This window comes from Anser brachyrhynchus (assembly GCF_964034855.1).
Source record: "Anser brachyrhynchus genome assembly, chromosome: 16".
Classification (NCBI taxonomy): Eukaryota; Metazoa; Chordata; class Aves; order Anseriformes; family Anatidae; genus Anser; species Anser brachyrhynchus.
Genome location: NC_137734.1, coordinates 5,176,676 through 5,427,694, shown reverse-complemented (window position 1 = coordinate 5,427,694; position 251,019 = coordinate 5,176,676). Strand labels below are relative to the sequence as shown.

Below are 251,019 nucleotides of genomic sequence, written 5' to 3'. Positions count from 1 at the left end.
TTGTTGTGTGTTAAAAGGTGAATTGCCTCACGTTAATCAAACGTGCAATAAAGTTGCTTCAGTAAATTGTTATCTCTTTCAAGGAAAGATTCAAAGGTTTCTTTCAGAAGGATTATTAGAGTTCTTTGAGAGAGAAGCTCAGATAGCTTCACAGATAGTGCCATTTAGTACTTTATTTTGTTGTTTTGTGTGGTTTTATATATATAGCCAACACTGAATCTGTTTTAATGTATATAGATACTCCATTTCTTTTTACTACGTTTCAGAAGTAGAGTCATGCTTCAGTATTCCACCTTACAATTCCAAAATGACAATTTTCCCAAACTTCAGTCTAGTAGATAAGAACAAAAAGATGTTTTCGTGAACTGGTGCGTCCTTATTTTCAAATATCCAAACACATCCTTAGCATAGGCTTGTGCCTCCCATTCCTGTCTTAATGTGTTTGTAAAGGAAGCCTGAATTATGATATATCCTGCTATGTGACCATGCAAGTAGTAAGACGAAAATGTTCTTTTCCTTCACACCCCCCAGTGAAGTTTTTCATTGACTTTGGTCAGATTAGCATATGGGTCCACATTAAAAAAAACCAACAGCAACAACAAAAAAAACCTGATAGAAGTAGGTTCTGATTTTGGGTCAAGGACTGTCAAGAAACTTTTGAAGAACACACTGCTATCTGTGGTCAAAATGATGCATTTGTCTGTCTGCTTTAAAGATGACCAGCAGCTCTGGGATGTCAGTGGAACTGCAGGCTGTGTTTAAATGCCCTGTGAATCAAATCTTTACAGAAACAGCTTCAGCAGTGATTCGAGATGTGATTAGAGACCTCGTCCAGGTAAAAATGCTGTCAGATGAAAAAGTGGGTTCAGTATCCAGTCCTTTAACTTGGGGGTGGTTGGAGCGGAGCTATCAGTGATGGAGCTTTGCACCAATAAATGCATTTCTGAAGCCTTTTCCTATCAAATAGCCAATTGCCACAGAAAATGCCCTTACCATTAGGCAGCAGCTTTTTTTCTGCTCAAAATGTAAAACACTTTTATTGATACCAGAGTGGTTCTTGCCTGACCAACAAAAGCAAAATTGGGTTAATAATCTCTAATGAACAAAGCCTGTGTTTTAGAGTAATGAATAACACATGAAAAACCTTGAAATACTGATTTTGTTCCTTCAGATACAAAATTGACAAAATGCCAGGATACAACAAAACAAGAACTGGCACATTTAGTAACATAACACATTTTTATTGATAGTTTTTCTTTCAAGGTGTGAGTCTGTAAAGAATTTGGATTGCTAACTAAACACAGAAACGTGTTTCAACAACAGCTTCACTGCAGTAGGCTAATAACGAGGTTACAGGGTGCTACTTTCAATGCTTTTTGTGCCAAAAAAAAAAGCAATGTTCATCTGTTAGGTCATATATTAATGTTGTCCAATTATTTCACATATAAAGCTGTACTGTTATTTTGTAATGTTTACTAAACTACTACTTTCTTTAAGTGTAAAGAATAACCAAGGGTATATTGTACAGAATACTCTTCAAAACAAATTTCCAAAAATAATAAACACAGACAATCCAGTTCAAATCAGCTAATTAAAACCAAAGTTATTAGAATTTAAAGTAAGTTTGTGAAATTTATTACAATAGAACAATGGAAAAAGTTATCCTTCTTTTCCAGAAGAGCTTTACATGCTAAGTTTCATTCACATGAAGTTTCAGCAGGATAAATGAAGTTGTATGTGATACATTAAATTTTTAACCATGTACATTTTATGAGTAAGACTGTTTTAAGGAGAAGAAATCCTTTATGATAGAGAAATCCAACTACTGATGAAGGTGAGGCGAAATTAGTGTCCCTGTGCCAAAACCATGACGTTTTTATAGCAGTTCGTCCTTTCCAAGTATCATTCTCTCCCACCCTCTTTCTTTTTCTCTGAAGTTATTATCTACAAGAAAATTCTGTTAAGATAAAAAAATAACTTCTTCCAAGGATCTGAAAAATAAGTATGTCGGTTACTGAGCACAGGAGAGTTTTTGAGACCATCCTCCATCTACTTCTCTCTTCTTCCAGATCTGTCTAGTTCTTTCATCCAGACCATGCCTTATCATTCCATACAGGGTAATACTCCTGAGATTGTCTTAAGCAAATGTAGCACCTGAAAAATCCTATTAATAAATTTCTGTATTATTTTTTTGATTTGTTTTTCTAGTAACACTCGGTTACTTCTTAAATACATGGTTCAATCTTCATTGAGCTTTGTCCGATCACTTTAGGAATACGTTTAAGTCTACTCTTCCCATCACCTTGCATTATTTTAGCCGTGAATAAAATTGTTTCATTTGCTATCAAGGCAAATGGCAAAACTATTCTGAAAATCACCCCATATTTTTAATTAAATTATTCTCCATGATGGTGTTTTCATTTCCGTGGTTGGTGTAGCAACCTGTAAGGCTTCCACAAAATCTGGGTCAGCAGTACTCATTTACAGTGCTTACTAAAAGGGAAACAACCCAAGCTGTTCCTGATTTCTCTGCCTTTCTTCAGTTCTCTCAAATGGAAAGCACAAACTGTTAATCGATTTGCTTTGCGCATACTTTTAATGTAACATTTCTAATCATCAACCCAAATGCTGGGTTTTGTTTTCTGTCCAATAATCCTTGTTTTCTCTGAAATGGGAACTATTGATCTCTTATGTTGCACTTTACTCTCGTCGGTTTCATGCTGAATAAGTATTCTGAAATGTGTCTGTCAGATCATCCTCTCTAAAATTTCTTTGCTTGGTTTCTTCCCAGGTACAAATAAACAGTCAGAACAGAAGTGTTCTTCACATTTCAAATAAGATTCTCTTTTTCTTTTTTCCTTTATGTTCCGACGTCTAATGCTTGAGTTTAAGGTGAATGCAGGCAGTCTATATACAACACATCCTTAAATGCTTAATAAACCAAGTGAGCATCAACCCAAGCACCACGGAGGCCCCATACAGCTGCCTGGATTATCCACCAGAAAGATGATTCCAAAGAAAGGCACTGATACAAGTGTTTGTTTGGATTGAAACAGAAAACAGCTGTCTTTGTGGACATGATTTTGTACCCAAATTAACTCAAATACTTTTGATAAATAGATACAGTATGAGATGTTCCAAATCTCTGCCAATTCACCCTATACAGCTGTGTCCACGTCAGAGGAAGAGGAGTTCTTTCTACCAGCTGTAGTCCCGGGTGTGAACTCTGCATTCACGCAGCCCAGAGGTGCACAAAGACACAGACCCAGCTCCAGGCAAACTGGCAATAGCAGAGGTACACCAGCACAGTGCTTCGCCTGAATTTATATTCTTACTAACACTCACAACAGGATTGACTAGCAAGGCAGAACACAATTAAGTTGATAGAGTAATACTGGTGCTGTTGCCTCATGCAGCAAATTCTCTTTCTGTTGTATTAATTATTTACTGAAGCTGTTTACTACTTAAACTATGAAAGCTGAAGCATATCTGTGAATTTTGTTTTTAATCTTTCGCTAATGATTTTGTAGTAGATAACCCAACAGAGAATATGGTGAGTGTGATTTTTGTTGCCAAATTTATCCGTGAATAAACTTAAATGCAGCACTATATAAAATAATCTGAAAAACAAAACAAAAAAAAACCACCACATTTACAAGCTCTTTTGAGGCTGGTACTTGTGTGCAGTCTCCTTTTACGTTATCGTAAGCTTTAAAGGAAGTTAATCATAGGGTGAACCGGAGCTCCCATCACAGCGACGAGCCAGGACGCTGTAACATGTCTGTGCTAGTCAGCAAATGGACGCATGTGTTCGGCTGAAATAATGCAGGTGGCCGGACTGTACCCTGAGTCACCGCGGTTCCCAGGGCTTCCTCCAGTGCTGGGCAGCTGCCTGCTACTCCCACATGTAACGGGAGCTCCTTCAGGGGCTGCTGCCTTAATTGCCCCGTCTGTCCAGGGGGCTTTTGCCAACATCTCTGCGGAGCATCAGCCCTGGAGAGGAACAAGTCCTCTTCAAGTCGTTAGTGTGAGTGAGTCAATTAAGGAACTACACTCCGCAGGCTCGGCCTACACATCTGTTTATGAATTTTATCTCCACGTTATTTCTACTCTCAGCAGAATTTAATTCAGTCCCATAAACCTCTCTGTGTTATGTGAAGTCTGAATGATAGTTAACAGTGCATTCTGCCCTGAAAATCTTGCTGGAAAGACCACAGATCTCCACTCTGGCACTGGCTGCAGAAAGAATTATTTCATAATAGGAGTGTAAGCAAATGCCATCAGCAAAAAAAAAATAAAGCTCATCAAAACCTCCTTTGCTTTCCAGTGACAAACATCACTTAAGATATGACTGACATCACCACAAGGGAAAGCACATTTCTAAATGGAGCAGAAAACAAACCCTCTTGTATTATATAAACAAAGGAATGACTAAAGCAATAGGAAGATGCTCTAATCCAAAATATAACCGTTTTCTTTTCCTGTATAGCAGTTGTGAGAAATCAGTGGCAACCAGCGGGCTGTTCTGCCTTGCTTCCCTCTGTGCTGTGTGACTGCCTCGTCCTCCTCCTCGCCCTGCAGCTGGGCTCCGTGCAGCCAGGCGCTAAGCTGGGCTCAGGCTGCGAGCAGCGCTGGCAGTGCATCGCACGGGGAGAGCTTCAGGAGCAGCCTCCAGTCAGAGACACCCAATGTGTGCTTGGAAACGTCGTCATGACTTTCACTCGACCCAGAGCCAAACGAGGCTACTCACGATGGGTACTTACGCTATGGAAGGTAAAGGCGTCTTCAAAGCAATTCAGCATTAGGGTGAAATAGTCTGAGCCCATCGCTGGGACCTGAGTCTGTTCAAAAAGGACAACTCATCCTTCCTCAGCTGCACCAAGTGCACTGGTGCTCTCGGGAAATGCCTGTACACAGCTTTCTGCACGACAGCCAGCGAGCACCTCTTAGTTTTAGAGCAGAGAGCACAGCTCCTTATCCATCATCCCTTGCCTGGAAAGTGTAAAACCTGTGCCTGTGTAGAAATGCAGCAAGGCTTTGCACGGAAAGCACGTGGCAGGGGGGATGCTCTGCCACTTCTGCCGTGCTGCAGTGGGAAAAGGAGTGCTGCCTGCGCCTTGCCTCCAGGCAGGCATTATGCTGAGCTCTCGAGTGTCATGGCACAGTTTTTTCATCTGTGGAAGCAGATTAAAGGTTCTCGAATCGTTTAAAAGCAAATGCTGCAGTGATTTATGGGTGGATTTTTATGGCCATGTGGAAGTGAAAAAACTGGGAACTGAAAGAAAGGCACAACCTCTGTGAACTTCAGGTTGCATAAATTCTCAGCAAGGTGTCATCTTCGTGCATCGTGGCTATCAAGTGTCACTGGGATGTTGCAGTGAAACTTGGAGCTAACTGGCTAGGAAATACAGGAAAATACACTCTTGTGAAAAATCTTGTGGGTATGCTTTTTTTCTGACAAAGGCTGACTTTGGACAAAAATGCACATTGTAACAATCTTATTTTCATGTCTTCTGACTACAAAAGACAGCTGAATTCCTAACGTAGATATAGGTTTGGCAAAAATAATCTCTTTGGTGTAGAATATTAAAATTCTGGCTTTCATCTCTGAAAGCAAGAATCCTTTGGCAGTACATGCTTTCACGTTCAGAAAATTATAGGTTTTTGTCTTTTTCCTCTTGTAGCCACTGTACCCATTGCTGATACTATAATGCAGTTGTCTTTGGTGGTTTTTTTTGGTTGGTTGGTTTTGGTTTTGATTTTTTTATTTTATTTTTTTCCAGATGAAACAGTTTCTTGACAAGAGATGACTTCACTGTCTTCATTGTTCCATTCTCTTGTATTTTTTTCACTAGTGATAACAGAAAGAGAAATCAGGAATGCTTCACAACACCAGGAGGGCTTTCTAAATGAGAGACTTGATGTTTGTTTCCTCACCACTTCTGTATCCCTGTCACCTGGGGCCTCTCATCTCGGTTGAGTGGATACTGCCACTCTCCAGCCCAGCGCAGAAGGACCCTCCTGAGGTGCCATCCCAGCAGATGCAAGGCTTTTGCCTGGGTGCTCCAGCCTGATGTGCTTCAGCTCTATGCCAGCAAAGAGTTAATGAGTTCTTTCCCTATGGAAACCAGGGGTGAGTTGAAAAATGTAACGGCTACTGAGATAGCACCAAAATATGTCTTGAGATATATTGAGATGGAGGATGAGAAGGAACACTGCATTTTCCTTTTTTTTTTTTTTTTAATTGTTCCAGAAGAGGAGAGGTTGTAAATTAACGATTGCTCTCCTTTTGCACCTGCAGCATTAGGTAATACAGGAGACCAGGAGGGCTCTGACTGCATTAGAAACCAGAGGTGAGAAAGCAAGTAGTGAAGTAACAACCCAGTGAAAAAGAAATGAAGTGGGTTTGCGCTTTTTTTTAACTTTTAATGAGGCTGGTGTTAATACACCGAGGCCTCATTAGCGACTTGAAAGGGGCTTTATGGCCATCTCACAGGCAGCCCCTCTGCCCTGGTGGGCACTGGGGGACGCCTGGCTGCAGGGGCAGGCTGTTGCAAGGCTGTGGCAGTGGTGACATCTAGAGGACAGGGGCTCTGCACGCTGCAGCTCTGTGCTGCCGGCAGCTGGCAGGATGCTCTCTCCAGCCAAAGGCCGTTTTCTGCTGCCAGCTAAACTAATTTCCCAGTGATGTAACAGGGGAAAACATTAAAAAACACTCTGTGTGCACGCAGAGCTGCCCCCTGAGAAAACGCTGTGCTTTCTTAATCCTGTAGCCTTCGCTGCAGTTTCAGATTTCATTAGCTAATGGTGTAAGCTGTACTACTGCAAGCAAAGGAAAAAAGGGTGAACTCAGTTCCTTCGGGGCTGTGATTGATTGGCTTATCGGAGGCTGCATCTGGGGGAACTGACACTGTTCCCGGAGCCAGGGTCAAGTGACCGTGTGTAACACAGAGCAGACGCAGCTGTTGTGCTGCGGGGAGTATTTCCAGTGTCCTCCTCCTGGCCACCGACAGCATCTTGCCCCTGGAAGCAGTGCACAAATAACCAGAATTATGATTACAGCTGCAGCTACGGTGAAAAGACGCCTCTTTTTCCACAGCCCTAGCAAGAGGTGAGATGCAGGTGTTTAGGCAACAGGAGAATACAAAAAGAAGGTGTGAAGAGGAGTTCAAAGCCCTGGCTTCCCTCAGCCTCCTTGGTCCTGGCAGCGCCAGCTCCTCACGCTGGCTCTTGCATGTCTTGGCACAGAACCCATCAGTGGCAGAGCTGCCCTGGGGCTTGCCGGCAGTGCAGGCACCAGTGTTACCTCCCCTGTCCCGTGTGGCCACGAGTGCTTTCATGTTCACTGCTTTTTTTTTTTTTTTTCCCCAAAAAAGTGGATCCATTGTTTCTCTGCCATTTGCTTCTTTAAAGCTGCATGACAGCAATGAAGTCCAGCAGGCAGAGTGAGCCTGGCCCCGAGCTTCCATGGGAAATATTAAACTGCAGTTCTAAGAGAAATGATGAAATCTTTACTAGTAGGATTTAACAGCCTACTTATTCTGGAGCCAACCAGGAGAGATTTACAATGCTGTAAAATAAGCTAATTCTATTTTAAATTACTCCAAAAACTAAATGGCACAAACTGTCTTTAAAACCAAAGGGCAGATCTGACTTTTTAAAGAGATTACACTTTGTGAGGCCAAAACTAAATGCTGTTGACCCAAACATTTAGCAAATATTTGTGAAGACTAGCAAGGAGAGGGATTTCTGGAATTGTTTCCGCTCCAAAGGGAAACTGATGGTAGTCTCTATCTCCTCGGTGCAGCCTAGGTTGGGTACACAGGACATGCACGGAGCCCTGCTCCCACACGTTCAACAGGTACAAACAGCAGCTGGTAATCTTCTTCAGCAACCCGAGTCTGCCTCTGCAGTCCATATTATCACAACAGTCCTCTTCCGTGTAATTTCCTCCCATGCCCACAGCACCTCTGCAATACTTGTTTGTTCTTTCTTTCTCTCACAAAGCGCTGCTGCCAAATCGGTCCCCGAATCAGCTGTGAACTGAGTTTGCAGGCAGCTTCTCAGAGAACCCCTTGGGCTGCGCAGTCAAACTTGGCACTTGCCAGACTTCTGGCAGCAGTCACTTAAAAAAAGAAAAAGAGGTTTGTAATTGCTTCATCACTGAGCTTGACAGAAGTGAGTAGCACTGGTACCTACTTTGGTTAAGCCGTGTATGAGTTCTGTGAGTAAGAGCCCTGACATATGAGGACAGTATTTGCAGGACGGAGCTTCTAACCAAAGCAGGATGCTGGCTAAATTCCAGGGCGTCCAGTGTTCTGTGCTTGTTGCACTGAACGTAAAGTTATATTATCAAAATCGTACATCTGAGTAAGGCTTTGGAAGTTCATGTGAAATGTTTTGCTCAGTTCTTACTTGCTTTTTCCAAAAGGTTGGGTGATCTTTTCAGACTGATTCAGAAATGAGTGTTCGTGTCCTACTGGTTTAATTAGTCACATGGACCGAACAACACGCCTGAAGTGAAACACAGCTTCTTCGAGCAGGCTTCAGCCTTCTTCGGGAAGGCAACTTGTGGTGTTTCAGGATAAGATGTAGGAGCAGCACAGAGCTGGAAGGGCGATCGTTGGGAATTGTGTTTCACAGGGAATGTGATACATTGCCAACTGGAGAGCAGGCCCTTAGCTTTAAACTTACTTGACCCTGCCCAGTGGACAGTCCTGTCTATGAATTACTTATCACTCCTGGACGCGAGCCAGTTGCAGGATTGCTCGCCCAGTTATTTGTTTCTGCCAGCGAATGCTATCTCAGTGTATGAAACCAACTGGCTTTGTTTTTTCCTACCTTTGTTGATAAGAGCCAACAGATGTCAGTATAGCCTGAATAACAAGAGGCTGTGTTGCTGCTCAGGGCTCTGCTTCTGCAGAACCTCCCTCGGTGGGAGTTTCGCCACCAGACTCATGTAGCATGCTTGGGAGAGGGGGAGAATGTCGCCAAGAACAGTATCGGTGTGTTAGGGGAGGCTGGAGAGGCTCTCACAGCTAAAAATATCCGCCCAAGTATTTTTAAAAACATATTCGAGGGTCCTTATAAACACACGGGCTTTTGTTGACAGAACAAGACTGCTCATTTATGTTGTGTATTATCCTTGAAAACCTGCTCTGTTTATGCAGGGAGTCCCATGACAACTCCAGTTTGCTAAAGGTGCCACAATGATCTCAACAACAAACACGTTGCTTTATCTCTTAGAAAGAGACAGAGGGGAAACAGGAAGTATCTGCAGTCTGTAGAACAGCCAGTTAAGAAAAGGAAATAAGCTGCTTTATCAAAATATCGCTTTTCTGTTTTCACAAGTGCAATCCCAGTGGCTTTCTAGCCCAGCTCAGGGCACCTCGCATGTGGCAGGTTTCCTCTAGAAATATGACTGAAGCCCAGTGAAACCAGTGGAATTAGGTAGGTCATCTGGCTAAGGGATTTCTGAATGGAAGGAATTTTACAATGTGCTCTATTCTTTTGCCACCTGAAGCCATAAATATTTGTTCAGGTGACAGCTCTAGGACCCAGAAAGCCGCTGTTGGGAACTAGGGAACATCACACATGATCTTCAATGGGTAAAACAAAAACGGGGGGACTGGTGGGGACCATACTTTAATACCCTTGAAGCAAAACTGAGGCATGATGCTGAAAACCAACTAAGCGTCCATAAAGATAGTCAAGGGGAAAGGTAGCAAGTTTTATTGTATTCAATGGAGTGAAAAGCTTGTACTTTGGAATTTGGATGGTGTTACTGGCTGGTTCTGTGCCCAGTGAACCCTACCTGTCAGCGAGCAGTCCGTCTCCCCAGAGCACAGGCTGCCGTTACTGCTAAAAGACAGTTAAATGAGTGCTTTCAGATGTTTGGCAAGAGGAACGGAGCCAGGAGCAGATAGTCACACTTTAATTTATAGTCACAGTGTCAATTTGAACTCACACTGCAGTACTCTCAGATACGAATAGCCAAGAACTTCCATCTTTGAACACCCTTCTTCTTGCCATGGCCTGTCTCCTATCCCTCACCGCGTTGTCAGGACCAAGGAGAAGACAAATGGTGGATGAGGTGATGAAGGATCTCGTGGCAATTGATTTGGAATAGCTAACATCTGCATAAAACCAATCAGGATATTAATAAGTTGGAAGCTCACCGATTCAGCTACTCTACACACAGTGCACAGCTTTGTTCCTGGAGTCCATGACTTCACTCTGCAGCTTCAGGGAATCAATGACGGACTGGAGGGGTGTCAGAACTGGCATTTAGACCAGGATGTCGTCACATCCCATAACCATATCTGTATGCTTCTGTCTCCTCCATAAAGACTTTGCTCTCATTATACATGGAATGGGCTTGAATATCCTCCTAGGTGAAGGTGGTTTTGCTCATCCTATGAGCCCAGGTGGGAAGCTGAAAGCCTGCTGTGCAGTAACAGCGATACAGCGTTTGTTGACCATGTCTTGAGAACACCATCCCATAAATGAAAGCACTAATAACTTCTGTCATTTTATACCTGAAATACAATTCAAAGGCAATGAATTCTGACTGTCATCCCTTATCTGAGTATCATGATTCATATTTAGCAGGAGAACTGGCTTTTGAATTAAGAGATGTGGCTCTGTGGTTATAGGTATTAGGAACTCCTGGTTCTCAGGGTTTCTGAAAGAAGCCCAAAAGTTAACAGTTTAGACTGATAAATACATAGAGATATAGAAAGTCAAGATTGAAATTAGGCACTTAATCACCAACTTAAATCTAGACTTCAGTGTAGGAAATAGGGAAATAACAGCAGCTACTTATTGACCTGAAACAAAGGATCAAAAGTTGAGACCAGACAGAACCTGCTTCAACGACAATTAATGGAAAATACTCCCAGTTTGGTGTTGTTATTTGGTCATACAGACAGTGAGCAAACTTCATAAATCTAGTTTCCTCACTTTATGCACTAAGTGCCTTGCTTTGCAACTGGGTGGCAAGATGCATTCTTCAGGGGTGCTCAGCACCCTTTGCTCTTCCAGATGCACTGAGTGGCAATTACAGGGTCTCTTTGAAAAGCTGACTCCTTTACTTGAGATGCCTTGGCCTGAGGTGCCAGGCTACAGCCACCTACACTGGAAAACTTGAGTGCGAATCAGTGCACTGGAGAGAGGACAGCCTGTGGGAGGGGAGTGCCAGAAAGCTCATAAGCAGGTCTGACACATTGGTGTTTTGCAACAAGAAATGAACGTTGCATGTATAGATCACTTACGGTAATGAGGGTGGGAGTTTTGCTAGGGTGTCCTGAGTTCAATCAATTAGTTTCCCTCCCAAGGCACAAATTAATGCAAATTTTACTCATTTACATTTCTCTTGCTGACATGTTTCCTGGTATTGATCCAAGTTCTTTTGCTTATGTGTCCATGTCTCTTTTAATGATGCAGTCCGACAGTTATTGCCTCTCTTCTCTCTTCCTTGGTATTTTTTTTTGCACTCCCAGGTGGCCCGCTTTGCTTTTTAACCTCTCCTTGTTTGTTTTTTTTTTTTGTTTTTGTTTTGCTTCTTTTTTCTCTGTTGCAGATGGTAGAAGCAACGCAATAACAATACAGAGAGATCTGCAGCCCAGCGCTCAGGGAAGGGCAACTCTGTTCCCTTCATTTCCTGACCAGACAGGAGGAGGCAGGGTCTTCAGTCATCCCCGCTCCGCTTGCCAGCCAGAGGGGAGGAGATGTAGAGATGTCGGTAGGAGCAGTGAACCCTACAGCCACGCTACATCTGCAGATGCCATGCCTCAGATAGCCCTCTCATATCCCTGATGTGAAGAATTCCTCCTGGGCTGGTGCAGCTGTGCCTTGTCCCACCAGGCAGCTGGACTTTACAAGCTCTCCCTTCGCTATGTGTGGACATCTACTTCTTGTGATGTTTTTTGCTTAAGGAGGTTGAAAGAAGCTGAAACAGTGACATGAGCTATGCAGGCTACCATGCACTGGTGGAGTTGCGTAGATACATAGTGTGTGTCCATGGATATGACCAGCAGCTTTAAGAATCATTTTCTTTAACTGCAAACCACTTTCAAGCCTGAATCTGTCCCCAGTACAAATGCTGTTAGTACTATGTGGATGAACAGTATATGGCAGAAGATGGTTTGTTCTTAGAGGCAATTCCCTCTGCTATCTCTGAAACTGGGTGTGATTTCAAAAAGCTGTCAATGTGTCATACACTCTTTACCCAGAGGAAATATATGACCTTACCCTCGCTGTTACTAAAGTCAATCAGAAATTTTGCTGCTCAGACTGGTGTAAGCTGATGACATTGTGCCTCTGACATTGTTAACAGCTGGAAAGGAGTAACTACAGTTATACAGTAACTATAGGCAGGGCCGTAGCCAGTATACCAGGATGTGCAATTTCTGATTTCCTGAAACGAGTAATTCATAAGTTGTATGAGTTGTTTTGGGGGTTCTGAAATGAAATAGGGTGAGGGAAAGCCTGTCTTCCACTTTGACATTCTGCTTCCCTCTCAGATTTCTACTTCAGATCCTACCTAGGAAAGGATGAATGTTACAGCAAAGATAAGCTCGGAGTGCTCTGCAGCACTCCTCACCTGAACAGGAAAAGTTTTCAAAGTAATGAAACTGAAACAGACTGATTGTAAACTTGTCTTGCTATAAACTGCACAAGCAGGAAAACAGAAAAGGGTTGTATACCTGCAGAGCCATGGGAACAAATTAATAGGCTGAATATTTCCCTTTAGTTTCTCACTTTACCTTCTGGTTTTGTTTAGATTTTTTTTTCTCCACAGCACTCACTAGTTCCCTTTCCTTTAGCAGCAGCACATAGATCCCCACAGCACAGCATGCTTCACAGAACTGTCCTGTCTCCAAGTATAACCTTACTCTTGTTCTAGTGCCTCTCCAGAAAGCACAGAAAGAAAAAGAAAACCACTATTAATAATCCTCTAGTCTGACCTTTACATTTTCTTGGTATATTACATTCTCAGGGGTGTGCTCATCAGAAGGATGAACTCTCAGTCACAGAGGAAAAGACATTACAGCAGTGGAGACAGAAAGTGAGTCATGTGGGCATCTCAAGTATAATGCAAGATTGATTAATTTCTGCAACGTGCAGCAACTGTTTCTGAAGCTTGGGCTCATAGTGATGTTTAAAGTGAACTTATCTGCTGGGTAATGATTTAATTTGTACACTTACTAATTGTTGTAACAGCCAGGCAGCAGGGTATTGATTAGGTGCTGTGAATGTTGCATAGGCAACACAATAAATGGAAAGAGGTAGGTGTTCTCTCCCTTGGCTCAGGTGATGCCCTTCGCCAGGAGCAGACCCACTGACTTTCCAGAGCACAGCTTGCAGGAGTGAAGACATAAGAACCTGACCATAACTACCAGGCCTGGCTGAAAGTCAATTAAATAGGGATAAATGTACTGAACTAACATCCTTCTTATGAGGGACACAAACACACAGTGTCTTCTGATGGAATAGGTGCCAATCTCCCTGGGCCTGTTCCTGTTGCGAAGCATTTGTTCATGACCCTGTCTGAGCCCAGACTCACAGATCATTTAAATACATTTCCTGAACTTTGTTCTGGCATCCCCACTCACCGTCGCTGATTGTTCCTGGAAGCACACTGGGAACAGGATGCCAGAGAAGCGGTTTGCAGAGAAGCCCCAGCTCCCTCCTGCAGGACAGGGCTGAGGGCGAGGAGCGCTGCCGTGGGCTGCGTGGTGTTTGTTGTGGCCTTCCAGCAGCAGCAGGACCTAGAGCGAGGGCTCCTCCTCTGCGTCCCTGCAAACCAAACAGGCTGCTTTAAGCCCGGGTCCCAAGACTAAGAAAAAACTCTCGTGTGGCAAGACACAAAAGATGTGCAGAACTGGCTAGCACACCTGGCTAACAGTGACCTCCGTGGACAGTCTGGGGCAGCTGTCCCCATGCCAAGGCTGCCTTGCTGATTCAGCAGCTGGAGCACCCTGCCTCAGGGCAGGCTCACGGTGTCGGACATGACCCGCTCGCCCGTTTGGGTGGCAGGAACGAAGAAGTAAGAGGGAGGCACTGCAGCTCGTAATGGATGTGTTCTGCTAACACGGACTCACAGGTTTCCAAAGAGAAATTTATATCAAGATGTCTAACTCGTGAGAAAGCGCTGAAAGTGAGATTTCAGTTATAACCACGCAGGCTGTTAGCAGATATGCCACAGCACAGAGAGCTGCTTGGAAAGATCTAACTCCAGAGTGCAGGATGTGTGGCCAGGCCCCAGAGAATATTAGTCATATTATAAGTGAATGCTCAGAGCTGGCCGGAGATGAGTATAAAGTACAGTATGACAAAGTTGGCAGTATGTGCATTGAGTGTGTTGCGGGGGGGGGGGGGGGGGGGGGGGAAATACTGCCACAGCCACAATGATCACTCACAGCCAGGTAAATTGATTGCAACTGAAGTAAAATTGAAGTTTGTTAAAAAACAAAACAAAACAACAAACAGATGTGGTGCTTGCAGAATAGAAGGGGAGAGCGACAGAGCAAGCTTCGACCTTAACGTCTGCGCTGGATGACAGTACTGACGGAGAACACAAGAAGCCACAGGTACGAGTGCATATGGCAGGAAGAAAATCTGGGGCATGAAAATGGGCCATGACTCGGTATCTCCCCCTTAGTTCCAGTGGGTTGAGATCTTGTGGCAGCACACCTCCACGGCAGCGTTCAGAGCTGGAGATCAGCTCTCTGACAGAGCAGCGGGCAGCATCCCCCCCGACTCCCCAAAGGCGGGGATGTCACCCCAGCTCCCAGCTTAGCTGGGGGGCGACTGAGGGGGTAACGGGGGCCGTGAGGCGTGCACCGACCGACATGATGGGGACGGAGAGACGCCGTCCCCTCGCCTCACACCTCATCGCCCCCCCCCCCCCCCCCCGCAGCACCGGCGGCCGCCTGAGGGCCGCTCCCCTCACAAGATGGTAGCCATGTCGGCATCACGTGCGGGGGCCCGGCCGCCGAGGGGCGGGGAGGGGCGGGCGCGGCGCTCGGCAGCCCCGGCCCCGCGGGGCCGTTTAAGAGCCCGCCGGGCGCCGCCTCGCCCTGCCCGGCCCGGCCCGGCCCCAGCCCGGCGGAGAGCATGCGGTAGGGGCGGGCGGGAGGCCGCGGCACCGGCAGCATGGGGCTGTGCTACAGCCTGCGCTCCCGCCTGGCCGCGGCGCGCCCCTCGGTGCCGTACGGCGGCCGGGGCGAGGCGGACCCCCCCCCGGTGACAGCGGAGCACGGAGACCCGCAGGTGCGGCACCGGCTGCGGCAGGACCTGGTGGCCAAGGAGCGGGCGGACAAGAAGCGGAGCAAGAGCATCGACAAGACGCTGAAGGCGGAGAAGAGGGAGTACAAGCAGACGCACAGGCTGCTGCTGCTCGGTGAGCGGCGGGCGGGACGCGGCCGGCGGCTCCCCCCGTGCCCCCCGGGGACGGACCGGGGACGGGGGCTCGACATCGCCCGGTGGGGGACGGGGCGGTGGCTGCACCTCGGGGGGAGCCCCAAGGGGTCGGGGGGACCCCCCTCCAGCCGTAGGCGGCGCTGGGGGCCGCGGGCGGTTTTTCCCCTTTTGAGTTTTATTTTATTTATTTATTTATTTTTCCGTGTTCGTTCGTGTTTTGGCGTCGCCTCGCCGAGTGCTGGCGGCTGGGGAGGCGTCGGGGCTCCGAGGCTGGTCTCAGCCCCGCGGGGCCGTGCACCTGCCTGTGCTGCACGGCCGGGGGCTGGGCGGGGGGCCCGGGGCGAGCAGCCCCGCGGAAAGGCGGCGGGTGTGCCCCAGGTGCTTGGGGTGACCCCAACACACGGCCGAGCAGAGCCGTGCACTGGCTGTCAGGTAAGTCCAGGGGGCTCGGAAGTTCTTCCACTCCCCTTCCCTCAGCACGCTTCGGCTGGGACACCGACAGCACACACGAGTGGGTTGCAGAGCTCTGAACGTCCTGGGAGAGCAGATGTCACCTCGGGCTTCGGCAGGCGGCTTGGGAGCCTCCTGCCTGCTGAGGCTGGTGTGGTACCCCGTGTGATGAATGGGGAGGCTTGGCCCTGTTGGTTTTACTTTATTTTTTTTTGCTCAATATGTTCGTAGCCTGTATTTGAGGGGCTGAATTGCTGAGAAGCTTTAGAGAGCAGTATTGACGTAGTTTTATAAGTCTCGGTGCTAAAAGTTTTTTGGTGTATAAACGCAGCCCCTTGTGATGTGGCCGCAGCCATAGTGATACGTGGTTGTGAAGGTGGCTCCCCTCTTCCGAGGGGGAGGGCAAGCGATCCTTGTGCACGGGCTCTGAACTCCACATGCTGTGAGTGTATTGGTGAGAAATCCCACCTCTGACCAACGTGGCTCTCCTTACAAGAACAGGCTACATCATAGGTATTTTAGATCTTAACTTTTTAATTTATTTCAAGTCTGTTCTGCAGTAAACAAGTGCTTGAAGAAGGAGCTGTGAGAATTGATGTCTTTTTCTTTGTAGATTAAAAGCAAAACAAGAAGACTAATGCTGATGTTAATCTGCTTGCCTGTAAGTCAGGAAGGCTATCTGATGGGCTGCTGCATTTGCGCTAGGCAATATTTCAGTGGCCTGTTTTTTTTAACATTGCTTCTAGCACGTTGTGCCATGGCGCTGCTTTTTGCAGAAGTGACATTAAACTTAGTGGGTTAAACAACGTATCCTAGCGGTTTGAAGTTATCCATAGCGAAGCCAAAAGAGAGAGTATTCTTTGTCAAAGTACTGATTTATAAATCTGATGGATATGAGTCAGTGTTATGCTGGCAGTGGTTTATTATATTTCAGCCTGGACTTGAATAGCAGGAAGTCACTTCTTGGCCCTCTTGTAAATCTTGGGATGCCTAAGAGACCCATTTCCCTGCGCCTTGCGCAGAGACTGTCAGTTCTCTAGTTAGCTTCCTTCCCTTGTTGCGTCTCCCTGTATCCCACTTGTACTGTTACTCCGTGAATTTTCTATTTCTAAACTGGATCAAGAAGTTTGGAGTGTGGTTGGTTATGCTTTATGCACATCTGCAGGTATTACAGCTGTAGCTGAGCATCTCTGTACTGAGACATAGCATGCATGCTTATGGATTACACCTGCTAATTGTGCAGGGCTGTAAAATTGACCTGCAATTGAATGAGGGGGCAGGAGCTTGGGTTTAAAGCAGTGACTGAGTCTTCTTCCAAGGAATAGAGCTATGGTTGGGGAAAATAAGCTGAAGGAGTGCAGACAAGGGATATTTTCTTACCTGGCACTACAAGCTCAATGGCAAAAGCTTCAAAAGGTACTCATGGTTTCTTGCTTGTGCTCCCAACTCTTTAGGCTGATGTGTTCCTGTAGGCACAGAGCAGTGGTGTGAAGGGCGAAGGACACTGCAGGTGGCTGCTCTTTTTTTGGGGGAGTGACAGAACTTAAATGAAAACTATACCAATGCTTCAGGTCTGGTCTATATCCAAAGCTAACTTATCTTTAAAGTATGCCTGCATTAGCTCACTGCAAACATACTTCAAGAGCTGAAAAGCTGCACAGCAAATCCAGAGTTTACTCCTGTCACATGCTTGGGTATACAGAATGCAGTGAATGCACAGTCAGGTGTGTCTGTGCCTGGGTGTGTTTTGTTTTGTAGTGTGGATAACATACCTTAAAGCTATAAGCTCTGGCCTGTTACACACAGTATTAGAATGCTAGTCAGTGTGACTGATGCTTGATGGTCAGTGTTGCAGGTTTTTTAGACCTACAAGTTCCTCACTTTGTCAGAGCTCTCAGGGATGTGCAGTGCACATGGGTATCCATATGTCCTGTTACTTGATTTTTTTTAAGCTCTTTTTCATTGTTTTTCAACTGTTTTTTGACATCACAGAAATTAGGTGAATTACCAGTTCCTGAAACTTCTCTTAATTTCAGTGGGACAAAGGTTTTACACCTGCTCTATCTTTGAAGCAATAACGTGACTCCATACTTGTGGTAGTATGTGAGGTTTTTTTTGCATTGTTTGTGTGAGAGGGAAATGCATAATCAGGTGTAATTTCATTGGGTTTTGTTTAATGTGCTGTACGTGGGTGTACCAAGTCTCAATTTAAGACTCTGCTCATGATTATGATGGCAAGTAGTTCGGGGCTACTATGGTGTATTGGAGGGTGTTTTTCAGAGTGTGGGGGCTTTCTTATTTTTTGGTTTGGGAACAGTCTTGATCCTAAAATTGGAAGTACGCTTATGGGGAAAAGGATTTTAAGCTTTGCTGTAGAACAATTCCACTATGTGTGCGTCCCACTGGTGACTGTAATATGGGTCTTCCTTGGCCTTTTTTAAGACTTGAATTATAATTCATCTTAAATTTTGTTTTTATCATATAACAAATATTATATGAAAACAAAGAATTTTACTCCTGTCTCTGGGGTTTGAATGTTTTTGATCAGTTAGTATTTTTCCAACAACAATAAAAAAAAATGTCAGAAATGCATTCAGCTCTCCTGGTGTATGTGTTGCTTTGCCATGAGCTTCCTTCTGTTGTGTAGCCTGGTCAACGGTAAGAGAAGAACCTGCACTGCTCTGCTTCAGGTGTGCTTCCCCTCTGTGTATGTAGCTTTCCAAGTCCGCTCTCTCAGGCTGAACCCTCACCCATGTGAGAAGTACTTGTAGCTTATTCCCATAGAGAAAAGGGGACTATCTTTGTATGCCAATGTAGATGCATGCACTTGTCATCTGGGGTATTTAACTACAACATATTAAACAGTGTCTGTTCTGAATTTTACCTACATCAGTTCATAAGTAATTGTTAGAAACATTTTTACTTATAGGTACAAATATGAATATAGGCCATGCAAATTTAAAGTTTTTGTAGGGGATATATATTACACAGGGAAAAAAATGCTTTAAGAAGCTAGAAAATATCAGCATGAAGACTAACCGCAGTCACCCTTTCTGTGTGTGTGCTGCATGGTAAGCCCCTGGATAATGTATAATTAAAGACTGGCTTGTATGGTTTACATTGTATTTTCTTCCACAGGGCTTGTACTTCATTGAGTGCACAAGATGGATGTTGTGCAGTGAATGAGTGGCTATTCAATATTCTTATCCTCCTCGTACAATGTGTCACCCCGTGCCCTATTTATGACACGCCATCCGTACCCCGTACTGAATAAAGAACTGTTAAACTCCTCGTGGGCTTTTCTGCAGCCCTGATCACTGCAGGGACTGTAGTCTCCACAAATGTCAGTGACTGTATCTGCATGGCACTGCTGTGAAATGAGGTGGCATCGTTCTCCTGCTTTTATGGATGCTGGGGAGGGAAATAGTACCACAGAAGGACTAAGGCTAAAGCTGTCCGAAGCTGCCATAAAGCTTAAATGACAGATCTTTGCCTAATGCTAACTTTTCTCCATAGTACTTGGCTTCTTTTATTGCACTTCATCTGTTTAGAGCATGGATCTCATGGCTGTGAATGCTCAAGTCAAGCTTTGGATGCTCCAATTGCAATTTTGGAGGCGTGAAGCATGGCTTGGTGCCAGCGATGGGAAGCGTGTGTTGCTCGGTTTGCCGCGGTAGCGCTGCACCAGAATGAAGCTGGTCTGGTTCTGCAGGGCAGCATTTAATGGCATAACCCACAAATATCCTTCCTCATGTCGTGATTGATTCCTTACCTTGCTCGCAGTGAGGCGGTTATCCTGGCGCTGCTCTGCTTCCCTCAGGGACCGGGCGGGTGGGGAAGGCACGGCTGAGAGGAAGGCACCCAGTTGTACAGATAAGTGTCTGTTCAGGTGCTTGAAGAGATTCGCTCTCATAGGAGCTTGTCACTGCACAAAATAGTTTCATTCACTTCTAGATCTCATTTGTTTCCTGTGTCTCATGTTTTGTGAGCTGAAGGGGGTGTAAGCCCTGGAAAAAAACACATGATCCTTGTTGGAAGATATGTGAAAGACAGGAAAAAATAGGCTAAAACTGTAGAGAGGACCTGTATCTTGGCTTTTTCTAATTCTCGAAAACAGGGTTTCTGAACCTTAACATCTTATACCAAGTTGGTATTTAATTTCCTGTTTAAAAAAGAAGGAATAGGAAAACTAACAAATCCTGGACTCAACCCAATGGGATGCTTGCAAAGCAAGTGTCTTAGAACGGGCTGCTCTGCTGAGCAACCTGGCCTCCTGTACGCTGCGAGAGGCTCAGAAGGCAGCAGTACACAACTGTGCTCCAAACGGGCTGTCATTAGTGGTAAAGGAATTACAATTTTTTCCAACAGGGCTCCCAGTAATTACCAGATACTACAAAAACACTTGGACGTGGGAATCTGCGGCTTCCATCCGCTGGGTACTTTCCATTGCAGACATGACGATCCTGCTGTGGACACCGGGAGGTGGTATGCTAATTATGGGTCTGTCTTCATGATGAAGAGCCTCTGCAAGACAAGTCCTACTCAATTCTCACCACTGTATACAAAATGGGATCTATGGCATAGACTGCTGCCTGTTCAGCAGAGATATTCTGGATGTGGAGTGTGTTCACCCTGAACAAAACACCTGGCAAGCTTTGCACACCTTAACAAGGCTTTACCCAATATGCAAGCGGTGCTAACTCTAGGACCTGTGATGCAATTTGATGAATGTTCAGTGGACCTCGGAGCAATGTACTTTCTTCAGCACTGGCACCTCTATGCTTTAGATAACTTGGTAAAATAGTTTCTCTCCTGTTTACATCTTAAAATTTCATAGAAAGGAGACAGGCAAACTACTTACTGTTCTCTGCCTTTTTTTTCCTTCTTGAATGCTCCTGACCTTAACTTTTTTTGTACGATCTACACACAAACAAAAAAAAAAACATTAGCTTCAGGCAGATACATGGCATGGAAGTCTTCAGCCAGTATATTTAAAATTTGGCAAAGTTAGAGCTGCTTCAAGCAGGGTCTGGCAATGGGAGTTGTTAGGCAACCTACAGCAGCACTGCTATAAAAGTGTCACGATGAAGGACTGCTAATGGATGGCACACTATTGGTGCTAGGATGGTGCGTTCTGTACAGAAAGCCAAACTGCAAAATAATTGCTTTCACAGTTGGAACTAATGCTGAAGGGCTGCTCCGTGTACGTGCAAGCATGGATTGTAGTGGGGAAGGGGCTTGAGGGATCTGGGGGATTCCCTGATCCCTAGCACCCACCACAGCAGCATGGGTGTGCATCATCTCTCCTCTTCCCCAGCATGTAGGCAATGTCTGTGTTACTGGTAACCTGTATTTTTACTCATTAAATGCCTGGTGGGATAGAGATGATATGTTACTATAGAGAGGCAGCATTCATGTGTAGCCACAGACCTAATTTAAGAGTTGTATCAAAGACTTTTCCTTATTTTTAAGTGAAGACTCTACCCCAGCTGTGCTCTGGCTTTGCCTATTGTTCCATCTGTCCTTCTGAAGGAAGGCAGCAGCTTTTTTCTTCCCTCCTGTAGGAAGGATGGCAATTGTACCTACTGACATCATAAGTTTTCCCAACGCAGAGTAGGTGGCTATACGTCAGCAAACCCCCCCACATTTTTTTGCCTGCAGGTAGACTCACTTCGCACACAAGTTGATTGGAGTCAAAAGTGTGTTATTAGGCTCCATCCCGTGAATTTTTTTCTTTAGGAGTGGGAAGAAGACTCTTTCACTTGCGGTTTTCAGAGCAGGCAAGATTTCTTGATCAGTCCTGCGTAGCTGTTAGCTCCTTTTTGTTCTGCAGCATCTTAAATTGAACTGTCTCCTGTGCTAGGGTTTCTCTAGGTCTGGCGGTGTCATGGCTGGGAGTTGCTGAAGGAGAGCACCAGCAGCGAAGAAATGAGAGAGGAGAACTGAACGCAAACTGGTGCCTCCTAAAAGAGAACGTACTTTGAAAATAAATAAAAAAAAGAGACCAAGCGCTTCCATGTTATTTATAGTTCAAACTTTACTGCTGCAATAAAGTACAAGCAAAGTCCTTTTGTCTGATTCATGACGCACTTGTGAAATTTTTGGAGCATACAATAATGTGGTTCAAACTCTCCCCAGTTTCTCAGCATTTATTTTTATATATATACGTATATGTTGGAGCTGTGTTTGTGTTGTATGCTGCCTGCAAGAGGCACCTGGGGCAGCTCAGGAAGAACTGCCAGGTGCCTGAAGGTACAATACCTGGTCCAGAGAAATTTTTTTTGTCCTTTGAGATAGGTGAAAATATCTGATAGCTGGAAGGATGTGGCTTCCAGCTATGACAACTTTTTCCATACCTGATGTCTAACAATTTTCTTTTGTTAGAAGAATCAACCCTTGTTTGTATAGCTTCCTTAGGAAGGAGAGATGAGAGATGCAAAAATGTAGAGCGCAATCCCACCTTGACTCCAAGTGGATGCTATAACCTCATGGTCGTGCATGCTGTTCACATCCATGCTCTCAGCTTGCTCCAGTGTGGGATTTTGCAAACAGCACACATTTCTCAGGTAACCTCATTCCTCTTCAGTGGGTCACGGGAGACAAGGTAAAATGTGCAAAATCTTATTTACTGAGCAGTGGTTTCCAACCCCTTGCTAGTGGTGTGACCTGCTTGGTCCTAGTAACTGGCCAAAGAAGTTAGGGTTTTGTTCATGTGAGCTGTGGACCTTCCTCCTCAGATGTTCTGAACCTGCACACTTCAGCGGTAACAGAGGTTTGTGCAGCAACCTGGAATGACACCAGTGCCGTCCTGAAATCCTAAAACTGAGGGGGCTTGTGTGTGTTAATGTGCCAGTACAGCTTTGGAGGGTGGGAGTGGTTGGTATTTTGGCTAAAGGTGGTTTTCCCCAAACGGTACTCCTTAGGCTTCCGACGCATTTTCTGAAGATAGTTTGGGGGCTCTGCTGCCCTGACCTGCAGAGGCTGGTAGTGTAGTGCCTGCGTATTTTAGGTGGTCTCCTCAAGTGCTAGAACTACAAAGCAGTGCCACGGACAGGTGAGAAGTTGGTGGTACATACTCTAGAGTTTGACTGCTGACTGCCTAATGGCATGTTGGTCTTGGTCTGACCAGGACTTGGCCTGTGAATTATGATGTTTGCCATCGTTCTGCCCGCGGCGTTTGGCTTTTCTCCCAGGCTGTATCATAGTATTTTATTGGCATGTTTCTGTAGTGATAGTGCGTTCCCTGATCCCTCTGTGTAATGTCAGTGGTCAGAAACAAATGTAGGAACAAAAAATCAATGTTTTTTTCTGAAGAAAATCACTGGGAGGTAGATATCTTTAACCAGTGCTAGGTTTTGGTAACTCCTGATAAAAATGATGGTAATCTTGCAACTTATACTCAGCTACTTACCTTTCTAAAACCACATTTTAATCTGTATCTTTCTTTTATAGAGATATTTTGTATGTGCACACAGATTAATCTGTGTATATATGTATTTCCTAGCCATATTCTCATCTGCTTTAAAACATTACACATCTGTATCTGTAAAATGCCCTCTACTGAAAGGAGGTAGACGATGTTTTAACTTTTAATATTTGGAAGTGTTGTTGCTAAAAGCATATCTATTAGCTGTTTGTGTTCTCCTTCTTTGGCAATTCCTGTAACCTTAACAGAAATTCCCAGAAATAACTGAGTATTTCTGCTCTTTGCAGGGGAAGTGCTTAGGCTCTTTGGGTGGACCTCATAAATAGCTCATCGCTTCTGCAACATGTGGTTCAGCAGCATTGGACCTTGCAGTAGGAGCGGGAGATACTGGCACAGCCATCCCAACTACAGCGTTTGAATGGGCTTCAGAGGAGTCTTTGCACCCAACGGAGCTCCTTGTAGGGAACAGCAGCCCTCCTTGGCACAGGCTTCTGTTGTCTTTCCCATGCTGTCTGCTCTTGAACAGCCTCATGCAGGCAGCACCTCAGCTTCTGGTAAGATGCTGAAAAGTGTATTAGCCAGCAGTCCTAGCTTGATCCTAGCTTGATCCAAAACTGTAGTGTCAAAAAGAAGGTAATACTGAGATGGTCATCTCAACAGAAATGTGAATAGTTTGTGTCCCTTCCGTGTGCTGTCAATACCTGCACAGCTCAATAAGGTATATTCATATTCTTGGAAGAGAAACAACAAAGAACAGTTACTTCTAATTACATACAGCTCTTCCCTGTTTCTGTTAAATTTGGGAGTGCACTTATATGCATGATTTCATTGACTTTGTGAATCTTTCTAATTACTACAGTATGAAAAAGGCAAAGGGAAAAAGAGGCAATTCCCTGAAGTGAGGACAAGTCCAGATCTTTGTTATAAGAAAGCCCAGTTGCGGGCTTGTAAATCCATAATATTTTAGATATTTGGGCCTGAAAGGTGTCTTAAGAGAACTTGAACTCCATAAGCTTACTGTCATTGTTCCCCTGGTCAATGAGGCATTTGAGAAACAAGCCACTGTATGGCTTATAAATAGCACAGCTTAAGTTTTCTTAACTTCCTCAATTATGTTCCTTCTGCAAAGAAAATCCACAGAATCTGTCTGGGTAGCATTTTATAAGATTTGCATGTCACAAAAATCTAAGTGTTCTCTGCATTGAGGAATGTGGGGAAGGTGTTAAACAGATGTCAGAGTTGCTAGTATTTATTTTGCCAAGTAAAGAAAGGGGATGCTGAGGAGGATGGATCGGTTCCTAATTAGGAGAAAGATGCGGATTTACAATCTACGGTCTTAGGAGAACTGGCTAAACAGACTGTCTTTTTGACAGTGTGTTGGAAGTGGGGAAAGTACTAAAATTCCTGGGAAAACCCAGATAAATTCTGCTTCCAAACTGGAGGGGGGCTCTGGGAGGTTTTCTTCCTACTGGAGCACTATTTCTTCTCCTTTCTCCTGTCCTAAGCACAGGTTAACATTCTTGCAAGGAGAGATCTTCATATGAAAATCAGCGAGTGCCCCACACCAGTGCCTCCACACAAGGCTGAGCGTGGCGCTAGGCCGGCAGCGGGCTCGGGGCCTGTTTTTGGGAACTGAACCCAGAGGCCCCTGCCTGAGCGCGGCTTCGCGCAGGCTTGTTTGCACATTGCGGTGCTGCCTCAGCTTCACGACTTTGACCTCCAGGAAGTATATCGGGTTCAGTGGAAAAACAAATGAAGGGAGGGCCCAACCCTTCGCCATTCTCTGTGTGAACGGCCTGTGCGGGGATGGCATTTATCGCAGTCCCAGGGGAAGCAGCTGTGGGAGCTGCTTATGACAGCATCCCTGGGAGCTGCAGGTGATTTATTTGAAGGGTGGAATTCTGCCAGTGTGAGTGGGAAAAGTGGTTTTATGTGGATTTTAATTTTAAAGCAGTTTCAGGTGTGACCAGAGCCCTCACTGCAGAGCTTTCTTCCCCTCTCACTGTCCTGCGCGGGGCTGTGTTCCCACCCCTGTGCCCCACACTGGGGCAGTGCACAGATCTCTGCCTACCATGAGCTTTCTCTGCATTAAATTATAGGAACGCTAATCCAAAATAAGTTGCTTTTAAAATCTGAGGCTTGCAATTTGGGAACGTGCATTTGATTCTGATTTTTTTGGATTTCAGTGATACCTTGGCCAAGTGCGTTACTGACCACTGAAGGGCAGGTGGCATCAACGAAGGAGCTTCTAAAGCCCAGCGCGCGTGGGCCATTCAGCACTGTTATGGGGTGGTCAGGGCAGAGAGAGAGCAAGCACTGACTAGCAGTGCATTTGCAAATCATGGAGCAGACACGGCTGTTGTGTTTGCATGTTTGATGAACTGAGAAAAGCCCAAGAGCAGGTGACTCCAGGTGCAAGCAGGTGCCCCAAGCTCCACCTGTGTATCAGGCAGTAGATGGTAATGTTACCTGAGCCTCCAGTAAGGTTTTTTCTTATGTGCATGTAAGGAGAGTAGGAGGTATATGTTTTTTCCAGAGATTTTGATCTCCCTATTGTACTGCAGCAGTTCTGATCATGGTCTTGCTACCGATGAGCATTTTCTGTGTGCCAGCATGTGCAGCAACCAAAGGCAGATGGAAGGAATTCTCCAGGCTCCAGCTCTGCTGTTCATAAGAAAATTGTGAAGCTTTTCATCCCAGAGCAGTTAGCAATGTTTGTGGAGAGCCCAGCTCTGTTTTCTCATCAGTGCAAATTAAAATAACTTCAGAACTACATTTTTACTGTAAGTATCCTCTCTTTTTGTCAAGCCAAAAATGGCAGAGTTCCCTGGGGAACTTCTTCCCTGTAGAGCCTGGAAGGGCTCCATTTTCACCTCCTCCATCCTGTTTTGGGTGATGAGTTGCTGTGAGGCAGTGGAGCAGTGGGGCTGATGCCTGGTGGTTGAGCAGGCGAGGTGTAGCTGTTGCTTTCAGTGGGAGATCCAAGCTGCTCTGGTCGGTACCGTAGCAGTGCTGGTGCTGAAACTCCTTGCTTGGGCTCCGTATGGGGAGCGTGGTTTCCATCTATGAGACAGATGAGCTTACTGCAGTTTTGAACTTGTACTATTGCCCTGCACTGTTGGAGATGAGCTTCAGGCATCAAAGGAAGGCAACTCCTTCATGTTTGTTCTTTCTGACTCTTTAATTTTGCTTACAGTAGTTTGACTGGGACACTGACAGCTGTGCAAGCTCATTGTTTCCTTCCTCAGAGCCTGAGTTCTGCTGGCTTCTTGGGCAAAGTGCAGAGAGCCTGCCACCAGCAGCGCTCATGTGTCCCCGGGATGCACAGACCATGATGTGCTGTGGCTGTGCCCCAGGCCACGCTGGTCGCAGGGGGACCCGCGCAGAGCTGCTGCAGAATGAGAAATAGCTCCTCCGAGCGCTTGTCCTGCTCCCCGGCAGGCTGCCCTCGTGCCTTGCACCACAGCCTCTTCCTCTTCCCCTCCCTGCCCCCCCACCAAGCACAGTTTCTAGACTGTGGGCTGCGTTTGTTTGGTTTTGCATTTTTCCTGGTGGCTTTTATGCTGAAATCTCGGGATTGCTGGTTAGCCAGAGGGTTTCTGGAGCGCTGGGGAATTTGTGGGACTTCAGCTTTACAAGGGGAGGAAACGGAGACAGTGAGGAAGAAGGGCATGCTATTGTGAGCTGCCAGTCTGCATTCAGACCCTTTTTTTTATATAAATACCAGATAAAACTCTCTGCTTGGAAGAAAAATACTGCATAATATACTCCCTCGATGCTTTCCCTGCCTTCTCCCCACACAGGAAATTCATGATTTGATAGACCCAGTTTTTCCTCTGGTGATTAGAAACATAGAACATAAATACCTTTTAGTCTGTAAAAGCTCAAAGATAGTTTTTTTTGCTCTAAACCTGATTCCTTAACGCTACTAGTGTTGTAATTTCTCATTCCTTTCAGCTTCTGTGAAGGTTTATCGCTTGTCCATAGTATTTCATGCTACACCATCTAAAAGGTGGTGAGTGATGTAGGACTGAATTTCCAGGTATTTCAGAAGAATATGCATTTGTTTTAAATACACTGAAAATATTCATAAGGAAAACTTTCCAGTCTGTCTATCCACCAAACCAAAACCTGAGAATTTTTTAGGGGTTAGTCCTTAAACATGTATAAGTTGTTGCATCCAGAAGTGTCATGTGTACCACTATTGAAAAGTCAAAAGCAATTTGCAAAGGCCTGTTTCCTGATCAAATACATGAAATGGGTGAAATTTCATGGGCTTTGGATCAACCCAAAAACTTGTGTTGCAGATCTGAAAGCAGTCACAGTGATTTCAGTGGGCTTATTTGTATGAGTGAGGGCTCTCACCTGTGTGTTGCTGTTACTCTGTCCCCCAGCCAAGGCACGGTGACAGATAGTGAAATCATTCTTAATCCTCAGAGAAATAGCCAATTTAGTGTGAGTATCGCTATCTGGCCCAAACTGTAGTTTTACTGTAAAAAGGAATTTAAGAACATGTTATGTGAAACTTTCTCTGCCATCAAATAATTCTCTATTAGAAGGTTTGAGAATCTGTTGCTTCCAGCAGAGGTCTGAGCAAAAACTAAACACTGCAAGGACATTTACAATTCAGGCTTATTTTGGGAGGGGGATGAGGAAGGGCTTGATAAGTTATGCACTTGACCGCATGTAGTTAAAAATATTATTTGGAATATAAACTTCCTTGTCTGAAGACCAGCTTTATGCACTAAGTCAAAAAGTACAAAAAGCAGTTCTCTTCCTGGCCTCCATAAGTATACCTTAATGCTGCTGAATCCTGGAAATTATGCAGGGCATGCTTTTTAAATGTTGATTTTGACTGCTTGCCTGGGACCAAGTGTAAAGTCTTTCCAAGGAAATACTTAGAAGACTTGCAAAGAAACCCAAAAGCTGCTGCCAAACCTTAGTTTTTAGAAAGGGAGTAGGGGGCAATCTAGACTGTTAAAAACTTCCAGTTGTTTGTAATTAAATCCACTTCTTCTGTGCACAATAAATGTATACTTAGAAAAAGATCATTTTACATAATACTTACGCGGTTTACTGCTGCTCTTCAGCTGCTAAAAATCAAGCAGTAGGCCTGCTGTTTCCCAGCTTCCAGTAACCTTTCCAGACTGAAACCAGGAACAATGCGGCTGTGCCACCGCAGTGGCGTGTATCTGCTTTACCCAGTGGTGACACGCAAATCAAGCTGGGGAATCCTTTTCTGCTTGTGAACCATCTTTCCCACCTAACTAGCTGAGATTTGTTTTGGATTGACAGGGATGGGAGCGAAGAGGAGATAAAAATATCCCAGCCACACGTCTCTCCTCGCCAGCGGCAGAACCGCTCTGTAGCTTTGGGGGAAGCTCTGGGGCTACAGGAACATCTCATCAGACTGCCGCCTTCCTTCAGGGCTGGCAGGAGGCAGGACCACGAAATCCTCACCGCTCTCCCCACCCTGACTATGGTCTGCCACAGTTCGTTCAAGATTGTTTCATTTCCCTGCTGTCTTTCATCGGGAGGACTGGAAGTGTGGGGTGGACACACCAGCAGCTCTTGCTGACAGCTGTCCCTCTTCCCCAGCAGCATTCAGGAGATGCCCCTGAGGCTGAAGCAACTGCCAAACCCACCAGAAAGCTCAGCACAGATAATACCTAGCTAGTGAAGAAAGAGGCCAGAGCTTGAGTGAGGTTTTGTGTGCCCTTGTGCAGGGAAGGAATGCCACCAGGCTGAGGAAATGCAACAGATTCATGATGCCTCTGCTTATGGCCTAGAGAAATGATTCGGTCCAGGCTCCGGAGCAGTCACATCCAGGCTTGTTATTGTTGGTTAATGCCAAACATCAAGTTCTGTTTGTGTATGTACACATTTGTTGTGGCTGCAAAAGTGCCACTGCATCTTTCAGCATAGGCACCTATTTCACTGAGTGCCAAAAACCCTCTGAGTTTCACTATTAATGAAGTTGCATGTAAAGCTAGGTCTTCTCCCTTTGCTCTTCATATTGTGTGTTACATGCACAGACGTGCAGCCCTAACCAGGAGTTGAGTGTGTTTACCCAGGAGATGAATTTTGTATTTACCTTTATCAAGGAGGGGATTTTTTACTAGGATGGTGTGGAAAAACTGTCACTTACCAGGTAGGTTGCATGAGTATTTGGGTGTTGGGTGCTGTGAAACAACAGATACAAGGAATGGAAAAAGCAGAGAGGAGCAGCTGAGCAGTATTATCTAATAAATGACATAAAAAAACCACGAAGCCCTGCAGAGCAGATTTGTTAGGATTTGAGGTGAAAATCTGAAATCCGTGTTGGTTGCTGAGATTATGCCCCAGCATATGGCAGGGAATGTCACAGAGACGTAGAATTAGCTGCTAATGATCTAGACACCTCTTGAAAACAGATGTCTGTAGTAGTCATAACTATGTGTCATTTAATTCAGCTGAAATCTGGATAACTCCGCAGGCTCCGTGTGGTATTCAAATACTTGGTGTCTCCATTTCCCACTGATCTCACCTGGTACAGACCACTTTTTTCTTAGGAATACTGCTGAAGTAAATCCATTTGAAATTGGAACCCCAAATTTGGGAAATCATGGTAAGAAAGGTGACGTTAAACAGCGCTAATGAAGAGCCCGAGAGGCAGCCTGGGGTGCTACAGTCATCTTTTTGGGCAATCCCACGTGTCTGCTTTGCACCACAACAATATCCTGCTGCTGTTGCTTAAGGATGGGCAGTATTTGTGTGCAGTTTCTTTACAGAGGATGTTTTACTGGTAAATTTCTTGAGGACCATCCAGATTGGGGGAAGGAGGGACGGGACAGGACACCAGCACACTGTGAAGCCCCCTGTAACCGTTATTTCACAGCACGTGGGTATCTTATGTCTTTGTTAACGTGTTGCTTGATCAGATTCTTGTATGAAATCGATCTGCTAACTGAAGCTGCTTGCAGTAAAGTGGAATTTCCTAACAAAACTGACACCATGTCAGAGGAATCCAAGTGAGAATCATCATGAGGAAAGGTTGGTGAGTATCGGGTCTGCTCAGAATTAATAAGGCTGTCTGTCTTGTGAACTTTCTCTGGATTATACAACAACGAGGAATTAAATTCCGTAACTGATGCTGCTGCAGTTGAGGAGAAGTTTGTGGGTTTAAATGCGAACGGAGGCAGAGAAGCAGTGTATTGTTAGTGGTGTGTGCTTGTTTCTTAGCTGATGCCTGGCCTATACACATGCATATGCGTCAGTATTGTCACATGTTGCTGTGGCTAGGGAAGAATGCAGGAGATAGGAGAAAGCCACGTATGAATGGAATACTCTATCCTTATACCTACTTTAATACCAAACTGTAATTTGTGTTGAGTTTTCTAACACTGTACATGTAAAAAAAAACCCAGGGGTCCTAAGAGGAACAGTTACTTGACCAGACCGTGGATCATACCTTGCTGTGTCACAGCCTTCGGACTGCTTGGAGTGGGCTAACAGCGATGTGTCGGTGTCCACGGGGGGGCACGTTCACTTCACTGCGTGTTTCCAGTCAGGTGGTTTTGGTACACCCTTACTCAGCAGGCCTCTGAGCTGTTCTTTATAAATACCTGACTCGTCCTCTCCGTTGTATAAAGTGTTCAAGTCTCTACCTTAGGGATGTAGTTTCCCCTGGGTTCTCTCTGGGGTTTGCGCATGTGCTTAAGATTACTTAAGCAATCTGCTCTGATAACACTCGTGCTCTCCTTACGTTACTTTGAGACCCTAAGAAGCATAACTTAGCACATCACTTACCTCAATTTGTCATTGGAAGACATCTTCCTACATTTGGAAGTCTTTATTGCTCCTGGCGGGGGGGGACTTTATGGTCACTGTTATTTAGTTCAGATCACCTTTTTTCTACCCAGCCCTTCATGTTAAAACTTCCTTTTGGACTTCATCTTTTACAGTAAAAGCAAGACCTCAGTCTCGACCTTTCTTAGTAAGTCAGATCCTTTTGACCTGGCATCATTTGTGTTACAAGGCTTCGCACACTGCAGTACAATAATATTTTTCTTGTGGTGCAGTGATCGACGCTGTAGACACTGTTCCAGATGAGCTCATTTTTCTCTAAATTAGCAACTGTCTTAACATATATTTTCTGTGGCTTCCAAACAATTTAGCAGTACTTGAAAGAAAATGTAATTCTGAGAGACTTCAAGACCAGCTTTCAGTGGGCTGCCAGAAACTTTTTTCATTAATTAAATTTACTTGCGCAGACAAAACAAGTTTGTTAGTATACTGCATTTGCATTTTGAAGTTGCATCTTTAGAAACTGATTGAAAATATTAATACTCTCTGATGTACCTTTCTCACAGAATAGTTTTCACACAGGCTTATTTATTAATGTGGGGCTTAAACTATGGCAAATACTGAAATATTTCATCGCATCAAGAGCAGAAAGCCCAGTTCTCTGCCACTATGGATACCTCAGTATATCATCCCTTCTAATAAGGTGTCACCTTAAATGGCCTGTGGTTCTGAATTTATGCTTAAGTTGAAGGAAGCTGCCCCTTAAAGCGCCTGGAGTTTATGGGACCCCCCCATGGGATAAGGATATAGTTCTTAGTACAGATAGTCTTGCTTGAGTGGCAAGAAAAATTAAATCAGACTGTTATATTGGAAAAAAAAAAACATGAGTGTTGGTCACTTCAAGAAAAGTGAAAATTAGTCTTGTACCACCAGTAGTCAGTACGGAGCCTAGATATAGCTACTTCATTTTTTTTCTATCCCAGGCTTCTAAACATCTGTAGCTTTGATTTACAATCATTTTATGCAAATTAGTGGCTTTTTTGTTATCAAATCGCTATTTTGGTAATCCACATGATGATGAAATTGTATTCTCAACTCGAGAGAGCTCCTGTTTTGTTTTCAGAATGTCAGTTTCCAAGTAGTTGGACTTAATTTATTCCAGAGGAATTCCAAAATGTTGAATGGTTATTCATGTAATACTACTGGCATGGGCAACAGCAACTATTAAACGTGAACCTGGGTTGTTTCAAAGTCTTTTAAGACACTGGGATCTGTCTGCTCTGCTTTTAAGGCTGAGTTTACAGTTTGGTCCCATGTTCTTCTCATAGTTGTTTTTTTATATAAAGTCTTTCTAGGATGGGCAGCTATTGCCTGATTCATGATTACACTGTTTTGATGAAGAGCCTCATACAGGGCAGTATGCAGCAGGTCAAAAATGATAGCAAAAGACCTGGACAAGGCGCTGGGCAAGATCTGATTCTGAGCAAGAATAGCTCTTTGTGCCTGTGCTGAGCGTGTTTTGTGTTGGAGCACAGAAGTGTCTTACCCGCGTGTTAGTGTGGGGCTGAGAGGTGCCACTGGAGCCGCCGTGTCCCCCGAGGGAGGGGGCTGCTTCTGTGGCTGTGACTTTGGGGTGGGAGGGATGCCCAAGGGAACACGCTGGCGGTGCGTGAATGTTTGCTGTCTGTGGGGCAGTTGGCTTCATTTTAAGATAATTTTTCAATGGAAAATAACTGACTGAACCTACCACAGTAGTGAACTAAATGTGGTGTAAAGTTCACATTTATATTTTTTTTATAGCTCACAGGGTCTAATCTTAAAGGTTTTTAATAGGTGCCAAATGTTCTCAATAACTGTCAAAGTAGATTATAGATGAGTTTGGTTCTCTTTTTTTTTGTTGTGCTTTTTTTCCTATTCTGTATGGAGCAGGAAACATGAGGCATCTTACTGGCATTGTTCCTAGAAAGTTTGAGCTTAGATACACAAGGTTTTCATATGTATTGGTAAAACGCTAAGTCTGAAGCTCAGCAAATGAATATGCTGGCCATTTACAGAAGATTCCAGCTATGCTGGTTCGGCAGGAAACGATACGAGATTGAAAGATTTCCACCCCCGCCAAGCAGAGATCTTGCAGTGCGCACACAGCTGATCCCAGGGAGCAGCTCGGCTGTCGGTCTGCCCGTGGTGCCAGGGAAGTGGCACAGCATCAAGTCGCTCCGAGCCTCCCCATGGCTTCAGTGAGCCAAAGCTCGAGCGTAAAATGTGCTCCTCTGGTTTCCAGAGATCAACGCTGAGATCAATACCTTGCCACAGCTAGAGGATCTGTTAAAATTGGATATGCGCTGTTTGTTATTCCTGATTTTTAAAGCTTAACTCTTACTCTTAATTAATCACAGAATGATAGAGAAGAAAGGATTAATTCATCATCTTTGCAGACAAAAAGTACTTTTCTCAGTTACTTTGTACTCTACTTTTTGTTTGCTTATCTTTTGTTGACAACTGTGGATTTATAGGTCAGCTTTCTTGGATTGCTTTCCCTTTGACTTTGCCCTGCCTTTTTACAATTGCAGATGATTTTTGACATGTAATTAGTAGTCCCTATGTGAATGCATTTTTATAGGACTGATGTTATAGTCATCTCTAAGCTCTGGCAAGCTAGTCTGTATACTTCAGGATGTGTTGCCAAGCACACCTGCTTTGCTGTATTTCTGCTTTCTTAACATGATGGTCTGACACTTTCTAAAACACCAATAAGGATGTTTTAAAATATTAAATTCTTAAGGACACAGCTGTTGAATAAAATGATGGGGAAATACAGTGCTGCAGGAACATTAGAAAATGTTGTGAACCATCTTTTTAGTCTTCAGTGTTTCCTTTCATTCTTTTTCTGTTAAGCAGTCAGTATTAATAAGAAACTCAAATGTAGCATAGTCTGGTTTCTTTCTTCCCCCTCAAAATATCTATGTATTACTTGAGAAAAAGCACGTGATACTTTAAAATCCTGCAATGAAAACTATTGAGCATATTGGCCGAAATGGAGGAAGAGCTAAATATGGAAGTGCTGTGATTAAAAACAGGAATATTATCAAATGCAGCGCTGCACTGGCAGAACTTCTGAACAGAATGTTTTTCTCAGGCTGACAGTTTGTAACTTCAGTCAAAAGACTGTTGTTCCTGTTTTTTGCCTGTTTCATATTGGAGCAGGGTTAAAAAAAAAAAAATGGGGAACAAACTTAGTGAGTTCAGAAAGAACTGAAACATGACTAACCGTGGAGCATGTATGTGTCTGATGCTCTCTTGGGGTAGAACTGTATGGCTGGATCTCGGATCTGGCACTGAGCATCCCAAAGTACACAGCAGCAGCCTGCAGGACCCGCAAGAAGGAAGGTGGGAAGGATGCAGTGGAGGAGGTAGCAGGTGGAAGGTGAGGGAGGGATGTGGGTTTCTGTGAGGATCAAAAAGTCTTTGCAAGGAGGATGCTTTTAAAGGCCGGGGAAACGAGCAAAAGGCAGTGTAGTCGCCCTGCCCATAAGGGACTACAGCGACCCATGTTTCTCCTTTGAGACAAGGTGGTGCTTGAATCTTCATCCCTTTTTTTTTTTTTTTAAGTTTCTAGAAGACATTTTCACGTTTCCAACACTTACTTCCAACACTTCACAGAGAGCAAGTATGTTATATGGAGGAAAAAAATAATCTGAAACTGTTTTCTTGTCCTCTTCCTCCCCTGTCCCCCTTTATCACTTTGTGTGACTATTAGGAAGGACGACTAGGTGCTAACCTTGAATGGTTAATGTTAGGACTAACTTCTGCTCCTTGTTTACCAAAATAGCAGGTCCACAGTGTAACAGCAAAAATATACGTGTCAACATGGGTCAGTGATATTTTAACAGAAGACTTCAACTCCTATCACCGAGTGGAGGATTTTAGGGTGAGTTAAATTTATTGCAGGAGCGCCCTCAAGTGCTACTACAATTTAAAGGTCTGCTGGTCTCTCCCACAGGACACCACTGGGGGTTTATTAGCTGAGGCTTGATTCTTTAGCACGTTTAGCCCTGTAAGAGCATGTGCATTATTTTGATGTAACTTCTAGTGCTCACCAAAATCTGTGAGATTATTTTAATAGCAGCATGGAGTAAAGTGTGCTGGTTCTGGGGTTTCTTTTTAAACTGCTCTGTGGTCAGGAAGGTTTTGTCAGGACCGGTTCGGTGGAAGTGATGGCAGAAGGAGTGCTGGGTGGAGGAGCTTTCTTCAGGCAGGTTAGTGAAGGCCATGTCCTGCACGATGGTTTGTAGTTTAAGGTGCTAAATGTCAGCAGAGCCACGTGCATAGCTTTATAAACCATTCTTCAGCTCCCATGGCTGATTAGCATAGGCTGTGGACGTAATGGAGCAGAGTCCTCTCCAGTGTGACTTGTTACCTTAACAAGGAGTCTGGATTTAGATGTGGAATTCACTGTCACTAGGTTCTGGCATGACCTTGTCTGATAGGTGGTGGGCTTTCAACCGAAGTGTTATTTGCAATGGTGTAGAACTGTGTGAACGTAACTGAGGCTGTATTACTGTTGGGCAAGGACCCCTAGCCCTTCTTACTGGCCTGCAGGTTTTCTTGCAGGCAGAATTCTTCGACGTGGCTGCAGTAGGGAGCGCTGGTGACAAGCTTGCTCTTCAACTTCTCGGCAGTAAAGCTGCAGTCGTTCCCAAAACTGCAGCATCTGTTTCAGCTGGCTGATAGTGCTGGCTGCGTGATTTCCGTCATTCTCCAGAATCCCTTTCTGTTGAGCTCTCTACCTCTTGTCTCCCAGCACGTATGATCAAAGCAGGTCAAGTCAGCTTTGTTCAAAAGCAAAGGCAGAATTGCTGAGTGATGCCAGGGTGTCTGAACAAGCGAATTTAGTCTGAGAGAATGATTCCGCAGGGGTAATACAATCATAGTGCCTAATAATTGCCCAGATCCACAAAACGAACATTTGAGGCCTTGCTGAGAGCAGAAGACATTGCTTATAATACTCCCACTGTAAAAATAATGCCCTTTCCTCCTAATTCTTAAGGGGTATTTTTGTAAAGATTCTTCGAAGAGTATTTTATTCCTTGCATGTACTATTCAAATCTGTATTTCAAATCTGTATTTCATGGTGTCCTTTTATGTGGGTTTCTCCAGATCCAGAGGGAACAGTGATTGCAATAGTGATAGCAATCTGTGGAATGAAGAATTGCAACATTTAGGCCATATCCACTCTTAAATATTTGAGTTTTGAATGAGCATTTCTAGAGAAAAGGAAGAAAATAAGAGGTCAGAGGGAAGAGAATGTAGAAATCATTCAATTATTTGACTTAAGAGAAAAATAGTGACACATTTTTAAAATAAACAAATCTAAAAGGTCAATGGCTATGGGGAGCTCCAGTAGCCCAGGAACACCAGGGCTTTTTTTTTTCCTGGCCATTTAAACAAGGAAGTCTTAAAGCCTTTGTCCCAAGCACTGCTCTCAGCTACACATGTGCAATTTCACACCGCTCCATTGTTAGGTGACCTCGGGCTGGTTTTGATTTGCGCAAAGAAATGACTGCTTTTTTCTTCCTGGAAGCTTCACCACCCTGGAGCAGTGCTGGGAAGGGCTGAGTTACTTGATTCAGTCCCTGTTATGGCTGTCTTGGTGCTCCCTGGTACAGGCTGGAGGAAGATACTCCTAAATATTACAGGTAGATTCCCTGGTGAGACACCCAGCAGTCTCCTTAGGTGTTCTGAACCAAACCACAAAGGTAATGTGTGAAATGCTGTGCATTACCTGTCTGTATGTAGGCATAAAAGATGCTAAATTTGTGTTCATGGGAAAGCTGTTGTCTTTGTTTCATTTTCCCTAGTATAATTTACTACTTAGTGTACTTTTATCTACATAGACAAGTTTATTTCTGTCTTATTACATTTTAGTCCATTTAAGGAGTAAAATAACTCCATACCAGAAGGAATTATCCAGCGTAAACACTGGGATAACAGTTCCATGTACCTGGAATCCTTAACGCTGCCCTGTAATCCTCCATCATCACAGCTAGAGATGTTAGATTTCGGTCATTTCTGAAGGTGAGGTGCTGAGTCCCATCCTAGCAGGGGACACTGGCACGTGACATCTGGAAGGAGCAATAAATAGCAAATGCAAAGGGGCGCTCCCAGAACGAGAGCATTGGCAGAAAGAGGAAAGTGCAGGGCAGAAACGGTTTCCAGGAACATCTTCCAGTGTGGATAGATACAACAGTGTGTAACAGCATGTATTTTCCCAGGAGATACGTGTGCTCTATTTTTAACTCCCCTTTCCTTATGTCAGGCCATAGTTAGGTATCTGTGAGACATTGACTGAGATCTTGGCAACACAACCCTCTTACGTGCCTTACCCCAAGCAGGTACTCCTGACACCAGCAATGGCCATCAGACGTGTGTCGGAGCCAGCACAGCTGCAGAGGACATCACCACCAGCCATCACACCCTGTGTTACAGGGACTGCTTGCAGTGCTGCTTTGTTCTCTTTGCATCTGCCCTGCTGTGGCCCTCCAAAGGAAAAAAAAGTGGCATCTCTACTTGTTGAATACGTGGCAGACCTCCAAGGGGATCATGGCCAGGGAGTTTGGTTTTGTTGGCAGAAGAGGGGGCCAAAGCTGCAAGGACTAGGGGGTGGATGTCAGCTTCAAAATGGAAGATGGTGAGAACGGGAAGGTGCCAGGGAGGGGAAGGAGCAGGGGAAAAGGCTGGTGGTGTTTGCAAGCTGCAGGAGCCCCCCCACAGGGGGGCTGTGGGGCTGCAGCTGCTGGGGTGGGGACCTGCGGGCTCAGCACCTCATCAGCAAAATAACCCTTGCGGTTGCACTTGGAAGAAGGATGTCCGATGCTGACGAAGGCACCAGTACACGTAGATGTGAGCATGTATGTGGTGTAGTCACAGAGGGGAAATGTAGCCTGAAAGCTCCGGCACAGACGAGATGTCAGGTGATGTGGTTTCCCATAAAGAAACCAAAACCAAGAAGAATGGCAGAAAAGCAGCAAATAGGGCTGTAAAGAATAAATGTAGGTAAGGATGTTGCCAGCTGTTCCAATCAATTGTTCTCCAGGTCCTACCATGATTCTTACATTTTTCCTTGGAGCTGCAATCCATGGCATCCTGCACTGAACTCTTGCTGTCACTCCAAACAAACCGTGTTCCTTGGCTCTAAAGAGTACTGAGAAACATCTAAAGTACCTGAAAGACGCATAACTGGAAGGTGTATTTTCCTTTAGGTCCCATAATTTTGGGAGGGCTTGACTCTATTTCTAAGCATCTAGGATTTGCATCTTTGTGATAAACTGTGCTAAAACAGTGATGTTTGCCAGCGTAGTCCCGCACCGTAGTTTTTGTTACCGCTGCTGGGCGATGTGTGACCTGCCGTCCTGCCTCTGACCTGGGCCTGGTTCTGCGACAAGAGACTAAAAGCAGGAAACGTGTGCCTCAAAGAGGAAACTTTAAAACATTGAAGCTTGTTGATACTAGAAGGGAAGTGGCATTCGTGTGGCACCTGGGCTCTCTAAGGGAAGGTGTGGCTTCCACTGAAACGGGCATTGTGCCTGGCCCTTGTGACTTCTCCTTCAGTTCCCGAGCTGTTTACACTACACGCGCAGCTATGAATCCTTCACAGGTGCTGATGGAAATTTTTAACATTGGATTCAGAAGATGTTAGTACTGGTGAAAGAAGAAAATCCCCCATTTTTAAAACTTCCTGTGTGAACAATTATTGCAAATAAATCCGTGCATTTCTGCCTCGGGCAGTTGAGGTGCTGCTTCTAGGCCAGCTTCAGCGCTGGTTCTGGAATCGCTCTCCAGCCCAAGCCCAAGAACCAGGCCTGGAGTGGTCTACGGACAAACTGGGCACCATTTCCAGCCGCTTTTAGGGCCACCTCCCAACCCACTTCTGGAGCCATCCCCAGCAACCACCTCTGGCTGCCATCCGAAGGTCGCTTCCAGAATGACCACCCAAGCTGTCCTGAGAGCCGAGCCCGCAGTCGCTCCCATGGCCACCTCTGGTGCGATTTCCAGAGTCATTTCTCGATCGTGTCCCGAGCTGCCTCCACAGCCCCTTTGCCATGGGTTGGGGCACACTCCTGCCCCGTGCCAGGGCCGCCTTCCCCTCCCGCACCTCCCTGCTCCCATGTTCTGCCAAGCAGGGCACGGGGCAGCCTGTAGGGCTTAGTGTGGTTTTTTTTTTACGCTATTTTATTTTTTTGCACCCCTTATCCTGATCTCCCCTGGAAGCAGCAGAGGTTTCAATGTGTGCTTTGTGGCAGCGGGGTTGTCTGAGCCCTTTAAGCGCGAGATGAGCTCAGGTAGAAGGAACGCAAAGAGCTCCTTTCATCAGCCAGGGCCCCGCCAGCGGCTTCGGGGCATGTCCGGCCAGTTATAAATGGATCATGTGTTGCTATTTTTAGCCAAGAGAGGATTGTAAATATAAAAGGGTATAAAGTGCAAAACTTAGCAACAGTGGCGTTTGTTTACTTTTTCTTTTCTTCTTTTTTTTTTCCCTCTCCCCTCCCGGTTGGCAGGAATGCGTTTGGAGAGGAATGAAGTTGAAGCAGGAGCTTTGCTGGGTGCTGGCGGTTGGACTTTGTACCACGCACCCCCCCACCAGATATATCCATACAAAGGAGGGGCAGCGGGAGCGGAGTCCAGGCCCTGCTGATACTCTGGAAAGAGCTCCCGAAGTGCTGCACACAACCCAACGCCAGCGCTGGAGGGAGGAGGAGCGGGGGGGAGCAGGGAGCCTGGGGGCCGCCTGGGGGGGGGCCGGGGCGCAGCGCCCCACAGCCTGCGCGGGGACAGAGTTCAACACATGGAAAACACTGACATTGGTAAAAATAGCAACCGCCGGGTTAAAAATAGCCGCTGGTGAAATACATGTGCGGTAACTTCTGAAACCCTCTGGGGAACTTCTCCCTTCTGATCCGCTCCTGCCCTGCTCCCTCTGCCTTCACCGGCAAGAAATCCCAAAGCAAATCCCTCTGCAGATTGAAAATATTAAAGAGGCACCCTGTACACTGCAGAGGATGAGCTTTGGGTATTTTTTGGCGTTTTTTATGGATTTTTTTTTGTTTGTTTGCGCGTGCTGCAACTTTGTGCCAGAGGGGGTGGGGGACAAATTCCTCTTTTGCTGAGCCTCCTGCATAGTCTGGGGACAGACCAGCTAGAAAGCTTTTCAGGGTTGGTTTTCACTTTTTTTTCTATTTCTCCTCATCTTTTTTAGGTGTGGTATTTTTTTTTTTGGGGGGGGGGGGGGGTGGTTTTATTTGTTTTTTTGTGACAGTGGTCCTGCTCTGCTTTGCAAGACCCTCGGTCACTTCCAGGCGTGCAGACCCGAGCGCTGCCGTCCCGCTCCGGCCCCCCGGCTCTGGCAGAGCCGCCAGGCAGCCAGCTGGATTATAAATCTCGCACAGAGCCGCAGAGAAGCGGCTCAAGGGCAGCAGCCAGCCGGGGCCCCAGCCCCAGTGGGGCCGCGCTGCTTCCTGCGGCCCGGAAGGTGCAGGCTTTTCTCCAGGGGACCGCGCGATGGCGAAGGGAGGGAGCAGTCAGCTGTGTGATAGGAAAGGACAGGGAGACCTTGAGTGGATTTTTTTCTTCCGAGCGGTCCCGTTGCGTATTGGGGTTGGTGGTGTTGAGGGGCCCGGGGGTCCTGGCCGGGGAGCAGTGGGGTGAGGCGAGCTGGGTGTCAGGGAGATGCTCGGCTTGCAGGGGGGCTCGCAGAAATCTTGTTCGAAATCTCTTGCAGCTCTGGCTATGAACTTGGCTTGTTTTGACTGGACTAGATAACTGAGGCAGAAACAATTATTGTGACAGACAGGCAGACCTGTTTCCTGAAGCTGCCCCAGCCACTGGGTAGGGAAAAACAGAAAGCTCCTTTAGTGTAGAGGCAACTACGGTTTCAATCAGACTCTCACTTTTAGTTTTATTTTTTGGAACTGAGGATCTGAAGCTCTCCGCCTGGCACTTTGTCACGCAGGTTAGGAGCACCGGGCGTTGCAGGGGAGCGTGCTGTAACATCTCCCCCGATGTCTGGCGGGGTCCGCGGGCTGCCCCTCGCCCTGCGCCCTGGGCTCGTGTCCGTGGGCAGGAGGGGAAGGTGTGAGGAGTGAGCCCGCTGCAGGGTCTGTGTTGGTGTCTTACCAACACAGCTGGAAAGCATGGCGTTATAATGCAGGTGGATGGATGCCTTCCCCCTTTTCCAGGTCTGGGGTCAGCCTCCAAGGTGTTGCGAGTCCTCCTGCCATGGCTGGAGGTGGCCGGGTGAGGGCATTTTATCTGGCAAGGGGAGGAAGGAGGTGGATGTCCGTAATTGTATTTAGTAAGCTAAGCCCTGAGCATTTAATTACTTCTTTTTTTTTTTGAGGATTGGACATTCCACAGCTTGTTTCTCTAGATCATTTTAAATTAGTTTTGATGTTTAAATGTACTTCAGATGAAGCCTGTCTAAATTCTTTAACCAGTATATTTTTGACAGCCCAAATATGCTTTCATTTGATAAAGTAGCGAAGAAAATACTTTTTGTATTTGAGCAAAGCTGTTTTGTTTTTAAATTAGGTTGTTCAAATCCTTCTAATTTGACCACTTCATATTTGATTCAGCTCATAAAAACTATGCAGAAACTCATATTACAAATATAAACTGAACATTCATTTTCTTATCAAAATATTATTATAGAAAAATATTAGTCATTCTTCTTGGCATAGTAAGCAAAGAAACATGTGGATGTGTTAATTTATTCCAGACCTGTCAAAGAAGGATAGTTTATATAAGTAAAATAAATAATTCTTGCCTATTTAATAATTGGATCACTTTAACAATAGTTGACTAATAGTCAGATGTCTGAAACACATCTTGGCCATTTCTGTTCTTCAGGGAATTTAACACATAAAGAATGTTTTTTTCCAGGAATTGTCATTTTAAAATTGTTACCTTTTTACATACTTAATATTTGTTGCCCTCCCTAATTTATTAAATCCAAACTGGGAGAAAACAGCTCAAATGTAACTGAAATTAGTCCCTTGGGAGTCTGCAAAGAAATTAAACTGAGATTATAAATCTTGTGAAGGAGTTTGAGATGGGTATGCACAAGATAAAGTTATTTAAAAAGTCTATTATTTTACTGTCTAGGTAAAAAGATTTTGTTTGTCAGAAATAGTGAAGTATTGGTTAGTCACCTGTTTGTTTTTTGTTTTTTTTTTTTGGTGGTGTTAATGGACTGTTGAATACATACGTCTAATTCCAAATTGCCTTAGTGGTGCAAGAATGAAAGTTAAAAAAAATTTTTTAAAAAGTCTCGTGATTATACTGTAAATGTAAATGTGTAGAAAATGTACTATAAATACCTATAGTATATTAAATTCCTGTATTTCCACATAAAGCTCTGTTAACTTGTTAGAGATTAAATTGTTAGCATTATCTTCTGAGTTATTCTGCTCCTGTTCATAACTGCTTTAACATTTTATGTTTTCCCAACTTTGGGAATGCAGGTGATGTGTTTCTTCATGTTGGTAATTGATAACAGCTAGTTAAGATTCTCTTAGGATTATGGTTTTTTAGATGACAAAATTCCACGATCATTTTTTTTTTTCATTTGCCTGAGCTTTAAAGAAATCAATCCTTTGACTATGTTACCTCTACATAATAAAATTAACTCCCCACTCCTGCCAAAGGTGTTATGGTGAAGATATCATTGCAAACATACACAATAAGGACTGAAACGTTCATGGGTATTTTTACTACCCTCTAAAATAATTTTTAGAAATATGTAAGTATCAGATTCTAGAGTACAGTGATAATTTGCCACGTTATTTGAAAGGGGTAACTTAAGTTATTAAAATGTCAGATAAACTATGTTTGTTTAATATAGATAATATGGTAAGACAGTTTTGAGAACATGTGAAATACTAGTTTTTGATGACAAAGATATTCTACATCTGGACAGTCACAGCTGTGGTCTTGCTTTCCTTGTTTGTTCAGGATGATTTTTACAGAAGCAGAATTTTTGGATGCATGGTAGCCAACCAGTACTGTTCTCTAGAGAGTTAACAGAAGAACTATATTTTGTTAGAAAAAATTAGTAGAGTAATTGCAAAGTAAAACATCTCTAAGATAATTACTGTTTTTCCTGGTAACCTTTTCCTATTGCATGTTATAAAAGGGGGGGGGGGGAAGAGTTGAGTCAACCTTTTTGATGCTTACATTTTTCCTTGGAAACATCCCTCTCTTTCTCTCTCTTTTAAAATTATATTTAAAATATCAAATTTAAGATGGGATACCTAAAATTTATTAATTACAATTATTCGATTTGCTTCTTCCTTATATTATAGTAACAAATTTTTTATGTAGCCTTAATATAAGCTAAATATTTAAATTTTTGAATTTTAAAAACAAGATGGATATTGTTAATGTTTTTCATAATTTTGTTGTAGGATTTTCTTAATGAATTTATAGTTGATCAGAGTTTTCATGTAAATAATATTACATGATTATCACATTAGTATACTTTATTTTGTCAGTCTTACTGTAAACTCTGTGCTAAAAGCCATAGAAATGCCTGAGAATGGTTAAGATATAGCTGAAGATCATTCTGTACATTTATACTGGCTGAGTGCTAAGGAGTCAGCTTTGTCCTGAATGTGAACTGTAACCGTAGTGCTAAACATTGCAATTGCAACATCTATATTTAAAGGAAAAGTAGGGAATTTGATAGCAGCAACCACAAATAGAAATTTGGGAACCTTAAATGACTGGAGAAAGCGATACCTGATCATTTGGTTTTGAACTTCAAAAATCAAATTTTTTAAATCATGATGAAAATAAATTTTTAACATTTTTCTAAGTGCTAGAAAATGACACATGGAAAACTTGTGTTCTGAGAAGCTGTAGCATAGTATTTCTAAATAAAAGAAGGAATGCAATTAGTAAGATGCCAATTATGACATTTGTTACTTATCCTTAGTGTTTTTTTCCCCTCAGGGAAAGTTAATTAATTAAAACAAGGAAAATGCTGGGTGTCTTTGGTGAAAAAAACACAAACCCAACTTATTCTTGACACGATTCAAATAATAAAAACCTCTAAATGCTGTCTCAAGCCAGAAGACTCCCAGGAGCTGGAGCTGCCTCAGAAGCTCGCTGGAGGTCTGATCCTGCTGCCTCAGTGCTGCACTTTGCTTTCCTGTGAGCAGCAGCGGGAGCAGGCATTTAAATTACTTCTGATTAAAAGGGAGCACGTTATCATCAGAAGGCCACGCTGGACAGGGAAACGTATGGCTGTTTTAGCAATGATTTTTGATTAGCTATTTGCAGTACTAGACCTGCAAAACTCTAGTCCCTTTCTGTTTTTTATTTATTTTTCTTAATACTATTTTTAATCATGCTTTTTTTTGTGTGTGTGAGAAATGTCGGGAAAGGGCAGCTTGGCAAAAAACTCTGAGCATTGACTTGCTGTTTGCATATTTGGGAAGGATTCCCTCTGAAATATTCCTAAGGCTTTAGAAATCTGGAAAGGAAAAAGAAACTTGCTACAGTAAAACCACTGATGCAATTAACATTTGCTAAAGTGACGCAAGGCTTTCAGATGTAAGAGCTACCTAAAGAGTTTGTTTCCATGCTGCTGCCCGAACCGAGGGACAGTACCAACCTATTATTCCAATTTCTCCCATCAGATTGTGCCGGTTCTGTTGTGGCTTGAGGATGGCCCTCGCTGAAATGCTAGCTTTAGTTCTGGAGCTCCTCCCTCGTCCCCTGTCGCTGCTGAGGATGAGGACGAGGACGAGGACTGACCGGTGCTGGTGCTGGGTTGGTGCTGGGTCGGTGGGCGACGGCTGGGGCAGAGCCCGGGTCTCGTGCAGCTGCAGCCCTACATGCGGGGCTGCAAGCTCAGGAGTCGTGCGAGATGGGTTTGCTTGCTTGAACAGCTGCGAAAAAAAAAATGCAGTCATGATTATATGGCGGTTAATAGTGCTTACCCAGATATTTTTTTTTCTCCTCTCTGCAAATCCCTCTGAGTCAGAAATACATAGCCAGGTATCTAGTGCATACCTCCCGTATCTTAAACATCACCTCTACGATCTCTCCCTTGGGCAGCATGTAGCTGCCAAAACAGACTCCTGCCGAGTATGAAAAGGCATCCCCTGTGAAGAAATGAAGCATTTCTCCCAGCATTTTTGACAGAGCAGCTGTCTGGCGTAACCAGAACTGCAGCTGGAGAGCCCCGGTCCTACTCATCCTGCCTTTTTTGCGTGGAGTTTATAAATACGCGCTTCTGCTCATGCCGCTACGACTCTGGGAGCAGATAGGCTGCTCGACTGAGAATCCCTAAATGCACTGTGCATCACCAAACGTGCAGAGGAGGCCGTGCTCTGATGCACAGCCCTGGGCAGTGAAAATCCTCCAGCTGCCGGCAGCGGCTCTGCCTTCCTCGCCCTCCATCCCTGGCACGCGTTTCCGAGCTTCCTATATGTGCAAAACTATGGTATATTCTCCAGTTCCACCCACAGCTGTTGCCAGAGGCCGAGGCAGAGCCCCTGGGAGCTGCGTTCGTGTTACTCAAACGCTTTCGTGCAGCCCGAGGGAGACGCCCGTTAGCGCTCCTCTCACACACTGCTTCCATGGATTCGTGCATCCCCTGTGAGCCCAATACACAAAGCCCTGCGTTGCCATGAGAGTTGTGTTGGAGAAATGCAACTTTAGATAGGATTTGAAAGTTTCGCTAGCCATATTACGGGTTCAGTCAAGCTGGAAAGTGGATATGGTGCAGAGGCAACACAGCTGCGACTGCCTCGCGATGCAGCGCTGGTGGCCGATGGCCCCCTGGCAGCAGATCGGCTGCCCCTAAGTGGGAAAACCCAGCTCTGATTTTGAAAGCTACGTGCTGTGGCTGTGTTAAATATGGGAGCTTTATAAGCAAAGCTGAATGCTTGTTGCATTCGCCTGTAGGCCAGCGTCTGGAGCACTGTAGTTGTGGTCGCTGTCGTACAGTACGCCTGCAGTGCTCATGCAGGCATGGTCATGGGGTTTTCCCACATATTGTTGTGTTTTCTAATAAAAAGCATGAACGATGTGGAAGGTGTGATGCTGAGAAAAGCAAATGAGCAGCCGGCCTCGTACACGGTACATTTTATGTTGGCAGTTTGGTGAAATAGCCGGCAGAGGATAAGCATTGCAATAGCAAGCGTGCTGGTTCAGAGGCATCATGCATTAATACATATTATTTTGGTATTATTTGGATTTACACTGAGCTCATCCCTGTGCTAATCTGAACGCTTTGCTCTTATCCAGGCCGTTCCAGGCTGCCCGTACAGTGAGTAGACAACCAGCCCGTCGTTTCTGTAATTCGTGTAATCTAATTACTGCCTGCCAGAGCAGCGAGTAACTTCTGCTACGAATCCATGATGTACTGCCGTGGTGCAGATGTCTGATCTGGAGTGAAGATCAGCTGAAAATGTACTGAGGGCTCTTCAGTGCATCAGGAGGCTGAGGTGCTTCTGGGGCTGGGACCGTGCTTGAATTTGTCTCTTAGTGTCTGCCTGTGTGCACTTCAGAGCATGTGATGATTGACTACAGCAGTTTAAAGACCGAGAAAAATGATGGGAAGGAAACAACCACATCTTCCTCTAGGTCAAGGTAGTTGCTTTGTCCTGTAGGCAATTAATTTTAAGAAAAAGCCTCCCTCCCTGGCAGCCCGGATGGGCAGACCTCCCCTCCAGGCAATACAAAGAGTTTTGGCTGCTCTAAATTCACTCGTTTGTTTTTAAGGAAAAAAAAATAGAACATTAATTATTATTTGTAAAGGGTTGGATTCTCACTACAGAACAGCCCAAGTAAAATAATCATACCGTAGGTACTTTGCTTAAAGCATTTAATCCATTTAGTTTGCTGTCATTGCCCTGCTGGCCACTGTTTTTGAGCCAGAAGTGGCCAGGAGTGCCTGGTGGTGCTGTTGGTGGCTCCCCTGATGTTTATCCACTGATTTGGAGCAGCGATGAAAACTTCCCTTTGATGCAAGCCTGACTGGTCCAGCAGCATAGTGCCAGCGTGAGCAGGATGTGAATCTAGTATTATTTTTTTTATGAATGCATTTAAAACCAGCCATTTTGCAGCCCTTCCAAAAAGAAAAGAGAAACAAAGCCCACCCTGACAATTCCCTGCGTGGTCCTGGTCACCATTCGTTATTCCCACCGGGTGCACTGTTTTAGGGGCCAGCACCTGTGAGAAAGTGCTGGTTTCTCAGTAGCTGGAGAGGAAAACATTACAGGTACTTGCTGGCTGGAAAAGGGAGATGCAGCAAGCAGCAGCTAGTTGCAAAATAGCCGCTTTAAAGCAGAAGCTGCTTGGCTCTGCCAGAGCTAAAGGGCCAGCCCCAGAATGGAATGCTTATAAAAATAAGATGGTAACCATGCAGCGGAGGAGAAGGAGTGGAGACCAGGAAGTTTCAATGTTACATACAACACGATACTCTGCTTGGAAAAATATTGTCACAATTATAGAGATACGGGCATGGGTCCATAGTTAAAAGGCATAACCAAGTACCTATCATTAGGGCGATTTTAATCTCTCATTTCCAATTTCATCTGTGGAAGAAACTCCTTTGGCTTGAAAATTCTCATGTGAAATGTTGAGCCAAAGGAGATGTGTCTCGTTTGGGGAAAAGTTTGAAGTAATTGGTTAAGGCTGTTTTTGAATTATAGAGGAGGAGAAATTTGTCTTATACCATTTCAAAACATAACAGTGTATTGAGTTATTTAAAAATTTACAGGATGATGGATTTATTTTAGTTTAACCATGTTGATATTTATCTGATGGTTTGTTTTTTTAACAAAATGGAAGAAAATGCTCCTTTCATGGAACCTGATGCGGAAATAAAAACAAGACAGCAACCTATGAAAACATAAATGCTGCAGATCCTCAGTCATCCTGAGTAACCGTGGCATATCTTCATTTTCTATACTTAAGAAATCTTGCAGTCTATACAAATAAGGTTTTTCTCCTTTTTATAATAGTGGAACCTGATCTCTGTCTTTGTGGTTTAAAAGACAGGCTATTCCTTGAGCTCTAATTATATCCAGAGGGCCAACTTTCTGTTGGGTAGGGGCTGTAGATATGCAAGAACTAGCATAAACTCTGACTTCACTCTCCTTCAGTAGTCTCAGAGATGCTGCAGTAGGCCAACGTGGGGTACTGGGGAAGGGACAAATCCGTTCAGAGAACGAGTGCTCTGATGCTTCTCCTTTTCTTTGTGCTGTCAGCTGGAGAGGTGCTAAATTGTAGCACTCCTCCGGGTTTAAAAAGTGTTTAAGAACACATAGTCAAAATGCTAGAGAGAAGTACTAGAATTCCTGCTAGTCCAGCATCTTAAAAATTTGGATAAAAATGCTGAAGCGCTATTTAAATCATCTCTGTCTCGCATGCTTTGTGTTTTTTTTTTCCCCCTTCCCTCTCATGAAGCATCAGAATTAAAATACGGACACTGATATTTTATCATCCTTCATTAAGGGCTCAACAAAAAATAACTTCCTGGCTTTATAATGAAGAAGCCACTGCTGAAAACTGAGGTGATGTTCCTCCTTTTGAGCTGTCAGTTTACATGCCTTCTTGTGGTATCCTGTAAAGAAATTAATAAATTACAGACACTTAACCATTGTTCTCATTACAAACGTGTAGGAGCTTTTGCAGTCGGAGAATTGCGATGTGCTACATCTGTTCTGCTGGAGGTTTTGCAGATCATACCAGGCTTGGAAAGCACTGAGAGGACCAATATCTGATGTGGTGCTCTGGGACTCAGCTTGTCCTGGCTTATACCTGGTGTCAGCTCCTGTCCTCGCCTGGTGCCAGCAGGAGATGGTGCAGCATTTCCCCGTGTTTTGTGAGCCTTGTTTGGAGCAGGCAGCACAGAGCCGGGCACAGTCCCCATAGAAAGAGAAATACTCTGTATGAATTTCCTAAGTGCTAGTATTAATGTTTTAGAAGTCTATTAGTTAATGCTTTGAAAGTGTTTTATTTACTAGAAAGACCTCGGCTGACACGATTCGCCTCAGCAAGCACTAAACATATGTATATATATGTCACCTTTATGAGGTCTACCAGAGTACTCTGTGGGCACTCCAGGGTGGTGCTTCTGCCAAAGATGTTGGTGTTTACTTAGCAAGCAAGGCAAAACTCTTCAGAACCAGAAAAAAAAAAATATGTCTAACAAAAATAGCTTAAGTAAACAGAGATGTTTCTCATTTGAGAGAAGGTACCATGTGCCTGTGTAAGGACACGATCCCTACAGAGTCTGGCCCACCACAGTTTATAAATAAATAAATCCAGAATGGAAAATTTAGAAGAATGGGAGAAGTACAAAGGCACAGACTGGTCGCTCACCATGGGAGCGTTGATAACACGCTTTGCCCTCAAGGATGCAAGGACCGCGCTGTCTTCACTCAAGCTCTTGCTGCTGGGGTAGTGCCGTTCTCCAGCAGCAGGCACTTGTTTATTAGTACTTATTTTTCAATCTGCTGCCCTTTGCTTCTCTTAGCAAAAGCGATGGGATCAGTCTCTGTGAATGGGTAGTTTAATATTTTCTGGTCATTTTAGAAGAATGGGATGTTGGTGATGCCGGTTCATTTTACAGCAGAAAACAAGTCACCAGTAGGAGAGGGCTGCTTGGCGGATGCCGCTGCGGTCTGATGGTGCTTCCCCGATACCACTTTCCTTACTGCATGCCTTGAAAAACAACAACAAATTCCTCTTCTACGCATGTGGCCAAGCGTTTCACTTTTCAACCAAGATTAGTTTCTGTCTAAGTCAGTTCATTTGCAGAAGTAAACCTCGGCGAGCCGCGGGCGCTGCCGCTCTGCCTGGGGTCGTGCTCCTTGCGGCCTGGCCTCGCTGAAGGCCGCGGCTTCGTTTTCAGCTGGGGCTGAAAGCAAAAACAGTGGTTTGAGGGCGTTGTGGACCCCGTCAGGGTGAGTGAGCTGTGCTGCGAATCCTCCGAGGACTGGGGGCACATGTAACTGCACTGCGTGAGTGTACAGCAGCATTACAGGGTGCCCCCTCCCCAAACCTGGGTGAATCTGTGCCTGGATTGACCCGACGGGTGGCTCAGCCTGGTTTGTGGATGGAGCTGAAGGCAGGTGACCTTTGCTATCTCGCAGCTTTATTGTCCTCTGCTCCATCTCAGGTATCGCCTGCATTTCCAGGAAATGCACGAAATGTGCAGGACAGAGTTCATCTTTAAGAGGCATCCTGCGAAGTTTCTTTCCTTAGGAAAGGATTTGTTTCTTGTTAGGAAGATGGTAGCTCTCTCTAAACTTTCTGTAGTCCATAAAAATAGAAGGAAGATGCGTTTACAGCTGTAGCCTAACTGCGTAGCTGGTTTTGTATTGCTTGAAGACAAGTTACTTCCCTTGACCTTGATGAGAGTTTCAATGAAGTTGCAGCAAAGGAATATAGCTTAAAATATAGGGTAGGGATGATGTCTGCCCCCTTTTAAATCTGTGATAACTGATAAGTATGAGTAACTTCATGAAGAGTATTTCAGATGGAGCTTAAACAGTGGAGGAGACTGGTACTTAAATTTCAGTAGATTATTATCACTTGTCTAGGCAGAAAATTTAATTCATTTCTGCATCAAGCTGTATTTTTGGCTTGTAAGACTGGATGCCTTTAAATATACCAGCCTTTATTTAAAGACTTAAGATGTAACATCACTACTTTGAAATGCAGACAGCAACATTATGTTATTTAAAATAGTAACAGAAAAATGTAATATCTGTGATACTATCAGCATGCTAGATATCATACCACCTGAAGCTTCTTGGGAGGTTTTCTTACAGCCCTGCTAGCTCAGCCCCTGTGTGGATCAACTTTTGCACATTTTTCAAGCCAGTAAGACTGCAAACAAGGATTTAGAGACTGCTAAGTAGTAAAATTGCAAAGGATAGACACCGGAGTTGGAGGAAAGGGACTCTGATATTTAGTTTCTTTTTCTTGGCATTATTTAGACTCCCAAATGACAACTTTCTAGTTTTCTAGCACAAAAGAGGCCTCACACTGTTCAGGATCTGCTGTAAAGTCCTAGTACAGATCATTCTGTTTCCCAAACAATTTATCTCGTTCAATGGTATTTTTATTTCACGGCTACAGTTTATACACCCTAGTTAATAGATGGTATTTTTGGAAACCTCCCATTTATCTAACAATAAAAGCCAGGATGGAATATCAGCTTCCATTTAGATTTTCCTGAATTATCTCCTGTTAAATCAATAACATTTTTAAAAAAAAATCCTTTCCTTTGCTTTTAAGGAAGAAAGAAAAAAAAAAAAGGAAATTAAAATGCTTTTTAAAACAAACACTGAGGGGAAAAAAGAGCATTGATTTCAAATAATTCAAATAGTCTAGGTGTTCTTGCAACATTTACATGATTATAAAATATTTTTTTAATCACAGGGATGTAACTGATTTACAGCATATACTGTGAATGCTAGAAGTAAATGTGTACCGGCCATCATAACTCCTAGTTAGTGCACATCAGTGTCATGTCTTAAATCCTAGCTGCTGGGAGAGAGACCGGGATGTTGGAGAGAGAGAATCAAATCAAAAAACTTTTTGACAAATTGACTTCCAGAAAATAAAAAATGTGCTACCTCTTTTTTTGATTAGACCCAACTACCTGAAAGGAGCTCTATGCACATAGTGAGTCGCAGTAGCACTTTCATTTCTGTCACAGAGGTCTAAATAAATGAATTGGCCATCTGCAATTAATTCGCATTGTACAAATAGTTTGAAGACTGAGTAGTCTGTCTTCTGAACAGAGCAATCTATTTTTAGCTTTTCAAGCAAGCCTGTTTTGTGTTCTTTGTAGAGTCAGCGACATTCTTTCAATTTTTCAGCTTAATTAACACAAAAGAAATTGTAATCTGAGAAGGCAGCAGAAACAAGAACCCCCTGAAAACCATGAATTTGCAAGAGAGCAGATGATGGCAGCTTTGCAAAAGATAGACAACTGGCAAAAAAGGAAGAAAAAGTTCAGAGCAGTTTGTGGGATTTGGGCTGGATATTGTAAGGGCTAATTTTATACATACAGCTTGTTGATTTACAGTTAGTGCTCACGGGTCCTGTAACTAATGGTGAATTCTTTAATCTGAAAATGATAAGGGCCACAGAAAGAACATTTTCACAGCTTTCTGAAAGAGCTGATAGTTACAACAGAAGATTACTGGTGAATAAGGCAGTTTTCTGTAGAATTACGTACAGATGTCTAGCCTGGGTATGAACGTTGGTGCCTGGATGATTGAGGGAACACTGAATCCCCTCTGGCTGGATTCTGTGCTTGCATTTGTGGGTAAATCCTTATTTCAAGCTCACATAATATCATATATATACACACACACACTCATATATTTCTTAGAATCATGCCCTGGTAAATGCAAAAATATACTTGCATAACAAGTTGTATTATAGACTACATTAGTTAGAAGATTTGTAGTGATCATTTAAGAAAAGGAAGGCATAGGTTATTGTGCAGAGGGATTCTAGTTAACATGTTACTTCTAGATACAAAAAAAAAAAAAGGAAGTAAAAAGCTGAATAAACAACAGAATACCAATTGCAATCAGTAAATATTAAGAAATAGTACTTTGAAATAACAAGAAAATTGCTGTGCCTGCTGGCAGGTGCTTTTCTGCTTAGATGTATTAAATATACAGCATTAGCATTGCTGTACATTAATATGTATAGCATGTAAGCTTCCCAATTAAGTATCTTCCCAAGTATCCGTTTGTGGGTGCTCGTTTAAAATATGCAAACAGAAAGAGGAGCAGTTATAAACCTCCCCTCTTTGAATGTATGCAAAGAGCTCGGAAGCCTGAAGTCCGACTCCAAAAAGCATGCCAAGGAGGGACTCAGGCAGCCCCGTCCAGCTGGTTGCCACTGCAGCCCAGAACGTGGGAACACATACGTATTCCTGCATCAACTGCAGCTCCTGTAGCTTTGTGTTCCTGAACAATCTTTTAAAGATAAAATGTAGATCCTGAGTTGTATAACATGGATTTTTTAGAGGTGTTTAGTTGCGTAAAAATACAGAGGAGTTCCTAATGGGATTCTTTTGCAGATACTGTGGTAGTATGAAAAATAAATAGATCCACACAGATCCACCTGGAAGCCCTTTCAGAGGTCTACCTGCATCTTTAGATACCAAGATACCTTTTGAAATCTGGTCTTTAGGTGCTTTTGATTTTTTCTCCAGCTGAGTATCAGCTTAATCTGGTTCCTTCCCAATATTTGTGTATGAAGAAGTCCTGTCACTCATTACAGAAAAAATGTGCACAAAAAAGGGTTTAAGAAGATGAATTTAGTTTTCAGAGTTGTTTCAAATACATCAAGTTGAAGTAGAATCCATGTCTGACTTCTGATTAAAATATGATTTTTCAGTTTGTTTCATAAATGTTCTCCTGCAGAGTGCCATTGGCTTGTCCAGCTCTAACCAGTTTTGTAATACAAGAGCCTCACCTCTTAAAATAAGTACTGGGGGAGACTTTCACCGAGGAGGGCTTGCAAGACTGTGTACTCTTTTTTTACTTACTGTAGAAACAGGCTCTGTTTTCTATCTGTAAATGAAAACTGCAGCTGAGCAGCTGGGGGGAAGGGGAACATCGCTGTTCTCAGTAAGAAACAATAAGGAATTTATAAAGCTGTTGCAAAGCTTACATGAAGGATTAAGAAGGTGTGTAACTGGTATGTGGAGTCAACAGACAAGTGATGCTGAAAATAGAAAGAGGAGTTCTGAGCTGTGGTGGGAAGGTTAGTTTGCTCATCTAGAAACTTGGGAAACCTAAGTGAGGTAGCCCATAAGTTTCTTTAAAAGCACTCATTTCAGATTCAAAGGCTGCACAATACCAGATTTGATATGCACTTCTAACTAGAGGTAGTATAAAAGCTGCTGATCAACACTGAAAGTTGGTGATTATATACTATAAAAAATCAGTTTGCATACTTTTACATGAATTTGCATTGTGAATTTGCCCCACCACACACAGTGCTAAAGGAAGTAGAGGAAAATGCATGTCAGTAAGATCCTTTTCAGAATCTAAAAGCAGGCAGAAGAATGTAACAGACACAACTAATCAATGAACTGGGATTTAATTATTATTTGAGTTTTACTTACAGAAGTTTTCCATTCTGGGTAATATGCAGACGTGCCTTTTATGTCTGAGGGCTAAATATACTCATAATGCTAATCTGTTAATGTGTTCACTGTTTTGATTTTTATAAAGATTTGTGGGCATTCATTAAACAATTTCAGTGCATTGAAATCAGCAAGATAGATTTCCGTGATCTTCTCCATACTCTTAAAGTTTGATTTTTGGATCTTTATTTAAAGAAAAGTAAATTTCATTCTGAAAGTGTAGTTAAATACAGCAAGAAAACAGGAAATGTGTCCTAAAGTATGGGGTTTTTAAGACTTCTAACAAAGTCTATTTAAGGATTCTTCTGCAAGGAAGCAAATTCTGAAATACCTATTTATTGTAACAGTTGTAACATAGGTAAGGTAGTCAGTCATACCATTGGCTTTTATACTCAGCCAGTTTACCTGCCAATATGAACAAAGACTTAAAGGCTTACTTTTTATTAGAATTTATTTTCATGCGCATTTCAGTTAAAAAACAATGTGAACCTCTCACTTCCTCTATAGTATGCTAAACATTAATTATTTCTGAAAGTAATCAAGCAAAACTGTCACTTCTAAACAGATGTTACCTTGTTGTGGCATCACATGGAAATACAAAGCCAGTCTCGGTGTACCGTATGCACAACGGATCAGATATCTTCAGGATATATTGCACATGATGCACGCATTTTGCATAGATAGCCTTCCACCTGACCCGTGGTGTTTGCACTTAGAGTTCTCCACATCCACAGTGGCCCTGTGGTCACATCGCAGGTGAAAAACCCACAAACGTACGGTAGCTCGTCCAGTTGATGTTCCTCACTGTACGGAGAGGATACTACTTGCTCGTCGTCATCGCTGAGAGCCCCGTGAGAGCCCCAACCAGTACTCCAGCAGCGAGCAGCTGCTCTGCTTCACTGTTTGATCTGTAGACAGTGCTGACTCCATGGCTTATTCTCTGGTCCGAGCTTCAGAGAGCTTGATAGGAGCTTCTAATTGCAATTTAAATCTGTCCTCATCGCTTTGATCTGCCTTGCAAGAAGCAGTGGAAAACGTCCATGTTGTTCATGAAAAGGAATCACCACAGAAGGGGCACCAAGTCTTGCTGTTCCTCCTCCCCTCCTCACTTTACAGCTGCTTACTGCCAATGTAAAACATGAAGATGCTTTTTCCGTGACAGAAGTGGAGTGAGAGCCATGTCAAGCAAAAGCCACGGGTCTGGCTAAGCATAGCACAAATCCCTAGGTCAGGACTTGGAACTCAGCCTCCTGATCTCTTATCGAGGTCTTTTCTAGTCTGATAATCACATTATTAAGGGGCCTGATCTTTTAAAGGGGGGATGTAATTGCAACTTACATTGATTTTGATGGAAGTTAGGGCTACGTGGAAGTTCTGAAGTACTTTATCCTGGCTACCATAGTTGCTTCATGAGATTCCTTCATTTCAGTCTGGAGATTCGCAGGAGATCAAGACAAAATGTCTATAATATGTGGAATTCTGGATAGCTGATATGCTAGTTGAAGGTCTGTATGTTTAGGAACTTAATTTTCTATGCATGCATTTTAAGCAAGTTAACATAGTAACTTTTAATGCTGCAGTAAATAATAGATCTTTCTCTCAGAAGAAATTGCAATTTCTTTACGACATTGCTTATGTTCATGCAAAGCAAATGCTGCAAGCAAATCAGACAGTAGAGGGAGCACAAGTTAACAGTCACTTTTCCCAGTGCCATGGGATAGCCGCATTAAATGTGTGTAAAACAGCTAACAGAAATGGAAGAAAGAAAGAAAAGGGGCAAAGCCATGTTGCTTAGTGGCATACTGGATGTGGATGAAAGGGCTGGAGGTAACAGGTTAAATGCCTGAGTATTAGAGAATGGGGCTAAATATGGCATATTAATGCAGCAAATGGCAAGGGGCCAGATATGTTAGTTCATAGATCTTAACGTGCTTCCAATATTTGGGTTTGAGTAGGATTAAAAAACAGAAAGGAGTTTTTTCTGGTTCTGGTTTCAACAGAGATGGAATCTCTGAAGAGCAATTTCAGCACTGTGGAATCCAAACCCAAATTCCAGTCTTATATGACCTTAGGATCCAAGCCACAACCCAGCGTCATTTCTTCTGTCCGTCTGTACCAAATATTTGATAACTCTGCTCTACAAAATCACTTGCGTGCAACTACAAAATGTAGTTAGGTGATTGTGGCTCTCTGAAAATAAAACCTAGCTCTTTGACAATTGATACTTACATCAAGAATGGTGTGTGAATTTAGCCTCTACCTCTGGTTTAAAAAATGTAGCATCTCCGAGGTATGATTTTCTTGTGCTGTGTGCTAGACGTGTTTACATTATGCAGTACCACAGCTAGGACTAGTTGCTAAAATATAAGGTTTCTTAGGAATCAGCTGCATTAATGACTTTGTTATAACTGAGGATATAAATGAAAATGACATTTATATAACAGACTTTCCAGTATAAAAGCCAGAGTCTGCTGGCTATAAACACTCAGAAAGCTTTACCATGAAAAATTGTAACAATCAGGGGTTAGATGTTACATTTAGAGAAGGTGTAGGGCAAGACACATGAATCGACTGCTTTTTTGTCATCTTTTTCCAAGTGGAATGACTTGAGCTAAAGTTAACTTTTTGCTCCTTAAGAAGATTATATGGTTCATAGAAAAATAATTCAAACTGCTTAATTTTTAAAGCTTTTTTAATAAGAAAACTTCAAAGAGGTTCATTTTAGAGTAGCATTCAAGCAATGTAGGTAAGGTAGTTAAATATTCCCCCACCGAAATGTAGTTTGAAAAATAGACTTTTATGGCACCTATACAAGTATTTCTATAGATCCTTATCTGTAAGAACAGCAACATATTTCTTTTTTTTTAATTAAAGATCATTATAATTGCTAATGTATGATTCTTTGGGGGCATATGTGAGTCAAACTGTGGTTTAGAGAACACACACTTTAAGAACACCTTAACCTTCACTGAATCCTTCGTCCTGTGCTGTAACCTCTGTGCTGAATTAAAATATAGGCCTGTATTTGAGATACCCTACATCCTTGCCAAGGAGAGGAGCACCTCCAAGAGGAGAAATGAGAAAGCTGGGAATCATTGAAAATAACTGAGCAACATAATTTTGTAAGATGGTGACCATTTTGCAGAGATGTAGATTAGCACTTTGGGGAGGAAAAAAAAAAAAACAAAACACCATTGAAACCAAAGCAAAGGGGCAGAAGAGGAGTTCAAATTATTTAGGGAAGCAATGCTCTCTCACAAAGAAGCAAAACAGTCTAGAGAGAGGCAGACTCATGGCTCCAACAAAAGGTAATGTCAGGCCAAGAGGTGAATTCAAGCCTGTTTGTTTTTTTAAATTGTATTTTTTCCTTGCTTATATGTTTTTGTTTGCTTTTTGTTGGTGGTTGTTTTTTTTTTTTTGAGGGGGGAGTAGTTTGTTGTTTTTGTTATTCTAAGACTTAAGTGTTTATGATTAAGAGGTTCCTTTGCTAAGCCTATATTGCTTTCTTTCATAAACCTTTAAGGATGCCACTGGAATACTGGAGTTTCTCACAGGCAGCATACCCTAGGGTAATATACCCAAAGAACTGTCTCCAGAAAATTGGACCATAAGTGTTGATGTGTCCAGATATGTGGCTTACACGATGAAGTGCTCTTCAGCTCGGGTCTTCAAAGCTAGTCAGTAATGATTCATTCGCACTGCATATCTGTCCAGACACGAGAACTTGATGCAATAAAAAGATTTCTTACTCAAGTATTAAGAGACCGTAACAATTACATAATTGTTACTAGGGCAGGAGGTCTCAAGTCATGGTAGATTATTATTGTCATGTCTTGCCCCATCTTCCTGTCTGTATGCAGACCAGTTTGGTATGCTGGGATCCAGCCTGTAGATCTGTGTACTTCTACCACCTCTCACCTGAGTCAGCTGCTCATATCTGCAGGTTTCTCATTGGTGCTTATGTAAACAGACCTTGGGTAGGACACTCTTGGGCAGTGAGATTCTGCAGTCCATTTTCTTAGATAGTGAAAGCACTGCTTCAGCATTTCACAGTCTTCATTTCACAATATAATAATTCCTTAGTTTCAGCTCTCTGGTAATGGGAATTCCTTTGTTCATCCCAGGCAAGCCAAGCTGAGACAAGGAATTTCCTAGTCTTTGTCACTTTACTCTTAAACAGTACTTAGCATATACAGATTTCTGAAAAAATAGCATTCTTGCATGTCTTTACTGCACAGTTTGATCTTGTAGCTTGTTTTTGTTAGATGCAGACAGCATCCCTGCACTTTCCGTCCACTTGGCTTGTCCACTGCAGTCTCTTTCATAGAGTCTGAAGCTCATTCTTTCTAACCATTTTTTTTCCTCCAAGCCAGCTTTTAGGGTGGAGAATTAAAAATTATTTCTAGGCTAAGAGCTGGGAGTTGATCTGTGCTAGTAGATCATGGTGGTTCTGTTTCTGCTTTGTGGCTGTAATCATTCAACTGGATACTGAGTCTCTCCAGTAAAACTAATGCTTTAATCCACCATGGAGGGTATGATATAAAATAAATTTAAACAAACCTTATAGTCAGGATGATGTTCACAACATAAGACAGAGTTACCGTTTTGATGGGGATATATTTGCAGTGTGTCACAGTGTTTCAGTGTGCCTTTGTCCCTTTTGCCTGTCAGAATTGTGAATGTATGCACTCTCTCACTTGGTTCTTTACTCAAGGAAAGCAAAAACAGGAAGCTTAAACTCCATTTTTCTTTCAAATGAATATTAATGGAAAAACATTATGAGGTACTTGCTCAGTTCTATAATAATACACATGTCCATTCATGAGATGGTCCAGAGCAGAGGATTAGGAATACAGAATTTAAGACTGAATTTGAAAAGGCAGCACAGGAACTTCAGGCCTCAAAATATCATCGGAAAGTTTGGCTTTATTTCACCCTGTCAGCCTGGATACTCCTTACAGCACCACGATATTCATAATAAAGAAATAAATTAAATCCACCCCTTCCTGTATGCCTCACAACACTCAGCACTGTGCATGCTCAGCACATGTGTAGTTTTGATAAAGAGACATTATCAAGACTGAAATCATTTTAAACAAAACAAATAATGTGGCTGCCCAGCACTTCCTCTGGAAGTAGTTCCTTGGACAAATCTTCCTTAAGGCTCATATGTATGGAGTTAGTATATCCGTCAGTAACACCGATTCACAGAATTTTTGAGGATAAATGTATGGCTGTGTATTTTATATATAGGGTGTGAAATTCAGCCATGCGGGAGGGCCCTGCCTCCAGCTGGGGCTGCGGGTGCCAGGAGGGCTCGGCCTTGCTCCCCGCGCCAGGCCGCGGTGGGCCGGCGGGGGGTTAAGGGTGCACCCCAGCACCCCCGATGCCCATCCCGGGGCTCAGGGTTCCTGGGCATGGTTTGGCAGAGCAGCTGCCGGGGGTTTAGCCGGAGCACCATGGCTTGTGGGGGCCAGCAGTGGTGCAAAGCCATCGGGTTCCCTGCCCCGTGCAGCATCCCTGGCGTAAATCCCATCTCCTCGGCCACTTTGAGGGCAGGGTGAAGTTCCATCTAAGCGCTACGAAATGTCGCAGTGATCCCACCGGGTGAAGCTGGGGGTGTCCACGTGCAGCGCTGTGGTCACACAGGCCAGGTTCACAGAGGCTGTGTGGCTTGGGGCTGGCACCCTGCGTGTCCCTTTGAGTCGGAGGGGCTGCGGTGCGCTCCTCGCTCGGCGGAGCAAGGCTCAGCTGTGCGACGCGCTCTCTGTTTACACAGCGGAGACGAAGCTGTAAAAAAGCCCATTGCTTCAGAAGCAAATAGGTCACTCTTAGTCAGACAAGAGAGCATGCACGGAGCAATGGAAAAACAAATTCGTTATTGTAACACCGAAGAGCGTAAAGCAAACCTGGAGGTGACCGGCAAAAGAACACACCACTGGGTTTCTGCCCTGGTTGGTACTTTATGGTGTATGAAGAAAGACTGAAAACTGTGCAGGCATTTTAACAAAAAATTTTCAAAATAAAAAATATCTTTGTCTGATACTTTGAATGTAGCAAGCATGCTGGTTCTGGCTTTCCCTGACTTTGCTGGAGGGCCTAGGGCAGAAGGACTCAAAAGAATACTAGCAGCTTTCGTAGCATTTTCATTTCAGAAAAGCAGTGTTTTAAGAGAGGCTACATTTTCATTTAATGTTCCTGAGGACGTCTGAGTTAAAATAGGTGTTAATAAAAAGAAGACAGCCTATTAAAATTGCTTCCTTTCTGAATAATTATTTTATGATGAAATATGTAACAGAAGGGCTTAAAGGTCAGAAGTGAGATCAGGGTCCCTTGGTTCTCGGTTCTGTGCAGACACATCGGAAGCAAGCAGCTTACAACTTATGTGACAAAGGCAGATAAAAGATAGTTGGAAAAAGAGGCACAGAAGGGGGAAGTGGTTTGTCCGAGGTCACGCACAGATCGGTGGCCGTGCTAGATCGAACGGCCCACATTAGGTCAGGTCTCCTGGATCCTGTTCCACTGCTTAATCCCAGAGCTCACCTCTTTCCCATGGACATTTTTGTTGGTTTCTGTGAGCGTTCGAGCAGGCCCGTGAGCAAAGTTAATTCAGACACTATTTGAATAGAAGAGAAGGAATGCTGAAGACATACCCTGTGCTAGGTCTATCAGAGGGCACAATCCTGCATCTCTGCTGGGTTTAACGTGGCAGAGGCAAAGTCCCTGTGTTGGGCCACAGGTTCTGAGCCAGCCTGGGGCTGGAGCAGGGTCTAGAGCCCGGACTCCTGCCTGGTTCCCACAGCCCTGGTGAGAGATGTGCTTGCTTCTGGCTGGTGTCTGAGATGCAATGACAAGGGGAGTCTTCCGTTGCATACCTAAAGGCTTTGAGACAATCGATTGTTTTATATATGTTGCTAAAATCAAAGGGAAAAAAAAAAACAAAAAACAAACAAACAAAAAAAACACCGGAAAGACTTACTTAGAGCATTGGGAAAGGGTCTAAATTCTGCAATTGCCCTAGGGTATGTGGGGCACTCTAATTTAACATCAAGGCACTTAAGAAGTAATGATGCTGTTACTTTGCCAGACAGACAGATTCTTCCAGGAAAAATAGGGTACAAAAGACCCCTATTCTATAATTCTGTCTGTATGTAATTTTAGGATCTAGGCTTAACAGTTTTCCATGTAAAGAAAAAAGATGGGAGAAAATACTCTTTTTGAAAGGGAACACTTTCAGGCCTTTAGCAGTGCAGAGAAGGAGGAGCAAAAGCACAGTTCTGTTATTCCTTGCAGATCATCTCTAATAATGGCTCCTGGTATTGAGAGTACTGCGATTTGCTACCACTAAAATATAAAATCATTTTGAGTGTGAAAACCTGAGCGTTGTTCTATTTAAAAAAAAAAAAATAAAGTTAAAGAGAGGAATGTTTACAGCGCATTAAAACCTGTGTGACAACTTAACAAAAACTATTTTAACAATCCTCTTATTCCCCTTCCTGTTATGCTCCATAAAATGAGAATGCAGTGTCAGTAAGAAGCAAACACCGGTGCAGCGGGCGAGCTCGCCGTGCTGCGGGAGAGCGGAGCAGGCTGGGCTCCGGCTGCGCCTGGCTTGTGCGCAGCCCCCCGCGCCCACCCTGTGCGGCTGGGCCAAGCGCTCGGTGCCAGGACTGCTTGGCGCAGCGTGCTCACGCTGCTGCGCGTGCTGGGGAGGCGAAGCCAGGAGCCTCCCTGCTCTCTGCTAACCTCCACGGTAGAGGAAAGACTCGGGAGCTTGGTGCTTCCTTGCAGGAGCTAGCTGTAACCTGGTATTTAGAAAAACATCAGCTTCTAGTACTTCTGTGGGCTTTGTGACCCAAACACAGCAAGAATTAAAACAGAATAATTCTTTACAAAAGAAGTTTGCAGTCAGGGGTAGGTCTGGCGTGAATGTTGACAAATATTGAAACTAAATCTCAGAAACGAGATGTTCCAATTTTTTTTTGTAATCAGCATTCCATATGTGTTATGCGGAGAGCTAGGATGTGCTTGTACTGTTGTTACATAAGAGTTGTTTGTGTTTTGTTTTTTTTTTCTTTACAAAGTACGGTGCAGAATGCATGAGTAGTGAGAAGGAATATCATGAAAAAAAAAAGTTAGAAAATAAGAAAAGCTAGTAGGTGAAAAGCTATTACTCAGAGTTTTATTTCCATAATCCCATGAGTTCCTTAAAGTCCCTTTTAATGTTTCTCAGAAAAAGCTTCGAAGTGAGAGGAGGGAGGCAAGTTTTTTTTTTTCTTTGGTTTAAAGGAAGGTCTCGGTTAATTCTGTTAGTAGACTCTGGGCTTGTTTTTATTTAAAAACAAAACAAAAATCCCTCTCAAGTTTAGAATTTCTGTATGGAAACATTCTTCTTCTTTGCCAGGGAGGGAAGTATCTCGTTTTCATTCTGTTTGTTTTGGAGTATCTGTACTTAAATGTTTTGTGTTTGTTCTTTATTGAATACATTAGTGGTGCATTAATTTCTTCCTGACAATGCTCGTTTTATTGCATTCAGATAGGCTCGCTCTTTCCCATATGACAGACAAACTTGTCGTTCTGCTTGATGACCCTGGTTTGCCCTCCCTGGGTTTGATTGATAATGGCTTAATTTCCAATCTTGTTTACCTATTAATACTTTTAAAGTGATTTTTTTCTGGTCACTGCAGAAGGAACAACTGGAAAAAAAAAAAAGCATGTTGGATTCTTGCTCCAACTCCAATCTGTTTGCTTTGATTTTCCTTTTTAGATTATTGTTTGGCTTTAATTTGTTTGTTTCTCCTTTAAATGGGCTTGGGATTACTCAAGGGTTCCTTGTTCAGCAGGTCAAAGGGTAACGTGGAGACTTTGAAACTGTCTCCCTTTTTATCACCAAGTTTTGTTCTTCCAAGAGTCCAAAGGATTTTGCAGGCCGATAGCTCGTGGAGGATGCCTCCTTCTAAGGAAGGTGCAAGCAGCGGGCCCGATTCAGTGCGAGGGGCCACGGGGCCACTTCTAGTCTTCAAAGCAGATTTAAAAAAAATGGATCCAAGTCTAAACCATATCCTAAATTAATCCTCATACGAGACTACCTAAAAGACTACGTTTACTGGGGATTAAATGCATTGAGATTGATGGGTCTGACACTCGAGTAGCAGTCACTTCTGTGGCCTACGATGAAGGCCCACAGCTCTGCATTTCTAAAGCTAAAAATATAAAGAGACTTCAAAGCAGAGAAGTATCAATATACAGCATGTGCTACTAAAAAATGTCCTTTAACTGAAAGAGTCCATCTGTCCCAGAGATAATGCCTACTTTTAAAAGAAGGAAGCCTGCTAGTGCTGCCCAGCCACAGCACTGTGAGTATGTAGGACAGCAAAAATGCACTGAGTAGTGCAGGCTGCTTACAAAAAATCACAGCTATTTCTTATTTCTGCAAAAGACTGCAATCCTCAAAGGTGCTTTGTAAGGGGGGGGAACTTTTTCAGCACCTTTCGAATATAAATTCACTCATTGTTTATTTTTTCCCAGTACTTTAAATCCCTTGAAAACCTTAGCAAGAGGAAAAAAAGAAGAAAAAAAAAAAGAAAAAACCTAACCACTCTAAAATCTTCATTTCTTACAAAGATATGCAAAGATAATGAATTTCAAATAAATCACAGAGTGGGGAAGAACAGATAGTTAAAACAAACAAACAAAACAACAAAAAAACCACCACATGTGTAGACATTATTCTACAATAGTGTATGTTTAGCTGAATTATAGGGTTGCAAATGCTCAGTGAAAAATAGATTCAACTATCTTCCCCTTGAGCCTTCACCTTAACATGATTAGCAGCTCTGACCCAAAATCTTAGGAGGGGAACAGGCTCATGGGTGTGAGTTCTGGGTGGAGGAGGTAACTCAGATGCATGGCTATAGCTGCACTTTGAGATTAGTAGTGAAGTGCTGCAAAGTTTGCTGTACACTGACGCCCCTGCTTGATGGCTTTAAATTGGAGAGTGTTTTTTCTTTTTTTTTAATTATTTTTTTTCACACACACCTGGCCCTTCATAGGTAAATCCTGATATCACACAGAGTATGGTTACAAAGTTTACAGCCTGGGTTTTCATGTGGAAAGAGTTTAAAGTGGGAGATCAAGTGTTGCTATAAGAACCATTTGTTTCACGTGTTCCCCAGATTAACTGAGCTCTGTATCCTCCCATTAAAAAGGCTTGCTGAAAATAAGCTATACCCTATAAATGGAAACAAAGGAAATCGTATGGTTAAATCACCACTGTTGCTTTTACTTTTTGAGCCAGAAATTTTGTCTTCTCTGCTGTAGCACGAACTGCGACACAGGCTATTCCAGTAGCAGCGAAGGCTGACAGCCTCCTCAAAAGCTGCATTGCCATTTGACTCCGGTTGCTAAGGGATGCTCAAGCGTGATGTAGTCTCTATCTTCCCTTCCAAATGAGCACACTGGTTTGGTCACAACTCCACCCCCGCAGTTCACAGCCAAAAGTTTATGAGGTCATGTTAACTGCGGACAGCGTGATCCCGTAAGGAGCCGTGCAACTGTCCTGCGTGAAAAGTAATTAACTGTTTCTTTTTTTTCTGTAGGCTGGGGCATGCAAAGTGCTCGGCACCTTCAACTTCCTAACAAATGTGAATTGTTTGCAATAGGAAATAAGGGGTTTTGTCATCCTGGAGGGTTTGGGGGGCATCTGTGTTGTAAGATGAACGTCCTGATCTGGAGCTAACAATTGCCTGTGAAAACAAAGGGTGACTAGTGAACTCAGAGCCCAACTCTGATCCACTGGGGCTAACAGTGGTGCTTCGTCAGGGTTGGAAGATGAAAGTTTTATCCATTTAGTTAGGAAAAATAAAAGAATGGAAAGGCATGAAGCGTGTGTGTTAAAAGCATTTTTTCAGCAGTATCAAAATCTCTGTTAAGAAAATTATAAATAAATAACTCCAAGAACAACTGTTGCATCTACATTTTCAAGCCAATGTTTGTGAATTTGTTTGTCTCTTACTTGCACATGTGAAGGTCCTCATTCACTGTAAGGGAGATTAACACAGAGAAAATGCATTGAAATAGCTATATGCAATGGTCTGTCAAATATAAAGGGAGAGTATTAAAAGGGAAAAAAGTATTTTCGTTATACCTACAGGTATTGTATGTAAATCTTAAAAGGACAGAAGTTTGTATATACAGGGCAGGGGGAAGCTTAATGGACCATGTACTTTTCTCTCACTTGTTCTGTCATTGATAGTCTAGTTTTACTTTATATCTGAATTTTTCTAACCATTTGTAAATCATGCTATATAGTCGTCCTTGCTTGGAAGAGCAAAGTCTGCATAAATTACAATCAACGGGACTGCACAACTGAAGAGAATAACTTTATTTACAGGATCGGGCTATTGTTGCAAATCTTCCCTCAGTCTCAGATGCCAGAGAATAGTTTTTGTGGTGAAAGCTGTAGAGGGAGAATTCAGGAATGAATTGCACTGAAATTCCTTAAAAAAAAAAATAAAAAAAAATAAGAGATCTGATGATTTTCATTAGAATGTAGAAGTAAGGCCAATCAGACTAAAAATCCAGTAAGTAAAGTTATCAAATAGAATAAAGTGGATTATGGATGTATGCAACTTTCCCCCATAAATATTCCATAAAATGTTATTCACTTTGAGAATATTGTTTCACACAGCTAAACTCCCTGTTTGTTGTTGTTGCTGTTTGTTACATTGATTGATTTGTGAAAGCCGTAAACTAGATGCATGTTGGTGTCTTGGAGTCTTTGCATTTACTTTAGACTGGGAAAAAAAATCTGCAACAGAAGCTGAGGCTGCCTGCTGTTCTATTTAGACACCAAAAGATTATCAGAGAATCTAGATTTCATCTGTAAGTGTGCAATGTGCACAATTTTATGGGTGTAAAATCTGATATCCCATTAATTGAAATAGTGCAGACTGAATCAGTAGACATAAGTCTTCCAATGTTTCTTTCATCCACGTCCACATTCATGTTGTCTTGCATTTTTGGAAAATATTTCTGCCTAACATGCAGCAGTGTCCTTCAATACACTCTTAAATATTGTCAACCCTCAAGTAGTTGGATTTTTATTATTTAGGCACTATTGCCATACTGACATTGATATCTTCTTTCTGTTTTCCTGTTCCTGAGACCGCAGGTTCTTCAGAAGTGTCTTATGTCTTGTGTCTCACCGTGTTCCAGAAAGACAAAAAAAGTCTGTTGACATGTTTAACAATCTGTGAGGGTTTTTTGTTGTTTATTTCAGCTTTTAAACCTTTCACACTTGAATAACATTTGAAATACAATGAGCTAATTCTCCATTCCATCGTAAGCAGATGGGAGTGTTGTAACTCAGCCGTGTGTCTTCCTTGTTCAACTGCCCTGTGCTTTGTTCACCTAAAAAGACACGGGTACGGATATACCAGGAGGGCAGCAATTCCTCTGCCACAGCGCGGTGGCTGACGGCTGTTAGGGGCCAGCCTCGCAGACCCAGACCCGTTTTCTGCTCGGACAGGGATCTGTACGCTGCAGGACACTGGCAGCTACGTAACAGCGACTCGGTTGTCGGTGGATGCTTCGGCACATTTACTGCTCCCCCTTCCCTAAGCTAGCTCTGCTCGCCTCTTGCGGAGATTTTAGCCTTTTGTGCACCTCCAGCAATAATTTTTATCTTGTTTGTGGATTCCTTCGTGAACTGTTTGAAGCCTGAGATCTGCTCCCTTCCCCCACAGCTGGTGACATGGAGGGAAGCACAGCCTGGAGGCTGGGGCAGATTCTCCCTGCTGCGAGAGGTGGCAGATACTGGCAGTTCTGCATTCTCTTCATACCTGCTACCATAAAAAAGTGGTGAGGTTTTATAACTTTCAGTCTGAATTCTGCTTCATTGATTCCTCTATACCTTGTAAATGCCACAGTTAAAATATATTTTAGTAATAAATATTACATGGAAACAACACAAGTAAATAAAAGACCTGTAAAAGATACAAGGAATTATTAAACTCTGCTTCAGGTTAGCTGGGGCTTCGCTGAGCCAAGTTTCTTTAAGGCCTTTGAAAACTGCCTTGGTGTAGAACAACACTCAGAGAAGTTGATCAGTCTCCAGACCTCTTAGGCTCTGTGTACCCCAAACTCATGGCATTTAAAATTACATGGAAAGCCCCAACAAATCCTCAAAGGCTGAGGTTTGGTGATGGAGTTCCCTGTTTCCCTTGAGGTCCACCCCTCTTCCAGCAAGGGCGACTAAACAGATGTATCTGGTGACACTAAACGTGACCTTCTAGTTGTTTGCTCTATTCACATAATTATTTTACTGTAGGTGGCTCTAAATATAGTAACAGGGTGACGTAAGAAGGTGTGTTCGTGGGAATGGCATTGTGGATAATTGAATGCTGCAAATGAGAATAAATTATTTATGTAAAGGGTATTAATGTAAGGGGGGGGTGAGAGAGACAGCTGTGTATTTTAGGGAAAGGGGTTTTAGGAAGAGTAAAGCGCTAATCTTTATTTTTCAAGCATAGGTGAAAAGCTTCTGCAGGAGAAGTACCGTGCAATTTATATAAGGTTTCAAAAAATATTTTATAAAATAGCAAGGATGTAAATAGCCTGCAAAGCCACGGGCAGGAGCGGTCGCACGCGAGTTGTGCAGTGCCGGCTCCCGAGCCTAACTCCGGGCTCGTGTGCCTGTCCCACACCCGTGCGGGGCCGGCCCTGAAGGGGGCACCACCCGGGTCGGTCCAGCCCCGTGGCTGGAGCTGGGTACGGGGCGGCTGCCCAGCGCTCTGGGGGGGCGGGGGAATTTGCTCAGAAAGGCCCCAATTGGTAAAAAGCCATTCCCGCACCTCGGCTCCCGCAGGATTGTTCTTTAGGGAGCCGGGCAGATGTTCCAAGGCTGACCCCCAGAGCAAGCGTGTACGTGTGAAGGCGCACAGATACAAACATTCAGTGCAGGAACGATTCTGGTGTAACATCAAGCGCCCCCGGGCACCTCTCCGTTAAAACCAACCCCCAAAAAAGTTCCCCGGGCCGCTCCGCTCCCCAAAAACCCCATCTGAAGGATCCTGAGGGGGGGCCGGGGCCTCTGAGCGCCGCGAGTCGGCGGCGGAGCCCCCGCGGGCGGCCCCGGGCCGAGGGGCGGCGGGGGGCCGGGGGGTGCCGGGGCTGGGGCCGGGGGTCCCGGGGGTCCCGGGGCCGGTTCGAAGAGGGCGCCGGCGGCGGCGCGGGCTGACGCGGGCCGTCATGTGAGCGGCTCCGCTCCCAGGGTGCAGTGTGGGCCTGCTCGCCCCACCCCGCCGCGCTCCGTGCGGCTCAATAGGGGGAAGAAAAAAAAAAAAAAAAAGGGAAAAAAGAGAGAGAGAGAGAGAGCCAGGAGAAATGCAAGAGAGAGCAGGAAAAATAAGGCAGGAAAAAACCCTCCTCCCGTGAAGGGACAGCTTTTGCTCGGGGGAGAGACGAAACGGGATTTTTTTTTTTTTCCCTTCTCTTCCCCCCCCCCTTCTGTTTGCTGGAGGAAGCCAAGAGGATTCAGCAGCCTGGAAACCTCATGTGAAAAATAAGCAGCAGCAAGGAGGAAAAAAAAAAAAAAAAGGAAAAAGAGGGGGGGGCTTGGATTGGAACCCCCCCGGCCCCGCAGCGGCAGCAGGGCGAGGAGGCTCCGGCGCCCGGCGAGGGAAGGGGACCGGGGCTGGCGTGACCCGCTCGGGGGAGAGGCGAAGAGACGATTCCCGATCCTCCCTGCCGAGGCTCCGGGGAGGTTTTCCGCGCCTGGAGCCGGTGCCTTGGATCTAAAGAGGATTATTTTATTATTTTTTATTTTTTCATTATTATTATTATTTTTTTTCGGGGGTGGCACCGAAGCTGGATTTTTCCCCGTGCGTGCGGCGCGGGGGGGGTGATTTCTGTTCCGCCTGACGGAGCCCGGCGGCCCGGCCCGGGGCGCGGAGATCCCCGCGGATCGCCCCGCGGATCGCTCCGCAGCGGGGCCCCCCCGGGGAAAGGTGCGCTGAGGGGATCGGCGCGGGGGGGCGGGGAGGAGGAGAAGCAGCTGCAGCTGCCGGGGAGGAGGAGGAGGAGGAGGAGGAGGCCCGGCGGAGCGGCAGCAAAGTCATCGCCATCGGCCCCCCCTTGGCCGGCTCCGGGCTCGGCTCTCTCCATGTCTCTGGCTCTGGGCAGCGGCCGCCACAGCAGCGAGTAGGGGGGGAGGAGGAGGAGGAGGAGGAGGAGGAGGAGGAGGAGGAGGAAGAAGAAGGGAGCCCGGGAGAGTGCCTCCCTCCCTCCCTCCCTCCCCCCGGCAGCCCCGGCCGCCTCCCGTCCCCTCGCCCCGCGTCCCCTGCCTCCCCCTGCCCAAGATGGGCTGTTTAGGGAACAGCAAGACGGAGGATCAGCGCAACGAGGAGAAGGCGCAGCGGGAGGCCAACAAGAAAATCGAGAAGCAGCTGCAGAAGGACAAGCAGGTCTATCGGGCCACGCACCGGCTCCTCCTGCTGGGTAAGGGGGCCGGGGGGCCGCCGGGGGGACGGCTCCTTCCCCGCCGGAGGGACACGGAGGGAGGGACGGAGGAGGGCGGCGGGGCCGCTCCCCGGCCCCCTGCCCGGCCACGGCGAGGCCGGGGGGGGCGACGTGGGGCCCGGGGAAGCGGAGCCGCCGGGCCCAGCCGTAACAAGGGGGGGGGGGGGGCTCCGGGGGAGCCCCCTGCGCTCACCCCCGCCGAGGTGGGCGCTGAGGAAGGGGGAGCCCGCCGGGCTCCTCGGCCTGCTGGGGGCTGCGGTGGTGGTGGTGGTGGTGGTGGGGAAGGTCTCGGGCAGCAGCCGGGGCCGGGAGGGCAGGTACCGGGGGGAAGGCTGCGGGGCTGAGGGCTGCAGGCCGGGGCGGGCCGCGGCGTGAGGAGGGCGGCGGGGATGCCGGGGCGGCGAGGGGGGAAAGCGGGGAGAAGCGGGAGCGGCGGGCCCGAGGGGAACCTGGGAGAGAAACAGGGCAGGGCGCTGACAGGGGCGGCGGGCCCGGGCGGGGAGGGCGGCAGGGAAGGGAAGGGAAAAGGGAAGGGAAAAAGGAAGGGAAGGGAAGGGCGGCCGCCCGCCGCGGGGCCTGCCCGGGGCGCGGAGGTTGGGGCGGCCGCGGCGCTCGCTCGGCAGGCCCGGGGCTGCCCGCGGGGAGCGAGGTGCCGAGAAGGGCGCTGGAAGGCAGGGGAGAGGAGGAGGAGGAGGAGGAAGGAAGCCGGGGAATCCTTGCGGGGGACGGAGGGAGGGTGGCGGTCCCGGAGGGAAGCGGGGCTCGGGGCCGAGAGCGGGCTGTGCCGGCCTGGCCGCGGGCACGGGCTCGTCCCCCCGGTGAGCTCCTCGGGCTCGTTTTGGCGAGCCGTTAATTAATATTAACGCCCGGAGTGCTTGCAGCCTTCGTGGGGTGTCCCGGCGGGCAGGTCGGCTACCTGCCCTCCTGCCTCTCGGGAGGTGCCCGTGGAAATACAGCGTGGGGTTTGGAAAGGGGAAGGTTCAAAATCGGTGTCAAACAGGGAGCAGGAAAACATTTGGCAGGCTGGTTTTGGGGTAGCGTTTCCAAATAAGATGCAGTTATGGGATCTTGGCTGTTTCGGTCGCTCGGAGGGACTGCTTGTGAGTGTTGTGCGGGATTTTCAGTGTGCAGGGGAGGCTAGGCCTCGGTGAACTGACTCACTTCTGCTGTGAGATAACGCCGAAGGAAAAAAAAAAAGAATTCTTGAAGGATGTGAATTTAGGTATGTCCTGTCACCGGTAAAATCTTTTAATTGCTATTTGGAAGAAGGAGGTTGAGCGTAAATGGAGAAGTAACTAGAACTATAGCAGCACCTGCAAGGCTGAAAAGTCCGTCGGTGTTCCAGCAGAAGTCTTTTAACAGGATAACTTGGACTTCGGGTCTCGGGGACTCTCAGACTGTGGGATTTGGGGCTGAACATTGCCTAGATGCAAAGAAACAATTCGTCATCACGTTGGTTGCTTCTGTAAGATAGAAACCTGATGGGCTAAAGTGAAATTTCTCTTTATTTTCTTTAGTTTTGCTGACTAAAAAAATAGTTCAGATACTTGTAAATAAAATTCTGCAGATGTTTAGTGGTGGCTGTAAGATCATCTGTGTGTGTGTTAATGTGATAGTTCAGCTGCTGCAGTTTCTGACAGTGGCTGCATGAATCGCGGGCATTCTGTAACAGACTTGTAAAAAGTGAAAGAGCTCACGTCCCTATTATGTTGAGTTTACTGGCTTTATGAGACACGTGGAATGGAAAAAATGCTTTGAAGGTGCAAAGTAGTCTTAATATTTTCACGTCGTGTTCAGATAACACTAAAGAAGAGCTGCTAAATATTCTAGTGGGTTTATAACACCTTGCAGGCCCCATGCCTGGTATCCGTGCTTGCTTCTTCTGCTGTGAGTAGTCTCACTGAAATTAATGGAACTATCCTTGGTGGTGAAGTTAAATGTATGCATAGTTGTTTGCAAGAATAGAGCCATAATAAGCTGCCAATTATAGAAATAGATTTATTCAGAAATTTAGTAGTAACGCTTAATTTTGGTTCACTGATGTTACATCTGATCCAAAGAACCCAGGTGTGTCAATGCCAAGCTATTGGCTTTTGTAGCAGAAGCAATCTCCCCCTCTTTTGGAGTATGTAACATAAAGATTTTGGCTTCTGATGCTTTTGGTTAAAAGGCATAATTTAAAGTTACATCTGAAATGTTATCGTTAATAGAAATATTAAGATAGCATATACTACTATTCCTCAATAATTAGTAGTTGTGAAGTGGACCCAGTCTCTCTTTTAACTGAGGCTACTCATTCTTGATTAATTTTGCCGCCTGTCTTTATTGCATGGTGCAGTATGCCTGAAAGGGAGAGGAAGAGACAGAGTATGCGCATTATAACAGTAGTTTAAGGGGAAATAGTGCTTGCATAAAGAGTTGTAGACAAAAACTGCTCTCTATGTGCTTATAAACATCAGTCAGCAAGGAGAGGAAAAAGGAGTAACGTTCTGATATTACGGTGGCAAAACATGCGAACAGGTTTTATGGAGAGAAGAGCAGGACTGTTAAGAATCCATGAGGGAGAAAGAAAGGAACGGAGAAAGCAGAGAGGAATGCATCTGTCAGAAAATGAACTTTGAAATATAACTGCTAAAATACAATTTTGAACACGAGGCTCAAAATGGAGGCTTGTGCTGTCAGTGTGTGCTAGCAGAGGCCTGGCATCCTATAAATACAAACTGTACCTCTGTGCCCATTCTGCCTCCGACATACGTGTCTGTTGTTGAGGCATAGGGTAATGAGAGGAATAAACAAGAAGCCAGGAGACGCAGAGAAGAATCTTTGTAAATTCTACCAGGTTTTGATACTACTCTTACAAAAATATGTTTGCTTTATATAGAAAGCTATCTGGCAGTGTGGAGCAGCTCAATGAAATGCTGCTGTTCGGATCTTTTCAGTGTGCGTGGAGAAATGGGTACTATAGGCAGATGAGTTACTTGCCCTGTGCATTGGCATCTGTGCAGCATGGCAGAAATAGAATACGTCTACTTACGGAAAATAGAGGAGAGGGTTTTTTTTTTTTATTATTATTTTTATTTTTGTACTTAAGGTGTAATGAGGAAATTGGAGGAGAGCTGTGGGGGGCAGTTTGGAGCATGCAGCCACGCAAAGTGGTCTTAGCGTCTCGTTGGGTATGTAATTGATTTAGAGCATGTAGAGGGGGTGGGAGGTTGCTTACAAGACATGGATTAGAGAGGAGACTTCTGTAGCTTTGCGGGTGGAGGCTTAAAGAGGATGCCTTTCTTTTTCAGATGTGAGTAGCCATATATCTTATTTCGTGTGATTTAAGTTACGGTCTTAATGATTGGGAGGTGATAACTGCAGTCAAACGTAAAATATTTTAAGGGTCTAACAAAAATGCTTCTGTTTAATATAGGCTTCAGACAGTCTTTCCTTCCATCATAAAGTGGTGACAAGGCAAGAAGATTTTGATGTTTCCTATCTTGTCCCCTATAAAATGTTGAAGTTTTCCTTTTTCCTTCCAGACATAGCAATCTGCTTTTAACGTTGACACTGGAAAAATGGACAGTGAAATGATCCAAGATTCAGATCTGACACATGACTTGAGCTGGGCATTTATTTTTAGCTACAACTGAAGTTTCCAGTGGCAATTATTTCTTTTTCTTTCACTTTTCGCTCTTGCACCGAGAAAACCAACTTTCTCAATTTTTACCGTGAAGAAAAAATGATCTCCCTTCATTACTCATGCTTCCTTCTGAATTTGATTTACTTTCATTTTCTAGGTGCTGGTGAATCCGGTAAAAGCACAATAGTCAAACAGATGAGGATCTTGCATGTGAATGGATTTAATGCTGAGTAAGTGCATTTGTTTCTTTTTCACTTTACACCTCACCATACCTCTGTGTACCACACAATAATCGTTAGTTCTGCTTTATATCTTGGTATATTTTCTTCTTGTTACTATATCATGGTCTCTAGAATTTGGATGTGTAGTTTTAGATAAGATTAACAGACATTAACTTGAAGAAGTCAAGCACCAATAATAAGTAAGAGCTAATGGCATAAACTGGTTTGTATCAAGGTTCAGTATAGCTGATTTGATTACGGCTTAAGTTTTGTGTTTTGATTTTTTTTTTTTAAACTGCAGTTTCTTTCACAACATGGCTGACACTGATTTACCTCTGCTATAGTACATTGATTTATACTGCTGTAATCTTGCCTCCTGTTAGTGCACAAAATGAATGCAGTTTTCTTTATTTAGAGCAAGTAGGGCTTTTGTTTCTGTATCTTCACAAAATAAGACGGTACTGTGAATTTCTAGGGTAACTGGTCAGATTTTGTTTTCTGTTTGCTTGTTCAGATGTCTGTGATAAAATGTGCTTCTAAAAGTTTTTCTTTTTATGCTTAAAATCTATTTAGGTTTTTGATAATTGTGAGGAGGGGATTGGCATTAATATAAGAAAAATGAAAACCTGTTCTTTGTCTACAAAAGATTTGTTTGCTAACTTCTCATCTAACTTTGCTAGGGAGTGGGAAGAGATTTCCTGGATGTTAGTTTTTGCTTGCAAGCATCTTCATGTGTGTGTGTACCAAAACTTGCTAAAGTAATTCTAACTGAATTAAGGTGTTGATATTTCAGAGTTTATTTTCTTTTTGTAACTTTTTTAGATGATATGACTATTTTTGTCTTTCTCGTTCTCAAACAGTATTTTTGTACTAGCATCTTCTACTTTCTAGTCAGTATGATTTATTTTGTGTCTCTTGTCTCTTTGGGAAGATTAAGCTTTCACTAGCCTTTCAGTAGTTAATTCTGAGCTAAATGTTTAGCTAAGGAGCCTCAACAATACTTCCTAATCCCTAAACACTAGTTCCTGATAAGGTACAGAATCTTTTTGGAAGAAACTTCAGGCTGATTCATAATAAACTACATTGTGTGCTACGTGTTTTTAAGCTCCTCTTTATAGGGAATATTTTCTTTTTCAAGACAGCTCCTTTTCATAAGTGCCTGCTCCTACGTCCTGTCACTTGCGAGTAGTTTTCATTTTTTGGCTGCTCTTGCTAATAAAGACCTCTTAAAAGACTTGCATGACTTAAAAGATTTGCATGAGTTGACTTTGATATAGCATCTCTCAAAATCTGGTGCTAAGTAAAGCATTCATCAGTAAAAGTGGAAGTCAGGGATCCTTGGCACATTTAAAAATACCAATCGATTTAAGCAACACAGTTCTAAGTTTTCTAAGTATGCAGATGCTGTTAAAGAGGTGATGCTGGTGTTTAGTGAAAGTTGTATTCCATTGGTGGATAACTTTCCCAACTCAGCAAGCTGCATACCAAAATCTGTGTGGCTGGGATCCCAGGGGCCCATTGTACATAGCCTGCAGAGCTGGGGAGGGACTGGGACAGTCTCTGGGATTAGCAGCAGCATTGCATTCCTCGAGTATGTCGCTTCTGGGTTGGAGGTTTGGGCTGGGCTGAACGTGCAGCTGGATTCCAGGGCAACATGGCAAATTTGGCCTCAGCAGCCTCTGCTGGCTTCTGTCTTCTCATAGCAAGGGATTTGGATTACCTTGCAGCCCCTATGCCAGCACAGCCCTGCTGCCAATCACGTAGCATACCCCAGTATGGGAGCCACACTTGAACTGCTGGGGAGCTGCACGCAGCTCAGGAGCCACAGGTTGTCCACCCTGTGGTGTATTGTCTTGCAGGCCTTTGTGGGGAGTATATATTCAGGAACATTGAGGTATATTATAATCAAAATTAAGAAGCAGTAAATATAAAATATACAAGTTGTAATTAGTCTACTTTTTGGTTCTCATTGCCAAAAACAATCAGAAGATCATAACATACTCTTTACATAGGAGGAGAGGGCTGTCTTTCAGTGTTTTGAAGTTCTTGCAAGATACACATTAGTCCTTAAATAACTCGCATTTTTCTTCAAAGTAACTAACTGTTCCTGTGCTGTCTTGTTTTCCCTGCTTTTTTTTTTCCTGATTCTTTCCCTTTCTTCCCTACTTATGCGCTGGAAAAATAATGTGGGATTTAGCTAACGTGAGAGAGAGCGTAGAATTGTTTTGGAAGGGTAAGAAAAGTAAAGCATTACTTCTTTTATATTCTAGGACTTTTGACAGAAACATTAAATATGTTCGCATACAGCACCACACGTGATGTGATGCGTAACAGCAGAGAGATTGTAAAGGCTAGTATGCTGGAGGTGAAGATGGTCTTCAGTGTTAGTGTCCATGTACATAAATGTAGTTTTGAATTATTTCTGTTGATGCAGCTTCATCATGTGGCTTGAAAGAAATCTAGTTTAAAGTCCTGTCTAAAGCTTGTTTGCCTTTGATTTGGTTGTCCTCTGATAATTGATCTTTGAAGCAGAAAGAGGATACCTGCTATGAAGAATGTCTAACATGCTAAAAACAAGAGAATCAAAAGTTTTTCTTCAGTGTATTTTTCTTCACTATTTCTTCAAATACTCTTAATTTCTGGTGACTGCACAGGATATCCAGTGCTAAATTCACTAGCTTCCTTTAGTGAGTGTGGGGACTTTTTGTTTTCTTCTTAAGGTTCTGCCTGTAAATAGATGAAGGGACGGTTGTCACACACATTTATGTTAATTGGCCTTGTGTAGAGTTGTGGCATTGAGCAAGGCGAAATCTATGTAGTTCTACAAAACCAGAAGAATTTCCTTTGGGATTCCAGTCCTTGATCATTTTAGCTAATTAGTTATTTGAGGAAATGTATGGAATCGAGTGTTCCAGGTAATTAATGTGCTTAATAGTTAACAATGCTAAGGTGAATTTGAAGGTGGTTAAAGTTTTAGCTAAGTTAACTACAGTAAAGGCTGGTTTTAAAAAAAAATGTTCCTTTTATAAACCGTAATTGGGCTAGAGGCAGAAATATTTCTTCTGTGTCTGTTCTGAGGGCGGCGCACGGCAGGTAACAGCACTGTGGCACTGGTAAGCAGGGCAGAATATTGGAGAAGCAAGGTGTGGTCTACAGCACACGTTGTTCTGGAGGGAGTTTTTGGAAGGTCTTTGCCCACTTGCAGCACTCGCAGGACAGCTGAAGTTGGCCTTGCTGTTGACTGACGTATTCCTGCAGCAATTTCATAAACGACAGGGATTGTGCTTCCAAGCAGTATTCTTCCGGTGTGCCTAATCTTTAACATGGAAGAGCTGCCTTTTAAGCATGATGAAGACACCGTATCAACCAATTTTTCTACTCTTTGCGTTACTGCCAACAGCAGGGCCCCTCGTGATGTAGAAAGGGTTTAAATTTGGCTCGTAATAGCAGGAAGCCTGTGACTTCCCTTCCTTTCCTTCCCTCCCTCCTCAACACTTCAGCTGTCTTTTCATGAGGCTGTTCCAGGGGGATAGGTCTCTGCTGTCGTGTACTGCATTTTGTTAGCATCCACTGAAAAGGTGGAGCTAATTTTTTTTTTTAACTGTGCAGAAGTTCAGGTGCTAATCTATATGAACCAGAAAGGATTAATAATGGAAGAGGGAAGGCAGGAGGAGTAAACACTGTAGTTGGTGAAATTAGTGTAAATGCATAATTCAGGTTGAAAAGAGGAAAGAAAAACCTCTTTTCTGTGCTATCTGGGGACTAGGGTTCTTTGCTTCTAAGATGATGGCCTTTCACTGAGTTTTTTTTGTTGTTTTGGTCGTCTTTCCCCTCTGATCACTGTGGGTTTGGCTGACAGGCTCTAAAGATAGAGCGTCATTGTCATGCGTGATTTTAGAAAGTGGGAAATTGGCAAGGGTAATAGACAATTCTGAAGTGTCATGGGAAAATCTGGGACAAACAGAAATATTTAGATAGAAATAAATTGTTGAAATGCAACTTACGAAATTCACTATGGAGACTGACAAATAAGGGGAATATGCCTTTGTGATTAGTAAGTTTGGATAGTGTTTAGGATTCAGGAAGTCTTGAGGTTATAGGGGACTTCAAATAACTATCCTGAGCCTCCGTTTCCCAAATGATGATGTATAATGATGACCTTATTTCATAAACTGGTATTATGAACTGCTGAATAGGAGTTTGTGTATTTATGAAATCCATTAATGGTGATGGTAGAGGCAGAACTGAATAACTTTATTTTCAAGACTTGGATGACAAATATATTTGCTTTTCTCATGTACTATTAAAAATTATTTTCTCTTAGTACCAAAATTAAGTAAAGCAAATCAACTCTTAAACTTTTGGAAATTTTCTTCTCCTTTTTCACATAGATTCAATAGTCTGGTGAGGAGGGAAAAGTAGATGTTGATGCTTTCAAATCTTTTCTGTATACATCTGTTCCACTACAAATTGAACTGCAGTACTATTATGTCACATAAACCAGTAAATGACATTAACTAGGGAGATTGGTCTTTATTAATCTCTTTGTGACTGAAATGATTCCTGTCTTAGTAAGTTTGCTATTTTCTGTCTGATTCTGTGTTTTGTTTTCTAGCTTTAGTCGTTTTGTGTGTGTGAATTTAAAGAAGGGAAGTTAATGTTATGATTGAGGAAAAAAAGAGTATAATATTTATAATTATGTCTTTTAAAATAATGATTTCCCTTCTAATGGTTAATGTTAGTTTGTATACACAAGCATTGTTGCCCTGTTCTTACAGTTCACTTAGATTTGTGTACCAATACTATGTTTTTGGAGTAGTCACGTCAATTTCTTGCCAAGAAACAGACTTTATTGTATTTTAACCCTACTAGCAACAAAATATATATTTCTGTTTGTTTGAGTAACACTGAAAAACTGGGGGGGAGGCTTGGTACATATTTTTTTTGCACTGCAATGTGTGTCAGGAGGCTTCTGCAGGCTTGAGTCGGGGAGCATTTCTTTCTCAGCTCCTGTTCCAGGACCCAGATGGGGCGTCACTGTGCTGGAAAAGCTGTGTGTACACGTCCGCTCAGACCACGCAAAGTTCTGATCCAGCTGAATGAGTAGTTGCTGGTTTTGATAGAAATTTGTGCCACAGACCGTAAAGTTAAGGTGTGGGCGGAGGATATGTATTTCAGTCTATTTTAGGTCTTGTCCTAAGAACTGACACAGTTGTGTAATTGAGTTTTGTCAAAAGTCAAGACTGTACCAACAGTGAGTAAATACTGTAATTAAGAACTGAATCCTGCATACATGATTTGGCATGTAAAGGGACTGGCCAAAAATACAGCAGTGGCTTTATTTGTTTTGAGGTTTAGATTTGACAAAAGCTTTTTAAATATGCATAGGCAGCTATCAACATAGTGTAGAAAGCCGTATAGATGGTTTTAGTGAGTTTGGACAGTAATGAGTATGAAGAGTGTAATAAGCATGGGTGATGTAATCTGAGAAGCAAAAGAGAAAGAAGAAAGTTTAGGACTTAACTAAGTGGAAAACATTGTGAATGGATCTGGGAGGATTTGACTTTTGATGGTAGCTGTGGGATTTTACCCATTAGTTTTGGTTTAAAAAAATAAAATAACCCCTCCATTGGCTGTTTACAAAGCTTGCATTTTTTCTTCAACCTTTTCGAAGCAGAAAATAAACTGTTCTGTGGGTAGTGGGTTCTGAGCTCAGTCTGATTTCTATAACGTGTTCCGTCTCTCCCAAATCTTTTCTGCAATAGTCCCAGTCAGCAGTTCTCCCCGTGGTACTAGAGCTGTCAAGGTATCTCCTGTTTCCTCCACCTGATACAGTCCTTGTTCTAATCTATGTCCCTGATGTTCTCTGCAACACTGGTCCTTAAATACTCTTGGATCATGCTGTCCTTTATCTTTTTTTTTTTTCTGCTTTTCCTGCTACCTGGATGAAAGTCAGCATGTGCTGTGGCTGGTTTAGAACTGCATGCACTCATGCTGCTTTTCCTCACTGGAGCTCTAATTTTGGTCTCTCCTCTACTCAGCCTCTGATTTCCACTATGGGAAATTAATCTCTGCAACAGCAACTCTGTCAAACTTGGTTGAAGTTGGGCAACGGTATCAGAGGGACTGAGAGAAAACAGCTGAAAAACGCTTCTTCTGTTACGATTTTGTAAGCGTCCTTCCAGAGTGCCTTCTAGATGAAGGCAGACATAGCTGATGGTCTGAAGTATAATCCAACAGGCAAATTTATCTCTATCTTTAGTTTTAGATGCATCATGCATTTGTATATTAGAGCTGCCTAAGTCTCATCTCTGATGAAGAAGTGAAATACATAAATTGTTCACCCTAATCTTGGTCGTTCAAAGCTCTCGAGTTGAAATGAAGGAATTTCCACTGATGAGGGATTTTTTTAATGTAACTTTAATCCTTATGTATCAAAAACAATATGCCCTCTGCCTGACAATTGAATCTTGAGTTCTTAGTACATACAAGAGTGTTTAGAATATAGTGCAAGTGTAGCACCAGCTTTTAAACATTATTTCTATAACTGTCCTGTAATGTAAACATATAGTTAATTAGAATTATTTAAGAGGAATTTAAATTTAATTTAAGGAAGAGCTCGGTTACGTAGAAACAACAATGCATCAAGGTATGCTCTTGACAGCTAAGGGACAAAATTATCTGCTTTTTTAGGAATGTAGTAGGGGAATGTCATGATGAGACGTTCTGTTTTAAGATGTTTGTTATTACAGAAGTATGAGAAGGCTTGTGACAGTGTCTATTAGCTACTTGTTGCTGACTATATTCTCCAAAGGGCTATTTAATAAGTCATTGTGTTCACTTGTCTTTTTAGTTAAGGCACCAGAAAATAATCATCTCTCCCAGCTGCACCCTTCTAGCCTCCCAGGAGTGCTGAACTAATGGAGCAGGCAGAGGTGTGCAGTATTTCCTTCTGAGGTGCACTGCAGTCCCAGTAGGTGTTACATTTAGCCTTGAATGGCAACTTAACAGCTAGCTGAGGGATTTCCTATTGCCTTCTTAATCACTGTGATTTAAATACTCCAGGCTTCTCTGCCGGCCTATGTGTGTAGATACCATTTTGTTTCCTTCAGGTTAAGATATTTTAATTCTGCTTTGCTATGATTATTTCTAATTAATATTAACATTTATGTTACATGAAATGCTGAAAGGAAGCCAGTATTAGCAAAGCAGGTTTCTTCCTCAAGTTTGTAATGAGAAGGGACACCTCTTGTTTGGTTTTTAATTTTTTTTATTAGGCAAAAAAATGTCTAGTGGGACACTAAGTACAGTAAACACAGCAAACTGGGGAATATCTGTTTTTAACTCTGGTAACTTAACATAAAAATAAATATGCTAGCTAAATTTGAGTTACTGTCATTGCTGTGGAAAAATTAAACTATTTCATTTCAAGAATTTTAATTTAATTGCGTAACAGTGATTGGCATGGCTTTGGATATTTTGTATTACTTTCACAGTTTAAGACCATTTAAGATAAAGGTGAAAGCTTATAGTGGCAATATTTTTTTTTTTAATAAGCAAAAGATTGTTATCACAAGAACAGCATTTGCTGCAAAAAATTTACTCAGTAAATTTTACTTCATCGTTTTGGTTGTCTGAAATGAGAAAATAACAACAGCACTGTGTTTTTCGTGGGAAAAAAAAAAAACCTACGCACAGTGCAAAGCTGAGGAAATGTTTTTCTCATTAAACGAAAGAGAAAAGGGGGAGAAGAAACGCTCCACGAAGTATGAGGGGCTCTCAGGGAGCCAGTAACACCCTGCTGCAGGCGGCTGCACCAGCGCCTGGCTGCGGAGTGCTCAGGGAGAGCAGCCCCAGCTCCACTGTCCTTACCTGCACTTTCGGAGGTCAGTGTCAGTAAGGAGTTTAAGTTAAATGTTTTTGATATTTTGTTTCATTGTAATTTATGGCAACCCTGTTATGCAACTTACTGGAAGATTTGCTTTATGGGATTTCTTGTTGTTGTTGTTAAATTTCTATGGAGTAGGAAGTTATTAAATTTTCAGTAGTGGTTTTGAAGCCTAGTGCGATCTATGCCTGTAAATTAGATGCAACTTCTTACTTTTGGTATGTAAAAACGCTTAATACTGTTTCAAAATAGTTACTCAAAGGAACATGTTCTGCTTAGCTGAACGTTGTAGATAAAAATACAGTTTATAACTGGAGATACACAATCACGTACATAAAAATAGCAAGCGTAATTATTTTGCCATTTAGTTTCTTGAATTGAAAATGGGAGTGAGCTGTGTCACTGGACTCTAGTTTCAGGGAGCCATTGGGAATACAGGATGCCCCGTACTGCCACTGTGTTTTGCCTTCACCTAATTGGACAGTCTTCATTTTATGTAATTGCATCTTATGCAATCATATGTTTACTTTCCTTATGTTTATCACTGGAGAACTTCATAGTGTCCTGTTACCTCAATATCTTTTTGCTAGCATTAAAACGTAAAGTGCTAGAAGAGAGTATAAAAAAAAAAAAAAGACTGAGTTTGCTAAAGCATTTCTGACTATTTTGTACAATCCTAGGATTTATTACAAAAAAAAAAAAGGCAGCGTACTAGTTAGCTGTTTTTTCCACATTTTTTTTCAGACTTTAGAAACCTAGGGTTGTCTGAGAGGGGGAGGGTGGCAGGGAGGGAGAAGGGGAAGTAGATGCAAGTGACAGTCGTAGATGATGTTCATAAGTAACATTTAATATGCACATGTTATTTAAAAAAAAAAAAAAAGAAGTGAGGCCTACATAGATTTATCTCCCTTAGACAGAAAAGGAATGTTATACCAATTTGGTCTTAGAATAAAATTTTACATGTCAAATCTTACATTATTACTTCTCTCTGGAGATAGCTGGAACCCACTGAGATCTCTAATTCTTAGATTCCCTTCTGATAGTTTTGGAAAAAACCCATAGGACAATATGAAAACAGTATGAAAAGTTTTACGTCTAATAATTTGGTTGGGCACAGATTTGTTACTGAATGCAGAAAGTAAAATGATGCAAAGTTGTGTAGAGAGGCCAAAAATATTCTATAGGTATTTTATTCCTTACAAACAAAAAAGGAGGATGTATCCATCCTATGCAATGCTGAAAATAGAAAAGGAAGTTTAGAATTTGTGACAAAGGCAAGTATCAGGAGCATCTGTTAGAATATGGATATTTTCAAAACAAGAATAAATAATGGACAAGAATCCCAAAGGAACTGTATGAGAAGCTATGGGAAACACTAATGTTAATTTTTTTATAATTCTTAGAAAAAGGGAAGTGATTCTGTTCCTTGAAGTAAGAGAGTACCTAGATGCTTGGCATCAACTATGGGCAGATATAGTGTTTTTTTTTTCTTTAAATTATGATGGTTTCTTACAACCAGAGTGTATAGGGAGAACACCATTAATAGTCAGCATAGCTGCGTACCTAGGGAGATGTTGTTGAATCGACCTGTGCCTCTTCAGGAAGATGATAGATCCGATTGATTAAAATCAACTTGTTTGATACCATTGTTTTTTTTTTTTTCTGCCATTTGATGTAATCGCATTATATTTTAATTTTAAAAACTTCATTGTGTGGAATTACCAATGTATATATTACAGCAATTTAAAAGTTGGCTTACTGATAGATCTCAGTACGGTGGTTAATAGAGGCAGTGAGGGGGACCACTTCTTGGAAAGCCTCCAGGGAACTACTGGTTAAGTATATAAAGTCATTCCTTAGATTGCTGGTCTGATTCAGTCTAAAACCCCTCCCTGCAAACTGGCTGTAGTTAACACTGGGAAGGTCAGGTTACTCTTTATAGGGTGATCTGAATAACATGTTTAAAAGTTGTACTTCATAAATTTGTTTTAATACAGCTGAATGCAAGACAGTCTCACAGGAGTCAGAATGTAGATTTTATCTGTAAAATTGGAAAAGGCCTTGGAAGTCAATTAGTTAGGGGAGTTTGCTTTCTTGTGGCAAAAAGACAAATGTAGGCTTGGATGTATAAAAAAAGGGAAAAGTGAAGCGTAAGTAATAAAGTAGACCTCAACACCGATAAGAACGTTATTAAAATGGTATAGCCCATGTCTGTACTTCATGAAGGATGTGGAACTGCTGGGAAAGATTTAAAAGAAGGACCCCAGGAATTGTACGGGGTTCATAAAGAGGATGTTTATACGTGATGTCATTTACATGTAGAGGTACTGCTATGTGAGAAAGATACCAAAAAAAAAAAAAAAAAGGTATGAGTGAGATTTAGTTCCTTACCAGTAGAGATACTTTAAGTGAAATAATGTGTTCGGATACGAAAGCCTTGCTTTAGCTCTCTTAGAGAAAGATAAGTCAATATTTTTAAACTGAACTTCAATCCAGTTTATGGAGATGCAGCTTCCCTGCCACAAGTGTGCCTGCTCCTGGTGGCCGTTCTGGCCTTGGAAAACAAGAAGCCTATCAAAGATAAGACAGGATCGGAGGTGATGTTAGAATATCTTCTTTTGTGACACACGGGTTGATTCTTACTCACATGATCCAGAGAAAATTTATTGAAGAGCTTGAGATAAGAAAGGCCTACTTTTTCTAATCGGTTCTCTGCCATTGTAGGAGTCATGGGTGCTCAATATCATCTAATTTCTTGCTCGTTACTTGTGCATAGCACGTAACAAATTGGGACCTGCAGGTCAAAATTGTTTCATTTGAAATTTCAACTTGATATTAAAGTATATGGAGAAGCACAGCAGCCTGTGGTACACTGAAAGGCAGACTGAAATATGCAGTTACCCTCCCTGGGTTAAAAGTTTCCCAGATGTTTGCTATACGTCAGTGTTCCTTGCTGTACCAAGCCCCTAACACAGGTAAAAGTCATCTTCCATTTAGGCAGACATACATGTGTCTGAGGAGCTGGCTTAATGGATAGTGGGACTCTGTGTTTTTGAAAGAAATAGCAAAATTTCACCTTATTGTGGAAAATTCAAATTGGTACGGTTTGAGTGCATCAGTATCTCTTAATGAAACCAAATATAGTTCTCTTCAATTCCATTCATTCTGGACTTTATCTCTCTGATGCATCTCACTAGTTGCCAAGCAACCTCAACAGTAGTTCTGCACATCCAGCAGCATCAAAAAAAAAAAAAGTGAGTAGTTGTTGCTGAAAATAAGATGCCTTCTGATGACATGAATGAAGAGAGTTATGAGAGAAGGAAATGGGGAGTGGCAAGTTTGGAGCTGATGTTCTGAAAAAGCTAATAATATTTAGGGCTCAAGCAATGTTTTTTTATTTTCAAAGCACTACATAATAATCACAAGATTATTAAATAAAGAATATTTTTGTCCTTTCAGTGAGTGAAGTACAATTATGTTTATGCTTCATAGAGCACAGGGAAGGGTTTAGTCCCAAGAGGGTAGGAGTTAGTTTGGTATATGGATTTATTTTTCTGACCTATATTGACTTCAAGTGTTTCTAGTTGGACTGCAAATTAACTGAAAGTTTTGAGAATATTTTTGTTCATGCGTTTGCTGATACATAGACATCACCATCCATTCATTTCATGCTGATGCACCTGCAGTGTATTGAATTTCATTAAAATATTTATCACCTAGAAGGCCTTCCAAACAAGAAGTATGATAAATTGTGTGTAGGTCCTTTATTACTTGATAATGCTGCAATGCTTATTGCTTATATATATTGCTTATAGAGCAGTAAATAGAGCTTATTTTTATATTCTGTCTCTTGCGTGAAATGTGATCTGAGCAGCAGACAAACTACCATAGCCAAGGGTATCACAATGAACATGAAATCTGACTTGCAAAAATGATTCTGGTTTTGGATTTTTAAGTTTGCATGATAGCTTCATTTCCATTCAAAAAGAAAACTGTATATTAATTACACATGGACAGACTATAATAACATTGTTGAGGATGCAAAAAAGTTAGAAAGTGCATGGATTAAAATTTCCTTAATCTGAGTTCAGATCAGAATACCGTTGAGTATAACTGCCTATATGGAAAGGTCATTTTCAATTCTGTAAGTAACTCCTAAAAAGCAGTAATTGTAACTTTTTTTAAAGCAGATTCTGACATTGAGAACACCCAATTTTCCTTAGACACAGTCTGGAATTTCTGAGTTGCATACCGTTATCACACACAACAGCAAATTAAGCTATCCTACAAGTTTTGGCCAGAGGACTGTTGGTCCCAGTCACAAGCATTAATGCTTTGCCTCCCACTTTTTTTTTTTTTTTTTTTCCTGAAGGTGCTGGTCTTAGAAACAGGCTTGTTTCACTTCTGGATGACAGTAGTAAAAAGGGTTGTACTGCAAATGAGTCAGAAATGATGGTATATCAAGTCCCTGGTTTTATTTATATGCAAATGAGGACATATTCTGAATTGCACATTAATTGTCTGAGGAAGAAAAAAAGTGTCAGACATGCTTCGTGCATAGGGAGGCTTTTATATGCAGGGTATTTTGTGCCAAGTCTGTGTTTACACACTGAATGTCCACTTAGGTGTTTTTGTCAAGAGGCTTCCATTTTGCCATCGTTCAGAATGAAACGAACAAGATGAATCAGTGCAATATAGGAGGCATTTTCGCTGTGTGATGCAGATAAACACAACAAATGAACACTCAGCGTGCAAATTCACAGCTTGTCGTTGCAAGGCAACTTCCTGCTCTCCTGCTTCCGTAGGAGTGTGAGATGTTTTCAAGGTAGTTTGATACTTTAAGCTGTCATTGAGAGGACGTATATATTTGGGATTATAATCTGTATGTTAATTGTCTGCATCACAGACCCGAGTGAGTGCATGCCTGAGAAGAGCTGTTTTTGCCTTACACGAGGTGGGTGGTACATTACCCACCAACTGCAGTCGCAGTAAATTTGAGTCAGCTGGTGATAGGTTACTTGCTGCTTTTCATGTGTGGGCTAAAAACAATACTAGATAATTCTAGGTTAAAGGATAAATTGAATTAATGAAGGCATACAAAAGACATACACTAGGAAGTGTTTAAAACGTAATGAAAAAAACATTCCAGTGTATGTGATATTTTTGCTGTGTTAACGCGTAAGGTTTATTTGTGTTGGACTGAAATTTCTTTTGACATGCTCCAGTTAATAGAGGTAATTTACAGATAGAAAAGGAGTGTGTGTGTGATGTGTATAAATAAACTGTTTTGGTGGTGGTATTTTTATCTTAATCCTCTAAGAGAAAAAGACCGGTCCTAGTTGATGCTTTTTTTTTTTAATGCATAAAAAGCATGAATTTTGGCAGCTGTCTTTTGCCTTTAGGCTTCCAAGTAGGTTTGTCTGTGCAAGATGTGTGTAATTACTCTACATATGTGATATATTAGCTGCTGCATCAGTATTGCCATGTAAACTTGGTTACCCCTTTATATATATGTATGTATTCTCTGTATACCTAGTTTTAAAAGGGTAAATATTATAAACTGGTTGCTCAAGAGCAGTATGCTATAAAAAAGGTAATAAGCACGTCAGTAAACGTGTTGGAGGTGGTAATAAAACCGCGCTATAATCCACCTCCCAATTTATTGAACTCTAACTATTGTTATCTGTGACAATTAACTGCTGCATATTGTACATTAACCCTTTGTATAGTAGCTGTACGTGGATGGAGTGGTCCTAACTGGGAATGCAGTGCCTTAAACTTTGGTTCAAGCAAATGTGTCATCTAATTTGATAGGATTCACAGTTTGCTTGTTGCTTGTCTCTTTTTGGCTAGCTTTTTTTTCAACAGAAAAGGACACCCAGTTACTTTGTGGCAAACATCTTTGTCACAAAAGTTAATACTGTTTTGCAAAATAAAAATAAATATGTGACTTATTTCATGTTTTTCTTCAGTATATTGAAAATAATTATACTGTGTAAAATGATAAGCATTTCATCATTGAAATCTGTTGTTCTTGGATTATATATATTTTTTTGAAATAAGCTTTTAAGAAGCTTTGTTTGACAATATTATAAAAGTGATTGCAGTGGAAGTGTATGTTAATGTCACTGGACTCCTGAATTCTCAAACTCTGTAGAGGAAATGTAGGGAATTTAGATTTCTTAGAAGACTACGTGTAGGATCCATTGCAGTTGGTGCATGTGAACGCAGTTGTTCGATGCATAGCAGTGCAGCTGGAAGAACCAAATAAATCTCCATTCAGTCCTGTTCAGGACCTTGCCACAGCCTGTTTCAGGACTTGGCAGCAGCTTACGTATTGCAGAGGTGAGTTGTGTGTAAGCACAGTCGGAGGCGAGCATCCATGGCACCTCTCATGTACGGGGCCAAGCCAGAGCCGCGCAGGAGAGCAGCAATGGGCCGGTAGGACGAGCAGGCTGCCCTTCCGACCTCCCTTAGCTCATGCTTCAAGGCATTCGTGCTGTGGGTGGGTGATACTCATCTGGATTTCCTCATGGGTCTCCTGCGTGATGCTGGGTGTCAAAGTGTGGTTTTGATCACTGCTTGGTTGGATCGATCAATTCCTAAAGCAGTTTGTGTGTGCTTAATGTTCACCGAGAGCTGGGTTGTGTAAGCTCAGGAGTGCGGCTGTAAAGAGTTTGGAAAGCTGTGTAGCGGATGTATGATGTTAAGTGAGGTGAAATAGTAAAAGATTACCTTTTCTCAGTAGCTGTAAGGACTCCCTCTTGGTCGAAGGTTTACATTTTCTAAATACATTCCTTCCTCAGTCTTCCAGAAGGTGATTGCTTAGATTCAGAAATGTCCTACCATGTCTTCAAACTGTTGAGGCATTGGAAGTTGTTAAGAGTACAGCTTGTTGGTTTCAGTTGTCTGTTGCCTTGGCATGGAGTGGATTTTATACATGCTACTGTAGCCAGTGTCCCTTAATTCTGAGGCGATCTTTGAAATGGCAAGCAATTATCTTTTGAAGTTTGGATCTCATGATATCAATGCAGATATGTAGTAAAATATTCCAGGGTGTGGCGATACTTAATTATTAATGACTGAGACTTGGGGCATTTCCTGAATATTAATGCTGGATATGAATGTCGGTTGATTGTGGTGAAATTACTACCCAGTTACTTATTCTCCCCCTCTCCTTTTTTATTGATTGTTCATGGAGAAATGCTAAATACAGAGTTAAGTCAGGCAAGTATTTGAAGTATTCTGTGAAGCACAGTGTTAGAGACAAATGCTGTCACTGCCTTCATACCTTACACATTGCATAATTATGTAGTGTAAAAATGGTTATTTTAAAACTTTTTTCCCAGGATGACTTAATACATAGTTACACGACTCAAACTGTAAGTTGTCCACTGAGATTTTTCCCTCAGACCGCTTTGTAAAATTAAAGCATTGTCGTAGGCTTGTAGTTTTGAGCGATGAAGCTGACAGAGAATTTGCTCTAATTGTGTAATTGCCACCAAGGGTAAACTGATATGATACCACACCTTGGGTGTACTTTAATACTTAATCTACCTCTTAGGAAAGGTTGAGGATTGGCTAGCTCATGTCACTACAGTGCTTAAAAAAAAAAAAATCTAGTCATAAACATTTTTATGACTAGGTTTACATGATTTGTGTTTTTAGAGAAATATATCCTTCCTCTGCCAACACCAACTATTAATAACCTACTAAAACACACGACTTGAACATTTCATAAATGCATTTGGAACATACTATGTATGCAGTCAGTTACGCTGCGTTCTGTAGGTCTGAACTCCTGAGAAGTCTTGCTTAACCTTTGTATGAGGCATGTAAGGAGATGCCAGTGAGTATCGTTATGCTCTAGGTGGATTGATACAGTTATCTGATTTCCAGGTAGTAGATTCGTACAGCTTTTCTGCATATTGCTTGCATGTGTTGAAAATAGCTTGTGGGAATAAACTTGGCTTCTCTTTCTGTTAAACTTGAGAAAAAGATATTATGTGGTATATAACGAACATTTCGGAGGAAGGCCTTGTCTGTCTTGCTTCATGTTAGCGATCAGTAAAGTAGGACTTATTCTTCACTTTCTTGTTTTCTTGCTGCTTTACAGCAGCTCTCTAATTATGTACCTTCCCCCAGGTACGTTCCAGCTCATTCTTAAAACAGAAATAGGGAGAAACAAAAAAGTTTGAGAGCTGCTGTCTCAGAAAGTTGACGAACAGAGAAAGAAATGTCAGTGAGCTTCACTGTGTTGCTGTAACAACTGAGGTGAGCAGCGTCCCTGACAAGATTGGCAGCTGGTGTTGGTCATATATGTATATAAAAGTGCAAGCCAAGGACAAAGGTTTTGGATCTTTACTAAAGCAAGACCTTTCTTTTTAAAAAAGAAAGGCGGGGACATACTGTATTTCTTCAGTCTTTTTCTCCTTCTCTCTTGCCCTCACCACCCTATCTTGAGTTTTACTGCTTAACTGAGAACCAGTGTCTCTAATTTAAATGTAGAAATGGCTTATGTAGTCCAGCTTATGTATCAGATAAACAATATGTTCTAGAATTTTACAGATATTGATGATCACCCCCAAAGTATTTTCAATTCTTTTAATCAAATGTGTGGCACTAAGCAGACATTTTCTCTAATGTAGTGGCAAAAACATCTCAGTCTGCTGAAAGTTCCAGAAAGAGAATTTCTAAGAATCCATGCTATGCTACATTAGCTGGATGGTTTGCATAGTCCGATATCGTGTCTCAGAAATGGCACTTTAGAAGGTTAGGGAAAAAGCATAAGGGAAAGATTCACATTGCTTCCCATTTGGGTCTGTTGCCAGGTTCTGCCACTGGTGCTTTAGGAACTCTAAGATTCATAACAAGTTTTGAATTTAAGTCACATTCTATGTTTTTTTCTGTTCCTTTTCCCCTTTAATATGAAATAAAAAGACTAATACTTGAATTATCTTAACAAATCTTCTTTTTCCTTTAAGGTTTCTTGTTTTGCCTTTATTTAATTTATTTTTTTTCCATTTCATTGTCTGTGAATAGAATGCAAATCTTGCAAATCAGTTGTGCTGCCTGGTTAATACCTCTGCATTGGCTGGAATGCCACTGAGGGCAATCACATTCAGATAGGGTCAACTTAACTCCAGTGTCTCAGCACTTTTGGTATGTTTTTGTTGCAGCAAAAGTAGTAGCTGGTTGGGTTAATAATTATGCCCAAGTAATACTGTTTAAGTAATTTGCAATGTAATAACTTCTAGCAGTATATATGTTCTCCTGAGATTATTTTCTTCAGCTGTCTATAAGTTTCTTATTCAAATAGTATTATTAATATTTAAGGGACCATATGTTGTGAAAGTAATTGGACAATTATAGTAGAGCTCTGTATATTCTATGTGATGTGCAAAGTATCAGCAAATTATATCTCACATACCTCTTTTGTCCTAACATTCTAATTTATTATATACTGTCAGTACGAACTATATCTTTTTTTCTTTTTTTTTGTTACCGTTTAGAAATGTCAGGTCAGGGCCAAGACATGATAATTGTGCCATTGTCATAGTTTGACTTAAATTACAGCAGTATAACTTCCCTTTTATCAGGGGAAACGATAATAAATGTGCTTATTCAGGTATAATTAATTTCCAATTTTAAACATAGTAAAAGGTCATTCTTCGTACTAGTTGAGTCCAAATACATGTAGATGTTGAGTACAAGAAAGTGAAACTTTCTTCACTGCCTCTCTTGTGACTTCCAGACTTCTCAGCAAGCGTGGTTTGGAATTTTTCCAGTTAACTTGTGTTTCGTTGGAGAAGGCTAATCTGGATCCACAATGTTTGTCCAAAACCTCATGAGTTAAATGAACCTTCCTGGTACTAAAGGGAGGGTTCCCTGGAAGTCCAGGATGGTGGTAGATTGCTCGGGACAGGAGGTTTTTGGTCGGGCTCCTGGGTGTGCAGGCACTTGCAGCACCTTCCAGCACCATCTCATTCAGCATCATCCATGGCTTGGGGGGAATATTCCCGGCATTTAGAAACATAATTTTCCAAGTGGATTTAAAAATAAAAAAGTTGCATTTTACCTGAAATACTTGTATTCCTTTTTTTCATATCAATATTTCAAACTTTCAATTTGGTGGTCTTTGTTTTCTATGTGTTAACCTGAGCAATTGTTCACGTCTTCTCTAGTTTTATACCTCATGCTTAGGTTTGCACAAAAGGGACCAAACAGTCAATGAATTGGGTTAAAGATGCTCTGTGCTCAGTTTGAATATAAATAACTCCACAAGAGGGGAAGGCTCAGCTTCTTGTTGTTTGTTGGGAAGTAATCTGCGCAAAGGGAAACTTGTGTGGAAAAGCTGCTCTGCCAACTTAAAAATAAATAAATAATAAATAGAATAAAATTGCTTGGAAAGTACTGTCTTGTAAGATCCAAATGCCTGGCACAGAAGTGGATTTTGTAAGACACACGAGGGAAGAATTTGAGAAGTGAGTTTTTCTCGGTATCTACCCATCTGTTTGTTCAGGAGTCGGTCCTAACTGTGTGCCTAAACCGGTTACGTACTGTGTGTGCTGCAGTACACATCCACTTAAGCTTTTGTAACTAAAAATAGTTTGCTGTGACACAATTAAGGAACTGTAAAATTGAATTGTGAAAGTATTGTTCTCTTACTACGCAGTTCAAATGAATGGGCATAATGGGAAATATAATATTGAGGTAAGGGAAGTGTGTATCACGTTTTCAGATTCATTTCTGCAGCTCCTCTGTAATAAAGGAAAGTTTGTCCTGCTTTGTTAAATGTACGGGAGTTGTTAATTTGCCATTTCATCAGTTCACTTGTAGTACAGCTGTAAGTGGATTGACTTTACAGCAAAATTATTTCAGAAGCATCAGTACCGAAATTTACACTTCTAAAAATAGACTCCTAACTTACCTGTAAATAAAGACCTTGATTGCTAGAAATAAAATACTGTCAACTAAAGGACATCAAAAAGCATGTATCTCCTAAAGTCAGGCAGGAAAGAAGAACTGGTAGGTGGAACTGCTTGCCCCAAACACTGCTCACTGGCACTGGCTGGAGAATTTCACTACGGGGCTTACTGCGATGACTGCCTCTGTGCTTGGAAGGAAGTGAGGGTATTTTTGTTGTTGTTGCCTGGTAATATTTAAATAATTTATTTATACAAATATTTTTCTTGTATCATCTTGACTTCTAGTAGTGCAAAACTTTTTAATAACTGGAAAATAAATGAGAAGCTTTCATATCGTATTCAATACGATTATAGGAATCGGCATGATACTTCCAAGGCAGCTGTTGCCTGATATGAGTTGCACTCTGGGCCAAAACTCTTGCTAATCTGCTTTCAAAAAAGCCTTTATGCTGCTGTCGGAAACTATTTATATATTTGATTTTCATTCAATCTTCAGCATTACCTGCCAGTCTAGGTAGAAAATAGAATATAATCTTACAAACTCCAGGGAGAGAACCAACTTGATCGCGTTTTTGTTCGGCTTTTTTTTTTGTGTGTGTGGTTGATGTATGTTTTGAGGTTTGGGGCTTGTTCGTTGTACTTACGGAGTGAGTCTTAGCTTGTTCTGGGCTAGGGCTCTTTAGTCACCTAAAGATACAGATAGAAATAATTCAAAATATGCAATTGGACTAAGACATTAGTAGCAGCTAAAGAGCCTGCAGTGAGTTGTGCACAGCGTAGTGCAGCCGTGCTCAGCTGCAGCTGGGGACTTCCTTTGAATTACAAATGGGCATTTTTTGTCTTTGATTATTTATTAAGGTAAAAAGTAAAGTACGGCTACAAAGGAGAGGTACAGAATGTTCTGAAAGGAAAGGAGGTTGCAGCCTATAAATTTTACCTGCTTCTACTTTTCTCTGATATCTTTTCCATAAATAACCTGATAGCAAGGCTGTTGTAGCTCAGAGCCTCCCTGACGCCCCGGTGAGGGGCTGGCAGCACCTGGCGCCTCCCCAGCCCCACCAGTGAGCCCCAGCCGCAGTGCTGCCTCAACCCTTCAGGCACACCGGTGGTGCTGCTGGCTGCAAATGGGCGGCTGCAGAGGTGGCTAACACTCAGTAGATTTCTGTGCCCTATTTTTTCTAGGCCTCTTCTGCTGAACAGAAATCGGCAAAGCTCGGTTCCATTTAGGTTTGCTGCCTTTTTGTGCTTTGATTGCAATTGCATAGACAAATAAGCATTGCAAAAGTATTTTCCCATGTCCGTGCTTTAAGGAAAAAATAGAGGCACTTACATAACTTGTGCAGAAATAAAAAAAATAATAACAATAAAAAAATCCAGACCATCAGAAGTAACCAGTACTAAAAAAGCTGGATGAATTTAAAGTTTAATTTGGATTTAGAAGCCTGTCTATCCTAAGATCATAAATTCTTGCTTGAAGTGATTTTTTCCGCCTGTAGTTTTACATTTTCAGGAGACATACGCGTTGCTTATAGGAGATTTTAGAATATCAGAAATCAGAGTTTAGAGCTTTACTGCCTCTTATATCAGCAGAGAATATGCTGCCTTGACTCCTTTGTTCAAGACTAACAAGCACAAAAGTTTCCACGGGGTTGTGTAGGAGGCATGAATAGTTCAGTTGTTCACGTAACAGATGTAAGATACACCTTTTTCCCTTATATTGAAGGCAGCCTTAAGTATGTTAATGACCCTTAGCTATACAGGGTAGACTTGTGCTACTTTCCCAGCTAGACCCCCCTGTTACAAGTCCTGTTCAGCCCCTCGGTCCCCAGCAGTCCTGCGTTGTCGGAGCTGCTTGAAGCACGCCCCAGCTCTGGTGAGCAATGAAGCCTGCATCTTGTGCAGTCTTTGAGTTTTGGCAGTCTTGTCTCTGCAAAAAAGTAGTAGTAACATAAGTGATATGGGAGATGCTGTGTAAATGGCAAAGCCGTCGGGTTTTTGGAACTGTGTATGCAGGGGGCTTGATTTTATGCTGCAAGTGCTCCTTTAATGTAACTAAGTCCTTGTACTGATTTAATTCTCATGGTCTCTTGTCATGATATAGTTGCTCCTTACTTTGTAAAAATGAACAAGTTATGCGAGTGCGGCATTAACAAGCTGTCCTTTATAAACATGAGTGTTAACCTATGAAGCATCACGTGGGCTTTAAGAACAAACCTCAGTGTTTAGGGGTAGAGGAGCTGGGTGTTTTGTTTCTAGGAATGTTATTAGAGTGCTCAGTTAGGGGTTACCTGCTCGCTGACACTTGTGCGATGTCTAAGGGAAGATGATTTTTTTCAGTGATTGAGACTTTGGAGAAATCATTTTAAAACCTTCTTGTATAAAGAAGAAACTGCTTTGAATTCCATTTTGGAGCAGAAACTGTTTCTGTGTTTACATCTGGCATAGAAGAGTCTAGATTAATCGATGAGTTACTGGATGCTGTGAGTACACGAACGGTGACATTCACAAGATGAAGTACAATTTCTCATTTTAAAGACAGGAGGATGCCTTAGAAGCATTGGACATGTTAACCTCTAACAGGGAGGACTTTAGCTGAGAGTTGTGTGTGATGTTGAAGAATTCACTCAGGGGAGAGTAAAGCTGTCTTTTTTTTTTCTTTTTTTCAGGTGTGGGGTTTGTTGTTGTTGGGGGAGTGGGAGTAGAGTTTTGGTTGGTTGGCTTGTTGGAATCTGGCGTATAGGAACCTAGTATGATGCTCTGACCTCTGGAGTAGTTTTTGTAGAAAAGTATATTTTTGTCATAGTTGTTTTGTATCGCCCTTTGGAAACACAGTCTCCCAGCCTCCGTTCCCTTATCCACCTTTGAGAGCAGATATAATTTGATGTTATATTAGAAGCTGTTAAAATTCACTGTAGATTTGGGACGTTATGGCTATATAAGCAAAAATCTTGTGAAACTTTTCTGACTTGCGTTATGAGTGTGGAGAGAAAACTCGTGTCCTCTTGTGTTTTACCATTTAGTGATTTGACCTCCTGGAAAATGTCTGTAAAGGATTTTTCAGGTTGTTCCATTCTCTTCCTTTTTTAGAAAACTGTTTTTTAAAACTTGGTAACAATTTTTAGAGCCATATTCAGCTAAAACAAGATCCAGAATTTTCTTGTGACTGGTTTAAAGATCAAGTCAGCCAGCTCTGATCTACAGAGATCGTCCTAGCTAGAAGCTTGAAGAGCAGGTGTTATTTTTTTAACATGCTTAACACTGACTGTACAAAATAATTAGGTTTAAAGAAATCTCATTTTTACTTGAAAGCATCTGAATTTGCCACATGCTGGATGCTCATGAAAGCTCTGAATACACAGAATAAGTGCTAATACGGAGGAGTTCCCAAATGGTTCAGCCAGTGACTGCTGAAACTCTCACACCTGTATCTGCACAGGCAGGCTTACGTTTGAAAGGCTGGAGTGCTAGTGTTTTCAAACCGCAGCTAGTAGGATCTTATGTCAGAAAAGAAGCATAACTAGTAGCTAATTTATTGATCTTTTCTACATCAGACTTCTTAATTGTAAAGCATAGTATGGTGGGCATAGGTGGCATATGGCCCTGAGGCAGAGCTGTAAAGGAAAAGAAGGGTAAACTAAAGATACGTGGACATCATGCTCATGAGAACTCACATCATGTTGTGTCTTCAAAAGCTGCAGAGTAACTCACATCTCTGTATTTACATAAAGAGAGCTGTGCTCAACTTACAGTAAATTTTGCTTCCAAAGCTTTTATAACTTAATTGTTCAGTGGAAGAATGCCATTTTTTCTTCCTATAATATAGGCCATGCAGCATTCTTAAAGGTTCTGCGCATTCTGGCCCCCATCCATTGTAGTACTTAAACCATGAGTAGCCCTATTAAAGTTGATAGAATTACTCATGTGCTTAAAATTAAACATGTGCTTAAGTGCTTTGATGGATTAGAGCCAAAGTTGTCAGCACCTTGCTTTGTTACACCTGCCTTGCTGTGAGTCTGGAACTTTAAGGGACACATTTTCAGATCTGCTTGTTCCAATATTTAATTAGCCCATATTCTAAAAATGCAGTTTACATGCACAGTCATAGTAAATTCATACGCTGCCTGGAACTATAAAGGTACAACTATAACTCTTACAATCTAACAGTACTTGACAAATTTCACAATTTTTTTTTCTGAGGTTTTCAGTAGGAATGTCCTGCTAATGAGTTTGTTTACCTGAAAACATGTAAAATATCCATAATGTGCTTCACAATTCTAGCTTTCTAATGAAACTCAGTTTTAATAAATTGTATAACAAAAATCACTGTTTAGATATGACTTACATTTAAAAGCTGACGATAAAAGAGCTGTGTATCATGCTGTTAAGAATGACTGTGAACTTGAACTTCTCAAAAGCTGAAATCAGTATGGGCAGTTCTAGTTTCTATTGATAACACTGTGATACTAAGCATTGAGGCAACTCTTCAAGGCTTGTAATTAGAGCTGCATGTACCTGACAGCGCTTCATCCTTGGAGAGAACTGAGGAAGCCTTCCTTGATTTAGAATTTTGCCAGTGGCAAAAACTCCAGGTTTACAGCTGAAAAGCAAATAGCTGATTCAGTGAAAACAGCCTAGCACGGCCATAAGAAACACGTGATGAGCAAATCATTTAACTCTAATATCCCACCGAAATCTAGGGTCAGCTTTTGGTGACAGCAGGTGCCTGTTGATAACTGTTCCTGATCTGATGGCTCAATGACTCTTTGTATTTGCCCCGATCAGATGTATCTCTATGAATTTTTGTGGTCAAATTGCACATAAATGTGTATCTTTCTGAGCACGTGCATTTGAACATTGGGACAATTTTTTCCCTGATGTTACGCTAGCAAATCTTGATTGCACACCTGTTTTTTGACAATACGGTGTATGTCCTGATAAGCCCCAAAGTAGCTCTGTCAGTCGTTCTGTCAGTGAAATTGGAAAAACTGTTATCACACTGAAAGCTCTTTGCATATTTTAGTGGCCTTTAATTATGTTAAATTAATAGATTGAAAAGGTTAAATAAGAATAAAAGTAAGTAATTCATATAAAAATTACAATAAATGCTTGTGGAAACCTGCAGAGTCAGGTTTTATAGAATTTACCGTGTTTCTGAGAGGTTACCACACTGTATGAATTTGAACCTTACCCTTTTCCTGTTTCTGCTGTGCTGTTGTCCTTCTGACATCCCTTTGTTACCTGCTGACCTGCAAGGTTTGGGGATAAAAAACTTGGCTTTTGCACCTTCCAAGTCTCCTGTCTGCAATATCAAATGCCTGAAGTGTTTCAGATGCTAATGGAAAATCATAATCACTTAAAAAATAAAAATTAAAAAAATACATTAAAAAAACTTTTTTTTTTTTCTGGCTGACCGTCTTCCACCCGTCTAATTATTGTCTTCCCTACCACTCTGCATCATGTTTGGGCTGGTCTGTGTGTATACTTGTTTGGCACCCAGTGTTACAGCCATTTTATTTTAGGGCTTCTTTCCATTTAATATTGGCACTTAGCCAGCTGTGTATTTTTTTTTAGTTTAAAGTAGCAGTGAAGTCATTAGCTGGTACAGGAGTTATTCGTCTCAGACTTGTATGTGAACCCCTGAAGAGCTCTGGGACGTGATTGCTCTCTTTGGGAAGCTTCATATCCAGCCCCAGTTGAAGAAGCGACTAGGCATTTACAAAATGGTGGCAGAACACGTGAAACTCATAGGGAGCTTGTCAAATGGATCTTTAAAAATTAAAAGTGTTTCGGAAGTGCTGCAAGAACAAGACCCCAGCAATGCTGCCGTTACCAGCCCATGTTCCAAAGCAAAGACTCTGCAGTACCAAGGATGAAGTGACGCACAGCATAGCCAACATCCCGGCTTCAGCAGAAGGTGCTGTTGATCCGTGCGTACCGCGGTATATGGTCAGTACGTACTCACATGGCGGTATTTTTTTCTGTAAATGAAGAAGAGATCGATAGACCAGCCAAGTAACTCCAGAGACCTTCGTGGGCTGGATGTGCAGTGAGGGATGGCTGTACAAGCCATCGTACGAGCCAGCTTGGACCAGTGGGGAGAGCATGTAGGGAGAGGTGTTGTGTGCTGTACTTCAGTTCTGTCACGCAGTTGGGCATAAATGTTTTAAAAGGTGATTGCTGATCTGTATGCTTTCCTTTTTTTTTTTTCTGTTAATAATGACCACATTCACAGTGCCAAAAAAAAAAAAAAAGTGTCTTCAGTGCTTCCTGACAGCGAATGGTTATCGCAGCAAGTTGTACAAGGCAAGATGATTCAGCAGGTTTGACTTGAATCTCCTATTCCGGCGGGGTCTGGTCCTTCGGTACCAGAAACGAATCACAACAGATAGGCTGAAAATTCCAGCCACGTTAATTATTGTATCAAGTATCTTAAGAGAGAATACTAAACTTTTAAGGACATCTTTTATTCTAATATGCCTAATTATCTGTACTTAGAGCAAGAAGAGTAGACTGGTGTGATATCCTTTGTGTGCATGCCTGAAGAAATAGAAATCCAGTCTGCAATTTACACAGGTGTTTAATTGCACAGTGTGAACTAAAGGGTCTTTGTCAATCTCCTCCATCACAGAGCTCTTTGTGAACACTTCTATTTTCATTCTTTACCTAAACTATTGCGAGTTAATTAGCTGAGGTAAATGGAGCAGCAGCAGTAGAATTATGCTTCTTAATATTGGGTCTGTGCTGGTCTGCTGGTGCCACTTACAGGTATAAAGGGACTGGAAAGCCAGTTCAGCTGGTTTTAGGGAGGAATTTGCAAAGCCCAAGGGGAGCCCCAAAGTGGCTTAGAGCCAAAACAGCATCCCTGTGCCACCTCCCCTGAGCGTGTGACGTGCCCCAGGGGTACTCCAGGTGCCCCGGGTGTACTCCGACTCTTCCTGCCCGAGTGGCCCCTGGGGACAGAGCTGTCACCTGGCGTGCAGCCATCCTTGAGGGTCCTTGAACATGCTTCAGGAGTGAGACCTGCCCGCAGCCAGGCTGCCTATCAGATGGCCACGGAGGCAGAGTGAAGTTACCTTTTAACCTTTATGCCTAGGATAGTGCAATGAGCACAGGTGAAACAAACCTAACAGTAGGGGGTTAGGTTTATATTTAGAGATGTCTTTATTGAGTTTTGTAGGCATTTCGTTATGGCACTGTTCCCTAAGAAAATAAACAAGTCGCACCCCTAGTACCCTACCACTTCAGCGTAAATAATGCTCAAAAGCAGCCTAATTTCTGCTTTCACATTTCTGCTTTTTAAGTTTATTTCTTGACAGTAACTTTTATTGTGACAGCTGCGATGTGTTTTTTATTAATGCTTCAGTAATTTGTGTTTCTTGCTTTGTAACTTAGAGAATGATTCTGGCATTCCAGAAATAGACAGTGTCTGTTTGCTCTTATATTTCTCATGTTTGTCTATTAATGGCCACATACTAAGATGTGCATGTATCTCATGAAAGTAAATATCGTATTGTATTAAAACAAGCAATGGCAAAGTGGTTTGTGGTGCTTTTTGCAACGTTTAAAAGAGAATTTGTAGAAGCCCAATATGTGTTGTCTATTGTATATGTTGCATTGTGTGTGTGTGAAAGTCACAATTAGATCTGTGCAACATAATTTTAACTGTGTCTTTAGATCAAAATATATCTTGATCAAATTATTCAACCTGTTGGGTTTTCCTTTGTCCTAAAGATATTGTTCACAGAGAAAGCTAACAGGCTATCCTGATGTCTTTTTGGTGTGTTTGTTCGTAAATCACCTTTGGTAGCCTGGTGGTGCGCTTTGTTGTTAGCTCGAGTCTCGGGAAGTACAACCAAGCATCTCCACAGTGCCGGAGGTGAGTGGCGAGGCGGTGTCAGAGCCCAGCAGGGGGAAGGGGAGGCGCCGCTTCTGCACCCAGCAGCAGCAAGGGTGAACTGCTGCCGGCAAGGTGTCTCGTACGTACGTGGTCAGTGTTACGAGCGTGGCGTTGACTGTCCGGAGGGTTTTAGATTACGTTTTGTCAGCTAGCAACATTTTTGGGTAACTTTATTTCATCTTACAAGGTGACAGAGCTATCAAGAACTAAACAGTTAATGTGGTTAGAAAATCTTTTGATTCTGCTGCAAATGAGGACCCAACTAAATCCTGTTCCTATCCAGGGAGGGACGCAGCGTTACTGCTGTTGAGCTGACGCCTGTAGCATCCTACCCACGGTCCGTTGTGTGCTCGTCCTTTCCGATTCTTTCCGATTTCAAGCTGTAAGAACTAGAGAGTTACTGAGCTGTCTCTTTGTTCTCATATACATGATGGATTTGATTTGCAAGATACTCAGCGGTTTTTGCTCTCGGATTTTGGTAGTTTTGTCCGTAAACTGTTACTTTGCCATAGGTCTAAGATGAATTATTTCAGCTTCACCCTGAATATCCTAGGCACCTGATTTCCCCGCCGTTTTCAAGTGCCCCCAACTTGGCCTCTACCCGGTTTGCTGTTCTAGCTGTTATATTTTGAGATAATTGTCATGTTGTTCTGCTAGAAATAACCCAGGCTGCTACACCAAGTTTGTCTTATTGTTGAACTGTGAAGTAACCGCAACATTTTTGTAGTGTGGATTGGTAGCAAAGTCTTAATTGAATTTCTTTGCTTGTGGCCTTGTGCCGACAGATTTTGGCTGTGCTGCTCTGCTTCTCTGAGGTAGCTGGACAGGTAAAGCTATGGGCATTTTTGCTAACCTCCTGAAGGTGTAGTAAACAACGATTTGTGTCATGTTTATGAAATCCATGAGCGTGTTTCACTGCGTCAAAGATTCAGATAAATAGCTATATGTAAAGCACATGGATTGTTATGCAGTAAAAAGCCAGCCCTTCCAAGCAGGAGTCCTCGTGTCACCCAGTGCGCTCTGTCCGTGCTGTTGTGTGCTCTGCGGGACTGCAGGCAGGCTCCTTTGTGCAGGAATAAGGTGCACATACTGTTAAATTGCAAACCATCACTTGGCGTTATTTATTAGGCTAAGGCTGCACATATGAAATAATGTATTAAAAGGCAAACTGAGGAAGAAAATGACATTTTTCAAACATGACTGTTTAGCATTTATATTGTCAATATGCAAAGAGCGTTCAAATATTTTGTATTCACATTGTAAAGTACTCATGTTGCAGGGTAGGTTCCTTTTTTAGGCCTTGTTCATGGCGTGATTAATTGGCAATCATAATTTACCCTCATTAAAAGGCTTTTTCTGTTGCATATTATCTGATCAAAGTCTTTTTACTTTCACTCACATGATGCATCCCGCAGCATTAAGTTCACCTCTTCACAGTGGTCTTTATTTATGCCTAATGCATGCTTCCCAAAATATTCATATGTTTAAATTGTGGAGTTTCCTATATAATCCCTGGATTTTGGGGGAAGGTGATGATTTTCTCATTAACGTAGGTAATTGGTGTGTCTTAAAATGATAACGATGTTATGGCTATTTTTCCTTCTAGACGAAAAAATAAGTTTTGTTGTCCTACAGGCTTTGGATTTTTTTTCCTGCTACCTTACTGTATGTTTGTGGGGTTTGAAGAAATATATCCGCTTGGTTTTGTTCTTTTTTTTTTTTTTGCTTGGGGGAAAAAATAATCTACTACATTCTGATTTAACTTAGATAGTTCTTTGTATTTTTGTTTTCTATCTTGTCAGAACTCTGCAGTAGAAATTTGCAACAAGGTGTACAGCTTCTTAACCTGTCAGATAAATGACATAATGGGGTCACAAGATCTGTGATTAATTTTGTCTTTAAAAGAAAATAGCATGTTTTTGCTTCAACCATTCATTTCACCTTATTTGTATTTTTTTTTTCCTTTTCTACCCATGAGCTGAATCCTTGGTTTTCTGGCAAGTTCTTTTTAAAACTTTAAATATTTTTTCCAAGTTCCAAGTAAGGGCTGTTTTTATTATCTGAAGGTAAATCAGAAAGGAACATTAAAATTAAATTAGTTTGCTTTCTGATAACCTGTTTGGTAATGTTTTCATTGCATGAGATTTGATGGTCTGACTGAAAACGCTGTCATTTAAATAGTAAAGCTCAGCCACAGGTGGAATTGTTCTTCACTAAACACTGATTAGGTTTGTTTTCAAGGAATATTTGATTTTCCTGACCTTTTATGTCATTCTAATTTCATGTTACTTGTATTAAAATGTCATCTTTTTTTATAGTGCCTAAAATAGACTTTATTAGTTTTCCTGAAAGCTATGTGCAGCTTTCCTTTGGCCCATTTAAATATTGAAAACAGCAGGATTTGAGATTTTTCTTATAATCCTCAACTAATAGAGTTTAATGCTTTGTTTGGCCTCCCCTACGCAGCCTAAGCAAAAGTTTTAAACAAGATTAAAAATATGACCTTATTAACCCGTGGCATCTACAGATACAGAACAGGCCTGCAGAGCCATCGGGAGCTCATTAGCCGTGATAGCGCGGTGGCATTTCGCATCTATTCAGCCTGTTCCAGAGAAGCACACTGGGGAGAGCAGCTTTTTTTCTCTTCTCGTTTTCGCCATTGTGTGCCAGCACCCGGGAATAAGAAAGGAAAAAGCAAGAATCTGTTTCTAAGATGAACGTTGGGTGTTCATGGTTGGAGAAAATCAAGTTCAATTCCTTCTGGAAATTTAAGGTGCAACCTTAATGTGAAAAGGCAGCAGAGGTGGTGGTTGGCTTTTATTTGCTTTGCCTCATTAGTCCCTGACTAACATCTTTTTCACACACAGCCCCCCCCCCCCTTTTTTTTTTTGAGAAGTCACAGGTGTAGGTAAGGTGTTGGATGAAGAACATGTTGGGTTTCAGAAGAATAAGGTATCCCATTGTCATGGAAAATTTATGCTTAGTAAACATTACAAAACACAAAATGACATGATACATTCATTGCTGTGTAATAGGATTCCTTGTTTACTCGGCATGCTATAGGGCCATGGCAACAAAACCAGAAATAGGAACTATGAGTATTCTTGTTGTAAAGATGGTGATGGCTAGCAAGCAGTTTGTTAATTGCTGGAGTTGTACATCGCTCCATATTCATCATCACCTTACGGTGCTGCGGTGAGCTTGCGGTTCTGTGAGGAGGTGTAAATATAAAAGTTTGACCAAAACTTGTAATAAAAATACTGCATTTTTTGTGTTATATGGAAGAATGGGAATTTGCACTTAGCTAATGCTTTGAGAAAGTTATCCAAGAGAATTCTAGGGGGGAAAAAAATCTTAACTACAGTTGACGTAAAAATCAGAAGACTTTCTATATGTCTGTTCCTTACTGATGTTCCAAAACAAAGCAAAATGTCTGAATATTAGTTTTTTCCTTAATCCTTCAAAAATGCTAGTACCTTCCTTCACTTTGGGCATACCAGTTGTCCTTTTGATCTCAGTGGAACAGAATCCCTGCATGTGTTCATCACGTTCAAGACCTAGCTGAAAACTGGAGGCAAAATCAAGCCAGACAAATTGCTTACACTGTCAATGACAAACATTTCCTGCTTTCATAGCATTATTTATGCTTTTGTTTTGGTTTGGGTTTTGTTTTTTTAATTAAAGGAACGTCATTTTTAAAAACAGCGGCTCTTTGCAGCCATATGTGCACTAACCAAAAGCTATACCTACTGTAAGGCTGGGTGTGTGGAATGAAGAGTTCCCTAAGTACTGGGGTAAGAGAAAGGATTGAAGATGGGAAGGAAGAGGGTGAAAAAGCCTCAGTTTCTCCTCTTTTTTCCTGTCTTATTTATTTTCCTTTGTTCACTGCTTCTGGCCTCTCCTGGCTCTTTGCCTTGTTCCCATCAGCAGTGCCAAATCCCCGAAGCAAAAAACTGGTAGTCTTCAGATAGAGAATATGAGGAATAAGGTGGTGTATAGGGTAGACCAGGAATTCCAGTGAAACCAAGAATTTACGTCCAACTATTGATGATTTTGTTTTCTTTCTGCATCAAGCTTCGCTGACCTTCCTTGCCGTGCCCCAAAGCTTTGAGAATACACGTTGTGGTCAGTGACGAGGAGCCGATATTTAAAGATAATCGTGTTTCTGTTCGGTAGGGTTTGGCTGCTGATTCATACGTGTTCTCTAGTACAGCTAAGTCATCCAGAACGAGGTGATTTGATGCTGCTGTTTGCTTTCTGTCTGTAAGACAGGACTTGCATTGCAATCGTGCTTTCGCAGCGGTAGAATGTATAGTGTGATCCTGCAAGCCCACGTCTGAAAGGCAGAGTAGCATGCAGCTGGCACGGTGTTGTTGTCATTGACCCTGTCTTTTACAGAAGTTCTATTAATCTTTCATTTGATAACCAAAATTTCCACTCCTCTTGGATGTCTGTGTCTGCCTTGTTGTTTAGGCAGTACTTTTTTTTTTTTTTTTCTGCTCTTCTGCATTCTTGATTGGTGAATGTGCTTTCAGTTTCGTTTTGGTGCTTGTGAATATTTATGGAAAGGAAAAATAATGTAAAGCATTTACAATATGAGGACTTAGTTAACTAATGAAATTGAGAATTTTCAAGCTGTAGTCTGTAAATTGAAAGTGTGAGCACTACCTTTTAAAGGATAAAAAAGAAAGTATACTGTTGTTAGCGTCAGGTCTTTGGGATGCTGTTCTGGAAAATGTTAGTTCTCAAAGTGAAAAATATTAAAAACAGTTGGTATAAATATTCAGGTAATTAAAATGTTTTGTAAAACAGTTTTATGAAGATTAAAAGGTCACTTAGACAATTTAGGGTGGGTTTTTTTGGTAATTACTTGGCTAACTCGGTTTACCTCAAAGCAGTGATTTTATATTGTGTATAGCAAGAAATTAATAATGTAAAAGTTTTGTCATGGTGCTTTACAACTAAGTTACAGTTTACAGACTCAGTGCTAGCTGTACCTTTAGCAAGCTAATTCTTGGTTATACTAAATGTTTGATCAGGCATTTCATTTGATTGCACTATTGAGCATTGAAAATAACTATTGTCAGAATTGCAAATGCCATGCAGTAAAATACCTTACGGATAGACTAGAGGCAATAGTTTGCACTGTAGCTTGCTTGAGCCCATTACACATTTTAATTTGGCTGCAGTCAATCCCATATGATAGTGTGCATATACAGCATTCAGAGTGGTTTTCTAGCCTAATTTAGTGCTTGTAGGTAAAGGTAATTTTACATATTTGAATTAGCCCTTCACTATTGATTTCAGATTTTACGTCCAAACTGTCTGAATGCCTGTGTCGAGTTCTCTGCTCTAGCTTTTTCTGCTATGACATCATTTTCATGCTTTAATTTTTTTGTAACTCGAGGTGCTTTGGTATGCTTTCATTTGTTTCTACTTTTAATAACTTACTCTTTTTTTTCTATTTGTTTCCTTGTTTCCAATTTATGTTTGCTAAATAACTTTCAGGTATTTCTATTATTTTTCATTAAAATGAATCAAAATCAGATTTTGCAGAATATCTCGGTTCCAGTCAAAGACTGCAGTAAGTTTTTATTTAACCATAATTGAATATTGACTTTTTGAGACAAATAGACGTTTGCTGTTTAAGCAGAAAAGGTATGAGATGTTTAATCAAGTCTATCTAGAAAAGTATTCAGTACTGAGAGCAGTTTATTCAATATTAACAATCTTTGATAGAATACTTTTCAAGTTCTATTTCAAAAAGATATTCTGCTTCTATGGCCTATAAATTTAGTATGTTTTTTTTATTATTACAGGGAGAAGAAAATGAAAATTCAGGATATTAAGAACAATATTAAAGAAGCTATAGAGGTAATCTTTCAAGCTATTATTAACTATTGAAGATTAGCTATTTAGACATACTCTGCAATAATTTTATTTTTTCTCTGCAGACGATAGTGACAGCAATGGGCAATTTGGCACCTCCAGTTGAACTAGCCAATCCAGAGAACCAGTTTCGAATCGACTACATCTTAAATTTAGCTAACCAGATAGACTTTGATTTCCCACCGGTAAGTAAATAATTCTAATTGGCTGCAGTCATGCTTTTTTACAAATGATTATTTTTCACTGCACTGTAGTAAATATTTACCAAAAAAAAAAAAATCTGGTCTTTGGGAATTACTACAGTAGCTGTCTTGGGTCAGTGCTAATCAAATAAAGTGTATAGCAACATGGCTGATATATTCAGGCCGATCCTTTATGAACACAGAGATCCGTTCTCCTTCCTTATGCCCTATTGCAATGATCAGTTACAGTTAAGAAGGGCACCATGGGCAGTAATGTTTGGATATTGTTGGGCACTGCCCTGCCCAAAAGGAGGGAAGTTATGCCCAGCAGTTGGTTGATAATTAGCTGGCATTCAGTGATACTGTACTTCTCTCTTTTGGAAGAATAGTAGAGATTTCTTGCTGATTCAGACGTGCTCTCTGACAGCTGTGTCAGCCAGACTTTCTGCAAAGGTTCCACATCCTATGTCCTTGCCCCAGCCCTCCCCAGTCCTAGTTAATGATTCAAAATCCCTGCAGCCCCAGAGTAAATGCAGAAAGTATAATGATTTGTTTGGTGGTATAACTTGTCTGCTCACCAGGATTAATTTCTACTGTATCTCAAGCAGACAAGTAGCAGAAACCCATGAAAATACACTTTGCAACCACTGAACGCTTAAACACTGAGAAGATATTTTTCATTAATTGCCTTGAAGTACTTTATACTTGCAGTAATACAGGAGTGTTTCAAAGCTTCTGTTCACTTTCTATGTAATGTTGCAGAGAGCTGAGAGTAGGAATTATTATAATGTTTCAAACTCATGATCAATTTACTCCAGAATTTTGTTTCTAGCAGTGGTCAGTCCGGGCTGCTTGAAAGAAAAGTGGAAGTGCAAATAGTAGTCAAGTATGGGATACTTTGCAGCACAGCAAGTTTTTCCTAACTCTGATTTATAAACATTACTGAACAAGCTAGTCTGTGAAAACAGTGAGTTACCTTTTGCAACTGTTGCTGCTTCTGGGAACTTAACAGCTTCTGTCAGCCATTATTAGAAAGAAAAAAAAAATGTTTGTGTACAAGGCAAAAGTCGTATGTTATATTGCCAATTAGTTGGAGATACTGTTATTGTCATCTTCAAATCCATTAATTTTCAAAGTTGAGCAGGTGCAGAAAGGTTATGGAGAGTGGAAAGTGTGGTTCTTCTGAAGCACATAGAATGCAAAATTAATCATTTTAGGTTAAAGAAGCTTAAATCAATGCATTTTGAGATTTTTAACTTGACACTAATTTTGACAGTTCTCAGTGTTATATTTATATTCTCTTCATTGATTATTTATATTCATATAATATTTATTCCCTTCATTGATGATTTTTTCTGGTAGGGGGACAAAATCTCATACTTTTAAGATAGTTTTAGGAAAATATTCAAGAGAAAAGACAGCAGCTCCTTACTCCACCCCATGTCCTCTTGAATTGGCTGGGTGCCTGCAATTCTCGTACTGCCCATTGTTTTGTGATAGTTCAGGTTGTGATCTGTAACAATGCTCTAACAAGTTCCTGTGACCTACCATGTACCGAAGTACTTGATTCTTCTCTTTCTCTCCTCTGTCTCAGAGAAGATTTTTTCTTCCATTGAGTTGGAATATGGTGTTTTATTTTGTTGTTGTTTTTAATTTTCCTCTGAAAGAGGTAGTTGTGTAGCAGTAAGTGAATAAGCCAGGCATGTGTTGCATGTGTGCGCTGAGGTAATTCATACTAAACATGCACTGAAAACAAATGAAGAGTTTTGATGTGATTTCCTATTCAGTTCCAATGTGAAATGCCGCCCTCTTGAATATATCTTCAAGTTAGTGTTGGTTGAATCTAAATTTCCACATAGCGAAAATCTATTATACGTATTTTTCTGAAAGAAAAAAAAAATCTGCCTTTAAAAAGTTTGAGATATTTTTGTTAGATACAACTAGGGAAGCTCTGTTTTTACTTTGACAGCTGTTTTTGATCTAAAAATGAATATTCAATAATTATTATCTCTGGTAAAATACAGGGTAGCGAGCCCTTCCTAATCAATGTGAAGTCCTTTTTGTAGGTGGTATTTGCTAGTACGAAAATGTATGTTTAGGGTCTTGCTTATAGACGTATCTTGTTATAGAAGCGGGCTATTTTACACTAAGTAGTAGTAGGGACGGCAATGATCAACCCCCCGTACTATTGCACTTGTCTGTTCTTTTACGTTTGCAACGCGTTCTGAGATCCTTGGATAGGAAAGACCAGAAAGTGGACTGAGGTTCTGAACGTAAGTGATCAGCTTCTGTGACTAGATAATATCTGGTGGTTTTATGTGCTGTGTTGTTGATGTATAAGTGATAGAGATGTACTTACCAGGTGTATAAATAATTTCAAGTCCAGAGAGGAGTCTTTGGAAATGCTACTTGAAAGAGTAACTGTGAAAGACATGCAACTTGAAGAATAACTGTGCTCCAATAAAACTAGTTTTTCTTTTCCTGAGCAAAGGCATTGTGTTAATTTTTTAAGCCCTGAGTCTACAGAGGTTTACGCATGTGCTTAACTTTGACTAATGGCTAGTTTCATCGATATACTCAAGTATTTCATATGTAAATGTTCATAGGGTTGGGGTTCTAAACGCTAGTGACCGATTTTTGAAGGAGTACCATTGGCTCCCTCTGCCCTTGATGATTATATAAGCTCCTTTATGTATCTGATTCCTGGATTTGTCCCTCGGTACATGAAAAAATGAACCTGCATTTTAATTATGTATTTTAAATCAAGTTAAGATTTAGGATGTCCCTGGATGCCAACTCTCAGTGCATAGTATCAGAAATATATGATCTTTAGGTACCTCTATAAAATAATTGCTATAGAGTAATTAAAAGTACTTTGAAGAAAGTATGGTTTTCTGTAAGTGGAAATAGCCTCATTATATCTAAGGAAGTCTTAGTTATCTTCTCTGTCTTCCAGTACTCCAGTGAGAGAATTTCATAAACTGGCAGCTAAAACCTTTCCTATATAGAGTGCTAATGCAGATGGGAGAGGGATTTTTTAGCAATGTTTAGCGGTGTGTTATGCTATATGTTTTGAGTTGTAGAACTTAGTTTCTCTCTCTTCCGTTTTCTTCATGGGGAATCATGTTTCAGCTGTTACAAAGCTATACTTTCCTCAGTATAATATTTGACACTCATCTGCTCTGCTGTAGGAGAAACATGAAGACAGGGAGAAAGAACACTCATGTACAAAGGAGATGTTGTTATGAGGGCTATGAGTACCTACTGCGATACACTTTTAAGACAGAAAGCCTTTCTGATTCCCTTTAAATACCCCTTCATGTTTTCCTAAACATTTAGCAAGCTCTTCAGCAAGCAGTGCACTGAATCAGAATCAATGTTTAGCACGAGTATTCTGTAATTTCTTCTCCAACTAAGGACAGTCTTTAGAACATGAGGCCTCATCCTTCTTACACATGAGGCAGTATTAAATGAAGAATTTTAAAGTAGACACGTAAATCTGTTTATAATCACCTGTTGTACAGCTGGGGCTAGAATTGAAGTTTCCCAGTAGCAAGATTCAGTGTGATGTGAAAGGCAGAAAGTAGTATAAAAGAAACGTAGGAACCTTACAGTGTGGTAATAGTATAGAGGTCTGATTCTAGGATTTAAAGAGCAACTTTAGTAGTCTGATATTCTAATTCTTTTCATCTGTGTCTCCATCTGTTTGCTTTGCAGTTTCTGACTTATAGGAAATGTGTGTCATTTGTGTAGAGCATACAGCATTGAATTAAAAAAACAACTCAAGTTAAAAATAATGTTGGTGCAGTGCAATGGTAGGCTAAACATTCCCTTTAAAGCTGAAAAATTAGTATGTTGGAGACATTAATTCATCCCACTTGGTATTAAGCAATTAGATTTCTTGAATACAAATAATAGCATATGGGGAGAGGAAAAGAGTAGTACTTACTGAAAGGAATTCTGTCCACATAATCATGCTGGTGATTTAAACTATTGCAGTATTTAATAAATCAAATTTGTAGTTCCTTCTGTGTACCTTATGTGCTGTTTCGCCATACTATATATACCACTGGCAAGAGCCTAGAAGCTGATGGACCACGAACTCTTGCAGCTGATGGTCCGATTTGTCCTGTCTTCAGTATGTTTTAAACAGTTTCTAAAATGTAAATTGCACAGAAAAAAAACAAACTCAAAACTGTGACTGATCCAGTGAAAGTTGGAGAACCTTTTTTACTCAAATAAAACTAGCACAACTCTAGTGTAAGAAATTGCAAGGCTTCTATGCAGTAGCCATAGAAAAATCTCATGAAAAACAAGATGCCTTCAGTCCATGTCTGCAAATTCTAGATTTGAACAATGAGCATATAAAATCCTTTTAGGATATATAAATTCAAAGCAATAAAAGTGTTACAGATACCAGCCGATTAGAAATGTCATGGGGCTTGCACCATGTTAAAAGTTCCTCTAAACAACCTGTGTTTTTGTCCTACATTGTGCATGCAGGAGACGTGCCTACCTCAAGGCCTTGAAGGCACTGTAATCTTCTCTGGATTGTATAAGTCTAAGATTTTGCAATCATAGATACCTGGTGAAAACTGTTTCTGAACTGTCCCCTACAAATCATCCAAGGGTTATAGTATTTCTAAGGCTAGGAACATAAGTGTGTTTAAAATGTGTGGAGTGCACTAATTAGTAGTATTCTAGGCAAAACAACTGAATACTAAGCTCATGCTTTTATGTGAAGTATTTTTTACCTTAGCTCATTGTGGACTTCAAAAATAGATTGAGAATGTAATGTATCCATGGGTAATGTACTGTTCTGATTTATTTCGGCAAAATGTTTTTTTTGGGGGGGAGAGTTAAATCTATAAATCTATCCTTCTTATTGCATAGACTTTTCTTAAGACAGAGCAGAATGGAAACAACAGAAGTCTAATCAAGTCCATGTAATCTATTGTTAAGATGAATAGCACTGATAAATATTGTATGTAGTATACTATTTGCATCATTGGGAAACATATCGTTGCTAAAAATGACAGGGCATTAAATGGCTGAGCCTTGCCAAAAAAGTCTAGCCCTGCTAGTTTGAATGAGCACTGAGAACAGAGGGCCAGTGCTTTCCGTGGAGAAGTACTGAAAGCTCTTCTTGGCTAAAATGCTACAGTGCCACTTTTTTTAATGAAAGGTTATCTTTTTAAGGAGGACCAACATCATTGTCTTCATTCAAGTTGAGTTTTATCATGTGACTAAATTGTTACTGGCCAGCACAATTAGCTTAAGCAAGGAAAAAGGAAGTTAAAGGAAAAAACAAAACAAACAAGCAAAAAAAAAACCTACTTGAGCATTAAAGCCTTAGAAGTGAGGATGTGAAAATGTATGGTACAAATCTGAAGGCTTATATGTAATTACTGCTGCTGGGCTTGTATTTTAATATTATACCATGGTAAATAATACTTTAAAGAGGGACAAAATCACAGATGGTTTAGGACTTATGGAATGAACTTTGCTCATCATTGAGACTCTATAATGAAACAAGTAGAAAAGTTGGTTTGCTTGAGCAATAAATTTGAAATCTTGCCCGAGTTTGTGCTAGAATTGCTTTTTAAGTTATCGTAAATTTTTAAGATTTAATTTTGGTCTTAATTTTCTGTGAGACCAGAATAATACTTGCTTTACAAGTATTTTAATGATATGGTGTTTAAGAGCAAAGACCAAACAAATCCAAATTTCAGGCTGTTTTTGCAGCTATTCCATTAGTTGAAATATAAAATAAAAACAAATGATAGTTGAGGCTTCCAAATGGCTTTCCTATCACTATTGTACCTGGATACATTTAGCTCACTTCAGGTAAAATACAGTTATATTTGTATATTTTCAGTGTCAAAAATCAACCTCAGAAGTATTTTTGATACTCCAACTAGCTGTATATCTGTTTCAAGTATAGGGTGATGTTGGATGGGCTGGCTTATAGAGGTGGTATTTTTATTCCTGTTCTGCATACCAGACAGTGGTTAGGATATTTTCTCCATCCCTAGTACCAACTGCAATAGTGGCCTTTTTTACTCATCCCTTTCTTTTTGCTCTTACGTTTAGGAGAGGAAAGGAAATGCTCTCGTTCTATGCCCATTTTTCTTACCACGCTCAACCCATTTGAATCAAGCTGCCAAATAAAACCTATTTATTTTGGGTCATAATCCCTTAATAAAATATTCAAAATAGCAGAACAGTGTTTACAGCCGCCTATTTTTAATTGATCCGGACTCAGCTGTGGGAGATTTATCCCCTGAAAATACTGTAATCGCTTCAGAAAGATGACATTCAGAAAGAATCACAATGTTCGCTATTGGAATCTGAAATAACTGCGGAACCACTCCAGTGTATCCAGGAAAATGTATCTTTAGAAGAGATGGGATAGTTTTTAGGGTGTTGGTGAAATTGTCTGCAGGTTTTTTGGTCCCTGTTTATTTTTTATTACACTGCTCCATTGTAGTTATTTTGGATCTCCCACTGCCAGTGCTGCTGAATAGTTTTATTATGGTTTCTGAGTGGTGTCTTTGAGGCCTAGCGTTACCACATGCTGGCTTCGGCCTCAAAGCCAGCCTAACATCCCGTCTGCCCACAGCCATCCCTTTCCCTCTCCCGCCACACCATCATGTGCCACTCGCAGTTGTGCCAAAAAAACCTCCATCGCGTCCCCAGAGTAAATCAGACCATTGAACCGGTTCAGGTTAAAAATAACCCCAGTAACCCCTACTCCTTCTCTCGTCTATTTCAGGGAGGTTATTTTTAACGGGAATCAGTTTGGAGGGCTGCCTTACACCATGGCCCATCGACCGTTCGGTACAAATTGTGTAGTATGTTAACATGCAGCAGGGTCAGAGACAAAGGTGGAATCCTTAAAACGGTTTTAACACCAAAATCTGGAAGAAAAATACAAGATAACACAGTCTCAGTAAGATGTGAACTGGGATCTGTTTGCTGCCAAAAGTGTTCCTTAATTATGTAGGCAACAGTACAAAATTATCTGTCCCTGTAGGTAATCACCCTGATCTCTGTAATGGTAGATATATTATTATTTCCTGTCTAAATACATCATGGAGGAAGAAGTGAGCTTTTCTGGTTTGACAGCATCACCAGCTTTATAATGTAATGACAAACATTCACCCTAATGGGGGACGTTCCCAGGAAGCTGTATTAAGTGCTGCAGATTTTGGGGTGTGGAAGAAGGCAAAACATTTTCTCTGGTGGGTGTACCCCTGGGAAGCTAGGAAAGTGAGGAGACAGAGCCTGTTTTCTTGGGTGTCTGCATCATATTGTATGGAATTTGGATAGCTATCAGAAAATTGGGGGCTCTTACTCATTCTTGTCCAGACTTGCTTTATTATTTTAAGCGAGTCACCTCACTGTCCTGTATACCTTTTTTTTTTTTTATGTTCTGTATGTCTTGTCTTTTGTAAAATAGTGTTACAAGATGGATCCCAAAGATGTTTTTAAGCATCTTGAAGTACTGAAGTGGTAGAAAATGTGGATATCCAAAGCATCTTAACTGAAGAATGTTAACGTTGCTAATAAAAACCAATAGGGAGTGTTACAGACAGTATCAGCAGAGTGCTATGTTATTAGTTCCTCAGAAGTAATCTTTACTTATTCTTTTTTTTAAATCTCCATTATCTTATCTACACAGAACACGTCCTTCTAAATGGACTTCTGGGTAATCCAGTTGAGTTTACCTCATCAGAGCTGAACAAGACTTAAAGCTGGTTTTCCTTGATTTTTTTTTTCTTTTTAGACAGCCACTTGAATTCATTTCTGTTTCTCACATTTAAAGCATGTGTAATTAGGAATTATTTGCAAATGGATCTCCTGGAATCTCTGATTTTGTCCACATGGGTGGATGCTTGATATGAATGTTCTTTCTTACAAAAGAATAGCAACATCTAGCAAATTCTGACATTACTATGTACTGGAACAACCTATTTATTGGAAGTAGACAGTCAGTAATTCTTAAGTATCAGCATTTCTTCAACTTCAGCATGCAGTACCGTAGGTTGTACTTATGTGATCTAGCTGTGAACAGTTAGCCCATTGCCTCATATGAAGAACTACTATGTTGGCACGAAACTTTTTTTCATGAGTAATTGAAATGAAAATATATTGATTATAAGTTTAAAGTAATATCTGAGTTATTTGATGACTAGACGTTATCTTTAAAAGTAAAAGCAAATATTATTACAGAACTTAGTTTTTAGGTTCACAAACAAATTCTTGGTGGCCATCTTTTTGACAGCAGTCATATAGTGGCTGTTGTTTGGAATGGCAAGTTTTCGGATGTGCAGGAGTTTGCCCCAGTGCTCTCACGTTGATGCTTTAACTGAGCTGCTTATGGCGCGTGGCGGAGAGGAGAGCTCAGGGATGCCTGTCTGGTAGCAGCCCCTAGGTGAATTCAGCGCAAACCACTTTCAAGAACGTGTTTTACTGTTCCTGTTTCTTTTGGTCCATGAATCAATAAAGCTTTGTTATTTTTGTACAATCATTCATAATTTATGGGGAGCTTTTTTCACAATCAAGGAGAATTTGATCTAAAAAAAAATATTATTTAGTAAATTGTATGATTAGAAACACTGCCATTAATATGGGAAGTCCTTTCTTTTTACACCTAAATGTAAAGCTATTTAAATAAATTTATATATGTGTGTGTTACGTTTTTTTTGACTGCTAAAGTTTTCCAGAAAGTCAAAACGCTGATTAGGAATACATACATATTTAGAGCAGTTATTCTGAAGAACAGTAATATTACAGCACTTGGACTTTAAATATAGCCTAAATTATGAGTACCCATGTATTTAAAAAAATAAAAGTCTCCCTTCTGACTTCTGTGAACAGAAATGATATTAAATGGAAGAGCTAAGCAGTTTTAATAATAAGCCTTGCTTTCTATATAGCGATTAATCTCTTGGTTTCTTTGCTGCAGTTCTTTCTGCTCTACCTGATTTGGTTCTTAAATGTGGCAGCATCTGCAGAAATGACTTTTCCCACCTTTTGATAATCCAAATTTCCTTGCCTTTAATAGCAATTTCTAACTGCAGTGAAAATGGGTACTCTGTTATTACTTATGCTTCAGTTTTGTGCATCAGATGAAGATGATATTGGCTAGAAAATTAAAGAAACGTGTCCTTTGAATTCTGCAGTGTTTCAGCTGGGGTGTTCATGTAGTTCAGTTGAAATCTGATGAAGTATTTCCTTAAATTGGAGAATATACATTCCAGGACTTCCAGATGATATTATCTGCAGATCTTTTCTGTAGTGTAGCCATTTTTATTGTACAAAAATTAAAAAACAAACAAACACCCTTTTACTTTATTATTAATTTATTTGATTAGCATTCAAAGTAAATGCTAATGCTTTCTTCTGCATTTGTATTTTTATCAAGTAAATTCCCACCATACCATGTTTGTAGGTTCATAAGTTCACATTTAGAAATTCATTTGAAGAAATCATGACTTAATTTCTCTTGATACATCTTCTTTGTTTTCCTCAGAGCAGTCTTAAAGTACAAGAACAGATTAATTCAATTTACGTTGAAAGAGAAGAGCTGTCAGCTGAATTAAACAGGAAATAGGCATAAATTTAATATAGAAATTCTTAAGCATTTTCTGGTTTTAATCACAGTAAGAGACTATCACAAAATACTGGTGTACACATAGATGAAATAAAATTTCACCTGTGAGCCTGGTTGGCATGGCAGTGGCTTGGCAAGGTTTTCTGTGATAGTCTATGTTAAGACAGCAACATAGCAAATGTGCAAATTACCCCGTGGATATGCTTTTTGGGCATACAATAAAAAATACCTTTGGGCATCAAATTTCTGTTGCATTCAAAGACTAGGAAATGTGGTGGTAAACATGCTTCTAAAAGTCATGAATTTGGGATTTTAATTTAATTTACGCTGTGTCAGATAAGCCAAGGATAAGCTCAGGCAAGCATGAAAGTAGCTAATGAGAAAAGTGGAAAAGTATTGTAATCCATCTTACGTTTTGATTCCGTCGCGTATTTGTTGCCGTTTTTACACACGTCCCTCAGTGCTAAACTTAGAAGTTGTTTTTATCATTCCAGTACCAAATGCAATATATCGTAGGATGGAAAAGTTGTGCAGTTACCTTTTTACATACAGTCATCAGTGATTTCCCAGCAGGGAGACTTTTATATGGAGCAGAGCTGCAGGGTGTGTGCCCTTAGCTTATGAAGTTATGATGGAATTTAAAGAATCATAATGTCAGGTCCCAGATCTCGAGACAGATCCACAAGCACAGGCCTTTCACCCTGTGAAACTCAAGTGGACGTTGGTGAGAGCTCGCCTGGCCGTGAAGGTGTGTGCATGGTGGAGGCAGCCCTGCACGCCTGACCGTTCTGATCCCGCACACGTCTGTTGCTGCCAGGAATGTCGTGTTTTCTAAAGGTACGCGGACACGCATCGCTTCCAGTAGACTCCTGCTTTTCAGAAAACCCCCAGGTCATCAGGGTTTTCAGCTTGCCTTTGGGGAGGTTACACATTCCAGCTTTCCAGATTTTCTCTTTTCTGCTTGGTAGGACCAATAAAAGCATCTCCAACTGAGAGTAGCTTTCGCCTTTTCTTTTTCATGACCTAATTGTGGTGTTTATCGTTGTCTCCCTATAGGTGTTTCGCTTGGGTTCAGAAAAAAATAATTAGATCTTCATTTATTTGAAATATGAGGTGAAGGATATAAATGAGATTTAAAATAGTTTATGTTCACAAATAATCCTTTTTAAGCACATAGCTGGACTATCCTACAAAGTAGGTAGAACTCTTGGAAAGTCAGGGCTGCTCAAATGATTTCAGTAGTTCTAACAGTGCTCCTGTAGAAAAATAAATACTAAGTTCAGGGTGTAGTTTAGGTACTTACACAAGACATTGTACAGTGTAGTAAAGCATGTGCATTTTTACATGCATGTATTGAATGTCTGTTGTCTTTGATACTAGTGAAAGCATGGAAATATTCCTGACCTGGACTTTTACAAAAGCACATTTCATTTGTTTGTTTCACTTGTAACCTTCCTTACGTATGAGCTACAAAACTTCAAGATATTTTATTATCCTAGGACATTTCTTCAGCGTTCCAATAAAAATCAAGATTTCTTAAGCTCTCAGGAAAACTGGGTAGCTTTTACTCTTTTAAAATAAATAAATAAATCAATCCCAGAAAGTAAACAGAAGTTTGATTAATCTCTTGTAAATGTATGCAAGCCTGATCTCCTCACGTAAACAGCATTTGGAGTCTATGAATACTTCTGTAAATACAGATTCTGGTTCTTCAGAACGGTTGTGTGGTGATCAGTGATCGTTCCTTTGGATTTGTCTTGAGAGAGAGTTCCTTCCTATTCTAAATCAACTTCTACCCTTTTCTGTTGGTGGAAGTTTCTGTCAAAAATTGGCTTTTTGTTTCTAACCTGAAAGGGGACAGCAAAGTTGCAGTGTGGTCCCACGTCCAACGCGTTATTCGAAGTGGCGCTGTTCTCAGCAGTTGCATAAGGCAATAAGGTCGTTCGATTTGACTATTTGTTTTAAGTTTATTATATATTCATTACACAAAAAGCAATGAAATGACGTAGTATCAAAGATATTTTCCAAACCCTAATTTAAGGCTCAAAGGAAATTTCTCAGAGTTTTATTAAACCTTCCTTCCTAGCCAGAGGTCTGTAAAAATAGCTCTTGGTTGCAATGCCTCTGTCACAGCTCTCTGCTGCCCCAAGAGAGAGCTGAAATGGTATAGAAGACTTTTTCCTGAGCCTTTTATGCTAGTAGTGGGTTTAATTCGTTAATGAATTACCTTCTCTTCACGTGTAAGTATATCCTGAAGAAGCAGAGGAATATTGATTACTTGGTTTAAAATTACAGCGAAGCCTTGACAAATGGGCAGCCCGCACCTGCCGACCTTCCATCTTGGTACTCTCACCAAGAGTGAGTTCCTCCTCCCTAACGAGAGCGATGGGTTTTAAATAGGAGCTGTATGAAAGAATTAAATCTGAGTAGTGTTCCAGTATCAACAGATTAAGCTTCTGCGGTGATGAAATATCTCGTGAAAGTAAAAATGAAAGGGAGATGGTGTGCTGATATGCTATTGGAGACTTAACCAAAGGCGCTGTGGTGTATAATGGGTATAGAATCACATTTCGCAAATACTGCGGCCTTTTGAAACGTAACAGAGGGAAAAAATGAAAGTTCAAGCTTGACAGGAATTTCTTAAATAAAATTCCCTTCCTATTATCCCTTCTTGCAGCAACATCCGGTTTTGTTTGTACTACTAGAAATGTGGAGGTAACGTAAACAGACACCCAAAATATTTTAGCCTTGTTCTTCTTTCTAAACACGAAAAACTATTGATAATGAGGCTGAATGCTTGCTGAAAGTATTTCTGACTCAGTTATGGGAAATGCTGAGTACTCTGGCCTCTCCCAAAGAGTTTTGTATTCGCCTCTGGACATGTGCCAGTAGCTGGAGAATATCTTCAACTATTTGTAGGTATGCGTTTCCTTTGTGATATCATCGGCATGTTTTCCCTAAAATAGCAAGCAATAATTAACACTTGTTCACACCATTAGGAATGCAGATGTTTCCCTATTCAAGTAAGTGCCTTATTAAACTGTCTGATTTGACAAATTTAACACGTTGTAGGATCCCTGCCCAAACGGGGAGAATGACAAGACACCGTTGGCTTCCTTCACTGAGTAGCCTTACAGTCAATAGTAATCGCTTGATTTCAGATACGAGCAATAAAAAAATAAATCAATTTGCTGTGTATTTACCTATCCTGAAAGGAGAAAAATCAACCTGTGCAGTTTGTCTTGGAATACCCCTTGCTGACGTGCCGCCCCGTGATCCTGTGGTGCCCTAATACAGGTCATTAGGGGAATGCAGCACCGCTGCCTGCCCATCCCGAAAGCAGAGTTTGTGTGCCCCCACCGTACAGAGCATGTTGGTAAAGAGGGTTGAAACCAATGGTCAGCGTTGTTTTTAAAAGCTTTAATCTTGGAAGCGAATGTCCTCCAAGATACAATTTTACAGTTAGAATCTGATTTAGTTTGACCTTTAATCATTAGGCTTGTAAGTGGCTGACCTATTTAAAACTCTTATTATGAAATGCACAACTCCATGGGACGCTGAACTTTGCCCAGGAATTGAATCCCAGTTTTAACCACAACATTGTGTAATGGCTGTACACACCTTTTAGTAGGTAGTGTGGTTTTTCTTTTTTCAGTGGCATTGACTTTTGCTGGAATTAGTAAATAAGCTATTCTGCTGCCAGATCCGCCCTATATTATGGTTTTACAAAGAAAAAGTAATGTTGCACGTCCATGCTAGGGTTCCTGTGAACATGGTGTCATAGTCGCAATTACTGTGCCAATGTTTTTTCCCTGCCAACATCCTAATGCCTATAAAACATTGCTTCATAAACATTTTTTAAAAGTCTCTTGAGTATTTATATATTTGGAGGGAACAAAACCGTGTAGACAGTATGTCCAGTTTTTCTCTTTCATTTTCTACTAATATTTTATTCTTTCAGAATGCCTCTCAAAAGCCGATCTTGGTTCCTTATTTTTTCCCAGGCCTGGAGCTTCTCTCTTGAGGATTAATTTTTTTTACAACCAAAACACTCGACCTCCAAGTTCTTTAACACTTTCTCTGGTTGACTTTTAATAAAACCGCTGTTTACCTGCTGCCACTTACTCAACTTGTTGAAATTTTGTACTGCAAGTAGGATTTTTACTTGATTAGACTCTGCATTACCCCGTTTTTAATCCAGGATGGTGGTTAGATCTTTCTGGAAGCAAAGTACTGTTCTACAAGCATCCCTTTTACATGATGATTTCCGCTCATGGTTTGTTTGTTTTTTTTTCTCCAAAGGTCTGATTGCATTCCTATAAACAAATACAGGCAATATACAATTGTTAGCTGTTTATTTGTTGTATTGGGAATCTTTCAGAAGGTGAAGGTGTCTTCTGCTAAACAAAACATTAATGCTTAAACGCATTTCTTTTCACATGACTATGACTGTTAAAACTCTGTAGCGTTATGGTATGATTTCCTGTGAGGCTTCCTACAATCAGCAAGTCATGGTCCTTCATATTTGAGTTATCTAAGTCAGACCAGAGAAGGTTTATCCAGTCAGTGCATTTTCTCCAAGGTTTTATAGCTTCACAGAAGCTTGTAGGGATTGTGCCCAGAATCCAAACTATGCCCCTGTGCAGTTTGAACTCATTCAAAGTCAAACCCTGATTGTTATGTTCATATGTGTGTTACGTTGGCATAATTTTCTCTAAGTGTTCTGCACAAAGATTTTTCTCTTTCGGGTTATGTTAGCACTTTGAAGAGTGTAAAGTCTTGGGAAGAATTCAATTCTCACTTTGCTTGGTGATGCCATGCTGCCTGTCATCAGTTATGTTGACTTTTGTTGCTTTACACAGCTTCAGCTATAGTTTAAACAGGATCTTGGGTGTGTATTGTGTAACTGCAGCTTTTTTTTAAAATGGAAAATGACATAACTTGAATATTTTTTTGGTTTTAAGTACACATAAGGCAAGAATGGTTAATAGAATCATACTTTTCAAATACTGTGGATTGTTTTGAACCTAATGTTTAATTCCTGTTTAAAGTGGAATATCATCTTAAACCAAGATGTTATTTAGTATTATTTGTTTATTTTAGCTGTTTTATTAGGAGTTCCATTATTAGTGCAAGAGAAACCTGTGTTGATGCTGCTGTAGAGTCTGTTATATTAGGACGTGCCAGCAAATGAATCAGTGTTATGGAAACAAGAAGCAGACATGTAAGGACTAGTTTTCTGGCTATTTCTTTTCAGGAAATTTGCCTGCTACTTTCGGTTAATTTGTTTCCTAACTCATTATTTTTAGAGAACTCATACAAATTAGACCTATTTAACTCAAAAAAAAAAAAAAAAAAAAAAACACAACCCTGTTACTGACTTGATTTTTCTGGTGGCCTCTGAAGCCCCTTTTCCACCTAAATGCATAACAAATCTTGTGGTTTTGCTTGTCTTCCCGGAGAGTTACCCCAGGCTACATTCCATGACTCAAAGGGGATGCTGAGGGTTTCTTATGTTATTCTTTTTTTTAAATATTATTTCAGAATTGTGGTTAGTGTAGGTGTATTTTTGGGGGTGGGAGGACAGGGGGAAATCTTTTTTTTTTTTTTTTTTGTGACTATCTAGTATGTCTTAATTCCAAAATCACTCATTGTGGTATAACTAAGCTTCTAATAAAGCACGAGTTGAACTTTCTAAGCTTGGTTCAAACTTTTCATTGATGAACACCTACATACCTTGTTTACAGTTGTGTAAGTTGGGTTGGCATCAGTCCCTAATTATGTGACGATAGATTTGGTGTGGCCCAAAGACAAAAGGTTGTTTAACAAGGGATCTTCATATTTGACTGTCACAAGTCATGTAGTTAAAAAGAAAAAAAAATACTTCTTGGTATAATAATCTATTACTTATTACTTTTTGTAGATCCCGATTTTGAAATGCTAATAAAAAGTTCAAAGAATGTGGACTTGAATTCTTTTTCCAGCCCACATGGACAGTTAACAGCCATATTGAAAGGATTGCAAAAGTACTGCTGATTATAGCTCAGATTAGCAGGACAGACATAAAGGCAGTATTAAGTATTTTATTGCTAATTTGACCTAACAAGGCAAAAACATTGATTATTGTTATCCACATACTTTCTGGGAAGTTCAGAACTGTTCTTAAAACACAAGGCGGACTCTGCCGAACAATATGTAACAGTTCTGTCAAACTAAATCCTAGGCTTTTTATTATCAATGTGTTTATGCTAGGGCCAGGAACTGGATTTACTTTTCATCCCACTTAAGAGTCTGATTGCAGAAACTACTCGAAATGTTTTTTTCCACAAGGTATGACGGAGTTGATAAGCTGCTTAAAATAATTGCTTTATTTCAGTTCTCTGCTGGAATATTGTAGTTGAGTGAGGAAGGACTTTGTGTCTCATTTTCGTGATGGTTAGAAGGTTCGTCTTCCTACAGATTGATAGGTCATTAAAAACTGTGTGATTGCAAGACATTTCAGCCAATCAGTATAAGATCTGAACATTTTTATGTTGTGTTCTTGCCTTTTTCTTAATGCCAACCTGGGTAGATACAGCAAAATTCAAGAGGGGCTATTGGAAAGTGAGGAGGATTGGGTTTAATGTGGGAGGACAAACTGATTATGGCTATTTTTAAATAATATGTAAGAACAATGCTGGAGAAGAGGCACAGGAGAAGCCTATCAGCAAATGACTGCAGAATGAGTAGGCATCCAAGCTCAAGAAGAAACTTTCTAATGAGAGGTCTCTGAATGAGGAGAACATTGGGATACTCCCGTGTCTCAGATTATCATACTGAACAATCCAGGAAATTATCAACTAAATTAGTAGTATGTAGTAAAATGTGAGCATTCCAGGCACTTAATTACACCTCTGCCTGTGTATTAGTGAATTTCACATGGGCTCATTGAGGAAGCCAAAGTCAGATATGTTAGAAGACATGGACAAAAGCCCAAGAGGAGGGAGAACTGTAGTGGAAGGGAAAGGGGATGCAAAAAGATTTTTTGAAACATGAAGTTCGTCTTCTTTCTACTGCCAAGAGAGTTTTACTGTGCCATGATCTTGTTTCATTAACACAGTGTGTCCTTTCACTTTCAATATACATTTGTAGCTGATGAAGAATTATTATGCTTTATTACATTTTTTTATGAACTTATCTTTGCCTAGTTATTTGTTTACTGACTGTAATGCAGGATGAAGGGAGTGTTTTGGGGTATATTTGGAGATAATTGGCTTGGCAGATGCTGACCCCAGTTTGAAGTAGATATCTATTTTAGAAACATATGTCTGCCAAATAGTTCAATTAACTGTCTGAGGTCTGGTGTAAGTTATCTTGATAAGCTGGAAATTTAGATGGTTTATGTCCATCTGAATCAGCTGCTGTTTCAACAACAACAACAACAAAATACAATTGCCAATTCAATTTTTCAATTAAGACAACTTCCCAACTTTGTAGTAATAAGTTAAATGAGTCATGAGAGGTTCTGTATTAGTTTTTTGCTGTTAGTTTTAAAAATAAATAAATGAAGCCACCCCAAAATAGTTGTGATTCAAATATGGTGAGATTCCAGATAATACCCTCTCTCTTCCTGACTTTCTCTTCCTGCTCATTTTTTACTTAGGAAAGATATTTTTGTCTCTGTGCTGTGATACAGTTGAAGATTGAAGGTACTTGCCAGTCCCCCCAACTGCCAAAAAATAGGAAACCTTCAAAATGAAAGCGTCCAATGAACATTTCAGTAGTGGGAGAAAGAGAACTGAGGACAGGAATTAATATTGCAATTTATCTTCCTTTAACAATAAATATTTGTACAATCTGTTGATAGTTGAAATCATGTAAAAACTTATCTACATATGAAATAAATTCAGGTTTTCTTTTTGCTCATGAACAACTCATAAAAGCAGGGAACAAACCATAAAGATACATCTAATATAATGTATAAAGTGTGTATTGTCTTTAAAAGAAGTAGGAAGAAAAATTTACCATAAAGATTTTTTTTAGATGAGTAGTGTGCATTGACTGTTCTTTGTGTGTGTGTGTGCATGTGTGTGCATTCAATAGCAATGAAAACAAGATCAAATTTATTATTTGATTGGTTGTTTCCATCATTGGTATTCACAACTGTGTGATCACACAATCATGTATGCATCTTCTACCTGCCAAAACTGTGGTTGGCTTCAAAATCTGCAGCACTGAATTTACTTTTAAGATGCCATTACTTGTCTTGAAGATACCCTTCAAAGCATCTACTGTTGAGATACGGTTAAGGTAGTAGTTAATATCCTGATAGGAAAGGAGGACTTCTTTCTTTGTACTGCGCTGATAGTAAAAGAATGTAAGACACCGATATCCCGAGAGGGAATGATTCCAAAGCTGAGTTAATGGAGGGACCTTGAAGTAGTAAAATGGTTATTTAAAATAATATATCCTTTTTCTGTAACACACCCCTAAGAAAAGGGGCAAGGGTGGGGGCGGCAGAATGTATACAGCAACTACTTTAAAGGTTGTGTGCTCTCCTGGGTGCAGAAAAGCTGATTTGAAATAGGGGAACAGAGCCCATTCAAAATCAAAATTAAGGTGTTTAGTCCCAAACATTTGAAAAGCTCTGAGATATACCCAGGAAAAGTCCATGGTCATTGATAAAAGTAATGCATACAGTGGTGTGTGTATTTAAGTTACAAAGATGCTGTTGTTCTTTCTAGGTCTATTCAAAGTTCTTTGATAGCCAGAAATATAATTAATTATAATACACACCCCCATTAGAGTTAAAGGGCATCTTTTATATGCAAAGAAGGAGGGACTTCTGGTTGTGTTTTGTACTTACGTTACAGGTTCAGCAAAACTAAGGCATTGCACTTCTGGCTGCTTTCATATCTTGGTTTATAATTTTAAGGTTAACACCATCAAAACATGATCTAGTTTTGCATCAGTGTATTTTTTCTGAAGCTCAATATGCTGTTACACTGCAAAAGAACAAATCCGTTGATATAAGCACTAAGATAAAGGTGTCTGTATAGTCCCCAGAAATCCCCACTAACTTGGAAAATGGAAAATTACGTAAAACCTATTCATAATTTGCTGCTTTTATGGAAGAATTACCGAGAAATAGTGTTTCGATGAAGAAAAAAAATGTTGACAGACAAACATAATATCCGTGAGCTAAAGAGCAGGTGTTACCAAATAGTATTGATCACTAAAAATGCCTACAGAATTGTCATTAATGAAAAAGTTAGCCCTTCTTCCAGGACTTCCAAATACAGTTGAACTGGGGCCAGATGATCAAGAAGCAATTCTTCAAGTGTTTTAAAGTGTTACAAAGTCAAGACACTAAGAAAGCCAACAGAACAGAACTCATACACAGCTTCTACAAGGATATTTAATGTTTTTTGTTAAATTGCTGCCATTTACCATTTGTTACAGTGCTAACGGTATGTTACTGTTTGCTGCTTCTTAGTATAGAATCCTTTTTTTGCTGATAGTATTTTTTTTATTCTTTCAGGAATTTTATGAACATACAAAAACGCTTTGGCAAGACGAAGGTGTGAAAGCCTGCTATGAGAGGTCTAATGAATATCAGCTGATTGACTGTGCACAGTAGTAAGTATCGTTTCTGTTCTGCTGCATACTGACAGTGATGTTGGATGTTAGTAACAGTGTTTTGGATAGTCCTGATGCTTAGTCTTCCATACCTTGGAAAAGAAGAGGGTGCACTATGGAGTGAATGGCTGATTAACAGCGATTAGGGAGAGCTAGGGAAGCTGGCGTTCAGTTAGACAATAATATTGGTACTGAAAACCTCACTGATACTTTCAGGTGGTCCTAGTACAGGCAGACACCTTTGGCTGACAGCAAATTTCCCGCTTCTTTCTCTTACACCAGTTCCTTTCTAAATGACAGTCAGCTTCAGATACTGAGCAAGTTTTAATAAGTTGGAAAGTATGATGGTGTGAAACGTGCCCGTGTTTGCAGCTTTTGGGTTTAGTGCAGTTTATTTGTCTGAAAACAGAGATGGCAGCAACAATTGCAGGCAGCAGCCTGTGATCAGTCACCAAGATTTCTGCTTGTGTACCTTCTGCACATATCAGAGAATGATTCATTCCCCTCTGCTATTTATACCGCTGTGATAATTAGTATTGTCATGAGAGAGACTGCTGCATGTTTGCAGTTATTTATCACATATCGCAATAAGGTATGGTTCTGTTTTTTTTTTGCGAGGTATTTGTGGTAATTGTGACAATTGGTATTTTCATTAATGTAGGCTCAAGAATTGCAGGACTTAAATTTGGAATGTTAATGGTTAAAACTGCTCTTATTAGTTTACACTCTGTTTCTTCTGGAGAAGCTGAAGTAAGTTTTAATGGTCAAGGAAGTGCAAGCTTCTCATTTCACATAATGGAGGACTGTGGTTTGTCTGCCTACTGCTGAGTCTCTTAAAGAACGTTTGATGAAATAAAATTTGTAAGGTTCTTTTTGTTGTTGTTGTTTGTTTAGATAGACTTAAAGGTAAATCAGCAATTAGCTCTTTTTGAAAAGAGACCAGGCAGATGATTTTACTATGACTTGCACAGCTCCAGGTCTCTTGAAGGCTCTTTGAAGTTTTGCCATTGTTTCTAGTGTTTGATGTGTAGCGATGTCTTCCATTAGGTGACTAATGTTTGATCATTCGGCATGGATCTTTTTGCAAGTTCAGTTGCTACAAAAAAAAATAAAAATGTTTTCTATCAATTGTCCACTAAATTTTGTCTTTATAGCATAAAGCTGATAGAAATTGTTAAAAATAGTTTTGTTTCTGATGGTGTTTGGTTATTTGTTAGTGTTTCTGTCTAGTGCTTGTTAATAGTCATTTTCTATCACTGGAAGGCACAAGTATTGCTGGGCACTATGGTTTCTTTTGTGTGTTGCTCTTTTTTTGGAAGAGGATGAAATTTTTTTCTGCCGTGATTGTACAGAAGAAAGCTAAAATTGCTATCCTCCCTGATTGCTGGACATTGACTTTTTCATGGGTCAGCAAGAGGAATGGCCTTTATGATGGTTTTACCATCCTGCTCCATCTAGTGGAACACTGAATTTTACATCATGGGCTGTGGAACCAAAAATAAACCTTATACATTGCTGACAAATTACTGATTTTTTTTCTAAGATACCATGGCTGTCTCCTTCTAAAAAGAGATCATGATTCTTATGTATGTTCAATTTGGTTGTAAAGTGTGCGGCAGTTTCCTTATGGAAGAACCTTTCTAACTGTTAGTACTGGCAGTTCTTGTCCATTCTGGCATTTTTGATCATGCCCTGGTATTGTTTTTAATAGCAGAATATGCAAATTAAGAGTTTTTTAATGGCAAAATGTTTGCGTGGAAACCTGACATGATTGATACTTCAAAATTAACCCAGTGAGCACGTTCTAAAAAAATGCAGCAGAGGCAGAATACAAAATGCTGCTGAGGTTTTCAAGTAAAGATTTTTAATTTGAACATGCAAGCTGCTCTCATTAGAGCTAATAGGAATTAAAAAAGAAAGTTGAGCACACTGAAGTGTTGGAGATGTCAGCTCTTTCAGAGAAGAGTCCAGGGTCCTAAACATTTTCTGCTTTTGAAGATCCACGTTTAAAACAAGAAAAGCTTACTCAAAATGGAAAGCAGAAAAATGTCTTTTCTCTTTCAAGACTAGTTCAGCTTCAAAAAAAATCCTTTCTTGTTATTAAAAGTTGAATAAATTGTTAAGTATTAATGGAGTCTTAGTTTGGAGAAGTGCTTTAAAATTCTGAAGTGTTTCTTTTTATTGCTGTTTTTAATTTTTTTATTCTTTTTTTTTTGAAGTGTGGGTTGCTTAGCGTAAAGCTTGTCTTGCTATGGAGTCATTTAACATTCTACATTTAAAAAAAATTACTCTTGTGAGTTCTATGGTTATATATAGGAAGCTTTGCAAAGTGCACTGCAAATAGTTTGTTCCAAACATACAAATTAATTTTATCCCTTTTGGGATAGTAAAGAGTGTATATTGCACAGGGCTTTGGTTGGCTTTCAGGAATGTTAATATCAAAATGAGATTCATTTCTGTTTCTGCCAAACTGGAATGAAATATATGCAAAGCTTCTTTAGGGCTATGTAAGAGTTTAGGGGCTGGTTTCTGTCATCCGTCGGCAGGGAAGAGCCGTGGCAGGGCTGGTGGTGTTCCCTCGCGTGGCAGCTGTTTGGCCAGGCTGCAGCACCCGCGTCCCGTCTGGCAGCTTTTGGGAAATGGCCCAAGTCCCTTCGTTCCTCTCACTTCCATCTTTGTTAACGGTGTGGTAGTCAGGTACCGAGTGCTGGGGAGAGGTGTGAGGATTTGCCCCGTTCCTTCGTGCTTGATGCTGCTGCTTTTACAGTTCTGCTTTTCATGGATGGGAGCTGGCTCTCCATGTGGAAACTCAGTCCAACATCAGGTCCTTCCAGAGCTAGGGACTTGTTAACCTATGGCGTAGCTTCAGGACGTTGAAGCATCTTGAAAAGAAAGATACTGAGGAAATGGAGACTTAAACTCTTGCAGAGCTTGTGCTGAGGAAAGAAGCAAACAAGTTGGTTTGTCAACAATTCTCATGGATGAACACAGGAAAAATGCCACTTTGGGCTACTTGTCCTTCCTAGGAGAGTGGGAGCGAAGATAATTCTCATCCAAACGTGTTCTATCTACGTAACACTAACGTAGGTACTAACAGTCTAGCAGTGGTATTTGTCACCTGTTCCTGAGAAGTACCTTTAAACGCTGCAGTTCTTCGTGCTGACTTGCTGAAGTTTTTCGGTGCCTCCCCAGCAGAAGTTCCCGTTAACCCTGTCTGTGAGCTTCTGTCACTGCTCCCTCGAGCTCCTGGCCGCAGTGGCTCAGAGCAGAAGACCTGACGAAAAGCCCCAGGTACCAGCTTCGGGCTTTTCATTTAATTGCACTTGTGAGCTTCGGAGGTGTGAAGCTGGGAGGCCGGGCCAGTAACCTCATCTGTTGGGGAGCCCTGCTGGTATCCTGCCCTTCCTCCTCAAGCTTACTGACTGAATGAAAGCGTCACTGCAGAGGAGCCCAGTTCGTTTTGAAGGGTAGCTGCTTCTGCTCATCGTGAGCTTTACTGTACTTCCTGCCAGTGCATATTTCACAGTCCGGAGAGAAAGGAAAGGAGGCTGTTTCCCTTTCTTAGCTCCATTTATGAAGTAATTAGTTTCAATTCTGCTTCTAGAACAGCATGGTCTGGGAGGTTGTCACTAGTTTCTCCCTGTGGAGAATATTTTTTAGCTGTGAGGAGGGGGCAGTATCTGAGAGGAGACCAGATTTGATTGCTCTCACATATTTTGGGGATGTATATAGAAGAGAATGAATGTTTTAACTGGAGCGGCCATGTGATACTCCTTTTGGCTAATAATAAACAGAAGAATGCAGAAGTGTCTAGAATATAGAAAATCCCAAATGGCGATGAGTGATTTACCATCCTTCATATTTCTTTCCTGAAGGTGCAGGATTTCGTTTTATTCAGAATATACTACTTAATATTGGGAACCTAGGAGTCGTTTCCACTGTGATGTGCCAAATCCTGCATGTCAAATCTATGCGTCCTGTCAAGTATAAACACACATGATCTCTGTGAAGCGTTGATGCTGCTAATACTTCTACCTTGGTTTTCGTTTGGGGATCTCTGTTCTTCACAAATACACTGCAGAGGAGTTGGAATAAGTAGGATCTCTTTCATGCAAATGGGTTATTGGTGGCACGAAGGCTTGGAGGATGCAAGCACAGTCCTGTAAGTCCAAGTTGATGTCAGTAGCTTCTGGATCAGCTTTGTAGCAAATCAAAAGCAAAGCCCGGGTACTTGAGCCTCCCATTGTTTTTTTCTAGTCTTGTTACTATTAGGAAGTGCCCACAAAAACTTGAATTTTTACTTTATCTAGCCTTGGCTCAGCTCGGTTCCTTGGCCACCAGTATGATTTTCGCTTCATTTTATGCTCTGCTTTCTCTGCATATCTCCCAGCTGACGCTTCCTGGTTTTGGCTGGGGTGGAAAAGGAAATAATGTGAGAGACAGTATTTGCAACCCATTTCACACCCTCCGCTATCAGGAAGGGCTGGAAGTAGCATGAGGGAGCCTATTCTCACGCTATTTCCTGCTTGAAAGCCTTGCCGTGTTTTCTCTCGCTGCCTGCCATTTCGGGGAAGGAGAAAGCCCAGGGAGGTTGTGGTGTAGGTGCAGTGAGTTGGATTTCTCCAACTTCAGCACCAGCAGAGCCACTCTGATAGCTTGAAACTGTGCCAGGCTGCTCCAGAAGGGCTTTATGAGAAGTATTTTTGAAGATGTTTGTTTTTAAAATACTTATCAAAGAAAGGGGGAGAGTGCAGCTATTAGCTGACTGCTGTGCAGAGCTGCTAAAGGATCAGCAAATGTGGACGTGCTGTTTTCTTAATATCTGATGTGTTAGGGGTTGTAAATTCTTGATATTTTTATTAAGATTTACGGTGTGTTTCACTTCTGGGTTTGCTGAGTTGTAAGAGCAATTAAGAGCCCCAGTCCGAGTACTTAATGATTTTCTTCCATGTTGATTTCACTTTGTGATGAAGTTACTTTCAGAGAATGTACAGTAAACTGCATTTGCTGAAAGTCTCACCTTTTTTAAATAGCAGCTGATTTATCAGTAGTACTCTTGGGCTAGTTTCTTATTCATGTTATTTCTTACTTTTTTTTTTTCTTTTTACTTTCTTTCTAATCAGTGCAATTCTGGCAGAGCAGTTCCTCTTGTATCCTCAAGGTCTGTGAGCTGTGCTGAGTACTGGCATTCGACAGGGCAGGAATTTCCCCAGCCTATATTCCTGGCATACACGAGCTTCTTATGGGCATTAGCAATTATATTGTTAAACATTCCTGTGCGGAAGACCAATATTCATGTCTCCTTTTGCTGATCTAAAGCTGATGAGCTTGCCTACTGCTGTGCAAATTCTTTGGCAAGGCAAGGACCAGGCCCAGATCACCTCATTTCTTATTCTTGGTCTTAATCATAAAACCACCTTGCTTTTGTTCCAGAGCACTTAGAGATCATTGAATTAGGGCCTTGTCCCTATTCTTCTTCATCCTGAAGTACCAGAGGTTTATGTTCTAAACAAAGCTAAATTTCAGGTAAAAGTAAATAAACCCCAGGTTATATTTTCTCCCCAGTCCATGGGGGCATTAGGTGCAGAAAGAGGTTGCTGTAGACAACAGGAAGCACAGTAACTCCTGTGCTTGCATGACTTCACTGAAGTCAGGACCAACAAAATGAGTCCAAATATATAAGTAGCCTGAATTATTCCTAACTACTCCAAGTGTCTGCCCTTTCTTGCTGCCTGTTGATAGCAGGGATGTGCCTGCTGGCAAGTGCTGTGAAAACCAGATTACCTAAATTTAGCCAATAAATGGATTATGAATCCAACACATGTTCCCACTGTTGTCACAGCTAATCATAAATTCATAATTTCAACCTACACTCAACCCCGGATAAACTTCTCTGTCTCTAAAATAAATTACATCACAGTATGAAGCAAGATAAAACAAAAGGTGTCCTGGAGTAGCTTGCTTGAGTTTTCAGAATTAGGAGCACTCAGATGAAAATGTTAAAGTTAGTGAGCCATAATGGCAGAAAGACCTTTACAAGTCCGAAATGTGAGTAGAATAGAGTAGAACAGTTCAGCTGGAAGGGACCTTCAAAGACAATCTAGTCCAACTGCCTGACTTGTTCAGGGCTAACCAAAAGTTAAACGAGGGCATTGTCCAAATGCCTTGCACACTGACGGACATGGGGCATCAACCACTGTGGAGCCTGGTTCAGTGGTTGACCACCCTCACAATAAAGAAATTTTTCCTCATGTCCAGTTTAAGAAGCTAAACCACAGGCATCTGAGGTGTGTGTGAAGACCACCACATCGTTCTGAATTGTTCTGAAAGGGTTTAACTCTGCTTGGGGAATCTGATTGCTGTCTCCACTTTCACTCCACCACTTTTACCCCCCGCACCCATCACGTTCATTCATTTGCCACATTTATTTGTCCATTGTTCCACACATCTGTTAAAGTGTCAGTTCCTTTCTGGCGTTTTGCTGCAGATGCAACTTCCTTTCCACATCTTGTTGTAAATTTTAGGGATTAGCCTTCAGCTGAGGGCAGGGAAAGCCTGGTCAGAGACCGGCATGCGAAGGCTGGGCCGGAACTCTTTCCTGACCCAGTCCTGCAGCCAGATAGTGGTGCTTTGCCTTCTATTTTAAGTGTATCATTTGCTCGTGCCTGCAGGAGTTGAGGATAAACCATCCTGCAAGTGTTCGTAGATGCCTGATTTTTGAGAAATGAACTTCCATTTCCACTGTGTGCTGCATTTGCTTTCACATGCAAATGGAGCATTTGCTCATACAACAGCTGTTTCTGTGTTTTAGTAACAGTATTTACTCAGATTAGGCACGCATTTGCCCTAGCATATTTCTAAAACTTTGGCATGGCTTTTAACATTGTATTTTACAAAAATTGTCAGTAAAATAGTAGGCTTTCTCTGTGATCGTAAGTAGAAAGCAAAGTTCAAGCAAAGAAAGTAAAATTATCTTGAGCTTTTTGAAAGCAAACATCAGATGCATGTTTTTGTAATTGCTTTCATTGGTTTGGTTCAGTAGTACCTGAACTTTTTAGGCAGTGTGTGTCTGATACCTGTCCATGCTTCTGTTTTGTTCCTGTGGCCCTGTCCTCTGCAAGCGTACAAAACCAAATGCAGTGCATTTTTTTGCGGATGAAGGGGAAGAGTCAAAATGCAACCAACAGGAGATGGAATACAAGCCAAAACCTTCTGTTAGCTGAACTTGTAAGGATTTCTGCATTTTAATGGCAACAGGCTTCCCATTCCTTCCCTTCTCCCATCCTCAAAGTTTTTGTTTTGACGTGAATAGTGTGTGAGAGAATATGATAGAAATATGTAGAAAAATGAATCTATTGTCCGCTAAGGCTTGTGGAAGAGATCTTGTGAATATTGTATTGTTCTCTGGTTGATAGGCATAAGTTTGTAATAAAATGAGAATTAGTGAAATACGGTTAACTGTATAACAGCAAGCACCTTGTTAGTATATGATTCGTATACCTGTGTATGCCTGAAGCTAAATTTATTTGGGGTTAGTTGTGCAAAATAGTTTAAAAGCTCCCATCTTGAAAAGTGAGGTTTCTGACTTTTAATCAAGGTGGACTTTGAAATCCCTTTCATATGGTCATTAATTCATAGGCTTTTTGGGGGATGGGGTCAGATCAGTTGCTCAGGGAGATGTGTACAGTTGGTGATTATTTGTTAAGTTCTAAGGCTTCATAAGTCCTTTTGCACTTAATTAAAGTGACCGATACCGTAGAATCACAGAATATCTGAGTTGGAAGGGACCCACAAGGATCGTTGAGTCCAACTGCTGGGTCCCCAAAGGACCAACCCCCCCCCCCCACCACCAAAAAAAAAAAAATCAAATCATCTCTGAGAGCGTTGTCCAAACGCTTCTTGAACTCTTGTCAAACAAAACTTGATTTATGCATTCAAAGTCCTGACTAAATATGCAACCCATTTAGAGTGGTTAATCTGTGTTAGTATAGACTCGACACGATACAATTTATTCATGAAATCAGTATGTTGCATTGTTATGCAAGATCATTAAACATGGCTTGTAACATAGCATTACTGCACCAGTTCAATTTTGTTTCATAATAGTAAAGATTGAGACAAATTCAGTAGCTTAGATCCATCCTTACAGGAGCTCCCCTGAAGTAAGTGGAGTTTCAGCCCGTGAGTTAATTCCATTAACAGCTGGGTTCAAACGCTGGTGATTGCATGGATTCAGTGGTGTCCTGTCCAAAAGCCGCTCACCCTTTAAGCGATGCTGTGCGTGCGTGGCCTGAGGTGATCTCAGTGGACACCGTACCCAGCTGCTAGGGGAAAGCTGACAGACACTAAGCACCCACTGGGTGGGTTTGTTGCAGGTTCCTCACATGCACAAAGTCAGGCAACTGGCAGAGCTCCGGGTCTTGTGAGGGCGTGGGTTTCTTCAGCTTGGCTTCCCTATATGTGGATCTCATGCGTGGTGTTACTCTGCTGCTTTTGTTTTTTAATTTTATTTTCACTAGACACAGAACAGCCTTGTTCTGGCAAGGGAAGTGTGGCAAAGTTTTGTATGTATTGAATTGACAGTAAAATATCTCTATTTGCCGCAGGTGAAACTTCTCCAATCTTGGTTCTCCAAAAATTGCACATGCCTTAAGTAAATTTGATCCAGTAAAATGGTGGCGCACTGGTAGGGCATTGCATCCACAGTAATCTCAAATCGCCTGTGTGTCGTGGAGAGACACAGGTCGGGGGCTAGAATTAATTACTGATGATAAGCAGTGGTAATTGGAGGGGGAGTTGCATTTATATGAACTCTGTAAAGTGGTCGTGCACTCAGGGCACATTACATTTGTCTATCTCCTGAAGTTTTAACCTTTAATTGTAAAAATGTGCTCAGTTTTAGTAAAATTTTAATTACTGTATTGAAAAACAGAGCAAACAACATCTTGAACTGCTAGCATCAGACTGTGGAGAATTGTACAGGGGGGTTGGATTACTGGGGTGGCAAAAAGGCATAGCAGTCAAGTCCTGAGAATCATCAAACCGAGCACTAAAATCACACTGTTAGTTCCTCAGAAGTAATTTCAGTCACCCTTTTGTCCCACGCTTTTGCTACCGGCCTTTGTGCAGACCGAAAAGGCCCCAACCGCGGCTCGGTTTGGGCCGTGGTTCGCTCAGGCAACTCGATCTGCTGCAGAAGCAGCGAGGAGAAGGCTGCCAGAGGGGCTGGAGCCGCCTTCGCTGGGGATCCTGCGGGGGGAAATCCGCAGGCGCCAAGCACGCTGTGGATAAGTGCGGGAGGAGGCGAGCAGGAGCGCGGGGTCCGTGCACCGCTGCCGCCTTACCTGGGTGGCATGCAGCCCGTGGGGCTTCGGTGAGAAGATCCTGGCCCACGCCGACAGCACGGCTCCTGCGGGCAGGCACCGCTGGGATGCAGCTGTGCCGGCATCGTCAGGGTTTCGCAGTTCGCCCGCCGCCGTGTGCGGGTGGCTGCTGGCCTCGGCGTCTGCCATTTGTGCTGCGCGCCGCCAGCAAGCGCCACGGCTTTGGGAGCGTGGGCTGGGTGTTTCTGTGGGAGCGCTTATCGCTCCTGCTGTGTTGCTGCAGAAAAAGGAACACTTCAAGATTAGAAGATGACAATTAGGAGAATACTTTTATCAAGCTGAGAGCTAAACTGATGTTGTAGGACCTCATTAAAGACTTGCTCTGAGGAAAAAAAAAAAGGAATTAAAAATAACAGTTCCAAAAGATAGGAGGCAACAATAGAAAATTTCTGCTACGAGGATGAAATAAGGCCAGTATGTTCACCGGTACAACATGAAAGCACCAGGTTCGATTCTCAATTATTCCCTGGGCTGAAACACAGCAAATACATCCCTGTGGCCCCAGCAAGGGAGCACTCCCTGTTGCTGACTTGCCCGTTCACCACTTTCCTTTCCTCTTCTGTGAACTCTGGGGCTCGATAATACACTGAAGCCATTCCTTCACCGGGGATTTTAATTTAAATTTCTTTTGTCTGGGTGCTTGCCTGCATTCACAGGTGTTGATGAATTTATTGTCTTTGCGAGACCCCTGACAAAGATGTCTGCATTGCATTTGGTAGAAATTTACCAGCAGGCTCCAAAGTTTATTGAGACCATGTGCTTGCATGCAGAGAACATGGCCATAAAGTCCTAAATGCAGGGGAGGCAGGCTGGAAATAAGAAAATAGATTATCTCATATTAGGTGAACGAATTTAGCAAACTGAAGCTGAATGTAATGTATCACAGGATGTTATTTATTGTAATGCTGCATATTGCACTCCCTGTAGCGCAAATAAAATCAGGATTTTTTAATCTTAGGAAGTATTTCTTACAGCATGTGACTTAGTCCTAAATGAACTCAAAACGTTAACTGATTTTAAGCGTGATTAAGAACATTTTGTAGGCAGGATCTCATTGATAGGTCTTGTGATTTGGAACCGTGCTTTTGAATGGATTGCTCTGTAATACATTATACATCGATTTTTGTATCTGAAACGTTAAAATCAGTTTTTACACTTAACTATAATTGTGTTAACTGTATTTGTATTGTGATACACTAAGTCTCCAAGAAGGATATCTGCAGATAAGGCCAAGTTGCAGCACGCTGTTACGCAGGTGAGGTTTTCAGTACCCGCCCGGCCAGCTCTCTGCGAAGGCTCCTGGCTTCCGTGGATACTCTGCAAGGTTCCCCTGCCCCCAAAGGGCCTTATGTAAACGACAGCCTGAGTAAAAGCTAGCAAAGAGCTATTTTTAGCAAGCCTGTTGCAGCTGGGGGAGGGCAGGAGCCTTGGGTCATGCAGGAGGGTGTAGCAAAGGAGGGCTCCTGGGGGCCGCATCCAGCCCCGCTCGTGTGGCCCGGCAGCGCTGTGTGATCAGTATGGAGACATTTGGGGCTTTGCAATTAAAAAACAGCAAAAAACCTGCTTAAACCTAGGTAGTTTTTGTAAATAAATTGAAAAAAAAAAAGTGATGTGCAAGCAAATTGTGTCAATTTGCTGCTTCTGTTAATACATTGCCAATGCTGGTAATACTTGCAAAGGTGCTGAAGGCCGTGGCTAGAATGCCCCATCCGCCACATTTGCTACTGTGGCATCTCAGCTGAATTTTACCTATTTCTGATGTTCTAAAAGCAGTGGCAGCTCGGAAGAGTTGGGCATCGTGAAGCCTCATGTCCAGCAAGGCGATCATTTTTTTGGGGTATCTTCATGAAGAGCATGTCTGGTTTTCTTTGGTATTGTTGGGTCTCAACAGAGAACTGAGCTTTATTCTGTTGAGTCTTCTGGTTGGTATTTTATTTTGGTCTGTTCATTAGCTCTGCCATCAGCACGTGCACCATGAAGAACAGGTTTTACCTTCTTCAACATCAGTATAGGAGCTCATAGCAGTGAAAAACCCTTGGATGATTTTGGAGAGTGTGCGGTATTAAGTGAAATCAGACGAGTGAAGGATGTTCAGTCTTTCATGGGACTGATGCCACTGTCATCAACAATCTTGGTACAGTGCAATGTGTTTGTAGAAGCGTTGAGAGGACGGACTTAGAGATCCCTTCTCACATCTTAGCAGATCAGATAATATATTTCCCAAATGGGCATTCCGGACTCTCTAAGATCCTGCTAAATGGAAAGTTTGCTTTAAAACTAAGGTGTGTGGCATGTTTGAAGCATGAAATAGTACTACGTCTTCTGTGAGATTACAAGTGTAATATACTCAGCATTATCACAGTGCTCTATCAAGGGAACAAGTAATTAAAACATCGCATTTTAAAGAACTACTTAGAGTTTTGGAGAAGAACATGTCAGATTGTAACTCACTTTATTGTGATTTGTATGGATAGCTCAGTAAATTTGCAAATATCCATACGCTTCGTGTTATGAATTCCTCTGCGTTCTGTCAGAGTGCTTTTATAGGGTGAGATCCTTGACCCTTGGCCATTGCCCCTGGAGAACCTCACTGTCCACCTCTGTTCCACAGAGCGGAACTCCTCTAAGGGCCGCTCATCTCGTTAGCAAAGAGCGTTTATCATTTCCACAAGCTCTCTTCAGACATCACGAGCTCTGCTTGTGTTTTTCTCTTAGCCTCCTCCTGGTGCCTGCAGGTTGCTAACTGGGAAGCTGTGAGGCGGCATGCCTCCTCCTAAGGTGACCGGAGAGCAGGCAGGGAAGAACAGGGTAAGGCAGGACCGGACAGGTCAGAGCAGAATTGTTTTCGTTTTAAATAAATAAATAATGATAATAATAATTTTTAAAAATGCCCTAAAAGCCAGTCTTGGCCCTCACCCAGTTTTTAGGATCAGAAATGGCTGAGCCGTTTCCCAGTTTCAACCTGTTTGGAGCCAAGCCTTACCAGACTCTTGTGGAGTCGTGGCTCCACTGCTGCTTAATTGCTTCTTGTTTCGAAAGATAATTAGGAACTTTATTTAAAAATAGTAACTTTAGTATTCAGTCCATTAAATTTGTCACCAAGTTATTTTCATTAAGGCTCCCAGCTGTTTTCTTATTGGAATTGTGAACTAAAAATAGGTAGGATTTCTGCCGTTGTGTGCAGAGGCCGGCATCGTACCTCCATTCCAGCCCTGACTTTTCCTAATGATGTGAAATGTGTTTGTTTCCCTCGGCGCTTTCTTCTGGCTGTATTTAAGAAGGTCCTGCTAATTATGCCAAAATTGTGCACTGTGGTTTTCTGATAAAGTCACGTGCCTGTAAAGAATATGAAACTGATTTCCCTCAAGACAAGTCTTACAAATGAAAGATTTGTGCCACACCCAGTACATTTTCTTTTTTCATCAGACTGTAAGAGATGTTTGTAATAAATCAACAAATACCTTTCGAAAAAACACAAACAAACAATAATGAACATGGGGTTGTTACTATTATTATGAGGGGTGCGATTTGCCCTCTCCATTCAGTTCTCATGAGTAGTCCCTTTGTTGTTATAATTGAAATCACAGTGTAGATTGTGAGATAAAGTGACAATTACCATGTTTATAGTGTACAAAACACAGTGGGTTTTGAAACAGAACGCTAATTACCCAAATCTATACAAGCATATGCTACTTTCATGCATGTATGGATTAAAGAGCAAATCAGGTTGTAATATCCTTGCTTTAATAGTATATCTTTAAAATTCTGACTTGTTTCACATTTATACCTAACATCCGTGCCACAAAGCTTTGTAATGGTTTAATGCTGGACATTCAGAAAACTGAAATGGATATTTACTGTAGGAGAGAGACATACACATTTTGGTATAAATGTGTGGCATTCTCCCTGCATACTTACTTCCTGGAAATCAATCATTAGAAAAGTTGCATTCTTCTATCACTGTGTTAGCTGATAATGTTTTTTAATTCACTGGGATACTTTTTGACTATATGTCCACCAAACTTACAGTAGCTCACGCTGATGAAAAGTAATGTAGGTAACAGGAGGAAGCTCTGCTGCAGAGCACTGTGAGTTTTGGGTGGTTGTTTTTCTCCTTTTTAAAGGCTTAGTATTTGGAGCTATAATCATGAAAGTTAGTGACCCAAATGTAAATTGTATCAGCTTTTTGGTGGTGGTGTTTTTTTTTTTTCATTCTGTTGTCTTTAAACAAAGAAACAGAAAATCTCAAGATGTGTTAATAAAACATAGGTCTCTCCAATGGTAGTTGGTTCATTCAAAGTAGGGATTTTTTTTAATAAAATGCAGGATATGCTCGTCTGCAGAAGCACTCCAGTTCTGCTCCCTTAAAAGCTACATTTAGATGCACTGTATAATCCTGGCATGATTGATTAGTGTCACAGATCTTTTTTTAATTTTCTCATCTGCTTGTTGGCAGTCTGTTCCTTGGACTTCCTGTGCATGTGCATTTATACAAAGAAGATAACTGCAGTTTTACAAGCTGAAGCTGTATGATCTAAACATGGGTGGCACAGGGGAAGGGAAAAGTGGCATGCTGAAAGCTCTGCACCTGTCACTAGTCTTGGCTATAACTATCGATACAGGGCAGCTAGCGTGTTCAAGATAATGCAAAAACCTCTTAGGCTGAAAGTTTTAGAAGAAAGAAGAGGAAATCACTGTATTTAATAGATGCATATTAGCTACTGTGTAATGTATCAGTTGCTGCACTTAGCCCCCCCCTTTTTTGTGGTGAATCTAATAATTTGCTGCTAAGCAGAGGAAGTGGAGTTAAAATGCTGTAGCACAATAAAAGCTGTATTTCACATATACACGGTCTTTAAACATTATGACCACATGTAAGCAGGTGATGCAGTGCAGGTAATGGAAGAACACACCTACCTTTCTCCAGAACTACTGTGCTTTCTTGCCAGACTTTCTCCCAGTCTGACCCATCTGATCCGAGGCTCTTCCACCTTGCAGTCCTCGCTGCTGTTCTTAGTGCAAACCAGGAGCCGGAAGCTCTAATTATAGTAGTGCAGAACAAATGGAAATCCTGGAATTGTCTTCAGCACTTTAAATCACACAGTGTCTAGTTACAGGTATCAGAGCAATAGGTGAGCCAGCACAGCCCGGCTGGGTTGTGATCATTCCAGCACCGCTGCTGCGTGCCTCTGCTTCGTAGCACGCTTTGGAATTGCATATTTATTACCAAATCTGCAGGCTGTGAGTGTAAGGTGATCACTATGCTTCAGGCACGTATTTGAACCAAGGCTGCAACACTGAAGGGTGCTGTACATCCTTTAGTGCTGCCTTGCAATAAGACATTATAAGAGGATTCTTTATACAAAATAACAGACTTGATTAATATGCATAGCTTTATACGGGTGGCCAAAGCCCCAGCCTGGTTCTTGTATGTTGATGTGGGAATTAACAGTACATCTGGGGAAGAGGAATACCTTCTTAGTCCCCTTCTCGTCTTCTCCACTGCAGGAACTGAGCCCATGGTTTTTAGCATCCGTTTTTGTTCACTTCTTCCTGTGAGACTGTTTAAATGTTCCTTTCATGTAGAAGAGGAAATTTTTAATCCGTTAATAAATAATTTAGGTTTAAGATTTCAGCCATTTAAAATGCAAACATGAGACACTGCCCTCTGCAGACAAAGAGATTGTCAAGATGTGTGTGTGTTCTCTGCTGGGATCTTAGGGCTTTAATCCTGCTGTGGGATTTGACCTCTGGCAGCTCTGTGGAACCTGCGTGCACACCCTGGGCTCTCCGCTTTGGCTTCCCTTTCCCTCAGGTTCCCTGCTGCCCATCCGTGCCTGAGCTGAGGGGCTGGGGAGGGAGTCCACCCACTCGTGGTGCTAAAATGAGTTGTTATTCATAGCTTTGTGAGACTTTCTTTCCAGCGTAATAAAGTACTTAATGATGTCAACATACAGCAGCAGCACCGCAGTTTCAGAATTAATGCTCGCTGAGATGAAATTATTTTCCACCTCTCAGATGCGCTTGTTTCACACTCCCTACATAGGCAGGTAGACCTCACAGCACCATTTTGTACTTGCCTCAAGACCATAATGGCTAGAATCTTTTTTCCCCTTTATTCTGCCCATCGCCTGAGAAAAGAGGGGCTTACATTGGGGTTTCTGGACAGATGGGCAGTAATTTAGCAGAGGTTTGTTTGGTGTAACACAGAGCAGTGGTTCTTCTCAACCCCAGTGATAGAAGGGTGGGTTTTGGTTCTGCACTGCCCGGACGTGCAGAGAACCATTTCAGAAGAGGAAGATATAAAACTCGGAGCCCAGGCCTTTCTCAGGCCTTGGCCTCTCTAAAATCTCCCAGCAGGGCTGCCAGTTAGGGTGCTGAGACTGCAGCCATGGCTCGGAGGTGTCACTGAGCTGCCACCGGTAGCACCTTCTCAGCCTTAACGGTCTCAGTACAAGGTTCTGTTCCAAGACAGGTATCTATTTCCTAGTGATGGTTTTTAAAGTTACAATGCTTAAATATTTACATTCTATGAATATGGTTAGTAATTGTTCAGGTAATTACAATGTTTCTATTTAACTAACTAGATTCAATAAAACTAGCTTAAAAAAAAATGTAACTGAAACAACTGTATTACCACTTCCTCATTGTAACATCGCCCTAAGTTAGCTGCAGAAGAAGGTATTTTAAAAGTCCTTCAAAAATTTCCCTTCGCCTCCTTTTTCCTGTGCAGCTCGGTTTTGTACACGTGCCCCCGTCAGCCCCAGCTCTGCACACTGACTCCAGCACCGTCTCTGTTCCAGTGTCTGCAGCACCTGACTGCCCGGGTGTGAGTCAGTAGCTACAATAGGAAACCTCTCGGTGCCGAAACCAGCACACACCACTCTTGGCTGGCTAAGAGAGGAAACAGGCTACGGTTGTGCCTTGTCAGGGATTTTACCTTTCCTTCTCACACTCTGATTCTACATTCTCTGTTGCTTTGTTCTTAAAAGCACGCGGGTTAGAAAAGTCCATGCTAAAAGTAACGTTTGCAAATGTTAAAATAGGTTTTGCAAAAAGAAAGTATATTCTACTTTCTGTTTTACAGACATTTTAATGATTAGAGCTTTTAACACCATTTTGAAGGTTTTTTATAGCTAGTTTGTTTTGGGAAATGAGATTTATAGGAGTTTATATTTTTATAATGATTAAAAATCTGCTTTAGGATAAACTGAGTAAAGTTAGCAGGTCTGTGGGGAAGAGAGGGGGAAGGACCACAATATTTTATGTAAATGATTCTAAAATGGCTTATCATGCTAAATTAATGCTGTTTGTGAGCCTTTTTAAAGCGGGGATATTCTGTGAGGTGTCGATGGAATTGGAAGCTTAAAAATGATAAATATGCAAATACCATTTGGGGAAATATTCCGTAGTCTTTGGCCATGTGTTGATGTTATCACAAACAGCGTTTAAATGAGTGAAGGGTCTGTATTCGTTTTTCCTTTTAGCGTAGTGAAAGAGGAATCTGAACGTTTAAGCAAAGAGCAAAATAATGAAACAAGATGCCTGGCAGTTCTTGTTGTTTGATGCGTTAAAGTTATACGAGAATAGGCGAGGGCTGTACCTCTGCAGACGTGCAGTCACTCCCTGCCAGTGGCTTTCCCACAGAAGTACTGTGTTCACCTTCAGTGTTTGCCTTTGAATTTGGCATCGAGCTTGGTTTCTTGCTCCTTTTATCTGCCTGCATGTAATGCGTACCAGGGAGAGACGAGCACTTAAATTTGACTTCATTTTATTTTGTGGCAAAAGATATTTGCAGGGAATGATTTTCACAGTAGCCGAAGATCAATAACAGTATAGTCCTCAAAATTAACCGTATAACATTGCTGTGGTAGCTCTGTATCAACTGTTTGTTTTAAAATGAATTTTTTAAAGTACATCTGGTATTAAATTTCATGATCAAGTGAATGTTTCAAGAAGAAAGAAGGGTAACTCTATATTCCCCCTCACTTCAGTGCTGAGAGGTGCGCTCTTACAGATGCTGTAATACTAGATGCCAGTTTGTCTGCCTCCTTTTACAGAGGCCTGGAGTTGTTTTTCCCAAGTTCGAGAGAAAAAAAAAAAAGAAAGCATGCCCTGAGAAAAGTGAAAACTGAAATGTGAGCTGGGCAAATTGCTCCAACTGGCAAGTGCCGAGCAGGTACTGACAGGTAGCTCGGCGAAGGAGCTGCCCGCCGCCCCGGCCAGCAGCGCCTGGAGCGAGCATCACGTGCGGCGCTGGCACAGGGGAAATGGAAGGTTTGAGCTTCCCGTGAGCAGGGTAACTGTCAACATTCCTGCATTGTTGCAGCAGAACCTAACTTCCTAAAATACAGAGCAAAAAGCTCTCGGTTGTGATAGTGCTTAAGTAGGCAAAATTCCAGTGTTGGACTGTATTCTTGCATGTTAAGTGCAGCGAAGTGTTTCTCTGAAGACCTTTGTACAAGTATATTTAAATAAGGCAGCGAAGTCTGCCCTCAGAACAGCGCTCGTTTGTCCTCCCATTGTTCTGGGCTCATCTGGGGCCCATATTCATCCTCTGCAGTATAACTGCTTCCCTGGTTCCTGCGGAAACTCAATCCTGGGAGCAAAATTCCTTTTCTGTCGAGTAAGATCGTATCATCTCCCTCTAGCTCCTTTTCTGAAATCTCTGTTAAAAATGGTGGTGCCTGGTTGTAGATGTTTGGAAGCTGAGGAAGCACCTGGTTTTGTATTTGCAGCAGTTAGGGCTCAGAGTATACTAACAACACGAGCAGAAGAACGTAGGGGCTGTCTGATTTGATTTGTCTGGTTTTGCAGGTATCTCCATTTCTTCAAATGGGAAAACCAAATGGGGTTTTAGTGTATTAATTCTTCTAGCATCTGAAAGACATGGGGCAAATACCAATTGAAAATGCTTGTAAAGCATTTTGTGGTCTTCAGCACAGACCTATTTCAACTCTGGTTCTTTGTTTTTTTTGATATATATTTTTGTTTGTTCGTTAACTTTCTGGCTGTCCTTTTCCATCACAGTCAATGAGAGTACGCTTCTACCAACACCATCCCAGTGGAAGGAAAGCACTGGGGTTTCGCTGAAATGATGCTCTTGTTGCAGACACCACCAGCTTTTTACCCTTTCAGACCTTTTTCAGTCTACCCTATTTTCCCATTGCCTGATCTAGGTAGCGTTAGTGCTTCATTAGAGACCAGCTTTTCAGCCAGTCTTCTGAGCATTGCTCATGCCTGCATCTCATACTATAAAGTAACAGCTGTCCCATTTGTCTGAATTTTCAGCTTTCTACATGAAAAATGCAAAAGATTGAAGCACTGTATTTTGTGCAAGATAAATTTGTCCCCAAAGGATCCTGTTTTGTTGTTGTTAATATTGTTTGCTAGAAATCCCGATGTCACTAATTTTGTTGGAAATTTTCAATTTTAAAATTTTATATATGTGATGGTCTTTATCAACTGAATGCAATTCTACTGATTTGATAGCACTGGAGGGAGCTAAAGACCATAAGGACAAGGTTCCATGTAAATACTTTGTTGAAACACAATGAAAGGATATCCCATTAGGCTCACCTGTCTTAATTACAGCAGCCTACAGTAGGGGACAGATTTCTGGAAATTGCATAGGTCATTGTCATATTAGAAATGAAATCTGAAATGGAAGCAACTCAAATATAGTGGGGGGCTTTCAAACAAAGTTGTGTTCTGTAAAGGCACTCTGTAGTATCATTTAAAATTATTCCCATTGATTTTTGCTTAAATGATTTTGCCTAAACAGTTTCCTTAGTCCGAGTTAGCGTGAACTATTTTCAAACCTGTACAAGAAGGTCTGTTCCATACTGTACCAGATTCTTTTAATTTGGCTTTTAGAAATTAATAAGTTTAAAATATCCCTCTGTGTTCAGCCCCCACTGTGCATTGGAGTAAAGCAGTCTGTGTTGTTGGTTTCTTCTGCTGTGTTTGGATTTGGTCTGTCACCTTAGTCTACAATTAAAAACAGCTTACAGCAGAAAATCACTGACCTTGTTTGTAGCTAAAGACCTTTTTCTACCTTCCAGAAAACAGGCACAACAAAAATATATTTAGATTATGGATATTTAAGGTGGGGAATTTAATGGGAGAGACATTCACAGTCAACCATACTGGATTTCTCATTATTCCAGCTTGGTGACTTTATTGATAGCTTTAAGAAAAAAAAAAAGGAAACAATTTATTTTCTTACAATTAGGTATTACCCTTATCTTTCCTTCCTTGTGTAAAGTTAAAAATCACAGACTTACATGTTCATAGCCCTTCAGGAAATAACAGATAAAGGTGCAGAACTTGGAGTGCCGAGGAGTTTGGTTCTGCAGGATGATGGTCTTGGAGGGTCTCACAAGGTTAAAACCAGTTTAAAGGGCAGGAAAGGCAGGAATTGCTTCAGGTAAGTCCCAGGCACAGCTTTGTGCCCTTGGCAGCCCAGGCACTGCACTGCAGCTCCCACGTTCTCCATCCCTGGTACCCTGGCGGTGCAGGGCCTGATGTCCTTCAGAGATCCCCAGGCTGAGCCCGCCATCTCCCTTTCGTTCAGTTTCCAGTAATGCATGAATTGTTCAGAGATAACTGGTGCTTTGCCTCCTGATTAATTCAGTTCTTGTTTTCTTTTGAACACCGATCCGTAAATACAGATAGGTGGAAATGGCAACAGGCAAGCAAATTTGTTTCGAACTGTAAAGAAGGGCTAACATCCCCGTGTTTAAAGCAATCCATTTGTCATGGTTTGCAACAAACAGGATCGCCGGTTAGGTCCGAGTCTCTCATTGCTCTGGCCCACTAAAATTTGGGAAGAAAAGTTGTAGAAGAGGTGCAGAAAGGGAAGAAGGGAAGTGAATTGAGAAATTTTGTTGTGTGAATGTTTAGTGGCTTCTTTCCCTTGTTTGTTTTTTGTCTTCTTTGGCAGCCTTTTTTTTTTTTTTCTTCTCCCCTCAAAGAAAGCAGAAGCTAATAGGGATTGCACCATGTTCCTCCCCACTCCCTAGCCGTGTTTCCGCCCCGGGCTTGCCCTGGGATCAAATCCTGGCACAGTGATCTCATTCATACCGTTACCTTTCATTTCTGGACCCAACCTGAGGCTTGGATCAGCTTAAGTTTCCTCCCGGCACGGTGAAGTAATGTGGTGGGGCGGGGTGAGGGGCTGTTGTGAAGCTATGTGACATATACAGGCTTGTATCGAGGGGTGCGCCTTGGGGGCATACGGGAGTAAGTTGTTTTTAACCGGTCTGTTGGTAGTCGTGAGAGGGCGAAAATACCTCTTTTACAGGTTTGAGAAGTACAAGTGAGGGCAGCCGGAAAGGGCTTCAGATTTGGGGCTTGTATCGCGTATTGCTGTGGGGAAGCGATGGGGAGGGGGGTCGTGTGTAAAGCACCCAGCGGCGGTGTGGGGCAGAGCGTGCCCTCGGCTAGTGGAAGCGCAGGGAGATGTCCCCCGGCCCTCGCTGCGGGAAGGGTCAGCAGCCCCAAGGCGAGGTGAGGAGCGGGCAGGCGCTGCCCGGCCCCTCCAAGCGGCCAGGTCAGGCCCCAGGCGGTGCTTTCTGTTTGCCAGCCCTCTGCCTCGCTCTCCCCTCTCCCCCCTACAAAACCAGGAGGTTCGTTCGTTGTGTGACTCAGAGAGAGCCATCTCATAATTATTTATGAATTTGCTTTCTTTAGGAAGAAATATATACGTACTGTTCTTTTTTATATCGTTTAAATCCAAACATGCAGCTGATTATAGCCTCTTAAACTAGCTTGGAGTATCTTTATAAAAACCAATAAATTCTGAATCGCATTACATTACATGTTATAAAGTACGTTTTCCAGAAGTATTTCTGTGAAAACTGCTGTTTTCTGAAATATACATTGTTCGGCTGGCAAATGAGCAAGCTGGATGTGGTGAACGGAAGGGGGAAGGGAAGGGAAGTTTACATACAGATTTGAGCCTGGATGGAAGTTACTCTACAATTTTTAGAAATGAAAATATCCATGTAGGGACCTAAAGGAATCCTGTGGGCTGATGGTGCAGTTTGTGTTGAATGCGTGCACTGGTGCCTTTATGGCATACGGAAGATATTTCACTGTGGCTTCAATGCTTATTATAGTCGCAGTATTTTGATTACCATCTGTAGTCTCTATTGGCTTCTGATAGAGCAGCGAAGATTTTATATTTTGAGAGTTGTGCTCGCTGTGTTATATCACACTGACTACTATTTCCCGTGTCTGAAATTGCCAAGCCGTACAACTTCAGTCTTATTCCTGAACCGTTGCTTTCATACGCTGCAGAAAATATTGAGTCTCCCGATTATACAAATGTCTACTGTTGGGTAATATTGACAAATACGCTGAATAACATTTTTGACATAACATTCTGTTCCCACACAGATAATTTGGATGTAATTGAATGGGTTGATCAAGAGTCTGGGCTAAAAATACTTCATTTTCTCACCCACCGAGGGAAAGCAAGCGCTCGTTCGAAAGGCAGTTCTGCCGAGCGGGGCCGCGGAGCAGGGGCCGGCTCGCGCCGCGCCTCGCCGACCTCCGAAGACAAGGCCCGGGGCTGCCCGGGGCGCGGATCCCTCGCTCTGTAACCTCCTGGTCGCGGCCGTGCCGTGTCCAGGCGAGGAGCGGAGCTGTGTGCCTGCGGCCTGGGGTACGGCTGTGCTGCGGCACGCGACCGCAGCCCTCCGGCTCCGGCCAGGGCGCCTGCCGGCTTCACACGAGCACCGAGCCACGCTGAGGGCAAAATCCCACAGAAACAGTCAGAGGGGGGACTCGTGAGGATCTCTTCTCTTCAGCTTTGCCTTATTTTAATGGCCTCCCGGGCACAACGCTGCACTGTGAGGGGTTCGGAAGCGGTACGGCTCTGCTGCAGACTAGGGGAGAAGACGGAGAACTGGAAAGGAGGGAAGGGCCGAGCGGTGGGCCCGCCGTGAGGGGCCGCGGGGCCTCGTCCCGGCCCACCACCCCTCGGCCCTCGTGCTGGGGAGCGACGGGGCTCGCTCCCCTGCCTGCCGCCCGTCCCCGGGCGCGGGCCGAGCCGCATTGTACCTTTCCAGCCTTTGAAAACCGCCTGTGCCTATTTTTATTTGTCGAGCTGGGGCTGGGCTGGCCCCGTTCCAGATGTGTCTCACAAGATTTGGTGCTGATGAGCTATTTATAGAGCTGTGGTTCCATTGTCATGGCAACCGTGCTAGAGGCCAAGGCGGCTGGGAGCTATTTCTGGACTTGTGCTGTAATGTAAAACTGATTGGGAAAGTTAGTGCATCCTCTAAGCCAGACTAACTTTAGACAGGCAAAGAGGGAAAAAAAAAAAAAGAGACAACTACGATTGCTTTAAATAGATTTTCCTTTTCTCCTACCTTTTCCCCATTTGCGCTTTTCGGTCGCCAGCGATTTTGGAAGGCAGGCTTTGCTTTCGCCGGGGTTTCTCTGAAACTCATTCATGCCTCGCGGCCTCCGGGAGCCCTACGCTGCTTTAATGAGGCAGCTTGGGAAGCGGGGCGCGTAACCGGCCTTGTTTTTAGGGCAAGGTTTGTATTTCGTGGCAACGCGAAACTACGGGGCTTTGCTGCTCGGTCGGTTGGGTGCGTTTAGGGGTTTTTGCAATAGTTGCGCTTCTTTATCCCCCCTAGTTTTAATATTCTATTTTTTATGTGTGCTTCATGTTCTCCACACCATATAAGGAACTGTAACCTTGATTACCACAAGATGATTCCAAATATATGGAGTCATACTTTTCAGCTTTCTCATTATTTGCTTCAAAATGAGAGCCATGGTGCCCCTCCGCCTCCAAGCGGCTGGAATGCGGCAGGTTCAGGCGCTGCGCTGGGCTGGGGCCACGTGAATGCTCTCCACTAGTCCATTCGGAGCTTCACCTCTTCCTTAAACCCCTTCTGTGTGCCTTGCGACTTCGGTAAGGAAGTCCCAATAACCGGTTGACCTGAAGCTGGAAATAAAAAATATTTGCAACTTCTTGGGAAACTTTTCTGAAGAGTTGCCTTTGGGCTTGTATCTGCTGGAGCCTTGTACTACGAATCAGAGTCCATTTGCAATATAAATCTGGTTTCGAATGGTGTCCTTATGTCTGAGAGCTGCCACGCAGAATTTCATTACGAGAACAACGTATCGGAGATATTTTTACATGCGATAACAGTGCTCTCGCAGTTACACCAGTCGTGTTTGTTACAGTACTGGCTGTATATGCCTGTCTCAAAAGGCTGTGATTTCTTAATTTTCTTTGGGAAGTGGTTAAAGTAATTGCAAAAGTTTTGATGGAGTTTTTTTTTTTCCTCCCCTTATCTAGTTTTGCTAGGGGAAAAAAGAGCTGTGCCTTTCTGAGCGTTTTAAATTACCCAGGAACGCGTTCGTGGCATGTCTTCTACCAGCACCTAAACAGCAAACGTTGCAGCTTTGCAGATCATAGCAAATACCAGTGTAGCTTTAAAACCAAAGAAAGTCTATTAATGCCCCAATATTAATTTTAACTGCATTTTGAGGAAAAACCTGACAAGTTTGGTTTCATGTAACGTCCATGTTTGCAGGATACCATAAATGCTAGCAGATCAAATGTTTGCTTGTTTTATTTACATTGTTCCTGCAACTCTACCTGCTTTTCTGCTTCTCTTACAAAATAAATCAGCTGAAATGTAGAAGAAATCTTTACGACCAGTTTAAGAAGTAGGACTTTTCTCCCTTAATACCCTGCTTGCTCCCAGGAGTGGCAGGAACGTACAGAACTGAGGGGCAGTCGAGGTGGCCGTGCACGCTTGCAAAGGAAAATAAACCCGCTGCCCTGGGCTTGCGGGCAGCACGTTGGTCTGCATGGGCAGCCATGGGTTTGACGCTGTAGCAGACCTGACTTTCCAGGGTTTGGAAAACGCCTCTGTATTATTACTTTTTTTTTTTTTTTTAACTGTGTTCAAGTTACAGTACATACATCACGTATTTCTCGGCTTGAATACCCTTTTAAAGAGAGTATTATATCTTTGTACTAATCCTGTGACTCTGGCTTCTACATGGACAAAACAGCTGAAGAAAGACTTTATCAAACAGTTAACTATTTAGCTCTTAGAAAGCCTTTCCTGAATAGCATGAAGGATTACGGCAAAGACTAAAAAGGGAGTGAAGTAGAACTAAAGCACGATCTGTTCAGAGAAATTAAAAGCACATTATTATTTATAAACACTATTAATGTTAAATTGTATTAAATTTTAGTTTAAAAACTCCCTTGGAGAGCATGGAGTCATTTTTGTAGTCCCTGACAGGGTATTAATAAATAATAAAAATTTCTGGGCATTTGCACAGTTTACTCTTTAGGAAGATGAGCAAACAAATATTAATTTCAGACACAGAAACGTGAATTGTGAAGACTGCTTTAAAGGTGATCGGGGTAGATACAAGTGTGGTTAATTCTTAGTAATATCTTGATAAAAACACATGACTCAGAGGAAATGAAAATTCCATTTCCACTGACTCGAGGGACTCTGGGCAATTAACGTACTCCTCATGTGCCTCGATTTTTTTCCCTACCTTTAAAACAAGGTTAATAAAAGGTGTGTATTTCAGGATGTGGTGGCAGAGACAGGAAATGCAGCGTGAATGGAGGCAGGCAGGACTTGTGAGCATGATTTACTGTCTGTAAAATACCTCGAGGCTTTCAGAGGCAAGAAACTTCACAAAGTTCCCGTACTAGTGTTGAAGGAGCTGAGTTACAAACAAATGTATTTAGTTGGGACTGAATTTTTGAATTCTTGATGTGCAGCATCTTACCAATGCTGATGAGATCTTAGTATGCCATAAGAGAGAGACATTTTGTATACAAATTCAGGTTATGACTTGACAGAAAAAAAAAAAGCTAATGGGAATAGAGCTTTTCAAACACAGGTAAGCTGTCAGTTTGAAGAGCCCTTTGCAGTGTTACTGTAGATTGAAAACAAAAGCTTGTCTTGATAGAGCAGGTTTTTTTTCTTGCCTGTCAACCATTTCGTCAAATCACAAAGACTAAAATTTCAAGTTACTGTTTATTGAAAAGATAGTCAGGAAATGCTTAAGGAAAGGCAGCCCGATTTCCCCTCCCCGTTTTTCCCCAAATGGTGAAGTTGTGCTGTTTGTTGAGGTGGAGGCTTTAATGTGTTGCATACCTTTAAGTGGAGACAGCAGTTGTTAGCCTTGCAGCAGCATTGCTCGTTCAGTAAATTCCCCCCAAAGAGGAATAAAGCAAAACCAGAGCAGTTATTTCTGTATGACAGAAGAACTCCAGAACTAATCAGAAATTTGCATACATCTCGATGTGAAAATTGAGACATGATTTTGGCATAATAGGCTTGCTAAAAAACTGGGAAAGAATTGGGGTTACGTGTATGACTTAAGTTGTGGGGGAGCTAAAGAAAGCTTCTGTGTGTCTGCATGAAATCTGCTTTCTAAGTACACCCCTTGCTGTTAAAGAAACTGGATTCTTCTCAAAGATGTGTTTAAAACATTTCACATGCATTTTTCCTTCCCCAAGCTGAGGAAAGAAATCCAAGAATAAAGTAGTTTTTTTATTTCAGATCGTTTAAATTTTTTATTAATACCTTGCATTTTAATGTCCTAGGGACACATCTGCTGCTGTCCTGGAGATGCTTCTTCGCCAGCATTGCTGTTTGCAAATGACCTAAAATCTTTTATTTATTTTTTTAATGTGTCATAGCAACGTAGCAGTATTTTTTTTAATAAATAATACAGGCAAAAGTGCCTTATACCGAGTGACAGCATTTTGCAGAGCAATAGCTGTTATTTAGTCATGTCCAGAATTTGGCCCTAAGTGAGAATTGGCAGCAATGCTGAATGGATGATTTGCTTTCTGGAAAATAGCTTTCCCATATAATCTCTGGGAAAATTTTACAGAAGAAAAAAAGACTGACTTTGTAACTTAGTGCAAAACTTACTCTGTCTAAAATTTGGGTTCGTGGTTTGAGAGTTTTATTTGAATTATTTCGCCAGTCATTTTTTTTTTCCGTCTCCCCGTGAAATTCATTGCTGCCATAGCAGATGGGCATATCTCCAATAGACTTAGAACAATCTAACAGCAGTGAGTTCAGCACACAAGGTAGTACTGAAATGGCCTCACTTGTGTTTTGGGTAGAGTATAACAAGAACTAAAAATAAAAATTAATGATGGTGAATTTGTTTTCATTTTGAATTAAGCTTTGTTCTCACCTCACTTGATTATTAGTTCCATTTACTGGATAAATTATTTGGTCTGGACGAACAATGACACAGACCTCTCTGAACATAGTGTATTGAACTTTTCTGAACTCTCATGTTCCTGCTATTGCTCCTTATTTTAGACCACATTTATTTTGAAGTTGTTCAATTGAAAGAATGATACGTGTTTTTTTTTTTAATGGTTGTGCGAAAGATCAAACTGTTTTTCATGTCTTTAGCCCATTCTAAAGTTGGTAGAGCAGACTTTTATGAAAAGGGATATATGCACAGGAGGAAATCCTCATTTAACATGCTGCTTTGCTCCATTTTCCTTAAAATGCCACTGGAAGCAGCGTAGGTTTTCTGGTTACTATCACACAGTGAAAGACTTTCTTCTTGAACTCGTATTGTTACGAGTATCAGATGTTAGTGAACGTTGGAACTTATCTGGGGGGAAGAAGAAATGTTTATTCCATTTGAACTTGTTTTACCTGGCATGAACGTTGCTATTGGAATTCATCTCAAGTACAGTACTGCTGCTCCTATGTGGCTGATGTTTTTCAAGGAAATCATAGGCCTAAAAATAGTCTGCATAAACAACAGTAAGAGGTTTGTACTTTCAGTTCCAGGTTGTAGCAATATCTTGTTGTTATTTTCTAATTGTCAGTTTCCAAAATCCATTAAGCTGATTAGCGGTGTGTTTAAAAAAAAAAAAAAGCCTTTTGTGGAACCTTGCATGAAATGTTATGCTCAGATAAATTCAGTAGAGAAAGGCTGGGACATCGTAGTATTCACTTTAAAATCTTTATGAACGTGTTATGTTCTGAACATTTTTCAAGCATCCTCCAACTTGTGAAATCACCATGTGATTCCGAGACTGGTGTTAAGAGAGCCCTTTATAATGTGCAAGCATTTGTGCTAGTTGGAATTCATGGTTGTCATCCCTATTTAACATCCCCTGCGTAGGGAACAAAAAGCTTTACTTCTTTTCCTAAGGGTTAAAAAGAAGAGGGTATTATTTACCAGCTTGGAAGAGATGAGGAAAAACTCCAGCTTGTAACTTGCACTACATATTTGGTGATCAGTTTACCTGTCTGTGTCCACATCATCTTTCATGACAGAAATTGAACTTTACACCTTACTTTTTTAATAGTATGTTTGTTAAGATACATTTTGATGTGTTTTAAATTCAGCAATTCCGACTAAACAAAAGTTGTTTTTCATTTGTCTCTGAAACAAGAAGGTAATCTAGTTCCTGGCAAAAATGCCTTTACCCTGAAGCCACTGTTAAAACATTCAATTGTTTTTCCCCTTCCCCTGCACTGCATCTTGTGTATTAGAGAGTCGTTTGGAAGTAGGGGCTGAAACAGAGGGCCAAGACCTTATCCGATTTTAATGGCATTTTGGTTTCTGATCTGTGAAACTGGGACTTTGCTACCTTTTTCCCCCTTGAAATCGTTGAGCATGACCATAGTTAATGCAGTTTCAGCGTCCCTTTCTATGAATAGGAGTCAGAAGGGAAAACTCATCTTTTCACTGTGATTTCTGCTTCGTAAGGAGAAGAATTCATGCACAGGAGTTTAAAATGAAACTTAATCAGTCTTAAAACCAATATATTTTAATCATTAATGTTACCAGTAGAGTTAACTGTAGAAGCATTTTGAGGTCTCCTACTAGTACAAAAATAAAAGGTGTCAGGGTCCTGCGTAACCCTGATGCATATGTGATATTAAACAAGGTGGTCAGAGTGATTATAGCGTAACATCTGTGTTCTGAAACTTGGTTTTCTATGTCTTTGAGTCTTGTAGTAACAGCACAGTAAAACAAGTTGGTTCCTTGAGATTTTTGCCCTTTGAGTTAAAGTGAAAGATAATTAGGTTACAGCAAGTTGGCAAAAACGTTTTAAAGACTCCAAGATAGCTTTTTTAACTAATGCCTAATGAATTTGAATAAAATAAACATTTTTATACCTACTTTATAACAGTGCCTACTAGGACTACTTCTTCAGAAAGTAAACTGAAAAGCTTTTCCAACAGGTGACAACAAAATCAGTGTTCCCTTACACTTTACTGAACTTGCAATGAAATCAGTTTAGTGATTTAATTTATTAAAAGACATAGTGACTATACATTTATTTGTAAAAATATTCATCTTACTTTCTGGAATATTACATGTAGGCTGTTTATTTGTCATTGTTTTACTGTTAGCAGGAGCAGACTGTGCTGTACGGTTTCTGTAATATCACCCAAGTTAAACTACGTGCGTGTTTGCTGCCGGAGGGAGCGGAGTGGGAGGGGGCTGGAATGAGATGAGCAGACTTGCTGAATAAAACTTGGGAATTTGGCCCTCTGCTGGGTGCTGCTGGGAGATGCACAATTTAAATGCTAGCACACGTATGTTCAGCAATTTACATGCATTCAACACTTCGTGAATCTGAATGCATTAAAACTTACCAACTGTTACTTGGGAGCTGTCAGTTAATTAAGTACCAGGAAGTTTGTCTAATTTGAGAATGACAAGTTATTCTTTTTTTTTCCTAGTTTTCTAGACAAGATTGACATAGTCAAACAAAATGAGTATACACCGTCTGACCAGGTAGGTAAAACTTATTAAAAATTACACAACTTACCTGCACCCTCTGTCTCTGTATCTCTAATTATCCAATTGCTATTTGTGGCACTAATGTAGGTATTACCATGCACTGAACAAATATAATATTCCAGTAAAAATTACTTTGTCATTTGGATTGTGGTCATGGTCATGCGTATACGTGTACTGTGAAATGAAAATCTGTCTAGATGTAAGACATGTTATACTTCTGCAACACAAAACTTCAGATATTTGAATAAGTAATTTCTAATATTCTGCCTTCCTTGCTGAATAACTGCTATGTGTTTCCTTTGATGCAAAGTTGGTTGGTATCTTCTCAGCCCCACTGGCTCCTTCTGTGTGCCACATTTCCAGAAAAGCAGGAAGACACATTATTCACAATTAAAAATAATGGTGTATTCCTTTTCATATGTGCTTCCTGATAAATAGAAGGACTGGCAACATAAATAGCAAGAGAGTTTTCCAGGTACGAGTATGTCAATACATCTTTTTCTGCAGGATAGATTCTTCTTAGGAATGGTACATCTTGTAATTAAAGACAATTTCAAATAAGACAAACTTTCTTTACAAATTAGACTCATTTTCTAATTAGGATCAGTGCATTCGCTGAGCCAACAGTAAATACTGTATGTTCAAAACTAGCAGATTATCCTATTTTTACCACTCGCTAGAAGGACCCAGATGGCATTTTAGTGAGACCATGTGCAGGTCTGGCCTTGTGGCTGGACTGCAGACTCTACAGTTATATTTCAAGGAGCAGAAATGTCCATCTGATGTACAGTGGAAAGGGCACGTTTTGCAAGATCCTGTTTACCTTCAGGGAAGATCAGCTTTTTGAGTTACTAAATAACATACTTGAAAATAGGCTTTCCTGAATGCAGATAGAAATCTGAGTTTTAATTCTTTCTTAGTGTTATCTAGCTCTTACTTGCAGAAAGCATGGTAAATCTAAGCATGCTCCATATTCTTACTCATGTAGAACTTGGTGAATTTCACCTCACAATGAAATGACTCCACAGGCTTTAATAGAAAAGGGATATTGTAAAAATGGCCGTGTTAGAAGTTTTTATTTTGTATCAGAATGGGAATTGTAGTCTTCATTTTGTTACGGAGAATTTGAGGATCTTCCTTAAGACCAAGTCTCTAGTCCAAAATCATGCGCATATTCCTAACTTTCTGCCCATAAAAGAAATGCAACTAAGCATATAGTGTACTCTTGTAGGATAAATAACCAAAGACGATGTTAATATCCCGAAATTTAGCAGACAATATCAATGAGGAAAATTACTTAACTACTTACCTAAATAAAACAATCCTACTTTTACTTTTGTAAGTAACAGAAAGAACAACACCTTATGGTCCTTCTCTTGGGCCACTGACTGCATTCTATCTCCACACAAACTTTTGGTAAAAGAGGCCCACGTGGATTATCCTCTGGGGTATTATGTGTTTGTCCTAAAAACTATTGAGTATAATATTTGAATTGTTTCCTTTTTTTTTTTCTTGAGAAGAGTAGGGTTTTGTTTTGTTTTTTTTCTGTCACACTTTTATTGACTTCTAGGGATGCAGAGCTCCTGAGAACCCAGTTTTCCAAGCTTGTTTCTGTATATCGAGCATTAGAATTTTCAAATTATTTCGAACACACGGACCAAGTTAGAACAATGTTTAAATGTATACATCTTTCAATATGAGTATTTAAAATACCCAGTCAACAATAATTCGGTATCAGACAACTGATGTTAAAATGTAGCCACTTAGTTTAATGATTGAACAGTGTTGTATAACCTTTGGATTTTCTGTGGATTGGGCTTTCCCTGGCCAGTTTGGTTCTTATATAGTAGGAACATACCTTGTAGCGTGCATGTAAATTTTTTTGCAGTTTGTTCCATTTGTATGATCTTGTCTATGTTCTGCAAATGTTACAATTTAGCTGCTATTTAGATCTCCTGGGAAGAACACCAAAACTTCAAGTCCTAAATTACAAAACCTTTAATTGAATTCGAAGTGGTATTTGGTAGTAAGTTACAGTTGGACTGTGACTTGAACCTGAAGCGTATGCAAAGTAGGTTCTGCAGGCAGATGTTACTTACCTGCGTATGGCTGTTGCTGCTTTGCAGTAGACACTAATAAATTCCAATATAGTTGTTTTTTAACAGTTCTGTAGCTCTTACAAGCATTTCAATTTTTTGTAGCTCTCAAGTTATTGTTTTTGTCTTTACAGGAAATATGAAATTTTATCTTTGAAAAAAATCGTTCTTATAAGATCTAAGTGGTTGAGTTTGTAGTTCTTTTAGGGGGAGAAAAAAAATAAAAAGGAAAAGCCTGAGACTTCAACGCTCCTTTCAATAGCCAAGCACTGAGTAGCTGGGGGGAGAGACCTGTCTTCTGGGGTTGGGAATTGGTTGGCAGTTGCTTAAAGGTCCTATTGTGTGCCACAATCCCACTGAATTCAGTGAAGGCAGATCTCCAGTGATGATTCTGCACTGTTCTGAGCTCTTGCATTTGCTGTGAGTGGCCTTTAAATGTTTCCTTCTCTTCCAAGCTTGGCACTTGCAACTTGCTTGTGAGAATATATGTGCTTTTCAAGTTGAGCACACATATATTTGTGTGCACGTTTTCAAGATTAGAAACTTAAATACAGCTTGATGGTGCTCTTTTCTCTGTTTTTGTAGCACACTCTCAGCACTAAGTAAAAGGTTTTTCTTGCTGTTGCTGGATATGTGAAGAATTATAAAGTATGTGCTGAATCAGTGACTTTTCCTTTATGCTATAGGATCTTCTCAGATGCAGAGTTTTGACATCAGGAATTTTTGAAACCAAATTTCAGGTTGACAAAGTAAATTTTCAGTAAGTATATCCTCCTTTTTTTTTTCCTTTTTTTTCTCTTCTTAATACAGTATAGACAAGAACGAGGCTAAATTGGAGGAAAGAATACCATGTAATCCTTGAGACTATTTTTGTATTTCTCAAGTTGATGTTTAATTGAAAGCAAGTGTTTTCTGATCTTTGAATTTAGTAGACGTATTTTAAAAAGAAATTCAAATTGGCATGCAATTTTCTGCTTTCATTTTAGGCGACAAAGAACAAAATATTTTTAATGTTTTTACTAATGCCTTTTCTATTTGATTCAGTGCAGTTTTATATAGTGAAATATTTTACCAAAAGCTTTGTACAATACCTAATAGCAGAACATATATGCCCTCTTTATTCTGTGTACAGTTTAGAAAGATTGTTTGACCTGTGATACTTCTTTCAGCAAATGACTTGTTGCAGGACCTTTTTTTTTTATGTTGTCTTAATTTGTAAGGGTGAAAATGAATTTGCAATGTGCATGCACCAGAATTTCTTACTCTTTATTTGTAGGTGTTGGTGGGAGCAAACAATTGCGTTTTGTAATGAAAGCCCTGCTTGCATATGTCAGTGGACTGTTACCTGTTAAGGTTCTCAGAATCCTCAATTTCTTTTAGCTTCTAGGACATGGAAGTCCTAAAATTTCTTACGTGTTCTGTTTGCATTTGGGTGGGGGGAAGTATTGGGACTCATTTTATGCTTTTTTTTTCTTAGTATGTTTGATGTTGGAGGACAACGAGATGAACGCCGAAAATGGATCCAGTGTTTTAATGGTATGATTAGAATTTGTTTTATAAAACAGTTATCCACAAAATCTTCATGTGCACTCTTAGATTATCACCTTGTGAAAGCTATCATCTTTTCCACGTAGCTTGGTAAGGAATTCTCTAAACAGTCACACTGGATGGAATTTTTCTTGTCACGTAAACTTCTCTAACTGTGGTCTTTAGGGAGAATGTCGGTGGAAAGGTATTAAAGCTTGGTAACTTTACAGTTTGTTGATCTTCTTCAGCTTCCCTCCCTTCATTTAAGTAGTTCTTTTGTTGGAGTGTTTGTGCATTATTTGTCAGCCGAGTGAGACGGAGATTCTGCCTTCAAAGTGAAGGTTTACATGTGTTCGTGCATATATAACAAGTGCAATTACAATATAATTAACGTAGGTATGAAATCAGAATGTCATAGTATTGTGCATAATTGCATCCCCGTTGTTAGGTCATGGGTGCCTCTTTCCAAATCAGAATCAACACTCTCATGTTGTAAGAGGTTGTAGGGAAAATTTGTCTTTTTAGACACCGTGTAGCACATGGGAAGCAAAACACTAGAGTATTGTGTAGTGTAGCCCCTAAATAACCCTTGTGAAAAAATTATGATGAAGTTTACAAATCTGCACCTTTGTAGGGAGCCACGCATGTTTTGTCATTTCGTGAAAAACAGACATAAGGGGAAGGTCCTTGCTGAAAACAAAAATAAATACCCTCAGTTAAATAACCTGCTAGTTTCCTTAGAATGCTAACACAGCACCAAACTAGAAATGGGTAAGGCCTGAAATCTGTGCAAGTATTCTGTGAGCTCCGGAGTCTGAATAGTGATGTTCCAGTCTGTTTATTTTAGATGATTATATTCTTAACTCCCATACAGTTTAAATTAGATAGCTTTGTATGTATCTTAAAGTGTTGCTTGTATTTCACTCTGCATCTCTGCTTAGATTTGAAAACTTTCTACATACAAGTTTTCTTACAGTCAGAGTTGGTGAAAAATATTTTCTTCTTTTTCTCTGTTGTTTGGACAAAATATTTACAAAGCTATGCAAAAGTCTGTCTTTTTCTAGACAAGTTATAATGAGATCCTACAGCAGAGATAAGGTGGAAGGCATCTTAGAACTCATTTCGCTGCAGTTGCTGTCGGAGTACCATCTGAACACTCTCAATATATGTTGAACTACTGTGCAATATTTTCGTCTGTGCTATTTATAACAGACTTGTTTGGTTTTTACCTCTGCTCCTTCCTTTTCCTGTTACCTCACGATCTGACTCATCTCTTCTGCTGTTGATGTCTGAGGCAGATGAGCTTGGAAGTCAGCATAAGAGGTCTGGAGCAGCACAGCCACACAGAAATCAGAATTCTGTTATCCTATGAATATGTCCCAAGACAGAGATCAGAGCCTTTGAGTACACTATACAATGAACCATGAATGTATAGCAACCTACTATTCTTCTTACTACTGTTCACACAGATCAAAAGTGCTGTTGTCCTGGGGTGCAGCCCCACTGGCCTCCGTGTCCTTTCCTGATTGCTCTGAATTGCTTTCTAAATTTCTGTACAGTTTTTTGAGTCTTCTTTAAATTATCATACCTGCCTTCTTCAGTTTTTCTCTCTTGTTTCTGTTCCTTTCATTTCTGTAGTTTCTTTCATTGTTTCAGCTTCTGGTCTGTGGCCTGACTCTTTCCTATCACTAATGGTTTTTTTCAGTACTTAGAAAGTGTAGTCCATAGCTTTCCAGCCCGGTCTCTTAATAAAGCTGAAAGTTCAGCAGCTTTTGGCTGACCTCTAGATTTCTTGGATGTTTCTTCTGAAGTTTGGTATTAACTGACGGATATTTCTTGCTTTAGATGTGACTGCTATCATATTTGTGGTGGCCAGCAGTAGCTACAACATGGTTATACGAGAGGACAATCAGACCAATCGGCTTCAAGAAGCACTAAACCTCTTCAAGAGTATCTGGAACAACAGGTCTGTGAATTGAGGTTTTGTTGTTAATATCACATAAATCAGTAATCCAAGTGAAGACTTGTTACAGAGTAGCCTACATTATTTGCTTCTCCTCACCATCCAAGCTAGTCTTTGATCACAGCTGTGTACTTTTTTCATTAATGGCTCATAGACTCATCTAGCTGAAGAACAGTCTGGAGAGTTACAAATTGGTAGCTGCCCTATAGAGGGTGAAGAAATTAAAGCAGTGGTAACCACTTTTTAATTTACTACTATAAGCTAACCTATTTGTTGTAGTTGGATTAACAGTAGAAAGTGGGCAAATTAAATTGCCCACATTAGAACCGTGTATACCAAACTCGGGGTGTGTACACCCTGAAATATACCACTGGATTAAGGTGTAAAAGAGAAACCTTTCACAATTATTACAGTGTGTCATATGAGTATGTTGTCTCCAGAACTAGATTATGTGTTAGTTTTGATGGTTTGTTTGTTTTAATAAATGATCCTAGCTATGCCATCTCAGAGTATCTGGCTTCAATTTTCTATAGGTGGCTACGGACCATTTCAGTAATTCTTTTCCTGAATAAACAAGATTTGCTAGCAGAGAAAGTTTTGGCAGGGAAATCTAAAATTGAAGACTACTTTCCAGAATTTGCTCGCTACACTACACCAGATGATGGTAAGATTTTTAAGTTTTATCAGTAATTTATCATTTTGTTATTAATCACTTCTTTATGTTTTGGTATTTTCAGCTAAGACTTGAAAACTCCAAGTATAAATAGTCCTCACTGTTTCTCAGCCAGCCAGTAACGTTAGTTTTAGAATGTGAGAGAATGGCACAAAGCTACACCGGGGAGGTTCAGGACATTAGGAAAAATTTCTTTACTGTGAGGTTGGTCGACACTGGAATAGGCTTCCTTGAGAGGTGGTTGATGCCCCATGCATGGCAGTGTTTGAGAGGCATTTGGATAATGCTCTCAGTAATACTTTTTAACTTTAGGTTAGCCCCGAACTGATCAGGTAACTGGACTAGATGATCTTTGCAGGTCCCTTTTGAACTATTTCCCCTAACCATTCTATTCCATTTTAGGTATTAATAATGTGACAGTCCTCTTTTATGCATGTAGTATATTAATGCCAAAATCCCATTTCTTTGCTGGTAGACTACAATACAGCTTATACTAATACTACTGGAGAGATGCTCTAGTAATCTTTAATGCATACCAACAGAACCACCTTTGACCCTCATGTCAGAGGTAGTTGCCACAAGTCAACAAACTGATCCTTTTTTTAAATAGAAGGCCTATAATGAAGGGCCTTCCTCACAGTACTGCGCAAATAAGTACATCTATACATGAATGGACCAGTAATAAATATAGTATATTCATTTGTCATTACAGTTTATCTGTAACATCACTAGTACTGTTCCTAAGCTATTGCAGTGTGAGACGCAGTAGTCACAAGAGTGGACTCGTCTTTGTCATATTTACAGTCATTTTTCTTACCTGACAAATGTCTGATACTATGGACACTGTAATTCTCCTTTGTTCCACTGTAACCTTGCTGTTTTAAATATGTTATGCTTTGTTTTATCTTATAGTCAGTTTTGCAAAATACATTTCTATCACGTATGAGCAGAAAACAGAGCAAGTTATGAATTTTAGGCGCTGTTGGCAAAAAACATCTGTTTTAATGAGATGCTTATTTTATTATTAATCAGCAATACCAGAGCCTGGTGAGGATCCCAGAGTTACAAGGGCCAAGTATTTTATTAGAGATGAGTTTCTTGTAAGTATTTCTTTTCCTTTGGTATTTCTTATGTGAGTCTTCTCAAATATAAGCTTGTAGGTACTTTTTAATTTTGCAAAATGCTGCTATGTCTTGTGTAATTTATATTTAATGTCTGCACTGCATAAAACAGGTTTAAGAGCTTTACCACTGTTTGTTAGCTGCTCTTCAAATATGTTTGTTGACAGAGTATGTAATTAAATAGCAAAAGCATTGGTGAGAATTAAGGAACTTCAAATGAAGAATAATGAGTGAAACCTTGCTGCTGTTAATGGGGCCAGGCTTTTATTCCATATATCGTTTCTAAAGACAAAGACTAATGAAAATATTTATCATCTGCAAAATATTAATGTTCTTTTCTTGTTATCTTTTCCATTACTAGTCAGCTAAAGCCACACTAGACAGAGGATTTTTAAAGTATTATTAAATTTAGTTGTAATGGTGAGCATAGCAATGAAGTTACTGACTCGTTTTAAATTGGAACAAAACAAAATTTGAACAGAGGCTTTTTATAAGTGTAAAACAGGGCTAGAAAGCTTGTACAATGAGGCAAAATCCCACTTTCTATACAGACAAAATTCACTAAGGGTTGTGTGGCTAAATTCACCAAATGTGCATATAAGTAATAGAACTTCCATGAGCTCCATTTCCACTGTGGAATTCCCCCAAACTCAGTGACCTTCTCACCATGTAATTCCGATCATTTTAAATTCAATGTTTTAACTGAGACAGTGAGAAATTGTGGACATTTTGCCACTTAGTTACACCTTTTGAAAGCTCAGCTTACACGTTCCTATCTTAACCTTCATTCATCTGAGGTCTGGGAACATGTTTTTAGTTTTCCCCAGCCTTATTGTAACCCAGTATCTCTCTATTACTTTTAACAGAGAATCAGCACAGCAAGTGGAGATGGAAGGCACTATTGCTATCCTCACTTCACGTGTGCAGTGGATACAGAGAACATCCGGAGGGTTTTCAATGACTGTCGGGACATTATTCAGCGCATGCACCTTCGCCAATACGAGTTGTTGTGATGGAGAGCACTTTTTTCTGTGTTTTGGACTCCTTATTCCTTATTAAAAAAGAAAGAAACACCCTTGCCCACAAAGGGTGGAAGAGAACTGTTTGAATCTCCCATTGATTTGCACCCCTCAACTTTTTCTCCTTGCTGGACAATAGCAGCACTTCTAAGCTTGCTTCTGTACCCCTCGGACAGTTTGAGATGGCCCCTAACACTTAAAAGGCCATTTCCATGAGGACTCCCTAACACTGTTATTAACGAAAAAAGAAAGAAAAAAAAAAGAAATAAAAACTAATTAATTAAAAGTCCTGAATGTGGAGCACCTGAAAGAATTGGGGATTAAAATTTAAAGCATAAAACAAAAATTGGGGAGAGAAAACTAGGTAATTTAGCACTGTTGTGGGCATAATCATATAACCCGTGATCTCCACTTTGTATCATTCACTGCATCAGACAAAGAAGGTGCCAAGTCACAGACCAAGTTTGAAGACACACTTGAGTTTGGTTCTCTGACTGTAATGTGGCTTTGAACGGAAATACTGACAATTCTACAACAGACCTAGACAGTGCAAAAACCAACTGCTACCTTTCAGAAGGGTATTTTTAAATCCAGTCTTGGTGGTCTTAAGACAGCCATGGACGTCTATGAATTGAACTGCATATGGCCTGTGATTGCAGAAAGAGTTAACCACACACTGTTTTCAGTTTGTCCACTGATGATCCCGTCTGCTATAAAAATCATTATCTGGACTGTAGTCCTCACAGTCTTTCCCTTCTTTTTCTTCTTCCCTCCCCTCATTTTTTATTTTACTGCTGGATTATTATTCTTGTACAGACTGTAAAATGTATTATTTTGTACAACTTTATTGAAAAAAAAATAACTTGTAGAAGATCTTTGTGCCTTGATTATGGCTGTACCTGTACAATGAGCTAAGATGTAAGTATGTTTGATTGCGCTGTACAGCTTTGTCAACCCTATCTGCAGCATTAGCTCAAGGTAGGGAAAATTTATCTGTAGTTTAGTTTTTCTGGTTTATAAAAGAAGGAAAAATACTGTTTAGTAAAAAAAAGAAAAAAAAGGAAAAAAAAGAAAAAAGGAAAAAAAAAGAAAAAAGTACAAATTGTGCAAACTTAACCACTTTAAAAGTGAGGTCTTCAACAAGTGACCAGATGTTGCAGCATCATGCTTTTTAATTTTAGCTTTAATTCATTTAAATCTCTATCCAAATGCAAAACATGGCTTGTTTCTACATAAACCAAATTTTGCTACAAATTATAAATGTTAGTCTTTGGTCATTCATAGTCCTTTTTGCTGAAGACAAAAACAGAACAATAACAAACACGTAGGGCATCATGCAGGTCTGGTGACCATCTCTAGACTGGGCCAAATACCCCACCAACCTCCACTACACTGCGTGGGCATGATACTACCAGAATGACAAGGTGTGCACTGCCCTTGGATTTGGCCACTGAATTCCAGTTTCAAATGACATTTTTATTTCTCTTTTAATAAAGAGATACTTTAGAACCTTTTTGTTTTATATTAACTATATAAGTAGCTTAAAGTGAAGATGTGTGGATTTTTCTTAAACTTGAATAATTTATGCAAATTATATGCTTAGAACAACATGTGGTACAGTAAAAAGAAAAAGAGCAAAAATCACTGTAGCAATAAGAGAGCATGTAATTTTAGTAACTACTACACTGCTTTATATTTTATACCTAGGTGTTTTATGTCTCTGTGAGTGTGTTACTTTTTCATGTGTCTAAACCTACGTGTACAATTTGTACAGAGTCAGAAATTACAACTGTAATAACACATCTAGAACAGTGTTAGCCTATATTACTCAAGCATCCCTGTTTCCTCTTCATTTACACCCCTAAACTGATCTGGATCTTAATGCAGTGACTGTAAAAGGAAAACAAACAAACAAACAAAAATACTTGCCTCTTTGCCTTTCACACTAGCTTCCCTCCATCCAAGATCCTATGTTAAGTTTCTTTTTTGGGAAAAGGTCCAGTTTAAATTAAAATTAGGGTGTGGTCAGTGGTGTCTGTGCAGCTAGATTTGCTTCAGGTAGCAGATGCCTTTAATACTAAGAACTGAAACTGTTCAGGATTGTGAGTTTTCATTGCTTTTGTGGCTAAACTTTTAAATGAAAATAAATCACCTCGTCCATTTTCAGATATATAAAGAGCAGTCAGGGACTTGATGGAGTTAATGTCCCAATCTCTCTCAATTCAACATTAGTAGTGATCTTTCAGAAGACACTAAATTTTCTAAAAAATTCAGCTGCAGTTGATACTCATTTTTGAAGAAGGATCTTTCCTGTTCACACGTTTAGGAAGTTGCCGCCTAAACTTCATAGAACTGTGGGAGAGAATGACCGAAAATGGCCCTCTTTGATTTAAGAATGTATCCAGTGCCTGTAGGCTAAGGGCTGGTGTTTCCTATAGGTAAAAATGGGGGACACTTAGTGGAAAGGAAATTCATTGTGAGCCTTAATTTCAGTTACAGAAGCCAAAATCTTTGAGTGCCAACCCTTATTTTCTTAAGCCTAGGAGGAGATGGTGTAAACACCAAATTTATAAATGGGGAAAACCTGTAGTGGTGTAAGGAATGTAATCTCTCATTGAGAGAAACAAAGCATCTCCATTAAAAAATAAAAATAAATCAGCTTCTTCCTCTAATAATGAGAAGGGTACATAATAACAATGAGCTATATAAGAAAGTAACAGTTTAAGAAACCTTCCTATAAAGCTTTATATGAACAGAAATGCTTAGGGGACTTTTTTTCCTTTCTTAAGTGAGGATAAAGGCAATTGTTTTGAATATGGTTGAGTTGCACAAGTATGGAGTGTGTGTGTGTCTTAATGTCTCAGTATTGCCTTTGTTAGTCTCTTTATTAGTCCATGCAGTTTGGTGGCCTGGTAAATGCAAGTCTTATTTTTAACAGCTTTTTTTTTTTTTTTTAAATACAAAAAACATAAAGCTTTAATGCTTGCTATTTAATAAGTTACTGTGTTTTCTTATGTCTTTCTAATTTAGTGGCCATAATTTGCAGTTAATTGAACCATTCCAACCTAATGCTTACCCATCTTTCCTAGTTTTGTTTTATTTATTTATTTGAACTTCTTGTTTTCATGATTGAGGACTTTCACTTCTGTCTCATTCATCTGTTTGGAAACTTCTGACCTTACAGCCAAAACTTTACTCATTCTACTCAGTATTCATCGTGATGCTGAAGTGTAAGATACCTGCAAATGTAAACACTACCACTTTATTAATAAAAGCAAATACAGTGTTTTAGGGCACATTTGCATCACTATAGTTGAGGTTGTGTCAGTATTTCCATTATAAACCCATAGCGGGTCTATATCTTGGCACTAAATTGCCCTAAGCTATATCTTTGCCATACAAGGCTTCTGCTCAAGCATGATTTGGTGGGTTGGTTTTTAAACAGTTTCCAACACAAACTCTTGTTTCTGTTTTAAGTTATACAACTGTTTTGTTGGATGGGGGTTGGTTTAAGAAAAGAAAAATACTGGTTCAAGATTGTTTTTGGCACTTCTGTAACTCAGAAATGGTTTTGATTTAAAAACATAACCTTTGGCAAGCCAGTAACCTACAATATGGTCTGATCACTTTGGGTATTTTGTAAAAATAATAATAAATCGTAGAGATGTTGTGGTTTCAAAATCAGCTACTGTGCATTTGCAGTAACTTCTTTCAACCCAAGAACTTTTAGCAATTTGTACATCAGTACACATTCAGCAACCAGTGTGATGCAGCAGATTAGTGATATCTCCTAAAGTTGTTTTTTTTTTTTTAATAATGTAGAGAGATAAATTGACTATAGACTAAAAAAAGGTTCAGCTGCTTCCAAAAGTATTAAAAACTGCTCTCTTAGAGGCTCAAACGGGAGCTCTGAAGTTGTTAGGAGCAGACTTTGATGCAAAAGCATGAAGGCATGCTGGATCAATTGTCAGAGATAGGAGCCCTAAGGGCTTATCTTCATTTATCTAAAAACTATTTTGAATCACGGCATTGAGGATAGGACTTAACCTAGAGTATTGTCATTAGCTCTAGAGGAACTGAAGCTATGTCTGTTCCAGTATGTTGCACATAATTGATACCTGCAACATAATTTACCAGTAAATCTATGCATAGAATATTGATGTTCGTCACTTTAAAATCTGAGCGCCTTGTAATTAGTTGTGGCACAATATTCCTGTAGAAGATGTAGGCTATTTTGTGTTATATCCTATTTTCAAATGTGAAAAATGATGTACCAGGAAAAACAAAAGGTCTAAATATGATTACACAGGACACAGACCACAGCTATGGAGACAGAACCCGTGTCATCTGAGCACCGGGCCAGTGCCTTAGCGATAATACTGTTGGTGATCGGTGTTATGCAAATGTCTAGGACGGATGACGTTGCAACAAAATACAAAATGATGTAACGTATTCTGGAAGAGGCTAAGTTCTCTTCTTTTCCCCAGCTGTATCTAATATGCTGTGTGTGTCTAACAATGCTGGCACTTACAACACCTCTTCCAGGGTGGTCGACGATAAAATTCCTACTAACTGTAGAGTAGGATCAGGGCCATAGATCGCTATCAGTGGAAATCTTGCTCAGGAACAGATCCTCATCCCTAAAAACACGTTCAGTTTGTATAACAGTAAAAATATTTACAAGCAAACATCTGTTTGCAGTCCAAAAACAAAACTGTACCCTTCTTCCTCAGCTGGACGTTTTTGAATATTCATCCACTGGGAAAAAGTCTTTCTAACAATCTTTGAAGTGTCTTTGTAAATAAAATAAGCTACAAAGGGGATTTCTGAACCTCTGCCGATGAAAGCCATGAAAAATCTGAAAAATCTCCTCTCTGCTGACTGACAAGATAGAAATTCCAGGAGTGAACCAATTTTAATCCTTGACATAACCAGTTAGTTTAAATACTGGGAGTGGACGTCTCTCAGCTACTAGGTAGATAAAGTGCTCCAGAGTATTTTACTGTATTGCAGAGATTGCTAAAATGTCAGCCATGAGTGCTGGCTTCATAACTACTTGTTTTCAGTCCTGATTCTCATGTTATTAAAAGTTAAAGCTGCTTTTTACTCTGTCTGCTTTTAATGTACTGAGCTGAGAAAAACAGTTTAAAGCACAATTCTTCTGGAAACACCAACTCGGGGAGGAGCTGGCGAGGCCCTCATCTCTTGCTGCATAAATCATATAAAAATAATAAGATTTTTTCTAGCTTCTGGACTCTACAAACGTAGCATGGTTCTGTGGAAAAAATAGGGAGTTCTTCTCTAGGTAAACAACAAAAACAAGTGATTGCTGATACCTATGCAATAAGGGTAACAGATCAAGTATGTAATATAACTTTTTTTAAAGAAAACATTAAAATAGAATCTACTTTTTTTTCCATTTTTTTTTTTCACCAAGGAAATCTACCCCAAGAACCTTTGATTTAATGACAGGAAAAAACAAAGCCTTTAAATGTAGTCCCAAATCCAGAGAGAATCATCATGTTTTGAGGGAGAAGATGCCAATCCTAGGGGTTTTATGTAGCATAACAAGCTTTCAGAGGCTGGGGTACCAGAGACAAATGTAAACAAATTCAGAATTAAAATGTGAATGCATCTCTTCACTTTAATTTATGCACTTGTTTTATTAAATGAAAGCATAATACCTTTGTACGAAATAAACTAATTCTCCAGTCTGGATAAAGAATGGGCTTAGGACTGAAGTAGTAATCACGGGAGTTCTCTCAGTTCTGTTGTTCTATTATGCAAACTAAGTCATGTTTTTAGGCTGTGGATTTTATACTAATTATAGATAGTGAATAATAGTGTTCCTGTGTATAGTTTTCCTGTATTTGATATGAATTTGGACTTACCATTTTTACAACAAAAATGCTAGAGTGCCAGTAGAGATCAGGCATTGAAAAGAACTGTATAAGGGCTATGAATCACATCATCAGGCTTGTGAAGGAAGGCTACTTGGAAAGGGGTTCCATTCTGGTTAATTTCCAGTACATTATCAGTTTTCTGTTGGCAGTATCAGAAGAGCAATGGCAAAGGCAAATGGAGGGGTAGGGTGATAAAACCAAATAGATGTCCATGTAAGACTTCAAAGTATTAATGAAAAGTGTTTTAAACTTGCGTTAACCCTAGATCCAGAGGAGATAGCATCTCTTTCCTGAAGTGTGTGTGTGGTGATTCATATGTATCTCTGCATTTTTAATTTTTGATCACTTTTTACTTGAAGGTACAACATCCAACCTGAAGTAACGGATTTGATGAAGGTTTTGGTGCTAACCTTGAGTTCTGTTTCCCACAGGACAAGCTGTGCTGGGTTACAATGGTTCATCTGTGTAAGGAGTCTGGATGCCCAGTGCTGCTGCAGGCAATGGCTGTTGTTAACCTATTTGTGATTTAAAACAGGAGCCTACAACTTACGGTTCTGCCCAACATCATGGGCCAAAGACTGCTACCTTTCAATTAAGCGACTCTCTACTGTCCCTGTCTCCTCACCCCATCTACTCTTTGTAATATATATGGTTGATAAGCAAGAATAGAGCAGCTGTAAAGAAAAAAAAAAAAAGTTATGAGACAACCTCATTGTAAGTACAAAGGAACTAGGGAAAGCTAGATAAACAAGGCTCCTAAATTCATCACCTTGGACATTTAAAAATATTTATTTGGGAAATTATTCATTTCCCAGGTACAAGTGACCAAGTTTGGGATCTTTATACAAATTTTCAAGGTCAGAAAATGTATTTATTTAAAAGGCCAGGATGTCCCCAACTAAGGAACTACAAAAAAATACACTTACAGAACAGGCAGAAGTGAAGTGTAAGTTTAGTGTTTCCAATGATCAGTATGCAATTAAACTGTAGAACTTGCTTTAAAACAAGAAAATGTTTCCACTATAAGGTTATGTTGAGAAGTACTCAAAGCATTGCATGGCTATGCTCTTAATCAACCCACAGTGTATAAATAAGCCTTGTTTTGTCTCTGAATACTTCTCAGTTACACAGAAATGTGTCAAGCATTCAATGTCTGGAATAACGCTGCTACCAGGAATTGTCAATGTCAAGGTGCTAAAAGGAAAAAAAAAAAAAAAAAAAAAAAAAGTTCTGCTTGAAAAGAACTCTTTAGCCAAAACTCATTAGCCTAATTTGATGCTGCTGTACTTTCCTACTGAATTTGAAAGTTATTACCTGATCTCTAGTTGAATGTATTGTCTGATTTGCAAAAGGCTAACAATTACAAAATACAAAAAACATGGATAAAAAGCAAACAGTTTTTGTTGGAGGTCACCTTTTCCATTTGGAATGTCTTTTTGTTCCAGGAAGGAACCAAATGATCACCTGTGTCATATTTAGCACTCCTTTAGGTAGGAAATCTTGAAACAAAGCTGTTAGCAATTTGCTCAAAAATCAAGCAACAGAATTTGATAGCTGGGAAATAAATAGCTTTCCACAGTCTCTAGATGTGGCTCTTTTTCACCCACATCTACTGCCCAGGTTGCCTTTAGAGCTTCTTCAAGGCATGCTGCAGAGTGTCCTAGGCCGGCCTTTACAGAACAGTTATTTGGCTCAAATATGCTGACGGCCTCATCAAAATCTCATTACTTGGGAACTGTGACTCGAGAACATTTTACATACAAAATATAGTCAAATACGTATTCAGTGAGAAATTTGTTACCTGCATTTGCTGGATAATAAAACCTTTCAGGAACACTCAGGTAAGTCTAAGTGCTTTTATTATACGCAGTGGTGAACAATTCACTGAATCTGAAAAACATAAATGCATATGGGAGAACACAGTTAAAACCAAGAGGACAACCAACATTATTTCCATTCAAAGTTGTAAAAGTTTAGTTTACGAAATCGGTTTCTGATACACTTGTTTTTCCAGAGGTTTAACTGATACCTTGAAATTTGTTTCTGTTCTGACTTTGCTTCTTGTTTATTGGCCTGTGGTGGGGAATGCCTGAACATTGCACTTCTTCTGCAAAGGACCATTCTGCTTATGTCTGGCTCTCGTACAAGTCCCTAGTTTTCTCCTCTAGGAAAGCTGAAAGTAAATGCTTCAAGTATAGTTCATTCTTTATATTAAAATGATAATAATATTAACAATAAGTTTCTGTTACTGCAATCAAAACAGATGCAAGTATATAAAGACAACAAAACTTCTGGTTTTGAAAATTAGACACTAAAATTATTAGTAGCATTAATATCTAATACCACTACGTCTCTCAGTGGTATGAAATCCTTTTCCGAAGGATTTTTCAATTGGCTTCCAGCCTCAGCCTGTCACTTCACTCCTAGTTATTTCCTCGTAAAAAATGATCAATGCTTTCATAAGCATTAAAAAGTTACCTTACTGTCCTCTTGGCTGCAGAAAATCAAGGAATCATCCAGCATAGGTAGAGAGCCCATCTGTTGTGCCTCTACTTCAATCCATGCCTTTTGTTCTGAAAAAGTCTCTTTTCCATCCCGTTGACAGAATACAAAGAACATTATCCTGGGCTCGCAAAAATGTTGAAGAAGTATTTCAAAAAGGGTCGTTTCACCACTGCAAGTCAGTGTACAACAGTACAACTCATGCTGCGCTGCAGTATGCGTTACAGCTCTGGTGGTGTATACTTTCTGTACTGAAATTTAAAGTGTAGTAAGCCCTTTACTTAGCAGTATTGGTATTAGTGGCCACACTTAAACAAGGACTGCATCTTTTGAAGATGCTACAACAGCTGTTCCTGGATAGATGTTTGTTTGTTCTTTCATACTAAGTGATTTTACAGGCTGCATTGAAGAATATGTAATAACTTTTATTAATTTTCAGTGAGAAACTGAACAAGAATAAACAACCTTTTAAACAATCAGCAACACTCTTGTTTGCCCTCCAAATCCCAGTGCACATCCTCATCCTCCCCTTTCTCGCATTTAAACTCGCACAATTTTAGAACAGGAGTTGATCTGAACAGAGACAAAGCGACGCTGTGTTTGTCTCACAGGGTCTCAGTTTCAGTAACACCCATCTCCTTGCCCAAGGTCAGGCTGTAAGATCAGCGTCTATTCAGGACTTGGCCCCTTTTTGTTTGGCTGTAACTCCCAGACCCTCCCCGCCTCAGACCAGCACCCAGGCCCGATGCTCTCCTGCAGGCCTCTCTGGGCAGACCCCAGGAAGGGCAGCACCAAGGCCTGACCTCAGTACAGCCACTGCCCTGAGGATCCAGCTTCGTGGCCGGGGGGAGCCAGTCCTGTTTTCTTTATGTGACAGCCTACTCCTGGTGGGGACACGAGGCTGCAAGAGCCTCAGGAAAGGGGACCCACATGGTGCAGGCCTCTCTGCTGCCTGGAAATGAACCTGTTATCAACCCATATCGTTACTTGTAGGGGCTACAGTTGGTCTCTTGTCTTTTTAGATCAAAGATTCCAGGGTTTTGTCTTCGGCTAGAAGTAACTAATTTTGGTTTGCAATGAGAAAAGGCAGGTTAATTTAATATTATTCTCCAGCAAGTTTAGGGGACACTGTTACACTGATTCTGGTCCTAAAACCTTACAATCTTGACATTTCCATTATACCAAAGGTATCTTCCTTGTTCTTTAGAGAAATTGCTTTTTCCTTCTACTTGTTAACTTTTAAATCATACAATAATATTTAATAATTACCATCAATTTGTTGTTGCTTTTCTACCATTTTTACAGTATGATGATCCAATTTTTTCTCTTCTTGGGCAGCCTCCATCTGCGTTGCTATGGCTTTGGGAGGCCCGGTGCTATAGGGAAGCTTTTTTTTTTTTTTTTTTTTTTTTTTTTAACACGGGAGCAGCTTTTAGGTTGTCATATTTCATTGCTATTTGCTGCGTGGTTTCAGCCTTCGTTTACCAGGCAGTGGCTGCACGGCAGCGAACGCCCGCTCCAGGGGGAGCGGCGCTGAGGCGTGAGGTGACAGCCCCGCTCCCCCAAGCACAACCGGCTCCCGTAGCCGGCTCCTCGCACCGGCTCTGGGGCAAGAAACTCCCCACGAAGCGGCAGGAGGGTGACGGCTTTCAGGCACAAACCACCCTCACAGCTCCAGAGGCCGCAGCGGCGGTGCCTCGCCTCAGCTGAGGCCGGCCCGGAGCCAGGACAGGCTCCGCCCGGCCGCCGCCCGCCATTCCGCGCCGCTCCGCCCCGGGGGCCGGTCGCGGCCTGGTTCCGGCCATCGCCGCGGGTTTTTCGGCCGAGGAGCTATGGAGGACGCCGATTACTTCGAAGGGAGCGCGGCGGAGTGGGGCAACGAAGCCGACGGGGGGGCGGTGAGAGCCGGCGGGCGCTGGGCCTGAAGCGGTCGGGGTTGGGGGTCGCCATCCCGCCAGGCTGCTCTGGGGACCGGCGGGCTCCTGTCCCCCTTCTGGGGTCTGGGGGGGCTCCGGGGGGCTCCAGGGCTTCTCCTCTCGCCCTGCCCGGCCGTGGGGGGAGGCCTGGCAGGGACTCGGCGGGGACGGGCCGAGGCGAGAGGTGCCCAGCGTGGGTGTCCGCCCGGGGCTGTGGGACCTGGGTCTTGGGGGGGTTAAAAGGAAATAAAACAATAACAAGGTGCTGTTAGGTTTGCGCCTGCTCTGTTAAATCGTGCTTTTTTCGTGAGTGGGTCGTGTGCTGTGGGTTAAGCGGGGAAGAACTGAGGTGACTGACCTGGCTGTGTTTGCAAACAGCAGGATGATGAGGATGGGGAGGGAGAGGATGATGCCGAAGTCCAGCAAGAATGCCTGAAGAAATTTTCAACTCCTGACTACATAATGGAGCCGTCTATATTTAACACGCTAAAAAGGTGAGTGCAGCTTGCTGTGCAGTGCTACTGTTTTGTATGGAAGTATGCAAAAATAAATGATGCTGTTATTTTCCCTTTATTTAGAGCTCCTTTTTTAATATAGTTTTCAAATTGTTTAAATATTGTTTTCAAATTGTTCTTTTCTAATTCTTTCATCAGATATTTCCAAGCAGGAGGTTCTCCAGAGAATGTCATCCAGCTTCTTTCTGAAAACTATACAGCAGTGGCACAGACTGTAAATTTGCTGGCAGAATGGCTCATTCAAACAGGTAGGATAGGTAATACTATATAATTTGGTTCTGTAGTCTGTCTTTCATCATAAATATGTGAATTAGTGGCAAACTGGATCATATTCAAAAGTGGATCATATTAGAGTTGTTATCCTGTATGTGTACGTGACAATTCTTTATGTGAAAGATGTCTTCAGGATGCATATTGCCACTCCTTTCTGTTCTTGTGTAACATCATAATATGTTGATTCTGTTCAGAGAATAAGTAATCTGTTTGTTTTTGTCAAAACTACCGATACCCAACATATTTAAAGCAGATGGACTCTAGCCTGCAGTAACGTGGGTTTGCGCACCAATCCTGGTAGTCTCTTTTGTGTTTAGGATATTTTGGTATCACACCTAGTGACAGTCTTGTGAGATGACTGGCATTGCTGTCATCATGAGTGATGAAGAGAGCGAGAGAAAAGGGCTAGTGTAACCTGCCTATGATCCTAAGCATAGTTTGCATTTAGGAAAAATGACTGAGAATCTCAAAATCTGTACGTGTCTGTATCTGCGTGGCTTGAAAATAGAACTGATGGCTCTTCTCTCATCTTCTGCCTGTGGATAAATTTCTGGTAAATCACAGGGTAGCTTCTGTTCTCATAATAGAACATTGTTGAAAATTTGAAAATTTTGCTGCCATGTTTGATTGGATTGCATCTGCCAAGTTTTTTGTTCCTTCTGTACAGGTGTTGAGCCAGTGCAAGTCCAGGAGACTGTGGAAAACCATTTAAAGAGCTTACTTATCAAGCATTTTGATCCTCGGAAAGCAGATTCCATCTTTACAGAGGAAGGAGAGGTATGCATGGAATCCATGTTGTTGTCTTTACATGACATGAGTGGATCCTCTATAGACGTCTTTGTGTGATGGAGTAGTAGATGGTGGGGGATGGAAAACTGTCTTCTAAGCTGTTTAGTTAAACAACCGTTTTCAGAAAAGCAGCTCTATTTCACTAGAGTTCTCAGGGGCTTAGAGAACTTAGAAAAGTGGAATGCATCCTTTGTTGTAATGAAGTCCTGCATAGCAACTGATTGGACTCCTGAGAGGTAAAAAGCTTACTTTTAATGATATTGACAAGTAGATATTCCTATGTTTATTTCTATTCCTTTAATCTTTTCAGACTCCAGCATGGCTTGAGCAAATGATAGCACACACTACATGGAGAGATCTCTTTTACAAGTTGGCAGAAGCACATCCAGACTGTTTAATGCTTAATTTTACTGTGAAGGTAGTATGCTCAAGTGTAATAAATGAGACGTTCCATACCAGGTTAATTGTTCTGGCATCAAATGTTGGCTATAGTCTTTCCTGTATCTCGTATATGTTTCTGTTAATACTACTTGTTCAAATGTCAGAACAGTACAAGTACAGATTGGTGAGAGGAATTGTCCTACGAATTGTGAATGTAATTTTCCAATTTCACCTACTGCTTTTTGAGGTTTTTTTTTTGCTCTGATCTGTGTTCAAAAATTGTGCATCATGTGTTTTCTAAATTGTATTTTTATGGTTACTGGGTTGTGAATTCAAAGACTTTCAAGTAGGCCTTTGTTTTTATACAACAGTGAAACAAAAACTAGTTTGCTATTTAAGAGAATAATAGCGAGAATGTCTATATCTCTAATTTTATTTTTATTGCCATGTCCGAGTGACTTGTTCTATTTTTGAAGATGACTTGCAGTACAGAAAGTCTTAAGCATTGGATACCTTTTATACAAATTATTTGCATTGTTATTGGAATTCCCTTACTTTAGTGCTATAAGAACAGATCTATCTTGTGAGTGCTGGGAAACAGTTGTTTAAAGGTTCTTACACACTTTTTTTTTTCCCAGTGACAGTTATTCTCCTGGGCTTTTTGCACATGCATGCATGTGTGTGCGTAAGACCCTATTACTATATATTGTATTTATTACATATGTACATCCATATATATGTACACAAGTACCAAAGATAACTAATTTTTAATCTTGCTTTGTGGCTCTTGTTGGCATGCATATTTAATCTCGCGTTAGGAGATAACATTCTTATATTGGAGGTATAACTCATGTGAATAATTGTCGTTGACATAGGAAACAACAAGTTTATAACAATTTGTGGTGCAGTGGAACACTTCAGATCTTCATTGGCTTCTTTTTCTGTATTCTAAATGATGAACATGAATTCCAGCAAGTGTATGAAGAGGAAAATCTCACGTGTTCTTCTAGGCTTGTTAGGATATCTGAAATATCAACTTGAATAATATAGGTATTTAGTGATTTATTTATTCATTTACTTATTGGTTTTGTTATAGCTTATATCTGATGCTGGATATCAAGGGGAAATAACTAGTGTTTCAACAGCATGTCAGCAATTGGAAGTATTTTCCAGAGTCCTGCGCACATCTCTGGCAACAATTTTAGATGGAGGGGAAGAAAACCTTGAGAAAAACCTCCCTGAGTTTGCTGTAAGTTCTCTGTTCCTTCTTATGTGTGGAAATTTTTTTTTTCCTTTCCATTAAAATATACAAATCATTGTGGGACTGTGGAAAATCTTGACATCTTCTGAAGTCTTAGAGCATTTTATGAAAAGAAGCTATATATGAGTTAAAAAATATAAATTTGGTGATTCTGTCACCAGTCATGTTTTGAACTGTGTATGTAACATTTCCTGTATTTCTTAAATGGATCGTATAAAGGAAAAACTGTCTTCTTTCACACTTAATGCAAGATCTAAGGATCAATCTAATCAGTCCTCTGGCAAATTCTAATAATTGTTTTATCATCCATGTCAGTGTGAAAGTTGCCATCTGAATCAACGTAGCATTTGTTCTTTATTATGAAATAGTGTAATGACTTTTGCATGGCTTTGGACTTGGTTTACTTTTTAAATATTGCCGAGTACGAGTAGGCTAAATTTTCCTCTCTAGCATCTAAAAAACATACATTCACAATGTAGTCATTTCTTCTTGCATGGTATCAGTGCACAGTGATAGACTATGCTTTTCTGTACTCTAGTCTTCCTTAACTTCCTTTTGTATTAGTAGATTTCATTGAAATCTTTGCTATTAAAGCAATGTAATCATAAAAACATATTTCTTGTTTTCTGGTAATATTTTTCATGTGCACCTTCACAGAAGATGGTTTGCCATGGAGAGCACACGTATCTTTTCGCACAATCTATGATGTCCATATTAGCTCAAGAAGAGCAAGGAGGGTCAGCTGTCAGACGGATTGCTCAGGAGGTTCAGCGATATGCTCATGAAAAGCAAGTGCCTTTTATATTTATCAGTGAAACATAAGACACCATAATGTATAATCTGCTTCTTTTGCTCATTCCTGATTACCTTATACTGCAAAAGGAGAATTCTTAGTTTTTTATTCATTCTGTGGTAGTGTGAAATCACTTGCAACAGAGCAGTTCTTGTAGCAGGCTTTAATATATAGAACAATAGAAAAGTTCCTTGTCCTGTGCTGGGAGAACTGAAGTAGGAATAACAAAGAATTTATGTTTCCATCTATTACAAAAATATTTATTTTTATTATTTGATGCACATTTTAGAAGTAAACCAGAAAAATACAGGCTTGTTTCTGTAATTACCCACGATAAGAGGTTCTGTCATCACGTATTGCATTACATAGGGTGAGGCTAGAACTAAATTTTCCAAATAACGAAAATAAGTTCCTATGTGTGTTTATGTTATTCATCTAGAGGCCATGATGCTAGTCAAATCACTTTAGCGTTGGGTACTGCAGCCTCTTATCCTCGTGCATGTCAAGCTCTTGGTGCAATGCTGTCCAAAGGAGCTCTGAATCCAGCAGATATCACTGTCTTGTTCAAAATGTTTACAAGCATGGACCCACCTCCAGTAGAACTGGTTAGTAGCTGTCTTCTTTTTAACCTCTGTAACTTTCTTCTGTTACTGTAGCACTCAAAAATCTGAGGTCTTATTGTGCTAAATGTATTGACACAAGATAGAATTTATCACTCAGGCTCATCCATCAGTAATTTTAAATAATGTATAAATGTGAGACTACTATTTGTATTGTATTTTGCATTAGCTTCTTTTTTTTATCATTCCAATCTGTCTTTTTACATATAATTGATTAATTTAAAGAACTTCCCAATAGGAAGGAAGTAAAGATGGCAAGGAATTCACTTCCTTCTTTAAAACAAAAAATTATATCAATTTTGCATTTTGTTATAAGCAGTCGTAAATGGCATGTTCTAACATGGGTTCTGGTAACAAATGGTGGCATTTAGATACTTGAGTAATACAGTTTCTTTCTAACTTGCTGCTCTTTTGTGTGCTTTTTGTGTGCCAGTGTCAAAAGTTCAGGTCTCTTTTGAAACCATCTAGCTTATTCCTGAGGAGGAATTTATTAAATCTTGCTCTATGAGAAACACATCAGATGTAAAAAAAAATTATATTTTTATCTTAATTCTCAGATTCTAATAAACCATTCATTTTCTTCAGATTCGAGTACCTGCCTTTCTGGACCTCTTCATGCAGTCATTGTTTAAGCCAGGTGCTAAGATCAACCAGGACCACAAGCACAAATATATTCACATACTGGCATATGCAGCTAGCGTAGTAGAGATGTGGAAAAAGGTAATGTTCAGTTCTGTGCGTAACGTTTTCTTTTCACCTATGGTGGTATAACTGTGCTGAAGAAAATGGTTGGTCATTAAGTGGCTCAGTTTAAAATGGTATGTTCAGCTCGGTTTGTTTATTTTATGAACTGTTTCAGGCTTCATATATGAGTTTTTGGAAGAAAAAAGTATCAATGAGCTGGGAATTAGATAAAGCAAACGTCCTTCTATTGCAGCTCATTGATACTTGTTTCTTCTAAAACTTGCCTGTGAGTCTAACTTTGAGAAATACAATGTAGTCTTAGGGTTATGTCTAGCTACAATTCCTTTCCTTAAGTAAACAAAGACTCCCTGTATATTTGTGTCTCTTGCATTTGAACTTTGTATTTTGTCAGAACAAGAGAGTCAGCATAAACAAGGATGAACTCAAGTCAACTTCAAAAGCCATTGAAACTGTTCACAACCTGTGTTGCAATGAGAACAAAGGAGCATCAGAGTTGGTTGCAGAACTGAGCACTCTCTATCAGTGCATCAGGTAAGCAGGGAGATTGGTCCCAAGTTTCCATTTCTGGAAGGAAATGAGTATTTAGGAGAGAAAGTACTGCTAAAGGGAAGTGCCTTTGTGGGCAGCTCTGTGAGAATGTCCTCACTGTAGAATGGGTGAATATGTGGTCTAAAAGTAGCTTTCAAAACTATACATTTGATTCCTTGGAATCTTTCCCTCATGAGGACAGGAATTCTGGCTTCCATTGCAAACTGCACCTCTTGTGTTGTAGAGCATCTTGGCTCTGCCAAGAAATGGCTCTGCCATTGGAAAAAGGTGACAGATTACTTTGTCTTCCTAATGCAGCTTTCTTAGCAATAGATGCATCCTTTCTTCTCCTCTCAGTAGTATGAAATAGCAGATATTGAATAAACTGGATCAAACGGGGGGTGTATGTGAATTATGTTGCCTGCTTTTAGCATTTTGTGCTGAGCAGGGAGTGTCTTTTGTAGAAAGAATTATTCTCCAGCTTTTTTATTTATATTTTTGGTGAAGACTGCTCTTGATGTATACTGGCAACTCTTCAAGTAAAACTCCTCAAGCTTTATTAATTCTTTTTTAAGTTAAACTATGAAAATCTAGCAATCAGTAGAATATGCTGGAAGATGGTGATTGTTTGGATGCTCCTGTTCTAAAGTGACCTCTTTTTTCTGTAGGTTTCCAGTGGTGGCAATGGGTGTATTAAAGTGGGTGGACTGGACAGTGTCAGAACCACGATACTTCCAGCTGCAGACTGATCATACCCCGGTTCATCTGGCATTACTGGATGAGGTAAAAGTGTACAGATAAACCTGGCTGGAGAGCAAAAGCATTTTTTATCCTTGTTACTAGAATTACATCCAGTTCATGGAATGCCTATCATTTACAGTAAATATACAAAGATGAATCTGTTTCTGTTTAGAGTTAATTGTTTGGTTTTGTCAGCTCAGCATTATTTATATTAGGGAAATTTGGGCATTACAGACAAAAGCGGTGTTATACTTTTCTAAAAGAATTTACATCTGGCAATAAACATCAGTGTAAACTTGTCTAATAAGAGCAGCACATTGGTTTTTAAATTGAAGTTCTGTTGATCTTATTTTATCTTGTTTGCAGATCAGTACGTGCCATCAGCTGCTTCATCCCCAAGTTCTACAACTTCTTGTCAAACTCTTTGAAACAGAACATTCACAGCTTGATGTAATGGAGCAGGTGATTCTCAAAGGATTCAGTATTTGTATTCCTTCATATTACTTATGCTTTCTTAGGTTAACTGCTGTTATCACAGCAGTTCTAAGAGTTAGGAACATGATCATGACTAATAAGTATCATAGCAGATATTGAATCTATAAGAATGAACAATGAAAACTGTATGCTTTTGAGAGTATGTTTCTAATGCGTTGGTTTGCCTCCTGCACCCTGCTCCCTTCCCCTCCTTATCAGCTGGAATTGAAGAAGACACTCCTGGATAGAATGGTGCACTTACTCAGTCGAGGATACGTCCTGCCTGTTGTCAGCTATATCCGCAAATGCCTGGAGAAGCTAGACACAGATATCTCTCTCATCAGATACTTTGTTACAGAGGTCAGCAGCAAAAAAATGCATTTACTAACATGTAGAAATAAACTTTAATATCAGTTGTATATGTTTGGGTGGATACCACGTCAGCTTGCCTCAAATTCAAAAATACTTGAAGATAAGAGATGGGTTTCCAAGCAATGTATGTAATATTGGTATTCACAAGGACATGACTTAGTTGTACTGTATCTTGACTTCTGATAGTATTAAGGTAGCTGTAGAGTACCACAAGAATGCATAATCAATTACTTGTACGGACAATAAAAGGTCTTAAAAGTCCAACTACTTATATGCTTTTGAGACGAGTATTGTGAATTAAGTAATATTTCTACTATACACCTAACAGGAAGAATAATCCAATTTTGTCTACCATTTCAGGTATTGGATGTGATTGCTCCTCCATATACATCAGACTTTGTACAGCTTTTTCTTCCAATCTTGGAGAATGAAAGTATTGCAGGTACTATTAAAACAGAAGGTGAACATGATCCTGTCACTGAGTTTATAGGTAAGTCATGCTTATCCATTGCACATCTGCTTCCTTGTGTATTTGTTACAGTTTGTAAATAATGTATAGCAGCAGGATTGCTAAAAATAAGAACACTTGCCAGATACTTTGACAGATTATTTCCCTTTTGTGGGCCTGTGTTTAGCAATTTTTCTTTAATCAAGAATCTCTGGGTAATAGCTGAGGAACTTGAAGACAAATACTGCTTTTGGAGAGCTGACACTGTAGTGAAGAAAAAAGGAAGGAAGTAGTCTTTCATAGTACACTCATTTCCTAGGGGGGGAAAAAAAAGACCTGCTCAGACCCTAAAATCCTAGTTAATTATGTAATGCAGAAATTCACATGCAGACAGATAAATCACAGTAATATACTGAATACTTTTTTTCTTCTTTTTTTAAGCTCACTGCAAATCTAACTTTATTATGGTGAACTAAGCAGTGGAAAAATCAAGAATGCAGAGCACATGATCACTACTTTGACATACTCTCCACCAGCAAGGTTCTATAACTGGGCAACACAGCAACAACAACAACAAAAAAAAACATGAGAAAGAAAGGGCTGAAGGGCATTTGATTGACTTGCATGGTGACCTTGAGGTTTATATCAGAGGACTGTTAATGTAATTTGGAAAACAAAATAATACTGAAGGATTTTCTGTTATTAAACACATTGATATAAATCTGCATAGTCTGAAGTGGGTAGCAGGAGACACACAAAGCTGTCTCAAAGAACGCTCTTTTCAGTTACTTGCAAAACTTGTCACTGATTCTTCATGTGTAGTATATAAAACCTGAAGAATGGGGAAGGTAGTTCCTAATTAATACATCTTGCAGGTAGTTCTCTGAAGACTAAAAATCTTGAATGCTATAGGCTTGTGAGTTAGGAAGAAAAAAAAATGGAAAAAGCATTATTACCTCTGTGCTGCAGAGTCCATGATGCCTCTTTCTCACTTCTGTATTTTAGTAAAATTCTAAATATCCTATATGTGTACTGCTATGAGAAAACATGTTTTACATAATAGAGGTCAAGTTGTAACAATCGAGGTTAGTTTTGTATTAACAGATGGATCCGATGTGAGTGTGATATCTTTCAGAATCTATTTTTTTTGTTAAATAGATGCATCAAATGTTACTGGTAAGTTTCATTACCACATCAGAATTCTCTTGCTGTCTAAAAAAAAAAACGTGTGCAAAAGCTTCATTATTGTGATGTGGCTTGCTTTTTTTTTTAAAATACTTCTCTGTACTCTGTCTGGGTTGATGCTAAACAGTTGGGGATACCCCCAAGATTACAGTGTACCTTTAAATAAAGGTCTTTTCCAGAGACTTCTTTCAGAGACCACTATTTGTTTCTGTTCATCGGCCTGGATTTCTCTTTGTACTTAGAAATACTATTTAAAAGGGGTATAGCCAAGACTATTTGCGCTTTTCCAAGCACGTCTACTTCCCGAGGAACCTATTTTCTACAAGACAAAGGTGACATTTTAAGTCAACTTGCTGTAAATTTAAAATCTAAATTGCTTTTGCTCTTTTCTGCTGTCACTGATTTATGAAGGGGAACTCTAGGCTACCATGACAATTTGAGACAGAAGTCGATTGTATAGATGCTTCATTCCTTTCTAAAAGGAGTGCATCTTTCCTTTCCTCAGCCGGTCTTTCACATGACTTTTTTTTTTTCCAAATGGACGTTTAAAGCTCCCCTTCTTTGCACCTCTTTTAAATGTCTTGCTACTTAAACTTGCATGAGACCTACTCTTCATAATATTTTCAGTAGAATTTGCACACAAGTTTGGTTTGTTGTAGACCCTGGCTTCCTTTCTTAGTAGAATTAGTAACTGCAAAAACAACTTACCCTACAGCTCTTCCTTTTTTGTGTGTAACACTGCCTCATATACTGTCTTCGTGATAATCAAGAGCAGTTTGTTACTGTCTCCATCACAAAGCTGACAGCTGTTCAGACAAAGCAGACTTCTGCTTTTCTCATTGTTCAAGTTTCATATCACTTCCTTTACACATTCGAGTTCCTCTGCGCTCATGGCTTATCATGATATTAAGCTAGTTGAAATTTCCATGATGCTGCTGTCAATACTATTATACTTCCCCGTCCTTCTGCTGAATAGGACTTAACTTACAGTAGGTATTGCAGCTTGGCAGAATTAATCTTATTGTCACTGTGGAGTCATTTTACTATGACAAAGGAAAGCCAAGGAAGTAGCTGGAACTAACCAATGCACAGCATGAGATTCTTCATTACCGTTTGCCTAGAGTTAGGCATCTATTCCATTCTTTAAAACTGAAGAGGTGAATAGTAGATGATCAACAGCTAATGATTAGAGTATGATTCTTGTACATAGGAACCCAGAATTAGGGCCAAATCAACAAGATCTAAAACATGTTCTTTGATATCTGATAATCAGAATAGCACAACGACCTTGACTCAATGACTATCAGCACTATTGTTTCATGGATCTTAGCCATTCTGCTAAGCATAACAGTCTCTGATTATAAGCAGTCTTCTCTTGCTTTCACAGATAAAACCAAGGTAAGTAGGAGAAACTACCTACTAAGAGGCAGCAGTCTTTCTTGAAGCTGTCTCTATCATCTCTCCCCCTGACACACACACTTTGCTATACCACTAAAAAGTTTTAACTTAGAGGCTTGAGTGAGGCATAATTCACAGTAGCATAGCTTTTGGAGATTAGTAATTAAAAAAGGTATTCCACACTGTCTCTTTTCTCCCTTGATCACTACCTTCAAGGTTTCCTCATTGCTTGTATCTCAGTCTCCACTGTGGGTAGAATTAATATAATCTCATTTGATTTGTTTTTAAAACATCATAGTTTGCTACATACCAGATTGTTGAACAACCCTGTCACAAGAAGAAGCCCAGTAAAAGCAGTACCGTCCTGGGAAAGGGTTTGGGTAACTAGTCTGCCACATGAGAATGCTTGTTATGTACAATAATAAAATGTAACTGAAGACATTATTAATAAGCTCTTACACTGTAAACACAACTGTAAAAGAGAACATTGTCAGTTTATTAAATGTAATGAGCAGTGCCACTTAATATGGCACTGATTGCCACTTAGTAACTGACTTATTTTTAAGGAATAGAATTTGCTACCTTTTCTCATATTAGTGAGCATGAGAAGAGCTCTGTCTTGTGGCAGGCTAGACTTTGCCTCTAGGAGAAAAGTAGTACAGATAGTCATATATTAAAGCAAAAAAAAAATAGAGCAAAAGAAAAAGTAGATAAGTACTTTTAACATCTTTTGATCAACATTCCTCTTATAATTTTGGTTGGATAAAAGCAACAGTATCACATGAGACTTGCAGCAATATTTTTTCACCAGGAAGCCGAAGCTACAACAGGGAGATTTAGTTTTTGAATGTAAAATATCTGGTCTTAGCTTTGTTTTTATATCTGCATAATTGTATAATATTTGCTCACTACTGTTAGTTTAGTGTAAGTATAGTGCGCATAGTTTTTTAGTTACATCTGCATAATTTGTATTTTAAAAATATATATTTATACACAAATTTACATATAGTTTCTGTAAGACAATATGGTTTAAATACTGTGCATCAAAGCAGACAACACTTTTTCATGGGTAAATTACTTTAATTTTTAAATTTTAAGTAGTTATCTGAAGGCAACCTGTATTTCATTTTTAATACTGTGTGTTGTGTTATCTGGACTAATTTTGTAAACTGCCTGAAAGTTGAACTGTGAAAGTTTTAGACTATTCTTTCTTTAAACAAAAATGTACAGTATAGAATCAAGGAAGTAAAACATCTCCATACGCACAGTCCTCTTCAATAGCAAGATTGTACTGTGCTCCTCTTCCACCTTTATATGCACTTGTCACAATTCTCAGCCATCCTCTTTCACCCTGTAGAGAATTAATCTGCATTAGTATAAGCAGAGACATTGTGATTCAGAAAACATAAGCTAACTATGCTATTGAACCTTTTTTGTTTTCCAGATGGGAATGGTTTAGAAGTGAAGCTAGGAATTCACTCAAGAAGTATAGCGCTACATTCATAGAACAGCCTTTTTTGAAGGGGCAGTCTGCTTCTGTTCTATGTATATGATTTGATTTTTGCCTACAACTAACAGATTTATGGTGGCCCATAACAGGAAGTGCATATCCATGAAAGGGCAGCATTTAGGATTGAGTTGACATTACCTAAGAAACTTTAACCAAGTATCTGTCTTCAGCTTAGTTAAGTTTTTTTTAAATTTAAAGTTTAATTCAAATAAAGTTTTACTCTTTCTACCTGCAAGCTACCTTTGCAGCATCCTCTTAGCAAGTGGGTAAAACTCCACCTTTCCTCTAAAGCAGTGCTGCAAACATATTTCTTCCCATGTTTCCTTACCCAGGGTTCACCCCAAGAATTACGAACAATCCAGTATTCTGTTCCATTTTCTACACCCCAGCCGGCCACAGATACAATATGATTCACGGTAGGTGAAGGGTTGTACTCTGTGTAGAGTCCTCCAGTATAAGCATCCAGCTTTTTAGTAGCCATTATACCACAGCTGTAATAAAACAGAGCAAGCATTTTTATACACAGAAATCAGGGTGGGAGCCTGGCTAAAAATCTGTTTTCTTGCATTTTGACTTCTGAGCTCAGTTTTCTACAAACAAGCTAAAGTCTGCATGTTAGTGCAGGGCTGCTACTATCTGCTCGATTGGAGAAGTACACTTCAGTCATTAAACTGAATTCCAAGCATTTCAGTCCAAATATTACTAGTAGATAAACTTTTTTTTTTTTACCTAATTGGTCCATTCTTATAGATTTCTGCCATCATTTTTTCCCTTCCACTGACAGAACCATAGTCAGCAACTTTCCAGAGAGTGTAGTTCTTTATCACATGGCATTCTCCAAAAGTGACACAGGTTCCACACTGGTTAAACTTCTTGCACTCTACAAAGAGAAAGATTATCACAAGATAATGCTTTTCTTCCCATGAATTAATAACACACTGAGCTTTTTTCTTTTAACTTCATTTGACGTAGATACTAAAAAGAATAATTACTTATCTCCAATGAACTAATTCTTTCTAGAAATTACACTTAAAGTCTCTACAATCATTAGTTATTATCCTTTACTTCATTGGCACAACTGTTTAGAGAAAGTTATTCGATTGTGCTTCTCTATAAATATAGACACTATTCCAGTAATACTGGAAACAAAGGTTTCATTTCTCCTTTGCTTAAGTTGACTCTCTCAAGCATTTTACTACATTAGAGATTGTATATCACAGACTTAAACGATTGAGTTTAAACACTTCAGCTGGTGCAAACTTGTCTGGACATGATTTCATGTTATGCTGTCTAGACAGAGACCTGTAAGGAAAATCTGTCAGTCAAACAGCTGGTACTGCACTGAAAGGCAGGAATCAGTAAATTGAAAAAAACACAGAAAATGATCATTTCTGTATATTAAAATCTGCCAAATCTGGGCTGAAGCCCTACACAGCAAAGAAAATAGGCATTGTACTTTGATTCTTAGCTTGGTAGTTGTTACAGGTCTCATCTGGAATGCCGTGGTCATGGGCATACATCCAAACACCCGTGTGGTCTCCACCTTCACAGGATCCTGCATTAGCACAATCAATCACGTTCTGTACAGAGAGGTAGGCAGAAGGCCATGCACCTTTTCTCTTTATGTTGATTCGATCTGCAATTATAAGCAATCAGTAAACGTTAGTGGAATGTGTGCTGTTACAAGTATTGAAACACCCTCGCCTTCATTGAACCTGTAACCATTTGCAGACAATCGTGTTTGTGGTTGGAAAAGCCTCAGTTATAGGTCATGCTGTGTCTCTCAATACCTAGCTTAAATAGGCAGGCTGAGTTTTTGTGGGTTTTCATTGCAAGTTTTTTCCATTAAAAGCTCATCAAAAAGATGCAGATGAGTAAGATCCATTTAAACCCTTTAAGTACTCTAGAGTTCTTAATTCAAGTCACAATGTCTGAAAACTAGATCTATTTCCTGGCCTTTAAATACACATCATGAAACCAGCTCTCCCTCCAGAAGTAAAGAGTTACGTATAAACTCATGCAGACAGTCATAAGCTCCGGCAGCCCGGGTTTCTGGGAGACAGTTGTCACAAGCTTAAAGCAAGGAAGAGCTTTCAAAAGTACATCCACACTGCTGAGTAAACATCTCACCATTATTCTGCCATCTCAGACAGGCATCACCATCCTACTGCCTTATTTTGCCTGAAAGAGCTAGCTAGCTTGGCTTCCTAATCAATATTTATAAACTGCTTCTCACAAGATATTAACGGGCTTAAGTCATGCAACTGTAGTACTTTTAATCCTATTAGTACTAGTGACATTCAGTTCTACTTTGACAGAGAACTGGGGGAGTGCTCTGTATGAATTAGCAAGGCGTTATCCCAGCATAGACTTTCAGGAAGAACAGAAGGAATGAATGCTTTAGGTACTCAATGCACATACATGCACAGCTACATACACAATAAAGTTTTACCAAAAGTTAGATAAAATTTAGCAGCTTCTTAGCTATATATCTTAGTACTGCACTACATCATGGCAGCCTTCATAAACATCTATATTGTATTGCTTAAGAACAGAGACTTTACAGGTGCTTCTGTCTCCTCACACACGTGCACTGTCTCCCTATTTCTGCAGTATTTCCTCCATTTCTCCTTCACAGCTGATCCTCTTAAAACATCCTATGCAAACAACTTCTCCAGTATGTTACTAAGCCAAAGCAGTTACATACAAGTCATAATATATTCTCTCTAGAGAAAGCATTTCTCCAGTTAACATAAACCTCTACTTCCGTTTTCTCAAGAAAAGGGCAGACATACCCATCTGCTGAAACTAGTTGTGTCTGCATGCTGCGGTAGACATTCATTTAAATAACAGGGCTCTTTAAGGTAATACTGTGTAGGCCCTTCCCACCAAGGGCAACTCCTTTCATTTCCTCATAGCTAGGCACTGCTGGAGCAGCACGCAGCCCCTTGCTGCTTCAGAGGGTGCAGCAGCCAGAGGTACAGCCAGAGGGAAGGGGACACACTTACTGCTTTATATCTGCTTCTACTATCACCACCCCTCCAAGGTGAGGGACAGTACACCCAGTTCCTACTCCAGGCCCTGAACAACAGTTCGGCAGGAGCTATAAATGTAATCCCTCTGCAAACAGCTTTTTAACCATCCCAGTATTCCCCTTCCCCCCCCCCACGTAGTTTTGGGAGGGTGGGGACAGCCTTCCTCTGGTTGCTTTCTCTACCGAAACCAAAACTCCGTGCCTTCAGCTGCCGGCTTGGCCTTTGTCCTTTTCCTGGGGTATTCACAGATGTCTAAGCTTGGTTTTGCTACATTAGTCACTGCAGCAACTTGGCACTTTTTTTTTTCTTTACATCAGCTATTTTGTAACCTTAAGATAAACCTCCTTTGCTTAGCAAGAAATATTTAAATCACTGAGGGCAACACCTTGGCTGGTGAGGAGCTAGCAGACAGCCCAGCACATACCTGCTAAGGCGCTGGTGCTCCCGTGGGCCCAGCAGGACCCGCAGTACTGCGGGATGTGCTGGTTCCGAGTGGTGCTGGCGTAGTTGATGCCGTTAACATTTCTCCAGTCCCAGCTTTCTGGTAGCGTGGAGACGTCCAGGTACTCGTGAGGCCGGGGGTAGGTTCTGTATGGAGACAGAAGGAGTGAGCTTCCCTCATTACCAAGCCGTATATTTTCAGGCAAATAAGGGGAAGTTAAAAAATAAAAATAAAAAAAAATAAAGGGGGGTGGGAATTAAAAAGGAAAAAAAAAAACAAGGATTCCCAGCCTTTCGCAATGTGACGCCGGTCATGTGCCCGCGGACAACGTGACCGGGCTCTCTCGCCCGTGAGGTGCCCGGAGGGCTGTGAGGGGGTCAGGGCTGCCCCGGAGCCCCCCTCCGGAGCCCCCCTTGCCCCTCTCGGTCCCTGTGGCTGATCCCCGGGCTCCCCCTCAGCGCCGCCGAGCCCCGGGGCGGGCACCCAGGGGACGGGCGGGCAGCCCTCAGCCGGCTCGGAGCAGCTCACCTCAGCCCCAGGGCCCTGCGCGGGGCCGGCCGGTAGCAGCTCTGCCCCTCCCTGAAGTAGAGGCCGGCCCGGCAGGCACCGAAGCAGCCCGCGAGCAGCAGCAGGAGGGAGGCGAGGAGCCGGGCCGGACCCTCCATGCTGGGGCGGCAAAACCTTCCTGAGGAGCCCGGCCCCGGCGCTGATTTAAGGGCGGCGGGAGGGGCCTTGCCGTGGGCGGGCCCGGCCGGCTGCCCCCCGGGGAGCCGCTGAGGGGAGCCCCTGGCGCTGGGCTCGGTGGTGGAGAGGCGTGGAAGGCTGGCGAAGAGCGTGTAATTAATTTCTGAGGGGTGTAATTAATTTCTGAGGGGAGAAGGAGTGAGTGTAATGAGAGAGCTCAACTGGCCGGGCCCGCTCTGCTCCCTGCCTCTGGATCAGGGCAGCCGCAGCCCACTCGGCTGGTGCGCTGTGCTGGCTTCCCTCTGGTGCTGCTGGAAGGTCTCCATCTCACATGTTTCTCACATTACTCACAACCGAGTAATTTTGGTTTAAAACAAGCACACACATACAAAGAAAAAGCTGTTAAAATAGTGCGATGAGTCAACAAATACAGTGGCTATCGGTGCGTGGTTTGTGACAGGAGGACCTCTACCTGCAACATGCACACCCTGTGTGAATGGGGTATGGGTTTCTTTGCCTTCAGACTGATACATCAGTGTCATGCAAGGCTGTAACCAGCAACTGTGTGATTACATACAGCAGGCAGGTTTATTTTTTTTCCTAGTTTTGCAGTCTCAAGTTTTGAATTTTTAAGCCCTCTTATACTAGAGTTTAAAGAGGAATACAGGCCCTTGCGCAGGCATATCTGTTGCTAATGCATACTGTGTTGGTACAAGCAAGCAAACAAAACAAAACAGAAACAAAAACCCCAGCCCAGCAACCAAAAAACATGGCTTGTTTGTGGTCTTACACCCATCACCAGGGCTTTGGTATCTCGGGGCCACTCAGGGCAGTGGAAGCAGTGGGCAGGCTGATAACAGACGCTGCAGGGCAGGCGGGTAGGAGTCTGCCCAGTGCCAGGCTGCCCTAATCGCCTCTGTGCCGAAAGGTGCTCGGAGCCAACCCTTCTGCCACATCCTCCTCTTTCTCTTGAGACACACACCGCTAATCTACAGCAGCACATGTGTACTGGCCGTGCCTGGGAAGTGTTCTTGTGCAGTTAGCAGGCTTGAGGTTTCCTTCATTGGCTGGTTTTCTTCGTCTTGAGATGAAGGATGACAGACCTGCAAACAAACAAAACCTACACAGAAACATGCTTTCCATATGCCAAGTTTGGTATAAAGAAAGACTTGGGGGTTCACAGCAATGTGTTTAGGGGAGGCAAGAAAAAAGAGGCACAAAACACCTTCACGAAGCAGTCAGGGACTTTGTGTCGTGCAATAACTTTAAAGACTGTATTAGGAAATACTTCAGAGAAGGCACATGATTCCAGGGAGCTATTTTTAGCAAGAGAAAAAACAATGTTTAGTGATTGCATATTTTTTCACTTCCTTTTTTTTTTTTTTTTATTTCCCCTTTTCTTGTGAAATGCTCTCAATATTTTTATTGCTGAAATTATTTTGCCAAATATTTTGGACAACAAATTATCAAACCTTCAGCTTCTTCATAAATTGTGGCTATTGCAAATGAATAAATTAGATATTTTAAGTGGCTTTTTTTTTTCTCTCTCTACCAGTAGCTTTCCGACACATTGTGTCACTGCAGCTCCCATTCAGAATGTAGCGGTTGAGGACACAATTTGGAATTGTACAGAAGGGCATGAGGCTGCATCAGAGTGGTTCAGGCTGGATGTTAGGAAAAGGTTCTGCCCCGTGAGGGTGCTCAGGCACTGGAACAAGGTCCCCAGGGCAGTGGTCACAGCACTGAGCCTGTTAGCATTCAAGAAGTGTTTGGACAAGGCTCTCAGACACACGTTTGGTGTTTGGATGGCCCTGTGTAGAGCCAGGAGTTGGACTCAATGATCCTTGTAGGTCCCTTCCAACTCGGGACACTCAGTGATTCTATGAAAACAAACAAGAAATGTGTATGGATAAAAAGTACGTGCTTTTCAAAGCAATGCAAATCTCCAAATAATCTTTTCAGCATTTTGCATTAGAAAATATTTACAATTCAGCAATTTTGAACATAACTGTGGTGTTGTCTTGCGATGGAAACTAAACTGTTTAGAGAATACTTATTTTCTGGAAAATTATAAAACTATTGTGTTCTAAAGAAACAAAATCAATATGCCTGAATTGTAAATCTTGCTGTTAATACTCCCTGTTGAGGACAGTTAATAGCTTTGCGGAGGGTAACAATGTTTGCTAGCTACTTTTTGAGATGTGGATGTGGTACTAAACTTTGTCTTAGGAGCAGTCATCTGTTCCGTCATTGGCTGGTGGAAAAAAGTGGAAGTCATCTGTGGTGGGGAAGTCTGGAATAAGCTGATTTTTGTTTTGTAACAATATGGAAGCTCATAGATTCCTTATCTCTAGCAACCCATAACCTGGTAAAAGTAGTAGTTACTTTTAATGAGTCAAGTCCTTCCACTGTCGTCTTTTTTATGCAAAATAATTAAAGGTGCTTTCCTAATTCTAGTTTCTCTCCCTATCCTTAAAAAGAAAACTTGCAAAGCGCTGGCAGTCATCTGACATAATAAAACTACTACAAGCGTCCAGAAGGCCGTCTGTTCTGGGTTTCTGTTGCGCAGTGATATTAGCCCTGTTTATCAGCAGGCAACACGCCTGTGCCATGTTTTGCTCAGGCTTGCGTTATTTCCTTTAAAGCAGTGACACATTTCACACAGTGGACATTATAGTTAACTGCACTGGAAGTGGGATTTCACCTCTAGCATTTTCCTGGAAAATTCTGAAATACTTCATCTCAGATACAAGAAAATGAGAAATATGACATTAGAAATACTGTATTTCTTAATGGCAGGAGAGAGGAGGAAGAGAGAGAGAGAGAACATCTGTGCAAGTTAGTTGCAAATTGATTCAGATCTCAGATTGGATGAAATGTATGGGTTCTTATTAAATGTTTAAGGAACATATATCATATATTTATGTCTTACAAAGTACTTTTTGTTACTGACCCTCTCCCCTTCCTTCATGAAAATTATGCTTATCAGTGAACTTCAAGTTTGCCTGGCAGTGTGCTGAATATTGTCATTCTAAGAGGTTAATGCTCAGAAGTTGTTATTGTTTTGATTATGGATGTTCTCCTGTTTGACTTTTATGATGTGTAAAATTTAAATCTTGTGACAGTTCAGGTGCTTAACATTGCTCGTTTTTGGCTCTACTATTTCTATATACATATAAATACAGAAAATAATGTACATATATACATATATTATGCACAAAATAATGAAACACAAATACAACGTGTACAGAGTTTTGAATCACACTGCTGCACAAAGAACTGCAATTAATTCTTAAGTGTGTGTGTGTACATGTGAGACACAATTTGCTCTTCCAAGCCACTCTCAGCAATGTACCTGTGCTCTTATACCTTATCCGTGGGCAGTGAATATGTACTTTGCCTTTTTGCGACAAATTTGATGTGCCACTTGCGGGGAGTCAGCTACTCCCCTTGCTGGGTGAGTGACAATCTCACCAGTATAAAAAGGCCCCTTGGGGCGGACTGTGCTGGGTGTAGCTGATAGAGCAGCAGAAAGAGGGCTTGCTCTAGGGACTGCAGCTAGAAAGCCTGTGCTGGGCTGTAGCTACCAACAGGTCTAAGCTGCACAAAATGCGTGAAATCGTGCATCTTCAGATTGGCCAGTGTGGAAACCAAATTGGAGCAAAGGTAAGGTCTCCTTTCAGTTTTGGTCCTTAGGAGTAAGTGCTGTCATCGGTACCAGGTCAAACACCATTAACAGATGGGGACTTTGAGGGAGGGACAACTACTTTGTTGACTAGATGATAGGATGCATGGCATGCCAGCCATGCTTATGAGTGTTTTGATGTGAAAGTTGTAAGACGGATGTGCTCCTCATTCAAAGGTTGATCGTAAGACTGTCAAAGACTGTTTTTCATTCTGCAAAAACTGTAAAACTAATAATAATATGAGAATGGTCTTATATCTGCAATAACTATGGCACAGCAATTCTAAGTGCTCCAGAGCATTCCTGCTGGGACTCATGTTCCCAGGGGCATTAATCCAGTCTGCAAAATACCAGGACAAGTGAAGGAGCCAACAACTTCACGACTGCAAGTTTGTTATGCCAGTACTTTAGTTCAGACATACAGCACTAACTCTGCCACATAATAATCGTTAATACGGGATTGTGTTAGTCAACAGAATGACCTGTGCTGTCAGCAAACAATTAGGCTTTTCTAAGTTAAGTTAAGGATTCCTGCCTAACTGGCCTCCTGTGAGAGGCAGTCATGTCATTCGGAGTATATTTGTGTAGTTTAAACAATGGTTAGGTATTACTTAGAGACGTCAGTCATTGCTGACTTTGTGTGCCAGAATAAAAAATAAAAACATGTTCTTTTTGCTGTACAATGTCCATAACACCCTTTTGTTTACTTAGGAGGAAGCTGAAAAAAAAAAAAAAAGAAAAAAAAGAAAGAAAAGTATCAGGGTTAATTTGGGGCCGGGGGTATCTTTGAAGACACATGACAGCTGAAGGAGTGTTCCGTTCTGGTTTTCCTCCATTTCTCGCTACCACAAACATCACCTTGGTTTCTTCTATTGCCTGTATCTATTGCCTATATCTATTGCCTATATCTAATTGATATATTCTATATCCACAGCACACGATGCTGTGGATGGCCAGGAAATGCAATGCTAGCCCCAAACAGTTTGAATGCAGCCAGTGTGAACACTGAAAAGTTTATAATTTTTCTGTTGTATCTGTCCTGGAAACCGCTTATGTCTAATAGGACCAGTATAAAAGCACCCATGCACATAAATATACCATGCACGTGCTGGCAATGTTGTAGGTGTAGAGTTGAAATGGTTGCTAACCCGAAAGACCTTTAAAATTAAAATAGCCTGCTCATTATATTGGCTGGGTGTGTCTGCATTAACACTGCCGTGGCAGCTGCCTTGATAAGCGCCCCAGTACAAGACACCCATATGAATGTCAAGATAGGCCACACAGGCCCAGTATCTGCTTGCAGAAAGCATTGCTCCCGTGCAGACTTGGCTGAGCTGGTGTTGCCGTGCCGCAGCCCCACTTGTGCATGACAGGCCTCGAAGAACACACCTCCCAAGGTCACCAACACAGGCTTTTGTTATGTTCATACCAAATAGTACCAGTGTCATTTAAACTAATATAAATTCTGTGCTATTTAAACAAATATCAATTTTCCTTTTCTAGAGAGGCAATATTTCCTTTTCTAGTGCACAGGCAATATTTAACCAGCATAACTGGCCTACTAAACTCTCCCCTTGAACTTACTGGGAGGGAGAGGAGGAGAGGAAGCCCCCCGCTCTGATGGGCTCCATTGCATTTCATTCAGCTGGTCGTACTAAAATTGCTCTCCTACCCTCTGCAGTCTAACCCGTACATGGCAAATCATCCCTCACTTCAGCCGCAGTTCCTGCTTTGTGTGAAGTCACAGGCACAAGGCATGAGAGCTGCTGCTGGACACATTGTGCTGGGAAAAAAAATCATGATGGCTGTATTGAATCTCTTTTCCTTTTTCAGTTCTGGGAGGTGATAAGTGATGAACATGGAATTGATATCGCTGGAAACTACCGTGGGGATGCATCACTGCAGCTTGAGCGAATTAACGTGTACTTCAACGAGGCTTACTGTAAGTGCACAGTGCTGTTAGGATGCCAGCAATTTACAGAGACAAAATAAAGGTTGAAATAAGTAACAGAGTTAAAAAATAAACAAACAAACAAACAAAAAAACCCACCACCATCACCATACCAAACCTGTAGGTGGGTTGGATTTTTTTAGAGTAGTTTGTAAGCCTGTCTGTTTTCTAACAATAGCTGGTCATTTTCTTTTGTTCCAGCCCATAAATACGTACCCCGGTCTATCTTGGTGGACCTGGAACCTGGTACAATGGACAGCGTACGCTCCAGCAAAATAGGCCCACTATTTCGACCTGACAATTTTATTCATGGTATGTACAGCAAGGTAACTGGGGCCAGCTGTTTCAGACCACCCTTTTAACCCCACCCTTGTAGTCTTTAAAAATTACTCTTGTTAATTTTGTGGTTGTTCTGTCTGTAATTCTGTTTACAGGTAATTCAGGTGCTGGAAACAACTGGGCTAAGGGCCATTACACAGAAGGAGCTGAACTGATTGAAAATGTCATGGATGTGGTCAGGAACGAGTGTGAGAGCTGTGACTGCCTTCAGGGGTTCCAGCTCATCCATTCACTTGGTGGTGGTACAGGCTCAGGTATGGGCACACTCCTCATCAACAAAATCAGAGAAGAATATCCAGACAGGATTATGAACACCTTCAGTGTTGTGCCTTCCCCCAAAGTATCCGACACAGTCGTAGAGCCATATAATGCCATCCTCTCCATCCACCAGCTAATAGAGAATACAGATGAAACCTTTTGCATTGACAACGAAGCGCTATACGATATATGTTTCAGAACTTTAAAGCTCACCAATCCCACCTATGGTGACCTCAATCACTTAGTGTCCCTAACGATGAGCGGTGTCACAACCTCGCTCCGTTTTCCTGGCCAGCTGAATGCAGACCTGCGGAAGCTGGCTGTTAACATGGTGCCCTTTCCTCGCCTGCATTTCTTTATGCCAGGCTTTGCTCCACTGACGGCTCGAGGTAGCCAACAGTACAGAGCCCTTTCGGTGCCAGAGCTTACTCAACAGATGTTTGATGCGCGCAACATGATGGCAGCCTGTGACCCCCGTCGTGGGCGTTACTTGACTGTGGCTTGCATCTTCAGAGGCCGAATGTCTACCAGAGAAGTGGACGAACAGTTGCTGGCTGTCCAGACCAAGAACAGCTCCTACTTTGTGGAGTGGATCCCTAACAACGTCAAAGTGGCTGTGTGCGACATACCGCCGCGAGGGCTGAAGATGGCAGCTACCTTTATTGGCAATAACACAGCCATCCAGGAGCTCTTCATCAGGGTTTCTGAACAGTTCTCAGCTATGTTCAAAAGAAAAGCATTTCTCCACTGGTACACTGGTGAAGGCATGGATGAGATGGAGTTTTCAGAAGCAGAGGGAAACACCAACGACCTTGTTTCCGAGTACCAACAGTACCAAGATGCCACTGCAGATGTTGAGGAATATGAAGAGGTAGAAGTGGAAGCTAGTCCAGAAAAGGAAACGTAAGAACAATGACAACACGAAAACATTCTCCAGATAAGCCTGTTGTCATTCACTAAAGAAAAAGCAGTAGCCATCAACTGCATACCAAAAATAACACTTAGATTTTTTCCTCTGTATCTGGCCAAAGTATATTCAGTATTACAATATGATGCTTTTGAAATTAACAGCAGCTATGCTTTACTTTCCTAAACAACTGTTGACACTGAATCTCTCCCAAAAAAGATCCACTATGAAGGCAAGTACCCTCATTACAGCCTTTCTTGTATATGTATTCACTTTTTGAATATTACTGCTTGACACGATGTAATATAGAGTCTGTGTATGTACGTGCACGTATGTGTGTATCAGGATCATAAGCAACAGCAAAATATGCTATCAACTCATCAAATTTATTTATTTTCAGGTAACCACAGTCCATGCCTTGTCAATGAACTTGCTACTGTTCTAGGAACACATACACATCTGTAAGACCTATAAAGGCAGTATCTATTTTATTATGCATGCTGCAGACAGAACGTCACCTAGAGCCATTCAAGTTCACGTTGGGGGGTGAAGGGAGAAAAACAGAGCAGGACAAGACTAAATATGGACATTCTTTTTTTTTCTTCTTTTTTTTTTTTTAATAGTTCTATAACATTGCTGGTCTATATTATTGCAGAGCTCGTACTTATCGTTGTGTGATTTTTCCCTTTCAAACTATAGCTTGAGTTATACTAGCACAAAAAAATTGCGAACACTGTATTTTGGTGTGGTATTCCTTCCCCTGTACCCTAATTATTGTAAATTTTCTTCCTATCACTTCGTACAGCAAAACGGATGGAATGGTTTGCAGCTAGAGACAGAAATTCAACAGCAATCAATAGGTAATACCTTGACAAAAAGTCTTATGCCCTTCATAGCCACTGTATGTATAAAACACTTTAAAATAAAAATATATACCAATACTACAAAATAATACTTGAAAGATTTGATAAACAATTTATTTTTATAAGGATTAAAAAATATTTACAAGTTTTTACACAAAAAAGCACTTTTTATTATACTCTTGGAAAGGAGAGTTTATTATACTCTACAGAAAGCGATGCCTCGTGTTTTATTTTGGGTCACTTGTATTACAGTGATGGTAACAGCATCTAGTTGAACACAAATCTGATGCCAATTATGTAAGTATATTGTCTTCCTTCCTCTGCAGTGGGACATTATGCACACACATCCCTCGGGAAGTATTTCACTTGCAGTTTCGTCTTCAACTTAGACCTCACGATGTTCACTGGATTAGTTTGTTCTGAGCACACGCGGAAGATGAACTCCCCAGTGGGAGAACTTTAAAAACAACAGCACACCACTTCCAGCAGTGGGAGAGAACTGGCAGATGTATTTTTGATTACGGTTTTGAAATTATGTGCTTATGTTCTCTGCTGACATACTTTCTGATTACTTCCGCAAAATACTTATTAATCATGAAGTGAAGTAAGCAAAAAAATGCTTTAAATGGCAGCTACATCTCTCTCATTGATATACCTGAAATACCAGCATGAAAAACAAGAGATTTGACTTAAAAATAAACGCATTTGCTGCTGAATGGTAGAGTTTGATAAAAAGTCTCTTTTAACCCACCATGTCTCTGCAAAAAGAAGTACTTTGTTTCACGAGGAACAACAGTTGTCACACATTCATGTGTTTAACCACAAGTGACATTTATTAGCGTGCTGATTTACACACAGACAAGTTTTACAGTTAACATGATGACATTGTACTGCAGTCTTGAGCTTGCCTACAGCTTGCAGTTTGCTGTTACAGTATTCACCACAGATCAGTTCCTAGGAGAGATTTAAAATACAAGTTACTTGATTCAAGAATGAGAAGACATGTACAAGGTAGATTTCACCCAAGTTAATAATAGTTTATCTCAGGGCTAGAAGCTGTCCTACATTCATGGTATCACCACCTATTTTTCAGGATGTCTAATACACTAATTCCTGATTATGCTTAAAACAACTTCTTATGCAAAAGAAAGTCTCCATGTGACTTTTGCCAACCATATTAACTGCAGGTCTTGGTTCAGAGGTTTATTTTAAAGACAGTCTTGTTTTAATTTACAAGCATATGGGGACATTTCAACAATTTCAACAATGTTACTGTCTCTACAAACATATTTACGGTAATGTTAATGTACACAGATCACCTTTACTGGGACAGGTTGTTATCTTATGCACGTAACAGTCCTGGTCACAAAGCAATCCTTCCTAGTGACGTTATCTACTGCTGCTTGAGGCAGAGCCCAGAAGAGATTTCAGCTGCTCGTGATATATGCAACATCACAACGCAAGTACAAGCAGCAGCCACCTCTCACAGATATCAGCTGACCCTTACAGAAGTTAGGGTTTACTCAAGATTATGTTCTACTCGGCATACTGAGTAGAAGTGGTCACCTGCACGGCTGTCTCTGGCTTGGCAAAGCAAGGGTGGACAGAGCTCTCACCCCTTACAAGGACACAGCTGCCTTACCGCAGTGTGTAACAGCTTTGACCAAGACACAAATCATTCAAACCAGAGCCTGACGGAGCAGCCTCAGCTCGCTGCGCTAAGAACGTGAGGCCCTTCCCTGTCCCCCAGGAGGTGAGGACGCGGGCACCACAGGCACCGTCAGCCGCCACCCCGCTCTGCACCCGAGCGCCGAGCTGATCTCCCACGGGCGGCTCCCGCTGCCGTGCCCCGAGCGGCCGGCCCGGCGCCCACCTCTCACTCCTTCTTGGGCTTCACGGTCTTCACGGTGGCCATCGCCGCCCTCTCCGCCTCGGCCTTGTACTGCGGCTTCATGGCCGCTCGCACGGCCTGGGCGCAGATCTGCGAGTAGCGGATGTAGCTGGCGAGAGGGAGAGAGGCGAGGTGAGGTGAGGTGAGAACCGAGCGGTCCCCGGAGGGTCCCCAAGGTCCCCCCGCGCCGCCCCGCTACCTGAGGCCGGCCTGCCGCCAGTACGCCACCATGGCTGCGCCCCGCCGCTCCGCCACCAGCAAGGTCAGCGCCCGCCGGAAGGGGAAAGACCGCTCTGCCGTCCTCTGGCCAATCAGCGAGCGAGAATTATCTTCTGCCCAATCAGACTCCGAGTTCCCTCAGGGAAGATGACCAATGGTAAATGAGCAGTCGCCTTAGCGCCGTCGCTGGCCGCTGCCAATGAGAGGGCTGAATGCGGCACGCGCCTCCCGCCCTTTCTCCTGGAGGAGACTCGCGGGAGCTGCCTCGCGGCTGCCCAGGCGGGGTGTGAGGGGCGGGGCGCACGGGAGGGGGGGGCACAGCCCTCGTCAGTGCCTCAGCTGGCGGGCCTTGGCTTCTTCGGCTCGAGTGTAAAGATCAAAATGGTTTATAAGTAAGCATGGACAATTATTTTTATAGTTGTGTATAAATTTTCGAGTTGGAGCGTTAAGCCACATGCGGCCAAGCTCTGCCATGTTCCCTTTTATCCCCTAGAACACCGGATCCCCTTGGCACGGGGTTCTTGTGGGTGTAAGGCATTGAATGCACCTGAAGTTATATTAACCGTTTACTCTAAATAGATTCATGAGAAACAACAGAGCTTCTAGTTCACTACCATCCATTTGTCACTACTTGATGGAAAAACGAATTCCCATATATGAGAAGCAAAAAGTTGTAAAAAGACTCAAAACAAGTTGCATAAGGAATCAACGTGGTTCTAATCATGGTTAATTTAAGTAATTACAACTGAGGTTTTAAGCAAGGAAAATTTTGGATGATTATTATTTTTTAAATCCTTGCACTTAAGCACGCATACCTCTTCTCTGTTCTTTCCATCCTCAACCAAACCACATCACAAAGTATTTCGGAATCCTCTGGAAACCTCAGAGGTCCTGAGGAAACCTTGGTGGCTTTGTTCCTCTTTGCACAGAGGCCTCGTGTCTTCCTGACAGTTTTGGTATCTGCTGAAGTGCAGATACCTGGAAATCACTGAGTGATTTCACATTGCTACACGGTGATGATTTTTAAAGCACAGAGTAATTTTCAGCTTTATTGGAGAGCTTACTTAGTCCAGAGCCATTGTAATTAACAAGCTATATACACTAATATGAGCAGTATAGAGCCACCAGAACAAAGAGAACCCTTAGCCACCATATACATCACAATCTGTCTCCAGGATAACATAGGCCAGTAAGAGAAGATTGCCCTATGTAGTCAGTAGGCACAGCAACCAGGAAGAAATAGTAGGAAGACAGAAAGAATTTCCTTTCCTTACTTTGCCTATTTGATCTCTCTACTGAGATTACTGAAGACGACTCTACAGTGCCAGTTGTGATGACATTTTGAAGGCGGGCATTTTATTACACCAGTTCCTTCCATCTGGACCAACAGACAAACAATTTGTGATTTTTATAATTGCTAAACAACTTTGCCTCCACTGAATTTGGACTTGATTTCTAAAACCGATGTATTACAGTCTTTACTACTTAATTTTAAAGAAAGAGCTAGTATAAACGAGGCAGAAAATATTTCATATTGCATACATTTATTTCCATATTTATTTTTTGTTCAAGACATTTATGTCCTCCTAATTCTGAGACATAGGTTACATATTGGAACAAAGCTTTCCAACTTGTAAAAATTAAATCCATTAAAAAATATTTGTTATGACAGGCAGCACTTTTAACACACAGGGTGCCAGTGATACATTGGAAAAAAAAAACCAAACATATTTGTTTTCAAAAAAAAACTAGCTACAGGAGGAAGATACAAGGAAGCACCAAAGATTTTTAAAAGCCCATCTCTGTTACCTGTGCAACATACTTGATGCACCACAAGTAACTACACTACTTTTATGTATAGATAAAGAGATGTTAAATGCAAATGCTGTTTTAATGGTAATATCAGCTGATTTCTTAGGTAAAATAGTTATAAATAAGTTTAATTATATTATTTATAAATAAGATAATCATGGGTTGCCCAGGCCACAAATATGGACACCTTTGTTCCAGCTACATGTCCTTCTACTGTCCTTCCACTTTCTCTGATCTCCCTCCTCACCCCTCTCTCATCTACTCCTCTTTTTAATCCGTTTTCTTTTTGCACTGCATCTTCCCTCTCCATACCTCCACGTGTGAGGCCTCTGCAATTCTGTGCAATGCACTCAGATTTAAATCCGTAATAGAGATACACGCAACTTGGGTGCACCTATTCCCACATTTAGCTGTATTTGTTGATCTTGAAAAATAAAAATTCATCATGAATTAAATTTCTGGGAGGGGTACCATACCAAGACAGAATGAAAACTACATTAGTGACAGAAATTGTGCTCTACAAAAATTTCAGAGTATATATTAATATTTATACATCTGTAAACAAGGCACCATTACAGAATTATACATTATAATAATTATATATTTATTTATTATATATAATTATTATATGTTTTCATGCCTGCTTGAATGTATCTGTAAAGCCTGAATCTTCCTTCATATAAGAACTTTCACAGGCATAGGAAGGGGAACTTAAAGAGAGTTCACAAAGGAGGAAAGTTTGGAAAGGTATAGAGTGTGCAAAGAGAAAAAAGGATATGATAAGAGGGTTAGATGCAGAGATCAAGAGAAGCTGAGGTGGTGCGATTAGCAACATCCAGAAATGTGAGAGAGGATAGATCTGTGGGAACTAAAGATGTGAGATTAGAAATGTCCAAAGGAATTGAGGAAGTGAGGGAAGATGCGTCCCGAAAGGAGAGATTGGAGACATCCAGAAACGGTGTAGAGATGAGGTTAGAAACATCCTCAGCAGTCGATGAGGATAACTCAGAGGAACCCTGAAATGTGAAATAGTTAAAATCCGTGAAATCTAGTGATTCTGAAGAGGTTGAGGAGGTGTGCTCTGAGACGTGTATGGAGGTCGGAGGGATTTCACAGGAAACGTCCAAGGAAGCTGAGGAGGTGGGACTGGAGACGTCTAGGGAGGATGAAGAAGTGAGACTGGAGAGGTCTAGAGAGGGAGAAGAAGCAGGGCTGGAGAAATCTGGGGAGGCTACTGAGGTGAGACTTGAGAGATCTAAGGAGACTGAAGAACTGTCGCCAGAGACGTCCAGAGAGCCTGATGAGGTGAGGCTCAATAGGTCCAGTGAAACCGAAGAGGTGAAACTGGAGCGCTCCCAGGAATCTGAAGAGGAGACACTGGAGAGCTCTAAGGAGATTGAAGAGGATGTACTGGAGAACTCTGAAGAGGCTGAAGACGTGAGACTTGAAAGGTCCAGAGAAGATGAAGTGAGACTGGAAAAGTCCACAGAGGATGAAGAGCTCAGACTGGATAGATCCAAGGAATCTGAAAAGGGAATTTTAAAGCGTTCCAAGGAGGCTGAAGTCTTTACACTGGAGGGGTCCAGGGAGGCCAAAAAAGTGAGACCAGGCAGGTCCAGGTAGATGGAAGAGATGGAACTGAAAAGCCAAATAAATTCACAATGTGACCAGTTTTAAATCAGAAGTATTTTTAACTGAAGATCTCTAATAACATGTCAAAACAACTTCAAAAGATATATTGAAACCCAAATACTAGCACTTTTGAGAATAACTAAGCATACTGCTTTGGTGCAGGCAACTTTAGTAACAAGAGCTTGCAGAATTATTCAGAATATCAGTCTTTCACAGAAGACCAGTACAGAAGTACAAATACAGAATAACTGCAGGAGACATTTTTGTCTTGGCATGTCTCTCCCTGCTCAATTAGGTTTTAGCATCTATACATTTAGATCTGAAATAAAATAATGGCTATGTAATGCAATAGAAAATAAAATGTTTTTCTCTTTTCCAGATGCTGTAGGATATTCAGACACCACACTGCTTACTGGTTATGTAGAGAAATTCAAAAAAACCTGCACAGATGCACATGGCAGCTTCAAGTCAAACCTGACTTCTGACTATAAAGGTATGACGGATTACTTCTTTCTGATTCATAAAATTTAAGTCAAAAATGTAGATCTTCCTAAAGATGCTAACCAAATGGCAAATACATCAGTATTTTTCTCCACAACATGTGCAGGATTTATTTTTGGAAGCCAGCAGTGCACTAAACTGATGCTGTGACTAAAAATGCACAGTTCAGCAATATCAGTTCTGCATGGTTTTTAGGTAAAGAGAACTCTTACTTTATTACCTTTTTCTTGTACCGTTGTACCTCTGGGCATAAAACCTGAGCTACAATAATAGTAATTTTCAGTTTGTGTTTAGTTTGAGTTGATTAATAAAACTAAAGAGAAGTTCTGATAGAAGGCAGACTAATTAAAAAGGAAACAACAGCTTATATGTCAGTTCATAAAGGTACATTAATTACAGTATGCATAGATAAAGAGGTTGATTTACAGCTGTCTTCTCTCTTCTCAAGACTGTGCTGCAAAGCAGAGTAGGTGACTCCTGCTGTTGTCTTTCCAGGCATAGGCACAGGATTATACAAAAAGTTCTTCAGCGATTAATCACAGAAGTGTTTTATAGACCAAGGAAATGAAAGATACCCGTGACAGGAGGCTGCGTTTTCTCAGGTGAATATACCCAAGCTTTGCTTATGTTATTATGCAACTGATGTCCAGATGCATGTATAATGGATTTAACATAATCGCCATGGGTGAAACTCCCACTGAGGTCACCTCTTAACTGAAGCAGGTGTCTGCCGAACAGACTGAAGTTAACAGAAACAGACAGCTGACAGAAATAATGTTTTACTATGCAAATATTAAAACTGGAGGGGTTTAGCACAACACAAAAATTACCAGACTAAAAAAAAGCTACTTACCTGTCAATGATGAGACCTGAAATAGTTCTTGAATACACTTTGAATATTTATTCACAATGTATCTGTAACTTTAGAGCTCAAACAGTATGCTTGTACCTCTATAGAGAGTACTATATGTGTGGATGAAAAGGCAAAGCAAATGACACTTTCTCACATGCATGTTTGTGATGAGATTACAGGTTTGCTTGCTGTCCTGTATTCATAATAAAGCAATAAAAATAATTAACCCCTTAAAAAAATCCCTCACTATTTAACAACTGTATGATTTTGTGACTGACTTTATCTTTAATCTTAAAAGTTTTTGAAGTGCCTTATACAGGGAAGAACACAGTTACACTTAAGGCAAATTGCAATACAATGACAAGCCAGTATCAACATGATTTCTAGCTGACTATAAATTCCATTATTCCTTTGCTGTGCTCTTTCTGCCTTAATTTCAAATGGCAAGGTTATTGCATATTTTCCTATGACATAACAGTATCAAGAAACATGGAATTATGGTTACTATTGGATAAAATATACTGGTCAGCGATCGTACTTCCTACCTTTGATAGCTGTGGATTTATCTCCTTTCTCTGCTTGTGTAAGCCATATTGGGCTGTGCTGTTAAAGCTCTGCTGTTCTCTCTGCTGATGACCCTAATCTGTTCCACAGCTACTGGAAATCATTCCATGCTGATGACAATACAGGTCATCTCCTTTTAAATCTCCTCTTTGTCTAAGCACAGCACTAAGCACAGAGGACCAGCAGAAAACACGCTCCAAAACCATCTCTAATCTTAAGACAAATTTGCACTTTTGTACTGTTTCCTAACAGGACTACATTTCAAAGGTTAGTTGATGAAGCAGGTGAAGACATTTATTTTTAACTTTTGGACACCTAGATTCAATGTAAAAATTATTTTGCAGTGTCAGCCAAGTTCTTAGCTGTCCATTCTACAAAATCCGGCATTAAATGTTCTCTGGATGAAGCCCGGATCTGCAGAGCAGAATTCAGGTACATTCAAGTTTTAAGAATCTTATGCATTACTACTTCAGTGTGCTTAATAACCTTTTCTTTTATGTCAGCTATGTTGCTTTTTAAATGTTATGATACAATAGCTTGATAATGAAAAAAATCTGTCCACAGTTGAGCATAATGTTGAATAACTTTTTAAAAAGCATCTAGGTGAAATCAAGGACTGGCGCCCATTTTCAGAAGTTTAAGTCTCATAGGTGCTTATGTTTCTTTGACAGGTAAGGGAGACTTGGGATCCTAGTTAAATAAGGGCCATTATTGCATCTCACCCGACTTCCATTTTCTCTTCCTGTGTCTTTTTCCCAGAAACAGCAGGGAAACCGTGCAGCTTGCTGAATGTCCCTCAAAACTGAGGGCAATAAACAGAAAATAGAACTGGATAGAGCATCAGGATAAGAAGGTTAAGTGTTTCTAGTACTTCTAGATCATTCAGAATACAACGCAACTATACAATATGAATAAATCTGAAGTATGGGTTCTGATACGTACTTCTTTTACTCCCAATTTTACAACATATCTGCTAGATTGTGCTACAGAATTTGAACGTAAATGCAATTAAATCTAGATAAAACAAAGCAGTTATCTCACAGGTAAATAATATTTACATTCCCGCTCAAAACAAACAAAAACAAAAAAACACATTAACAAGAACTCACCCAAGTAACGCTACTTGCTACATTTGGGACACCTTATAGAACAGATTTTTTTTACAAGGGTCCCCTTACAAGGGTCCCCATGAAGTTGAACAGGTTCTAGGAATATGAAAGGTCACAGCAGGGGCAATTGTTTCATATAATTTGTTGGGAAAAGGATTGCGTAGATGGTTAGGAAAATTTAAAAAAAAAAAACATCTTGTGTTGCAGTTCTTAGTGTATATGTCTGAAGAGAAAGATAATAGATTTTTAATATTTAATGTAATGATGTAACTGCTTTACAAAAATATAATTTTTAGTTATAGTAAGATACATTGTAATACTAGAAATAAAACTAAATTGATCATTTGTGAGACAATAACATTGGAACAGCTGTAATTTTACAAATCATTATCTGATATCTTACAAACTACAATGTGAATTGATGAGCTGGAATACAAAGCTCTAATTACAAAACAAATCCAGAAAAGTTTGGCCCATCCCCAGCAAATTCCCAGATAGCTGATGAATAACAAACTACTCCTACATTAATATTAATCTTGACAGTATCAAATACTCTTTTTGGGAGATGCAATATGAAATTATTGCACTACACATTACAATACAGGCAATACAATTTCAGCCCATGTGATACCTTACTCCTCTTTCATTGTCTCTCACCTCATTGCGGGCTACATAAACATCATTTCTCTTCTCATATTCATAGCTTTCAACTCAAAGGGTGTGAAGAATGCTATCTTCAGTGCAAGGGAAGAAGTAGGACAGTACAACCAGAAAAAAAAAAAGGCAGGCAGACAAAGGACAATTTCCTTTCGTTAAAGGCAAGCAGTTAGTTCAGTTTAGTTATAACATGTAACCTCACCTTTAGAGAATTCAATTTTATGGCAACAAGTAAAGTAAAGCTATCAAATTATCTGAGAAAAAAAAAAAAAGAACAGGTCCTGTGCAAGTGAAAGAACAACCTTCACCTTGAGGAAGGGATTCTATAATGACTCAGTGCTTTCAGACAAGTTCTCTTTATCAGCATTCGTCAGTTCATCTATAAACTTGCACCTCAACAGGATGCTGATCTTTCCTTTGAACCCTGTATCTGTCAATGCCAGCGGACTAGACAGCGGGTATTTAGGTTTACTGCATATGACACTTACTGGAAATACATTAGACTATACAGTTTAACTGCAAATACAGACCACAATAGACAAAATAGTGATGTTGTAGGAAATGGTGGTTAAAGCTTTTTTTTTTTTTCTTTTTTCTTTCCTCCATAACGGAAAATAGAAACCAGTTGTTTTGTTAACTGCTGTATGGCTGAACAGGTGCTGACACCCATTGTTAGCAAGAAGAAATATTTCTCAGGTAAACGTGGCCTTTTGTTTTCCTTTAAAGTACTTTGCTTTTGTTACTGACTGAAGAAATTATTATTTTAGTGTACATACAGACACAAGTCATTTCAGTGTCACAGTAAATTTAGGAACTTTCTTCCACTGTACCGGTTTTTATTATTTCAGATTGTGAATAGCTCTGCCTTTCAGAACATAAGGCCGTCAGCAAGATTTAAAATGCACAAACACAAAGTCTTTAACAAACAAAATTTTGTAGTGCAGATGGGTACATGGAAGGTACACAGCTACAAACCACTGAAAAAATTAAAACCCCATAGATCTTCTTAGAATGCATTGCAAGTAATATGAAACAAATGAATCCACTATACTGCTACTTTAGCCATCCCAAGCCTGTTTAAATCAAGAAGTGAAGGACAAGGCGAGGGTAATTTACAGGAAAAAAAAATATTTACTAAATTAACATCAAAATCTCACCACTGGTATGGCTAATTCTCATATCAAACATGAGCAAGTGTAGTTTTCAGTTCCTTGTTTCAATTTTTAGATACAAATTAGGTAAGCGGTTTTATTCAACAGAAGCTTTCTGTAGGCAAATAGCTACATCCATTCATTTACTGACAATAAGAACACTGTTTACATTAATAACCAGCAGATGATGCAAGTTTCAACAAAAGATGGCACTAAGCTCGGGAGGCCCTCAAACTTTCAGCTACTGCAATTCAAACTTTTGGTTTTAAGTTAACTGTAATAGCATTTGTGGTGGATGCAATTGCTTTAGAAGAATGCTTGTTTGCTACAAGCTTGTAGCTTGTCATTCCTCCAGGCAGAAATGCTTAGCAGTTATGTTGGAGTAATTAAGGGTCACAGGAACACAAGAAAACCATCCAAAATATTTACGACAATGAACAGCAAGGAAAGCTAATGATTTATGACTCGGTTCAAAATTCAGGTGTGCAGTGAAAACAGAATGTTTAACAGTGCAACAATCATCTTAGATCTTCAGGCTATGGAGCTTTGGATCTAAAGCTTACTCGCTTCTGTTCTGTCTCAGAAAAGTTAGACAGGTGAGTCTGAACTTTTGCCAATTTAAAAGCCTACATCTGCAGACAAGGTAAAACATGAATCCATTTAGGGAAGCTGAAAGAGGTAAGGATCCACCAAAGACCACACCACTGATTTGTTCACATTATATTCCTCCCCTCCCCCCTTTTTCTTTCTTTCTTCCTAGTCCTTTAGTTTTTATCCCTTCAAATGTAGTTCCTTTCCTTCCCTCATTTCTTCTAACCACCCGAACGCACAACTTCTCTGCATGAGCTCAAGTCACACTTGCTCCAGTATCGATGCATTCAGCCATAGCACCCTGCATTCATCTGAGCAAGACAAACCACAGCAGCTGCAAATGGGTTTAAATTATTACCACTTATAAACGTGCATTTTAGGATATGTATTTGAATAAAATAAACTGATATCTCCAGACTATTTCTTCACCTTCACCCCCTCACTCTAGATTACTGACCTAGCAGTTAAAAGAAATGAATAATCAGAATGCTTCAGAAAGTAGCCAGAACTTGCATAAAGTTTTATTTAAAATAAAGCGCCACATACAGAAAAGCCATATTCCCTGACAGAATGAGAATGCAGGCATATAAATAAAACAGAACCAAGCAAATCATGATCTTTCAAGAAGTTGTTGAATGCTTGCAAAAATTAAATAGTTAAGTTTTTTTTCAGTGCAAGGACAAACTGTGAATTCATACTATGCAGGTCCTTAGTGCAGAGAAGTTAGGAAAACATAAAATTGACTTTAAAATGCCAAGTGATAAGGGCTAAATAAGCATTTAAAGTCACTTTCAAGCATTGCGTTTTTATCAGAAGTTATGGTACAATTTTGCAGCAGTTTCACATACACTTTTTAAGTTGAAACACTATTTCACTTGTAATAATTTTCTGTAAAAGCACGGTAAACCATAATGATTTCAATTTATAAAGGTATTCTTAAACCATTTCTTTTTAGAAAAATATTTAGAATAGTTGATTTTTAAAAGGTATATGTACATACCTGTTTTTTCCTACACAAATGTTTTGTTTTTTCAAAGTTTCCAACTTAAAATAAGATCTGTTTCTCTATGTAGCACATACTATTCAATAGGCAATTCTGATACAACAGAAATGGCATGCAACATAAAATCGATGGAACAGGTGACATTACAGCTTGTAAAGGCTAAGAGAGTCTTGAGATTACTTGTAAGCTTAGAATCAAAATTCCAGGAAAAATCTCTGGCACCAAAACACTTTCCCCCCACCCCCCCAGTCAGCAGATTTGGGGCTGTGTTTTCCCATTATTCCTTCACACTGAAGGAGCCAGATGGGGGACACAGCCTCTGCTGAAGCCAACAGGACTACCAGCAGACTGGTGCATTACGTAAGCAAGGACGTCAAGGTCTGACCTTTAAGTTCTCACAGCTAATCACTGGAGTCAGTATGAAGAATTTATAGCTAGTACCAGGAAACAAACACAAACTGTAGAAAACCTTTTATTCTCAAGGTTTTCATTTAAAGAGCCTTCTTTTGTGAGTAAATTAGCTTAAAACGTAGAGGACCTCCTGGAACTTAGAACATTATGTTGCATTTAAAGGACAACAAAATAATCAGCTGGTGTAACAGGTTATTTTCAGAGCATGATTGAGTTAATAATATATTGTTAACGTTCTTATTATTACTTTCTTTTATGCTCAGGTCTCTCTTTAGCCAGCTTCACCAAGTTTTTTTAGTCCTTTATGTGATTCTTCAAACTTTTGAATTGAAAACCTACTATTCTCAGAAGTCCCAGCAGCTTAAAATATTTTAAGGCTCTATGCTTATTGTACCCCTTTATTTAATGGGCTTCCAGAAATGGAGATAGTTATTCTAGACATGCAAGATAAAATCTTATGTTACTGCATGTCCAGCTCATCAACATCATACTTGAAAACAGAATTTAGGTCTTAGTAGATAAGAGACACTTTGTATGTTTTACCTATACTGACTGAAAAACAATTTGAGTACCATGTTAGCTCAACCAGTCAAACTAGTTAAAAAGCATATCAAAAAATATTTTCTACATTCTTTTGTATTTCAAGCTTCAAGTAATAAACTTTCTGTTAAACCAAGTTGTATCATACAACTATCAAAACTTAAACAGAACAATGCTGGAACAAACCATTCTACTTAATTTTGGGTTTGGTCCCAAAAGAGGTAGTCCATAAGTCACACAAAAATAAAAATTCCACAGAAGTCAACTTAACATGCCAGTCTCCTCGGACATACGCAGCCTCATCTCTAAACAAGGCTATTTCATATCTGAAAACATTTTAAGTTAGTGTTCATGTAAATACAGGAACGACACTCCAAAATTATTTTTTCATCTGCAACCGAAGTTCGGTCCAGCTGAACCAATATATTAATTAAGTTTTGCATATCAGCCTCATTAGTACGAATTTAGCTTTTCTCCAAATTAAATTTGAAACATACCTAATACACAGATATGCCTTTAAATAACAAAGGATACATGTATTTAGGTTTGGAGAGAAGCTTTGGATTGTTAAACCTTGTTAGTAATACAAGTATATTTACTATCATTTCTCTACAAATGCTGCTGCTGCCATTGAATTCCTCATGGTTCCTCTTGCTGAAGCTGCGAACTCCTCAATTTCAGCATTCAGTCTATTTATTACCCATTCCAATGCTTCACGTCCCTACAGGTTAGAAAAAAAAAGTGCATAAATCTTAGTAATTAATTAAGACAGGTTAAACCCTGTCTTACTGAAAACGACTTAAGAAACAATAATTGAAAAAGGAAGCAAAAGTTACAGAAATGCATACCTGATGTTTTTTTTTCCTTTCAATAATCAGAGTACTGCAGGAATATGTACTGCTGTACACTTTAAAATTCCTTTTATCAGCAGTGCTGTCTTATGAACCACAAGGTGGCTTTTTATCCACTTTGTGTTTTGTTATTCTTGTGGCTGAACTCAAAGGATAAACTCTCAACTAAAACACCACTTCATTGCTCCCACATAACTACTTCAGATGTCTCGATGCATATTCTGTTTCAACAGTAAAACTAATAGATTGCATCAAGAGTGCAGCAACAGAGTGAAAGCACTGTTTAAGTGAATGGAAAAGTTTTTCCAATGATGACTGAGTGCTTACCAATAATAATTTGTTATCTACATTCACAAGAGGAAAAAAAGAGCAAGTTCAATAAGCTTAGCATTCACATATCTACAGTAAAGGCAGCAGAATTACCCACACCCTTTCTAAGATTGTTGACAAAGCCAGAACATAAAACAGAGATTTGTATTTGTATTCCCATTGTCATTTGCTAGCGGTCACATTTTACACAAAGGTCATACTTACTTTATTAGCATTGGAAGAAATTGTGTTTGCCATTAACCCTTCTAGGTAACTACTGAGACTGACACCTTTTACAGATATTATTGCTTCTTGCGTCAAAATGGTTCTGAAACAGATAGCAGAAAGTGAATTGTTCCGAGTAGTTTAAAACTGCGTTGCTTACAGGCTTCTCACTCCTCCCCAACAAGCACATTCCTTCATCAGCTTTGTCATATAACACAGAACATCTTGCCCCATAAACACAACCTACTTCCTCAGTGCTTAACTGCATATGCTTCAACGCATACAATAAAAACCAAGTGTCCCCACGAAGTCTAGGTGGCCCTTTGTGGCACTCAACTATTTCCATCTTCAGCAGCAGGTAGACAGAGTAGAAGCAGCAGATTTGGCATGAAGGCACAGCGAGAATACAGTATTATGACATCCCCTTTAACAATAGGTTTTTAGCATTTCCCACAGTTATGGAAGAAGAAACCTCTTACTTTAAAATCTTTAGATAGATACCTGAGAATTATCACTAGTTGTATGAGTATAGCCTCAGCAAGCTTTAAAGTTGCCTTTTGAAAATAAAAAAAAAAGTCTCCAAAACGATAACCCAGAGGCAGATAAACATGCAGGTTCTGTGCCTGGGCTGATGAAGAGACCAGAAATAAGGAGCTGGTAACTGAAGGCATATATAAACTCAGTTACAGGGAGGGCGCAGGACAACTCCCTGAAAAGCTGATCTGAACTAGACCTCTGCAGAAGTAAGGTGACTAAAGAAAATGACAGTTTATTTATCTCTTTTTTGACAAGATACCACAACAGAAGCGATGTAAACCCCACAGCATCATCTGTTCAAGACCATGGGAATTTACGAATACAAAGCCAAAGTCTGTACTACCTCAGGGCAATCTCAGAACAAGTGGTACTTACTTGTCTGGTTCATGAGGGTGTGGTTTGTAGACAAGCCTCTCATCTACTGACACTAGATTTGTAAATGAAATCTGTAGAACATAAAACAAGACTACCCCTTAGTAAAAACATTACAGGAATATAGTAAATAAAACTGCAGATACAAAACTAATACTTTTATCTGGCTTAAACATAAGGTTTTCCTGCAAGTCTTAGGATTAGAGGTGTAGAACATGACAGATAAGTCAAAAAAAAAAACAACCAAAAACAACAAAACCCAACTGTAAAAAAAAAAACCCACAACAAACAAACAAGAAAACTACTAGTATTCTGCTCATCTGTATGTTCAGATGTTTCACTGCCGACAGGTTCCGAAAACCTAATAGATCCCTTCTGAAAAACAGAACCGGTCAGCTATAAACACGTTACTTAAAGGTTTTACTTACATTGTTCTAATGCAATTTTTAGTAATTTTAAAGATGATTTTCCTTTTCAAATTTATAAAGAATTATTATAACCTGTAATCTGTTTAAACTGCATAAACACAACTAAAGTACTTACATTACTGGATTTCAGCTCCATTGTTTTCTTCACTGGGTCAACAACAGAGTGCTCCTGAACGTATGTCTTCGTTCTGCACGTGCCAATGAGCTAGAAGACAGGCACACACACATGGAAATAACTACGCTAAGCAACTGCAACTTTTTTAGTGCTTTTAAATACATAAGGTACTGAACAGACACAGAGACAACATAATTAGGGTTTAATTTAAATAACACTATTCAGTTGTGGTGGATCTCTTTTTTTCAACTGGTAGCAATATATGATCTAGTCAATTTTTGACTATGTGGAAGTCAATACGCATACTGCTATTGAGTCTTCCTGACACTTAAATTCTTACACTTTTAAAACATGAGTTATGAAATCAGACATTTCTATTGCAACAACCTAGTTCACAAGCTTCCTCTCCCTCCAGCATCCTCCCCAAGCTCTTCTCCGTGATACGCACCGATTTCACAATGGAGGGTATTCCCCACTCTGTACTGAGCAGCCTGTGGCTGTGCAGCTTCCCGCTCTTGTCTACGTGTCTGTCCAGGACATCGACTCCGACCACGCTGGGGTTCATCGGGTTTGGGTACTTCTGCATGGCAGCTGTTGTTACTGTTTCCCAGGGGTGACTGCCAAAACAAAATCAAGACACAAGGTTGTACACTTATGTTTTTTTAACAGGATTTCTATTAAAACTGGACACAACATATCAACCAGTCTGTATTTTTTGAGCAGACCAATTTCCCATTCTTAACCTTACAAACATCCTTCCCTAGCAGGAACACCTGCACTGGGGGTTGGCCAGGCAGATACACATAAGAGGTCCGGCACACCTGGTTCATCAGGACTCCTGAAGTCCCCTGCCTCCCGCAATTACCTTCAGGCTTCTAATTTGACAGGAATGTTTTCCCTGCGATATAACTCCAAGAGACCCGAATTTATTGGGATTTGGGCAATCCCAGAACACCTCACTGAGCTGTACCCCCCCACAAACACACCAATTCTCCCTTCGGGTTATTGCTCAGCTCAGCTCCGGGGCGGCCACCCCGGGCACTCCCGGCTGGCACGAAAGGACCTTGAGGCGGCTGCCGCCACAGCGGAGCGGCGCCTCCCGAGCGCATCCCCCGCCTCCCCCCGCAGCCCCCGGCCCTACTCGAAGACGTGCTCCGAGGTCCAGATCCTCATGGCGGCAGCGGGAGCCGAGCCCCGGTCCCGGCCCCGCCGCGCTCCCCGGCCCCGGCCCGGTCCGTCCCGTCCCGTCCCTCGGCCCCGCCGCGCCTGCGCACTGCAAGCCGGCCCCGCCGGCCTCCAATCCCCGCGCGGCGCGGCGGCGGTGACGCACGGCCGCGTGTCCCCTGAATGTCGCGCGGAGGGCGCCGGGCGCCGCTCCCCACCCCGCCCACTGCGCCTGCGCGCGGGGCGCGGGCCGGCCGTGAGGGGGACGGGCGCTGGCAGCCTGGCGTTAAGTGCATTGTAAAACGTTAAAGTGTCCGCCTGGTGTAAGGCTTACTCAGGGCCAGGCCAACACGAACGCGGCCCGCAGGAACCTTCCCTTCCGCACATCCCCTCCGCCGTGTCGTGCCGTTCCGGGCCGGCGGGGTGCGGCCTGTCGCGACACAGGCAGCTGTCGCGAGAGGGCGCAGAGGCCCCGTCTAGCACGAGGCGGCTGCGCTGGCCTGACGGGACGCGAACAAATACAAACGTTACCTAACTGGATTGTCAGTGGTTATAGCAGTGCCCCACCCAGGCGAAATTCCTGGTGTCCTTCGCCAGCACGTTTTGTAAGGCCGCTGGCGGGGAGCGCCGGGCCGTTACGCAACAGCCCCGGTGCTGCCTGCCAGGGCCAGAGGGGTTTCAGCTTGCTGTCCTAGCCTGCTTTTCTCAAACATCCTCGAAGTGTTTAATAAAACAGCAATAAATCGGTTATGGCAACGCATGCATGCATTTCGTGGCACTTCGAGTATTATCTGTTACAGTTCTCCAGTTCACAGTATTGAAAGTGCCTTGAGTTGTGCAGAAGTTGTGTTGTTTCCAAACGGGGAGACCACGGGACATCATCTCGTGGACACATCTCAGCCAGTGAGTGGCTGCGATGTACTTGTCACTGCACAGTAATGGATTCGCTGGAAAAATGTGAAGAGAGAAATTTCCCAGAAAAAAGGATCTATCTCGGTCTTGTTTTTCCTGCCCCTTCCATCTCATGGGACTATTCCTAAACATAGTCAATGTGCTTGTAATCTATCATAGTATACAAAATTATTTCTAGATTTTGTAACTCTTACATAAAAACATAGGCAATTCATAGGCAATGTGGCTCCTGTCCATTAGCCTCTCACCATTTTTTCTGTGAAGGAAATGTTAACTATTGGAAGCAAAGCAAAAAGGAAGAAGCATGCCAACATATGGTGAAGATTAGGAGCTACATCTTAACAGTTCTTGGTCATTTAAAAGTTCAGTTTAAACGAGTTTTGTTCAAGTTTCTGCATTTGAGTGATATAAATGGCTGAACTACTTATAAACCAGACTTTTGAAAGGAATGATAAAATCATAAACAATAAAGCCAGATATTAGATAAAGAAAATGCTTACTTGTAGTTGCAAAGGGAAAAGTGACATTTAGAATTCTTTACATTGGTGATGTTGCATCTTGAGAATGCTGTGTCCATTTTTGATGTCCAAAAATTTAATACTACAAAGTTTGATATCTTTTCCCCACATATGTTGACAGTATTTGTCTAGTAATTGAAAGCAAAGATAATATTCTTTCAGTTAAATCTGTTCAGTCACTGGTACTACTAAGATGATCACTAAGGACCATAAAAGACATCTACAAAAGATTATAAAAATCTGTGGAAATCCATGGCAAGATTACTCATTTCATATGTACCTTCCAAGGGCTGTTTGCTTATCACTCTGCTAAATGCAACCGATGCATGAGATGGGCCTCATGTAGATTTTGGAAGAGCAATCTTGGCATAACTAGGAAGGACTTGAAATTTTGTTGGAATAGTATATGAAAGAATTCTGATGTTGCAATGAACTTATTTGCAGGAAAATGCATTATGATTTCGTATTTTCACACCCATGTGTGCCCAGCAGGGTGATACGAGTTGTCCCCTCTAAGCAGCCTCATAAAATATCCATCATTTTGACTGAAAAGCATAAATATTAGGAAATACCTCTGTTGTGGTTTAACCCGGCTGGCAGCTAAACACCACACAGCCGTTCGCTCACCCTCCCCCCTCCCTCTCTGGGATGGGGGAGAGAAACGGGAAAGTGAAGCCTGTGAGTTGAGATAAAGACAGTTTATTAAGACAGGAAAATAATAATAACAATAATAATAATAATAGTGATAATGGTAATAGTATTAACAATAATAATGTGTAAGAAAACAAGTGATGCACAATGCAATTGCTCACCACCCGCTGACCGATGCCCAGCCTATTCCCGAGCAGCCGGCCCCCCCACCCCGGCCAGCCACCCCTATATATTGTTTAGCATGACGTCAGATGGTATGGAATACCCCTTTGGCCAGTTTGGGTCAGCTGTCCTGGGTCTGTCCCCTCCCAGCTCCTGCTGCACCCCCAGCCTGCTCGCTGGCAGGACAGAGCGAGAAGCCGAAAAGTCCTTGGCCTGGTGTAAACACTGCTCTGCAACAATTAAAACATCAGCATGTTATCAGCGCTCTTCTCATCCTAATCCAAAACATAGCACCCTACCAGCTACTATGAGCTACTTAACTCTGTCCTAACTGGAACCAGGACAACCTCACAAACCAAAATTCAGTTTATCTCCAGCATCAGGTCCAGATAATTTATGCATTCCATAATGGGTACCAAAAAGCCAGATTGTCATACCCACTCAGGCCTTTTCACCTTTCCGTAAAACAGATATTGTGGCACACTTAAAAAACAAAACAAAGAAACAAAAAAAAACCCACAAAACCCACCCTTCTTCAAAGCCCTAATCCCAGAGATCGACTAGACCACTCGGCAGTACAAAATGTCACTAAACTAAGAAGGCTTTGGTGGCTTTGGTGATAATGGCAGTGCTTCAAGCTGCACTTCTAAAGGAATGAATGCAGGTCAAAACTGGCATATTTAATGGGTTACCATAACCAAATTTTAGAGCAGTAAAATAGGTGATGACTGATATACAGTGAACCATATTTAACTGCTGCACTGTCTTGTAATAGGCAGGATGAGCTCTGGTTGCTTACCCGCATCGTGTATCACAACATTTCTCAGGCTTTTTAAATTACAACTGAGGCAAGTTTACTATTTCATACACTCAGGAAAAATGTATTTGTTATTATTTTTCCCCTGTCATATTCTGAAATATAGCTAACACTACAGTAATACTGAATCAGTTCCTTGATCTGAAATTAAAGTTTTGATGTTTTTGAAATATTGGCATTCTCATGTAGTATTAATGAAAACCATCCAAAGGTCTTGCCCTTTTCTTGAGCTGGAAAAACAAGTTCCCACTCCCTTTGTCAGTCAGGCAGTTGTACTGGCAGAAAACTTACATTAACAATGTTTTCTTTTCCAGACATATTTATTAAATTACTTTCATTATACAATTCTTAACAAATACCCCATCTATAAACTCACCATTAGCAGTCAATTCAGCATATGAGCCTGTACTATTTGGCTGTTTTCCTGTGTGTACTTCTTAAAAAAGCTTTGTTGGATAGCAAGGATCTCTTTTCTGTGCTTCCAAAATCAGACTGTTAATCCCTTCCAAGTCATTATACATGTCAGTATGAAAAATTCACCTTGAATCGTGCTTTTAATAAAAGTTCCTTTTCAGAAAGGAAGCACACCGGTATCTCAGTGTAGGATAGTACCAGTTCCTCTAGTTCTTGCTCATATTTAAATAGGAGTTTTGTTCAAGTAATTTTGATCCTTCCAGATTTCTGATTGGTATCAAAAGGGGGAAATGTCACCACTACAGAATGTATCACATCCTGCAAACATGATTCCAGTTGCAAATGAGTTTACATGGGGCACCTTTCCCAGGTCAGAACAGAACTCTAACTATGCTACAAATTAGCATTCAGAGGTTTCAGTGGTAAGCAACCATCTCCTTCTCTCTTCAGAGAAATGATGGTATAAATATATTTCCTCTTAAAAACTGGAAATGTGTTTTTATACAAATAGCCATCATACTTTACCGTTCCCTTTTTCTCCTCTGCACGGCATTAGCAGTTCCACTGCTCATGCTGAGTCCTAACAGTTGCTTCCCACTGCTTCAGCAAGCTCGTTTTTCACTCCAGAATCTTTCACCTTCCTTCTACAAAGCTGATGTAGTCCCAAATTCCATGTTAGAACTGACTCATAATTTGACCCAGGGCAGGATCAAATACAAGCTGGAGCCAGTGAATACAAACTGGACAGGAATGAAGCAAACAGCATTCAAGACTACTGAGTTCTATACTACCTTGGAGCTACCTGCCTCAGTCAAGGTAGCGGTGTTGTAAAACTACGCTCTCTACAACTGATCTCTCAACATTTGTTAAAGCTGCTTAAGCTGGCGGGAGCAGGTCCCACCTGTGGTCACTTAGTCCCATTCCTGAGCTGCTACCCAGCTCCAGAACAACAATTCACATGGCCAGGATGAGTGCTGTAAGGGAACAACACAGCTGAATTCCTGTTTTCTGCACAGTGAACCATAAATGGAACTGAAAATTACAGGATGGCCATGCCAGTATTGCAGAGGAGGCAGAGAGGCTGCAAGAACAAGTGGTCAGGGCTGATTAATCCAGTGCTGTACTACCCAAAATGCCTGCTGGAATCATAGCTTGGTAATAGCTAGACATTCAACAGTCTTCTAAGTGCATTTGTTCTTCATCCACTAACGCTGGCATGGTATTTGTTAGTATCATGTAATTCAGTTCAACCCAAGATAAAACACAGATCAGTGTAAGACAACCAAATGCCTATATTTGTTTCCATGTTTTATCAGTCAACCAGGAGAGTCTTTTTAAAAAATTATTATTATTTTTTTAATCTTCTACTATTTAGGGCTCTTCTTCCCTCATTTGAAGAAAAATCAAATAATAGAAATAGCCAACAAATCCCTTCCCCCTAATTCCCCATGTTCTGGTAAAAATGGCTGTCAAATTGCATATGAAATGTAAATCAAAATTTTTACAGATTATCATTTTAAAGATTATCACTATCCTGAGACTAAAGCCTATCATTCCCTAAGAAGAGATGAAATAGCAGTAAATATATCAAATGCCAGAGAAAAGTAACAGGTATATATATATACTGTTATTTAGAAATAAGGTTGAATCGATTCATGCGTTCTGTGTGGAAAAACCACAAGAGGGAGCTAAATTTCCATGAGGTTCTCCACATGAAGACCTGCTAGTCCATCAGAGGGAAAGAGGTATTTACCTTACAAGCAAACTCACCTCAAAGCATACACGTCTCTAAGCATGGCCATGTGAAAGAGTGCAAGATCCCACTCTGATTCTGCATCCCAGCAGCAACCACTCCCAAAGGGTTGCCCATCCCTAAATCAAAAGCACATTTTTCTGCAGAAATAAATGGTTCCCCTAATTCCATTTTAAAATGTGATCTAGACAGAATTTCCCTGCTAGAAATAAAACAGGAAGATACATTCAGGCTCTTTTTCCAGTAGGCCAAAAATATAAATGAAAACTCAACATAACAATGAAACATCTTGTCTTTTGGGGAAAAAAAGATGACAACAGGCAGAGTGTATAATAAGAATTACTCATTCTCAGTGACCATATTCTAGTTTATATAATATAAAAAGGGGAAATATACTTCCTTCTTATAACTAAAAACAAGGAACTAAGTCTCTTTTTTTCACAGATTTATATGCAGATTAAGAATTTGTTTTCTGAAAGGGCTTGTACTACAAGGATTCTTCCCGGAGTTCCTTAACCTGTGTTATTTTTCCAGTGCATAAAGCTTTGTACTGTTTTACAAAGTCAGAAAGTGACACTGTTCTCTAGCATGGTGATATAGGGAGGGGAAAAAAAGGGGATGAAGTTTCTTAACAATACTATTGTACGTCTATTTCCTGTTTCAAAATGACATTAATTTCCTTCTCAGACACATTTAAAACAGTCTGGTTCCGAAAACCATTTCTAGGCACTAAAATAGTATCTTTTGAAAGACATCTGAGATTTATTTGTGGGAAGGAGGGAATTTGAACTGGGAATGCCTCCATACTGGTGTTTCTATTTACTCGATAAAGCAGTCAAATTACTAACACATCATGATTATGTACTAGGCTGCATAAATTACTTCAACACCAGACAATCATAGTGGATGTGGTTTGGTCATATTTTGTTGAGAGTCAATCAGTCCTTCTGTAAGGGCGACAACAAATGAATAGAACAGCAGCACATCCTTCTCTCACAAGGCTGCAGATCTTCCTTGCAACTTGTTACCATTTACAGTCATAGAATCATAGAATCACTGAGGATCCAAAGTTGGAAGGGACCTACAAGGATCATCGAGTCCAACTCCTGGCTCCGCACAGGACCACCCAAAACCCAAACCATGTGTCTGAGAGCCTTGTCCAAACACTTCTTGAACGCCAACAGGCTCAGTGCCATGACCACTGCCCTGGGGAGCCTGTCCCAGTGCCTGACCAACCTCTTGGTGAAGAATCTTTTCCTAACTCCCAGCCTGACCTTCCCCCGTCACTGCTTCAAGCCATTCCCTCGGGTCCTGTCACTGCCACCAGAGAGATCAGTGCCTGCTCCTCCGCTCCCCTCATGAGGAAGCAGCAAATCTCACCCAAGTTCAGGGTTGGCTGGGAGTTTGTCGTTACTGCAGTCATGGTCCTCCAACTTGGGGCTCTGGGGGTCCCAGAGCCCATCATCAGTGTTGAAGAGAGAGGTGATGAAGGCGTTAAATGTCTCTGCTTTGCCTGTGTCTCTGTTTGTGAGATGTCCATCCTTATCAAGTAATGGACTGATGTTATCTCAAGGAACTGACCAACATTTACAAGGAACAAATCTAGGAACAAATCTAGGAGGGCACCTTTCCTAGTTGGCTCCCTTAATGCCTGTACCAAGAAGTTATCATCAAGATGCTTTAGGAATCTCCTGGACCTGTTTGTATCAGCTGAGTGGTTTTCCCAGTTCATGTCTGGCAAGTTGAAGTCACCCATAAGGACAAGGGCGGCTGGCCTAGAGGCACTGAGCAATGATTCTAGAGGTGGCTGATCAATGACTGGCTGCAGTTTGATTAGAAAAGAACTACAGAAAAGAACTGACTTTTCTTGGAGAAGCTTTGAAAGGCAGACTTGCAGTCAGAAACTACCTATGAAAGGCATGTGATGCACCTTCCATCACATTCTAACCTAGATCACCCTTACTGCCCACAGAGGGAAAGAGACACCCCAGAGAACTCCTTTTTAAATTTACAGGCAATTCTGACTAAATGTCACAGGATCAATAAGCAAATTCATTTACTATTACATTCACACTTTAAGGCATTTAGAAAAAAAAAAAGTGTGATAAAGATCTTCAGAAACTTGTGACCATCTGACTGTGAAATACTAGCATAGAATATGAACTGCAAAGTGACGATACCACTATACTCCTGCTAAAGCACACCCTTTTTTAGCTAAGGAAGCTAAAAACATTGAGGAGAGATTGAGTTTTTGTTACCTAGCATTTAATGTCTTCCCCAAACAACAAAAAACAAACCACCAACACCCTTCCCCCAGGTGCTTCCCCACCTCCTCCCCAAACACCAAACACCAAACATTATCTTTACTTCAGAGCATTTAGTTTAAGTTAGGGTATATAAAAATATGCATTTAGTAGAATGATCTAGCCCTGGAACAAACATTAGACCTTTAGATTGCTTTCTTTATATTCTGCCATAAATTTCCTACACCTGCACAACTTCAGAGTACTGTTGCCTCATAAGTAAAACTGCCAAACACCTTCCTTACCAAGCATGTGATGCAGCTACTGCTCTTGTGAAAGATGCTGTCTAACACTGTCTACACTAACTAGGCTGTGATAATGTTTATGTGATTTGAATGTCAATAATCCTTTTTCCCATCAGCTTTTTCCCCCATCTGAGAATGTACAAAATATATAAAATAATGTGTAAAAATAATAAATAATAATATATAAAATAATCACAACTGGCCATCTCATTGCCTCATCGTTATCATACTGGCTACATTAAGGTTAGGTCTTCCACCTGCTTTCTGTGGTATTTTATTTTAACATACTCGAATCGTCATAGTGAATTGACATGCCACGTTATACAGATGCACTTGTATTTACATTTTGCAGCAGATATCCTAAATAGGATAGCCTTAAATGGCCTTCAGCTACTGAATGATTCCGTTTCCTTTTAGAAACAAACTCAAAATTTGTATCAAGGTATTGGCCGTATGACTCATTAGCACCATGAATTTTGTTGTTTTGGTTTTGTTTCATACAATTATGTGATTTCCTTGACTTGCATAGTTCAGGGAGTTTGATTATGGCTATGCAAACAGCTCCATCTTGTCCGTGTCATTAATGGGAGTGGCAGCTGCCACCAGGTGTGTCACCTAGGTGCAGATACAAGACGGTGTACAGTTCATGGACGCAACACAACTATTCTGTTGTCTAGGAAACAGTCTCTTGAAATCTGTGTAATATGACAATTACCAGCCAGATAATTTTTTTTTTTTTTTGCAAGCATCACAAATGTGCATGTGATTAAGTAGGCAGATGATAATCACGTTATCACCCACAACTCATGAGTAAGCACAGTAACTGCACAATTAAAGACAAAGCCCCATGTTTTAAAGTGCTTCACAACTATATCTGATCCTTGTTTAACTCTAAAGACCACAACATTTCTTCTAAACACACAACGAGCTATTAAACTTTTGATGAATGTAACTTTCCAATGTAAAACCTTGAAGAACCAGTGATGACAGGTAGTGGTCGTAGCATATTACAAGTTACGTCACAAACATGGAGCTCTATATGCACTCATGGTCTTCAAACCATGCTCCCTTATCCAAAATGTATATAAGCCTCCTTGTTTCAGAAATCTTGTACTCGATCAGGTATCTTTTGACGTGGTTTAAAGAAACCGCAATCTGGAAATAACAGCTGAGAATTCTTTGTACACAAACTACTGGATGGAAGTGGCTACTTAGTGATGATGGCTGATGTCTTAATTATCACAGAGATAATGATCAGATCACTTATAAACCCAACAGGCTTAGACAACTATAACTTGGGTCTAGCAGTGGCTGACCACAGAAGTATGATGAAGACAAACCCGTATTTTTTCCAGTCTCTGTAGATTGTTTGTAAAGTATGTAATTTACTGCAGCTTTCAACAGTGTACTCAGAAATGACTACCTTAGCAGGTTGGAAACACAACATCAGTTGGTATGAAGGCTTTTGAATTCTTTAAGAATGCAACAAATTTTAAGTGAATTTCTATTTTAAATCACTTTCCATTTCACAACCTTTTTCTATGAATGCTTTTTATATGTTTGAGCGTCATCTGAAAAGAGAAACAAATTAGCAAGTGTACTTATTTGATTTATGGCCTGTATCATCTAACATGGACTTTGAGTCAGGAAATGTATTGGTGAATGAATCATGCTGGTGGTTGCAACCCAGAGAAGCCTAGCATTCAAGGCACTTTTCTTTGTGTTAAACCAGGAGCATTTTTAAAAAGCCACAGCAGTTATCAGTCAATTTTCAGTTGGACTGTTCACTTTTCAGCACAGAGTGTCTGAAGGAGCTTTTAAAAAGCTGGACAACCTACAAAGTTTTTGTTGAAGTAGAAACACTCAAAACCAAGAGGTAACAAGGTCTTTACTAGTATTGTAGAAAACAGACAGTTAAAAGTTTTTTTTTTTTTTTTTCCGCTGACAATTTTGTTGTTCACTTGTTTTCTTGTCCCCCTCCAATATCTCTTCCCTACTAGGTTTCTCTGTTAAGAACCACACATTTAACAGCATGTCCTGTTTTTTTCTGAATATTTGTAAGGTACATTATCAGTACTCCAAAGAGGTCTTTAAGCCTCACAGAGCTATTGATAATAATCAGATGAAACTAAACTGGAAGATGAACAGAAGAACAAATAAAATAAACATCTGCAATTTCTACCCATCTCTTCAAAACTATTTATTTTTTATTTCAATGTAAGAATCAATACACATTGCAATTTTGATATATTACATTGCTAGATACTACACATAATTAATACAAAACAAAGATTGGACACCAAGAAGACTCAGGTTCATATTTTTAAGAATTATTTTGAAAGTAAAGAATTATTTCATAAAAGGTACTTCTGAGAAAAAAGGAAGGCTTACGCTCTAAGGTATGAAGAACCAAAGATGCTAAATCCTTCTATTCCATTCAATGTACCTGGATACTAGCACTTGCTGTACAAAAAGTAACATCAGTATGGTGGTATCCAAAAAAGAAAAAAAAAAGAGAGATTTTAAGTGGAAACATAAGGCAAAATAATTCATATGAAAATAATGTAATAGAAAACCCTTCATGTACAGTTGGGACAGTATTTTCCTTCATGGTCTTCTCTAATAAACATTTTAATCTAATAAACAGATTTCAAAAAATCCTCATCCATATAAAAATAATTTCCATTTAGGAAAAATAAAAATCAAAGGAAGAAGATGGTGCAATCAAAATTAACTGGCAGAGTCCAGCTGGATAAAATACCTGAATTTGCATGTTGTTGTAACCTGATCTGATGCTTAGTACAGGCTATGGACATTTCTTAATACACTTCAACTGTGCAATATGATAGCACTGAAGAAAAATGAAAGGAATATGTGGGAAAACACATAATCTTGGAAGCCCTGCAGAAGAATACTACATTGTCTGGAACTGTCCTGATCCAAAGCCAAAGGCATTTTATATGCTTCTACAAGTTTGGTACATACAGAATAAGAAAACTTGAGTAAAATTTGTGCAAAAACTTAAAAAAGATCTAAGGATTTAGTAAGTATTAAAAATACATTTACAGAACATTACTTGAAGAGTTGTACTTTGTCAAAAATAAGAGTACTACCAAGTTAATATCATCACAGCTTAACTCTTACCTGTGCATGTAGTATACCTGCAAAATCACAAATTGTTTTTCCCCATATTGTTATATCTTAGTATCAAGGGTACAAAATGCACAAGGCAGTTCTTAGATACAAAATTTAGACATGGAAATTTGTACTCTTCTAGTCCTCCTCCCACCCCCTTTATTGTTATTTGTTATTAATTTGTGTAGCTTCATTAGTGATGATTAGTTGGCACTTTGGGAGATGAAAGTTTTTTCATCATCGTGCTACCTACAGTTAAAGCTATGCTGAAGCTAAGCTTTATAGGAAGCTGTCTGCAACTTAGCATTTCAGCAAAAGCAATAATTAAAGAATAAACAACTTGTATAAATGAAAAAAAAAGTTAAATCCAAAGTGCTGAAAAGGATCAAAATTACTATTATGTGAATAAGCCAACTTGGATTAATGCCATCCATCTCCTCAGGATGTACAAGTTCTCTGTTATAAGCACTTAGAGTCCAAAATATAACAGCCAAAAACTGAAGTAAAAAATATAAATAAATGGAATAAATATTTGCCCAAAGTAGATTTAGCAATGACTAATATTCTCACAAAACATTTTAAATGCAATTTTTCATATCTAGTTTTTGCACTGTACATTAAAACACTTTCTTACTAGCTGCCTCAATTGATTATTTTCTCTGAATTTAAGATTCATTTAAGAATCACTATAAGTTGCTGCACAAATAAATAATATTTATGTCAGTTCTACAGCATTAAGTCAATAGGAAATGCATTGTTATCAGCAAGTTCATGACTTATTAAATGGCAAAACGGAGTTCTTGGTTAATGCCAACATATAGTTTTCATGCTCAGAAAAAAGAATAGCTGTATTATATATTTTCTAGTGATGACAAATTCAGAGTATACAGCAGTGCTCTGCAATATATAAAATACTGTAAATCAATAATTACTAGAAATCCCTGTCTATGAAAAGTTATAGGAGTGTATAGGAGCTACATGAAGTGTATAGGAGCTACAGCAATTTTTCATTTTAACCAATATATGAATACTGTGTATCTTCTAAGTGGGGGACTCCCAAATGTACTGTGGTATGAGTATCATAGGAACAGAAAAAACAAATACTGTCTGGACAGCTGAACACTTCCCTGCACATATGGATTCAGACAGGTTCTGGTGCTGCCTGATACATTTGTGATGGAAGCAGAAGGCAAGGCGAGTTCTAAGTAGAAGAATGATACTAACAAAAAAACCTCCACAAAGTTTCATTAAACACAGAACTTGGAGAAAAGCCAAGACCAAATGGAAAAAGCAAACAAACAAACAAAAAAACCCAAACCCTTATTTAATTCAGCTACTCCAAAATCAGTGTTTGTTCCTTTTATAAATATGTATTTCAGTGTGTCATACATGATACGTTCAAAATTAGAGGAGTACTTTCAAAACTATCTAAACACACAAATGGGATCTGCATAGATTTAAACAAAAGTAAGTTAACTACTTGTAAGGAAGTCCCTTTTTCAGAGAAGTGATGATGAATATTATTTTTAGTTCAATGATTCTCATGTTTATCCAAATAATCAGGATCACAGACATGAAAAATGTTTGCAGAATTAGGACTTAGGCAAACCTCAGATGTTGAATCCCTTCTGTGCTCACCTACAAAAAAGACAAAAAGGAATTCCTACCTCATCTAGTTGTAGGCTTTTCATTAAGGCCTATATTGAGAGCATGGCATGTAGTCTGCTTTTAAATTACTAGAGTTTGCTGTGGTCTCTTAGAGGATCTAGACAGCATGGGCATGCATTGCAAAAACTGCAATACTAAAAAATAAATTTCAGAGAATCTGTTTTCTGAAAAACATGGCTATAACTGGAGAAAAAGAGAACAATTCGTAGCCTCTTCAAGGCACTCAGATTTTTTGGAAGCTGAACAAAATGGGATTATACCTGTTAGCTTTGCTACTTAAATTGAGCGCATCAGTTTGTTCTGTCTTTTCGAAAATAATATGGGAAGGTATCAAAAGATCTGACAGTTCATAGACACTACTTACTAAGCCAACTGGGAATACCAGCACTGTGAAGATGGAGTCTTTCATAGGTAACAAGTGGGATAACGAACTTATCCTTGGCAAATTTGAATATATGCCCAAAGAATAAAGCTTGCAGAATCTAAACAGTTAAAGGACATGTTAAGATAAAGTTTTTTTGTCAGTTCTTTATTTTTACAGTATTGATTTTCCATGGGAAAAATGTTAAAGTACCTAAAAATTCCTTGTCCTGAAAATAACATTCTTTTTCACTTGACTTAAATTTACTTAACCATTTTGGAAGTTTTGGCACATTTATTTACTAATATTAGAGAAGCTGTAAATATTTTGAAGCAAAATAAATAAATCATTTTCTGTGTTGACATCTTAATTGGTCCAACTATTTTCCCACTGACTGAACGCAAGTTTTCCTTGATTTTTTTTTTTTTTTTTCCCCAGGAAGAACATGCAACATTCAGGAGAAAATCTTCAAAAACACCTAATTGTTTTAGTCACTGCTTGACACCAAGCCCTTTGAAGGGCTGATGATATAAATCTCCCTTCTCAGAGCTCAATGAATTGCTCTTGACACACTTTGCACTCTTCTCCCTGAAAAGGGGAAAGCTCTCACTTCAACTTAACCCCTGCTCAGCATGGCACTTGGCTGAGTGACACCAAGCAGCAGGTAATGCTCCTGCCCAGCGGGGAGTCATCCTCTTCCCCCTCTGCTCACACCCCTCATGGCACCCCGCCAGCCTCCTGTCCCCACACCTGGCTGAGGAAGGTCAGGCATTTCCAGCATCCTCCACAGGCGCTGTCGATCTCCCTGCAGGGGGAACTGGGCAGCCCCACACTACATCATAGCAAAACCGGAGCCTGCTGGAAGCAACAGACGTGAAGGGCCATGAAATGGCAGTCCTGTGGACCCTGAGGCTGGACCGTGCCCCATGGCCAAAGGGGCCACTGCCCCAAGGGCTGAGCCTTCCACACAGTGCCGCCATTTTGTGTGCGGCTAACAGCACAGCGCGGTGGCATGTGCACGTGTGCGCCTGCCCGCTGCCACCTTCTGTGTGACGTACCACGTCAGTGCATGAAACTGGAGGCAAGGATAAGCATCCCAGATTTGATTTTTTTTTAGTAAATTTACTGTTCAGGATCTCCCAGTTCAGTCAGTGTGTAACCACCAGTGGGGCCTGGGTGGTGGTGTCCCCTCATAAGTCAATTCCCACATATTGAGACAGGGGTCACTTTGCCCTAGCCTATAGGTCCTCGATAAGGAATCAGGATTTAAATCTCCTGTAGAAAATAGTGTTCTGACCCAGGAGCATTAACCAGTTCTGGACAGGGCTCAGGCCTATGGAACATCACCTCAGGTCAGTGCACGTTTCAGAGACAGGAATAACCAGGTGTCTTGTCCCACTCAGAGCTTGGTATAACATGAAGCTCTTGGTCTTGTAGCTGTAACAGAAGTTGTAGTATTCATTAAAGAAGGACATTCAGAAGCAGGCATATTTTTAGTTAATCAGAATATGCAATATGGAGATGCTATATTGAACCTCTGAGTTCACTCTGTTTTCTGTGGAAAGTAAAGAAAGAGGTTTACTGATGAGCTGTTTTTGCAAGACACTGTAGCCCTGATGGTGTAATATAAATATCTATTAATTTGTAAGGTGATTTCTTTTTTTCTGTATAGTATTAAACATAGCTTTCTTTGTTTGGGAAGAGATTAATAAGGAGAGAAAAAATGAACTTCCTGTTCCAGTTTGAAAACCTTTCTGGGGGGAGTTTTGATAGACTATATATATATTTTGGGGAGTTTTGATAGACTATATATATATATAATTTTTTTTTTAAGCTAAATTCAAGCATACAGTCATTAGTAGCTTGCTTTAGGAAAGAAAAAGTGTCTAAGGAGTCAAACTGAATGCTAATTAGAACTAAATTAGAATTAGGACTTCACAAAAATGTCTCTCCACTTAAATGATACAAATATTGCTGAGGCATCATTACATCACTGGCCTTATGAGCAAGGCCTTATTTCCCTTATGAGGGGAAATTAGCTGGGTTTCATAACTGACATGTTTCCATGTAGTTTTTGTTTTTCTGCTTCCCTGAAGGTCAGTGGAGGCACCTGAACTTTACCAATGAACTCATTGACTGTTTTCCTTATAAGTGTTCAAATCCTATCTGTAGTTGACATCTTTTCAGGTTTTCAGTGTTAGGAAATATTCCTATTACAAACTGTAATAACTGTAGAAAAAAGAGGTAAGATATAACCTTCCTGGTACAGGTGATTATAATTAAAAATAGAAAGATGAAAGATAAAGAGATAAAGGATGAAGTTTAAAAGTACACATTTGCAGTTTTTAAATTACAGTAATTAAAAAATATAACCAATATAACTAGCCAGGAAACTACATCTAACAAGTTAAATGGTGAATGACCACAAACTCAAGTAAGAACTTATATCTGTGTCACAGATTTTTAAATGGTTTTATTCAAGAAAACTAAAAAATAATTATATCACAGAACTCTAGTGATATAAGTAAGTAATAGTACCTCAGATGTTATGAGGAGATTTTCTCAAAGCTCTAGGATCAGCTAAGGTCTCAGTTCCCAGGAAAAAATTAGTAGGAGTTGAGCTTCTGTTTCACATTCATCTATTTCAAGATCCAAGATGGCTTTTCCAAGACAAAATAATGGTTCACCTGGGATTAAAAGGATTCACCTGTTCAACCAACTAAGCCACATTTTCTCACTGAACCTTATTTTGCTTTTTCTTTTACATTTCCATGCATGCATGCATGAAAGATGTGTGTGCAAAGGAGTCCTTGCACAGAACACATACATGAATAATTTGCTTTCCTGAACTAGTTTTACAAATGATTGTAAGGGTGGGCAGGCAATCTTTCTCCCCAAACTTCTGCAGATGCTAGCGATTTGGAAAGGCAGGTAATTACTGAAAGGACAGTGTTACTATACACTTTGTTCTAATGATGTAGTTTTAATTTGGGGCAGCCTTGAGGTGTTTATTAAATTGCTAACTACTTCAGAGGCTTAGTTGTTATTAAAATTAATCCTGAAAGGATAGTTTAATAATGGATCTTTACAAACACAATAATTGAGATATATAACGTGGACAGCTGTTATGATGACTGTTTCCATAACAGCACACAGCAACAGAAAGGTCCACAATGACACAGGATACTGTTTCTATGGCAATAGAATGCCTTAGCCTTAAGGATGCAAAGAAGTTGGTTATGAAAAGTAGAAACTAGTATTTCAGATTACAGGGAATTCCTTGTTTATACTTATGTATGTCTAGCTACTTGTTGCCATGTTTTTCTTATACCTAGCTTGTGGACTTTTTAAGTTGGTGATCTTTTCTAGTTTGTTTTCCAAAAAAAAAAAAAAAGGGTGATATCTAGTTATTCTGTCTGTCGTTCCCTTATAACTTTTGAACTTGTTGGTTAATTGCAATCAAATCAGAGAGTGGGACAGGGATATGCTCTGATTGTATGAAAACCAGTAGACAGGGAGAGTGCAGGAACCCAGAGCAGGGGCATCACTGGTAGGAAGTGTATATGAACGCTCGTGTATGGCTGCCCGGCCAGGCAGTCACAAGAGGGGACACCTCCTACCAGGGGATATAGGACAAGCGACATTGAGGCTGAGGACAGGAGGAACTTGAGATACTGGAAAGGAAGAAAGATGAGGGTAAAGAATTTGCATTTATGGTGCACTGTAGCCACTTGAAATAGGGAGGTGAAATTGTGAGAAATAAAAAAATTAGTGGTATGGTAACAATTTCAGCATGGTAGGAGCGTACACACAGACACAGATGCAGACAGACACACAAAGCAGCCTGTCAAGGAGTCTCAGTTTTTATCTTCAGCAAAAGTGAGTTATGCTCCTGCTAAGTAATGTCAATTCTTAGCACACTCTCAATTCTTTGTGCTTTTTCCGTGTTCCATGTACCCTGTATCCTGGGTATGCTAGACATCTGCCTGTAAAATTCCTTCCAGCTCATTCTTCTGGTGGTCAAATTTACAAAAGATTAGAAATGTGTTAAATGCTGGGGTTAGCACCCAGCAAATTCACTATTGAACTTCTGCACTTCTTTACAAGCACTCATCAGAAATTGAAATTAATACAACTGAAAAAGTGACTATTTTCAGTAATTTCAGCTCATATTTTGCATCAAGATGAAGGCATTTTGCAACAAGTGTTCGGAAATGCAGTAAGTGCCAAATAGAAGGTCATTCATTACAGGTCAGGAAAGCTTCAATTAAAAGATAACTGGCACATTTCGTTATGGTTATTTAAGGAATCTTTAGCAACTCATAACAGAAGAACGAGTACGCAAAATCTCTACAGTTTTCCATAAACTGTATTAGCATGGGCAGAAAACTACATTTAAATATAACAACAGATTGCTCATTCCTGTTAAGAACTTGGTGACTTATGTTGGAGCACCATGTGTAGAGTCTGAGGTTGGGTGCAGTGAGTGTTTGGGTGCTGAAGACTTTTCTTAGCATGTACCCAGTATTTCAGGACAAGGGGATACCAAGCATTAATAGCTGAAAAACTGCTGATACAGTTTTTGTGTCTGCTTTTAAAAACTGGAGCCATTAGTGGTGCCAAAAAATTAAAAAAATTAAGGCAATCCAATTACTGCTATTTTAAAATACTAAGGTTCCTTTGTAGCCATGGAAACAAAAATGCAGACATTAATGAGCAAGGGGGGAAAAAACTGGTGTTTCCTTGACAACAGAAAAAAGCATAGCTCCATGAAACTGAGAGGAGAGAATGACAGAAATACCTTTTACCATGACATACAACTGAAATACAAGTCCAGTGCAATAACATACACCACTGGAAGAGGTGAAACGACTCTGCCAGGAAGCTGTAAGTAAGAAAGTCCTTCTTGGACAAGAGGCACGCGATGCAAGCAGGAAGTGCCAACCCCAAGACTGATCTAGTTCCTTGCAGTGTGGATGGGATTAGTGTGCTCTGGAGAAAGCTAGCCCTGGGCAGAGTGGACACTACAGTTTCACAGCCAGGTGTTGAAGAGCAGTTCTTTCTTGGACTGCATCATAAATTCTGTGTATATATAGCCCCTCTGCCCAATGAAAAATGGTATAAATAGTAGGTAAGATTATGACACAGGAAGGGATACAAGTAGTATACAAATTTAACTTATTATCACTCAAAATTTAGAGAGGCTGGCAGCCTCTCACACAATCCAAAAATATTTTTGCTGGAGGAACTCAAAATCGTTCAAACACAACAAAATAAGAGAAACCATCACAGAGGTAAATAAGAGGACACCAGTAAGATTACAGGGTTATTTTTTCAGTGGTTAGTATATAGCATAATAGAAAATTGATATATATAATAATTTTATAAAATTAAAAAATAGAAGGATTAATTGGCAAATTTCCCACAGGTATTTTGGAAGAAACGAATCTTCCAAAAGAGGTCTTTCTTTGACACCATCCAGTTTATGTTATTGCAAGCATCGCTACATAGTGGAAATGCAAGTATATCAATCAGCTCAAAATCCTAAACTGTTTTGTGTCTATAGCCATAAAGAGCTGGATACTAAGCTACAAGAATGTAGGGTTTCCTTGACAACACGTTGACAAAAAACAAAACTACATAAAAGCTTATGGAGAAAATAAAAATAAAATTAAAAAACCTATATATATATATTTATATATTTGAGTTGGCTGAATAGTTTAACCTATGGATTTACCTATGTGACTGGGGCAGGTGTGGAGTCATGGTGATGGGAATGTGTTTCTACAGGTCTAGTTATTGACTTTTTCCTTTACTGTTTTTGATACTGATCAGAAAGTTGATTCAAGTGATGAATGACCCTGTCAAATTCTGGTCTTATTTTCTGTAAAGTACATTTAAGTTAATGTAGCTGGTGTTTTTTAGAACATTTCTGAGTATCAACTGAAGTTCTGAAGTTATCTGTTTTCTATGACAAATAAGAAACAGATGGTAGAATTAGTATGACTAGTTTGTGCATGTGTAAAAAAAACCCTAACCTTCCTGACTTTCTGAGTTGAAGCAACTGTTCCTCTGACAGCTACATTGCTTTTAAGTGCATCATAATTTTAATTACTCATATTTATGATGTGATATGCCTGAAAATATTATAGCTCATTACTCCAGCAATCTAAAAGACCCGAAAAGACCCTTCATACTCCTCCTGTAAACATTTACTTTGTAGAAGAGGCAGCATAAGTTCCTCTACTTTTTACCCTTTCAACTGGTAGCAAATAATGACTTGAGCAAGGAGGAGTAGTTGGAACTCTCTTCATTACCACCCTATCTCCTAGTACGTAGGAGCAAGGCTAGACTCACTGATCCCCTTTTTCTCTCATTTGTTTGAGTTTTGTTCTTGGGTTGTAGAATATCCCTGTGAATTAATCCATAAAACTGTCATTCACCAGAACTGCTTATGCTGAATTAATTAAAAAAAAAAAAAAAAAAAAAAAGAAACCAAGAGAGGCCCCAAATCAACCCTGTATGATGATTTAGCATGAAGAGCCCTACCTAAAACACATTAAATATAAATTTGGGAAAAAAAGGTCTGTGGTTTTTAATTGGAGACAGTTTGGATATATATGTTTTTATTTTTATTATTATTATTTTTTCTTTGAGTGAATGTCTACATGCACAGCCCTGCTGCTGGGTTATGAAAAGCATCCAAGCATTTTAAAGCAGAAATTCAATTCTTAGTGAAACACTTAGGTTGTGTGCACAACCAGCTGAACCTTTTCTTTTTTTGTGTTTGCCTCAGCATTTTCTCAGCAGCCCTTGACTCCTTTTCTTATGGGATCTATTACTTTTGCCTTGAGTTTTAGTTTTTTCCCTGTACTGGCTTTTTTTTTTTTTTTTTTTTTTGGCAACTAGAACCATTTGCTGATGAAGCTGTGTCTCTCCCTTTTGCTGTTTGAGCAAATTTTTGTCCTTAAGATCTCTTCTCTTGGACCTTTTTTTTTTTTTTTTTGGCTTAACCAATATGTGAGTGTTACACTCCTGTTTAGGGTGGCAGTTCTTGCTGTCTAGCCAAAGTATACAACAGCGCCATATGAACCTCAGTAGCCGTTAGTCAGCATTGATATTAGGGTAATAATTAGCTCTTCAACTTACTAGAATGCCTTCATTAATCCTGCTTTGAATATTTTTATTGTATTTAAATGTTTCCAAATTTTGAATACTTGCTTTAAAATATTCTAACAATTTATACAGCTGTGTTCTGTGGGGAAAAATACCATGTTAAGTACCATAGTATAAATGTACCTTTGGTCAAACGGAAACTGTGTAGGCAACCATGTACTGTACATCCAAACTTAAGAGTTCACATTTATAAAATAAATATTGCTACTTGTGATAACTGATAGCAACTTTATATAATAATTCGTCATGGGAATTAGTCCCCAGAGGAGGATGAGGTACATTTAGACATTTCAGATGTCACTTTATCTGCAGCAAAGTGGCCAATACCATGACAGAAATTATGGATGCTGTAGTGGCTGTATACAGCTAATAAGGCTACTAGAAAGTCACTATACAGTGTCCGTGACATACCGAGACAAAATGAGCAATATGTACCTTTCAAAGATACCACTTCAGGCTATGCATTTTGTTACTACCCTTTCAAACTGGGTCAAGAAAGTTGTGACGCACACATACCAAATTCTGCTGGTTTGGCATTCAGCTCTGGATCGTCTGCGGCCAGAAGGTGCGGTGAAGAACTGCCAGTGATAGTACGCACTATATAGCAACATGGGTATTGTGAAGTGTCTTCTCCCTTTGCTGTCCCCACATGCCCAGCTGTCCAGTTGCCCTGCTCTTTAGCATCAACAGAACACCAAATGCAACAAAACCCCTGTTTGATTTGGGGATCATTTCAATATTAAAAAACAAAACAAAACAAAACAACACACACCTAAAGCCTCACACTAAAGAATGCATATGCTTTGTGTCCAAGCACATGATTTTTCAAGCTGGACGCTTTCTCTCAGACATACATGAAGATATGCATTTAACAAGTGCTGGTCCCTTTCTGTCATGGACCAGACAAGTCATAAAGACTCCTTGACATTTTCAAGATCCTTTCCAAAACTGTTTTGTCTCTGTTTCATTCTTCTTGGTCAACAAAATGTTGAGAAGTGTTCTCACTTGTCTGTCAGAAAACTTTCCTCTGTCCCTCCCAATAATGTAGTATTCACATCCATTTATATTCATTCCCTCTAGTGCCAGAAATTGCATTTTAGCTTAAAGAGCATTTTCCTCTCCTTCCTCATGGTATTATAGTACAATCCCTTTGTCTCATTGCTGTTGGCCTCCTTTTTATCCAGTAGTTGCAACAAACATTCAGATTTGTTTTCTGACTGATTTGGATTTGGATCAGTAAGCCTGAAGCATTTTTGGAGTGCTGAACAAAAATGGGTTGCCAGAACTTCACTTTTATTCTTGGCTGTTTTGTGGAACACTCAAGCGAATAGTCGTGGCTTAAAATGTCCTGCCTGGCTGGTTGTGGAGTGGCTGCTATGTCTACAATACTTTTCTGCTTGGTGCTACCAAGATTTAGCATGTTCAAAGGCAGAAATATAGGCACGCTCTGAAGACTATTACTGTGGAAATTTGGATGCCTTTTGGAATATAGGCTTCTAGGCTAATGAAAAGAATAGCAGCAAGAATGACAACAAAATGTTCAAACTACACAAAACAAAATAACCTTCTTAAATACTTATTTTACCTTTAATATTTTAGAGGCCGAGGAGAAAACCTGACTGGATTACATCTATTAAGTTAATAAATAATAACAGTAATAATAATAATAAAAACAACTCAGAAAAAGATAAAAGAAAAAAGTAATAATTTTTCATTTGTGCCTGATGGGTTTTTGTTTTTTTTTTTTTTTTAACTGTTTGCAAATCTTCAGTGTAATGGTTTGAAACCCAGTCGTGTCATTTCTTTACGCCCACACACAGAGCTGCAGTAGTGCAGACACTGTAGCAGGCAAACCATATTACCAGCATCGGCCATTAAAACTCTTCCCACACCAAGCGTGGGCTGACTTCGCCCCCTCCCCTCTTTGCACACACCCCACCACCCACCCTTCAATTTTCAAATGCTTAAAAAAAAAGAGAAGAGAAAGAGACTGAAAAAAGAAAACAGGATGCTTCTTTTGTTTCAACGCTATTCCAGAGAGACCTGAACCTCTCCACCTGCCTGTGAATTGGCCACCTAAAGGTTAGCAAGTGTTTTGTTATCATTTTATATAGCTAGAGATATAATGAAATTCTAGAAAGGAGGAGATATTTTTTTAAGTTATGATTGTTTTAATGTAATGGTTCTTTCACTTAGGAACGAGGAGGATTTTTTACTAAAACACAGAGTATTTTAGTACTGGCCCCACTTCTGTTTTTAAGAGGGCTTTAATCAGTATTTTTTCAACATTTAGTCCAACCTCCTAAACTTTAAAAGATGGATAAGGGTTATTATTTTTCTGTTAGAGCAACCTGTTGATTAGAGACTGCTGGCTGGAGGTTCTTAACTCTTTCCTAACCAGAGAAATTCACAGAAGCAAATTTGATGAAAGGACAAAAGAATGGAAAATTCTTTGAGGTTTTTAGATTTTTTAAGCACTAACATTCCTAGTTTTTTTCATTGTGAAGCCACCAAAAGTGTTACAAAACCAACAGATGTATTAGAATTTTTTTTTTTGAGAAAAGTGTACGTTTGCAATAAAGATATAATAAAGACATAATAAACTAGAAGCATTTCTTCTGAGTGGAGCTGGTAAGAGTAGAAGCACAAGAAGTAGAATAGGAAATATTCTCTGATACTAATTGCATGAAGAGATCAAAAGGGCCAAAGCAACACTTATTTATACACTAAAACTTTAGCTGACAATATTATTATTGATTTAAGCCTTTTGAATGTTTTCATTTGTGGATATTCACAGAAAGGAGAATCAAAAAGACAGAAAGTTGTATATTTAAAAATGATCAAAACATTCTATTCTAGATTGAAGGAAAGGTGTTACAGATCACATTCTTAAAATGTTTTAATACTGTTTTCTGGGATAGGGTTTACAAAAATAATACAATTTAGCTGATGTAACGCAGTGGTGGAAGTAAAGTATCAAAAATATCTGTCCCCAGGATATAGTACTGGACCTTCAAAGTTTGATAACTGTGATTTCTAGGTGCTTTGTACTTTTATAATAGATAAAGCAGGGCAAAACATCAGGAACAATGATTTCTTAACAAATAGGAAGATTTCCCAAAGTGAGAATTTGATCAAGAAACATTTATGTTGAGAGATTATAAGGGTTTCAGAAGATTAGGAAATTGCACATTTCATCCCAATTCTGCATGGAACTGAGGCTCTCAACTTTGTTAATAAGGTTATGAGCAGTCTGCACATTGCTGGGAGAACTTGCAGTCTGGTAAAAATCAGATACATCCCTTAAGAACAAGTGAAAAGGTGAAGTCAGTACTTCTGTTATGAGACATTTCAAGGTATGAAGTCAAACTGAGAAAAGAGCAAAGGCAGAAATAGTTTTTAAGTAAGTAAAACAAGATTAACAGTCATTTCTGGGCTAATCAGAAAATGTATCAGTTCCATTTGCAAGTTTGAACTGAGGTTTAGAAAGCTCCAGAATTAGGGTAAACTCATAAACATTTCTTTTCCATTAAACAAGTAGCATTTGAAGTACCTGTACAAAATTTATTTCTGGCTCTTTAGCTCACTATTCCTTTATTATACTTGTATTTAAATGGAAGTTTTGTCTAGTCAATCATGGGAGTTCTTCATAAACACTGGCACCTTCTGTTAGCCATCAGTGGTAGTCTAGCAACTGGAAATGATAATTCCAGTATCTGTACCTTATGCTGACAATAAGATACTGTGTACTGTGTGCTGTTTTCAGCATTATTGTCCACATAAAAAATAATAATAATAATAAAAAATAATAGTTAACAATCCTGTAAGATACTTTCTTTACATTTAAGTTTGTAAAATACTTAAGAACATGTAGGTGATAGGATCTTTGAAATACATTAGTTTATCAGTATAGGAAGCATATTTGTTGTTACTTTCAGTTGATCACATCTTTGACTAAAATCCTGTGGGTATCTTTGAAAGATGCAGGGTTTTAGATGCCTGGGAAGGAGCCGTTTCCACACATTCTTGGAACCTAGAAATACATGAGAATGGTATGTGGGTTTATCTCTTCAAATCCTGACTAAGACCTGAATTGAGTGTGAAGTGAGTTTGTTAGCACCACATACTCCCTACTGTGTAGTACCTGACAGTAGGCTTATCTCTGCACATAGCTAAAATAGCTATTTTGCTGTATATTGGCCAACCAAAGTTAATTGGGCTTCTCTGAGCAGGACAATGTTTTGAACTAAAATGAATATAAGCAATCTCGCACAGAGATTCCAGCTTAGGAGGTAACACCTAAAAATAAGTAGGTTAAAAATAGAAAACAAAATTAACTTAATTTCAAATAGAACTAATACAGTGTAATACTAGTCCTTCCTATTAAACATACAGTTCAAATTGTAGCCATTACAGCAGTCTGTTCATCCATATACATGGGAATCATCACATTCTGAGGTGTCATTCTGATTCCAGACTCACTTATTTAAAATTCAGAAATTTCAAATCAAGCTTCAATAGTTTCTGCTAAACCCTGAAACCTATGTGATAATGGCAAAATCCATTCAGACACTTGCTATAGTTGTAACTTTATTTAATTATTGTTTCCTTTTAGCCTCTCAGGATAAGTAGTTTGCAATTTTAGTATTTAGAATTTGATACGCTACTGAGTGTTCTAAATAATGAATTTTAAAAGCTTTTATATGTTTTAGAGTTGTTACTAGGCCCAGCATATTGCTAGAATTATTAGTACTGTTTAAAATAAGTGTTCTTTTTAAGTAAGTTCACCTTACCTTCAAACAATAACCCGTGTCATAGAAGAATAAAATATAATTGACTTCAGATGTGTGATAAAACTGAAGAGACGCTTATTTTGACTGGTTATATAAAATGCCTATGATTGTCTGTTTGTATCATTTGATTCATAGCAGTGTACTTTTATAAGATGTGTGTCTTTCTGTCTCTGTTGGTTGACTGTAGCAGGCAATAATCCTCCAGATGATCTCACGTGAGAATCCATTGCTTTAGGAAAGTATCTCCCAGTAGAACTGAAACTAGTTGCTGCATGCAGTTACTTTTATCCGTAGGGACAGAATGAGTCTGAGGATCAGAAGCATGAGTTGTGGTAAAGCAGTTCACAGTGTCAAGTAGTTTTCTAGATTCACAGATTTTAAGTGTTTGCAGTGCCATTACCTAGTACTGGGAGCATTTCAGTGCATGATCGAACAAAGTAGTATCTTAGGCATCAATATTGGGCCCAGGTAAGAGCCCTTTTTTGACCCTGAATAACTATATGACAGGCAAGAAAGACAAAAAGGATGAGAAGACAGAAATATTTTTCCACCTCCAAAATTAGAGGCTTTCTATACTAGGGTCCAGAAAAGACCTGATAGTGATCCAAACAACAGGCAAAACTCTCTGAGATGAATAAAGCTCCAGCATCAGTCTATTGACTGAATTACTAAAAAGAAAGAGCTTTCACTTAGGTGGATATTGGACAAACAATCATAAATATTACAGTTCAACCACTATCCAATTTAGGGTAGCAGATACAGGCTGCAGCTATTGAATTAGGCAGATTGTGTTAAGTTGTAACCAGAATAAAAGCTCCATCTTCCAAAACACAGTGTTCCTAAGGAATTTTTACAGGCCAGATATGCTGATTTTGTAACATTATCAGGAGTGAATCTTGCATATTCTAGTTCAGGATTTACCCAGTCTAACAACAGTGAAGGAAGTAGCCATCCCAATCCGTATTTTAAAAAGGCATTTGCATGATGAACAGCTGTCCCCCCACAGGCCATCCTGGCTGACCACTTTGTTTGAGGACATTTTATGAAGTCAACCCACAAACAAAGCTTAAATTCCCAAAAGGATGTCCCATCCTGTTCTCCCTACAGCTTTTCACAAGTTTTAGAGAGGTATTTCGAGAATGATCTAAACACTTTCAATAGTCTTGAAGTATTTTGCCTATTGGTTACTGCTTCCTACTGCACTGCAGGGCACCATAAGAAGACACTGGTGGATAATAACACACGGGATGAGCTCAGCGTTTCATATACAGCAAGTGATTCCTCTCCTCCATTGTTTCCTTTTACAACATATTTTAATAAATGTCTTTAATATAAGGTTACAAGCAAATTACCTTTAAGGGTATAAACAAAATATTTGTGTTGTTTAACTACCATTGTGTTAGTGTATTTCACTGAATAATGCAATTGAATGCAGTGTATGAAATGTCTATATTTCAAAGGCAGCTGATTCTGTTTATAGGTTCCTACGTGAATGAAGGATAAGAACAGATTGAAATGCTACTTCATTTTCTTTTGCTTCATCTCTTCCTGTTTTCTGAAGGTTGTTACTGTGAAACCAATGTAAAAAAAATACTTCCTACTTCGAATCTGTTTCAAGTCTTTGTCCTCGTTTCTCTCTGCTTGCATGAACTATTGACAGAAATGAGACTTCTTTTGCTGAAATGCCTGGCTCAATAAAAGGTATGTAAGCTAAAATTATTTACAGACTAAAGAGGAGTCCTTTTCTATATGGTATTATATTTAAGGCAGGGATCACCAAAAGCTTTTAAAATGCAAATATTTTAAGTATAATATAGTACATTATGTATGTTCAGAGTGATGAATAGCTGCTTCTGCATGGTTACAAAAAAAACCTAACTCTATCATGTCTACAGACTATACCTGTAGATGAAGACAGGGAATTGAGCACTGGACTTAAGGACTATGATGCTCCTCTCAATGGTGTATCAAAAAGTTACATATAAGTGCTGGAAATAAGCAGTTATAAGTTCACTTAGTAATTTTATTAATAATGATGGGCAGTTGACGGTGCCACACATAAGAGAAAAATCAAGAGAAATCGCAGAAGAGAATAATCAAGATTATTATAATAGTGCTGATAAAAAGAAGCAAATTTTCTAAAATATATTTGGAATTAAGAAAAGAAGAGCATGGAAAGGGAATACATTGGACTTACATTGATTTTTTTTCTACCAATTTACAGAATCAGACAAATTCTGCTATGCCGATCTGAAACTACTCCATTTTTTGACTTTGCAGTGTTCAACATATCTACCTATGGTGCTTACCTGAAAGTATAATTCAAACTAGGGACAAAATAATTGCATTTAAATTGAATCTTGACCAGTTTTGATAGCTTAAGAAACTAACTTTGAAAGTTTTGGACAGGCCAAATCCTGCTCGTTGTTTTGTCTATTGGAAACATTTCCTTATCTAAGTAGGATCAAGTTTTTATATTAGTAGTTGAATGCTACAGGCTAGAGGTTGAGCTCAGACAGTCATGTAGGGGCTGCTCAGTAACAGAATGCGGGGGATAATCAACAAAGGAAGTTTTTCTACTCTAAGCAAAAACTATCTAGAATTAGCCAAGGGGAAGAATTAGAGATAAGCTATTTTTGTCAATGTGCAAAGAAATATAGTGGCTTTTTCTGTATAAAAACAACAGATGTGAAAAATATGATTTTATTTACCACAGCAGAACACAAGCCACAGAACTTTCACTTAGGAAGAAAACATCTTCTGTTTGCTATAGAAAGTAGCAAACTACCATAGCCAGTAGAAATATATTATTAAACTCTTAAAACTATTTGGTAAGCACTTAGGTATTTTCCTTGTGTAACATTACAGAACACTGAAACAATTTTCAGGATTATACTGTTTGTTGGGCCCCAGAAATCTTAACAGTGTAAGTGAAGTTGCACAGATATTCTGGTCCCTGGAACTACAGGATTCATATTAAAAACATCTGTCCACCACAAGTCCTACTAATTTACAGTCTGGCCTTGAAGTGCCCATCAACTGCGCATGCACAGGAGGGATCAAGAATTTCAAAGAGGGATCAAAATTTGTCACACAGGAGCAGGCTTATCAGGGTGGAAGTGTAAATTCCACATTTCCACGCTAATCCAGGGGAAGGTGGGGAGCACAGATAATACGATCTGTTTTGTCTGATGTGGTTTATTTGTTAGATGTTCTAGCTACATGGTATTCAGATTTCACTTTTCTTCTTTGAGTTTTGTCTCCCTAACATCCCTGGAAAAACTACTGCATGCTTAGATTATGAGTGCCTCATGCCTTATTACTTGCTGCTGGTTTTATTAAGCACAGTTACAATTTATCTGCACTGTGCTTTTGCTGCAAATATTAGACTTTATACAATGCCTGGTATTTCTTGTGTTTGTGTCATCATAGCTTCTACCTATCAGTCAAATTTACAGTACCTAAATTGGATATGAAGGTGATTACATAGCTTAAAAACCTAGAATGGGCTTGAAGTGTCTGTAACCTCATTTTGCAAATCAGAGCACTCTACTTTTATCCTGTAGTGTTAACCACACTGCAGAATATGGATAACTTAATTCCTTTAATAAACTATATTCTTTTAACATTATTTTATCAATATAGACAATACATATATGACAAAACTAGTTAAGTGATCGTTCCATGTGAAAATCTGAAAAGTGGACAAGGTAAGTCCACACTTGATAACTGAGTTTAATTGACAAAATGCATGAGAAAGAAAAAAAGACTGTTCTAGAAGGAAGAACAGAAAACACATCCCAAGGACTGGATTGCTGTTTTTTCTACACTTTTTCAATTCTTGCAAAAAGCAAAGCAGATTGGAGAGAAATTGGAAGAAGGCTTGGCTGTGAAGCATAGGTTGCCAGCCAGCAACAGAACTTCCTGAAGTGGTGCAGAATTAGGAGGGTGTACTAATAGGCACCAGGTGCTTGGTACACTGGTTTTCCACTGCTCAATGAGACAAGTATTTACAGTTGCATTGCAAGCTACACATAAGGATGACATAATCAGAGGGATTAAAGGCAATATCCTAATATGCAAAACCTTTTCATTTGCAGAGGACAGATAACCAAGAGGGTTGCTTTACCTTTCAGTTTCAATGATGCATATATTTCATACGAAAAGTACCTGAATACAGGCTATTCATTAAGATGCTAATTAGATTTACTATTGAGCACATAACCAGTTGACCTTAATCTGTTCCACCTGATCATGAATACAAAGTTATTTTCCCATTCTTTCATGTGATGTGAGCAAGATGCTACCATTTTCAGCTGTGAAGTAGTCAAACTTCTTTTGGATTTTCATCCAGTTTTATATCCATTTACCAGTATCTATCAACAGTAACTGAGGAATACTTAAAAACAATTTCACTGAGTTTGCCAATTCTCCTTGAGATGAATCATTTGCAAGCTTCTCACTAACTACATGCAACAGAGATTTTGCTTTGAATAATGGTAACATACTGTGCGTCATATGGCACTAGTCCAAATTTCAAAGAATATTTTTGAGTAAATTTTTTTTTTTTACTGTTTCCCAGTAATGGTTAACTATTAGAAAGATCCAAGGAAGGTACCAAAACACTGCTACAGATTATACAGTAAGGCAACAAACTGCGGATTTCACATTTAGCTACCGATGATGTTATTTTAAATGTCTTTTTTTGGAGACTGTTTGCACAAGAACAGCCTGTTACTCATAACAGCCAATAAATACATAGTTGTGAGTACAGAGGAAGAATAATTTGAATAAACATCCAAAGATCACTTTTTAATTTTCACCCGAACTATAATTAGATGTTATGCTGATGTGTCTATCAGCTCTTCCAAAAATAATTTTCAACTAGCTTATTTTGTTAGCTTCCTAGCTTGTTTCTGAGAAGGAAAAAAAGTAAAAACAATTTTCTTTTGTTGAAAAAAAAAATTAGTCTGGACCAGCACCAACCAATGGCTTCACTTAACCTAAAAAACTATGACTATAAAATGTTTTCAGCTGGGATTCAAAACATCTAAAACTAAACAGTATACCACAGTATTACCTTCCGTTAAACAAAATGAATTTGGGCTGCACAAAAGAATATGGGAATGGGAATATGATTCCAGAAAATTAAAACTGTTTTATTTATTTATTTTTTTGGGGGTGGTGGTTGTGGTGAGACCTTACATTTGCTAATCTGATGCTCAGATTTATTTCTAATATTTTGGGAACTTACTGTAGGTTTTAAGTACATTCTTCAATGTTCTTTAAACTACACAGAACTTTTTAATTCCTAGCTAAGAAATTAAAGATGAATCAATTTAATTGGAAAAAGAAGTAATTTTAGTCTGTATAATGCCTGCATAAAAGATTTGTTATATTTTTATTTGCTAAGATTCCCAGTTGAACAGTTGACTTATTTATATACACTAATAAAAAAGTGTTTATTTTATTTAGCTTATTATAGCTAAATATACTTACTATAGCTTATATTAGCTTAGCTTATTTTATTTATTAAGTTTCCTACTTGTTTGTTTCCCCTCCCCTACAGATACATGAGCACCTGGCAGACAACCTTTGAAATGGAGGCACAGAAGCAACCTGGTGTGACCGTTGCACTAGCAGATCAGCCACTTCCAACCTCTTCTCTTCAGCCTGCACAGGGTTCTTCAGCTCTCAGCCAAAAGAGTGTGATTCCTCAACAGGAGCAAGCGCTGTCTCAACCTGTGTATCTAAAAACCCTCACTATACCCCTGTATCAGCCCGTCCAGCCAGGATGCTTTCAGCCAAGCAGTCAGTTAGTGCCTGGCAGGCGCTGTGTAAATCTAGACAGCAGTAGCATACCTTTAATCCTGAATCCACTCGTTCCTTCAGAAGGCACAGATCAGCCCCAGTCAGTTTTTCAGAAACAATTTGGGCAAACTCTAACATTAAACATAGTGAGCACTTTACCAGTTTTATCATCACCAAGTTCTTCTGTAAATGCACCTACTGGAAGCCCAGGAAAAACAAAAAATGCTGGGAAATATATCTGTAAACACTGTGGACGAGACTGTTTGAAGCCAAGTGTCCTTGAGAAACATATTCGCTCTCACACAGGAGAGAGGCCCTTTCCATGCACCACTTGTGGTATTGCATTTAAAACTCAAAGCAATTTGTACAAACACAGAAGAACCCAGACACATGTCAACAATACCAGACTACCCTCTGATTCTGAAAACACTGGCATATTGGAGCAAAACGAGAAAGTAACAGAGAGCATCACGTCACATCAAGGCACCAAACTACATGGTAACATCTGTGAAGACAACGGGACGAAGATGAAACAAGTGACTCTGGAGACCAGTGATGTAACAGACACTAAGAAACTTAATGACCTTTCAGTGCCGGCAACAAGCAATTCATCACTTGCTTCAGAAAATCCAGATAGAACTAAGCAGTCCTTTAGTTCAAAGACTGATCAGGGGGATCCTGAAAAAGAACCTCAAGGTTTATCATCTCCAGTGGCTCTGCCAAATGGTCAGTGCCAGAGAAAGAAGATACAGGAGCAAATAAATCCATCTGCCAATAAGCACGTTCAGTTGCAAAGGCAGCAAGCAACCTCTTCAGAAAAACAGTGGGATTACAAGCCATTTGACTGCAAGCTAAAGAAGTGTGAGAGCACCGACTCAGGGTATCTGTCACGCTCTGATAGCACAGAACAACAGATGGCATCCTCCAGCCCGCTGCACAGTCTCTATGAACACAGCACTGAACTGGAAAATGAAACTGCCTTCAGCAGCTTAAGGTGCACGGCCGGAAGCAGTGCAAAGCTAGACTCAGCTGAGAAAGCTACAGCCTTGATGCTAGAGAAAAAGAGGCTGGAAGAACACATTTCAAAACTTATTTCTCATAACAAAATTGTGGTGGATGATACTCAGTTAGACAACGTTAGGCCCAGAAAAACCATCCTTTCTAAACAAGGGAGCATAGATCTGCCAATGCCTTACACATACAAAGACTCTTTCCATTTTGACATCAAAACTTTTGATGTGAATAGGAAAAAGAACCTTTCTCTTTGTTCAGCTAAATCTACCTTTGCACCCCTAGAAAAATGCAAGCCGATGTTTTTTCATTCGGTCCCTACCCAGTTCTCCACGACGATAGACGCTGTGCCTGTCACACGAAGCAACTCTTTGCCGTTTGTGGAAGGCACAAGAATGGTACATGACAAAGCAGGCTGCTCAAAACCACTTTCTCTTACTAAGCAGTCTGTAACTGCAGGCACTGCTAGTTTGCTGCCTAGCAACAACCTCGTTGCAAATTCGGTGGATTTTCCTAATAGCCATCCTCGAGCTCTAGTCAGACAAACAGCAGTGGATGACCTGCCACTAAGTAACGCGGCTGATCCTCCTCCCTTGGAGGAGCTGCAAGCGAGTAAAAAGCCTGGGGCTGGAGAAGTAGTCAGCGCTAAAAATAAGAAACACAATCAGAGGAAGCTGAAGATGTTCTCTCAAGAAAAATGGCAAATGTATGGAGATGAAACATTTAAGAAAATCTACCAAAAAATGAAAAGCAGTCAAAATGCCAAGAAAATGAAACAAAGGGGGAATAAGATTACAGATATTACAGGCTTCACTCCTGATTCAAAGGAATCCATCAGCAGTACTGAAATTACTGAGGAAAGAGACGTCAGGAGCTCTCCAAGTGACAGTCTTTCCTCCCTTGTGACAACAGATTTAAACACTGTTAAATCAGAAACCTGTACGAATGGTAATCATACTCTACAGAATATGTCCTCAGAGGAAACTACAGACAGTTTAACTTATGTAATGGAGACATCACATTCAGTAACTGCTAGTGCACATAGTGTTATGAGCGCAACTTCCCAAGATCTCAGTGGCAGCGACACAGAAAAATGCACAGGTGGCAACAACACATCACTAGCTCCAAACAGTTGTGAGCTCAGGCTGCAAAATACTCAGTGTCAACTGAACGCTAGCAGAATGAAGGAAGACTGCTTGCCAGTACAGAGTAGCAAATGGGAGGAATCAAGTCCTGGGAAAGAATCCAGTACATTTGAATCAGATTATAAAAGCACTTCAAACAGTTATGGAAACCAAAACAGGAATAAGGAAACTGGCCAGCATGCCCTGACGCCCCTATGGGTCCACTGCAGCAACAACAACAGAGACGCCCCGGGGAAATCCCAGAATTTGCCATCAGAAAGAAAAAAGCTGAAAGTTGAAGTGGAGAAGCAAGAAAACATTATTTCAAAACCCTGTTCCAGTCCCAGTAGTGAGAACAACGCAGTAAATGAAGTAGAGAGAATCTGTTGCACTATCACTCAGTGTCTTTCTACAGTACCAGTGAAACTCTCCGGTAAAACAGAAGAGCAAAAAATAAGCATGAGAATTAATGAATCATCTGGAGGTGCTGAGAACGTGGAGTATATGAAAACAACCAGACTCCCCACAAAAGCTGTTAATTGTAGTGGTTCTAACCTTCTTTCACATTCAGCAGGGATCTCAAAAACTTTATCTGTGGGATTTTTGGGGCCTGAATTAAGGGGAAGCGATTGCAATTCTTTAGCCTTGCACAATGCAACAGATAAAGATGTCAAAACATGTCTTGTGAAAACAGGAATACCACTTCTCAGTGACAATGCTGGTGATGCACCTTCCAAACTTCATCATCTGCAATCTGGTCAGTTAACTCCGGTACCACAGAAAAATGCCTTTCCTCCAAAATATATCCTTAAATTGCCACAAGACAAGAGAGCCTCAGATCTGTCAATTCTGTTTAAACCTGAACAGAAGATTACACCTTGCACATCTGTGACGGACACCTTAACCAACCCACCCTGCTCTTCTGACAGTGGATCACTCTGTTCTCATTCTACTGATGTGCTTTGGTCCCCTTTAAAATTTGAAGTGAGACAAAAGGGCAGCAAAGGAGAGCTGAGATGGAATGTACATGCAAACTTGAAAACTCCAGTATTTTGCTCACCAGTCAATTCAGAAACAACAAATATCTTAACCACAGTAGGCAGCACATTTTATAAACAGGAAATTAAGAGAGAGGCTTGGAAAAATAAGCAGAACAAAAATAAATTAAATTATCAAAGGCAAACAGAGGAGAAGTGGATGAGCATAACCACTTCTTCTGCACAGACCCCAAAGAACAAAATATGCTTTACTTCTAAGTATTCAAGTGGTTTTTTCATATCAGCTGACATCAAAGAAGAAAAGAAAGTTTTACATCACCTTTGCTCAGGAAGTGATGCTTCGATGACAGCATCAGGCCACAGGGGAACTTCTAGCAAGGACGCAGAGCCAACAGCCATGGGACAGGACACACGTGGAAGCCCAGGCATTCTTAAGGACATGTCACCAGCATTGCAGGATATGGAGCATTCTCAGAGCTCAACAGAGAGCTCCACTTATTTTTGCCATTCCTTTGGCACGTTTTATCGCCACACTCTCACTACTCACTGTAAAGAATTCCCAGCACTACCCAATAATAGCCTGACTTACTACTCTGCAAGTTTAACAGTATCAAGCACCAAGAGCACCTTCCCATCACTAAATGCTGAACCTCGGTTAACGTGGTGCTGTTTAACCAAAAGCCTTCCTCTGCCTGCTGAGCAGAAGGGAAATACAGACTCTGCTTATTCCTCCATGCACACCTGTGACAAGGAATCTAGCAATGAATGCACACTGTCAACATATGATATTTCTATTTTCAAAATGAAAAATATTAACAGGACTGTGGCCTATGGCTTAACAAACAAGAATTTAAAAACACTGGTTTCATCCTTTTCTCAAGGACAACAGACGCAGGAGGTAGGATTATTAATCCTATTCCCTTTCTCAGAAGGGTGTAATTTGCTTACAAAGATACTGTCATTAGAAAGATAAGAGAATTATCCAACAACTTGTTTATGGACATTTGCAGGTATCTGTGGATGCAGAATTTATAAGTTCTGTCTTTACAAGATAAGTCATATATTCATTCGGTGCATATACATACTTGTGTGTGAATATTTACTGAGAATTTCAGTAGGAATGCTGTCTAGGCAGAAGACTGCCCATGGTGGAGGGATGGAACTAGATGATCCCTAAGGTCCCTTCCAAGCCAAACCATTCTGTGATTCATTCTATGATTCTAAGACTATAATTTCTATTTCTCATTTTGTCCCAGTAGGGGTATTTCTTATATTCTGTTGTAACAGCATTTGTATTTCATAGTTTTAATTTTAAATTAATATTTGAATTAGAGTAGGACTTAGAAGACAGTCAAGCTTTATTTTACTTGGAGTCAAAGGCAGACTATATACTAGATGTCTCATTATGGAGATAAACTGAAATGTCAACAAAACCAACTTGGATTAATACATTATAAGTGTTTAAGGCTTGAAAGCTTTTCATTTTTAGGGAAATGAAGATAGACTAGTCTATCAAGATCCTAGAACAGCTCTGTAAGACTAAGCTTGTTTTTTATATAGGAATAAAAATACAAAAGAACATGCACTAATTCTGTATAAATAAACAAAAGCAGTGAGTTGTTTAAACTTTAGTTTATAAAATTAGATGGACAAAGTGATTAGAGAAACAAAACTTCTAGAAAAAAATCAGAGAAGTACTATTTAACTACTGTGCTATTAAGTTCTATTTAACAAGAGCATAGATTTCTAATATCTCAGTTAATGTAATTAACAATTTTCACATACTTTCTGTTTTTTCAATATTCTCAACAGTTAAGCTCGGCAGCTGCTGGTGGTGCTTTCAAAAATACATCAGAGCAAAGGAAGAAAACAGCAGTTTGCAAAAAGGAAAAACTTGCAACAAATAAACTCAAGAGAAGCCACAAACAGAACAAAATTAAACTCCCCCCAAAATGGTAAGGAATATGGTTTTCAGCTTCCTTGGATACAGACATCATTTTGCTATTATAGGTGTAATAAAGTCCACAGAAAATAGAAAGCCAGCCCCAAAGTTCAATGTTGTCAAAACTGGGGGAAAAATAATTCTCTGAGAAAGATATATTCCCACAAGGCAGCAGTTTCACAAAGGTAAATTATCAAAGTATCAACATATTGTTGACTATCAGGAGCAGACTTTTGTAAGCAGAACAGACCAATTACCAATGAAATATTACCATTCCATATTACCATCCCATTTACAAAGGAAAGATGATGACTGGTCAATTGACTCTCATTATGATTTAGAAATTCATGTCTTCCAAAACTGTCAGCATTTCATTTTGTTTGAGGGGAATCAACATACTTCAGTTTTTATTCCTGTTACAGTTAAAAGCAGCGTGCAAGATCCTTTTAGCCACAGATCTATATCCTGAACTTCTATTAAGCAGAGAACACAGAAGAATAAATATCAAGTTCTAACACAAAGTTAAAGTTAGAACCAGCTGTAGTTTAAAG

At 40.5% G+C, this 251,019-nt stretch overlaps 7 protein-coding genes and 2 long non-coding RNA genes across 23 annotated transcripts in view; 4 read left to right on the top strand and 5 right to left on the bottom strand.

The window, feature by feature from the left end:
• Positions 1 to 15,017: 15,017 nt before the first annotated feature.
• Positions 15,018 to 166,945, top strand: GNAS (GNAS complex locus). 5 transcript variants are annotated; one of them, XM_080558162.1, is made up of 13 exons: positions 69,834 to 70,006; positions 70,928 to 71,025; positions 73,589 to 73,661; positions 106,185 to 106,239; positions 106,320 to 106,439; positions 125,576 to 125,673; positions 154,802 to 154,856; positions 157,645 to 157,718; positions 158,436 to 158,494; positions 160,331 to 160,451; positions 160,982 to 161,112; positions 162,154 to 162,221; positions 163,109 to 166,945. In XM_080558162.1, the coding sequence occupies exons 3-13, from the start codon at positions 73,627 to 73,629 to the stop codon at positions 163,253 to 163,255; spliced, it is 963 nt and encodes a 320-aa protein (XP_080414288.1). In that variant the 5' UTR covers positions 69,834 to 70,006; positions 70,928 to 71,025; positions 73,589 to 73,626; the 3' UTR covers positions 163,256 to 166,945. The 5 variants fall into 5 exon arrangements, with proteins under 5 accessions (XP_080414286.1, XP_080414287.1, XP_080414288.1 ...); XM_080558159.1 differs by lacking the exon at positions 69,834 to 70,006 and adding an exon at positions 70,178 to 70,452; XM_080558160.1 differs by lacking the exons at positions 69,834 to 70,006; positions 70,928 to 71,025 and adding an exon at positions 15,018 to 15,406.
• On the bottom strand, positions 40,365 to 67,024 carry LOC308178919 (uncharacterized protein). The gene is made up of 3 exons (XM_080558185.1): positions 45,158 to 67,024; positions 44,757 to 45,033; positions 40,365 to 41,392 (listed from the first exon to the last, which is right to left on the bottom strand). Exons 1-3 carry the CDS (start codon positions 45,341 to 45,343, stop codon positions 41,328 to 41,330), a joined length of 528 nt encoding a protein of 175 aa, XP_080414311.1. The 5' UTR covers positions 45,344 to 67,024; the 3' UTR covers positions 40,365 to 41,327.
• On the bottom strand, positions 133,681 to 154,795 carry LOC308178924. The gene is made up of 2 exons (XR_013940036.1): positions 139,974 to 154,795; positions 133,681 to 137,306 (listed from the first exon to the last, which is right to left on the bottom strand). It is a non-coding gene; the product is annotated as an uncharacterized lncRNA (long non-coding RNA).
• Positions 165,969 to 173,050, bottom strand: LOC308178925. The gene is made up of 2 exons (XR_013940037.1): positions 172,936 to 173,050; positions 165,969 to 171,054 (listed from the first exon to the last, which is right to left on the bottom strand). It is a non-coding gene; the product is annotated as an uncharacterized lncRNA (long non-coding RNA).
• A 120-nt stretch (positions 173,051 to 173,170) lies between these two features.
• Positions 173,171 to 185,275, top strand: NELFCD (negative elongation factor complex member C/D). Of its 4 annotated transcripts, none has more exons than XM_080558155.1 (15): positions 173,171 to 173,564; positions 173,964 to 174,076; positions 174,236 to 174,345; positions 175,038 to 175,147; positions 175,470 to 175,577; positions 176,637 to 176,789; positions 177,459 to 177,589; positions 178,034 to 178,199; positions 178,800 to 178,934; positions 179,311 to 179,450; positions 180,116 to 180,230; positions 180,555 to 180,650; positions 180,882 to 181,022; positions 181,395 to 181,524; positions 181,924 to 185,275. In XM_080558155.1, exons 1-15 carry the CDS (start codon positions 173,499 to 173,501, stop codon positions 181,956 to 181,958), a joined length of 1,749 nt encoding a protein of 582 aa, XP_080414281.1. In that variant the 5' UTR covers positions 173,171 to 173,498; the 3' UTR covers positions 181,959 to 185,275. The 4 variants fall into 4 exon arrangements, with proteins under 4 accessions (XP_080414281.1, XP_080414280.1, XP_080414279.1 ...); XM_080558154.1 differs by having other exon boundaries at positions 173,961 to 174,076; XM_080558153.1 differs by lacking the exon at positions 181,924 to 185,275 and having other exon boundaries at positions 181,395 to 181,909.
• Positions 185,125 to 189,766, bottom strand: CTSZ (cathepsin Z). Its single transcript, XM_080558171.1, has 6 exons — positions 189,581 to 189,766; positions 189,035 to 189,198; positions 187,032 to 187,211; positions 186,305 to 186,455; positions 185,904 to 186,066; positions 185,125 to 185,416 (listed from the first exon to the last, which is right to left on the bottom strand). Exons 1-6 carry the CDS (start codon positions 189,715 to 189,717, stop codon positions 185,303 to 185,305), a joined length of 909 nt encoding a protein of 302 aa, XP_080414297.1. The 5' UTR covers positions 189,718 to 189,766; the 3' UTR covers positions 185,125 to 185,302.
• Positions 189,767 to 192,414: 2,648 nt separating this feature from the next.
• On the top strand, positions 192,415 to 197,900 carry TUBB1 (tubulin beta 1 class VI). 2 transcript variants are annotated; one of them, XR_013940029.1, is made up of 5 exons: positions 192,462 to 193,402; positions 195,255 to 195,363; positions 195,574 to 195,684; positions 195,807 to 197,108; positions 197,277 to 197,825. XR_013940029.1 is itself a non-coding variant. In XM_080558164.1 (4 exons), exons 1-4 carry the CDS (start codon positions 193,346 to 193,348, stop codon positions 196,874 to 196,876), a joined length of 1,347 nt encoding a protein of 448 aa, XP_080414290.1. In that variant the 5' UTR covers positions 192,415 to 193,345; the 3' UTR covers positions 196,877 to 197,900. The 2 variants fall into 2 exon arrangements, 1 of the variants encoding a protein (XP_080414290.1); XM_080558164.1 differs by having other exon boundaries at positions 192,415 to 193,402; positions 195,807 to 197,900.
• An 11,317-nt stretch (positions 197,901 to 209,217) lies between these two features.
• Positions 209,218 to 215,700, bottom strand: PRELID3B (PRELI domain containing 3B). 2 transcript variants are annotated; one of them, XM_080558172.1, is made up of 6 exons: positions 215,009 to 215,700; positions 213,959 to 214,127; positions 213,511 to 213,600; positions 212,971 to 213,041; positions 212,059 to 212,161; positions 209,218 to 211,394 (listed from the first exon to the last, which is right to left on the bottom strand). In XM_080558172.1, exons 1-6 carry the CDS (start codon positions 215,059 to 215,061, stop codon positions 211,275 to 211,277), a joined length of 606 nt encoding a protein of 201 aa, XP_080414298.1. In that variant the 5' UTR covers positions 215,062 to 215,700; the 3' UTR covers positions 209,218 to 211,274. The 2 variants fall into 2 exon arrangements, with proteins under 2 accessions (XP_080414298.1, XP_080414299.1); XM_080558173.1 differs by lacking the exon at positions 215,009 to 215,700 and adding an exon at positions 214,652 to 214,862.
• Positions 215,701 to 236,137: 20,437 nt separating this feature from the next.
• ZNF831 (zinc finger protein 831) overlaps positions 236,138 to 251,019 on the top strand; it is a 21,215-nt gene continuing 6,333 nt past the window's right edge. Inside the window, exons 1-5 of one of the 6 annotated variants that reach the window (XM_080558824.1) lie at positions 236,139 to 236,871; positions 238,771 to 238,841; positions 241,243 to 241,283; positions 245,152 to 249,424; positions 250,339 to 250,481. In XM_080558824.1, coding sequence (XP_080414950.1) covers positions 245,156 to 249,424; positions 250,339 to 250,481 — 4,412 coding nt within the window. In that variant the 5' untranslated portion in view covers positions 236,139 to 236,871; positions 238,771 to 238,841; positions 241,243 to 241,283; positions 245,152 to 245,155. Of the gene's footprint in view, positions 236,872 to 238,770; positions 238,842 to 241,062; positions 241,284 to 245,151; positions 249,425 to 250,338; positions 250,482 to 251,019 lie in introns of all 6 variants that reach the window. The other 5 variants (XM_080558822.1, XM_080558823.1, XM_080558820.1 and 2 more) reach the window with 5 other exon arrangements.

Coding starts and splice junctions, on each gene's coding strand:
- LOC308178919 (XM_080558185.1), bottom strand. CDS start 45,343: ATGAGTAGGACCGGGGCTCTCCAGCTGCAGTTCTGGTTACGCCAGACA. Junction 45,034..45,157: donor TGATGTTTAAGATACGGGAG/GTATGCACTAGA, acceptor TTTTTTTCGCAG/CTGTTCAAGCAAGCAAACCC. Junction 41,393..44,756: donor GGGAGAAATTGGAATAATAG/GTTGGTACTGTC, acceptor TCCCCTTGCCAG/ATAAAATGCCCTCACCCGGC.
- GNAS (XM_080558159.1), top strand. CDS start 70,193: ATGCCGGGGCGGCGAGGGGGGAAAGCGGGGAGAAGCGGGAGCGGCGGG. Junction 73,662..106,184: donor GTGAATGGATTTAATGCTGA/GTAAGTGCATTT, acceptor TTATTATTACAG/GGAGAAGAAAATGAAAATTC. Junction 154,857..157,644: donor AGTATACACCGTCTGACCAG/GTAGGTAAAACT, acceptor TTTATGCTATAG/GATCTTCTCAGATGCAGAGT.
- NELFCD (XM_080558152.1), top strand. CDS start 173,499: ATGGAGGACGCCGATTACTTCGAAGGGAGCGCGGCGGAGTGGGGCAAC. Junction 175,148..175,469: donor TCTTTACAGAGGAAGGAGAG/GTATGCATGGAA, acceptor TAATCTTTTCAG/ACTCCAGCATGGCTTGAGCA. Junction 177,590..178,033: donor CAGCGATATGCTCATGAAAA/GCAAGTGCCTTT, acceptor TTATTCATCTAG/AGGCCATGATGCTAGTCAAA.
- CTSZ (XM_080558171.1), bottom strand. CDS start 189,717: ATGGAGGGTCCGGCCCGGCTCCTCGCCTCCCTCCTGCTGCTGCTCGCG. Junction 189,199..189,580: donor CGCAGGGCCCTGGGGCTGAG/GTGAGCTGCTCC, acceptor GTCTCCATACAG/AACCTACCCCCGGCCTCACG. Junction 185,417..185,903: donor ATTCTTGGGGTGAACCCTGG/GTAAGGAAACAT, acceptor AATTCTCTACAG/GGTGAAAGAGGATGGCTGAG.
- TUBB1 (XM_080558164.1), top strand. CDS start 193,346: ATGCGTGAAATCGTGCATCTTCAGATTGGCCAGTGTGGAAACCAAATT. Junction 193,403..195,254: donor GAAACCAAATTGGAGCAAAG/GTAAGGTCTCCT, acceptor TTCCTTTTTCAG/TTCTGGGAGGTGATAAGTGA. Junction 195,364..195,573: donor GTACTTCAACGAGGCTTACT/GTAAGTGCACAG, acceptor CTTTTGTTCCAG/CCCATAAATACGTACCCCGG.
- PRELID3B (XM_080558172.1), bottom strand. CDS start 215,061: ATGTGCGGAAGGGAAGGTTCCTGCGGGCCGCGTTCGTGTTGGCCTGGC. Junction 213,601..213,958: donor TACCCTCCATTGTGAAATCG/GTGCGTATCACG, acceptor CCTGTCTTCTAG/CTCATTGGCACGTGCAGAAC. Junction 212,162..212,970: donor CACCCTCATGAACCAGACAA/GTAAGTACCACT, acceptor TATCTGTTTCAG/AACCATTTTGACGCAAGAAG.